We start from the raw sequence: 243,344 nt of genomic DNA on the forward strand, positions 1-243,344 counted from the left end.
TTAGACTGCTCTGTGTAGGCCAAGGACTCATGCTTAATCCAACTGGGAGGGCAGCAGGCCAGAGACATCAACCACCCACCCCCTCCCTGACCGTGAACCAAACGCTGAGCCTCCATTCAGTATAGAGAGTGGCACAATGTGGAGAAATCTGACCCATTCATCTTCACAGCCACAGTGTTATCACATCTCTTGTATTATCGCAATGCAATGTAATAAATTATACAAATAATGTAAGCAACAAAATATGAACTGTAAAAGAGTGTAATAACAGACCCAAATGGTCACTCTTGGAGTTGAGTTGACTCTGCGAATTCTGCTATGTGCATTTTGAATGATAGGTGACCCTTAAAGGTCCATTTGGTTACATTTGTACACTTACAGACTTAAATTAACATGGAGGATTTTGCAGTGTAAATGTATGTACACTGCTTGTTGACGGGAACATTTCTTATGTGCATACGCAGGGTGACACACAGGACAGTGAAGTTGAAACAACCAGAGACAGACGTCACTGCTCACTGGACACTTTCCGAGGGTATGTACTGCACATCAACTGTCTATCGGCCTATCAGCACGTACCACTAGTTTACATGCTAATCCATTACATGCCAAGGCGAGGCATGATGAAGATGTACAGTTCCTGGTGTAATGAATAATTACGGGGGTCACAGTCTGGCCACGCTGTCCCTCAAGCTTTTTCTTATCAGGCAAATAGCTTTGGGCCTAGATCTCTGCTATCTCGGCGTCTATAGGGTTTGGACGAGTGTTTCTGTTGGACAGGAGCGATGCATGTGATTGAATTCTGGGCTCCCTGCTCGCCTTAATTGTGGCCTGGGGGTAGACACAAAGCACGCCTCTCTGGAAACAGGATGCTGGTGTGGCTTTGACCTCCCCCTTGCCAAATAATTGATGTAATAATACAGTCAACATATCAGCACACATCCACTGGGCCATAGATCTACTGCCAAACTGGAGAGGAAGAGGAAATCCAAGAACACGGGAGGCAGGATCCAGCAGACAATTGGCAGGGCAAAATCTCTCCAAAGCTAGCCTTACTTTTTTTTTTTTTTGGAAGAAAATGATTCTGAAACCACCGTCCATGTGTTCTGAATTCAAAACGCCAAGTATAATGCACTTTAGGCAGTGTTAGAACGTATAATTTTCAACAGTTTAACAAAACGATGAAGGAAATACCATTTCTTTCCTCCGTCATAAATCCTTTCTCTTTAGCTGGCAGTTATGTTTGAGGTCCACAGGCTTTGCAATATCACGTATGGCATGAAATGTCACTCATGGGTTACAAATACCTGTAACATATTGATGTATCTATTGGTTCCTTTAATCCTGGATCTCGTGTACAACGCGCGGCAACATACTTAATCAAACGGTGACTCAGCACCCAAGATTAACGTTGCCTGTATCTCAAGCCAGTGACTTATGATCCATACCCTTGATAAGCAACAACTTTCCACGGTGGACAGCAGCATCAGTCATCTGCTATAGGCAGGAACGTTTCTGAAGGCAAAGGCTTTTCTTTGGATCTTGAAAGGTTTTTTCTGCTCATTCTTCAGTGCCTGTTGACATGATATACAGAGAACAGTAGACTTTGTTTGCACATTAATTTTTCTAAAAGGCTTTGGTTTTTAATCTTATTCTGTGCTGCTAAAAGCCTTCAGCCACTTCTCCCTCTGAAAACCACACGGCCAGTATTAGCTGTGATATACAAGGCACGTGACAGCTATTACAGTGAAACAAGGGATTGTCAGCTGTGTCTAACACCAGGTGCCTCGCTACTTCTCGCCTGTCGTCAGCCATGCTTGAAGTTTGCTCCAAGACATGCTGTCATGACAGGAAGTTGAGGTACCGAAGACGAAAGCAAAGCCGACTTCCTCATTGCGATATGCTCTGATGTTTCAATGCAGAAATAAGCACCTTGGTAAATCCACTCAAGTACCAGACATTTATTATGACTAGATTGGGTTTCCATGTACTTGATGTGGCCTGCGATAATGTAAGTCAAGTAACTCAATACCCAATAGTGATTGAGTGTAACTATCCATTTGCAACGGGGAATGTACTGCGCTAATACTATAATTGGTCATGCATGTATAGCGATTTAAATCAAATAAATCCTATCAGTAAGCCACAAGCAGTTGTCATTGCCATGATATAATCTATATCTATATATGGCATATAGTCTATCTATATAGAAAGCTATAAATCATGCACACTAATTCCCGGACAGTGGTTAGGTCTGATTTTGTATGGAAAGCCCCATAGGGATGAAATATTTAGGACTTGCCTGGAAACCTGGACATTCGCCCACTATGCTTCAGGCTGCAGATTTCCCCAGCCTCTCTGTGTTTGTTTCCACTTAGGGACTACCGGTACATACAACAAAATGATCCGAATCCACATTGAATTAATTAAGTGCTTAAATTTACCCTTAATTGAAATCCACGCGTCTGGCATTGGCAATGCAATCTGCCTAAAATGTTGCTCTCTACAGGAAGGGGCCCTGAAATTCCCACACCCACAGTGTTTTAATTAAAAAGATGGGCAATACGTCCCTATACTGCAGCAATTCACCGAGGGTCTCATCTGGATATTTAACCTTTGTCTTTAGTCACCAAGTCACTATGGTGACTAATGGACGTTTTGTCAAAATCTAAATGAGCGTGTGCGTGTGTGTGTGTGTGTGTGTGTGTGTGTGTGTGCGCGCACGTGCACGTGCGTGTGTGTGTGTGTGTGTGTGTGTGTGGATTCTTGTGTGCGTGCATGCACACGTGCACCAGGGTTCACTCTACTTTAATAGCCCTTTTGAAATGATAGTGGCCGATTAAAATCTGGTATCAGCAGGTTAGGGCTAAAAGGAGCAGTAATGGCTTGGTGCACCTCTTAATTGAATCTGGCCAGAAAAACAAGGGAAGGCAAAAGGTAGATACAGTGCACCTTATCAGACAGTTGTTTCTGTGGAGGTTGTCTTAATCTCCTTATGGCTCTTAAAGACCTCCTTATGTTTAGTTTTTTTTTCTGTCTGTGATTAAATAACACAACGCATGAATCAAAAGCATAAATGGTGATTTTATAGAGGATGGAAGTCAGATTGTCACATGGTGATGAAGCTGCCTTGGAGCCAGTGCTGGACAGAAACTAGAAGTACATTCACTTGAGTGCCAGTACTTAGAGTACATTTCTTTACAAAGTATTTTTTTTAAATGTATATGAATGCATTGCTGTATTGACATTTAGAACATTTTAGAAATATTTTTAGAAAATGTAATCTGCGATTTGAAAAAATAATGAAAATATAGATCTACAAGCTCACTCCACTGTGATGATCGTATCGATTTGAAATAGGGCTTACTTACTGAAAGTGGTTAATTCATAATACATTTTGTAAACTTGGGTCCCAAGAGTCCCTTCCTAGAAATGTAGTGGAGTCAAAAGTACAATATTTCTATTTGAAATGTCGTATTTTGAAATGAGTTAAAATCATGAGCTTTGCTGAAGAAATGGATAATAATTGCGACCGAAGGTCGCAGTTTAGTATGTGAAATGGCACATCATGTCTCCGTCTGTCTGGACGTGTACACTTTAGTACGGTCTATGGGTTTGCCGCTCTGACATCACTGTGATGTCAGGGGAACCATTCTAACAGAATGGGACTGCCGCTCTGACATCACTGTGATGTCAGGGGAAACACACTAACAGAATCCCTTTTATGCCCATATATGGAGTTCCCTGATGTCATCAATATTAAGCCCATATCTAACAGGAATGCCCATATATGGAGGCCACATTGGCCACATACCACACAAACAGAATCCATATATGGCCAAGACAGCCCATAGCTGTGTGGCTGGTTCTACAGACAGGGATCTCCATGTATGGGCATAAAAGGGATTGTATGTATGTCAGATGTCATAGACATCATAGGACTTTCACATAACGAATAACTGAGTGAGCATGTTTGGGCTCTCACAGCATACAGTATTTCCATATACAATACATGGATCTCCAATTCTCCATATATGGGTACCAGGGGTCTCCATATGGGTAACTGGTCCGATATACATCACTGGCCAGATGGCCAAGACATGGCGCGACCTCACCCTCGCATGTTACCCTGAGGCGTCTTACTAGTAATAATACTCCAAAACTGTACTTAAGTGCAGGCCTAGCGGTCCAGGCGCATACCACATAGGCTCTGATACATGACAGCGTGTTGCAGGTTCGAATCCCGATCCTGACGACCTTTGCTGCATGTCACTCCCCATTTCCTGTCAGTCGACTTTCCTATCAATAAAAGCATAAAAGCCAAAAAAGAAAGTACTTAGAGGAGTAGTCCAGCCCCAAAATGAAATTTCTTCTATTGATTACTCACGCCATGGAGACTTGAGTTCAATAATACTTTTGGTTTTTTGTCGCATTACTAAGGCAACATCTTTATTATAATGAATGTACCTCCATTGATTCCGGATGGGGACCCGAATGCATTTGGGTCCCTGTCCGGAATCAATGGGGGTACATTTTCTATAATCAAATTTTTGTCTTAGGAATTCAACTAATACAAAACAATATTATTGAACTCAAGCCTCCATGGCGTGAGTAATCAATAGGAAAAAAATGTCATTTTGGGGGTGAACTACTACTTTAAATACAGTACTCAAGTAAATCTACTAGGTCAGGTTACTACTGCCCAACACTGAATGCAGCAGTCCTGTTTTCTGACATGGAGTACAAACACCTCCTCCTATAAGCTGCTGATTCAGTGGTGCACTCCATCACACAGCGTGTTCCAGTGGCTCTGGCTAACGCTAAGTTATAAGTGTATCATATATTAAAGCCAGAGTCTTTAGTCAGCACTCCTGCTTGAGGAGATCCAGAGGACAAGTGTTCATTTCCTGAGTGATTCATAATGCTTAGATTGCATTACCTTGTGTTGCATTTGGTGAGTGACACAATAAAAGAGCCCAACCCCCCTGGCATCTTGAACTTTTAATTCAGAAGTTATGTCTGTATTATGTATTCAAATGTAAAGCGGGTGGTTGAGGAACAGTCACAGAGGGATATTTTATTTTAGCATTTCACGTGTGGATAAGATATTATCCCAGGATGGTTGCTTAATATATTCACACCACTTTAATCCTAGCGTCTCTACCGTGGGCCATGTCGTTATTGTGGGGGGATTTTGGATTTTGTTTTGGCGGTAGGGTGGGTATGATTTTGTCACTTGAACCTCAGCATGCCTAATCTGGGGGTAACAATTCCCCCAAAATAGCTAATCTTTTGTAGATCAGCTAGCTATTTTTGGCTAAGGGATTTGGTGAAAAGCAGTCCAAGTTGTAACTCGGGTCTGTTTTACTAAAGATACAAGTGATTAATACCCCACTCACACCGCATTGGACTCATTCACGCCACACGTATAGTCCGCGAATGAACAGTAAGAACAATCAACATTCTCACAACAGTGAAAAACAAAACATTAGTAATGTATGCATCGCTGCTGAATTGGGGCTGCATGTTCAACGCAACTAACAGTGGACATTTCAAAGTTTGGTTAAATTGTGGAATGTGAGATGGGTCTATCTGTGAAAGAGAATGTCTAATACAGTACATATTATGGAATATGGCACTTTTTGAAAATAAATCTGCTGAGAACTTGGTGTATAATCTTTATTGTCTATATTCCACTACTATTATCCAATACTGAATATATCACTTCCCCCTGTCAAATGATTAAATTCAATGTATTTCTAAAATCAACTTCGAAATTCATGAATCATATAAAAATTATCTAAATGAAGAGAGTTCATGTCATACCAGTGTTCCTACAATCGTAACTAATGGGTTACTTGAATGAAGCCAGTGTAAAGCAACCAGTGTATACACCAACAGCAAACCTGGGTCTTTCCTGAGTAAAACTGTCTTTGTTTTCTCCAGTACCTGAAATGTTAATGTATAATACTGAAGATTAATTTATCGTTAGTTGATAGTTTGTACTTTGAATAGTGTATAGAATACACAGTAATAAATAGGGATGGGTATCGTCTGCGATACTTTTAATGGTATCGATCGCATGACGTCGATACTATCGGGTATCGGTTCACGTAAAAACGACGATACCTCGCTTCGATACTCTGGAACGCATCCCTGGCCGGTCGCATCTGTAACAGTTGGGCTACTGAGAGTTTAATGACTGCTTTAGTAGGCTACACTCGTTACTGGGGAAAATAGCCGACAATAGCCAATAATGTTTATTATTATGATGATTATCCAACGTCTATACTCTCCACTCCGCCACACTTGTGTGATCATCATCATCACCTCTGCTCTACCGCAGCAGCGAGTCCCCACTCTTTCCGTGTTGAAGTTAAACTTAAATAAAAAGTATCGAAAATGGTATCGAAAAGGGTATCGTATCGATTCCCAGGTATCGAAAAAGGTATCGGATCGATTCAAAGGTGAACGATACCCATCCCTAGGAATAAATCACAATTAAATGTATACTCTATATATTTCTTTGTGATTTCTAGTAACACTTTTTTTTTTTAGGTTTGCTATGACAGTGTTGGTATTTGTGAATTATGGAGGAGGAGGCTATTGGTTCTTTCAACATGCACCATGGAATGGTAACGTACAGCACAAGATAAATCATGAATTAATATATACAAAAGAGAAACTATAATACTCAGAGTAAATTCCATGGCACCAGGGATCCAAACGAACCCTTACAGGTGTACAAATGGCGGTTCCATTTGTACACCCATTGGACACTCTCTAAGTTAAGTTAAGTGTCATTCCCACCATGCATGATAAAGATTAACGATTAATTAACGATAACTACGTACAATTTTATCTTTATTGTGCCCGGTGGGAATGACGCTTTCCAGGGTCCTTTTGGACCGCTTGTGGTCCCCAGACCAGACATCAGTCCATTTCATGGAAACAGCATCATACATGCTTTTGCGCAGTAAGTAAAATAAATTGGTTTTTACACCATTTCTGATGTCTGTTGTCTGTGATGGCATTCCTTATCTGGGTCAAAGACCCATCCCATTAAGCAACACTGCAAACAAGGATGAGATGAGGAGGAAAGATGCATGTTCAATTGTCACAGAGATTATTACAGAATGTATTTCCAATTATGTTTGAAGATGAGCTCAATTTGAGCTTCATAATGGCCTCTCTTAGTCTCATCTGGAGACGCGTATTGACTTAAGGGGAGAATTGATGGATTTTGTTTTTACTATTACATGGTTGCTATTATCTTGGCAGCTTCAGCATTAATCATATTATTTGCAAAATGGTGCTATAATGAAAAAAATGATTACCTCGAGGACATTATTATTAATCGTTCAGTTAAGAATGGATTGTGATCATCTAAAAGACTACAGTAAAATGTCGTGACATTTAAAAGTGTGCAGCTCAACTTCATGTACTTGTCTAAGTTGTTATTAAAAACCTGGTTTTGTGTGTGTGTGTGTGTGTGTGCGTGTGCGTGTGCGTGTGTTTGTTTGTGCAGGTCTCACAGTGGCAGATCTCGTCATGCCTTGGTGCGTTCAGTACAAGTATTGAAGTCATCCAATTTTTGCACGTTTTATGAAACAAGTTGAACTGTCAAAAGAAAAACTTTTAACTTCCACAAGGTTTTAAGCTCAGATTTGAGTTGAGATAATAATAATAATACGTGATAATTGTGTATGATGAAGCTCTTGTTTCTCTTGCCAGGTTTGTGTTCGTCATCGGGACATCGGTGGTGCTGGCGTTCTCGTCCATGCAGAGGAGAGGGGTCCGTCGTGTCCAGATGCTACGCAAGCTGACCTGGAGGACCGCCGTCCTGATGCTGCTGGGCTTCTGTTTCATCAACTACTCTCCAAGAGACGGACCACGTGGGTACACTTTAGGGCATTCACCAAATATTCGAATATCAAAGTCACTATTCAACGTTGTTCACCAAAGTCGAATATTCGCTTTTTTCCCCCTTTTTTTTTTGTCAATGCCCCTGGTGGATGAATTCGTTAATGTTCTATACCAGGGGTTCTCAAACCTTTTTAGGCTGTGACACCCAAAATAAACATATTTGAACTGGGGACCCCCAACCTGACAAGCACTTGGAATTGTAGGTATTACATATAATGTGACTCGGTTCCACAGATAATAGCAGATAATAAGAAAATAGCAGATCTTGCGAGGCGTTGTGAGCATGTAGATCGGCTATTTTCACAATGTTCCCCTCTTGCTTACTTAATATTTGATAGTTTGGGCAGACCTGTCGAGTATTCGACTATTCGAATACTTTGAGGTCGAATAATTCGAATACTAAAAATCACTATTCGTGAATGCCCTAGTACACTTCAACATCACACAAAAACAGCTTTTTCCATGGTGCTAGGGACGGGACGATGATCGCTATTATCGTTTATCGTGAAAAAAAACCACTCACAATAATCGTATCGTGGAGATTTAAATTTATTTAAATTTATTTATTTATTTAAGTTATCATCCGTCAATGCACTGGGATCAATTCACCTTTTATTTGCCGAGCTGCATATCCGGTACCATTTATTTTAAACCCTCTATAATTGGAAAAACGGACCTGGAAATAACATTTTCACTCTCTACCAAATTTCTTTGCCAAAAAATAGCCAATCTACAAGCTCACAAGGCGTCGCGAGATTGTAAATATGCTATTTTTTGGAAAACTTTCTGCCCCAGGATAATGGATGTTGGGTATATTTTGATTATCGTGATAATATAATAATATAGTAAATCGCTAAATCTTCATATCGTCCCCCCCCCATACAGAGTGGATCTTATGCAGCAAAAAGCATTGGGTCAGACTCAGATTTGAACCCAGGCCGGCAACGTGAAGGACTTATTTATCCTTGATGCTTATTGATAAGCTATTTCTGGTGTGTGAAACCTTTGTACGACAAGTATACTGTAAATCATGCTTTAGCCTTCATTATGTTAATGTGCTCTGCTGCAGCCACCAGGGCGCCCTGTGCTAAAGCATCTTTTAAATGGGGCTACAATACAATATATGAAAGTATGAAACACTGAGAAGAAGAAGACATGGACAGTTTGGAGTTGTTGCAAATAAAAGGGGGTGGGGTACTTAGCATCAGCCTGTTTCCATTACTTTATTATATTATCACAGGGAATCTTTATGCAACCAAGCTGTGTATACAGTACCTCTTAATATCCACAAAAAGCATAGCTTTTATAAATGCCAATACTGTAAGTCGAGCATTTGGCCTCACAGACAAAGAACAAGAGGGTGGAAAAGCTAAAGGCTCTCCAGTTGTTAGTGATGTGTAAAAGCTGCCATGGCACTGTGACAGGGGTAAAAAGAAGGGAAGTTGTCAGAAAATCCTGGAGATTTGACTCCGCACCGAGGGAGCTCGCGGATGCCCTTCACACATTAGTCAGTCCCAGTGCTGCTAATGGACTTTTCCTGGATGGATGTGTCTGTAACTGGGTTAACAAAAATATTGTTATTGTGTGTGCAGTCGCAAAATCCTGCACCAGGGGACGTTTAACAGAGGCAGAATAAGCAAAAACAACCCCTGCGGTAATGGACAATTACAAACGGATAATGTTACACCACGCACAGTCCCAGCTGTAGTAGCTGGAGCAGCTGTAGTGTAGAGCCGCTCACAGGGGTGTCGCACCAAATTCTGGGCCCTGGGTACAAGGATTCACTGCGGTTTAACCCATTTAGACTGCATTATTTTGTGCTTTAACTATTGAAAAATAGCAGATATACAAGTTCACAGCGCGGCACCGAGTGCCGTGCTGCGAGCTTGTAGATCTGCGATCTGATTTGAGAGTTTGAATATTTCAAATCCTTCTAAGGTTTTTTGAAAAACCTATGTTTCTATGTCAGTGGTGCTCAAATATTTTCATGTGAAGGACCCCTACAAATGATATGTATTTGGCCACAGACTCCCATCTCAAAATATTTAGTTCCAGGGACCCCCCAGAAGCAAAATTTGAGTTTCAAATTAAAAAATACATATATTCAAAGATTTGCACACATTTCCACGACTTTTCAAAAATAGCAGAGCTACAAGCTCAATAGCTAAAGTATAAAATAATTCCAGGCCCCTCCACCTTGGGCCCTAGTAACTCAGTTCCACTCCCCCCCCCCTTTGTGACGCCCCTGGCCGCTCACAATTGTGCAATGACTTTTACCATAAACTGCAGGTTTGCCCTTTGTCTCCAAGGACGTCCTTGGCACTTCAGCTCCAGGCTCTGATCTAATAAGAGAATGGAGGCATACGATGCAGCTCAATATTAGTACTGCTCCAATGTCACACATGTTCCAGAACACAGTGTTAACCTTTGACATGGGTGGTGAGTCATTGCAAACAAATAACGTCCCGGTGAGATTGTCTAAATCGTTCGTTTTACACCATTGGAATCAGAATGAAATTTTTTGTTGTCGCCGCGTAGTATATTTGTACATACTGTTCAATTAATTTGTTTTTGGTTGGTGCACTACACTATAGTAACGACCGTTTTAAGAAATGTTCACTCTGTCAAGTTCTCAAAAATATAACGATAAAAATAGAAGTATATACTTGTAGCTTATATTGTATGCTTATAATATACGATATGCAATATACAATATATGTACATGTTTACACAACGTAAATAAATATGATTTGTATCTCTCATACTTTATAGGTACAAGCAGCCAACCGTTGGTGTGACATTAACAATATAATATTGACAATACTGGATATGATTTTAAAAAAAGAAATATGGTCAAAATAGTACAGGTAGGGGTAAACCCCTTTGGCAGCAATGGGGAGTGCAGAATATGGGGGAGAATGAAATATTATTGCACTTGTTTTATTATGTACACAGAGTAGTATATGAGGTCATACGGAAGGAGGTATTGATCATGATGATAGAGCGGTATCTGTAGCTGTTGGAGGAGGTGGTGTAGGAGTTGAAAGGAGTCTGTGATTATCTTTCCTGCTCACTTTTTGCTTCTTGGTCCTAGAGCAGGGGTCTTCAACAGAGGGTCCGGGACCCCTACTTAGAGTTACTACAGTGGGGCCGGCAAATCCTTTGTGATAGGATAATTATTTTAAATTAACAACTTGAACCCTTGCATCCCTATTCCGAGGAGAACGAACTTGTATATGTTTGACAAATAGGTTTGGTGTAGAAGTAAAAAAGAGCAGACCAAGTACAGAGCAAAAGGTCAAGTTTAAAAAATATCGACGATTTAAGTAGTTAAATGCCTGAAAATACACATTAACATGAATCCAACATTGACAACAGTGCTGTCAAACAAGTCGAAGAAAATCTGCATAACGCATTTATACAATATGTAGCTTCATCTCTCTCTCAGTTAAAGGATGCCCGATTTTAACCAATGACCCTCTCGGCTGACCAAATGATCCTCTGCAGTCTGCTCTGCACCTGTCCTTGACAGTAGAAACAGTGAACCAGACGGGTGATGGGTGCGGTAAATAATAATAATAATATAGCCCACACTCCTTTTTGGTATTTGTCACTGTATATTTGCGTACCAGTGAAATGAATGATCTGCATTCATCCCACCCTAACAGGAGCAGTGGGTGCTACAGGGGCAGTTTTGTGTATATGTTTTGGCACTGCGTTGATAAGTTGTTCCCAATGTTTGAATGAATGGACCATTGTAAGTGCTTTAAGTTTGCACTATGCTTAGAAAAGTGCTATAAAGTTGCAATCCATCCATTATAGAAACATTAAGTACTACTATATTTTGTGTTGTGACTTTTTCAACTGTTCTCGACACTTTATATATTTTTAACTTAGTTTGCTCTGTATAGTTGATTCTTCTGATTCTTCTTCTTGTTTGTTTTTGTCGCTCGGCTGAACAGTAATTTTTCTTTTTCTTACTTTCCTGTAACTTGTAACCTTAACTGCGGTGCTGCCTCTGGGCGACTGAATTTCCCCCTTGGGATAATAAAGGGATAGATAGATAACTATCTATCTATCTATCTATCTATCTATCTATCTGTGCCTCGGGGAGCAATTGGGGTTAAGAGTCTTGCTCTGGGTCACACTTTGACACATTGCCTGGCTGGCCTGGAATGGAACCTGGGATAGCCAGGGCCTCTGGCTCCCCAGGCGGGCTCCCTAAACCACATAGCTATGGCTGCTCAAGGCTATGACCGACCACCCAGAGGATAGACTGGATCACTGGTTCCCAAACACTGGGTCGGGACCCATTTGTGAGTTAGGGACATTTTTATGGGTCCCTTTATTTTTTAATTTCTCTTTTCTCTTTTCTCTCTTGAGCTAAAACGTTTGGGAACCACTGGACTGGATGATGCCGGTGTATTTTCTGTGGAAGGTTGAATATCTTCAGCAGCCGTTGGTAGAACACCAACTCTTGGTGATGTAGGTGATGATATAATTGTCACCAGGAATGTGAGTGAATCAACACGGTGTTAACCCAGGTGTGACAAAGCACAAGGGCGCGGTAGTGGCCGGACATTCCTGAAGTCCTCCGCCATCTCTGTTCTCTACGGTCTTTTATAGAGTTGTCCAAGTTGATCTGGTGGCAGTCAGTCTATCAGGAAGCCAGATGGTCATCCTCCCTGTTAACAAACTCATCCCCATTGTAGATTAGACCAATGACGGTTGTATCGTCCACAAACTTCAGGATCTTAGCTGATTGGTGGTTCAAAGGTGCAACTGCTTATGTATAGAGTACAGCACTCCAGTGCTGCAGACATGCTTGCTTACTACCCACTACCCAGCCACACATTCTGCAGTGTTTCCTGTCTATTAGGAAATCAATGATCAACCTGCACGTTGATCTTGTGTCTAGAGCCAGGATGATGAGTGCAGGTCCACAAACAGGACTGCAGGTGCAGGCAGGGGCGTCACAAGGGGGAGATAAAGTGGGACTGAGTTACTAGGGCCCAAGGTGGAGGGGACTTAATTATTTTATACTTTAGCTTTTGAAAAATAGCAGATATACAAGGGGGTATTTCAATAAGGGGTTTAGGCGTCATCCAACAAGTCAAATTAAATCAATAACTCTTTTCCTTTTGAAAATTTAAAACATTTCGTCAGTGTGTAGATTAACTTTAAGCTGTCTTCAGAACCAAAGTCTTCTTATTTTGAGAACTTTCTTTGGGCTAAGTTGTTTGCTCTTCCTTGTGATTGCCTCAGTTCTGGTCGTTCTAATTGCACTTTGGAATCATTTTTTTCTCAATCTATCTGTGGAAGTGCTCAGAGCTGAGCTGGGGGTTCAGCTGCTTTCACTTCTTAAATGATATTGAACCTGTGAAAAAGGTATCACTTTCACAAAAAGACTGTTTGCAATCCAGTATTGATCCAACTGCAAAGGTTGGTTATTATACTGCTCATAAAAATGTGAAAATACTGTGTGTGCATGTTAAAGTTCAAAGCATGTACATTGAAAATTATACAGTGATGTCTTGTGGGGGGTTGGGGGGGAACTGAGGGCAAGCTTTTTATTGAACTTGATCTGACGTTGTGGATGACTGATAAAGGAATCTGTCAAAGGGTGTTACTTGCAGATTTAACAAATGTGTCATTAGTCATTGGAACAGCTCTATCTTTTCCTGTGAGAAGAGAGATTTCCTCCTCTTATTTGATTTGGCCAGATCAATGATTGGGATTACATTGTTTTTACAGCACTTTATGCGGCAAAGAGGTTTTCAATTAACTAATGTACAGATTACCATCAATCTCTCAACCCGAGGCCATCCCTTTCCTCCCCAATTTGTCGCGACCCAGAGATAACTAGGAATCTTTGATTAGCTTCCCACCTACTTGATGTGCGTGCCTTCACATCCGACAGGCGGACAGCGGCCGCTTCCTCCTGCCGTCCATCACACTCCCTCAGGGAACACTATCCGTACTGTATGCCCGGGTAGATGTTCTGATTGACACCCATTTCCTGGGCCTCTATTCCCTCAAGTCAGCGGGGATAGCATCACACCGTTCTATTTGATCCGTATTATCATTAGAGCTATGGCCATATATTTGTCAATATTTGTGTTACACACGTGCACATGTGCCACACTGTTCTTGTGGTGTAACACTATATATACGGCATGTGTGTGTGTGTGTAAGGATCTCTATCTCCTATTGTAATGGGTTATGTCCTGTGCATGTTCTTGTGTGCGTGTTCCAGTATCCCTGTCCTGGCTGAGGGTACCTGGAGTTTTGCAGCGGCTGGGATTCACCTACTTTGTGCTGTCTCTGATGCAGACTTTGTGGGGCCAGAAAGAGGTCCCTCTGAGAGCGGTGAGCAGCTCAGTCAAGTTGTCTTTCATCAGTAATTGCATTCCAGGAGGCTACCTCTGAAGGCCGATTCCAGGGGGCATGCAATTGTTTTTTGGACTTGACATAAATTCTGTCTGATGCAGCATCACTGGTGGAACCCTGTCCAGGATGTGGTTCTTTACTGGCCAGAGTGGCTCTTCGTCATCATACTGGAGAGCATATGGCTGTGCATCACCTTCCTCATGCCTGTGCCCAATTGCCCCACGTGAGTCAAGTCTGCCTTCAGCATAAATCTTTGCCTCGCTTTTACCATCATGTGATGTTTTTGACCTGCGTTGTTGCCGCTCATTAATATTACCACGCCAATACGGTGGAAGTGTCGGTGAGCTCATCCATTTCCCCCATGGCATGGCGATCTCCTGCCTGAGCCATGGTGCTGGAGCGGTAGCTATACGTGTGCTGGTGTTAGCCTGGACCTTACGTTGCTGCTGGTGTTATGAGCCACCGTGATTTATGGTCAGTGTGGTGGAAGCTTCAGAGGGCATAATTAGCCAATCTCAGTGTGTCATGTGCAATAAGAGGTGCGGAGGCAGAGGATCCATCTTCCTCGCTCTGCGTCTCCCTCATCCCTCTCTCTGTCCTACCCTTTCCCCGTGTGCCTGACCCCTGCCTGGCATTGCTGTTTGAAATACAATGGCTTGAGCTTGTGAGATCGAAAGGGCACCGATGCTTCCTAGCACAACGCTTGTCTTGTCTAGAAAATAGCAGATATACAACCTCACTTTTCAGAGCACAATGCATTGATCTTGCATTTGCTATTCTATTTTTGAAAAATGTTTTTCTTTCTCTCTCTCTCTCTCTCTCTCTCTCTCTCTCTCTCTGTGCGTGCGTGCGTGTGTGTGTGTGTGTGTGTGTGTGTGTGTGTGTGTGTGTGTGTGTGTGTGTGTGTGTGTGTGTGTGTGTGTGTGCGCGCGCGCACGCGAGTGTGCGTGTGCGTGTGTGTGTGTGTGTGTGTGTGTGTGTGTGTGTGTGTGTGTGTGTGCGTGCATGCGTGTGTGTGCATGCGTGTGCACATGCCTGCATCTAATTTATTTCCCGCCTCCTGTCCAATTGCCCCCCCTCCTGGGGGCCTTGGCACCCACTGTGAAAACCTGTGATATATAATGTTATTCTTCCTAATAGAGGTTATTTAGGGGCTGGTGGAATTGGTGATGATGGCCTCTTCCCTAACTGCACCGGCGGTGCTGCAGGGTACATTGATGGCTGGATGTTCGGTGACAACATGTTCAGATACCCCACGTGCAAGGTACAGCGTTCATATCATGTCTCGTCAATCTGCAAATGACAAAGCCACGTGCGGAACGAATTAAAGAGCCGCGGAATAACCTGGTCGCTCATTTCTCATCTTGTGTTTCCAGGAGATGTATCGGACCACACAGCCCTTCGACCCAGAGGGGGTTCTGGGTACAATCAACTCTGTTGTCATGGGATTCATGGGGATGCAAGTAAGCTCCCTCACGAATTTCTCTGTTGTATTTGAAGTCGAGGCTTTTTATAAAAAAAAGAATATCACAAATAATCTCAAATCTCAAATATTAAGTGATTCCGAAGATTGCTAATAGTTGCCCCAATTGCCCTTCATAACATTAATCTTGTTATAGATAGATAGAGATTTCACAGGGATTGTGAGGCCATCTTTGAGTTAGTACTTAAACAGGGATTGTCTAAGGAGCCTCATCCTAAGTGCACAGCTGCCCTCCATTGTTAACACCGAATGTTTTGTCAGAAAATGAAGAAAGAGCTCCGGGTCTCTGGGCCTGGAGAGTCTCAGGGGCACCTCACGCACTCTTTGCTCAGTGTCGCATGTAAGCATTTTCTTTCTTGCGGTGGGAAGTTGCCACGCAAAAACAAGCCACATTACTCAATTCCCGGTGGGCGTTTAGCATTGAGCCCTTCAGTCATCGGGTCTCAGACAACACGCCAGGTGTCCGCTGCCCTCCAATGTGTTTGCCCGTGCTAATGTCCTCGGCTGAGACATATTCATCATCACCAAATTAATCAGAGGGCGGGGATGACTTACACCCCACATCTGGCTCCATGGGACAGGAGAAATGTGACCGCCACATCAGGGACACAGTACTGACAGCCACATCCAGGGGTGTCGCACCAAATTCTGGGCCCTGGGTACTTTAACTGTTGAAAAATAGCAGATATACTGTACAAGCTCGCAGCACGGCACCGAGTGCCGCGCTGCAAGCTTTTAGATCTGCTATTCTTTGAATATTTCAAATCCTTCTAAGGTTTTTGGAGAAAAAAAACTATGTTTCTATGTCAGTGGTGCTCAAACTTGTTCAAACCCTAACCCCCAAAATGATGTATTTGGCCACAGACCCCCATCTCAAAATATTTAGTTCCAGGGACCCCCCAGAATCAAAATTTGAGTTACAAATGTTCGCTTTAAAAGTACATATATTCAAAGATTTGCACACATTTTCATGACTTTTCAAAAATAGCAGATCTACAAGCTTGCAGCTGTGAGCTTGTATATTTGCTATTTTTCAATAGCTAAAGTATAAAATAATCAAGGCCCCTCCACCTTGGGCCCTAGTAACTGAGTCCCACTTTTCCCCCCTCCTTGTGACGCCCCTGCACATCCCTGGACTATTTGGTTACCAAGGGCAAAGAAATTGACATGCGGATTGTTGGAGTTTACGGCGGGATTCTCATTAAATATATGATTGGTTGTGTTGTAGTCTCTGTGCTTATCGCTGTGTCTCTTTTTCTTTTTTACAGGCGGGGAAAATTATTATTTTCTTCAGAAGGAAAAATGTCCACATCCTCTCACGGTTCCTGGTATGGGCTATTATCCTGGTATGTTGCATCACATTGACGGTAACATAATTGTGGTACTGTCTGCTATATCATGTCTGCAATGGCAGACATGTAGACTACAATTATTACCGTGTATAACTGAAATCATGACTACAGTGTTAGTCTAGAGGTCTTGCTTACAGTAGATGCCTCACTGTGCCTTGTGGTCATTAAACAGAAGGCCATATGACTCACAGAGCAGGGTAATTGGAAGCTCTATGTGCTCTACTTTGCCTTGCAGGTAATGTCTTCTCCAGCTACTCAATTATTAGTCATAGCTGCCGAAACTGTTCATTAGCAGTACTTAGTAGCCTGCGTGCACGTGTGTGTGTGTGTGTGTGTGTGTGTGTGTGTGTGTGTGTGTGTGTGTGTGTGTGTGTGTGTGTGTGTGTGTGTGTGTTTGTGTGTGTGTGTGTGTGCGTGCACGCGCACGCGCGCGCGCGCGTGTGTGATGATGCGAGTATATTAAAACAACATACATGTGTGCCTGTATTTCCGGGCAGACATGGTATCCGGCATCCCAGGGGACACACACTGTCTCTCATTGCCGCTGTGTCCCACATGTGGTTTTTGAATGTTATAGAATTGTGCATATTATTTACATTGAGCCCAAGAGCTCAGGTTCTCCTTGCCATCATCTGGACTTCGCCGAAGAGCATGGTCAGCTCATTCATTTAACCCAGGCTCAACACACATGTATAGACCAAACAGATGATTTTACCGATAAAATGGTTTTGTTTGTTTTCTTTTTTCTTTTTAAAGTGCACTTACAGTAAATCGATTCAGGTGCAGAATGTTATTGTACTGAATGTAAATGTAAATAACATAACGTGTTGAATACTAGACTTCTGCTTGGATAGCATGGAGGTCATAGTTTTGGAACGAGACTCATTCTGGGTGGTCTGAAGATAAATTAAAAAAAAGAGGAGAGAGGCAAGCTGGTCACTATTTAATTTAGAGAGGGAATGTGTCCCTTAGGGACAAGCCAAGTGCTACATGAGACGACCCGTTGTGCATTGGTAAACCTACCAAAGGGGAGTCAGTTGGCACTAACGAGATTGACAAAATCCTGCATACTACGTTCCACATTGTGTCCAGCCATTTCTTCTAATGCTGTGGTTTTCAACCAGTGGTCAGGGAACCAAATGGACCCTCATGGCTCCTATTAACTCTTGAGAGTGTAAAACGAATCCAAATGGGTCCATTTGGTTTTGTTCTTAGTTAAATTATTGTTAAACATTTGCATTACTTAATTTACAAGAAGCCTACACAATTATAAGATTGTTGTTTTGAACAATGTTTTGCCTGTTAATATACCATGCGAAGTGAGCACCACTCACTTTGCATGGCATTCATGAGCTGTATGCCATAAGAAATCAAAATCTCTCCTATGGTACCGCATCAATACAGCATGAAATTGTCTTTATCCAACGATAAGAAAATATTCAACATTTTGGTCGATCTGAGTGGTTAAAAAATAATGGAACTTGATATGAAAAGGGTTGAAAACCACTGTTCTAATGCCTTTAGCGTAGCAGCTCTTTCCAGAGAGAGGGTTATTGGTTAGAGAGTCCACGTTGCAGCCGCAGACATCCTGGCCAGTGACCTGGAGCGATGATGGACAGGAGTTAGCTGTGTCACAGTGCCTTTGAAATCACACTGCTGAGGACAAGAGAAGGTCCAATACACTCAGCCCGCGGAAACTAGAGGTCTTGTTGGGAACGTCAGCTGTAAAACAAACAACCTGAATGTTCCCGGAGATAGTGATAGTTGAACCCTATCTATACTTAGTCAACTGTATTTGCTGGTGCACCCCCCCCCCCTCTCTACACCAAATCTCTCACATGTTCATGTTGTGAGTTTATAGATCTGCTATTTTTGGCAAATAATTCCCCCCAGAATAGAGATGCTAGGGTTGAAGTGGTTTATTTTAATATTTTAGGTAGATTTTTTATTATTATTACTATATTACTGCTAGTAAAAAGTAAAGTAGCTTTATTAAAGCTCTCATAGTGGTGGTTGGGTGAGTTGCATACTAGTGTACTGTATGTGTATGAAAGCCTCATTTCAAATTCTATCATGTGTATTTAGTGTCAGTCTTTGCAAGACAGATGTCCTCCTTACATCTCTGCTGTTGAATCTTATTGACTATCAGTGTATGCCATGTGGCTGGAGGGAACCCAAAGCAAACAAATTACATCCATTTGGCACCTCCCAGAGGCACTGGATGATAAAGTAATACATTTCGAAATGAAGAAAAACACATTAGGTTTACATTTTCAGCACACTACACAGTAAAATCCTCCGTGTTAATCTAACAGGTAGGCCTACATTTGGTTATATTAGTACACTCTCAGAGTTACAAAAAGGATACATTATTAGTGAGCATTTTCTGTGAACTTGAGTATTTCTACAACATCATGACAGATGTATGAATTGTGCTGCCTGTAGGTGTAATATAAGAGATCATAAATTCAGGATCAGCTGTCATAATGGTTAATCCATACATGAAATAAAATCCCAGCTATTGAAATAAGAGATTAAAAGTAAAATGAGATTTCTTTGCTGTGACGTGGTTTTGTTGAAAGAACAGGATATGTTTATTGATCTTAGCAATACAAATATATATTTGCCAAGTGTAAACAGAGCGTCTCATTTGCAGGCTAAAATTCATTTATCATAAAACCAGGTCATATTGTATTCTCTTCATGTGTATTGGTCTTGTCCTGCGCATGTTATTGGATCTCTAGCTAAATCTATTTATAATCCTACAGAGTTAAGTGTTTTACCCAACACGGAAAGTGAAATTAGTTAAAGTGATTGGCTTGCTCTTGATATTGACTTTTCTAATAAGATTTGGTCGCGGAGCGCAGGCTTGAATCTGTTCTTGAAGCGCCTCTTGTTTCAGACATGTGCTCTTGACATTAGCTGGTCCCCTTGGCAAAGGAAGGAGCTCATTTCTGCAGGCACCCAACCACAGGATTGGTATTATGAACAGGAGGCTCACAGACTGGTCCAGAGACTCAGTCCAGGCAGTGCATTCTGCTGCCAAGAGCGCGGGTGTTAGTAGAACACTGTAAGATTATCATAGTGTGAATTCTGAGTCCGGAGTTGCATTGATATTTAGGTGCGACCGTGCATCTCCCTCCTAATAAACAACAGCCCATGTTAATTAAAGTCCAACGATCAGGCCCTGAGAGTGAGAGATTGAAATTGAGTGATTGCCCCACATACCAGGCGCGTCCCACATCCTGCTGCCTGCATAGCCTGGAGACTCAATCCCGCCACGGCTAGGCTATTTCCACACCATCGATTCTGTCATCTATACACATGATGGATATCCACATAACACGCATGTTTAGATTCTGATCTATTGCCCTGTGGTTTCTCAGTGGAGTACAAAATGTTTTTTCAAATATCCAGATCATATGTAAAGGTAAATAGATGACATAATAAAGACTTTTATTGATATACGGTTCATCGGTTCATATACAGTTAATCAGTATTATGGTTTATTAGGCATTGGAGAGGCCTAAGTCTCAAGTAGATTAGTCCCTGTCTGCAGCATATTGAAGTTTGACAGCTGCAGGTAGCTCTCGGTTTGAGAGGTGCAGCGTTCCAATGTGGTATGGATCGTGAAAGTGATGTGTTTACAGTCTGTGTGTGTGTGTGTGTGTGTGTGTGTGTGTGTGTGTGTGTGTGTGTGTGTGTGTGTGTGTGTGTGTGTGTGTGTGTGTGTGTGTGTGTGTGTGTGTGTGTGTGTGTGTGTGTGTGTGTGTGTGTGTGTGTGTGTGTGAGTAAAGGAGGGAGAGACAGACATGGAGAGGGAGGGGAGAGGGAGACCTAAGGCCTGATGTATACTTCAATGCACGCCAGTGTCGTGCACCAAAAGATTAAGGATCTATAAGCCCACACTGTGTCGCAGTGTGACAGGTTGTGAACTTATAAATCTGCTATTTACAGCGCACGACACAATTTGCAGCCAGGTATAAATCAGGCATAAGGGATCTTGTTGATCTGAGTCTGAAGTAATCGGCTAATCTGACGTACTCTCGTTTGATTCTGTTGGTTCACGTTTTAGCAGTCCAGTACGGCCGTGTGCTTTATCGCCCAGCATTGATTTGAAATCTGTTTCATTTCCACCCTTAGGGAATCTGTGCAGCCATCCTTTCTAAGTGCACACGAGACGGGGGATTTATACCTGTCAATAAAAACCTTTGGTAAGTGCTTCCTGACCCTCTAAATCCAGCCACTTTCCTCACAAAAGAAAGGATGAGTTTCCAGGAGGCACAAATCACGGCCTGCTAAAACATGCGTTTACTTACCTCTAACGACAGCTACGACTGTAAATAATCACCCCGGCTGTCGGGAGTGTGAAGCGGAGGGGTTGTATGTGCCCAAACAATATCACTCTTCTTAACAGCCAGCAAAAAAAAGATGCTTTATATTCTTTACCAGCTCAGGGTGATGGGATGGGATCAGAGTCAGACACTGGGAATAGCATCTCTATAAATACTGTATTAGTATTTCCACCTGGTCCAATGAATCATATGCCTCATTGTTCTGTTACTCACATGCCTTTATGGATGTACAGTATCTGAACACCATGCCAGCCCTGCTGTCTTTGGTCGCAAACATCTGATAAATGCTGGGTAATGATTTCTCGTGAAATACATTATGATTACTACCTGAGATGCATAGATTACTTTACGACCCGCGAGTCTCGTCCACTCCCATATTACCCATAATGTTATATGAATCATTTTAATGTTGTCAGGAAGAATACCATTTCATCTATGATGGTGTAGGCAAATTCTTCCCGAATGTCCCACTGGGGTCTCTGCACAGCTGCAACCCCTCCTGCCCATTTACCTGCCCTTATTTTTTATAGGCAGTTCATCTTGCACAGGTTATTGAGCTCTGGAGTATGAATCCCTGCCTGGATGTCTAGAAGTAATTAACTCTCGGCCAAGAGTCCTTTTTGGCCCCACTTCAGCTGAGATAAAAGATGCCTACTGCAACGAGGCTCTGGGAGGCAGCCATTTTACTTAAGATGATATTACATCAAACATTCTTGCACTTAAGAACAGACAGGGACATGGCAGGCTGGCATGGCTCCACTGGAGCACGTGTGCCAAGGACCTGCCGCTGATGCAAATATATTTATCTCATGCTATAGCATGGCGTGTGTACTGCAGCTCAGCATCCCAACAGCAGTTATTTGTCTACAATGCACTCAATGCAGCATCGACACACCTGACGTTTTTTACTGCCATTTTCACAGCCCTCTCCTGAAATGTTTTACAGATTCCCAATTCTACTACACAGTACATTACAACATGAAATGTTGCGCTGCCTCCAGCCCATCCCAACAAAGTCTGTCTGTGTTGCTCACTCCCAGGTCTCTGTCCTATGTCACGTGCATGGGCTGTTTTTCATTCCTCCTGCTGGGGGCGATGTACTTTGTCATGGATATCAAAGGGTGGTGGGGTGGTCAGCCGTTCATATACCCAGGTGAGTCCATATACACTGAACAGCTGACTTTGTGTTTCCACTCCCCTCGCTCTACTTTCAACCTGGTGTCCCTATTTTGGCATGATGTGAACGTTAAAGGACAACTTTGTTTTTTTTACAACAAGGGTTCATATTTTAGATAGTCATTAGAGAAAAGAAAAGATGAGTGTTAAAATGTTTTCACTTACTTCTTTCTATCGTTTTTGTGATTTTAACGATTTTGATTTGCATGCATGCCCCCAGGTTGGGCCATGCATGCAAGTGGCTAAATATGTACTTTTAGACAAAATAAGCCCATTCCCAAGATGCACAGCAATGTTTCATGGCCAGATGTGACTTATGGTGTAAATAGTAACAAAGAAATTGCTGGCCTATTGTGTCTAAAAAGACATATTTAGACTCTTGTACGCATGCCCCCACCCACTGAAATCAAAATACTAAAATCGCTAAAACAATAGAAAGCAGTAAATGAAAACATTTTAACACTCATCTGTTTTTTTTTTCTCTAATTACAGTCTAAAATTTGAACCCTTGCTGTAAAAAGTTGTCCTTTAAACATTTTAAATGTTTAAAAAAGCGTAAATATCTACAAGCTCACGACATGTCACATTGTGTGTTGTGAGCTTGTAGAGCGCCATTTTCCCCCAATGACACAAGTGTACGAACAAAGTATAACATCAGCGCTTAACCCATTTAGAACGGATACACATTATTGTCATTATTTTATGCTTTAACTATTGAAAAATAGCAGATATACAAGCTCACAGCGTGGCACCGAGTGCCGCGCTGCGAGCTTGTAGATCTGCTATTTTTGAAAAAAATCGAAAATTTGAATTTTGACCCGATTCTATAAGTGTCTTTTGAATCCTTCTAAGATTTTTTGAAAACCCTACGTTTCTATGTCAGCAATATGGCCAGCCATCGTCAAAGAAAAGGTCCTTTTCACTTAAATGGATCTCAGTTAGTCTGTTCTTGAGAGACTACTGTGTCAGTGGTTCTCAAACCTTTTCACGTGAAGGACCCCCAAACTGATATTTATTTGGCCACGGACCCCCATCTCAAAATTTTAGTACAAATGTTCGTTCGCGCTGCGAGCTTGTATATCTGCTATTTTTCACTGGTTAAAGCATTCAATAATTCTAGGCCTAAGTCATTAATTATTCTCTGTCGTTTCCTGCTGTCCTCCTCAGGAATGAACTCCATCTTTGTGTACGTGGGCCACTCTCTACTGGGTTTCTACTTCCCCTTCAGCTGGGAGATGCGCTTCCAGGAGAGCCACTGGGAGTGGCTCTTCCAAAGCCTGTGGGGAACATCACTGTGGGTGCTTATTTCCTACCTGCTCTACAGGAAGAAATTCTTCCTTAAAATCTGACTGCAGGAGGACCGTCTGTTTCCTTCCTCTCAATCCTCACACACAGTTTCCTCAGCATTATCGTCATTGTACCGCCCACCGTACAAAAGCATTAATTTTCTATGAATTAGCTCGCTGGAAACATTCCATTGCCTAGAGATGCTTGTAAGTGCCATTCATCTGATGGTTAAATAAAATTCTAAAGAGTTGTTCCTAAATAGCTACAGTTTGACCCTTTGATCCAGGTATGCGGTCTACAACAGTTGGAAGTGTTGAATGTGCACACGGTCCACGTTGTCAACACTGCAATGTTATCCAATTACTCAAAATGATGCCCGGGCCTAAATCATCAGATGTCTGATCCTCTGTCAGTCAGGGCAGCTGGGGATGTTTTATTTGGTGTCAGTTGTTTTAGGCACTGAATAGAGTGATTAAATCAAATATACTGAGGTGCTACTTAACAAATTAGAGCAAGTGATTCCACTACACACCAGGCTAGCCATTACGAGTCAGTTGCCATGGTCACGCCTTGGTGTGTGTGTGTGTGTGTGTGTGTGTGTGTGTGTGTGTGTGTGTGTGTGTGTGTGTGTGTGTGTGTGTGTGTGTGTGTGTGTGTGTGTGTGTGTGTGTGTGTGTGTGTGTGTGTGTGTGTGTGTGCCATCTGCTCACTGAGTGGCAGTACTTTAATAGGGGTCAAGATGCACTGCTCACAAAAGAGTGTCATTTAATGTGACCAGAACCTCTTGCACTCTTGCTGTTGGAAAATCAGGGAAATTACCCATGCAGCATCCAATTTGCCTGTTTGACAACAGAGATGAGTTCTTAGAATGTTGCACATCCCGGAGTGCAGGCACGTGCACACATAGACATCAAAGGGGGCTTGAGGCACTGCACTTTTATCTGTCTGTAAAAAGTGCCCTCTCCAGACCATGAATGCCGTTTTTACTATGGCTAAAGAAATGAAAATGCCCTCTTTCCATGCCATACCTGAAGGCAGCGTTCAAGAGAATTGCCATTTCCAAACTCTCCTGAATAGAAATCCAGTTTTGACTTGATTATGCTTATAGTTCATTGTGGTATCAAGCACTGAAGATAGCTGACCTCCAAGCTCACAACACGTCACAGCACAATGCGTTGTGATCTTGGAGGTCTGCTATTTTCTATATTTTCACCAAAAAGACCTTTTAGAAATTTCAGACCCTGCCTCTCTAACATTCTCTGCAATGCAATGGCTTGAGTTTTTACTAAATCGGATTTTGAAGGTGTCCATATTATTGATTGATTGATATTGATTGGTCCAATCCATAAATTGATGAACTGATTTACAGATTCACCTACTGTACCTACTGTAAGTAAAGCCCTCATGTGAAATAGACTGAATAGGATTTTATAACTGAACATGCTGTGAGATCAGTGTGTCATGATCAGGACAGGTGGTGTTGATATTACGCATGGCCATCCAGTTATGTAATGAAATAACACTGTGCTTTTCTTCTGTGAGAAATCTTATTACACGCTATTTAGCAACAGTAATAACTTTGTGTAATGCTGCACAGTGGCTTTGATAATTGCCTCACGAACATGCGTTTGAATCCCCAGAAGGTGCCCCCTACCTTCTTGAACGTGAACCAAGAATTTAATTGTCTCTCAAACTGCCATATACTCTGCCAGCAGCAGAAATGCATTGCTGCTTCATCAAAAAACAAAAAAAGCAATCAATATTCACTTTCCACATATAAGATATCAGTTGTGTACGTTTATCAAAGCGATGAAGTTGGTATCTTTCACCACGGATCTTGAATATAGACATCCAGGACCACTTTGAAATGTGTACCATATACCAACGTTTTCAGAAAGCAAAGCCATAAGATAGCATTGTGGTTCCACGTGTCATGACTACACCATCACATTTGCCTGTCCTTATTGATCGGCATTGATCATGCGTCTCAAGATACCTATATAGTGTGGTATCTGGTAACTTTAGATTAAATAGCATGCCCTCATATAGACCAGCCGGCTCCTTATATCACATCATCCTTATATTCTCACTTGATAGTGCAAAGTGCAGTCCTGTCCTCAACGGCCTCATTAAGGCAATGCTATGATGTAGTTGAGAAAAATGTTACCATCACTTAATATGAATACTAGTTTAATAATATGTTAGAGCAGTGTTTCTAAATCTTTTTGGGCTTCAGTACCCCTTTTTCCTGATCGCTGAATCCAAGTACCCCCTTTAATCGACAACAACATTTTGATAAAAAAAATACTAACATCAAAAGTCCAGTTTTTACGTCAATATGTTGAAAATAAGGGACAGTTTTCTGTTCAGTAAAAGTCAACATTCTTACTTAACTAATTGGGTTTAAAGCTTTACAGAGCTTTAAACCAATGTTTTATCATTGAACAAAATAAATGTTTACATTTTCCATTTTCTCTCAAGTACCCCCTGTAGTGCCTCTGGCTGCATACCCTTAGGGGTACACGACACGTACCCCAATTTGAGAAACACTGTTAGAGGGTGCACTACCATTGATTTTGGCCAGGTAAAAAAAGTGTGTTAATATCCTCATTTCTATTCTACAACTAATGGTAATAAAGCTTTACGTCTATTTTCACATCAGGTGTAAAAGTGTGTGTGAAATATATATATTTTTGTACAAGTCTGTTAATATCCGTCGGTTCAGTACAGTGCAGCAGAGGCTGTGTTTTCAACATCCAGTTGATGCTCCAGAGCATGCGGCTACAGTATAATGGCTCTTTGGGCCGTGGCCAAAATAATCTTTCTATATGGAAGCTGCTGAACATTTTCTCATAAAACGGTGGAGATGAGATGGCACAATTTCGGATTTTTAAACTGCAGTAGGCCTTGTCATAGATTGAAACATTGGGTATATGCAAATTATGATGAACCCTTAGCCTCTCTGTTAACCATAAGAGCTCCTGACCGTTTCCACCTTCGGAATACTCTGAAGTACAGTAGATAGAAATAGATTTAGCCTATACTGTATGCTTTTATATACAGTAATTGAGCTAAAGAAAGAGCAAACATATTATTTGTGCACACGGTGTATGTATGCTATTTGTTCCTTAGCAAAGTCCTTAAGAGCTCTCACGTGCATGCGTGCGTGTGTGCGTGCGTGTGTGCGTGCGCGCGTGCTAGGGAGACATTGATTGATTGGAGAGTGAGTGTAGTGTGAGTGACTGGTGCCCTGGCCTGAGGGCAGAGTAATGCATCACTCCACACAAACCAAGATAATCGGACCGTCAGGGAGAGATCCCACGCTTTAACACAGCCTTCAAGCTCAGAGGAAGGCATGGTGGCCCCATAGGCCAGTGGCTTTCAACCTTTTTCATATCATGGCATTTGAGCCATGGACCATTTGATGAAGATTTAGCCTCTCAGACCCAAAACTTTGAATCTTTTATATACGTTAGATCTACGATTTCGTCCACAATTCCGGGCTGTATTTATGTGGTACTGTACCATAGGAGAGATAACAGGCAAACGCTGATCAAAATAACAATCATTGAATTAACTAATGCAGATGTTTAACAATAATTCGAGTCTTAAGACCGTAAAATTCATTTTAGGCTCTCAAGAGCTACCAACTGTCCATCATTTAGCTGGGGACCACCTGAAACCACCTCAACCACTGGTGGTCAAGGGACCACCGGGGGTCCCCGGACCACTGGTTGAAAACCACTGTCATAGGCTTTGGATGTAATGCAGTGGTTTGCAAACCTTTCCTGGATCAGGGCCCACTTGAAAATGTCAAAAGCACTCGTCGCAACCCACCCATCTGTCCACTTAACATGGCAGGCAGACAATTGGTCAGGTGGGTGGGCCCTGTGCATTTTCAGAGCATGTTTATTTTAATGATCAATCAATCAATCAATAGTGTTCCATCAATGGATCAATGAAAATAACATATGTATACTTTAAACAGTGGTTCTCAACCTTTTCAGGCCGTGTCTACAGACAGACTTTGTGAACATTGCTGATCTACAAGCTCAGCCTCAGCCAATTGCTGCCTCTTTCTTACGGTATATTATTTGACAATTTGGCCAATGTGTCACCACCTTTTTATAGTATATTTTGTTGATTACTTTTGATGCAGTAGGCTAATGGTCTTCTTTATTTAATTTCTATTCTTTCTTTTTCCCATCTAGGTATTAAAAAAGTCTTAAATTGACACTTTCTCACTCATCTGGGGATCATGAGGGGACCCCCCTGGGGGCTGCCTGGGGGCCCAGGCCCACAGGTTGAGAAGCACTGATATTGATAATGGAATGGCTCATTCCATTCTCACAGGCTGTGGTGATATCACCACTTCTGGGTAATGATTTTTGCTCAGGCAGTGGTGGACGGTCCACACGGTGTCTCGTCCAACAAAACACGTGGCCACGAGCCACTCCTTGGCAGTTGTTCAGCTGCTGTTGAGACAAAGCCATTTAGGTTGAGTTTGTTTTCCTCTGAGCTCTTACAATAACCACAATCTTATAGGGCAGAATATTTTTTTAGACAAGCAGCTATTTTGTCTCTAAACCACATAGGTAAATACATTAAGCTCCTGGTGACAGTAGGGCTATAAGGTCACAGTGCTAATAATGTGTCACCTGTGTATAGTTTATACAAATAAATGAGTATGGGTCATAGCTGCAGTAGGCAGGCTACAACATGAAAAAGTACCTTGCTTAAATGACCTGATGGTACAATTAAACATTTTTCTCTAAACGTATTAAAGTCAACAAGCGTTATATGCAGAGTGTTAATGGGATGACTGACCTGCTGATAAATTATAGTCTTAAATTTCCTGTAGATGCTATCCTCCTGCCTGCCTCCTCCGGAAGGACCGGAAAATACATCGTAGCATATTAGGTTGATGTCTGTGCGTGCGTGCGTGCGTGCGTGTGTGCGCGCGCGCGCAGGGGGAGGTATAGTATAGCTTCACATTGTGCAGGCAGTGCTGTGCAGCTCCCTCCCCCTGCGCGCACGTACACGCGCACGCACGCACACGCGCCCTGCTCCAGTCATCCTCCGTCCACTCCGGTCAAACAAGCAGCTCCAGCGCTGCAGAGCAGCTTTTCAATGGGACACTTCTTCTTCCACTGAGGACTTCATTGGCTGCCCGGCGAAAACTGCGCACCGCGGGGAAATAATTGGTTTATATTCTACTCTGCCTTGATCTGATTCTTTTTTGTTTTTGTTTTATTTACTCCGTCTTTCTCTTGAGGAACCGTTTTTGCATTTTTTTCGTACAGAAACTTTCACCTAATGGTTCGTGAATATGGGGCCAAGTTGTGGTTTCTCTCTGGGAAACATCCTTTTGATCATGCAGCTGTGGTGTGAAGGTAAGAGACATCCTCAGCTTTCTTTTATTTAAAAAAAAAATGAATAAAGTTCCCAAAATATAGGCTAAACTTTGAATCTATTTTTTTCAAAAGAAGCAAAGTTTAGGCATAACCACTTAATTTCACGGTGCGTCAGAAGATGTGATAGGCCTATTTAAAATAACTGAATAATTAGACAGATTAATTTGTTTGAAAGGTAGACTATAAGCTACTTTTATCCCATAAATATGTTTGGCTAGATTCTATTTGGCTGGAACTGGAAGATAACAGACACTAAAGCATGCCTCTCAGCATCAGTTAACGCACCTTAAAGCAGCATACGGACCTACAGTAGGCTATAGGATATCATGCAATTGTAGCCTAATTGGGCTGTAGGTCTACATATCCCAAAATACAAACCAAAGGGAAAACAAACCTGTTTTGAGCCTTGTCGCAGGTTTTGATTTCCAAAATTAACGAGATCTCAGGAAATCCTACTTTTCCAGCAAATGTAACATAAAACATATTTTTTGTGGACTATTCGGTCAATGGCATACCAATCCACTGGTAAAGTTAATTGTTTATGTTGCAGCATGTTGGTTTGTATGTGTCCTATTTCTACAGTGAGTTGTTCAAGTGGCTTTGAAAAGGTGAACAGATTGTGCAGACACCCTGCTTAAATTGTGACTGCAATCAGCCTACACAATTGCATTCTTAGTTTGCATTATAGACCAAATATATGCTATCCCCTGGTGTTATGCATGGTATGCCAAGTTGTCTCTTAGAGGAAAAAATGCATATAGCTATATATCGTAATATTATAATCCCATTCACAATCCCAGACCCCAACTGTACTAACACATTCCTCCCATGCGGTCTATATATAAAGTCTCACCCATATCCCCTCAGTGCATGTGTAAATCGCAGTGTGTGATGGTTGGACAAATATAGCCCATTGTGTGGAATTCCTTAATTTGCTATGGGGTTTAAATCTATTTTAGTCAGTGCCTCCTATCGATTCTGTCATCAGGGACTTGGAGTGCCAAAGAAAAGTTATCGCAGTCTTTGAATCAAGATCTAAAAATCAATAATTGACTATCCCATTGTCTGTACAGTTCCATACACCCAAAAGTGGTGTTACCAATAAGCATGCATGCTGTACCTACCTAGACCGGTGTAATTACCCAAGGGAGCAATTTAGGCAGTGGTGTTAAAATGATTCATGAAATATTTAAGATGCCGTAGTAAGGTGTAATGTCCTTTGATTATTTTTCATCGTGACAGCCCTGTGTAGTAGGACTCAGAATTTACCACCCTCTTAGGCTTTGTCCGTTTCCCAGTCCGCAAGGGATGTGTGAGCTCAATTCACAATAAATTCTGCCTGGTGATGTGAAGGACCCAGACTAAAGAGGTGTACTGCTAGAGATATGGCCTTGCCATAGCCTACACTATAGGCTCATAAAAAGACTACAGATTTATAGCCCCTGCACTACTGTATAGGCTACATGATAACACGTATGATGCATTCTCTTAAGTGTCCCATGTGTGTGTTTTATTTTTTGTAATATTCATAATTGAATGTTTATTGAGTTTATAGCTCATGATGTAGCACATTTCCACTCTCAAGGACGTTCGGTTTCATTGCAATTAAAGTGGGTGCTGAAATCTGTGGCCACACGGTTTCCTTAACATCCGTAGATAGGGATATACTGTACCCACACACCTGCCTGATTGTGGCAACAAAAGCCCCACATTGGTTGAGCAGAGAGAGCTGGACAGGAAGGCAGATGTGCGGCAGGTGCTCCCGTCTCTGGGTAAACACTGTATGTTTGTCTTCTTTAGGAAAATATCACCTCCTAGGTTGTGAGCACACACACTATTGTGATTGTGGGGTTAGACTTTACACTCCATGAAAATGACGCCGATCAGATTGATTCTATAAGTTATACTTTTTACTTTTGAAAGAAATGGCAGCAGATGTAGCTAGTAGACATGAGTACATGAGCTGTTGATCAACTGTATCCATTGATTATCTTCAAATCCCCCCACCCCTTCTCCCCAGATTAAGCTCACACATGCTCATGTCCTATTGTTACTATTGGCCATAAATTACCAAATTAAGGATTTGAATTGTTCTAGAAATGTACGTATACCCCATTGTGAAGAATATTCACAATGGTTACAAGTAGGCCCTAGGCTCACACCTAGTTTTCAACAGCCCGAAACAGCTTTTATCATTTGTCATGCTATTATGTGTATCTGCATTGCCCATCCAAGAACCATCTGGGTTGTCTACTCAGGCCATGTAAACAACAAACTAAATTTGAACTCAACATCCCTGCTGTTCCATGTTACCAATTACTGGTGATTACATGGTGTTTCTTGCTGAGGTAATCAACCAAAAGGAAATTGGCAATCAATGCCACTATACTAATGGCAATGAATCTACATATTTAAATGTGGTTAGCTGAGAATTAGGCCCACATGCAGGGCATCATGCAGTGCTTTAGCTGAAGTAAGCTGGTTTAAGACAAAAAGGAGAGTGGCTCATGTAAAGCCACAATATCCATACTGTTATGGTAGCTTGAGATTTCTCCCTTTGTAAAGAAACCTCTTTGGTTTGTATCTGTAGCTTCCTCTGTTTATTTTTAGTCTACTCCTTTTTGCTCATAGACATCAGATCTCTCCTTGCAGTCTCGAGTTATCAAGGTCAAATCAAAGAGACTTGCAACTCAACTCTCAGAGATCTTACATCAGCCATAAAGGCACATTTTGCATGGCATTGGCAAACTTTACAGATGTAAACAATGGTTCAAACGCCAATCCGTGTAAAAAAAAACTCACACCCAGTGAAGTGACCAGCGCTATTTATGAGTTACAGTAATTACATTAAGCTTCCCGCAAAGCTTGGCCAATGTGGGATGGGGCGGGACATTCATACAGACACCAATTGACCAATGATGGTCATTGGTCAATTGCTGGACAGACACAGGACATGCGTACGTACGTACGTACGTACATACGTACGTACGTACATACATACAGACAAAGCCGGATGTAGGAGCGGTTAGCACCCCTCAAAAACATTATTCCAAAAACAGCAAAAGCTGTGGATTAAATAAACCAGATGCTCTGTCTATATATTCAACTGTCCATCTATACCCATCAGTCTTAATGAAGAGATGTGGTTGTTTATTATGTAAGCAGATTGATCTGTTTATCTGCTGTCGTGACCTTGCTACTGTATGTGTGACCCCGCACTGCCCTCTGGCCTTTGAAACCTTAAACAAGTGGTAATCTCCACGGTGGGCTGCTGGGCTCCTGCATCCCAGAGGAAGACATGTTGGGAGTGGATTTAGCTGGCTCTCCTCCTTGCATTAGCACACTGATTTTCATCAGCATCCATCGCTTTTGAGAAGGACCAGACCGATAAATCTCATTTGATACATGCCGCTATTTGATTTAGCCCCTTATTACATTATATGATTTAGTTAAGCTTGTGTCTTGCGTTGCTTATGGATACATTATAAATCTTCTCAATCCTCCGCTCTTGCTGTCACTACGTCTCTTTTAGTATAATTGGAAAACACTGTGATACATAAAGTTATTTGCTAGAGTGTTTGGTGTTTCTGTTTCATTTCAGTCACTGTGTTTGTAGATCTCTCTAGATCTTTTAAATGGGTGGGATATTTTCCCAAGAATACAGTGCAGAGTAGCTGCTGTGCTCATCATTCCTATAACGCCACAGCTGCAACCACTGAGAACCAAACCACTTATCCCATCAACAGTCAGAATTGACATTGACAGTGCTTGGTTCTCAACGTAACAAGTGTCCATGCTCTGCTTTTCACAATTCAAACGGTTCAGTGTGAGTGAAAATTGTAACATTGACTATTTGTTTAGTTTTAGTAGCATTTAGTAAAGAGGTTGTGAGGTGGTGGTGGGTAGCCTGGCATGTACATAGAGAGGCTACCACGAGGTTATATGTTCTAATAAGCATAAGTTCAATTTAAGCATTATGAACGTATTAAAATGAGAGATAAATGTGTGCTAGTAGAGTAGAACTTAGATGGACATCCAATGTTTGTCTAATTTGTCTTGGGAGCTTCCAAAAAAACTATCATGCTTTCATCCATGTGCATTATGTTGTGGGCCTAGTTAATAATAACATTTCCACAATATCAGTTACAGTATAAGCAAAGGACAACGGATATAGGCTCACTGTTGCTTGTTTTCCTCCTCAGAGGACATAGGGACATCTTGGATGATAATTGGTTTATTGTTGTTGCTGTGAGGTCTGTGACCAGCCTCCAACTCGAGGCCTCCGTGGATGCTCCTACACTACCTGTCAAAGCTCTATCCCTCATTCCCCTAGTCAGTTACGGGTCACATTTCCCCCATGCATGGGTAGAATCTAATTTGCTGTGGTGGAAGGACAAGGAGACATTGATTGAAATTTTGCCCTGTGGGCATTTAGCTCTGTTTTTTTCACATGGGTCTTGACAAGTTATTTTCCAGGCGCCAGTGGGGCACGGCGTGTTTTGACCATCGTTTGCGACAATGAGAAAAACAACGATGGAGCTGATCTGATTAGATCTCTGGTGTGCATGAGTGCAGTACATAAACACATATAGGAGAGAGCATTTTGTGGCTTTTAAAGTGCAAGCCTGAGTCAGTGTGAAGCCTCACCTACAAGATCCACCTCGTATCTGCCCTTATGGCTTTGTTTATGCTCAGGATGTAGTGCCTTCATTAGCTCCCATGAGTCCCATCGCATGTATGGATGAAGAGCTACAATGCCAAATTATATTATGGCTCCAATTTGACTAAGCTGTAAGATTTTATACGATGGTTTTGCACCTAATAGATTGATTGGATGTTTTGATTAGGGCCTATACTGGATGTTTGGGGGCGTGATATTGGAGTAAATACACTGTGATACATAACGTTATTTGCTAGAGTGTTTGGTGTTTCTGTTTCATTTCAGTCACTGGTTACATTCTGATATCGATATATCTGCCGATATTGTTGTGTGTGTGTGTGTGTGTGTGTGTGTGTGTGTGTGTGTGTGTGTGTGTGTGTGTGTGTGTGTGTGTGTTTATCATCTGAGATTTTATGTAACATTATTGTCCAAAGTGAAGTGACACATGTTTCACACCAGCACTTCCCTCACTATGACCACAGCTCTGTTCCAATGCAAAAATGATGTCAAGGTTTCAGTTAAGCTGAAAGGTTGGGTTGATCCTTCGATGTTGGCTCTTCCTATCATTGTGAAGCATAATTCACCAGGCGTTGGATTGTTCACCCACTAATAGGGAACGTGAGCTGGGTTTAGACCGCCACGAGACAGGTTAGTTTTACCCTACCGATGATGTGTTGTTGCAATAGTAATCCAGCTCAGAACGAGAGGAACCGCAGGTTCAGACTTTTGGTGCATGTGCTTGGCTGAGGAGCCACTGGGGCGATGCTACTATCTGCAGGCTTATGACCAGGGCAGGAATTTCAGGGAGGCCATGAAGGCTATGGCCGTCGTTGCCCCTCAGGTTGGCCTTGTGCCCCTCCAAAAAATGGCATGCCCTGAGGCCACAGTGGCCTTAATGCCCCAGCTGACTGTACCACTTTCTTCTCTGTCTCTCTCTTGCCAACATGTAGACACCAGTGTATCTTTCTTGTCATGTAGACCAGTGTCTTTTGTTGAGTCCCCATTTTTATACCAATCCAGTAGCTTTGATTGGTGCAGTGCTGAGCATGGATCAGATTGTAAATACCAATTTATTTATTTCACAGCAGATAGTCTACGTATAACATTTTAATTCTTAACTGTTCTGCTGCCCTTGACGATCCTCACCGTCATTAAAACCGGTTACTACACGACGCCATTGACAGCACTCACCGTCAATCTTACTGTATTTACAGTAAATGTATTAATACTTACAGTATGTAGCTCCGGTCGCGGCCGCATCGGTAATGTCCGCGATTTGTTTAAAACGCACGTTGGGCGTGCACGCGAAGTGAAGCTCCTCCATGTTAAGTCAATGGAGAGGCCCATAAAGAGACTTCATTTACTCCAAATAAGACTTTATATCCCATAGCACAGCTCCAAACAACAACAACAAGACAAGCCTTGCGGCCGCCATGACACACTGTCACATGACACATGTCATGTGACTAGATGACGTAATCATTGATGTCATTCAGCAGTCCGTGTGTGTACACACATTCCAGGCATGCCTTACACAATAACAGCGTGTGCTAATGGGCGGATCTGCGTGGCGTCAACGAAAAGTTAACCCTTCATACCCTGCAGCACTAATTGTGTTAACACTTAAATTCAATTAATTCTTTCAATGGACTAAAATCTTGTTTTATTTGATGGCCTTCCTACCGCAGCCTTTGTGCCCTCAAAACAATGGACAACACCAAAGGCCAAGGGCCTTGCCCCTAAGATTACAAAATTCCAGGCCTGTTTATGACTGAGTCATAATCCCGCCTAGATGGAACAATATCTCAGTGTGCTAACATATATTTGACTAAGGCGAAGCTTCACCGGTTGAGTTGGACAATCAGGGAAGCCAATGCATACCCTTCCCCCATGCCAAGTTTGAGGCTGTTCGGTCAGATGACGCCACACACACCCACCCAGGTTTCATGGGTTTGTGGGTGGGTTCTAAATAAATAGATAAGAAAACACTTTCTAAATTACCCAATAGACCATATTCACCTGGCGGCCATGTTTGAAATCTGCATTGAAAACTGACCTACATACAGGGTGGCAACTAGGGTGGCATTTCATTGACTTAATGGCAAGATGGATGCCGTGTGAATATGGTAAATTATGTTCTGTAAAAAAGATGTGTCAAATATGTGTGATATTGGCACATATGACAACATTAACGCTGATGCCAATATATATCTGATATACAGTAGGCCAATATTAGCTGATAAAATTGGTCATTGGAACTGGTTGGAATAACGTGTTCCTTCCATGCGCTATGTCCAGTCGGGGAATCTCTCCAATTGTCAGGTGAAAAGAAGCGGCTTGGACTACTCATGCACAGAAGGAAGCATGAGGTCAGTCCATTGCTCTTTCCAGGTTGGCAGAGGGAGTGTAGCGCCCAGGATTACATTAGATAATTGGCACTGGGTGAAAATGGATTACAAAAAATAGTGGGATAAAAAATCTCAAAAGCTTAAAAAGTGACATTTTCATTCATATGGTTTTATTTTATGGTTGTGGCCAAAATCTTTATTTTCATTTAGCATCATCTTTATAGAATTCACAGCTACCATTCATCAGCTACCATTCACCTTAACCATTTTAACCCTGGCATTCCTATTTTGGGCATGTCATTATAAATGACATTCTTCAAAAAACAAATAACCCTAAAATAGTAAGAGTAACCGATTGTTGAGAACTTGTAGATAGCTATTTTCACTATTCATCATACAACAAATTACTGTGCAGTTTCAGCTAGCCCATTTGCATTACACACAACTTACTTATACTGTATATTTAGTTGGAAAGCATCCCTAGAATATTGAGTCATTTTATGAAGCAATACAGTATTGCCCACACGTCTGAGCGAAGCTGATGAGGCCACCTGATTCCCAGAACAGAGTAAGAACTAAGAATGGAATCAACTGGGACTCTTGAGTTACTGCACATTAACATTCAGTATTTTACATTGTATGATGACTAATCACAGGCATTACCCTAAAACAATAAATGACTTTACGTAGTGCACTGGGTTTGTGATCAGGACAAAGATATTATTATGTACCGTAAGTACTCTAATGATTATAGCATCAGACTCAATCTCCTGCTGTATGATGTGTCATGGGTTCAATATTTGACATCGCTCCCTTTCCCAAAGGAATTCTAAAACTGGATTCATAGTCGCAGCTATCCCCTAGGGAGATGTTATATTAGATTTCTTAATGACTGATGAACATGGTACATTGCATTTCAGCTCTTGTATTCTCTCAGGGCTAATTGGATTACATTATGGGATAATTGATTATTATGTTATGGCATGCACCACGGTAACCTGAGTAATCTACCTGGAGGCAACAGCCAAAGTAAACTCTTGCCAAAAAATGAAATCTCATATTACTCTGATGAAAAGCTATCTCTAAGGATGTTCCACTGTAACAGGAAATTACCTATAACTACATTGTGTTTGATTGTTTATTTTTCCTTAATATGTGGCAACAAAAACAAACCAACAGAAACGCTTTGCTGAGATTGAAAGATTTGTGATTATGAATATGTTAAAATCAACTTTGAGATTCAGTACAGTATGATGAAGCCATATAGTGCATTGGCAAGGCAAACCTAGAGGGAGAGATTTTAAAATTATGATCAATAATAACTTTCAACCACTGAATTACTGTACAGCTTGATGCGCACAGCCTTTTAGTTAATTGGTTCATTGCGGAGAATCTCAGCCATGATTCTCATAACTGTTATGTCTTTTGGGACCAAAGCAATGACGTGAATATGATAGTCATTAGTGGCTGTGTTAAATATGCCTACATGTCACAAGCTAGACCTCCTTTGTAATAAATGACACAATATTCTGTGTTGGCTAGTGCAGGGGGGCAATTGGAAAATATTTGAAAATAAAATAAGAAAACACTATACATATATACAGTATATACTGTACATAGAGTATACATGTATATGTAATTAAATTCATAAGATTATATTGCCAGTTCACTTGGAATTCGTCTGCAAGACTGTTTATTACCAAGAGATGTCGGTCACTGGGGAGGTGGCGTGATGATCTGTCTATAATATATATGCTGGTGAGCATTCAGTTAAATGTGTTTCGCCCTGATTGTGCTTAAACCCTAACATCTAACTTCACTAAAACTATATGCCTAAACCTAACCGTAATTTCACAAAGACTATGCCTAACCATAACCTAACCCTAACAGAAATAATGCCTAAACCTAACCTCACAACCCTGGCCAAAACACCTGGGAGAGATATCCTCCCTCGGTTAAATAGATCCTGATGATGACACTGATGATGTGACATCACAAGCTCACAGGGTTGGAAGCGTGATGATTTTGGGCATGTCCTTATTGTCAAAATGTTCACATGTTACCCAAAAATCACTTTGCATTGGTATCAAACACGACACGTGCATATCTCCTTGTATGGGGCGCTCTGTCCGTGACGTTATCTCCATACGGACACTCATACGGACATAAAGACCTACAAACAAAGCTAGGCATAGGAGCGGCTAGCACCGCTCAAAAATCACACCCAGTGTGAATTGAGCTGTGTAATTTATGAGTTCATTTCATTAAGCCAATGTGGGATGGGGCGGCACATACATACAGACGTATACATACAGACAAAGCCAGCTGTAAGAGTGGTTAACACCGCTCAAATATGATATCTATAGTTATTTGGCCTTGGAGAAGTTTGGGAACCCCTGGCCTAGTAGACCAGACTGTCGAGGTGGATGTCAGATTACATTTATATAGTATGTCATTTTTGGGTGACCACACAGTCAGCAATTCACACACAATTATCTCCAGTTTACGTTCAATGGAAATAATTGGACATGTGCAGTGGAAATGATTGTGCACATGCAACTGTAAGCATTTTCTCCTCTGCAGCTCATCAGTGGAAAACAATCAGCATGACTGTTCATTAGTATGGCTATTGATTAGTCGGTTGCCAGATACGTGTCTTTCAAATGGGTCGTTACGGGGGACAGATGCATGTTGACCTTGGGGGAGAGAGAGAGAGGTCACTGGGTTCTGCAGTAACAGCCTAACCTCCGTTGATGAACCAAGATTATAATGAAAACAGTGCATACAGTGGTTGGTCCAGGTCAGCTATCACAATATGCTCTGTTACCGCTGACAAGGATGTTCAATAAGGATGTTAGCGTGTGTGGGGGTGGGGAGGGGGGTTTCTAGACACGACTGTTCCAGTGGTAGATTAGTCGGTCGTGAAGAGCCGTGTAACCCATGAGCTCATAGATGGTAAATTTGTCAGGCGATGCACTTGGTGAGCTAATTGAGTTCCTGTCTTTGTCTGGGACGGCCGAGAGGGCGTCCCGCCCTGACCAGTCTGTCCAGTCTAAGTCATGTTCTTGTCTGGGCTGGGGATCATAGCATCTTGCAACAACCTTCTGTGCTTTTGTTCTGACCTTGTAAAAATGACAGGACATAACTGGCACATGCCATAATATCTCATGGCAAAACTAACTGACAGTGGCTGTGTGCATCGTATGAGGTTGCCTTGCCCTGTACACTTGTAGCCGCATGTAAATGTCACTGAAAGCATGGATAATTACAGGGGCTTTTGATGGATTTTAGTAATGATAATCAATATCATATTGACATTACAATGTTTACGTCATTAATGACTGAATCCATAATTGCAGTATGGTATACTTCTGTATTTCCAGATACTGTCACACCATTTTCAAAGTGATGCTTTTGAGTTAAAAACAGTATAAACTTCTGAAATGAGGAATGAGGAGTGTTTAAATGTACTGTTGGAAACTATTATAGATTTGCTTACGTTTATGTTTGTACACACTGGTGTGAAACGGACATATGTTTTGACTTATGATGGGTAAAGGACGTTCCAGAAAAGGCTCATTTTCTGTCTCAACGTTCAACTCTTCAAGAAGAGTGATAACAGGTCCATAATCCTAGAAATGAAATAAACTTCCGGGTTGTTTTCATCCCTCATGTGTATTTTATTGTTAGGAGAAGTGAAATGCTGTAAGCTTAGGCCTACTGAATAGATCTGGCTATCTGCATCATCTTTACATTTCATTTAGGAAAGGTAATGAGTCACTATAGAACATCTACCAGGAATCACAGAACAAAGGAACTATATTGCTCACAGGGCCTGCTTGATCCATCCAATTAATTAGTTTTCATATAAACTGCTTACTTGACTTTGGCTTCATTCCGGGAAAGAAATTGAATTTTGAACAATATAAACAAATTGCGTCGTGTGGGGGCCACCCATGCATGGCCGCTTCAGGCCAAAGCCAGTTGTGGCTACAGATTTGCATGTGATATTATTCAGGTATACTATGTGACTGAACCCATCATTGCTATGTGACTGAGACACAGATTTACTGCAAAATAAACTATATGTATATTCATACGTTTATACAATATAAATTCCTAAAGCGCTTCAGACTTAGAGAGTAGCAAATATGCTCTAGCCAAGTTAAAAGAATGAAAACAGAAGTAGAAATGATTAACCTTTAATATATACAACTAAAATTAACTGTGTGTGTGTGTGTGTGTGTGTGTGTGTGTGTGTGTGTGTGTGTGTGTGTGTGTGTGTGTGTGTGTGTGTGTGTGTGTGTGTGTGTGTGTGTGTGTGTGTGTGTGTGGCTGCTGTTTTCCCACAGCAACGGCTCCAGCTCATTATGTTCTATCAAGAGAATATTGCCCTCTAGTGTCCAGTATTGTTTTAGCTCAAGCTGACAGTGAAATGGATTTAATGTCTTGTATTCAACCACCATGTCATGTATATTAACATGATTTACTGTTTTGTCATTTGTCATTGATCAAAGCCTGTTTATATGGGTTATATATGGTTTCCCTCACATGCCCTCATGAGGTCATGTGCAGCATACTGTCATTTTGAAAATGACAGTATGCTTGTGTTTGCATGTGTGTTCCAGATTCAGCCGTTGTGTTGCTCAGTATATTATATGGTTATTAATAGGGATGGGACGATATGACAATGTCATATCATGATTATTGTGACCAAAGAAATCGCGATTTATGATATTATCGCGATAATCAAAATCCATTATCCTGAGGCGGAACATTTGCCAAAAAAATAGCAGATCTACAAGCTCACAACGTGTCGCACCACGACGCGTTGTGAGCTTGTAGATCGGCTATTTTTTTTTGCAAAGACATTTGATAGAGTGAATAAAAGACGGTATCAAGTACGTATATTATAAGTACCTTTTACCAATAGAGGGTTTAAATCTTAAATGGTACCAGATATGCAGCACAGCAAATAAAAGGTGAATTGATCCCAGTGTATGACGGAGGACGATATCACGATAAGTTAAATCTCCACAATACGATTATTGTGAGTGTTTTTCTCACGATAAACGATAATATCGCGTATCGTCCCATCCCTAGTTATTAACAGTGGTGGAAAAAGCACTCGCATGTTTTACTTTCGTAAAAGTATCAATACTGCAATGTAGAAATACTCTGTTAGGGTGCCCTCACACCAAAATACCTAGAGTGGAATCCGCCAATGCATTTCAATGAGAATTGAGCGTTTTTTTGCCAGTAGAGAATTTCTGCTAAAAACGCTCCATTCTCATTGAAATGCATTGGCGGATTCCCTCTAGGTATTTTGGTGTGAGGGCACCCTTGGGGTGCCCTCACACCAAAGTACCCATGAGAGTGGAATCCGCGTTCCGCCAATGCATTTCAATGAGAGTGAAGCGGTTTCATGCCAGCAGAGGATTTCTTCAAAAAAACGCTCCCTTCTCATTGAAATGCATTGGCGGAACGCAGATTCCACTCTCATAGGTATTTTGGTGTGAGGGCACCCTTACAAGTAAAAGTCTGGAATTCAAAATTCATTTGAGTAAAAGTACAAAAGTATATCGGCAACCTATTGTGCAGAATGTCCCATTTCATATTTTCAAATGCCCGAAAAGTATATAAGGTTTAAGTAGTTAATACTTGTAGTGGAGTAAAAGTGCAATATTTGCCTCTGAGATGCAATGGAGTAGGAGTAAAACTATTGGAAATTGGAAATACTCAAGTAAAGTAAAACGTCCTCAAAAGTGTACTTTAGTACAGTACTTGAGTAAATGTTCTTTAGTTACTTTACGCCACTGGTTATTAATTTCTTGAAAGTCACTTGCAGCAGATCCAGGGTGCATGGTGCAATTTCTCAGTCATGGCAGTTTTTTTCTCCACTGTTCCAAGTTTGCTCTAATACTTAGTCGTATGACAGTGTCGCACACCGTAAATAGCAAAGCTAGTAGATTGTCTATTTTCCACATGTGAACGCTGCAGCTTAAGTGTTCTTGAGGCCTGCTCAGTCAGTGGTGGAAAAAGTACAGAAATCTTGAAGTAAAAGCATCAATACTGCAATGTGGAAATACTCGGGTATTTTCACTAAACTACCTATGAGAGGGGATACCTGATTCCGACAATGTATTTCAATGGGAATGGAGCTGTTTTTTCTGCAAAATACAGTACTTAAGTAAATGTACTTAGCTACTTCACACCACTGCACCCAGTTTATTTTACTGAAGTGAGAATCTGTAGGAGAAGAACATTATATAGTAACATCCCTGCAAATCACACACGGATACGGACCAACAACCAAGACATTTAAATACCTACTACTCAGCAAAGTCCAGAGTGTTATATGACTCTCTGAGACTGAGAGTGTAAAACTGGACCTGTAAGGATTTACTGTGTGAAATGATTCTAACACGTGTTCCAAACCCATCTTTTCCGAATCATAATTGAAAAATCACACCTAGTGTGAAGTGAGCTGTGCTATTTATGAGTTAATTTCATCAAGCATCCCGCTAGCCAATCACAGTGCATCCTGTGAAGCTTGGCCAATGGGACCTTGGGTGTACAACAAACTTTGAGACGTTTGTGCCAATATGTAGGCCATATCTAGGCCAGATGTAGGACATGTTTCAGTTTACTTAAGCCCTGGACATTTTTGATATTTTTTTGCATGGGACCCTGAGTGTACAATAAGCCAGATGTAGGCCATGTTTCAGTTTACTTAAGTCCCAGACAACAAACTTTGAGACGTTTGTGCCGAGATGTAGGCCAGATGTAGGCCACGCTTCAGTTTACTTAAGCCCCGGACAACAACTTTGAGCCGTTTGTGCCAAGATGTAGGCCAGATGTAGGCCACGCTTCAGTTTACTTAAGCCTGGACAGCTTGTTGATGTTTGAGCTATTGCTCCTGTTCCACATGGCTACAAGCTTGTTGTATTTGCCATACAACAAAGCATAACAAATCGTCTTTTGTTGTACTGTAACCTAAGTGTTTAAGTTCCAGTTTTCTGTATGTTACAAATGGCCCTCACGAGACTGTGATAGATTTTGGTTACAGATAAAAATTCATCCCTAAAAATTGAGAGATGCCCTGAAACCAAATCTGTCCGTCCCGGCTGGGTTTCCAAACAAGTGGATGTTTGGTCCTGTTTGCCTCAGCAGGGCTTTTAATAAAGAGGGTCATAGTTCCATGAGTTTCTCTCCATCGTTCAGGAGGGCTGGCCACATTTGATCCATCAATCCAAGCCTCTTGTCATCCAAGCCCAGCTAAATTAAATCAATGTCTGAAACCAGAGCCAAGGCCTCAACTGTACCAACCAGAAATAGAAAATCTAGTTTTGCTGTCTGCTAATGACATTAGTGCGTTCCCTAAATGGCCGCCTACTGTCGTCAAAGAGGAACACAGCAAGGATATAATTACAGACCGAACACTCACATCTCCATTTTCCTGTAAAACACCAAGCCTGCTATAGCGCTTATAGATCCCCAACTACCCCCCACCCACTTCCAGTCTCCTAACAATACCCCCCCCCCCCCACCCCCTCCTCAATCGTCCTACAGGTAATGATTCATGTCTTCTCTGTATCATGTGATCCTTTGTAATTAAACATCCCAAGGTGAACACAAGGAGAATCGGAAACCACATCTTATTGACCATGTGAGAAATTCATTAAAAGAGCTGCATAAGTGTCATTTGAGCCCTCAGTCCAATTTCCGTTAACGGAAGGATGAAAGATATATCAAGGAGGGATAAAAATGAATGTGTGTGTCATATGTATGTGTTCATTTCCATCAGCTGGGTGAATGCCATTGTTATTGAACAATCATTGTTATTAAATCAAAATATTTAAATAGATGTCCGATAAATATACTGCATAGAAAGGGATGTGTGAAAACTAAAGTCTAAGGTGATGTTTGACTAATGCTTACAGACACAGTGATCAAGGATCCTTAAGTCTAACTCTGTTGCACGACTCGCCATAAAGAAACAATTTCTAGCGAAAAACGCAACGCACTGAAGAATCAGAAGATTCTGGCGAGCGGCACCGTCGTGCAGCACAGTACGAATCAGGCTTTAAGGACATAGGCATGTAGCATATCGTCACTGTCGGGCAGAAACCTCGTATTTCCAAGTTTCAAATTTGTACGTTTTTCCGTAAAGTAAAGCCCTGGTTCATCACACAAGACTATTGCACACAACTAGTGAAAATAGCTGATCTACAAGCACACAACACACAACGGCGTTGTGTGCTTGTAGATTGGCTATTTTCACTAGTTTAGATCATTTTTAAAATGATAAATACAAAACGAACGGTTTTGGCCATACTGTACAAGGTTTCCACCTGACAACGACGATTCACCGGGCTAGCAGTCTCTGAAACAGTTTGATCATAAAGTGTTATCATCCTTCCTTGGCAGGATCCACGGCGCTGTACTTCCCCCAGTCTGAGTACACTGAGACGGTGTACGTGGGCCAGCCTGTGGGGTCGCCAGTTCTACAGGTCCACGCCATGCCCGAGAGCGACTCAGAGCGAGCCCACTTCTACCTGTGCCGCACCAACCCCCTCAGGCCCCCTGCTCACAGCCACTGGTTCCAGATGGACGTACGCACGGGAATTATGTCCATGAATAAAACCCTGGACGAGAGAGACTTCGCCTTGCTATGTGAGTTGGATACAGATGTTATAATGCAGGGGTCTTCAACGTTTTCAGGCCAAGGACCCCTTAATTGAGAGAGAGATGAAGCAGGGACCCCCACAACCCTTTTTCATAGATTCCATATAGTTTCATTGTTTGACAGCATCAGTATATTTTGGATTGATGTCAATTTGTGTTTTCAGATATTTAACCACCAGTTGAACTGTCAGTACTTAATAAAGTTTATCTTTCACTATGTACTTAACTTAGTCTGCTCTTTTTCCCCTCTACACCAAACCTCTTTGCCAAAAATAGCCGATCTACAAGCTCACTTGTGAGCTTGTAGATCGGCTATTTTTTGGCTAAAGTTCTCTGAATAAGGACACTAGGTTTCAAGTGGTTAATATAAAAAAGGGGAAAATAGTTTCTATGATTTGGAGGACCCCCTATAGTAACTCTGAGGACCCCCTAGGGGTCCCAGACCCCCTGTTGAAGACCCCTGTTATAATGGTAATGGTCCGTCAGGTTGTTCAGAGTTTGTTCTAGATTGCCATGTAATCGATTCTGTGCCTGAAAGTAGATATTTTCCTTTAGTAATATGCTTGTTGCATACCAATATCATTGTGCTTTCAAGGTAATGTCACATTCACTGGTCTGCTCTCAGGATGGTAATGTAATTCCTTGGAAGTAAAAGTAAAAGAAAAGCACTGTCCGAGATTGTTTTTGCTATGTGTCTCATCAGATAAGGGCTCGCCGTCTGTGATCAAGTTGTCCCTGACTGCCATGGCGTTGACCTCGGCAACCAGGAAGACCAAGTGTATCGTGCGGAGCCCCCTGCGCATCACTCTGATCTTTGTCAACGACACCATGCCATCGTGCAGCGAGACGGACATGAAGACCCTCTGCTTCCCAAACAGGGACACTCTCAGCCCCCACATCATGGAAAACAGGTTCCCAGGAGCCCTTCGGCAACTCAGGCGCCTCACCCGCATCAACGTCTGCCCCAACTACACCATCTCCTACAGTGTGGAATCAGGTTAGATGGACACACCAGAGTATCTATTTGCACCAAGCCATTGTGCTTTCTAGGGTTTAAATCCTATTAGTTGACCTTGTATCTGAACTGTACTGTCCTGTGCTTTTCCCATGCAAACTTCTAATTGACCGAATTCACGTTACGCAACTTCCTGGTGCTGACGTCACGGTTGAAGGGGAAACCCTACTAAAAGCCCATAGAGTTAACACAGAAATCGCAAATTTAATGCAATTTCCGAATAGTAAAGTATAAAATACGGCTAGCATGATCAAGAACACAAGATAGTAAAAGGCACAAAGTGTTATAATTTACTTTACCGTTCGAAATAATGATTTGTTGGCTTTAAGTCCAGCAATTTCTGAGTTTTAACCACTATCAATCTGGTGTCCATATTTCGGGTCTGTCATTATGGTTGAACATAGCAGATCTACAAACTCATTATGGGCTACATTGGTAGATCTACAAAAGCTAAAATGGCATATCTACAAGCTCAGAACACAACAGTTTTGGCCTAAAATCACGCAAAGCGGTACACAGTATCTCTAAAGTCATGTCATCAACATGGATCTGTCCCATTTCCCATATTCCCTCCTGATTGGCTACGATTACCTTCTAAAGTTTGTGTATGCGACGTGACGGTCGCTTATGGAGTCTTACTGGTGTATCAGCTATTTTGACTATTTAAACCTGCAGCAAAAAAGTAGAGCTTTTTTTGTGCACGCTGCTGTGTCGTTAACAAGATTCTATTCTTTTTTGTGCACTCTCTCTGGCCATTCTACTGCCTGGCTGCAGACATCCCAGCACCCTTTGCTGTGAACGAGAACACAACAGAGCTGGTGGTAACAGCTCCATTGGATCGCGAAGAGAGGGAGATGTACAGCCTGGAGCTTGTGTGCACCATTTTGTCAGAGAAGAACATAAGCAAAATCTATACCCCACTTTACATCAACATTTTTGATGAAGATGACAATGTGCCATACATAAATGGAACGGACATGGCTGATGTTGTCATCGATTTCATTCGTGTCAAGGTGAGAGTCTCACCCTGAGACTAGTCCATGTAATATCCAGTGTATTCTGCAAGCAGGGGTGTCGCACCAAATTCTGGGTCCTGGGTACAAGGATTCACTGTGGGCCCCCCATGAGCTTTAACTATTTTGTGAATTTGTGCTTTAACTATTGAAAAATAGCAGATATACAAGCTCGTAGCTTGTAGATCTGCTTTTTTTGAAAGATCGTGAAAATTTGTGCAAGTCTTTGAATATTTCAAATCCTTCTTTTTTGAAAAACCTATGTTTCTGTGTCAGTGGTGCTCAAACCTTTTCATGTAAAGGACCCCCAAAATGATATGTATTTGGCCACAGACCCCCATCTCAAAATATTTAGTTCCAGGGACCCCCCCAGAAGCAAAATTTGAGTTACAAATGTTCGCTTAAAAATACATATAGGCTATTCAAAGATTTGCACACATTTTCACGACTTTTCAAAGATAGCAGATCTACAAGCTCACAGCGTGTCACTCAGTGCCGCGCTGTGAGCTTGTTGCGACCGAAGGTCGCAGTATACCATGAGAAATGTCGTAGCTTGTCTGTCCGTCTGTCTTTCAGTACAGGAAGTGATTTCACGTGTCTTTCCGTACAGGAAGTGATGTCACGTGACATCACCTCCTCAAAGATCAAACCCTGGATATTCATACTGTCACTGTGACATCACAGGTGATATCACAGTGACAGTCCATATATGGGTATCCCTGATGTCATTGATATATATCACTGGCCAGATGCAAAGGCATGGTCCATATGTCCATGTATGGGCATACATATTACATATATATATAAACATTATTATTAATAAAGGATAAAATAAAATAAAAAGTCCATATGGTCATTCCCAGAAACAAAACCCCAAAATCCCAGAAACAAAGGCCCTGCTTGGCTTTACTAATTAACATACGTTTTATGCCCATATATGGAAATTCCTATCCTTATATTTTCAATATTAAGGACATTATTAAGGATATTATGGGAATGCCCATATTTGGTCATGTCCATATATGGGCATGTTTTGACATAACATTGTTGACTATCATGCAGGGTTCTCCATATATGAGTAACTGGTCCCATATACAGTACATCACTGGCCAGATGGCCAAAGGGCGAGGTCGCATGTCACCCTGAGGTCGCATGTCACCCTGAGGTGTCTTACTAGTATATCTGCTATTTTTCAATAGCTAAACTATAGAATAATGAAGGCCCCTCCACCTTGGGCCCTAGTAACTCAGTCCCACTTTCCCCCCTTGTGACGCCCCTGTCTGCAAGATTCAGATTTGTTTTCGGTGTGCATGGCAAACCATGTTGAATGAATTGTTGATCCCTGTTACTGCCATTCATTTGATCATTGTCATGTCATTCTTCAGGGTGGATCTTTTGGCACAATGTCTGTCTATGACAGAGACATAACCTCCAGGTTTTCCAAAGAGAGTCAGAAAGAGAACAAATATGTTGGGACCATGCTCACAAATGACTCGTGGATAAAGGAAACGTTTAAAATAGAAGACCACTTGCGGGAAGAGAAGGCCATATTTGGCAACATTCGAGGGACTGTCCACGATTACAGTAAGTAGTCCAGAACCACGTAATGATCATGGTGGTTTTATTGGACCAAAACGGATCAGTGGTAAAAATACAACCACCTGTTTCTCCTCATTCTCCCGTTGTGTCCAGGCCTTGTCCTCCTGAGGGACCTGCTTGTAACAGAGAACCGCACCTTCCAGGTGGACTACCTGGTCAACGATACCACCTACCCTGGTCCAGAGGGAACAGTGATACTGCACTACAACATCACCATCTCACCGGTCCCAATCACTTTCTCTAACGTCAGCTACCTCTTCACAATGACACGCAGAGCTGGCATATATGCTCAGGTATGGGGGTTCCTTTTTTTATGTTTCGTTGCGTTGTTACCGTAACGACTTCTTAGACCGTCTATATTTAGTAAAACAGACCTGAGTTGGCTCTGTATCTGGTGCTGTCTTTTTTGTCCCTCTACACAAAATCTCTTCATCGGAATAAATAGCCGATCTACAAGCTCACAATGCATTGCAATGTAGTGCATTGTGAGCTTGCAGGTCTGCTGTTTTCTGCAAATGCCCCCCTCCTCAACAAAAGAAATTGGTTGTTTAAGTGTTTAAGTTACGCTTTGTTCAGTTCCGCTACATTACGTTACATTGCTTTACGTTGCATTACATGACATTATGTTGTGTTACGCTACGCTGTGCTACATTGCGTAACGTTATGTTACACTAACAGTTAGTTTGACACGCGTCATCTGTTCTCAGATCGGCCGAGTGTGCGTGGACAACTGCCTGAAGTTCCAGGGCATCAGTGTCGCCTACCGTCTAGAGGTGGCAGATAAGAACGTCTCCGCTGACATGCAGCCCTGCTACGCGGCCATTAGCGTGGCCCAGAGCCTCAGGGACATGTCAGGAGTGCTGTATGTCAATGACTCCAAGGCACTCCGCAGGCCAGAGTGCCAGGACCTACTGTATGTCATCATAGCCCAGGATGAAGCCACGCAGCTGCAGACCAGCACTCAGGTCCTCATTGTGCTGGACAGGGCAGGTAAGGACACAGCAGACGCTCTGTGACTGGCTGCCAGCATCCAACATTCCCTTTTGTAATTTGTGTAAGTGTTTGTTTTTTTTTGCTTTTGAAAGGAGATCCAGGATTAAATATGCTTTGTGGGTAATTCTCTGTATTGTTTTTCACTTTCACATATTGACGTTTTTATTATAGGGGTGCCTAGTGGCTCAGGCAGTTAGTGCACAGACCAAGGGTTCCTTGTGAACCACGAGGACCTGAGTTTGAATCTGACTCTCTACACTCTCCCACCTCAGAATTAAAGCATACAGATGCACAAAGTTGCTCATAGAAGAATATGAAGAATATGGTCCCGCGCCTTCGGGACGTTTTTTGTCGCGTACATTTGCACATACATGAGATTTATCTCTGCATTTTACCCATCCTATAACAACTAGGAGCAGTGAGCAGCCATATTAGGCGCTCGGGGAGCAATTTTGGGTTAAGGTCTTGCTCAGGGACACATTGACACATTGCTGCCTGACCGGGAATCGAACCAGGGACAACCAGGGGAACTGGTTCCCCAGGCAGGCTCCCTAACCACTCAGCTATGGTCACCCTCATAGACCTGTGGTCTGTGATTTTTTTGTGGAGTAAAAACACCGAATCTACACCCTTATAACTTCCCATTACGTACATTTACAGTAAATTAACACACTACATAAACGATAAATAAAACCAAAGTATTCCATTTCTTTTCCTTCTTTTTCCCAAGACCCCAGCTTTTCGACAGACCTCATGTCTGTATCCAGCAAGGATGAACAGCAGCCACTGTCCTGTGCAGAGAGCCGCCGACGAGGAGACTGTGAGGCTGTCCATGGCCTGGGGGCCACCACAGGGAGGTGCCAGTGGAGACAAGGCACAGAGAAAGGTACCGGTCAGATGTTTTATTTCAAAAAGAAAATAGGGGGGCAAAAACAGGTTACTGCTTAAGCCCTGTTTCTAAAATAGTGAAGATAGTTGATCTACAGGCTTTCAACATGTCGCATTGAAAGCCTGTAGATCAACTATTTTCAAGGCTGAAAATACTTTATTTTATTTATTCTTTTGGAAAATGTTGGCATATAATGAATAATCTAAATTGGGATGCCACGTTGAAAGTGGTTAATAAATGAATGGTTGCACGCAATAAAACACTTATGTAAATTATGCACATGTAGATGGCCAGGCATCGATGGTGACAATATCAGATTAATCTGCTAAAACAATATTCATAAAATAACAGAATTTGAGGTTAAATGTGAACACTAGGGGGTGGCGGTTGCCATCCCCTGTTGCCCCAAAGGACGCCCCTGGTACCAGTACACACCTCTGTTATTATGGGCACAGGAACTGCCTGCACCGTAACATCCTGACTGAGTGTTCATATAACTCAGGATTAAATGACTGAGTTAAATAACTGAGTTACAAATGTGATTAGTGGACTGGTTTGGTTATTTAGTAGTGTGCCTGAAACCCACAAGCCTAACCTCCCCTTTTGGCTGAGCAGTAGATAACCTGAGATGACTGATGTGTTTAATAGTAGATAGATAGAAAGATACTGTACATAGATACCTTTATTATCCCAAGAGGGAAATTCCGTTGCCCAGAGGCGGCACCGCAGTTAAGGTTACAAGAGAAAAGAAAAAGGACTGTTGTGTACAGCCGAGCGACAAAAACAAACAAGAAGAAGAATCAACAATACAGAACAATCAACCATACAGAGCAAACTAAGTTAAAAATATATAAAGTGTTGAGAACAGTTGAAAAAGTCACAACACAACAAAAAATAGAAGTACTTAAAGTTTCTATAATGGATGGATTGCAATTTTATAGCACTTTTCTAAGCATATAGCAAACTAAAAGCACTTACAATGGTCCATTCATTCAAACATTGGGAACTACTTATCAACGCAGTGCCAAACAATATACACAAATTGTGTCTGCACCAAGACAATAATACTTAGCCTAAATACTTAAAAAGTGCAGCTCCAAAAAAGTGTCCAAAGTCAGTGCAAAAAGAAGTGACTGGTGCCCAGTCCCAGCAAAGAAAAAACGCACAGGAATCCCCCTCTCAGCATTATTGCGCGTTCCAATCGCCCGTTCTGAGCCTCGGTGCAGCACCTCCTCCGCCGTCTTGACCCATTGCGTCATCATTAAGTCATTAAAGTCTCATTAAAGAAAGAGACCAACAAGACTACAAAATCAATGTTATTTGGTTTGTTAATCTGTAGTAGGTGAGGATTATTTTCCTCCATATCCTTTTTAATCCCACTGTGCTGTCTGTCCTCCAGGAATAGTGGAACGTTACTCGACCTGTTCTCCTGACCTGCGGACCTGTCCCGATGGATTCTGTGATGCCATAGAAAGCAAGGACATGTTAATATGCCCACAGGATTGTACAAGTAAGAAGTAAAATGCCTACATTTGGTAGCACTTATAATAATAACTATACACTATAAAGTATTAGTTTACAAGTAAAATATAGCATTATATTTTACTTGTTTGTGTTGTTGTTGTGCCAGTTGCCTATTCCAAGACATAGAATGAAAACACAGTTAATATTATTATTTACATAATGCATTCAATGAATCTAAATTAATTGTTTGTCTTTGAAGAGGAACCCATCACTGGAGGTCATGAAAGAGGCTTGATGTTTGGCATCAAGGCCGGATATGGAACCTGCTCCTGCTATGCTGACACTAAGAACTGCTACTGTGAGAAGGATGACCTCGAAGGTGAGTTGATGTTCAACCTGATGTGTTAGTCTGGTGAGTGACGCGGCAGTACGGCAAAGTATAAAGGGAAGCAACAAAACACCCACTTAGTCGCTTGGACCGTGATCTTGATCTGCAGGGTCGCACTGCGCTCCTCACGTGAAAAGGCGCGTTTCTACGAGTTGTGTTCAAAAACATTTCACATTTCACACATTTCAACTCTCGCAGTGGGCCGGCATGTGCATGACACAAACACAAACAAGACAGTTTCAAGTGAAAAGTCATTATAAGATCCATTACTCGTGACACAAAAGCTAATAGCCTACAAATATTTATTAAAAAACAATCTCCACATAATCCTGCTCCATTGTCATGTGCAGCAGATCTTGCTTCTCTCTTGTACCGAGTTTATTGTTGTGTACTTTTCTTTGTGTTTGTAACAGTTTGGCTGCTGTGGCTTTAACCCCTGCAATGCGTATAGTCAGCCAGATCAGTATTTAAGCTCCTTCTACCATTAGACAGACACTGAATTACTGTTTTTCCTTCTCACCCAGAGGCTCTATGTGATGACATGTGTAAGACCATCATCTTCACTGCAGTGATCTTCTCCTTCATCATGTCTATCCTCCTGACGTCTTACTTCTTCCACCGTTACCATAAAAACTCGAGACCCAAGCAACCGCTAGCCTCGGCTGAGATGACCTTCCGTCGGCCGGCCCAGTCCTACCCCATCAGCTACTCTGCCAACAACATACGCCGTGCCTCGCTGGACTCCATGGAGAACCAAGTAGCCATTGACACCTTCAAAATACCTGTGAGGCATTTCATACTACTGATTATTCCTCATCATTGTGTGTTAGATCTTTGAACGCCCATTTCTGCCACTCAAATAAAAGCATTAGCGACTAGGCTCAGCCAGTTACTGCTCAGAAAATTATATAATATATCTCAGAATTCTCTGTCTGTGTGTTGTCTCATCTTGCAAATCGCTGACCCAATCAGTGCCAAAATCTGTGTGCATACTTCTTCCTTGTGCATAAATCTTTTCACGTGGTTTATATGTATACCTGTATATATATATTTTTTTCTTCAGTGGCAGAACTGTGCTTCCATATGGATGGGTTGTGAAATCAGACGTGTTATCATATTGTTTTAACAGGAGGACCCCAAGTGGGAGTTTCCTCGTAAAAACCTGGTACTCGGCAAAACCTTGGGAGAAGGAGAGTTTGGGAAGGTGGTCAAGGCGACAGCATTCCGGCTGAAGGGAAAAGCCGGCTATACCACAGTGGCTGTGAAAATGCTTAAAGGTAAGACGGGCCAGACAGGCTGGGAAGTAATACTGACATGTGTGTGGAGTGGAGTGAATGCATGGAAGAACTCACACCCCTTCAATTCCCTCTTTCTGTCCACATGAAGAACATGCCTCGCATAGTGAACTCCGCGATCTGCTGTCAGAATTCACGTTGCTGAAGCAAGTCAATCATCCTCACGTCATTAAGATGTTTGGTGCTTGCAGTCAGGACGGTAAGTCCACGTTCCTCTCTACCAGCCTTCTTGTTGTCTGATGTGTGCGTCAGCCTAAGTGGTCCACGTTGCTGTGTTTCTCTTGACAATAGGTCCATTATATCTGATTGTGGAATACGCCAAATTTGGGTCGCTCCGCAACTTCCTACGTGAGAGCAGGAAGGTGGGGCCTAGCTACATGAGCGGCGGCGGCGAGCCGAACCGCAACTCCAGTTACCTAGAAAACCCAGACGACAGGGCACTCACCATGGGCGACCTGATCTCCTTCGCATGGCAGATCTCCCGAGGCATGCAATATCTGGCAGAAATGAAGGTATTTTGCCACATTTGTCTATTCAATGTGTCTAGCAAAGGAATTGTCCTTGGTCACTTCATGTGACACTTCATGTTTCTATTTTATGCCTGGTTGCAAACAAAATGCATAAAGTATCAATGTATGTATCACAGTTAAATTGTTCATTTATCCATTTGAATTCACAAACTCTGAGTGTACAAATGTATGCTTGTATTTTTGTATACAGATTTTACAATGTGAGTGCCTTTATTCAACAGCTTGTTCACAGAGACCTGGCAGCCAGAAACGTGCTCGTCGCTGAGGGGAGGAAGATGAAGATCTCTGACTTTGGTCTTTCTAGAGACGTGTATGAGGAAGACTCTTATGTGAAGAGGAGCAAGGTAAAAATGTGCACCAGTGCGAAGTGAGCGGTGCAAACATGCCATATATATATATATATATATATATATATATTACAATATAATACAATCAATCAATGAAAAGCTGTCCTGTGAAAAAAATTGAAATGTCACTTACGCCCTTTTTGCTCCAAGCCCTCGAATATGTGCATACTGTATTATAATTATCAGAACATCGCTGGTACGACCATTTCCACTTCCACTTGTGGAAATGTTCAACACTGTATGTTTATGTTTGTTCAGTGGCTGGAAATGTGCTCTACAGCACCCACATAATAGTAAAAAAGGCACACAACATGTCATGGTGTTACGTGGGCCCATCCGTAGGTTATGTGTATTTTTTATAGGATCCACACCCACCTTTTGCCAATCAGTGTGAAGGTTTAATTAGTACTTTCTTGTCCTGTGACCAAACTTCCCTTAGTTTCATACATATCTGTCCCTAACATTTGGAGATATCCTGTAAAGTAACTCTGTTGGCGGAGGTAATCCTATACTATAATGGAGTCGGAGGACCACCAGCACTGATGTAAGACAGTTGTCATCGCGACCCTTGCGGGCCCAAGATTACATGTTACAAATGCACATGTAATGAAATGCACATACTGTATACCCCCCCTTCAAATGCACATACTGTATGGAGTCAAACCTCTAGTCAAGTAAAAATGCGTAAAAAACTAATCTTTACAACAAAGAACTCGCTAATGGAATGATACAATAGCAATATGATATCTCTCTTACTCTTCCAAGGGCCGTATTCCTGTGAAATGGATGGCAATCGAGTCCCTTTTTGATCACATATACACAACGCAAAGTGACGTGTAAGTATGCACCCCCCAAAAACTATCACATTCATTATTCCAGCCACTGTTTCTACATGAATAATAGTGGGTATATATTTTTATATGTGTTATGTCTATATGAATTTGTGTGTCCTGTGTCCCACCAGCTGGTCCTTTGGCGTGCTCTTATGGGAGATTGTGACACTGGGAGGAAACCCATATCCAGGTATTGCTCCCGAACGCCTCTTTAACCTCCTCAAGACTGACTACAGGATGGAGAAACCAGATAACTGCACAGAGGAAATGTGAGCTCACTTCTCTACTGCTACTTTACCATACACGACATAAGGAGAGTAACAAGTCTCTGGTGTGCAACAATTCAATGCTATACCGAGGGCGAATCACTAACTCCGCCACATTAAGTCATTTCAGTGGTGGAAAATGTCAGTGCTGGGAGAGTTGATGTGGTGCTGAGGCTATTCTGTGATGTGAATTCCTCTCTGCAGGTATAGTCTGATGATTCGATGCTGGAAGCAAGAGGCAGACAAGAGGCCCACATTTTCCGACATCAGCAAAGAACTGGAAAAAATGATGGTGAAAAGTCGGGTATGATCGAGTATCATGAATAAAAATCATGTGTTATAATCACACACTGGTGACATGTTGGAAAGCGGCTTGTCTGTTGCTATACTGTATGCCTTGGCCACATGTGGTTTCCTTGAAGGCTCCAATTGTGCTGAAACCTTGGTGAATTATCTGTCTTCACATAGCATTACCTGTTTCCAATTCACTTTCCAGAAGCTGAGGAGAGCTCTATTATTGTCACTGGTTGTTTGGTGTGAAGATGGCATTGTAGCAAACATGGGAGACAACACATTTACTGTAGGCTCATACCAAGTCACACACACATGCATACTATCACACAAAATGTTATACTCACATATTGTGATTTTGCTTCTTTATCTACTAAATGCCTACGTTTTAAATGTAGCCGACACACCATACCCACTTAATTAAGCCATATTTTATACCTCATCGTATGACTGTATCATGCAAAAATATGGGAAATGGGGACAGAGTTTCTGTTGTGTAATTGCTGCTGTGTAATTGCCGTTCAATTATCCACAAGAAGAAATAAAATATGGCCTTGGGATTGGGTAGTCACAAGGGATTCCAGTTAGACTGTTGTTATGGCGAGGCTAAATATAGTGTCATTAAGAACAGAGGAATGTGTACAACCGCTCAAGTTCCTCAATGTATTATGGTGAGCAGTTAGATAAATCCATGATCAAAAACAAAGGTAGAGTTTTCAACTCCTGAATAGAGTTGTTGATTAGAATGTGCTCAAACTTTTCAACACAACCTTACATTGTGTCACGCAAAATGACAGCAGTGTGTTACAGTATACAGTGTAGTGTGTGTGCGTGCCTCAGTGACTCCTTAGTGCAGTGGTTCTCAACCTTTTCAGGCCGCGACCCCCAAAATAATATATATACTCATAATATATTTTAACTGGGGACCCCCCCACCCCCCACCCCCCCTGACGAGCACTAAAAGTTGAGGCATTACATTTTTGTATAACACGGTTCTATTGTGAAAATAGCAGATCTACATGCTCACAACGCCTCGAGGCATTGCGAGGCGTTGTGAGCATGTAGATTGGCTATTTTCACTATTTCTGCCTCTAATATTACACAATCTGGCCAAGGTTTAATTTGTCATTTTAGAGGTATTAAAAAGTCCTTAAATTGTCAGTTTAGAAATGTGCTGATACCCTCTATATACACTTACACTTTATGTTGGTTTGTTTACTGTTGAGTGAGAAAAAACATTGTTGCATCTGGGGACCCCCCCCCCAAAATAATTTGGGGACCCCCCTGAGGTTCCCAACCCACAGGTTGAGAACCACTGCCTTAGTGTTTGCTAAATTAACTCTTTGTCATGACAAAAATGTCTCATTTTCAAGCGTTGCATCATGTTTTCTCATGCATGAAAATCAGATTTTTCATCCCTCTCTCCTCTAGGATTACCTGGACTTGGCAGCGTCCACGCCAGCCGACGCCCTGCTGTACGATGACACGCTCTCTGAAGAGGACACGCCCCTTGTGGACTGTAATAACACCCCTCTCCCTCGAACCCTCCCCTCCACATGGATTGAAAACAAGCTCTATGGTAGAATCTCCCACGCATTTACTCGATTTTAGGACACACAAGCTCTCTTTTTTGGCAAGTTGTGATTGGCTTTCCGTAGTCAAAGTGTGTGTGACTGGGATCTAGGCATGCCTTTTTCTGATACTGCTGACATAAACTCCCATTTCATCGTAAATGAGAGAGACTCTTCTAAAAAGATCTTGTGTCTTTGACTTTTTGCTTTGTTATTTGGACCTGCTTCTAATGTACATGAAACCTGACCAAAAATGCTACTTTTGTAAATATTTAAATATTCCATTTATTCTCCATTTATGACACTATTCATATACATGATTCAACTACATTTTTTCATTCTATAACGTCTCATTTCACATACCACACTTTTTTGTTTTCCATTTGAAGACAATGTACAGTATGTAACATTTGAAACAGGTCCTTGCTGAATCAATCACTCACTGTGGTTTGAATTCCAGATTGTCTTAAATTTCCTGAATTTCAAATGTACATTTGCTATAAATATATAACTATTCAACAATGCTGAACAGAGAAACAGTAAGGCTTTTGAACTTAACTCTTGGGTAACATTGACTGCTGAAAAAAGGGAAAGTATTCTGCTCTTTACTGATCATCTTAAAGGAACATGTCTGGATTTATTCATATTTTTTGCAATAAGCTGATTGCTGGTAAGGAAGTTAATCCCAGAAATGACGGTGACCTGTCCTTGTTCTAATGGTTACAGTAAGGCAACCATTTGATCTAATTTATACTCAAACCAAAATCAATGGGGCCTGTGCAAAAAGACACCACTGATACAATACATAGAAACATAAATAATATGCAATGTGTTTACTCATCCTTAGGATATCAGTCACTTCATGCTTCCAGGAGGATTTACTTCATATTAAGTAACAGCATAGAGTTACTTTTGAGAGCCTTACTGTCTGCACACTGTATTTCTTTCACTGAGTGCAGAAAAATGATATGTTCTCATTTTTAGGCATGTCATACCCGAACTGGCCAGAGAAGAGCCCGGTACCGCTCAACAGACATGATGCCACTAACCCAGTCTTTACAAGATATGCCAATGATAGTGTTTATGCAAACTGGATGGCTTTGCCTTCACCCGCAAAAATTGTGGACAAGCTTGATAGCTAAAGACAAAGCAACACTGTAGAAAAGATGACCTATCAGTAGATGTGTATATTTCTATAAAAAAAGAATACTGTACATACATGTATACAATTTGATGCTAAAGTTGGTTCCCTTTTATTTCTGTTGCACGGGTATTCAGCATTTAAACTGGGGTCTTTTATTTGCTGCAAAATGGCTGGAATAACATAGACCATGCTTCATGCAGCTCACCGGTATGTTAATCATTACCTCGAGGTCATGTTGGCCAAATTGTATCATTGCATGACTATTGTACCAGGTTGTATGTCAATGTTAATGTCTTTCAAGTGCCTGTGCCGCTTCTACAATAGCCTCCAATTATAAATGTGCGACTGTGAAGATCTTGTTCCAGCCCAGGAATTAAAGGGGACGCCTTTACCATCACCATGTTGTAGATCTCTGGGATTGAGTGGAAAAAGGGAGAATGCTGAACTTGTTCTGAAAATGTAAAGTTTCTACCTGAGAGGATCGTGTTCTGACAAAATGTAAACACCACTTTTGTGCCCCCCCTCCCCCAAGTAATCTTTCAAACTGTACTTGCCAAAGAAAGAAAAGATTCACGTTCCGTGAAAAGAATGTTTTTATTTCTTTGTTTTTGTACACAGAAAAATATCAAACGGTGAGTGCTACTCCAGTATATAAGGACATGAGGATTGATGTAGATTGTGGCCATGTCCGATGTTAAACTGCAGTTCACTTTTTGATTCCTTATAATGGCAATCTTTGTGCAAAAAAAAGTATAATTCTGTAAAGTAATGAGTGCTATCATTGTTATGTTTTTATGGTTTGATTATGTTGAAATTAATAAACATTTCAAAATGTGCAGTATTTGTGCCCATGTCAAGTATTTTATAAAGGTCATGTAATATAGATGGTAAACTTTCTTTATTAGATTACTTCAAAATCAAACATTAAAATGTCGATTTATTTACGTTCTGTGGTTAAAATAGCTTTGGTATTTGCATAAATTATTATTTTTAGTCAGTTTTGTCTTGAAGTTCAATTAAAAAAAATAAAGGTTGCTTTGATTGATTGAAGAATTTATTAGAAGGTTGCATAGGAAAAAGAACAGTTTCATGACAGTACAAATCACTTTCAGTTCCTCGAAAGAGTACATGACTCTTCCAAGTCAATAGCCTTATACTTTTTCAAGTGATGGGGTCACAATAGCCAGTCTACAAGCTTGTAGAGTATACTGTACTTTAAGCATCTGAACAACAGTTTAGGAAGTCAAAACCTCACATTGTTTTTCAAGTATTTGTACATTTAAGGTAAGATAGCAGTCATGATACTGAATATATTCACCATGATACTGACATAATCTTGATATGATACTGACCATGATATTGACAGTCAAATAAGTCCAAAGTAAAATGAGATATTTGGAAATAAGTGAGATGTTTTCTAAATTATATAAGCACTTTAAAGGGTCTTGGCCATATATGGATTATGTTAGTGTGGTTCCCCTTATAACGCTGTATGGACCTTTATTTTATTTTATCCTTTATTAATATATATCGGACCAGTTATCCATTATGGAGATCCCTGATACCCATATATGGAGATCCATGGATATGGAGATATGGGCATATTGGTTAGACTGACATGTATATAGGCATTCACAGATATGGGAGTCATCCTGGTGATGTCAGAATGAGTCCGCCATAGCCATATACTGTATGGAGATCTGGGTGATGTAGAATTGATGATGTCAGTGTTGGTCAGCTCCATATATGGAGGTCCTCAATGACATCCGGGATTCTCCATATATGGGCAGGTCAGCCTCCATATATGGGCAGGATGACTTCAGGGATCTCTATGTATGGGCAATCTCTATGTATGGTCAGGTCAGCCTCCATATATGGGCAGTTCAGCCATAGGCATTGGCTGACCACCACCATTGAGGTGTTACGGAATGAGACTTGGGTAAGCACTTCATTTTTAAAATCTGACGTCTGTAGCTCAAACCGTTGCTCTTTGTCTACCTCGCTAGATGCAAGGTATAGGTGGCAAATATCTATACCCCTAATAAAACACTCACTCAGTGACTTTCCTGCTGAACACTGAATGACTCCACCACCAGAGGGTGACATTATGCGTTTTTCTTTACATCATAGCTGTCCAAGAATGGACAGATTCACACAGAGTATTCTGAGTGACATACAGTACATTCACCAGCATGTCTGTCCAGAGAGAGAGAGAGAGAGAGAGAGAGAGAGATAGAGAGAGAGAGAGAGAGAGAGAGAGAGAGAGAGAGAGAGATTTGTGTGATTTTCCAGGATGGGGGTGCTTGATGTAATTGAATGCTGCCCTCAATCCTTATAAGTCACATCTGCGTATTGCATTTTTGTTGAAAGGTGTGAGATCTAGCTCTCTCTCTAAAATCAAGGCGAAACACCTGAAAAAAGTGAGTCCCATCAAGGCGAAACACCCGGAGAAACGTGAGTCCCATCAAGGCGAAACACCCGGAGAAAAGTGAGTCCCATCAAGGCGAAACACCCGGAGGAAAAAACAACTCATGCAAATGAGGTCCAAGTCAGACCTCTAGAAGGCCAATCTGTCTGTATTCGAGAGATTCTAGGCTGACTTGGACCTCATTTGCATGAGTTTTTTTTCCCTCCAGGTGTTTCGCCTTGATGGGACTCACTTTTTTCAGGTGTTTCGCCTTGATTTTAGAGAGAGAGCTATAGATCTCACACCTTTCAAGGAACTACAGTATGGCCGTGGCTGCATATCAGTGGGTCTTTGACACATTAGCCTACTTATCACACAAAAAGTGTGAAATGAGAAATGGTAAAAGAAAAAAAGAAAACTACTACTAAAGCTACTTACAAATATGAAAAAGGGTGAAATCTCCTGTTTTGGGGTACATTCTGGAACAGGAGACATGGTCAAATAACAAGAGACTTCTTCCTAAAACAGGAGGGTTGGCGGGTATGCTGATGAGAGATGGTCTACTCTAGTTGCTGTATTACTTGGACCTTTTTTAAGGCTAAAATATAAAAGAATTAGTCAAAAGCACCAGGAGCTATCTATGGTGAGAGATGGTGAAGTGGTCTAAAGGTTAGACTCTCAGTGCAGAGCTTCTGTGTTTAAATCTCACTCCTCCTATGTTGCTGTTTTACTTTAACATTTCTTTCAAGGTTAAAATATAAAAGAGTTAGTCAAAAGCACTAGAAAATGCGTCTAGTGGTCTAAAAATCAGAGTTCTCGTACAGATCATTGTTGTTGCTTTTCAAGGTTAAAATACAAAAGAAGTATTCAAAGCACCAGAGAAAGTCTGCTGTGGGAGATGGCTGAGTGGTTTAAACATCAGACTTCGAATGCAGAGATCATATGTTCAAAACCATTCCTGTAGTGCTTTGACCTTTTCAAGGCTAAAATAGAAGAGAACAACTCAAAAGCACCAGGAGATACCTGTTGAGGGCCCAAAGGTGTCTTGGCTCAATGGTATGGTTGCTTGATCGGTTGTCCCTGCTTCAGGCAGGTTTCAGACAGGTTCAAGTCCCATGCCCAAGGTACACGGAGGACCATTGTGGAGGGGTGTCCCTCCCCCTGTTTCCTGAGAGCTAAAGGTGGGGGGTTATATCTGAAAGAACTCTATCCAACTAAAATTTTACTGAAAAAAATTCTTACCCTCATGCCTTGAGAGCACTGGAGGACATTTGAGAAAATTGAGACACTTTTAGCCTTAAAAAGGTCAATGTACTCCAGAGATGGACTGTAGGTTGAGTGGGATTTGAACATGGAACCTCTTCACTGAGAGTCTGAGCATTAGACCGATAGGCCATCTCTCACTGAAAATTTATTTGGGTGCTTTTGAGTACTTATGTTGTATTTTAACCTTGAAAAGATCCAAGTAATAGAGCAGCAATTAGTAGGGTGACTGGGTTTTGAACACAGAACCTCTGCACCACAAGTCTGATCTTTAGACCACAACACCATCTCCAACCTGAAAAACATCCTGTGCTTTTGAGTAATTATTTTGTACTTTACCCATGAAAATGTCAAAGTAAAAGAGCAATGTAGGAGGATTGAGATTTGTACATGGAACATCAGCAATGAGAGTCAGTCTGATCTCTCGCTAACTTTTGAGTGCTCTTGAGTAATTCTTTTGTATTTGAACCTTGAAAAGGTTCAAATACAAAGGAATTACTCAAAAGCACCAGGTGCCATCTTCGTTGAGAGATGGTGTAGTGGTCTAGGCGTCCGACTATCGGTGGAGAGATTTTGTGTTCAAATCTCACTCCTCCTATGTTGCTGTTTTACGTTTACATTTCTTTCAAGGTTAAAATATAAAAGAGTTAGTCAAAAGCACTAGAAAATGTGTCTAGTGGTCTAAAAATCTGAGTTCTCGTACAGATCGTTGTTGTTGCTTTTCAAGGTTAAAATACAAAAGAAGTATTCAAAGCACCAGATAAAGTCTGCTGTGGGAGATGGCTGAGTGGTTTAAACATCAGTCTTTGAATGCAGAGGTCACATGTTCAAATCCAATCCTGTAGTGCTTTGACCTTTTCAAGGCTAAAATAGAAGAGAACAACTCAAAAGCACCAGGAGATACCTGTTGAGGGCCCAAAGGTGCCTTGGCTCAATGGTATGGTTGCTTGATCGGTTGTCCCTGCTTCAGGCAGGTTTCAGACAGGTTCAAGTCCCATGCCCAAGGTACATGGAGGACCATCGTGGAGGGGTGTCCCTCCCCCTGTTTCCTGAGAGCTAAAGGTGGGGGGTTATATCTGAAAGAACTCTGTCCAACTAAAATTTTACTGAAAGAAAATCTTACCTATATGCTTTTAGAGCACTGGGGGAATTTGAGAAAATTGAGAGAATTTTAGCCTTAAAAAGGTCAATGTACTCAGCAGATGGACTGGTTGAGTGGGATTTGAACATGCAACCTCTTAACTGAGAGTCTGAGCAGTAGACCATTAGGCCATCTCTTGCTGTGAATGCACTTCTGTGCTTTTGAGTACTTATCTCGTATTTTAACCTTGAAAAGATCCAAGTAATAGAGCAGCAATTAGTACAGACAGTGACTGGGTTTTGAACACAGAACCTCTGCACCTTAAGTCTGATCTTTAGACCACTACACCATCTCCAACCTGAAAAACATCAGGTGCTTTTGAGTAATTATTTTGTACTTTACCCATGAAAATGTAAAAGTAAAACAGCAATGTAGGAGGATTGAGATTTGTACATGGAACATCAACAATGAGAGTCTGATCTTTAGACCACTACTCCATCTCTCACTACCTTTTGAGTGCTCTTGAGTAATACTTTTGTATTTGAACCTTGAAAAGCTTAAAATACAAAATAATAACTCAACAGCACCAGGAGCTATCTACGTTGAGAGATAGTGTAGTGGTCTAGACATTTGACTCTTGGTGCAGAACTTCTGTGTTCAAATCTCACTCTTCCTATGTTGCTGTTTTACTTTTACATTTCTTTCAAGGTTAAAATACAAAAGAGTTAGTCAAAAGCACTAGAAAATGCATCTAGTGGTCTAAAAATCAGAGTTCTCGTACAGATCACTGTTGTTGCTTTTCAAGGTTAAAATACAAAAGAAGTATTCAAAGCACCAGATAAAGTCTGCTGTGGGAGATGGCTGAGTGGTTTAAACATCAGACTTTGAATGCAGAGGTCACATGTTCAAATCCATTCCTGTAGTGCTTTGACCTTTTCAAGGCTAAAATAGAAGAGAACAACTCAAAAGCACCAGGAGATACTTGTTGAGGGCCCAAAGGTGCCTTGGCTCAATGGTATGGTCGCTTGATCGGTTGTCCCTGCTTCAGGCAGGTTTCAGACAGGTTCAAGTCCCATGCCCAAGGTACACGGAGGACCATCGTGGAGGGGTGTCCCTCCCCCTGTTTCCTGAGAGCTAAAGGTGGGGGGTTATATCTGAAAGAACTCTGTCCAACTAAAATTTTACCAAATTTTTTTTACTTACATGCCTCGAGAACACTGGGGGAATCTGAGAAGCACTGGGGGAATTTGAGAAAATTGAGACAATTTTTGCCTTAAAAAGGTCAATGTACTCCAGAGATGGACTGTAGGTTGAGTGGGATTTGAACATGGAACATCTGCACTGAGAGTCTGAGCATTAGACCATTGGGCCATCTCTCACTGTAAATTTGTTTTGGTGCTTTTGCATAATTATGTTGTATTTTAACCTTGAAAAGATCCAAGCAATAGAGCAGCAATTAGTAGGGTGACTGGGTTTTGAACACAGAACCTCTGCACCTCAAGTCTGATCTTTAGACCACTACACCATCTCCAACCTGAAAAACATCCTGTGCTTTTGAGTAATTATTTTGTACTTTACCCATGAAAATGTCAAAGTAAAAGAGCAATGTAGGAGGATTGAGATTTGTACATGGAACATCAGCAATGAGAGTCTGATCTTTAGAACGCTACTCCATCTCTCACTAACTTTTGATAGTTAGGTAAAGTTAGCCAAAAGTTAAACCAATCTGTGAACTAAATCAGAATCAATATCTTTCTTCACAAATGTGTTCATAAAGGTGTCAACTATCACCTCTGAACTTTCTCAATCACAACTCCCTTGGGGAACTTTGTGGGAACCAATCAAAGTTGGGGGTATCGGGATACCTGGGCCTGGGATCAGGGGCGGACTGGGCATCTGGCATACCGGGCATATGCCCGGTGGGCCGCTAGGCCAGAGGGCTGGGGGGCCGGAAAAAAAAAAAATATTTTCGGGGAGTAGTGAAAGTTACAGGTAAGGTGAGTGCGATATGAAACGTAAGCTTAGCATAATCACAGTAATCCTTAATCATTTTCAATCATATTCAAGGGCTTTTGGAGAAATGAGACAGACACAGAGCCCTGCAGAGGGGAGGTGATTGTGTCAGACACTGTGTCCAGCTGGCAGCTGATGCCAATAAGTAGTAACGGCCCCTTGTTAATGGATCAAAGGAAGGCAATTATGTCTCTCTGCACTGTCAACTAGCTGCTACAGATGCATACTTTAAGCAGACTGGTTAATTGGTTCTTAACTTATTTTGTTTCAACTTTAAGGAGTGCATTTCTCAAGATAATAATAATAATGGTGGTATAAGAGCAGCAACAATACTAGTTACTAGTGTCAACCTTTTCTCAACCTTTTTTCTGCCAGGGCACACATTGCCAAAAGATCCCAGCTTAAATGCTAAGTTGTTATTTGCCAATGTCATGTTCATACTCCCCTTGTTGGTGAGAAATGTACGCTAACTTATACAATTTATGGATTGTGTAGTTGCCTGTGGGTTGTGTAGTTATCATTTATGTTGTTCTGTAAAAGTAGTGGTATTAAGAGCTTGTGTATTTGTATGTGCCTCGACCGGATGAGTCGGTAGAGTATCTGCGCGCGCGCTGGTTGTGGGGGCTGGTCTGGGCTAAGATGCCAGGGCTGAATTTTAGTCCCAGTCCGTCCCTGCCTGGGATTAAAGGGGATAAAATGAAAAAAATGTCAATATGAGCATATGGGGTGTGTAATTACTAATTAGGGTATTTTTGGGCTGCTGAATCCATTCCAACCATTTGTTTTCAGTTTAAATGACTCCTTGGCCATAAAATAGGCCTAATTGGCTAAGGCTTAGCCAATCATGTCATTCGAGTTCACCTGTGTCCTGTTAGTCCCTATGCTTTAAACCCTTTTGAGTGTTCCTTGTCAGATTGTATCATGTTATCATGTGTGTCATGATGTGCGCTTACCCACCTGATCTTGAATAGTTGTCATGAATTCAAACCCTACTCCAACCATTTTTTTAATTGACAATATTATGTCTCATGGACACAAAAAGGTAGTTTGTTGTGGCCTATTTTATGGCCAAGGAGTCATTTTTACTGATAACTAATGGTTGGAATGGATTCAGCAGCCCCCAAATACCCTAATTACACACCTCATACACTCATATTGGCCATTTTCTATTTTTTCCCCCTTTAATCCCAGGCCCACGGGATACCCCCAACTTTGATTGGCTCGCACAAAGTTCCCCAAGGGAGTTGTGAATGAGAAAATTCAGAGGTTATGGTTGACACCTTTATGAACACATTTGTGAAGAAAGATATTGATATTGATTTTGTTCCCAGATTGGTTTAACTTTCGGCTAACTTTACCTAACTATGAGTGCTCTTGAGTAATTCTTTTGTATTTGAACCTTGAAAAGGTCCAAGTAAAAGAACAGTGGCTATGGGAGAACTGGGATTTGAACATGGCTGCTCTGAACTGAGAGACCAATCATCAGTCCACCAGACCATATGCAGGGTTGGCAACATTCGAATGTCAGAACCAATAAGATTTCTATTTCTATTTTTTAAGGGGGTAGGGGGGAGATTCCCTAAACGGGGTCTGAGGGTCCTCCCCCAAGAACGTAATCTTAACATATATATATTTTCCTGTGTTTTATTGAATTTTACACTAATGATTCGCCATGCAACTCCTTGCAACAAAACTGTTCTAAGGTCAACCGCACCAAAGCAACTCTTTGCAACTGCCATAATGGTTGCATGATACGATACGATACGATATACAACTTTATTGTCAGCTTGCACTGAAATTCTTTTTGCGTCACATGACGTCACCGTTCAAGGTACAGACAAGACAGATACAATACAATACAAAACAAAAGACATCACAGAGACAAACAAGGAACAAGAAAGAAACATGTCCAGTGGTTCAACGATTCTGGTTCAATAGCAGAACAGACTGATGTACAAAAGAGTTCTTTAGTCTGTTTTTCTTATACTTTGAGACTCTGAGCCGCCTCATGGAGGGCAATAGTTGATATTCCTCATTTAGAACATGCAAGGGGTCAGAGACAGAGGAGATACTCTTTGCCAGTCTAAGCATACTCTTAGTCTGGGCATCTTTAAAGGAATGTAACACGACCTCAACCGGCCTACCAAATTGCGACCATAGGTCGCATTTACTATCAAACCCTGCACAAAGTGTAAGTCCGTCCGTCCGTCAGTCCGTCAGTCAGTCTGTCTGTCACACCTCACACGTCACACTCTTGCCCTGCTCATATCTCCGCAACCGTTGCCCCGATCCATGCCAAATTTTGCACACACGCTCCTTACCTGCCAAACTACAACCTCCAAGGACCCCCGGAGCTCCAGGGACCCCCAGGTCCCTGGGGGACCCCCAGATGTAAAAAATGACCAAATGTGCTAAACTGACCAAATGACCACCCCAACGGGGCTGCTCACGGGGAATTCCCGGGGACCACCGACTCCTGGTGCTCCAGAACGGATGCAAAAGTGGTGGCGCCCCCAGTGGAGGACCCCCTACACTGCAGCTCACATAAAATGCCGTAACTCCGGCTAGGAGCGACCGGGACAGCCGGGGCCGGTACCTATTCGTCCGCCTTGCCGGCGCGGAGACCCCACCCCTCATTTCTCACATGGCCCTCTTCTAGCGCCACCATGAGGCCGATTCTTGCAAAACACATTTTTGGACACTGCTCCTACAATTTTTGCCCTAAAATCACGCAAATCGGTACACAGTATGTCTACACTCATCCCATCAACATGGATCAGGAAGATTTTGGCAAAACACATTTTTGCCCTATTTGTGGAGATAAGTGACCTACGGTCGCTTATCTCCCAATTAGGGAGCCTTACTGGTCTTAGCACAGATCTTAATTTGGCTATGCAGTTTGTTCTTATACACTAAAATAGGCTGTTATACCAGGCCGTGCTACTGTACAACATCACAGTTTGAACAACAGATGTATAGAAGAGAGATAAGATCTGACTACTAGCACCGAAAGATCTAAGTCAGTGTAGGGAATACATACGCTGCTGTATCCTCTTACAGATGTAGTCAATATGAGAGGACCAGGATAAGGTTGCGTCTATCATCACACCCAGATATTTATAAGATGGAACTTGCTCGGTTACAGCGGCATGGGGCGGCATAGCTCAGGGGTAGAGAAACTGGTATTAGAGCATGAAGGGTATAAATCCCGAAGGGTTCCCAGTTCGAATCCGGGCTCCCCCTGAGTTAATGTCGAAGGGTCCTTGGGCAAGACTCTGAACCCCTAATTGTCTCCGGTGAGTAGGTTGGTGCCTTGCATGGTTTCCTCCACCACCGGTGTATGAATGTGTGTGTGAATGGGTGAATGTAATGCACAATCTATGTAAAGCGCTTTGGATTAAAAGCGCTATATAAATTTACCATTTTACCCCGCCATTCCGAAACACCGCCATTCCGAACATTGACTTCTAACCCTAACCCTAACCCTAACCCTTACCCTAACCCTAACCCTAACCCTACCCCTAACCCTAACCCTAACCCTAGTCAATGTTCGGAATGGCGGTGTTTCGGAATGGCGGTCTGACACCAACTTGCTCAATAGCTGAACCATGGATTGTCACTGGTGATTTGTTGCAAATCATTGGTGTCAGGGCATATCATTCAGAGTTGTCCTGCTGTCCGGGACAGCTAATAGATATTTAAACGTAGCCTACTGGCTTGTGGTTTCATCTCTAAAGTGAGTCCCATTAAAGGCGAAACACCTGGAGAAAAGTGAGTCCCTTCAAGGCGAAACCTATCGAAACACCCGGAGGAAAAAAAACTCATGCAAATGAGGTCCAAGTCAGACCTCTAGAAGGCCAATCTGTCTGTAATCGAGAGATTCTAGGCTGACTTGGACCTCATTTGCATGAGTTTTTTTTCCTCCGGGTGTTTCGCCTTGATGGGAATCACTTTTTTCAGGTGTTTCGCCTTGATTTTAGAGAGAGAGCTAGATCTCACACCTTTCAACAAAAAGAACAATCAAATAACCCCCCCATATCAAATAGCCAAGGAACTACAGTATAATGCATATCAGTGGGTCTTTGACACATTAGCCTACTTATCACACAAAAAGTGAGAAATGAGAAATGGTAAAAGAAAAAGAAAAAACTACTACTAAGGCTACTTACAAATATGAAAAAGGGTGAAAATCTCCTGTTTTGGGGTACATTCTGGAACAGGAGACATGGTCAAATAAGAACCATGAGAACCATGAAGAGTCAACAGGGCGCTGCATATTTGGCTGTCTTTGGGTGAAAATGGGAACAATACAGAAAAGATTAACATGGTACCACAATGAGAACCATGTAGCGTCAATCCAATTCAAGGCAATTTTAGTACCACTTTTACCTCATGGTTCCAACTCATATACCTGTATATCTAGTGTGTCATTAGAATATAGCCTCCCAAAAAGTACCACCCCCTTCTCGAGGGGGCCCAAGAGGAAATGAGCCCCTTTGTGACATAAAGAAGGGCTTGTGACATAAAACAAGGGCTCGATTTCAAAAGAGTACCGTTCAGACCCGCCCATTCAGAAAATCACTGAAATTAAAGACAAGGCTTAGAGTTAAAGGAGGCATTCAGACCAAAACACATAGCCTATAGGGTTAAATCTGCCTTTTATCATACCCCTTCATACCTGCTTCAGTCGATTTTATTCATAGCTACCCCTGTTGCTAGATTTCGGCTGCCCCTGTTGCTAGATTTCGTGGGCCCTCTCTTAACTAACACGGTGGATTACCCTCCAGCTAGTGTGGTTATTTCTTTAGCTTCAAAGTTAGTATTTTTTTTTATTGGATTGTGTTTACACAATGTCCTGAGACCAACCAAACCGTTGTTTTGACCTCACAGGCACCCTTACTTGTCAAACGGCTTCTGCTCTGCACCAGAGCAGAGAGAGGAGAGCCTAGAAAGGGAGGGGAGGAGCAGAGGATCTTCTCCTCTGTTTGACAAGTAAGGGTGCCTGTGAGGTCAAAACATTGACCTCACACTCACAGGGACAATCTATCAATCTTTGCATTATTCTTTTAATCAATCTTTGTATTATTTGGACCTTTTCAAGGTACATTTGGACCCTCAACAGGTATCTCCTGGTGCTTTTGAGTTGTTCTCTTGTAATTTTGCCTGGAAATGTCAATGCATTCCTGCATCGAACTGAGATTTAAACATGGAATCTCTGCACTGAGAATCAGATCTTCAGACCACTACACTATCTCTGACTGCAAGTGTTTCCTAGAGCTTTTGACTACTTCTTTTGTTGCGACCGTAGGTCGCATTTACTATCAAACCCTGCACAAAGTGTCAGTCCGTCAGTCCGTCAGTCTGTCCGTCTGTCTGTCACACCTCACCCGTCACACTCTTGCCCTGCTCATATCTCCGCACCCGTTGCCCCGATCCATGCCAAATTTTGCACACACGCTCCTTGCCTGCCAAACTACAACCTCCAAGGACCCCCGGAGCTCCAGGACCCTGGGGGACCCCCAGATGTAAAAAAACAACCAAATGTGCAAAACTGACCAAATGACCACCCCAACGGGGCTGCTCACGGGGAATTCCCGGGGACCACCCACTCCTGGTGCTCCAGAACGGATGCAAAAGTGGTGGCGCCCCCAGTGGAGGACCCCCTACACTGCAGCTCACATAAAATGCCGTAACTCCGGCTAGGAGCGACCGGGACAGCCAGGGCCGGTACCTATTCGTCCGCCTTGCCGGCGCGGAGACCCCACCCCTCATTTCTCACATGGCCCTCTTCTAGCGCCACCATGAGGCCGATTCTTGCAAAACACATTTTTGGACACTGCTCCTACAATTTTTGCCCTAAAATCACGCAAATCGGTACACAGTATGTCTACACTCATCCCATCAACATGAATCTCTCCCATATAGCGCCACCTCCAGGCCGATTTGTAAAAACACATTTTTGGACACTGCTCCTACAGATTTTGCCCTAAAATCACGAAAATCACTACACAGTATGTCTACACTCATGTCATCAACATGGATCAGGAAGATTTTGGCAAAACACATTTTTGCCCTATTTGTGGAGATAAGTGACCTACGGTCGCTTCTCTCCCGATTAGGGAGCCTTACTGGTATTATAACCTTGAAAACATCAAGGTAGTATAGCAAACAATGTAGGAGGACTTTGAACATGTCACAGAACCTCTGTACTGAGAGTCCAATGCTTAGGCCACTACACCATCTCTGACTGCAGGTTTATTCTGGTGCTTTTGAGTAGTTCTTTTGTATTTTAACTTTGAAAATGACAAAGTACTATTTACTAGAACAACATTGGACGACTGAGATTTGAACATGGAACATCTATTCTACACTGAAAGTCTGATTTTCAGACCACTACACTAAATAGTCTCTCAATGCAGATGTTTTCTAGAGCTTTTGAGTATTCCTTCAAATGTGTATTATCTATCTAGGTCGTCCTCAGACGAGCCCTCCATCGTTGTTTCCAGTCATCTCGGTTCTCCATACATCTGGCCAGCTCATTGGTGTTCTGTGTCCCTACGTCTTCCTTGAGTACGTCCACGTATGTTTTTGTGGGACGTCCTCGCGACCGGTGCCCATGTGTTGGCTCCCACAGTACCAATTTGCTGGCTGGAAGCTCCTGGTGTCTTTGGCAGTGTCCTGCTAGTCTCATTCTTCTGGTGGCATTTTTCTCGCTTACCCTTGGTATACCCTCATACAGGCTCCTGTTGGTAACATGTGCACTCCTGTTGATGTTGAGTACTGCACGCAACATTCTAGTGTAGCACCCATTTAGAGACTTCTGCAGGGTTGGCTTCAGGGTCCAGCATTCACTGCCATAGAGGAGAACAGACTCCACTGTTGCGAAGAAGAAGCTAAGTTTGATTTGGCGGGGGAGGCTAGAGTTCCATACACTGTTCATGCCGTTCAGGGCCCTCCAAGCGAGTGCCTTCCTTACTTTAAGGTCTTTCTCAGTTGAGTCGACCCATGCGCCCAGGTACTTGAAGTCCTTGACTTCCTTCAACACAGCTCCTTCTGTTGTTGTCAGAGGTGAGTGATCAGGTAGGTTATAGGTGATAACCTCAGTTTTCTTAGCATTTAGCCTGAGACCAACTTTGGCACACTCTATCTCCACCCTGTTCAGGAGTTCTTGTGCTTGTTCCATGCTGTCGGAGAGCAGGCTGATGTCGTCCGCATAGTCCAGGTCTGTCAGAACTACTGCGGGATGCCGCCTTGACCTCCTTGGTGTTAGCGTGAAGCCAAGCTCTTGTTCTCGTCCACCTATGGCTTTCCTGAGCGCATAATCTAGAACTATGATGAAGAGGTAGGGGGCTAGGGTGTCTCCTTGCATTACACCAGCTCGGATGTCAAACACCTCACTGCTGCCATCTGGGGTCACCACTTTGGCCCTTGTTCTTGCGTACATGGTCTCGATAGCCCGGAGAATGTTGGGAGGGACATTGTAGGCCTCAAGGATCTTCACCATCTTGCTTCTGTGGATAGAATCAAAAGCCTTTTTGAAGTCAATGAAGCACAGTACAGCTGCTAGGTTGTCCTTTTTCACCTCCTCTATTAATCTCCTTAATGCCAGGATCTGTGCTACGGTTGTTCTCTCCTCTCGAAAACCATTTTGGTTCTCTCTCAGGTGAGGGTCGATGGCATGCCGTATCCTGTTCAGTATCATTCGGTTGAAGACCTTAGCAGTGATACATGTCAGGCTGATGCCTCTTAGGCTATAACCTTAGGCTATAACCTTGAAGATGTCAAAGCTGTATTGCAATGTAGGAGGACTGATATTTGTACACAGAACCTCTGCAATGAGAGTCCAATATTAGAACCACTACAGACTACACCATCTCTCACTGCAGGTTTGTTATATTTTGACCTAAAAAATTTCAAAGTAGCCTACTAGAACAATGTTGGAGGACTGAGATTTGAACATGGAAACTCTGCGCTGAGAGTCTGAGATTTAGACCAATACAACATTTCTCACTGCAAGTGTATTCTGGTGCTTTTATTTAATTATTTTGTATTTTAACCTTGAAAATGTCAAAGCAATATAGCAGGACTTGAACATGTAAGCTTTGAACTGAGAGTCCAATCTTTAGACCACTACACTATCTCCCATTGCAAGTTCTTTCTGGTACTTTGAGTATTCTGCTTGGTATTCTGTTGTATTTTAATATTATATTTATTTTTTAGCATCAGCCATCAGCCAGAGCATCAGCATGCTGCCTGAATGATGACGCGATAAGTAACAACACTCCGATTGGTTACTTTAAGGCCGGAAGCAGTGTGCGGAATCACTACTGTGATTATTGCTCCGTGGCATCAAACAGCAGCTCAGCTGCCCTGTGTTCTGTCCTTATTATAAGTTATACGTCTATGGTTCTGTCCTATGTTTTTTCTTCTTACAGTCTGATCTGATGACCACATACTAGTGTGACTCTAATATAAAGGCAGCGGGCAAATGACACCAACACAACACCATTTAGGTAAGTGATTATACAATGTGGTCAGCCACTGCACTGCTAGCTTAGCTCACTTTCTCGCGAATAAACCGTTGCCTGGACGCGTCGTGTTTATTGCAAAGGAAGTTCCAAATAGGTTTGTTGTTAAGATCTGGACTTCCGGTCTGGATCTTTCAAAATAATACGTATTCTCACCTTTTTTTTTTACAGTCTGAATTACAACAGTGAAAATTCACACACCACTCTCTCTCTCACAGCCGCGGTGACATTCATTGTTTTGGATGACAACACTTTCGTGAGTGTTGGAACAAAGAGGGCAGAATTGAATTGCCTACTATTATTCGCTATTATGTAAAAATACAGGTGAGTGTGCAGACATACGGTAACTATGTTGTTACCGTATTTCTTAGGGGGGGGGGGGGGGGTGTCTTTGATTATTTTCTCAATCGAATTATTCCAATGTTATTTTTTTATATGCCTACACACTCTTTATGTTGAAGAGTATTTAATTTAGACGGAATCAAATGTCCTGCAGACTGCTGCGAACATGACGAGTGTTATTGCTCTCTCCAGATTTCCTCTCGTGATGGACGGACTGTTGTTGTCGAGCAGGCAGCAGCAGCTAGCTGGATTATGCTATCGAAAGCGATGTCGCTGCCTCTGTTTTTGCTTTTTCCCCACTTCACATTTTGTCTTTAAATGGATTGTAATCGTATCGCGACACACAGATGTTTACGTGTTCCTATTTGCTTGGCGACATTTTGGCCAGCGATTGTCGAGAAAAAATGGTTGTGAGAGTGGCTACCTGATGTTGAGCTGAATGGGAGTGTTCAGTGTTACAACATTTTTCCAGGCAGACACAGACAAGGGCCCACGCAGCCAGCACCTAACTGCTAACCTCCCACTTTCTTGTCTTGACCACAGAAATCCAAAAGAACTGTCTGGGCCACACACAGCATCTAATAACTCAGAGTCTTAAGATAATGCTTGCATGGAGCCTGGAGGTTTAGCTAAAGTAACAGCCACTGCCTGTCACTAAATTCAATTTGTTTTCTGCTTTAGGGTAACGTCTGTTGCTGTTCAGAGAGCTGCACATTGAGAGAATCAAGAGCTGCCAAAGATCCTTTTGACCTTTTTGTTTTGAAAAACATGACAACATGCAGAAACGTATGACGACGAGTGCTCACCGGCGTGGACATTATTACTGAGACAATGTGTGGGTGGGTACACATAGGTAGAGTGAAAGATTCTCTTTGAAAGGAGACCGGATGGGAAAAGGGAAATATAATGCAGATTTACTGGCTTTAGCTTGTGTGCCGGTGTGATGCCCAGGCGAGGGTTGACACCCCAGGGCCGGGTGCGCTGGCTGTTCCTGGGCCTCTTCTTGCTCCTGGTGCTGCTTCTCTTCGCCTACCTGCTGGAGTGCACCCCTCCGGCCGACGTCAGCCTAGTCTTACCTGGCCTGGCAGGCGAGCCTTATGGGAAGGATTACTACCAGGCCCTGCTCCAGGAGCAGGAGGAGCGCCACCTCAACCGCGCCACCAGCCTGAAGCGCCAGATCGCCCAGCTCAAGCAGGAGCTGCAGGAGATGAGCGAGAAGCTCAAGGTGCTGCAGGAAAAGAAGGAGCTTCCTGGTGTGCAGGGCCTCTCCGACACCAAGGACCAGGAGCCGGGAGACCTGCTGGAGTATCTCCACTCGCAGATCGACAAGGCCGAGGTCAACACGGGGGCGCGCCTGCCCAGCGAGTACGCCCTGGTGCCGTTCGAGAGCTTCACCTCGTCCAAGGTGTACCAGCTGGAGATGGGACTGACCCGGCACCCGGAGGAGAAGCCCGTCCGCAAAGACCGCAGGGACGAGCTGGTGGAGGTCGTCGAGGCCGCGCTGGACATCATCAACAACCCGGACGACGAAGACGGAGTGGAGGACGACATGCCGATGCAGAGACAGGTCTACACAGAAAGTCACTTTACCGAGGGTAAGGACTACACACTCTGCACGTGGATCACACAGCAACTGTCAGCTACACATTAAGAATAAGAGGAAAGGGTTGGATAGGGCTGTCACAATTACAATTTTAAGTTAACGATTAATTGTCACTCAAATAATTGCAATTAAAGTAATTTTTGTTTGCCTTTTAGGCCATCAAAAATGGCAGGGCAGATATGACAAATACATTACATTTACTTATAAATTATTGACATATAAAGCAGAAAAGGCTGATCTAGTAAGCTTTAGACCTGCTTTTTTCAAATTTGAAAATGTGTTAACATTTCAAATAATTGTGATTAGACGATTATGTAATAATTGGGACAGGCCTATGGTTAGATTGTCCTAATGGTCTAATATGTGTACCTTTTATTATTCCTTCAGGACTATACAGGACAGAGCGGGACAAAGGTACGCTCTATGAGCTCTTCTTCGCAAAGGAGGAGTCCAGCAGCTTCCGTCACGTCACACTGTTCCGTCCGTTCGGCCCCTTAATGAAAGTCAGGAGTACGTCTGTTGAAACGTCCGGGGTCGTCATCAACATCATCGTGCCGCTGGCGGGCAGGACAGAAACCTTCTCGCAGTTCTTACACAGCTTCAGGTGATTTGTCATACGTCTGACGTTGAATTCGCAATTCATCTTTTGCTTTGCAGCCATTTTGCCAAACAAGTGTCACATGGATGTTGGTCTCAAGGGATATTGTCTGTTCAAAAATGTTAGAAACTATATTATCATTTTGTCAAATACGTTTATGGTGGGTCTCCACTGACGCAACTCTCACTTTTTGATTGTTTTGAATAATATCCATATCACTGTTTTTTAGGGAAGTGTGTATACAGCAGGATAGGCGAGTACATCTGACCGTAGTATACTTTGGACAAGAGGGTTTACAAGAAGTGAAGTCCTCTTTGGAGAAACTGTCCAGGTGGGTTTTGTTGCAAAATAATGCCTCAAGTTACTGCCTTCATCTTTCCAAGACTACACCTTAATGGTTAATGTGACAAAGAGGTTAAATCCATTGCATCAACTCTATTTTTATTTATTTATTAAAATAAACATGTTTTGATCCTTAGGGAGGAAAGCTTTTCCAACTACACTCTGGTCCCAGTGGATGAGGAGTTTTCCAGAGGACGGGGTCTGGACATCGGAGCCCATGCTTGGAAGAGGGGCGACGTCTTAATGTTCTTTTGTGATGTGGACATCTACTTCACACCGGAGCTCCTTAATGCCTGTCGTCTTCATGCTGTTCCCAGTAGGTGTCTTACCAGCCTACAGCTCACATTCATCCCATTAACGGTGTGGCTGAATTCTTTTACGGACAGTTTGAGTCACATAATATACTGAACGCTGCTTGCTTTTGTGTTCTGCAGACAAGAAAGTCTTCTATCCTGTTGTTTTCAGTCTATATAATCCTGCCATAGTTTATGGAAACTTGGAGCTGGCTCCACCCATTGAACTCCAGCTGGTATGAACAACCTTTTTCATGATTGATTTGAGAAACATTGCATAATTGTTCTTCTACTTCAATTCTGTTCAGTTATGAATTAAATAAAATAGTTTGAAAGTGACATAATCTGAGCCCTTGTTTTTTGATCATGCAATATATACAGTATATTATGTGGAAAATGATCCCAGATGTTTTCTCAAATAGATTCACAAGAAGGATGCAGGATTCTGGAGAGATTTTGGCTTCGGAATGACTTGTCAGTATCGGTCAGATTTTCTAAATATCGGTAAGCAATTTGTCATTATAATGAAGAGACCACTGATGATAAACCAAGTGTTACAAAAACATATTAAACCCGCATTTTCCATCATTTTCTTTCACCTTCTAGGTGGGTTTGATCTTGAAGTAAAAGGCTGGGGCGTAGAAGATGTCCACCTGTACAGAAAATATCTCCGGAGTGACCTGATCGTTATTCGGACACCAGTATCGGGCCTCTTCCACCTTTGGCATGAAAAGCAGTGTGCGGACGAGCTGACACCAGAGCAATACCGCATGTGCATTCAGTCCAAAGCCATGAATGAGGCCTCACACTCTCACCTGGGCATGCTCGTGTTCCGCGAGGAGATCGAGGCTCATCTCCGCAAGCAGGCCTTCAAGACCCAAGGCAAATCGGAGGACTGAAACAATGCTCTAATAGTCTTCCACATTGGACAAACAGTAAGGCTGTGATGCATCCTCGACTTCCCATGACGTTATTAATGCACTAAGGAGAAGACCTGTTTACACAGACAGACGCTGTTCCACTTCACCGCTCAGCTGTAGACGCAGATGAATGTACAAAAATCACACTTGTGTGTGTGTGTGTGTGTGTGTGTGTGTGTGTGTGTGTGTGTGTGTGTGTGTGTGTGTGTGTGTGTGTGTGTGTGTGTGTGTGTGTGTGTGTGTGTGTGTGTGTGTGTGTGTGTGTGTGTGTGTGCGCGCGTGCAACAGCGCCCCTCCCTTAACATGTGTGGTCAGAAAAGGTTACTGCAGGAGTGCAGGCTACGGACACGGAGACAAACAGACAGACAAACAGACAGACCCACACACACGGCCACGTATAGGAGCGTTGTGACCACCGCTCAAAAAATGTCTAACTGTGTTGATAAATGTGAAACCTGGGAACACCGTTACAACACTGTCGTAAAGAGCAGCAATATAAACAAGTGACATTGGAGGTGATTAAACGTTCATAGCCTGGATGGGTAGGGGAAGATATCTCTTCAATTTAAATGTAATGTTACAGTTCTATAAGCATGCAATTAGTGTAATTGGAAAGATTATAAATCTCTTAATTTTAGCCCTGTGCACATGTATCAGACATACAGACCTCTTCAAAACGATTCTACTCAATTTCTTTTCCCTTTCCCCTCAGTCTCACTCAGACCAGTTTTTCACACCTTGCTGTGATCTCTAGGAATGACTGCCAAAACGGTGGTGTGATTCTCAAATCAAACTTGATGTAATGCAACACTATATATGAAGGGGACCTAAACAATCTTTTTTTCTGTCCCTAAAGGGCAAACCGCACCGCAACTCCTTGCAACACAACAGTTTAAAGGCCATGTCACACCAATGCAACTCCTTGCAACTGCCATTAGGGATAAAGGTTGTGAGTAGTTGCATTGGTATGGATTGCCCTAAAGAAATAACTGTAGCCGTTTTCTTGCATAATTGTTATTGCATTGAAACAGGTACTCAAAGGGTCAATCGGCCCCTGCTGATTCCTACCCGTAGTGTCGTTAATACGGCTGTAATCTTTTATTGTAAGTTGAGGGAAGAGCCGTTCATAAAGTGATTATTTTTTTCATTTCTTTCGGTATCTTACATTGTTTGCAGAGAGCCATACTTGTTACATTTCTGTTCAATTTGAAAATGGGATCAAATTGGTAAAGTGGTTAAAAAGGGACCTTTTTTATGTTTTCTTTGACCATATTCTTGACTATTTTGCTCTTCGATCATATTCGGGTGTGGAAAATCCCACCCAGGATGCATTTTAATACTTATAAACATTTATTTGTATCGCACTTTTTCAGAAACTATGGCACAAAGGACTTTTAAGAACAGACTCATACGTCCTATTCTGGGGCAAATCTAGTTCAACAAGTGTTGTTGATGCAACAATGCATTATGAGTTTGTAGATTGGCTATTTTTGGCAAAGACAGTTGGTGTAGAGGGGGGAAAAAAGCAGCGTACCAGTATAGTTTTAGCTGATGTTTAGTCAAATGAAATGTCAAAGAGATTATTCATCCTTTGTTAGGCCACTGAAGTTGTGACCTTGTTTGAATCTGTGTTCACAGCTGTGTGCAAAGGAGGGAAGAGCAAAATGGCTGATGTGTACACAAGGGTATCTATGGTCCATAGTCTGTTGAAAGGGACAATCAGTCACTGTCTGTCTTTGCTTAGGAAACAAGTAGTGATCCATTTCAGAGAAGCATTGACAAAATTGTTTAAACCAGGAGTAAAACAGCTTAAAGCATGGATTCCTGGTGTACGGAGGCCAGTATTTGTCTTTAAAGAGATTCATTTATGCCTAGTGAGAATCATTCACAGCACGACGATAAGACGGGGGCTAAATGTTTACACCCACTCAATGTAAATACTTTTCTAATACATTTTTTTTAATGTTTTTAATTGTGAGTTTAATACTCAAGTTTTATGTGCCTCCATGCTTAAAGTGGTTAACGTGAGTTCTTGTTAGGCCATTGGAATTCATAGGTGTATACTTGTAAAATATATTTCTTGGAGAGAAATGTTCTTTCGAGCAAATAGGTCACCGAGGGTGGGCATCAAAAGTGAATGAAGCATCATGTATGAGTACTGTTGACTAATGCAAGAAAGTGCTTTATTCTTTGTAGAAGGATAGTAGCGTAGTTAATATATTCTATACTGTGGTTTTAATGAATGATTTTTTGCAAATATGACAACTGTTGGTTGATAATCACATTCCTTTTCAACTCATCCAGTAAGATCTATCAAATGTCTTCCTTTCAGCATACTCAGTACACAATGTTACAAAAATAAATAAATTGCCATGTGTATAAGGGAAGAGTTTATTTTATAACGTTTTGACCATGAAATAAATAGTTTGTAATGCTATGTAATCTTTTTTTGTTAATGTTTAATTTGATGATAAACATTTCTATACATTCAATGCCATTGACCAGTTCTATGACTTGCCTCCAAACTAGTCATGTCTTTGAATTCACTAACTTTCTTTTTTCTTAATTTAAGACAAATGGCATAATACAAATGTATTCAACCTTAAAACAATATAAACTACAATAATAAAAAAGAAAAATAATCTGTCACAATCAGAAGTAACATGGGATAAACCTAATGGTGCATTTACACATGCACTGAGTGTCACTCTTGGTGGATGTGGGCATGTCGCAGATGCACTCAGTGTGTGGGTCGCACTTAAAATGGACAGACTACTGTATGGAAAGTTTTGATTACAAAGATTTAATCCAGCAATTGAAGTTGAATGCTGAAGTAGGTGTATAAAACAATTGCGCAAATATTTAGTGACTAAAACTTAAAAGATTGTGTACAATCAAGCAACTCGGCACTACTGCTGGGGATGGCTGCATGCATCCATTTGGTTCCATTTGTACGTACATTCTCAGAGTGAAACTAACACTTAGGATTTCTTTGTAGATTGTGGTCCCAGAGATAACAAATATCAAATGGGGGTCATGTGGCCTAATGCAGTGGTTCTCAACCTTTTCAGGCTGCGACAAGCAGTAAGAGTTGAGGCAATACATTTTGAATAACACAGTTCTATTGTGAAAATAGCAGATCTACCTCGCAACGCGAGGCGTTGTGAGCATGTAGATCGGCTATTTTTACAATTTCTGCCTCCAATATTAGACAATTTGGCCAATGTTTAATTTGTCATTTTAGAGGTATTAAAAAGTCCTTAAAATTGCCACTTTAGAAATGTACAGATACACTCTATACACTTAAGAACCACTGGCCTAATGCAGGCCTGGGAGAACCACTAAGTTAAACTATATAAAAAAAAACAGATGATACTCAATCATTGTGTAACATTGCAAGAGATTGTTACAGTAAAAGAAAGGTAATGTGCAGTTTTCCACAGCACTCTTCATAGACAGTGCAGTTTATAGATTGAATCTGGAGTCCATCACTTTAATCAGTTCCAGTAATAATCAGTGGGATGACAGTACTTTTTCAGGTGATGTAAAACATAAAACATTTGTGCTTCTCGTGCATCCTGCACCAACGGACGGTCATATATTGCAAAACATTTACAGTGCTGCACTACTTTTGATTCATCCAAACCACTTCCAAATCCTAAAACCTTTTGTCAACAATCTCCTCACCTTTCACACTCGTTTCATACATCTATGTGGCTGTACATAGGAGTACTGTTATGGACATGACATTTTAGCGAAGTAATTGTCCTACAAATAACTGCGATCAATGATTTGATTATATTTTTGGAACATTCCAGTTATTTGTAAGATTATAGAAATGTATCCACGAGTTTCCAACGCCCCATAGTGCATTGCGCAGACGCTGTACCGAGCTTCCGGCGCCGCAGCCGAGTGTGATTTACAAGCTCACAACGTTTGCATCTGCGACGCGACGTGAGCTTGTATGTCTGCTGTTAAACCGGAAGTGTGGTCCAAACAGGTCCAAATAATCTCCAGTAAACTCCCGCGGAAACAGGTGGATAAATAACGTAAAATAGCCCATGTACAATCTCACAAAGTGTCGCATGGTAAGCATGTAGATCTACAATTTTTGAAAATCTTTTCAACATTTTGGGGATTTCTTTTCCCCTAAATGCGTAATAGGAAGCCACATTGAAATGTTAAGAGTTTCTGTTGAATTCATCCAGCTGTTTCAAGAGATGAACGGTAACTAACGGTCTAAACAAACCTATTGCGATTAAATAAAATAACTGTGATCGGGCAATTATGTAATAATTCTGACAGGTGTGTGCCTGTCACATAATAGAGAACATGTCACACCATTGAGAGTAATGGCTGAAAACCTCACAAGATGGTGCCAGTGTGCCACCTGTCCATTGAACTGTTCCTCAAGTTATATACTAAATCTGAGAGTTGAATCGCCAAACAGTTTAAGGTAGTAGCCTGCCTCAGCAGTAGTACTTGACAGGCACCCAAGAAACAGAGAGGCTCCGTCTATTACAGCTTGATTGTACACAATCTATACTTTTAGTCAAACAATAAACCCGATAGTTGCTCAATGTTGACGCTAGATTAAAACTTTGTTAGCATTCAGCAGTCCGGTTAAGCTGCCCATCTGCAGTTGTATCGAGTGTCACTCAATGCAGAAATCTCTTTGCATAACGTAAAACGTAACTGTAATTTTTTCCCCCAACCGAACCCCAATCCCAAGAGCCTTTGAGCAGCAATTTTGCCTGCCCCATAGAAAATTAATGGGGAGTGTATTGTGTTAACAAAACAAAAAGAAAAGAAAAAAAGAATCCCCACACCACTCAGTGCATGTGCAAATGCACTGTAATGGAAGTTCTCAGTCTGGTTCATTGATCCTCAAGTAAAATGATTGTATTAATGTACTAACGGCTCAGGATGGATCCCCATGGTTTTGTAGATTTCTTTGAGAATAAGCAGTGCTGTGTCTTCCGATTCCCTGCAAAAGAACAAAGAAATGTACAGTGTAAGAATACCTCAAATTGATACCCTACCCACTCCACTAGTGAGTTAATTTGTCTGAAAACCATACAGCTGGAAATATGCGACTCACATATCTAATTATTCATGTAAAGGAAACTGTAGAGCCAGCTAAATTAAAACCAGTAAGACTCCCTAATCGGGAGATACGCGACCGTCACGTCGCAATAGAAGGCAGTCGTAGCCAATCAGGAGGGAATATGGGAAATGGGACAGATCCATGTTGATGACATGACTTTAGAGATACTGTGTTCCGCTTTGCGTGATTTTAGGCCAACATCTGTAGGAGCAGTGTCCAAAAATGTATTTAGCAAAAGTCGGCCTGGTAGTGGCACTAGAAGAGGGCCATGTGAGAAATCAGCTGGGCTGGAGGTTGTGATTTGCCATCCAAGGAGTGTGTGTGCAAAGTTTGGCATCGATAGGGCCAACGGTGCCAGAGATAGAGTAGCGGCAAAAGTGTGACGTGACGGACAGACAGACAGACAGACGGTGGAGCTTTTCATAGTAACTTACGACCTGACGGTTGCAACAAAACAAAACCAAAAAAGAGGAAGCAAATTGCAAATTGCAAACTGCAAATGAAGTTGCAGGAACTGGTCCAATACGCTAACAAAACTTGCTAAGGACTCTAATTCTTCCAAATATATTACACTCAAATAGTTTGAGGGGCTGGTGTACAGTAGTTGGGTACATGTACCCAAAGATCAAGGTCAACAAGTCTCATGTACTGTTGGTAAGTGTGTGATAGTGAAATTGAAAATGTACGTATAATATGTACGTACCAGTAACATAGGTGACTCTGAAGGGCAAAAAGGTACTCATTGAAACTCTCAATGGGCTTCTCCTGCAGAACATAGTCGATACGGTTCCCTCCGTTCAGCATCCCGATCTTCACCTGGGGTTCCTCTTCTCGCTGTGGCTCCGGAATGTCTGAAATCTTTTGTTCTGCAACAGACCAATGTGACGTTAGCAATCACACACTGTGGTTAAAGCTACAATCCGTTGAGTTTTATGTTCTACCTAAGATTTGAACTCTCACACACAGGAGACCAAACTTTTATCCAAGATGGAATCCACGTTTGGCCAGGGTATAGATAGATACTACGATTCTGAGCTTGAGGCAACCAGTAGGTGTCCTATCCAGAACCAATTTCTCAATGGTTGACCACCTCCAACTACTGCAGATGTGCTAGTTAGATTGTACTAACACACTCTAACGTCCAGATTGGTTGAAATAACATTTTACTCATTAAAATAATGCTGGACTGCAGCTTTAATTAAAAACCCTGAAACAAACTCACCTAAACACAAAGTAAGTAGCCTTGGGAACCAATCACTGAACAGTGTCCCTCTTGGACACTTGCATGTTACAAAAACGTGGGTGTAAGGCCATTCCATTTCATCTAATTGATCAGGGACCGTAATTTGTGATGGCAGAGCAAACGCACAACTCCTATACTTGTCAAACACCAGCGTAGTGATAAGTCTTCAGAAGGGCACACTGCGAAGACCACAAGTTTAGTCAAATATTTCTATTTATGTGATGGAAGTTTCAAGTTTTCATTTAGCTAATCATTGATGGCTAGAAGTGAGCTATTCATCTCTGCTGCTTGTTGAGTGCCATTTTTTCCAGACTGCATCGTTCTGACAATGACAGTAAATGACAATAAAGCAAGTTTGATGGATACAAGCAAACTGCGTCTTCATTTTCATAAAATCTCTACAAATAAATTAATTATCCAGAAAAGTCAATCTCACCTTCATGTACATGCTTCTCCTCTTCCGCTTTAATCTGATTGGCCACCATGTCCAACTGAGCCTGTAGCTGGTCAGAGGAGGTGTGAAAACGAGCAAACTCGTTGAGCGTCTGCCAGGCCGTCTTCAGGGAGCTGATGAAACCGTGTTTCAGGTCTGAGCCCATTTTAGAGAGACTCTCCTTCAGCTCTGCAACAAAAAACACCAATTTAAGATTCAAAGTTTCAAGAGCATGAAGATTAATCCCCTACAGCCAAGTTGATACTGCAATAATAAATCTAATTCTGCTTGACTTTCAGACATGTCTTTATATTTTGAACCAGAAAAAATTATAATGACTTGCTTATAATCTCACTACATGACTTCATACACATCTCATACTAAGGGCTGCAATGGAAAATAAATGGTAAATGTGCATTTATATAGCGCAGTTATCCAAGGCGCTTTACAATGATTGTGCATTACAATCACCCATTAACACACACATTCATACACCGATGGCAGAGGAAACCATGCAAGGCACCAACCTGCTCACCAGGAGCAATTAGGGGTTCAGTGTCTTGCTCAAGGACATTCCGACACTAACTTGGGGGAGCCAGGGATCGAACTGGGAACCCTCTATATGTTCTAAGAGGCCACTCTAGCCCTGAGCCAATGCCGCCCCACAAGGGCAACACAGTATGTACAATATGTTGTCAGATGTTTTTTTTCCAATAAAGATGTAAATTACTGACTAAAACTAATACATCTTAAAATAAAATATCTTCTGTGAAAATAGATGATCAACAAGCTCCCACTGCATTGCGAGCTTGTTGATCTGCGCATTTCAATGAATGTTTGCCATTTCGGCAAATGTTCATCATCCATTATGCCCAGCATATGGATGCTAGGGTGGATAATTGAGTGTCAGAATTAGATCAGAAACAGATTCATAAGACATAATTCCTTTCGTGTTGCTTTTCCTCCATTAAAATAGATGCCAACAACATTGAGGCACTGTGAGCAGAAATTGAAGCTAAATCTTGAGTTCCATACCAAGATGGAGCCTCTTTCTCCCTTTGTGATGTGGGATCAAAACAGGCTTCAGGTCCAAGTCTGGCATGATCATGGGTTCAATCCTGTATGCAACTGGGTCCAGCTAAAACACAAGAGAACAGATGACAGGTAATCTAGGTATCAGTTAACACAGGGTATGCAGTGGCTGGGTCTTATCCTGTCAAATATTACATCATATAAATAGAACTTTTTTATTTAGTATGCAACATTTTTTTATTATTTCTTTAAAAATATATATTTTTTCTGCCTTTATTGATAGGTGTACAGTAGGCTGACAGGAAACGGGCAGAGAGATGGGGGGGTGACACGCAGCAAAGGTTGTCAGGATCAGGACTCGAACCTGCAACGCTGTAAGGGTTGGATTACCAGCCTAGGTGCCTGGACCACTACCCTGTGGCCCAGGCCAGGCTGAACATTTTTACAAGAATAACTAAGTATATGAAAATGTCTTCTATACTTTCTAAAATATGATACAAAGAGGGTCAACAAAGCGCTATTACACCCACACCTGTACATTCCATTAAGAGTCGGACATTGGAAGTTCCTAGTTGGAATTTATCCAACATCTGTGTTCCAGTTGGGAAGCTCATAAATTGTCTTTGTCCAACCATTCCTCACTCAATAACTAATGTTATAGCTAGCTACTATTTGTGCAACTTTACAGAACTAAAATCTACAGCATTTAATACCTAAGAGTGGTTTTTGGCAACATTAATGTTGGTTGGCTTGGCTGCATACACTTTTTAACATAATCTTATCACGATAAAAACATTTTAAAAGTGTAATTCTGCTAACAATTCACTGCTCTGCCATGTTGCCAAAACCTTGGCGACTACTTCCCAGACATCTTAGGGTTGAATATCTTGCCCGAGTTCTTAATTAAATGGCAGTTCCATTACCCTCCAAGTAGGAGGTCAAATCTGTCTGACCCATTTGGTGGAAGCTTTGCGATATGAGTGCAAAGCAGTGACGTACGGTTTGTTTTTCCCTTCGACGTGATGAAAGGCAGACAATGTTAACTAAACAAGTGGTTCTCAACCTTTTCAGACAAAAAACCCCAAAATAATAATAATATTTTAACTGGGGACCCCCCACCCTGACAAGCACTAAGAGTTGAGGCATTACATTTTGTATAACACGGTTCATGTGCATATACCCTCTATATACACACTCTATACAAAAAATGTTTTTGGTTTGTTTACTGTTGAGTGAGAAAACAATGTTTCACATTATGCTAATCATCTGGGGACTCCCCAAAATAATTTGGGGACCCTCCTGGGGTCCCCGACCCACAGGTTGAGTACCACTGAACTAAACCATGCCTGATGTGTTTATAGAAATCTGACTCCAGCCATATTCTGGAATGTGTCGATGGAAAAGATACATTTCTGGGCTAAATGAAGAGATCATTTTAGAAATCGATCTAAAAAACGACGTTCACATTATCTAAAAAGGAAGCCATGGCCAAAGAAGGTTTATGTATGATATATAACCTAAGTAATTAATAGATAATGACAAGTATAGAAGGTTGTAGGGGCCTTTAAAACATGTGTACTGTAGCTTCATAATTAGTACAGTGGCTTAGGCCGTGTAGCTTTATAATACGAGTATAATACTTATATATATTATAAAGATATAGGCCTACTTACAATACTTTTTACTACATTATACATTTTACAAGAATGTAAATAATAGACATTTTTTCTTACCGGGTGGTAAATGTTAAAGAAACCACTGCAGGTGGGCAGCTGGTATGTCTCTTCAATCTTCTCCAGACCCCGTACTGTCAGGAACATGCCAATTGGAGAACCCAGGGCAAAGAAATTCACTGGTTCAAAGTCCAGGGCATGGTAGATCACTGACACCTACGTAGAAAATTATAACAACTATTTTAACAACATATTCATATTAAACAATAGTGAAATTGTAAGGTCATGTCTAAGAGGGCTGGACTGTTTATGGATGCACATTCAATACAAATGTCAACATAGGACCCCCACACACACTCAAGAGACAACATTTAATGACTTTTCCTGATTTTGTACAGTGGAGTTCATGGAAACCTGTAATGATCAGTATCTGAACCATAAAGCCAATCTCCTTTTACCTGTCCAGTGCCAACTTCAAATTGATTGTAATCGACATGGATGGAATGGTTCCTGCCCACAGGGAGCTTTGTGGTGGTGGGATCAGGGAGGGGTTCAGGTACTGTCTGTGTTGGCACCACCTCTTGGCTGACGTCTTTCACCTCCGCTTTCTTCTCTTGAGCCGCCTGGCGAGTGGCCTGTCACAAAGAGTGAATGAAATGAAGTGAACCAAGTGAACCGAGTTAGGTGCTCCAGTGGGGGAAAAAAGAGAATAAAACATAAGCAATTGTCTGCTACACAGTTTACTTTCTAAATTGATCCCATAGAACAGGGGTTCTCAAACCTTTTTAGGCCGTGACCCCCAAAATAAACATATATGAACTGGGGATGCCCACCTTGACAAGCACTTGGAATTGTAGGTATTACATTTTAATGTGACTCGGTTCCACAGATAAATATTTTGAAAATAGCAGATCTACATGCTCACAACGCCTCGCGATCTGCTATTTTCACAATGTTCTCCTCTTGCTTACAGGTACTTAATATTTGACAGTTTGGCCAGTTTGATATTAACTCATAGGATGCCACAGGCAAAAATGGCTCCAAGGTCGAGGTGTCAAGATTTTGTATGTTTTTCTTTACTGTTTCATGAAAAAAAAAAATGTTTGGGGGGGCCCACTGATCGATCACAGAAACAGACACAGTCGTTGTGATTCAGTGGCAAAAATAATTTTGTCAATCGGACAAACTGTTCCAGAGCTAGAGCTGAATGAATCATCTCTGCTCCCTCATCCCTTAGAATGAACAAGCAATTTTGCCAACAGCCACACGAGGGAGCCAACACACAAACAGAGAAAAGCATCTCTCTGATCTCAGGTCATTTTTTTTGTTCCCTTTGATCTAAAGACGTCAAAGACACCATTGGCACGCTGGGACCATTGACATTGGCATTCTTTGAGTTAAAACGGTCTTGAAAATCCTTAATTTGTCACTTTATAAATGTGCAGATACCCTGTATAGTATACACTCATGTTGGTTTGTTTACCGTTGAGTGAGCCTTTTTTTTTACATTAAGCTAATCATCTGGGGAACCCACTTGGGGTTCCGAGTAGAGTATGAGAACCACTGCCATAGAAGAAGTGAAGAGTTTCCACAGGAATCCTGCAGTGGAAGCTAACGTCCAGGTTGGCTTTGAAAAACACATCAACCCTGTAGCAGCACTCCATTACAAAACTCACCTGCTTATTTAATCTGTCTTTGACAAATTTGGCAATCTTTTTCCTGGGCCCCAGGGGAATTCCCATCTCTTTCAGGTCCTCAATTGTGCACATGAGCTGTATTGAACGTGAGAGAGTAGTGAAACAAATTGTAAAGATCGTTAAGCCACAAGTGCGTTTGAATGTCGCTACTACAGATGATCATTATCATTGAAACCAGCAAGTCTACACTTACAAAAGATTCTATGTCGATCTTCTCCTCATCAAAGGTGCTCTTGTATTCAGACAGTCCCAGATGTTGCAGGACAGCAGGGAGATCTTCAAATTCCTCTCCTTCCTCTTTAGGCTCATCTTCTACAGGAGATGGTGTGGGGGCATTGGCCTGCTGAGCAATGGAGGTATCCTGGTTGGAAAAGAGAACATTATTTTACACCTCGTCCCATGTCCTTGGGATGAGGTATGACTTGGGAAAGATCTCTTCAAACGCTCAAATTCTGACAGCTTAAAAACTATATTAATTTAATTGGTCCGCAGCTCCGCACTAATGCTCAATATAAGATGGCATCATTTCTGTATACTCGCTCTGTGTCTCAGAGGAGGGCTGTGGACAGTTCAGAGACCCAAGGTAAATAAAAGTATGTGAAAAGGTCATTTGGGTGCTGGCTGTCTTCTTTTCAGTTCAGAAACCTACCTATCAGTGACATCATCGTTAGGCAAGTTTGGCCCTTTCAAAAATGTCAAACTTATTATTTTATATTAATGCTAGAATGGCTTCTATTTCAGCATGCTAACTTTCCAGAAAGAAAAAGGCAGTAGTTTCTATTAGCTTGGAATCTTCATTGATGGCGGCAGGTTTCTGAACTGTCCACAGCCCACCAATGAGATGCAAAATGAGTAGAAGGAAACTGCCAACTTAACATGAGCATTAGATAGGACCATTTTCATGAGGATAAGGATAAAAATGGTCTGCTTTTAGACTAATTCATATTTGGTAACACAAGTGCACAACAAGAAGATTCTTTTTCAACTTTTTTAAACTGCTCCAAGTCTCCTCCTTATTGTCTGAGCTCAACAGTATCAGATCTGATGTGAAAACTATGATATACAGTACATGTCTAGAAACGGTCCCGTAATTATGTTGATGGCTGATGATTAAGTACCTGTTTCTTGTCTACAGCAGGGACTTCATTTGTAGTTGGCATGGTTGGCATGGCCAGTGCTGAGGAGCCATTCTTCTGATTGGACAGCAAGTCGAAAAGTATCAGGGAACCTGGAAATAAACCATACATGTGTGACAACCAGAGATCCGTACATGCTGGAATAACACCACAAGCACTGCTGCACAAGAAACTCCTTTCACTTTAAAAATAACGGATTAATTTGCTTGCTTAATTTCACTTCCAATCAAAGATTTGCATATTCACATTTTATTTCAAAAATGTATGCAGACTGAGACAGTTTAATGGTACTTTTCCACCAATACTTTAGAGTGTTTTCACTTTGTGTTTTGTTGACTGGAACTCCCACCCCCCAAAAAATCAAACAATTCCAGCAAGACGTAGGCGGGGATACAATTAGCAGTATAAAGTCAGAATAACAACACTTAAGGCAAAGTTAAGGTAAAGTTATTATTACCAATTACGCGAAATTACACCACTGCCACCAGAACAATGGTATACTGTACCGAAGAAGGTTTCAAACTCTGGCTCAGGGTTCATTTATCCACTCAAGTATAGCAATTTTTAACAAACATTTCAGTTCAGCATGTAAACATTATTTCTGCTCATTTATAACGCGTGGCTATGTGTCTTGGGAAAATGACTGACTCTAAGGCCTAATAAATAATCTATATATCTATTTAATTTAGGACATCTGTCGTTGAAGATAATGTTTATTAGGGCGGCCGTATCTGAATAGAAGGCCATCTGGGAATCAGAGGGTTGCCGGTTTGACCCCTGGCTTGCCCAGTCAATACACGTGACCCCTAACAGCTCCCCCTCATCAGAGCCATCTAAGCAGCCATCTGCTGGGTGAAGCAGAAAATGTCATTTCTCTTCCCTCAGGGACCAGAAAAGACTCCCTCTCTCTATAAAATACTAAAAGTGCAACAACTATTTATTTTATCCAAATAATCAATATTAGAATTCTAACTATTAACTCATACAGTGCCGCCGGCCACAAGGGGCGCTAGAGTGCCAGAAATTTCTCCATAGACCTTCACTCTAGCTTCCGTCGACACTGTCCCAAGTGCCTTGGGATTTCACTCCAGCCAATGCTATGGGTGACGAGAGGAGGAAGCTAGCTGACACGTAGCCAAACTGCTAACCCATTTAGAAGCCCGATCTAAAGCTATTTCAGTCGCAAAAAACTTTTTCTTTGGGTCTGGGAACACAATCCGGAGAAAATCCTGTCTAAAGATGTGATTTATCATTGGAGTGGGCGGCGCGATGCGGCCGTTAGCGCGACTACGGCCCGTGTATGGCCGAGTGTTGGCCTGGACCATGGATGGACGTTTAGACCGGGGCTTCGTTGAGGCCTCCGATTAAATAATTCATTTTATTAAATGTCCCGAACTAGTTCGGGATAGGCACCCTGGCATACGTCGCGCCGCCGACAGTATATATTGAGGTTTTTTTGGGGGGCTCTAAACTTTATTTTAAACCATTTTCAATGGAATAAATCGTCGGACCATCTAGCGTCTCTCGTTGGCTAGCGCTGGACGAGCAAGGACCACCCACGTTGCTCCAAGCAGCTCGGGGTAAGTAAAATAGCAAATAAAATATTGTATTGGATTGAAATAAAGCTGAACTTGTTCGGGATAGGCACTTAATTGAGACAAAATGCCTAGCTCCATAAGCATGAAAATGACGCAAACCCTTTCTGATGTGGTTACCTAGGCTGTGTCCACCCACTGATACAGCTCCGGTGTAGTCAGGGTTCCTCTCCATGAACAGGGCGTGCAGTCTGTTAATCTCTAGGGCAACGGTGTCCATGATGGTCTGGCAGTACGTGGGGCTGTTATAGAAGAGCACGTCTAGTAACGTCTCGTTGGTGAAGTGTCGCAAGCGTCCAGTACTGGGCAACGTGATCTTCTTTATCCTCCTACACACCATGCATAACAACAAGAGTAGAGGGGGGAGATTACCGTCAACTTGTGTATAACAGTGGTTCTCAAAGTGGGGTCCAGGGACATCCGGTGGTCCTTGGGGAGGTTCCAGGGTTTATCAATATTTTAAACGTTGGCTAGTTTTATAAGTTGGCTGGTAAAAAATAGCAGATATACAAGCTCAAGCAAGCTTGTACTGCTATTTTTGTCTTTGAATAATTATAAATAATTTTGAATTTATTAACACAAATCTTTTCTTATGGGGTACTTGGCACAAAACATTTTCAAACATTTGGGGGTCCTTGACATGAAAAGGTTTCAGAACTACTGGTGTATTTCTATTTGTCAATCTTCGTTAATGAAGAGTGTCAATACTATCCTATGGATAGGATTGTACTGTGTAGGATACATTTCCATGATATAGTCTCTGGTTCTCCCTTCAGGGGTATTTTGCAGTTGTGCCAACGATAAAATACAGCATAAAGTGTGACTGCATGACACATGCTGTAATACAGTACATTGCAGAACATTCCTTGATATTGTGTAACTTCACCAGGGAACAGAAAATCACACTGGCTGACATTCCCTGTTGTGAAGGGGTAGATTTAACACCCCCCAATACACTAGATTGAATGGGATCCCGCAGGGCTCTACATTAGGTCCACTAGTATTTCCCTCTACGCAAAATCTCTTAGGTGAAGAAAAAAAGACAAACTATAAATATGTTCGCTGAATGTTAATCGATTTTCTCACCTGTCCACCCCTGTGGCGTCTCCATGTAGAGCTGTGTGCCACTGAACAGGGAGGAACTCCACCCTGCTGATGACCTGCTCATCCTGGGATTTCTTAAAGTGACTTTGCAGCAGCTTCAGCGACACGTTACGGAAGTCGTCCACTGGAAACAATGGTTTAACACACACAACGTTATCACCATGGAGGAAAACACTGACAAACAACAAAACCAGTCTATGTCGGTGATTTGTCTGTGGTAATTTGCCACAGTTTCATTTAAACAAAGATGCCATAGAGATGGTACCCAGTACCCACCACACTCCACCATGCTCCGAAACCTCAGGTCGCATACAGGACCAATTCCGTGCACCATGAACACTAGATGATCCGCCTTAGGTAGCTCTCCTGAAATAAACAAACAACATGCATGACATTCTATTCATCTAAAAGAAAAAAATCACACCCGTGTGAACTGAGCGGTGGGGTGTGTGTGTGTGTGTGTGTGTGTGTGTGTGTGTGTGTGTGTGTGTGTGTGACCCACCCACCAACCCCCCCCCCCCCCCCGTGTGTGTGTGCGTGCGTGCATGCGTGCGTGTGCCCCCTGTGTGTGTGTGTGTGTGGGGGGGGGGGGGGGGGGGGGTGGTTTGGGGGGGGAGGGGGTTGTGGGGGGGGGGGGGGTGGATTGGGGGGGGACTTGTGTGTTTGTGTGTGTGCATGCGTGCGTGTGCCCCCTGTGTGTGGTGTGTGTGTGTGTGTGTGTGTGTGTGTGTGTGTGAACAACAGCGCCCCTCCCTTAACATGTGTGGTCAAAAAAGGTACTGTAGGCTACATACAGACACGGACGGCCGGACGGCCGGACGGACGGATACCCACACACACGGCCACGTATAGGAGACGGTGTGACCACCGCTCAAAAACGAACTGTTTTACATACTGTGCGTCTTAAACGGTTCCAATGGATCCAATGTTTATTATTTGTTTATATTAAGCCACAAGCTTTTGTTAATACTTTTCATTGGTAAAACATTTATGAAACATAACAACTTGCCAAATAGTGAAAATAGCCGACACATAAGTTGGGCATTAATTTACGGGGGGATACATTTTGAAATATGGAGATACAAGGTTTCTGCCCAACAGTAATGATATACAGTATGTCAACTTAGGAGCAAAAGGATCTGTGCTACCGTCAGGCACTTCATCATGGTCATCATCAATGCCCCTCTTGACAACCCTTGGCCTGGTCTGACCATCCTGAGTTGTGCCCCACTCATCTGGCATGGCAGAGGGCTGGAACTGGACTATCACCTGGAGAAAAAGATAACAGGGCCTTATTACACACTAAATTAACCAGGATCTACTCTGGAGTGGACTTTAGTCTACAGCAGAGCAAAAGCAGCTCACACAAACGCTTACCTTGGGATTGTGCATGACAATGGTTTCACCAGATGGGAATTCTAGCCTGCGGTGCCACTGGTTGGTAGACACAGCTTTCTTGTATTCCCCCTGGAGAAAGAAAACATGTTCATCATTCACTTTAACTATGGCATTTGGGCATGTTGTCACAGGAGAAGATTTTAAAAATAATTTAAATGATTTCTTTCTCTTTTTTTTCCTTCTTTTTTCCCCCCCAAGATAATTAGAAATGTTTTGTGGTTAAGTGAATGCAAAATGACCTTCATCAGGTATTTTGGTACCTGATTAGACCCTCATCAGGTATCTTTTTAACAAGGTTTGTGCCTCCTTAGAACCATGGCATGACCACAGACTTCCCTGACTTATTTTTTCTGTCAAAATCTTAACTTGTGATTCAGACCCTCCATTGTAAGATGGTGGGTCGGAGACAACTGGTTTAGATGGTGACAAACCTCCAGCTTGTCACTGAACTCCTCTGAGTAGGGAATGAAGCGGCTGTCCGAGTCTCCCTTATAGAACCAGGTGCACCGTCGGATCTCGGTAGGCTCCTCCTCCCAGTACACAGCGGTCCGCATGCGGTCGTACAGCTGCACGTCGTAGCGGCCTCCGTCGGTGCGCACAATCACATTCTCTGGGTCCGGCTGAACTACAAGGAGAAGAAAGGCCCAGGAGGATATTAGAGGGTTTATCTGTTTCAAAGAAACCAACATAACAAAATACATTCTGTTGGAAATATGGAATGCAAATTCAGCCTGGATTTCCTGTGAGTGCCGCCTCCATGTGGACCATCTGTGGTATGTGGTTCTCAGAGGGATCAACACACTGCTAGGATTGGGAATTTGATTCCATAGGGCCATATGTGCTCCTAGGAATGCCAACCACCACAGTACACAGTAAAAACCTAGGTGTCAATTTAAATGGTGATGTAAGTGATTTGTTTTTGTTAAACAAAATAAATAAAGTTTTTTGTCCCCGACCGGTGGTCTGTGAACCATTTGCCAGTGGTCTGTGACACCTGTCCGCATGGAAAGGAGTTTTATTTTATTTTATATAAAATATAACATGAATCTGTAGCACAGCCGCCCTAGCGAGGAATGGGTCGCAAACCCTGCTTACCAGGCTGTGCAACATTAGTCAATCAATCTGTCACTTCAAGGGAGAATGACAACTGAATTAAGTGGCTGCATTCAAAGCCAAACTGTAACTGTGGGGATGGCAAGTGAACAGGAGTATATTTGACATGTTCAAACATTAGCAACGGCATAAAGGTTGTTTCTAACCGAGAGCAATTGACACGCCTAACTAAATAATGTTCAATGGGATTATGTGTGCAGGGCAAGCAGGTTAGGAGACACACACTCATGCGAGAGTTGAATTATCTTGAACGACTTGAAGTCTTTCCTATATGCCACCAAACCTTGTGAACCATCCTCTGGTTCACGAGGCTACCAAACACTGGGTAAAGAGTCAAGACCCATTCTAGGGATGTGTTTCCCTACATTTCATTTTGAATTATTATTATTTAAATAATTTCATGAATGAAGAAAGAAATCCCCCCACAATTAGAAGTGAAAATAACACGTTGCGAGCTTGAAGAGCAGATATTTTCACTAGTTTGGGTCCTCTTTTGGATCTCGAGCTAAAACGTTTGGGAACCACTCTATTATGCAATGCACAGGGAAAGAGGGGCTGAATTGTTTTAACTTTAAATAATATAGCATTAGGGTAAGAATCCTTGCTTCCCGTGGACACACAGGTAGTTCGTTTGCTGCATCCCTTCGGATTGTAATGGATGCGTACCTGACATCGTTACTGATTACATTATGAGGTCCATCTTACCGGAATTGTATGTCTCCTCCAGCTGAATGGAGTCAATGATGCTGAAAGGAAGCCAGACACTCTTTGATTCAACTGGTTTGCAGTAGAACCAGTGAGGCTGAACAGGCTCATAGATGTTGTAGGTGTACTGCTGCATCATGGGATTGGCAGGAACCAATGGTCCAGCTGTGGTAGGTGGCAGGGGAGGTGGGGGTGTCATCATCTGTGTGGGAGGGGGCTGCAGGGAGAGAGATAGACAGACAAGAACTAGATGATCTATAATCCGAATTGTAGTCATCTTTTTTCTCAATGTACAGGCTCAAAACGTGTCACAATGCAATGCGTTGCAAGAGTGTAAATCAGCTATTTTCTGCAAAGATATTTAGTGTAGAGGGAAAACAGGAGGGGGCCTAGTAGAGAGCCCCCAGGAATAAGTTCAGCTAAGTATTGCAAGAAATCCTGAATCCCTTGTGAATAATCAACTCAAAGTGTTTTTAAATAGTTATTGTTTGAAGTCCTCATCAGTCTGGTTTCCGGGCCAAGCACAGGTCAGTATCTGCTACCTCAATGACATTGTCTCAGCCCTGGATAATAAGCTATTTTGTCCTGCAATTGTGTGTGTCAAAGTTAGAGCTATAAAATCCGAGTCCAAAGGCTTTCCCCAAGGCTTGATTTTGGGTCCTATGCTGTTTATTTATACTGCTTTACAGACTCTGTACAGAAGTCTGTTCATATGTTGCAACTTGCCTTTGATGTTCACAAAGGAAAGAGTTTTTAATGAAAATGATCCTCACCTTTGCACCACATATGGCACCTCCATTGAACGAGTTCTCCATTACAAATATCTAGGGATTTGGTTGGATGAAAAACTTACTCATTACACATACACATTATTGAAATAGATTCTGCTTTCCATGGCCTACTAGAAAGAGGCTAATTGAGGCACTGTTCCTCTCTGCTCTGGACTATGGAGACATAATATATAGAAATGCATCAGTTACCACACTGCCCTCAGATTTATTACAGGTGACAGCTATAATACGCATCATTGCATACTGTATAATAAGGTTGGATGGCCCTCCCTTGCAACTAGGAGAGATCAGCATTGGTTCTTATTCAATTATAAAGCCTTAATTGGGAGTTTACCTTCATATTTAAATTATCTTTTACAGTGGAGAACTATTACTGTCTGACTACTTGATGCTTGAGACTCCACATGCCTCCACTGAGTTCGGAAAGTCAGCTTTCAAGTTTTGTGCCTAATATACTTAGTTGGAACGGGGAAATCCCGTTTTGGCGACGTAGCGTTAACTAACATGGGCAAATGTACGAAGTACGAACGGGGACTCCTACCATACTGATAGGGCGACATGCAAATTTTCATTCACGCTTTTCTGCCGTGCCGATTAGGCGACATGCAAATTTCCATTCAGGCTTTTGCAGGTGAGCTCACATTTCACCATAACAAAAGGAGGCTACTCTGTTGGAAAGGCTCTGAATACTTTTAGGCTATTTTCGGTTTGTTTGTCATGGTTTAACTTGTAGGCGAGTGCTTTCTCATCAGCCTGACAGGCGACAGCAGGAGTAGCTGCTACGCATCACGCATGCATTACGCAAGCACCAAGCTCTTTTTTTCCCCACTGTAAATCTGATCTTAGACCAGCATTATCATCTCACAGTTACATAGCCATTCTTCATGTCGCAGCCTCGCGGCTAATAACAGACCTGAATCTGATCCTAGGTCAGCCTAAACACAGCACAGCACACACGTTAAACAGAACTCCAGTTCGTTCCGTATCCTGATCATAGCACAGCAGCGCACGCCAGCGCACACACACATATTGATTGATTGATTGCTTGCTACACTTGTGTTCCGCCTTATCGCTACGTCGCCTTAACGCTACGTCGGCAAAACGGGACGTGCCCAGTTGGAACAACTTACAGGCTTCACATAAAGTATGGTTCTCTTGTTCTCTTCAAGGTTGCTTTAAATTAGACATATCAACTGGTATCTAAACTGTACCTGTTTTAATTGATGTTGATAATTCATGGGATGGAATTTCTCTCTCTATCATGTTGATTTTCCATTTAAGTATTCTTATTTTCTTTTGCATATTGTTGTGTTTTTGTAAAATGGTGCATTGTATAATTGTTGTAATCTCGGCACCGCTGGAAAAGAGGTTATCAGCCCTCAGTGTTTCTGAGTATTAAATAAAGGTTGAAATGAAATCAAAGGGTTTAAATGGTTAAAAGCAGTTGAGCAAAAGAACAGGGTGCAGTTGTTTTAACCCTTGTGCTGTTCTGCTTTTCCCCCCTCAAATGCATTTAAAAGCAGTTGAGGGAAAAAAGCAGAAGACAAGGGTTAAAACAACTGCACCCTGTTAATGGATGCAATAAATATGAACTTAATACAACTTAATACAAACAGAGGTAACTTATTGATAGTTTTTTACCTTTGTGAAAGTGGGGCCTGCCATTTGGAATGTGTTCTGCTGCTGCGGCGGGCCAAGAGAATAGGGAATCTGCTGTGGTGAAGGTGGTGGTAGGGGTGATGATTGCACCTCCGGGGCAGCCAGATAAGGGCTGGCTCTGCTGCTGACAGGAGTGTGACGGTAGGGGTTAAAACTCTGATGGGTCATCTGAGGAGGGGGTGGGGTCATTGAGCTGGGGGGAGGAGTCTGGCATCCCATGGGGCTTTGGTAAACCGTATTATTGAATGCGGGGCCAGGCGGAACAGGGTTAGTTTGAGGGACGGGAGGTGCTGGAGGACTGTGGACACTGCTGGGGACAGAAGTGGGACCCGTCGAGGCCGGACGAGCAACCGACTGTGCTGGCGGCGGGCATGGCTGATGACCTATCGATGCAAACGGGTCACTGCTGGTTACGGGACTGGAGAAGTAGTTGAACGTGGAGGGAGCCGAGACGTTGGCAGAGGTCTGTCCAAGGAAGCTGTCCTCTTCTCCCACATCAGTTGAATCATCTACGAGAACACAATCATAACAAGTCTGCTTTCAGTGCTTTGTAGAGACTCTTCGTTGACACAGATTCATTTTGTGGTTGTCCAACTAATATCTTATAAACACTGAATTGGTCACTTAATAACAATCAAAGTCAGAAGAAATTCTTAACAGATCCCATCAAGATCTGTTTATCAAGGGGAGATAGTTTTCTGGTGCAGCTGGCAAGCAAGTATGTTGTAGGCCAGGGGTCTTCAACAGGGGGTCCTCCGGGACCCCCTTAAAGAGTTACCGTACTACAGGGTGTCCTCCAAATCCTTATATGATAGGATCATTATTTTAAATGAACAGCACGAACCTTCGCATCCCTATTCAGAGGAGAACATTGGCCTAAAATAGCAGATCTACAAGCTCTCAAGTAACGCCTCGAGGCATTGAGAGATTGTAGATCGGCTATTTTCGGCAAATAGGTTGGGTGTGGAGGTCAAAAAAAGAGCAGACCAAGTACCGAGTGATAGGTCAAGTTTACAAAGTATCGACAATTTAAGTGATTAAATGTCTGAAAAAACACATTAACACGAATCCAACATCGACTGATGACAGTGCTGTCAAACAAGTGAATCTACCTATGAAATCGATGAAAATCTGCAACACAGTTTTATACAAGATGTAGAGGGGGTCCCTGCTTCATCTCTCTCTCTCAGCTAAGGGGTCCTTGGCCTGAAAACGTTGAAGACCCCTTTTGTAGGCTGCTGCTGATATTAGTTGCTCAAGTGGTTGGCCAAAAGAGTGACGTAGGGACCTACACGCTTTGAACAGATTTTCATTTTGTGGAGCAGTTTTCACTTTAAAGCAGAAGTGGACCGCGATACACTTATAGGATTCACCAATAGTCAGAGGTAAAAACAATAAGTATTTGTCGACTGTCTCAACCCAAAAGACCCCAAGGCAATAAGGCATCGAATAAAAAATCAATTTAGTGATTTGCAAACAATTTCAGTGTGATCTTTCCATGATAACAGTGAAACTAGCTGGCTAAATCATTGGTTCTGATTCTCAAAGTGGGGTCCGGGGACCCCCAGGGGTAACCCCTGGGGGTTACAGACCCATAAGGGGACCCTTATGGGTTTGTAACTCAGAGAGTGTACAAATGTACATTTGTACACACTCTGAGTTAAATTAAAAATTGGGGTCTCAGAGATAAAAACAATTAAACGGGGGTCCGTAGCCTAATTGCATGTCAAACTGGGGGTCCTTGACATTAAAATGGTTGGGAATCACTGCTAGAGCCGTAAACATCTTCTCTTGGCATATCTTTTCAAATGGGGGTCAATTTGGGGGTCCTTGACATGAAAAAGTTTGAGAACCACTGGCCTAAATAGCAGTAGCCTGCTAGTACGGTTGCGAACGTTTAAGCTCATGTTTTTCATGAATTTCCACCATAACATGACATCTTACCTCCTGACAACACCGCGGGACCACCGGCCTGACTGACCGGTATGAATCCCAGGTTGAAGTTGAACTCCGGAGCTGCGCTAAACAGTAGATTTGCACTTGAATTGGACACATTATTATTTTTTCTGTCAGCCATTTTCGCCCAAAAATTACACGTCGCCTACATCCGGATGTACGCCAACACCTCCGGTGCAGCGCTTGTGCAGCGCCCGGATATTTGCGTTCCCAGCGGCGAGAAGGAATCACTGATCTGTATAAACAGCCGAAGCACGACAGACGGTCCAACGGGCAACGCAGAGCGTTTGTTGGTCCGCTATTTCCACGCAGGCCGTTTTACATAGTCAGTTAATAATCCGATGAAAGCGCCACCTGTAGGGGTGGCTGACTACTCACTTAGTTAATCTATTTAATTAATATAATTATGCTATTTTAATCAGTGGTCCTCATCAAGCCAAGCGTTTTCATGTCACGGACGGACCCCCATTTGAAAAGATATGCATATGCCAGCCAGGGTCCCCCATGAGAGAAGATTTTTTACGGATAGCAGTGATTCCCAACCATTTTAATTTCAAGGACCCCCAGTTTGACTTGCATTTTATTTTAGGCTACGGACCCCCATTTAATGGAATTAAATAGCAGACCTGCCAACCCTGGGAATTTTTTTTGAGTACTCATGCGCGGGCACGAAGTGCCCGCGCGGCGCCCGCAGCGCCCGCGCAGCGGGCGCGGCGCCGAATTTTTGTTGTTTTCCCGCACAAAACAGCGTATATTTTGGGGGGTTCCATGCACCTTTTTGGGTGGGACCTTTACAGTTATGTTAACAAAATTTCACACCAGAAATGTAGCACATTGCATGTCTTGACTTACACTAATAGGAGGAGGCAAGATGTTAGAACAACCTTTTAAATAAAAATGCCATTTGGTCTGGAGAAAAGGTAGGCTAGTATTACCAGGCAATACAGTAATGTTGCTTTGGCAATATTGTTGACAAATCTTTAATAAAATATACTAACTGCACTTGCTCAGAGTTAGTTAACAATTAGCCCAATAGACTAGCAAAACAGTCTCACCAGTGACTTAATGAATGAACATACATCAACATAATCATGTTATTCAAATAGCAAAATAGCTTTACATTGTCAGGTAGGCTATTTACCTTTAAATATTTACCTGTGTCTTTGTTAAACATTGTTAATTGAGCAGCCTAAATAAAACCACCTTTCTGTGCATGATTTGCATGAAGTTGAAAGTATTCAACTCATGTAGGTTTCTAGTGCATTCATTAATTGATATATAGGCCTACATTGTGTATAGATCAAATACCGTCTAGTCTGTATATTCATTCATAGAGGATACAGGCTACTCATTGTTAACAAACCATTAATGTCTTCATATATTCACAGGTGATAAATAACTTGTTCACCTTTAATGTTTTTGACAATACACATAGTCCCCCTATTAAATTCCTCCATTCATACTCATTTAGAGATAGTGGAACAGGGAGCCCAGTATTTTATTTTCATTCGTTTGGATCTTTACTCTAAAGCCTAATCATGGTCAATGTATGCTACAGTTCATTGTACCTGGTCACAAGTTTTGACATTTCCCGACTTCGCTCACGTGCAACACCGTCGTATGACGAAGTATAACACAGGCTTCATACACAACAAGCTGTCGCGGGGGCGACCGCAGTTTAATAGTATAATATTATTGATTCACTTGATTAAAACCCTAACCGCGTCGCGGAGAGGAGCGACAACACCATAACAACCATTTCATTCTCACCATCGTGGCTGCTGACATGTGAATTCACCTTAGCTGAGTGTTATCTTAATATATTACCTGTTAGTCAGACTACTCGTTGCACGGCAGCATTGTAGGGGCGACACCGATGAATGGCACAACACGGCCATTCTCCGTTTATCTTCTTTATAAATTAATCGTATTAATATCGCCGTTGTACAAACCGGGCGGCGATAGCTATGAGATGAGATGAGTAGCTTCTTATTATAACTCTATGATGAGTACTGTAGCGTAAGTGTACATGCTGCACCGCGCTGAAAACCAAAACACACGCATGGCATCCGGTTCAATTCTTCTTCTGCCGAAAAAAACGAGCATATCTTCTGTTCTAGTGCTCCCCAGCGCCATGCGCCCCATTCACACACCTTTCAAGTGGTGCCTGGGAGGAACTACACGGCAGGTTGCAAAAATCTTTGCCTCGTTTGCTGCTGCAGAATGTGTTGTTATACCACGCCGCGGGCCGCGCCCATTCCCCGAAATTGCGTAGCAATGAGGGGAAATATCGTACCTGCGTACAGAGCCTTAAAATGCGTGCTTAGTACGCAAAATGCGTACGGGTTGGCAGGTCTGAAATAGTGTAATCGGTCAACCCTGGAGAGGAAAACAAGCACTACTTTAACCTCACGTCACCAGGCTTTTAAAGCAGTACCCGTGGAAAGCCTGCATTCTATTCCACATGAAGCAGCGTGATCCGGTGACTAGAACCCGCCCACTATACTGTATCCGCTCACATAAACCAACACGTGAATACACATACCGTTTCCGTATCCGCTTTACAGACAGAGATCTGCAGAAACATGCAAAGGGAACGGATCGTGAACCAACACTACATCCTGCTACTAGTGACGCAATTTTCCCGCCCTCAGACCAGAGAGAGCTTTCTGCTGTCTTGTGGAAGAAGAAAGTAAGCAGTGGGGAGGAGAGCCACCAACAAACCGTTTCTTAACTTTGATATTATAGATAGATAATACAGTATTATTTTCTACATTTGTGTTCTATTCATTCCAGAAGCGTTCTTTCCAAGATGCCTTCCACTCACGACTGGATAAACAACGCTTTGTGCGTTGCCGAAGAGATGTTTGGTAAGGGAAAAAACAGACTCAGACAGGACTTTGTTTGTGTGACAGGCAGCTCGTTCATGTGGACGTAGCGAGCTAATGTTAGCGTTGTGTGGCTAAACACCATGCTCCATCATCACATGTACCCTAGAGCCATTTAACTCTGAGAGGGTTCAAATATGGAACCAAAATATGCAGTGATGGTGGAAAAAGTACTCAAATGTTTGACTTAACAATACTGCAGTATTACAAGTAAAAAGTTCGGAATTCAAAATGTACTTTTGGTACTTAAAGTACTCATTATACCATTTTAAGTTTTCAGATGTAGACAAATCTTTTGAAAACAGCAGATCTACAAGCTCACAATGCGCCACAATTGTGTATTTGAATTGAAGTGAATGTTTTGTAAGAATAATCTAAATCTACCTAAATTGTTCATATAAATGTAGTGGAGTAAAAGTACAATATTTGAATCCAATATGTAGTGGAGTAGAAGTAAAAAAATATTGAAAATGGGAATTACCCAAGTAAAGTACAAATATCTCAAACATTGTACAGTATTTAAGTAAAGTATTTACTTAGATATTTAAGTATACTATACTTAAGTATTTAAGTAAAGTATTTACTTAAATATGTATATTTACTGTAAATATACGTAGATACTTAGTTTACACCACTGGTCATTTAACTCTGATGGGGTACAAATGGAACTAAATATGGACCTGGTTTGTTTACATGATGTTGTACCCTCTCAGAGTTACACCTGGATAAATACATTCTGAAAACTATTCTGAAATGATTTTATACATGTCTGTGTGCGATACAAACTTGTGTGTTTCCCCATTTCAGCTGCTTCTCAGAGCAACCCAAGCTCTGGATGGGAAGTTCAAGTAGTGGAGTTCTTCAAAGAGAAGCTTAAAGAAAAGGATGCTCACACCTTGGTAATTACTGTAAACATCATCTTTGATATTAGTGAGACTGACAGTTCAGCATTTCACTATACATCATGTTTTAATATCTTGGTTTTCATAAAACATTATGTTCTGCATATACATCATTGGATTGTAGACAGTAGAAGTGGTACCAAATGAAAGAAATTATCAGCTGAGAGGTACACTTACTGTATGTTTGAAATAACCACAGTAGAGCTAGAACAAACAAGGAGAAGTACATCGGTTATGGCAATAGAAATATGGAATAGTTTCATAGTTTGACTTGCGTTTAACAAATGTGGTTTATCCTAAAACTCCTATCTAGGTTCCATCTTTGAATGATGTTCCCCTACACTACTTGAAGCCCAACAGCTTGGTGAAGTTCCGCTGTTTAATACAAGACATGTTTGATCCAGAGTTCTACATGGGAACATATGAGATTGTTGATCCGACAACAAATGCCAGAGTAAGCAGTCACTTAGTTTGTACGTTTCAGTTGCATTATGATTAAGGAGTGGTTCTCTCTGTCCAGTCTTGCAGTTTCCATTGCGTGTTGTTTTCTACATTTTGTGATATGGGTTCTGTCGGTGTTTGATGTTACTTTCTGTCAATTTCCAGGTTTTGAGATGTGGAAAATACAAAGATGTCACAGAATGTGGGGTGAGTCATTCTATGTATTATATTTAGTCAGTTAAAATAAGGAATTTGCTAAACTTCAGCTTTCTCCAAAATGAGTAATTGGTGACCGCTTCTTGATCGTACTACAGCAGAATTGTACGTTTTCTGAAGCCGAACAATCACACTGTGGGTGCAAATAATAACTAACCGTTTAAAAAAAGATTTACTCTTGCTCATCAGGTCTCCCAGCACACTCGGTTTGTGTGAAGTACAGTAGACCTCTGCCTAGGACAGTAAATGTGGGCACAATTTTGCATTCTTGTGGGCCAGGGTGTGAACGCACAGTCGTGCTGTATGGAGTCATTTTATGGTCTGTGGTCAATTATACGATGCTTTGCTGGTAAACTTGTGTTATGTAGTCAGACAAGTAAACTATTTTAACTGGTATGATGGTGAGTAGACGATGACAGAAATGTAATTTTGGGTGAAATGTTTGAAAGAGTACACTCGCTCATTGTTTACTGTATGTATGTACAGGTGGACTTCAATTCCAGAGACATTGTGACATTAGAGCGGCAGACATTCTACTGTGTCCCTATTCCTGGAGAGAATCCCTGGGTGAAAGAGATATCCTTATTTGTAGCAGGCCACACATGGCTATCAGTTGACGGTGCATGAGTTGCTCACACTTGAAAGAGTTTAACATGGATTTTGCAGTATTGATTGATTTTTATTTGATAAATTCATGATAGTACAGAAATATTCGGATGGCACAAAAAGTCGGAAGACTTAATTCCATTGGGATCCAAAACAACAAATCATATGGTATCTTAAAGGAGCTATAGTCAACTTTTTCATTGTAGGGCCGACACTTTGTTTACATCCTAGTCTATAGACTAGAATGTAAACAAAGTGTCGGTCTGACAATGGCCAAAATGATTATTTTATCATTATTTTACGCTTTTTGTGGTCATTTTTGAATAGAAACACATATATGAAGCTTATTTTTTATAAAATATTTTCGAAACATTATTTTTATTTTAGCATCCGTTTTTCAAGAAAAAGTTGACTATAGCTCCTTTAACTAATGTCATGTTATTCTAAAATCGCTATACTAAAACATTCGATAAAAAATATTCTTTTGATCGTCTTTAGTTTATTTGTTGGATATCTAGTCCATAGTTTTTCCTTAACTCTGTCACACGGATATGCCTGTCCCAGCCAAGCGAGAGTGGTTCCCTCCACCTCTTATGTCCCCAGCAGACAGAAACGAAGCTATGAGGAGGATGATGATATGGACACACAGCCCCAGAAACAGAGGGATCCAAATAACGGTATGAGCACTTTGTATCATAAAGATCAAGAAATGACCTATACATTTAAAAATAAAAAAGTATTGTCCACTCATCACTTTGCAAATCAGCTGCAGAGTTGTGGTAAAACCGTTACGCAACATTCCTTATTTTTGTTTTCAGCTGACCTTTTCCTTTTGCGGGGCTCCTCCTGAAGAGATTTTCAGACAGTGTGTGTAAAACCGTCTCCTTCATGTCTAATGAATAGCTCAGTCTCTTTGTAAAATACCAGCATACTCCCTCCTTGCTCTGCAGGTCCTCATAGTCCCACAGAGCCACATGGCAACGGCGACTGTAAGCGCCAGGAGACAGAGGCTCCCTCAAGCCAGACCACGTCTGCCTCCCATCTGGACCTCAACTTCCCCCTGCCAGGAGAGAAGGGTCCGTCTTGCCTTGTCAAGGTAATATATCATCCCCTGCTGGTGGTTTGAGGCACCTGCCCTCTCATCAGTTTTAGCCACAGCCAGTACAAATACAATGGTGTTTGCCTACAACGCAACCAAAGGCATTTCACCTCCAAACATTCAGGACACGATTCCAACCCTTCCCACTCACTTAAATCAGCTAACACAGGAGGTCTATTTGAGCATTCCCTGAAAGACTCTGGACACTACAGGTCCTAGAGTCAAGAAATCAATCAATCGATCACTCCCAAGTATCTTCTGTAGTCTAAAGACTTGCATAGTAATGTTGTATACAGACAGACTACAATGGCAAATCCCCAAATTTACAAGACAATTTAAATTAATGTGAAGCATCTGAATGTGTGTTAGGGGTATAAAAAAAAAGAAGAAAACATAGCGGATGGTTTGTCTTGCAATTAGCAGCTCTTCTGTTGACAGGTGTATGAAGGGTGGGACAGCTTCAAACTGAACGACACACTAGAGGTCTACGGGATCCTGTCGGTCAGTCCTGCCCTCAGCGCACTGGCAGACGAGAAGTAAAGCCCTTTTTAAATAAGTCTCAATGTGTCATTTCATTCTGTTTTTGGTTCTGTTGTGTCTTTTATGTTGCTCATTATTGTGTTATCCGTCCACGCACAGAGATGGCTCGTCATCACTCCTGGAACCCACAGAATGCATGGAAACTGCAGAGGAGCAGAGAGTCCACAGCCCACCTGCCTCGTTAGTGCCTCGCCTCCACATGCTGTATGCCAAACCCCTGCCCCACAACAATCCTTTGCTGCCCCCTGCTGCTTTGGAGGACAACAGTGCCTGTAAGTTCGGTGGTTCTCCAAATGTTTTTATTTCGAGGACCCCCCAGTTTGGTATGCATTAGACCACAGACCCTCCCTTAACTCTTGACGGTGTACAGGTCCATTTGGTTGCATCAGAGATGTGACTATGTCCTTTTGGTTCCTAACTATCAGGATTACTATTTGACTGGGGACCCCCTGGAACCCCCTCAAAGGCCCCTGGGGGTCCCTGGACCTCACTTTGAGAACCACTGCTGTAAAAAAGTTTTAAGAACACAGAATCAGAGATGCAGACATCTGTCAATCACTTTTACTGTAGCGTGCTCTGTCTTCACTTAGGCATTCTTTTATTGGCATCGTTTCGGTCACTTAGATCTTCATCAGGCATAGTTTTAATCATAGGATTCTACTACTATATCGTAACTGTGGGGGAGAAACGTATGTCCAAAACTGTTAGGAAAAAAGAAAAGAAAGAACTTCCAATGGATAGTACTTGGTAATTATTGTAGAATGCCTGATGAAGTTCTGAGTGACGAAAACGTTTCTCTACTGGTCAAGTTCACAGTTCCGACGCACCTGTCCCTGTAGGTGTGCAAAATGACTTTTTTCTTCAATGTAGCGTGCTCACAATTAGTCATAAGTAGGCATTTCGATGAACATATACTGTACTGTTGATCTGTGATTCTCATCCTGGATGATATGGTCAGTATTGCCACACCGCACTTTGAAATTAGTACAAGCTGAACGTTTCTTCTTAGTATTAATTACTTGTTTTAAGTCTTTATCCCTCTTCGTCATCCTCAGTTTTATCTTCGGCCCTGGGTGACATGGCGTCTGTCAGGACGGAGTTGTTGAATTACCTCACTCACTTGCTCCTGGGCGACACGCTGGCGGCTGAGTACCTCCTCCTCCACCTCATCTCCAATGTGTAGGCATCACGTCTTTCCTACTTTTTGTGCAACAGTTAATTGAACTAATAGCCATTGGTTTCTTTTAGAATGGGAACTGTTTAAAAAAAATAGCCAAGATGCAGTCATTTTGCTCCCCGTCTCAATGCAACTGATGACTGATCTTGCGTCATCATTTATGGTATGGTTCATTTTGTCACTCTGCAGGTACACCAGGAGAGATGTTCTCCCACTTGGAAAATTCGCATTGAACCTCAGTGGCTGTCCTGCTCCTAACTCATACACTGAACAGTTGTACCAAGCCCTCCAAAACCTAGTGCCTTGTGTGAGTTAACTATTACTACTAGTTATAATACACAGTGCTCCCCTTTCATCATGTTGGTAATAGACCTGTCACAATTATTACATAATCATCTAATCGCAATTAATTTAGATATTGCAATTATTTTTCATAATCATTTCCATGTTAAAAATAGCGGAAATGGCAGATCTACAAGCTTACAACGCGTCACGTGATGCACTGTAAGCTTGTTGTAGAAAATTATGAAATATGTCAGAAATCTGCCCTGTGCAGTTTGTTATTATGAAGCCTAAATGGCAAACATAAAATAAATGAAGTTTGTATTCATGTTCCAGTCTTCAATGCCGAAAACACAATTAAATCGCTAATCGCAATTATTTGTGTGACAATTAAAAGAGTTCTCTAACCCCCTCTGCCAGTCGTACCGCCTGAGCATGAGCCTCCAGAACATGAACCGCTTGCGGATGGTGCCTAAGAAGGACTACACTGCCAACCGACTGGTGAGCGGGGTCCTGCAGCTGGCCAGGAATACCTCCCTCTTCTTAGACGAGACCCAGCTAGAGCAGGGACAGCTGGACACCACAGGTGAGGCCTGTCGGAAACCACTAGGGGAGGACATTGAGACACGTGGCTCTGGCTAATAATCACACCAAAGACTGAAGCATGTCCTTTGTAACGTCTACTTTGTGTTCTTTAATATTCATGATCGGTCTAGATGTTAAGTTTGGTACTTTCATACGGCAACATGGGTCTGAGATGGGGGTTCAGGGGTGTTGCACCAAATTCTGGGCCCTGGGTACAAGGCTTCACTGCGGGCCCCCCGTGAATGTTCTTCATAGGGGGAGATTGTTTAACCCATTTAGACTGGGAACGCATTATGATCTGCTATTTTTGGAAGATTTGTGTAAGTCTTTGAATATTTCAAATCCTTCTAAGGTTTTAAAAAAAACCTATGTTTCGATGTCACTTTTTCATGTGAAGGACCCCCAAAATGATATGTATTTGGCCACGGACCCCCATCTCAAAATATTTAGTTCCAGGGACCCCCCAGAAGCAAAATTTGAGTTACAAATGTTCGCTTAAAAAAATAGATATATTCAAAGATTTTTCCAGCATTTTCACGACTTTTCTAAAATAGCAGATATACAAGCTCGCAGTGCTGCGCTGTGAGCTTGTATATCTGCTATTTTTCAATATCTAAAGCATAAAATAATTAAAGCCCCTCCACCTTGGGCCCTAGTAACTCAGTCCCTCTTTTCCCCCCCTTGTGACGCCCCTGTCTGTAGGTGTGCAGAACATCACTGCCCTTGGCAACGTGATCTCGTGGCAGAAGGTTGATTATGACTTCAGCTACCACCAGATGGAATTCCCCTGCAATATTAACGTGCTCATCGCGTCAGAGGGCCGCTCGCTGCTGCCGGTGAGTGCAGACGGGGACCAAAGCATGTGCTCTAGGGCAGGCCCAGTGGTTCCCACATGTTTTAGCTTGAGAACCCTAAAGAGAAATGTGGTTCTCCCTGGGACTGTACAAAAATAAATTATGAATGAATCACTTCACCCCTAACTGATTTCTTTCACTATTTCTTACGTTTTATTTTTTTATTTAGTTTTTCCTTCTTTTGAAAAAGTTTTTAGAAATTTTCGGAAACATTTAAATTCTTCGTTGATAATTCTTTTGAAATAAATAACGATAAAAAGAATAATTGTAAGAAACGTAAAACAAGGGATGTTTACCTGTCTGTGACCCATAACAAAGGCCCTGTGACCCACAAAAATGGGTCCCGGCTGCAGTGTTTGGGGAAACACTGCTACAGGCTGCAACAGACTCGGGGTATAGGTTTCCTGTCCGCTTCCCGGGAGACTGACACGTGCTGAACGCCGGTGGTGGTGGTGGGGGGGGTGGGGGGGTGAGGGTGGTGTTTTCCACTCCCCTTCACGCTGGCATCTCTACAACCATTGGTCCTTAGCAGCCGAGCAGGCCCCGGCCACCTAGTGCTCCGGCTTTAGACCCGGTGGCACTGTGTTGCGAGCGGCCCGTGGAATGCACCGTGTGCTATTCCTGTGTGTTGCTCTAATGAGTTGCCATGGCGGCAGCTGTGCCACAGGAACAATCCTGGGAGAGGCGTCAGGCTAGGCCATCTATTAGGCTGCAGTGAAGGGCAGTGTGGAATAAACACACAGGCTGCAGATCACGGGTCAGAAGTACAGTACGTGCTCTTTTGTTTACACTAGGGAAGTTGGCGGAGCACAAAAAGGATGGAAGCCAGAAATTCCGTGTCCGGAAAAATATAGTAATGTAAGACAAAACTTTACTAACCACATTAAACCCTGGCGTTCCTGTTATGGGCACGTCGTCATTGGCGAAATGTTCAAAAATGGCAGATCCACAAAGCGTTGTATCGGGACACGTTGTGAGCTTTCAAATCTGCTATTCGGTGTACAACAAAGTGTGCAGGGCTTAGAGCAGCACTTCGCCCATTTTCTTCGTAGAATTGGTCCTCACTAATGCTCATTGTAAGATGGCAAAGTCTCCGTCTTCTCACTCCTCGTCTCATTGGTGGGCTATGGACCGTTCCGAATCCCACCTCTCAATGACATCATTGATGGTGATTCCAAGCTAATAGAAACTAGAGCATTTCTATTCCTGGAAAGTTGGCGTGCTGAAATAGAAGCCACTGTTCTTACACTGATGAAAGAATGAAAACGTTTGAAATCTTGTTTGAAAATGACCAAACCTGCCCACCGATATCACTAAGAGAAGGAAGGTTTTGAGCTGCCTATAGCCCTACTCTTAAGTCACAGAGCGAGGAAACAGACATGGTACCATCTTACAATGTGCATTAGTGGAGATTAATTATATGAAGATTATGGGGGGGGGGGGGGGAAATAAAAAGGGAAGTGGTCCTTTAAGTGGTCTAATTTGGTTTATTAATGAAAGCTTTGTTTCTGTTGGACTGGGGTTTTGGCAAACTCCAAAATCAAGCCTACTGCATGAACAGTAATACTGTCTGCACACAAAAATGCAGTGCATATCGAACATATGTCCAGATAAGATATCTACCATTTGACCAGCCCCTGGATATTCCTACATGTGTTTTGGGGAAATAGTTTTTCCTTGGCCTGCCTTGCTTATATATTTTTCTTTCCTTGATCTCACAGTCAGACTGTCAGGTTCACATGAAGCCGCAGGTCAGCCCAGACAACATGGAGGAGTATTTTACCACCATGCAACAAATGGTGACACCGTCACGGCTCAACAACTTCCGCCTGTATCTGACGGTGGCCCGAACCATGGACTACAGTATCTCCGATGAGGTCACAAAGGTGGGATATAAGAGACATCTTCATTCTGAGTCTGGTTGATAGCTGCATTTACACAGAGTAAAGGGGGGACTAACCTGGAAATGATCATCTGGGTGTGGGGGCGGGCAGGGAGACCTGCTTTACCTGCAGGGTTCCTACAGAAGTATGGAATTACATTTTAGTAATTTCCAGGTCTGGATAAGTATAGAAATAAGAGTATAGAAAAAAAGAAAATATAATTTCCTTATGCAGTAGTTGTACACATTCGTCATGTCCATGAACACAGTGAAAAAAGAGGCTTCACAGGCGGCGTGAACATTTAATTGTTTTTTATTAATTGTTTTTTACTCATTGGTTGTTTACAGCCGAGGAAACTGAAGATTTTTCTATGTCTTTCACTGCTGGCTTCTCCTACCTGTTAACGCGGGCGCTAATCCAGTTCCCATCGTGCGCGATCGGACACTGCTATGCATCGTGTGTTCGCGTATTCCATCAGCTTCTCAAATCCTTTTAAATTTTAATCCGTCCGCTCCATAATGTGTCTGTGTAGAAACCGATCCCGGAGCATTAGTTCCGGCCTATTTTAGTTCGGCTTCGATAATCTTTTTTATTTTTTTATTAAAGCTTATTAAATCTTCGGGTTCCTCGGGCATAGCAGAGAAGCCCTACAAACGGGTATTTTTTTGGCAGAGGTTGTGTTAATTGGTGTGACAAATCTACAGAGAATTCTGTAAATCTCAGTCTGGAAAAGTATGGATTTTCCTTTTCTTTTTTTAAACTTAATTTTTATTTGCAGTTTGTCACATGTACAAAAACCCACAGGGTCAACATCATTACAACAGTTGAAATATCACATTTTAGTCCATATTAAATATAAAATTGTTCGTGGTCAGCCTCCATGTATCCACACAATAAGTATGGCATTTTAAAATGGAAAAATGTGTAGGAACCCTGTACTTGCCTTCTATTATCATTCTGCACTTTGAACTAATTTGTTATTTTATTTGTTATTTCTTTCCCCAGGCAGTTGAGGAGGACTTTGTAGATATGCGGAAGGACGATCCCCAGAGTGTTACTGCTGAAGACCTCCATAGGTTGCTTGTGGTAGCAAGGTGCGCTGTGGTTAACGCCTTCTTTCTCATTTTATGACAGTCTTATGGCATATCTAGTTTAGGGCTGTAACGATTATGACATTTGACTTGACGATTAATTGTCGCACAGACAATTGCGATTAACGATTTAATTGTTTTTGTTGCTGAACACTGGAGCATATGAATAAAAAAATACATTTCTGTTTGGCTTTGAAGTTGCACAGGGCAATTTTGACAAATAACCTAAATATACAAAGGAATGACTGGCATATTTAATAACTTTAATTCTTTGTACATTTATAGTGGAAATAGCCGACCTACAAGCTCACAACGCATGCTTGTAGATCTGCTATTTCCACTACTTTTTTAAAAGTGTTTGAAAAGAACATTTCTCAACATGGAAATGATTATGACAATTATGCAAAACAATTGCGATTACCGCAAATAATTGCGATTGGGCGATTATGTTATAATTGTGACAGGCCTAATTTAGTTATGATAATCAACTTGATCCGTCGATCAAATTTGTTATTACTTTTTACAAAAGAACATGACAAACCAAATATAGCAAGAATACAAAGGTTGACACTCTGTTACAAATATTTGGGCTGCCGTCTCTCTCATTGCGTAGGGTTTTGTGACATTGCAGTGGTAGATTTCTTTTTGCCTATCCTAAAATCCTCATTCACATGAGGAAGTGAGTGTGAATGACACATGGCTAACCACAAATAGCAGATCTACAAGCTCACAAGTATTTCCAAATGTCTGTACTTTTACTTCTATTCCACTACATCTCAGAGGCAAATATTGTACTTTTACTCCACTACAATTATTTGAAAACCATAGTTACTAGTTACTTTGTAGATTTAGAAATCTACATAATCTTATCTTTCATACATTTTGAACTTGTGAATTGGGACATTCTGCTTCTACTTTTGGTACTTAAAGGAGTAGTTCACCACCAAAATGACTTTTTTTCTATTGATTACTCATGCCATGGAGACTAATAATATCTTTAGTTTTTTGTCACATTCCTAAGACAAAAATGTGATAACAATAAATTTACCCCCATTCGTTCCGGATGCATCCGGAATCAATGGGGGTAAATTTACTCAAATAAAAATGTTGTCTTAGGAATGTGACAAAAAACAAAAAATATTATTGAAGTCTCCATGGCATGAGTAATCAATAGAAAAAAAGTCATTTTGGGGGGTGAACTACTCCTTTAAGTACATTCCGACACCAATACCTTTGTACTTTCACTCAAGTACATTTTGAATTCCGGAATCTTACTTGAAACGGAGTATATCTACATTGCCTTGAAACTTTTACTTTAGTAAAAAAAAAAACATGTAAATACTTCTTTGATCACTGTCTTTAACTACTGCCACCATCCTCAGGTTGCTGTCTCTCAGCCTGGGACAGACCAGCCTTTCACGAGACGGTTGGATGAGGGCCAAACAAGTTGAAATGCAGAGGAGGAGCAGGACGGAACAGCCCAAGTGTGTCAACGGCAACGAGCCATGATCCCACCACTGCACCCCTCATGTGGAAAATAATGACAAAGTAAGCAATTTACCCCGAGTGAGAGGACATTATGCTCTCATAATGTCCGCAGTGCGGGTGTGATCGGACGAGGCGCCAGCCGAGTCCGATAACACCCGCACTCAGGACATTATGAGAGCATAATGTCCGACCCCGAGTGGTAAATAGCTTTTCTACCACTTTTTCCCGTATACATGAAAGAAAACACATAGTTGTAACTTGCAAGGATCTTAAGTTACAATCATTATTGCCTATAAAACTTCCGCCATAACAACAAATAGTGCCACAAACAACATCTTCTACTCACCACCAGATGGCGCCAACTCCATGCTGAGACAGATGTCTAGCTTACGCGACCGAGTATTTCCCGGTGAATCTGTGCGCAAAGGTGGGGGCCGATGGGCAAGGAGGGTTGCGAGCTTATGAGAAACAACTAAAATAAGACCTTAAAACCTGGCGAAAACAGTTGCGTGCATTAGCGCAAATGGAAAACATTCAATTAACTTCTGAAAAGCCTACACGGCCTTTAAACAGCGTGCATACGGTGCATTAGATGAGGATAAATGAAATCATTAAATGGAAATCATTAAATTAACTTCTGAAAAGGCTTCTTCTAAGCCTACACTATATAGCCTACTAAAAACGAGTGAATCTTGCCACACGTGAATAATTGTGGTTCAGTGGTTGTAAACAATAACACAGACAATATAAAATCCTTAGTCTAGTTGTGGGAAGAAAAGGATATCATCATCATCATGGCCCCAAATAACTTTTAAATATCTTGCAATTGGAGACGAGTCTCTTACTAAATCGGCAAGAGTGCCTCTCATTTTCAATACATAAAGGCTAAGCTATAGAACCTCTCCATCATCAGCAATAGTCAGTGGTGGTGCGTGTCCCCCAGACCCCCACACTCCCAAGCCCCCACCTTTGCGCACAGATTCACCGGGAAATACTCGGTCGCCTAGCTTACAGCTAAGCTAACGTCAGTTAAAAGCACCGTTCCGGCCGTAAATAGAGGCTGTTCGCTTCCAGAAAGGCATAGGTTCAGAGAAAAGGGGCTTTAAAGTTGGCGGATTGCATTGGATCCAAATAAATCGGCGACGATAGTACGCACGTTAGTAAACATAGGACAGCTGCGACCGTCATTTGTTGGTGGGGGGAAAGGTGTTCCGACCATAGGTTCCGACTCCCTCCTGAAGTCCCCGGATGCGTTCATCGCGTATTGATCTCGGAAATGTGCCTCATTTGCATGTACATCCGGGCATTTCACACATTCCGGCTATTGTGGCCTCATTTACTACTGTTTTAAGCCAATCACAATCCAGTATTTGAACACGTGACTCGAAAAAGTGGTAGAAACATGTTTTGATACTACTTTACAAAATGAAAAAAGGTGCTAAAAATAAATGTTCTGTTCATGTATAAAATAGTTCACGTTGTCTTTTCCACCTTTTGTACTATGCTCTGCCTCGGTGCAGTTTCATTTCTATTTTTGATATTAACAGTTGTTGAAAATAGTTGTTAATGGGGTTGGGTGTACATCTATATACTGCCATTAAGGCTTAAGTGACATAAGCCTTGGATTCAATTTAAATACTGTTATTGGTGGGATTCTTCTAACAAAATATAAAGCTAAACCATTTTCCAAATGTTCTTCCTGACCAATCTTCTTGTTTTATATTGATTGTTGGTCTCAATGTAAATAAAGCAACTAAGTATGTAAGAATTATTCCCCTTTTCAATGTATTCTTTCCTGCACTAAAGGTCACCATTTGACACATTCTGCCATTGAAGGTGTTAAGATTTGGTGCAGCCATGTTGGGCATTATGTTATGGTGTGGTGTCTTGTCATTACTGGCATCTGTCAAACCTAAAGCCAAACTTGTCCATTCTTTAGATCAGTATCCCAAACAGTGGCTTTGGTCCCATTTGTGGGTCACAGACCAATTTTTATGGATCACAACTCCAAGATAAAATCAAATTATTTTCCGACATTTAAAATATATATTTTAAAACAAATCTGAGAAATTACATTAATAAAATGATTACAATAGCTGATCTTCAAGCTCACAGCACAAACGTTGTGAACTTGTTAGATCTGCTATTTCCACTAGTTTGGGTCCTGGGTGAACGTCAAATCTCTTCTTGCGCTAAGACAATTGGGAAACACTGCTTTAGATGATTTTGATCCGACAGGATGACAGGAAAAAAAAAGCAGATGCTGCTTGGGTGCCAAGCATGAGGTCCCCAGACAATCTAACCACCATTCTGGACATGTATCAGGCAAACATGAGCTTGTGGATTCCCTATTTTTTACATTTAGAGATTGTTGTTGGCCAGGAACAATCATGCATTTGATGCAATAACCCATTAGTTACTGCTATGCCCCAATGCTTATTTGTGTCCCCTGAAAGTGTGCCGTGCTTTGTTATATTAAGTACCACACCTGAAGAGGGTAAGAATAAATATGTTTTAATATTCAATAAAATTTGAGTACAACATGGAAAAACATGACAACAGTCAGCTGTTGAGGAAGTGAACTACAACCACAGACATTCAAAACGACATGATACTAATGTTGGAAAATGTGCTTAATGCAGTGCAATCATACATTTAAACCTCTCATCACATGATAACGTAAATACCTTTGTACATTATCTATGGACGGGATCCTCATGGGTAAAGTCAACCACAGACAAATGAAAAGTTGGTTTCAAAAGCACTTGGTGTTACAAAAAAAAGAAAAAAAAAAAACATCTCACCCAGCAAAAGTAAGATTAAATATAAATATGACAGCTTTTGCATATAACGGAAAATCTCAAGATACCCCTCTAGGATTGTGGCCAAATCTCACAGGAATGTTAATAAAAGATGAATGCTCCTTCTAAAGCAAATTTAGGTAACAGTTCCACCATTTGCATTAGTAAATGAAGATTGTTTTCATTAATTAAAACCCACACGGTTCCTCTTATGTTAAAGCCTTACATAACTTTTTCTCCCACCCTCCCTATTCATTTTAAAGCTCTTTGGCAACACCAGACAATATCAACAGGTGGTTTAGTAACTGATGAGCCAGCCACAACACAATGCAGCGCCCCCACAAAGCAGGCCGGTCCGCCCACGTGCCACAGCAACACGACGTATCAGTTCAAAAATACATTTGTCATAGGCTTTAAAGTAACCACTGGTGTGCCAGCTGAACGCAGAACAGAGCGGCAAATACCATTAAAAAAAAGAAAAAAGGTTTAAAGTTGTCAATCTTTATCTTGGGATATTCCTACATTAGACATTATGATACAGTAAATAGATACCAATATTATATACAGTACGACACCAGAATCAAGTGTCCAAGAATAGATCCCTATACCGTGGCTCATATTTCCTAGGTCTGATGGGAGACCATTACCCAAGCCTCATGCTGCATTCACACTGAGAGAAGCCAAGCTAATGGTTTGCTTGGTAATGCAATGTATTCTCTATGCAAACCAGCTTTAAAAAATTCCAAGCTTTTTTTCCAGCTTGGAAATTTTAAAAGCTGGTTTGCATAGAGAATACATTGAATTACCAAGCAAACCATTAGCTTGGCTTGTCTGTATGTGAATGAGGCATTAACCCATTAAGACCTGGAATTATTCTATGCTTTAACTATTGAAAAATAGCAGATATACAAGCTCACAGCGCGGCACCGAGTGCCTCACTGAGAGCTTGAAGATCTAACTCGACACAAATGCGTTCCAGGTCAAATGATGCAAAACCTCATCTGATGAGGGTTAACAAAACGCAGTATATAACATACTGACGCTTGCAGCATAGTAGCACATGGTATATCTTATCCAGGTCTAAAGAGAGCACACCTTAATACAAGCAGCAGCAGGGAATAAAGCCCCACACATACAGTACAATATGGTACATACTGTACACACAACCATGATTTCAGTTCCTCAAAAGTTGCTAGAAATATCCCGAGATAGTTTATCGACATAAAACAACCCTCCCTGAACATGATTTCCTACCACATATACAGTACACAACAAACAAACAAAAAAATGTAACAACAGAACAGAGTTAAAAAGGTAGATTTTTGCCATAAATACCTGATACACACAATCCCACTTGAAGTTCCTGTTAAGGCAAGTACAGTAGGTTTTAGATTTCGGGGAGTGCCTGAAGTATCAAACAGTGTTTCTAATGATCGGGCGGGCCTCATTGCATATACCGATATGCTACACTTCAGTCTTTGTCAAACATGCAACATTAATGTATAACGCCGACTGGGGAACTTAGCTCGAACGCACCGTCAAGAGACATTTAGTACAACCATTTAGCATATTAACAAAATTCTATTCACACATTATCAAAAAAAACAACATCAGCTCTAACCAGTATACGCGCCTGGTTATTCATAGTTAAGGGTCATCGTATTGGGCATCCTTGTCAAAATAAAATACTTACATAGCCTTTCAAACCTAAGCTGCCACTCTAGCATTAATACAAAAGCCAAAGTGAATGAAGATACCCCTCATGTCCATAAATATATGTGTATTGTGTATATATATACGTATATACTATATAGAATTAATAAATTGAAAGGTTCTACTCAGGGAACAGATATACATACAATACTCACTGTACATATCAAACAGTATACTCTTACTAAGATCTTATGTGGTCATTAATTTCTACAGTAGTATATTATTTCCTAGGTTACACTTGACAACACTGATATTACATAGGCCCGACTATGCCTCTCCTTGTCTGTTTTCTTATGGCTATACAAAGGGTAATATGAAACACAGAAACTGCCTTTTGAAATCACAACACATTTGGTCAGATTCTACCACCGTTTAGAAATGCAGCTATCAGATGTGGCCTATAACCACAAATGCCAATAAGTGACCTGCACATATGGGATCACATATACGGTAGGTACGTAGTTACAGAGTTGATCTTTCACCATGCAGTCAGTATTTACCTGCCACATATAACCTCACATGCAACCATAGAGGGCAATCAATTGAGAAGAAATGGACAGTCATATGTTTACATGCACATAAATTATCTAATTAGAATATGGTCATGAGACTCTGACCATAAGTGTACATGGCTTAAAACATGAATCATGTTAATTCTGTCTCTAATTACATCACTCTAGTTACTCATAATATGAGTATTCAAACGGCACTTAAAACACAGAATGCCGCAATATTAATTAATATAAATTTTAGATTTTGGATGTACAGTATATACAAACCAGAGCCTGAGCATGTCAGCAAATCTATATTTATGACACATTCCTATCATACCGTGAACATATTGCATTGTTGTTTAATTTCACATGCCTATCTTTCTGCACAATATACGTGACTATACATTTCCTTTGTCTTTATGTCCATCATACATATTTTTCAAGCAGTAGTAGAGGGATAAGCCTGAAAGATTTAAATGGGAGCAACATACGTAAATATCATACCTAATCAAGAATGAAGTTTACTAAAGTAGGGAACTTATTCATATCGCACATAGCCTAAAGGCAACAGCTGACATATTTCTGTCAACTGGTTTTGAGCATGTGTGGCTGAATGAGAATGACGCTTTCTTCTTTTGCAATGAAGGAAGGAAGGAAGGAAGGAATAATTGCATTTTTTTTGTGCATGTAAACATACTACAGTCATTGTCTTGTCAGAATTAGATACACTTATGTTCTGTACAAGATTCTTTGTAAACATTGTTTAGTTCAACTAAGGGGTCAGTTTAAAAGCAGGGTTCTTAGCCGAGTAGTGGCCCTTTGTGCAAGCGTATGCTACTGCTACCATAGTGGAAGTTAATGTATATACTACTACAGAATCCTGCTGGATTCAAGGAAAGAGCTAGATCTGAATGATCCTGGTCTGGCACTGCGTAAACATTGCCTTCAGGTCGCTCTCTTGGGTCTCATTGACAGCGTCCGGCTCTGGGCTCTTCTGCACCTTCGCCACGGCAAAGTTTAAGCCCTGGGTAAGACCTGCCTGAGTGAAACTGGCCACCTGCACCATCGAGCTCTTGATCTTGGCAAAGGGGGACACCACTCGGCTGCCGTTGCTGTCGCCGGGCGAGGGACCGAGGTTGCCCTCCAATTGAGATGCCGGACTCCGCTGAGAAGCCGGACTCCGCTGAGAAGCCGGACTCCGCTGCTGAGGGCCTCCTGAGACGGCTGAGGAGGGCTTCTGTACCGTCAGTTGGGCTGTGCTGGGGGTAGTGGACTGGACATCCAGCTGGGACGGCCTGGGGAGCTGGGGCTCCTGGTTCTGATCTCCTGGCTGCTCATTTGAGTCTGATGGGCCCTTCGTTTGCAGAGGCACTGGGGGTTTCTGTGGGCCAACAACTGCTGGATGCTCCTCGCCAAACACCTCTACAGGTTTGGTCTGTGCGTCCTGAGCAAACTGGTGGCAGTACGCTTCAATGGGGGTTCCAAAGTCAATCAGGATGGCTTCTTCGGCCACCGAGGCAGCTCCGGGGGAATTGCCGTCCCCGGCTTGGTACAGGGTTTCCTGCTTGTCTTCACACCCAGTGACTCGGATGACAGAGGGGATGTTAAGTGCATCTGAGCAGCCAATGGACTGGGAGCGGCTGCCGAGCCGTGGGTTTGATGCCACAATGCCACAGCTGGGTAGCACATAGTCCACATGTTCCAAGGAGCCAGAGCATGGGTGCTCTGGGTCAGAGTTGTACGAGTCAGAGTCAGAGGAGATGTCAGAGTTGTCGTCGCCAAGATCCTTGTGGGCCCCGGTTCCAAGGTTGCCGTCTAAAATCTCCAAGCTGCTGTCTGACTTCCATAGGTTCACGTGCATGGTGGGCTTCAGGAAGTTCACCTTCACGTCAGGCTTGGAGAAGTTGCCAAGCTTTCCAAGGGGTTTGAAGGGGCCGGTCTGCTTCACCTTCTGATTGAGTGAGGAGAATTTATTGAGGAGAAAGCTTTTGCCCTGTGCCAGTCCAGAGCTACCATGGTCTGCGGTTTTGCTCTGTATGCCCATTATATCCTCGTGAGGTTTGCTCTGCCGCCTGGAAAGGATAGTCAGTGTGAGAATAATGGCTACAGCTTTTGTTAGTGGTGGACAAAAACAGGTTTATATGATGATATCCATGTAGAAAGGAATGTATTAAGATCTGTGCATATGCATAAGAAAATAATTAACACGAATAAAGAGGGACAAGCATGGAAAAGAAAATGAATGACTCCTCACCTCTCCAGCTTCTTCTCAACCACTATAAGGTCCAGCTCCATGGCTTGTTTTGTTATCCGAAGCATCTCAGCAATGCACTGTAGCGTGTCTGATATAATCATGATGGAAGGGTTAGTCACAAACATGTATTTTTTTAATATGCAAGAGTGCATAATGTAACCTCATTTTAAAGATAAAAACAATGGGTTGCACCATACACTGCATATACTCTTGTTTTTGAGATCCCTGCTCCCCACATGACACTACTACTACACTACTCTTTAAAACACCAATATACTATAGGGTTGCAAGTGCAACACTTTAAAATGTAAGGAGAATCACACACTACCTTTTCCATCATCCTCAGGATTGCGAGTTGCTGCTCGCAATGTGTGAAAGTATCCGCTTGTCTCCTCAGTCCTGTAGTGCAAGCGCATACAGCAGTACTTTGGCTTCCCAAAAAGAGTGGGCTCTGGACCTGCAAAAGAACACAGGTCATTCATTGGCACGCAACACCACTGTATGAAGACATATAAATCATTCAAAAAAGATCTCAGGGATCTTACACTGTAAAATAATAGGCTGCACTTTAGGGAAATGTTTTATGATTAACTGATCAGAATGAGAACATTCAACATACTGTAACTCACTCCTTACCAATTTCAATCTTTTCCAAACCATCTAAATTGAGGCGTTGGTACTGGTTGACTTTGTCTGCTTCGTCATCATAGCTGTAAATGAGAAAATAAACACAAAGTTAAATGTTAAGTAGCGCCACAATAACACTGTAAACAAACGTAAAATATGTATAGTCATTACTTACTAGGCAATGTAGTAAGCATTGTTGGATAGAAGCAGCAGGACGTCCACATCCTTGTTGGTTGCATCTATAAGGCTAGTGAAGAGAGAATTTATATAATGTATTGTCAACTTTCCATAACTATGATAGGTAGTCAGTAGTGTATATCATACATTAACCATAAAAATACACCATTTTCCTGTTAATGGCTTTATTTTTTATTTTGTAGAAGTCTTTAAAACGCTACCACACTTAACTGAATCATTGAGCCAATGCTAAACATATTTACTGCATGGTTAACACATGGGAGTGGCTAACACGTTCCCAGACGTTTTAATGTTTCCCCCCGTGGGGTGTCGCGGGACCGTTAACATGTCCAGGAGCATGTTAACTGGTTACCTTGGTAACCAATAGCCAGCGCTCAACGGGAAAATGAGGGATAAGTTTCCCACGATGCCTCGCAAAATAATGTAGTCAGGACATCCGGCCGTCCATTGACTTGTATTCATCATGGCTGCAGAAAAATGAATACCGGTATATCTTGGATTCTTTTCCACGTCGCGTCTTTGGTCAAAACGGCCCCTTTTCTATGGACCATAACTTACACGCGGATCTTTAGTTTTTACACGCGGATATTTTTTCGTTTTGGAAGTGGTTCGAATCCACAATTAATCAGCTCCAATGCCAGACTTAATTTAACTAAAAAAAGGAAAAGTGAGACGCCTTTTAATCTCAGAGCTCCGCAGCTGAATCTGTCGGCAACTCCTGTTACAACGTGTTACATGTTAGGAATGTTAGGAATGTAAACAAAGACAAATGCGACCGGAAGTGGAGCGCTGAAGGGGAGTGGACAGCCGACATCCGGTCTCTGCAAGTGAAAGCTGGCGGTGCCCCCAGACGCAAATTCAAGGGAATGCATCCCTGGTCTGATCCACTAACCTCATGTCACAGTTGATGAGGGCCCAGCCCCCATGGAACTTCTCGTCGTCAGGCAGCAGCAGCTGCATGTACGTCTGCAGCAGGAGGCTGACCTGTTCCTGGGCTCCCCTCTGGCTCTCCTTCTCTTTCTCCTCGTGCTCCTTCTCTTTACTGAAAATGGAGTACAGGTCCTCTGTCACCGGATGGCCCATCATTAGGTCTGTGGTGGGAGGGAGAGACGTGAGAAAGGTGTTAATCAGGCTGAAAAGGGCTGTTTTGGAGTCAGGCGAATTCAGCAAGAATGACAGTTTTCCTTACCAATGACTGCTTGTCTGTAAGCGTCCCTAAAGCGGTTCAGATAGTAACGATTGGCTGAGTTCACTCCATCCTTCATCACACCAGCCAGCTTTCTCTCCCCTGTTCTTGTGAAATCACCCTATAGTGAAAGACAGATACAAAACAGTGTTCAAATGAATGTAGTCCAACTCCTGTTACTCTTGATCATTTCAGAGTTTATAGTGGTTTCAATAAATGTAGTTTTCAGTGCCAGAAATTTTACTTACACTAACAAAACTTTGAAAAACTAAATTAACATGATCAATGATATTTTGCTTGTTGCATTAGCTTATTCAAGCAAGTTTCAAGTGTCAACTAATTTTGCTTTTGAAACTCAGTAATGCCAAGTATATCAGTTAAAGAACTAAACAAGCCTGCTATGGACCTTTAAAAAGGTTATACAGTTGATTTACAGTTCTAAACTCCATTGAGGGACAGAAAAAAGTAAACACACAAAAACAACTCAGATTCAGGTTGCAAGAACAGCACAAGCACAATGTGCTCATTTAAGATATAAGAGATAAGATAACACTATTTATCCCTCAGGGTGAAATTCTTGTAGTTAGGATTATCTGTCAGAATTAGACCCTGCTTTAATTAAATCTTATTATCAGGTTATAGCCAATGTATTATTTCTAATCTGAACCATAGTCTTCTGTATGGCATGGCTCTAGTCTAGTCTGTAAACCATAAACCAGGAATCAAGTGGGGGAAAAGAATAATGAACAGAGTGAGTCAGTCTGGATTCCAGCTGGTAGTCTGTAGATGGCAAAGCCTGTTTGTGAGTCTGTGTGTTGTCTGGAGCTAATCTCGCAAAATGCCAGACAGATCACCGCCAAATGTCTTGTGCACGTTGCTGTTCCTCCAAACATTTTCTCTTACTATATAGCTGTGGTACAACTTGAGAGTATGACATAAATGTATGAGACCCTGGATAGAACACACCCGGTCAATACCGCCTTTTGTCATCAGAGCGACAGTGCGAAATACTAATGTTGCGGACTACATTTTGTCATTTGTCCCCACAAGTATAGGACTTCTGAACAAACAGGCCCTATCTCAGTTCTATGCATAAAATGTGTAATGTGATATGTAATGCCTCTCGAACTATGACTGGTAGCCTATTCTATTTCCCTCTCTATCAGAGAGGAGCTGTGTACTGTAGTATTGTCAAAGTGTGATCTGTCTATGTATTGTGTATTTTTGTGTCCTGATGGCTGCAAGGACAAATAAAGCATCTACAGTTAAGCATCTTGTTATTGAGCGGTGGTCACAACGCTCCTATACGTGGCCGTGTGTGTGGGTCTGTCTCCGTCCGTGTCTGTATGTAGCCTAAACTTCGGCGCGTAACTAGTGCCGCACCATTTACGCCACTCGCGCAATATATACATCAAAATGTGCGGCTCGGCCGGGAATGGTGTGCTATTACCTTTCGTTCCGATCCGCCTTACCATGCCGACGTAATCGGCAAAAAACGACGCTTAATTGTCCCCACGTTTCAAACCTCGGAGAGGAGATTCATAATGATTTTAAGAATGAATCGAAAAATAATTACATCACTCGGCCTCATGGTGGCGCTATAACGGCCCACTTTACGTTTTGCCCCGTAACTCTTGAACCGTAGATCGGAGAATTAAAATTCTTTTTTCCCTGGATTCCTTGGGTCAAGACGCATCTCCCCATATAGGCCACGCCCATTTGCGCCAGGATAGATTTTCCGCCATCTTGAATTTTCTCCAAAACACACTTTTTGCTCCTTTTCCTACATATTTTCTTCAAATGTCACAAAAATCGGTACACATGATCTATGAGGTGGGTAAACCACCGCTCAGTTCACACGGGTGTGATTTTTTTAAAGGCAGGATGACTCAGACATCAGGACTGACCATAACGTATGCGCTGTCTGCTGCCTGCACTGCATAATGAGGACTCTAGCGAGTGAGCCAGAACTTTGTCTAAATGAATACCGGTAGCCTTAAAGTATCGAGGCCGGTGACGAACTGAAATGCCCACTGACACAGACAGGAGTTACTTTGCATAAGCAATAATGAGATACCTTGAGGGCAGCCGTGCCAGCATACTGTCTGCTAATGGTGTCTCCATTGTTGGCCCACATGAACTGATAGATCCTGTAGCACTTAGGAGGAAGGGGCTGCTCTGGAGGCATCACACCCAGCTTCTTCAGCTGCAGGAAGATGAGGTAGACGGAAAGAGAGAGGTATTAGTCCCCACAGGCCCTTTGTCACTACTGTGACGTCACAGTGACTGTTTACTCTTTCAGTTCTACATCGCAACTGTGGAATTCTAGCCTGGCTCCATTGTTTATTTTCTCTTGTACTTGCTCTTTAATAACACGACCATATGCATTTCATGACTCATGGGACTGTTAGGGGTGTCCTGTGAGAAGGCTGTTTGAACCTTGATGCATGGAGCTCTCAACTCATTTGTATGCTGAATATTGTCCATCCTGTACAGTACTTGTCTTCATGCCAGCCAAGCAGCTAAGTAATGATAGGCTCAGGGTTGAAATATTGCTTGTCCAGCTAGAGATTAATTCAACAAGCAGCCCCAAAGATTATGGTCCCTGTCCTCATGAATCATAGCTCATATTATGGTCGCAAGGCTAATGTGTGAAAAATGTTCTATTCTAAGGGACGGACCCAGGGGGTCCCTGGTGTCTCAACCAGTTTTTGCACTGGCCACAAGTTGGCAAGTCCAATCTCCCGCATGGTCGATGACAATACATACTTTTTGTGACCGAAGGTCGCAGTTTAGTATGTAAAACGGCACATGCTGACTCCGTCTGGACGTGTACACTTTTTTACGGTATATGGGTTTGCTGCTCTGACATCAATGTGATGTTGGGGAACCACTCTAACAGAATGGGTTTGCTGCTCTGACATTGTGCTCTGGCTTTACTGTGATGTCACACTAACAGAATCCCTTTTATGCCCATATGTGGAGTTCCCTAATGACATCCATATTAAGCCCAGGACTTCATATGGGAATGCCCTTATATGGAGGCCACGTCAGCCACATACCACACTAACAGAATCCATATATGGCCAAGACAGATGGCGAAGACAGCCCATATCTGTGTGGCTGGTTCTACAGACAGGGATCTCCATGGGCATAAAAGGGTATGAGGTCAGATGTCATAGACATCATAGGACTTTCACATAACCAATAACCGAGTAAGCATGTTTGGGCTCTCACAGCATATCTCCATATACAGTACATGGATCTCCATATATGGGTACCAGGGGTCTCCATATACGGGCAACTGGTCCGATATACATCACTGGCCAGATGGCCAAGACATGGCACGACCTCACCCTTTAGGGCGAGGTCGCTTGTCACCCTGAGGCGTCTTACTAGTTTATTTACTTTTGCTCGATTAGGTTTCTCAAATGGTAATTTTTACGGGTAATTTTATGGGAGTAATTGTACTTAGATTTGAGTACAGATTTCCATACTCCACCCACCCTGCTCACATGTCTACCTTCTCTCTGACCTTTGGTAAGGGAAACATATGAAAATCTGCCAACTAATTCGTTACCAAGAAATGTCTTTACCAGTGTGTTCATAATGGTGTGTAATGACATGTATTAAAAGGTTGAAATTCAACTCCCGGGGGAAACCCAGAAAAAAAGCTGATCAAAGTTGGGGTACCGATAACAGATATTTAAAAAATGTTTAATCCCATGCCAAAGCACCAGCACTCGGCCAGCAGTCTGCTGTCACCCAGGCGGATGTGTGCACGCGTCCATGTGCGCGACCTCGCCCTTTAGGGCGTCTTACTGATTGCTAGAGTATTATGCAACTAATTTAAATAAATGCAACTTTATATGTAAATGCAAAAAGTGTGAGTGGCAGTTTTTCCACTAAGGAGTGGTTGTAGTGAAAAATAAATGCTAGCAATTAAGTCATAATCATAAAGAATCCCTAGTTTGACCCCTCAAAAGTTACTCAAGTCCAATTTAAGCTCTTGAAAATCGGTTGGCGGTTACCCGACTTTGAGCAGTTTCTTATGAGGTTTCCCCCGGGAGTTGAAATTCAACCTTTTAGTACATGTTATTACACACCTTTAGAAACACATTGGTGAAGACATTTATTGGTAACGATTTAGTTAGCAGATTGGTCAGATATCTGATAAAATGCCCTTACTACTTGGTCTCTCTACTCTCTACAATAAAAATACATGCATACGTACAGTACATACATTACATACATACATACATACTGTACATACATACATACATACATACTGTAAATACATACATATATGAATAAATAAATGGGATGGATACAGGCTAGAGGGGCTAAAGAAATCTCACCTGAGCTTCCATTACTGTACGAGCAATTGCAGCCTGAACCACATTGGTCCGGTCAAGACAGTCCATGCAGTTTACCCGGAATATGCCTTCCTGCCGGGATATGACTCCCGCTGAATCAACCCTAACACAGGAAGGTACAATTATTTAGCATGCGTTCATGGAATTCAGATTGACAAATCAGTTTCAATCCAAATAACTGGGAGGAATCCCAAAATGCATCAGTCTGCTCAAAGTTGACCGGTGTTATTTTCCATGTAGTACAATCATGCCACCATCAAAGTATATGAGAGGAAGTATCATGAAACCTCGTCAGTGACACTCACCAGCCCCATTTCATGTCAGTGATGATGTCAGAGATGGCGTCGGTCAGCGTTTGCACGTTCTCAAACTTCATACCTCGGCTGAGGAACAGGAAGGAAATAGGGGAAGTAAATACACTACATACTTTTTTTTTTTGCAGGGTAAAAGTCTACTTTCCGTAGTGCATCTCTTACCAGTGTTCGTGGAAGTCAAATGAGACGTATGTGAGGTCTGTATTGTTGTATAGGAGGACTTGTTTGAGATAAGAATCACCAATTATCTTCTCTCGTCCACCTTGGTCCACAAGGTTAATGATGACCTAATACAAGATGAGAACAAAAATAATTTTCAATCTATTTAAATAGCCCTCTGCTTAGCACAGAATTTTATCCTGGTACAATATCGCCACATCTGTTCAATGATTCAATGCAGCCATCGCTACACAAAACAGACATTGGCTTAAAGTTAGATACATATTGACATGAAACAAAGTGGCAGCCGTTTGCACCTCCCCTCTGCAAAGCACTCTGAAAACATACACATTTAAATGTTGTAGTCATGAGACCTGGATTACATAAAGTACTACACCCCTGTACACTTAGATCAGCTAACACAGGACATGTGTCCCTGCCTTAGCCCCTTCCCTACAACATCCTGACCATTGCTCCAAGCATCCTAGACCACTGTTTCACAAACAGTGAGTCAGGACCTATTTGTGGGTCGTGGACCAATATTTTATGGGTAGCAAGTGAATGAATAGCTCTTAATTTTTGGTTTCCTACATTTTGTTCTTAATATTATTAATTCATTTTTCATGAATACAAATTTCTTTCCAAAGGTGTTTTGTAAGTAATTTTATAAAGGGGATTGTATGATGTCAGACGTCACAGTCAGGTCTATGATGTCAGACAAGGACGGAATTCATTTGCAACATCATTATGATGTCAGAACAGGTCAGCTACAGTATATCTTTCTGCCGAGCTGGGATGAGGTGTCATGGATTGTGACGCACTCACATGAGGTGACACGCACTGCAACGCACTCACAGGATCTGGAGGTTTTTTATAGTAAATGCGACCTATGGTCGCAATAATAAATACAATCAAAGAAATTCCATAAATTAGAAAAGCCAGGTTTAAGAAGTAGTGAAAATAGCAGGTCTACAATCGTGTAGGTCTGCTGTTTTCACTAGTTTGGGTCCCAGGCAAACATCAAATTTCTCTTTTGGGTCACAAGCTAAAAAGTTTGGGAACCACTGTCCTAGACTCTTCTCCCTCTTGGCTCCAAAGCTGTGGAATGACCTTCCCCCCCAGTCAGGACTGCAGACTCACTCCCCATTTTCCACTGCAGTGTGAAAACTCACCTCTTCAGACTACACCTCACTCCCTAGAACTCCTCATTCCTTGTATCACTTCTTGTAGTCTATTTCCTGATAGATGCTTGTTATACTAAGCATTCGTGTATGTTGGTTCACAGTATTTGTAGACGTACGGTTTGCTTGAACACAAATGGTATGCCAAGAATGTTATTTAGATAGCAGGTTTAGACAGATGCTAGGTTTGATGTTTACTTGGTATCCCAGTTATGTTATGTAGCATATGTGCATATGTTTTCTATTAAGTTTATTTGATTATTAAACGTTTAATGTTGACTAGACACTAAAAAGGGGTTCCCGTCCTTAATGGGTTAATATTATAATGATCATGTCCGGGTAGCTCAGTTGTTAGAGCACTTGCCTTTGAATCAGAGCTACCCGGGCAGTACCAAGTAACTCAGCATAATGAGTTGGATAGCTACTTGTTGTATATGGTAGCAGACTGTAGGTATGGCGTTACACCTCAGCAATCCATCTCCCAGGGGTCTTCAACAGGGGGTCCTCCAAATTTTTGAGTGATAGGAAGTTTTTTTTCTCCTTTTTTATATTAACCACTTGAACCCTAGTGTCCATATCCTGAGAACTTTAACAAAAATAGCAGATCTACAAGCTCACAACGCCTCACGCTGCGAGGCATTTCGGCAGAGCCTTGGTGTAGAGGGGGAAAAGGGCAGCCTAAGTACAGAGTGAAAGGTCAAGTTTATTAAGTATTTACGGTTCAAGTGGTTAAATATCTGAAAACAGATACGATTAAACTATATGGAATCTATGAACAGGTTGTGGGGGTCCCTGCTTCATCTCTCTCTCAACCACGGGGTCCTTGGCCTGAAAACGTTGAAGACCCCTGGTCTAGTGCATTAAAAAGGGGATAAACGCTCTTGTTGCTCAGCTGATACCGACAATAAGCCAATACAACCTTCCGGTAATTACTTACAGTCAGTTATGTAAATGTGACTGATCAGAGAAATGGCAGCAAATCTATCCACAATGAAATACATGATATCCTAGCTAAATTAATGACAATAGGTTTAGCGAACCAAATTCTTGTAAATGTTTTTTTTGATACAGACTAGGACAAAGAAATGCATGCAAACCCCTTTAAATCTTTGCCAAGCGCAGATGCATACTGGTTTGCATCTCACCTGCTTTGTGTAGAGCCTCAGCTGTTCGTCAAAGTGGGCAGCAAAGTAAGGAATGGTCTCTTTCTCCCCTGAAAAACACCAGAAAAGTACACTTGTTGATCATTCTTTTAGCAGTGACAGAGCTACAGGCAAACAATCCTGTGAGATGGTCTACATCTTTGTAAGGTGCTATTTTTGACAGTAAAGTGATAACAAGCAGCTCTGTGTGCACAGCTCAGTGAGAGGCCATGGGCGTTCTGAATATTGTGCAGAGCACACTGACCTTTCTCCAAACGAGGCCGGGGGTTGTATCGGTAGCCCGCCTGGCTCCAAAAGACGGGCACTGAGCCGCGGCTCTGCACAAAGGACAGCGTGTGGCTGTGGACGTGAATCAGCTGCTCGGTCTCCACATAGTTGGCCACGTGGCCATCTGTGTCCACTCCTCTGCGTTTGTACCGCATCCCTTTGGTGAGAAGGAATCTTTATCAACTGAAGCTTAGCCATGTCATAAGGTATCCTTCCCATTAGTCCCATAAAAACACATGCACCAAAAAAAAAAACATGTACCGTTTATTAGCTAATAATACAAATCATATTTTGTCGAAGAATGAAAAAGTGTCCAAACTGCACAGTGCATGTGTGATCTTTCCAGTCTTAACTGTGCTCTTGTTCAGTGGTTCTCAACCTTTTCAGGCTGTGACCCCTCAAAAACAATCTATACTATAATTTTGCGAATGTCTGAGTGTCTGTCACAGCGTTTCTCCTCAGTGGCTGGAGCAATTGATCTGAAATCGCATCACCATAAGCATATGAACACACCTGACATAACTGTGAAGCCCGTTTGTCACTTTCACAAATCATATGCTGTATATTAGCATTTTTATGGTGTATCTACTATCTATTCTGCATCTAGCTTGAGGCACATCTATTCTGCATCTAGCATGAGGCAAAATGTTTAACCAGCTCTGTGTGTGTGTGTGTGTGTGTGTGTGTGTGTGTGTGTGTGTGTGTGTGTGTGTGCAGGCAGGCGGGTGTGTGTGCAGGCGGGTGGGCGGGCGGGCTGGGGGGGGGGGGACAGTATCTCTGTAGCCATTAAACGAAACGGGTTTCTTACATTGATGCTCCTACAGTACATCATGCAAGCACCAGTTAAAGTTACTTTCCATCCCTCATATACTGTGTGCACAGTGCACATCCCATAACCCACACACTGCACATCATTTTGGAGCTCATATCTTTGAACGGGTAAGGGCTAGTTATATATGAACTGGGGACCCCCCCTCCCTGATAAGCACAGTTTGGAATTGTATGACTTGATTGAGGCATTTTGTTTGACTCGGTTCCACAGATAAATATTGCATTGTATTATAGCTAGTATAGTTTGTTGAATACTTTTGATGCAGTAATGGCCTTATATAATACTGTATATCTTTTCTTTCCCTTTTCCCCTCTTTTTTTGAGGCAGTAAAAAGGTCATCTGGGGAACCCCCCCGGCGGGGGGGGGGGCCCCGACCCCCGGGTTGAGAATCATGTCTAGCTGTGCGCCGTACCTGCGCGGTGTCTACTGCGCCTGGAGATGATGGCCACGGTGAAGCGGGGGTGGATGTCGTCCACGCAGGTGGGCTGACCTGGCGGCGTCTCAGGGCTGCTCCTCTCCTCATCAGAGGTCTCGTTGTAGTTCACCACCAGCTCCTCCACCTGGACGAAGCCCTGGATGATTGGTAGCACCCAGAAGTCCACTTCTGGGACCTGGAGCATTTAAAGCAGAGGACACAATGGTCAGTTTATGTTAAGTATCCAGGCCTGCAAATGTGAACTGTCATCATGCAAAACCATTATCAGTTATCACTAAGTATTTTCATGTTAATGCAGATTGCAGATAAAGTTTTGGCAGTTACCCAGAGTGTACACAAGTAAGTGCCATTAGTTCCATATGTAAGCCTACATGGCTGAGGCCGTCACCATCATGGACAATTAAGGTAGCATTTTCTCAACATTGGAAACGATTATGACAATTATGCACAAGATTTCAAATAATTACGACTAGGCAATCGTCTAATAAATGTGAGAGGCCTATACATGCCATGACTGTCTGTGCTTTAACAAAATAAATATATGAAACGATGCAACACAAGTCCTTTACCTGAAGGTCAATAAGCTCCTGGATCATGTGTTTGTTCCAGAAAAACCTGTCATCCACCTGACAAAAAAAAACATTAAGAACTTGTTGTCAGATAGATGCAAGAACACGTTGTGTAGAATGTGTAACAGATCATCACCTTCCATACACTTCTCTGTGCTCAGTAATAACAGTGCCTAACCTGTTTCCATAGGGGCAGGTTGGACCTGTCAGTGTCTCCCTGGCGCTGCACGGTGTTGGTGAGGTCGTAGGTCAAGCTGTAGTAGAAGGAGTCGAAATCCATAAAGACTTTGTAGAGCTCATCAAGTAACCTCCTCTCCAGGCGCTCCTTCTCCTTGTTCTCTTTGACCTGGAAAGCAGGGGTGTACTAGATAGGTGGTGGGTGGATGGAGAAAGAGACATGGAAGAAGGAATCAGTTCTAAGACAATATTTCACCTTTAACGATGACAAAGAGGCCACACAGAAAACGTCTCTGTATTTGTTGCTCTTGGAGTACTCTCATGGTCAAACTGAGGATTTTACTGTGCAGCAAAAAAAGAATCTTAATTCTACAAAAACATAGTGGGGGGAAAAACAGAGCCTACCTTTTTCTTGATGGGACCGCCCACATTGGATTTGATCTGACTGAAGGTTTTCATGAACTTGGACTCGTCTGGAGACTGGGTCAGTTTCTCTGGTCTGTCGATACCAAAGTGATGCTTCTTGCAGAGCTGAAAAAAGGTTTTATGATTGGACCAGTTTGGTAATACCATAATACTTTGGATTTACAAGTTTAATTAGGCATTGCCAAATGCCTATGTGTATAGTCCCTGTCATTGGCAACCCCTAGTTGTTGGGGGGACAACCATGTGTCTCCTCCAGACACACATGGTATCACCAGCTGCTTCTTTTCATGTGACATTTAGGAGTTTAACCAGAAGGGTGGAACACATGCAGAGGAACATGTTATCCTGCCCAGTTACACCCCCTGCTATTCTGCCAAACAGGCCTGTAGCAATCACTACTGCACCTGCCCTGCCAGCCTTCTACCTGCAAACATGGTAGTGTGTGGTAGTGGGCAGGATCCTGACCCCCAGCACCGCTTAGTCTTCCCGGGTCTTCCCGAACCGAAAATACCCTACAATGCTTGAGACCTGTGCGGGTTTGGGTATGTGGTTTTATACGGTCAATCGGGTCCGGTTCGGTTCATATTCTACTACCCTCTGAAGAGCTCTAGCTTGGACCCCTTTTCTTTTACCTATCAAAATTAGTGCTCCACTTTTTCATGAATGAGGCCATTGATGCCTTGGCTTCAACTCAAAACAGCCACTAGAATCACTGGAAACAACTGAGGATCAAAGCTATGGTGTAAAGCTATGGATCAAAGCTATGGTAGGCCAAATGGGATCTAGAAATTGAATAATGTTCTAGCTAGGATTAAAGCACATAATAACAAGAATTACAGTATTCCAGATAATCACACTACTGCCTCTAAACTACTAATAAACTATAGGGATCTCTAGCAGGAAAGGAATAATCATTCTGACGTATCGGGAGGATGTTTTTTAAGCAGGGGTCTAAAATCACATCTAAGGATGACTATCCAACTGTGATATTACTCACTTGAAAAAACTCCTCCTCATCATCCATGAAGCTGCCCTGAAAGACTGAAATCTTAGCAATACACAGATTCCTCTGAGATCTCTTTGCATTAATGTTTGTAAGTGAATGAAATCAAAATCATTTTGTGGCCAATTTCACTTTGTAGCAGTGTCCCGAGAGATGAATCATACTATAATAACTCATATACAAGGTCTGCTTGGGTACACTGAAGAAGAATACGTTTATAAACAGACAGAGTCAGGCTTAATTTACCAAAACATTGCTGAGCTACAAGCTCACAACGCTAAGTATCGTATGAGGTTGTAGTCTATTTTTGGCATTTAGTGACACCACTGTATGCCAAAGTATAAATCAGGCTTCTGAGAGCTGAAGAAAAATGATTAGAATTACAATCTCACAAACAGTGGTGGCCAAAGTATATACTAAAGCAGGGGTCTTCAACGTTTTCAGGCCAAGGACGCCTTAGCTGAGAGAGAGATGAAGCAGGGACCCCCACAATCTGTTCATAGATTTCATATAGTTTAATCGTTTGACAGCACAATTATGAGTGTATGTTGGATTCATGTAAATTATTGTGTTTTCAGATATTTAACCTCTTGAACCGTCAATACTTAATAAACTTGACCTTTCACTCTGTCCTTAGTCTGCTCTTTTTACCCTCTACACACCAAAGCTCTTTGCTGAAAATAGCCGATCTACAAGTGAGCTTGTAGATCTGCTATTTTTGGCTAAAGTTCTTAGAATAGGGACACTAGGGTTCAAGTGGTTAATATAAGAAAGGAGAAAAAGGTTTCTATCGCACAAAGATTTGGAGGACCCTGTAGTAAATCTGGGGACCCCCTAGGGGTCCTGGACCCCTTGTTGAAGACCTCTGATGTAGAAAAAGAGTGAAAGTCATAAGCTTACAAAAACAAATAAGAAATACTCAAAATAATTTACTTGAGTGCAGTACTCAAGCAAATGTACTTAGTTGCAGTCCACCACTGCCCATGAGCAAAGCTTAACATGACTCAGAACAATGTTGGCTAACACACCTCCAGCTCCAGCTCCAGGGGTTCCTCTTCAGACAGTGGAATGACAGCTATCTTGGTGATCTTGTAGACCTTGTGGTCTCCTGGCAACTGGCCGATCAGCGCCTTCTGGCGGATTAATACCAGACCGAGAGGAAGATCTGCCAACAGGAGAGGGAGGGGGGTAGGGGGGTGGATGTGTCATCATTCATGAGCGCTAAATGCCGCACATTCTAAAAGGTGTGACGAAACCAGCTGCTCCGACAAACTCAAACTATGATGAAGGTAAAATATAAATAAACATTAAAATGGCAAATGGACATTTAATTCATGATAATCCACGTGATTTCTTAGAATAATATAATTGATCGTGGCATTTCTTTAGGAGGGAGGAAATGCTTTATACACACGCATGTGCGCGCACACACACACACACACACACACACACACACACACACACACACACACACACACACACACACACACACACACACACACACACACACACACACACACACACACACACACACACACACACACACACACACACACACACAGTATATCCCCACTGATCAACTTCTTACATCAAGGCCAAATATGCTATCGTGTACAGTACACAAGTGTACTGTACACGATAGCATATGTGTGGTGTGTGTAATGGCCAAATATGGGTAATTCTTTTTTTGAGAAAAAAAAGTTTTTTGAGAAAAAAAAAAGTTTTTTTGAAAAAAAAAAGTTTTTTGAAAAAAAAAAGTTTTTTGAAAAAAAAATTCTTTAAAAAAAAAAAAAATGAAAAAAAAAATGTTTTTGAAAAAAAAAAAATTGAAAAAAAAAAAGTTTTTTGGGGAAAAAAAACACTTGCGCACACTCACGCACGTACGCACGCACACACATTTTGACGTTTCAACACTGGCCAGAATGCTCAGAATACTATGTCAGGACTGGCTGCTCTGCGTGAGGTGAGATGTTGTTAAATTGAAATAAATGCGGTTCAAAGAGTGGCATGTTTAAAATGTGGACAGTTGTAAATTTTCACGTTTGTTCGACGTGGTGGCTATTTTTGTGAGAGGTGTTTGTGAGAATATGTAGCTAAACATTGTGGTTTAGGTTTGCCACCAATTGCTCCAATATAGATGCTTGATGTCTAATCCTGTGTTGTCATCATCCTAAAAGCTTTCCTCTATTAAGGTGGTGACTGGTCATTCAACTGAATTACTCATCTGTAAGCAATATGCGAGCTTGGAGAAAAAGATGACAACAAGGCTTTTGTCACACATGTTCTATAGTTATATAGCCTACATCTCTTCACAAGCCATATTATGTGACTGGAAGATATACGAGACATGACAGATGCAGAAGTAGGAAGAAAGACGGAATTGATAGAAAACATGATATTCTAACAAGCAGGTGACATTTGATTTGTATTTCAACAGTGACATCCTGTACATGGTAGTAACACATTTACTAACTAATCTATTATGTGTATTGCTTACACTGGGATAGGAATAGGAAGCCTGGAACCAGATGAATCCGCCAATGCAAAAAAAGAAAGTTTGCCTTGGCGGATTTGGGTCTGGCCCGCTCAATTGTGAATCCATTTCCTCACCCCGAGAGTTGGGTAACCAATCGGGGTTTCTAACCAATTGTGTCCAGAGCCTTTTTTTTAACCCGCCCCTTGGAAAAAACCTTCCATATAGAAGTACCAGACTGGTTACGCGAGGCTAAGGAATAGGAGGAATAGATAGAAATGAGTAGATTACAGTATACAGGATGTCAACAGTGAAATCCTGTATATTTGGGCCTGCAGTATCTTGAACAATAATATTAACAATATGTTATGTAACAGATGGTATCATCTTCAGGTTGCAGTGAAATAATGTTTCATCAACAGCATAGTTGCCCCCTATTCTGGGCGTGTCATAACAGGCGAACATTCCGCAAAAATAGCAGATCTACAAGCTCACAACACATTGCAATGTGCCTCGTTGTGAGCTTCTAGATCAGATATTTAACAGAGTTGGTGTAGAGGGGAAAAAGGAGTAGGATATGGACAGACCCCTGAGGGACCCCGATTAACGAAGTATGTAGGCCTATGGTGTAAGTGGTTAACACACTATTCTTTACAACTAGACCTGCTGACGCAACCATTTCACACCCTCCCATAAGTGACAAATGCATTGTATAATCAGACAGCTTAATTATCCTGTTCACAGCAACAGAGGAAATATGTTATGCATGTATGTTATGTCTCTCAGTTACGCATAGCAGAGAAAACAACTGAGGGCAGAGGCTGATGTGCACAAATAACTCGCTTACCTGTGTGAAGTTGTATTTTTCCAATGACGCCCTCTACGATACCCAAGCACACTGGGTTCCAAGCTAGCAACAGGTCTGTTGCTGAATGAAAAATTGAGAATGGAAATCAAACTTCAGTTCTGAGGTAGAGAGCAGAGGAATCAAAGCGACAGTACAGGCCAGACACAAGCTGGCAGTAAAGATGTAAACTAACCCAGAATGAAGCATCATGTTCCAAGCTTATGCAAACCTTTGTGTACTAAGGCTTGAATGATCAAACAGGGAGGTTTACCTTACCTTGTATAAATAAACAAACACACAACTATAGCCGCAAATTGCAACACTAGATTTCTTTTTTTTAATATGTTTGCAGCCAATGCATCCAAACAGTTTTGGGACCATACCTACTGTATGTTCCCCAGGTTCTATGTTCCCCACTTACCACCTAAACCTAACCTTAACTCACTTACTGCCAATTAAAAATGCCCTCGAGTGGCATTAGTGCCAGCCCTCTCCATAGACTTCCATGTAATTTGTAGTGCACAGATCATGCACACCCATGCACAGATCATGCACCATGTTTGTGCAGGCTGTTCACAGCTTTCAAACAAAAAAAAAAGATTGGAAATCCGTTCAGGCATTCTTGAGATAATAGCCATTATGTTTTCCTATAATGTAAACAAAGATGGCTGCCATGTTTGATAGATGGGGTTGCTATGGGGGTTAAACATGCAATTTCGCGATTTCTATCATGCCTACTACATTTTTTGGGGTCCAAAAAATCTTTTTGAAAAAATTTTTTTTTTTGTTTTTTTTCTAAGTAAAAGTCGCCCAAAGTCGCTTGGCAGGGAAGCCCATAGTGAGAAAGTTGCTCTAAAAGTCGCCTGGCACTGTATGAGTTAACCTCAGTAAAACTAACGCTGGTGAATGCTAACCTGGTGAAATTCTAACCTGCTGACGCTGGTGAATGCTAACCTGCTGATGGTGGTAAATGTTAACCTGGTGAATGTTAACCTGTAGGGAACATAGAACGTGGGGAACATAGGGAGGACCTCACGTTTTTTTTTTGCTATCTGATTGTATTAAACGTCAAACTCACCAACATTATGGCTGAATGGAAAGCTTGGATTAGCCTCTTTAAACCCACCGTAGACATGTTATGAGCTACTTTCTGTCAAGCAATTCAGTTCAGGTGATTCTAAGTTTGGAATTGGAAGCGCTCATGGGAAATCACTTAAGTGGTCCTGTGTACCACCTGTAAATTGCACATAAGGCAGGAGGAAGCGGGACGTGGCGTTATTGAAGACGAGCGCTTCCAAAGTTCAACACTTAGAAAAGAAAAAAAAAAAACATGTCTGCTCGGATTTATTGACAGAGAGTAACTCATAACATGTCTACGGTGGATTTCTATGAAACAAACACTTTGCTGATAGAAAGAGGATAATTCAAGCTTTCCATACAGCCGCAATGTTGGTGAGTTTGACGTCGTTTAATACAATCAGATAGCAAAAAACTGTTTGGATGCATTGGCTGCCAACGGGAGTTATTGCAACCCTAGATTCAACATAAAATAAAACAAAAACTTTAGTGTTGCAATTTGCGGCTAACATAACTATTGAAGTTGAGTCTAACTGTTTACTGTTAAGATGAATTGAATTACGGTAATTAATTGAATTTACGACTAATAAAGTATCAATCAAGAACGAGTCTGACTTAATTTACTAGTCTTTTTCAAGCATCTAGCCAAGCATACATTGATGGCCATGGAAATGCCTGACTTGAGTTCTACAAGTCAGGCATTTAAAGACAGTTTGTACTGTTAAAGGAGCTATAGTCAACTTTTTCGAAACATTATTTTTATTTTAGCGTCCGTTTTTCAAGAAAAAGTTGACTATAGCTCTTTTAAGTCTTAATGGCATGTCAGGAAAACAGGCTAGGTCAGGACTCAAGGGCTGATGTGGAATTGAGTCATCATACCGGTATGTGTAGAAATTTAGGAAAATGGCAAGGGTGTGTCCAAAAGAAAGTAAGGAACTGAAGCCACGAGCTGGCAGCAAAGGGTGGGTGGGGAGTATAGTATGTGCTGTAGGCAGCCCAAGACAATGACTCTTCCTGTTATATGAGCCAGAGAACTCTATGTACAAGGGAATTGGCTGTGTGGGCCCACCAGTGAGGAAGGTCTAGATTTATGTATAAAAAAAAGAAGAAACACAACCTGGTTCAGAATATGTAATATCATGGAAATCCACCACTGCACTAGCGTTAGCAGGGCACATGAGGAGTGGAAACCCTTTTCCAATTAAATAATGGAACAGTGGTGCAACCCAAACCTGTTCAGGCTGGCTGCACACACCCATATGACTTCAACCAATAAGGAGCGCAAGATTCACAGCCTTTTAGTACAGTATCTCTGATGACACTTTTCTGTAAGTTTGGGCTGTTGGCCTAAATGGGAAATATGGCTCATATTTTTTTATCCTCCCACTCCCATTGTCATAGAGGGCTCTCATGGGAGTGTTCTAATAATATGTGATGTAGTGTGAAGACTGTGAACTGCTCCACTAACAATGAATGACACATTAACTTTAATAACATACAGTACATTTGTTGGTTTCAACTTCAACTTTACTCATTTCAAAGTTAAAGTTGAAACCCAAAGATATGGATTATACAGCGGCATTGTGTGTTGTAAGCTACATAATCATCTAAGGCACTGTAAATCAGTTACTGTAACATTTTCTGATTGTAATTTATGAGACAACCAACCTAGAGGTAGGGGCCTCTTAAATTGAGAATGAGGTAGGGAAATGTTCACATAAGTGAACTGTGCAAGTTCAAATACACCATATCGTAACTCGATAAGAAAAGGTGACACTTTGTCTGTACTACGATCAGGGTAGTAGCCTGGTGGTGGTAGTTTAACTTTCAGTGTGTAACATTAGAAGCAAAAAAAACAAGAACTTTTGAGTCCATGTGTGCGGCGGTGTACTGTCAAGTTGCACAATGCATTTAAATCATGGTGCAGTGCACTCACTGCACTGTTGGAACCATTACTCTTAATGTTATTCAAGACATGTTGTTAGCAAGATTCTGAATTGGCATACAGCTACACTAGGTCAATATATGAGGTTAGAAACAGCAACTACTGTGACATTAAAATAGAGGCATGCCATGGGCAGAGACAGTACACTGCCAGACCTTACATTATACTTGTAAATGTAATGCTCTGGGCTTGATGTCTCAGTGTCAACTCATACATACAATGGTGTAAACTAAGTAACTAAGTGCATTACCTGTACTTACTGTAAGTAGAGTACTGAAGTACAATTTTGAAATATTTGTACTTTACTTGAGTGTTTCCATGGAATGGAACACCATTTCTGATACCTTTACTTCTACTCCAGTACATCTCAGAGGCAAATGTTGTAGGCTACTTTTACTTTTACTACTTTCACTACAATTATTTGAAACCTTTAGTGACAAGTTACTTTGTAGATTATTATTACAAAACATACATTCAACCCTGTATTAGTATACATTTCGGCCATTTGAAAATAGCCGATTGTAGATCATCTGCTATTCTAAAAAGGTTTTGAAAAACCTGAAATGGGACATTACTTTTGGTACTTTAAGTAGGCTACATTTTGATGCCAATACTTTTGCACTTTTAATCAAGTAAATTTACAGAGTATTTCTACACTGTAGCATTGATACTTTTACTTAAGTATAAAATGTGAGTACTTTTTCCACCACTATACCACCAGACTACATTTATCTTTTAGATGTAATTGCTCTGGGCTTGATGTCTCATATACTTCTATAGAGTGTCATGACAAGGCTAACAATCCAGTTGTAGTAGTCATAGGTTGTAGTAGTCAGATTATTAGACCAACTCTAATGTGCCGACCGGTTGTCTTGTCAACACAGACCGAGCCAGTACGTACCAGGTCTAACGCTCATGGTCCCATCTTGTCGGCTACACCACAGAGCACGGTCTCCGCTCTGCAGAATGTAATGGTCCTTGGCTTGAAACAGCTCCATCATGTCCTCTTGCTGTATATACAGTGCTCAAGTCAGTCGGTGGCTCCCCAAAAAAAACCTGTTGCGGTCGGTCTGCTTTAATTAATAGATTAATTAATGTCCCTCTCAACACCGCGTCCCGGCTGGTGTAGAGCCACGGGAGCTACCCTACCCTAGTACCCGACCCAACCTAGCTACCGCTTAGCTCGCCCAGATCTGTTCCCACCGCAAACACACACACAGGCGGAGCTGAGCTAGCTGGCTAGCATGCTAGCAGCAGCCAGCAGCAGCGGCGGCAGCTGGATGCTTGCTGTCGGATCTGTTCATTCGGCGACTAATGTACATATTATTATTAATGACCCTTTCCACGAACAACAAGGCGTCCCGTTCCGTAGACATGTCGTCGAGGCTCACATTCTAATATGCGTCCAGCGCGTGTGAAAATTCATGTTCCTCCGGACGATGTTTTTCCTTTTCATTGTTTATTTTTCTTCTTTTCATTCAGGACGAAATGAACCCCAACCAACCCAACAACAGTTTCCTGCTCTAAACAATGTCACGTGACGTGTACCTGACTCGTCATACCAGCAGGTGCTGTTTGTTGCCTCAATATTTTCCTATAAATAACTAACATTAATAAGTAAGACTTATTGTTTTCCGTGTTAGTAACACTTTTATTATGCATTTATAACATATTTTGTTTTGTTTTGAAAATAGCCTTTGACAATTATAGCCTGGGCTATTATGCATTTGCCATTCTCTCTCTCTCTCTCTCTCTCTCTCTCTCTCTCTCTCTCTCTCTCTCTCTCTGTCTCTCTCTCTCTATATATATAGGCATATATATACGTATATAGAATATATATATATAGAATGTGAAATCAAATTATTAAAATATTATATATATATATATATATATATATATATATATATATATATATATATATATATATACACACACACACACACACACACACACACACATATATATATATATACTAGACCTTACCCGTTCGAATATATGTGCTGCAAAATATGTGCAGAGTGTGGGTTATGGGGAAAGTAACTGTAACTGCATGGTGTGTGCGTGAGAATATGTCGGAGCATCATAATGTAAGGAGCAGCCCATGGAGGAGTGTATATTTATGATGGATACAAATAATTTAACAGCTAAATTAGGTGAATAGAAGTATGAGGATGTATTTGCTCCACATACTTTTTCTATGGGGGGGGGGGGGGGGGGGGGGGCGGGCTGAGCAATTTGTGACTGAAATAAATACAAGTCAGACACATGCTTTATGATCTCACCTACTGTGAAATAATAGCAAAGTCTTTAGCAAAGTTACAAAGTTTTCCCAGTACAATTAAGTCAGTTTCAAGTTTTTTTTAGCACAGTTTATTTTGAGCACTGTAGTGAGAAATTAATAGTTGTGCATTGTGCAAATGCAGGCTTTTCTCAAGTATAAGTCTTCATGCCTCTGACTTTATCCACCCTCCATGTGTCAGGCAGGGATTTCAGCCACTCCTGGAAGTCCTCGCGTTTCCGCGAGGCGGGTCTTAACTCAATCCTGGTGGGTTTAGGAATCACGCGAAATAATAGCAAAGGTTTTTATCCATGACTAGTCAGGGGCCGCTGGGGAAAAAGATGTTGGGACTCCAACTCAGAGGCAGTTGTTATTCTTCTTACCTTAATTAAGACTATTACGTGGAAACTTCAGGCGGAGCAATTAATCCGTGAAAACCACACAGAAACCGATATAAATGATTTGGACAATTCAAATCAATTCAGTTACATTGATACAGTATTATGGCCCCACACACCCAAGACAAACTATTTTATCTGCTGTACAAAAGCCAAAGGAAAAAATAAACTTGTATTTTATTGGCCTACTATCTAATCTATATTTATGTGCTACTGTGGGTTTTGTAAACACTCACATGTCAACATTTGCTCAGTATGCCACTCGTGGCAAGGATGACAAACCAAACATTGTTCAAAATGTCAAATATATTTTTATTTGCAACCGTACCAATGTGACTTGGCTTCAACACTCCACCCGCCAGCTACAGTACTCATAAGCTGTGACAAACACTAAGCCACAATTTGTAAATCTGTTGTTGTTTAAGTTAAAATAGATACAAAGAAACTTGTTGAAGGAGAGGTACAACTTAGAGTTTGGCTTATTGTAACAACACCCCATAATACCAGTGCATACAAACAATCAGAGTGTAAGTATACATGTGTATGCTGCTGTGTTTATACATGAAGAATAGGGGTTATTCCACTCTTTCCCTGAATTTGAGAATTCTTCACCATTTGCTTGAGAAATGCCATTTTGCTGTATGCTCTTTTACAGATTGTGGCTTTGGCAGCTATATAAACACTCTTAAACTGTAATTCATAATTAGCAGCAAGTGCTGATTGTCTTACATCTCAAGTAAGATATACAGCTCACATCCATTTCTGTCATTATACATGAATAAATGTACCAAAAATCATTAATCATAACTTTAAATTGTTTTGATTAAAATATATTGATATAATGTGTTGAAGTAACAACAAGTAAACCATTACACATATAAACACACAAACAATACACCAACCAAAACTTGTGTATCTGAAATATTCCAAATGAAATGCAAATGCTGTTGAGCATGTTACATTTCAAAAATGGTGGCAAAAGTGCAAAGATAGCAAAATAGGTAATGCAGCAAAAAGCAGCATCTAATAAACAGCTTCACTGTGTTCTGTGACGAAGCAGCTATGTGACTAGAAGGAACAAATGGTTTTCTGCCGACCAAGTCTTACAGTTTGTGCAATTGCTTTTAAACATGAACCAAAGTCCTGTGGCACTAAATTAGATGGCGTTCTTCTGAGTGAATATAAAAAGGATTCACACATATCATCAAGTAAAAGGCAACTACACATAAACATAATGAATTCTTCCATTTATCAATAAAGGCCTCATATTGAATTTTCATATTTAATCAAATTTGTCGCCAGCACCGTCCGTGATCATGGCAGTTGCCATATTATGAAGACATTGGCACTAAAAAGAAGGCAGCAACATTGGCTTGAAAAACACGACTGAACGGAAATACTAACACTTAGTGGTGAATGCCAGGAAATAGCAATACTGTTAATTAATCAACACATGCAACCGAAAGTTCAACAATAGCCAATAGAAACAGAGGAGTAAGAGAGATGGCTTCGGACTTCAGCTATACAATAAGTATTCTTTCCCTTATGCCATCTCTCTTGCCACCTCAACATTTTCCTGGGTGATCATACTGGGATCCCCCTTCTCTGGTAAGCTGTCTGCCTCCTCCAATGACATCTCACAGGGAGGCGGAGGCTCAGGGAACGGCTCATCCAGTTGCTCCAGAGACTCCAGTATGGTCTGCACGTAACGGACTCCGTCACGCCTCGCCTGGCGCACATCCGCACGCCCCTCTGGGTCTATAGAGTCCAGCATTAAAAGCTCTTTCGTCAACAGTTCCTCCAGTAGCATGTATTTCTTACCATTCTTTTTCCCGCTGAAACATTTCACCTCCTGCTCCAGTTTGGCAACTCTTTCAAAAATCTTCTGTACTTTTGCCAATCCTGGGTGAGCTGGCAACTGAGCTGCCGCTTCACCCTCGACCTTACCAGATGGGACCTCTGGAGGAACAGTTGCTGAGTCCTGGGCCTCTGTTTTAGGAGGTATTTGGACTGTGATATTCGCTGTTTGGTGTGGCTGCTGTGATTGCTGGAAGTCTTGTTGATGAGTTTTTTCGGATGGCTGGGTCTGTTGGAAGTGTTGTTGCTGTGGGAACTGTGGTGGCTGTTGGAACTGTTGTAGCGGGGACTGTGGCGGCTGTTGGAACTGTTGAAGTGGGGACTGTGGTGGCTGTTGGAACTGTTGTAGTGGGGACTGTGGTGGCTGTTGAAACTGCTGCATCGGGGACTGTGGTGGATGTTGAAACTGCTGCATTGGGGACTGTGGTGGTGGCTGTTGAAACTGTGGTTCCTGTGAAAACTGTGGTGGCTGTTGGAACTGCTGCAGTGGGGACTGTGGTTGCTGCTGTAGCTGTTGCTCCTGTGGGAACTGCGGTGGCTGTTGCATCTCCTGTGATGGTGATTGTTGTACTTGCTGAGGTGGTGGTTGTGGCTGTGGGGACGGCTGAGATTGCTGTGGCAGTGGTTGTTGGAACTGTTGTGCTTGTTGTGGTGGCAGTTGTTGGAACTGTTGAGGATGCGGCTCAGGTCTTTGTAGACTGCCTGGTTGTTCTTGTTCCACTTTCAGGGGTACATCTCTTGTGAGGACATGATGCTGAGCCTGCGAAAATTAAAGTAAATCATCATCAACACAACAACTTGCCTCATTCAACTTATTTTTACAAGGCTTAAAGGACAACTCCAGTCTAAATAACTTCTAGGCTCATTTTCCTACTTATATTGATCTCAAATGACCATGGGGTCTACTAGGCAGAAATGCCCCCGTCGTCCAGTTTCCCCAGCAGAACCCAGCAGCCTTCGTAGCATAGAGTGGAGCCCATAGGCCTATCACTTTTATGCTATTTGTTGCAGTCAAAAGTGTTTTATTTTTATTTTATTTTATCAGTCTGTTATTAGTTGTCATTGTACACATATCCATGCCATCGTTGTCCCACACAAGCCGCCACACTCATTGAAAAGAAAATCACTTTTGTTTTGACGGCAAAAAATAGTGTAAAAGCGATAGGCTTATGGGCTCCACTCTATGCTATGAAGGCTGCTGGGGAAACTGGACTGGATGTTATTGTCTCCACCAGCCGAAGGCTGAGGGAGAGTATGTTTTCCCCTCCGTCCGTCCGTCCGTGCGTCCGTGCGTGCGTCCGTGCGTGCGTCCGTCCGTCCGTCCGTCCGTTTGTCCGTTACCAGCTAATCTCCGGCGCCGTTGGCCCGGTCGCTGCCAAACTGTGCACACACACTCCCTCGACACCAATTCAGAACCTCTGCCCCAAATATTTCACATGGGCGTGTTCTAGCGCCACCAGCAAAACTAACTTTTGCCAGTACTCCTACAGATTTTGTCCAAAAATTACGTAAATCAGTAGACAGTATCTCTACAGTCATGTGATCGACATGGATGTGTCAGATTTTCCATATTCCATCCTGATTGGCTAAAACTGGCTTTCAAAGTTTGCAGGATTGGTCAGTTTTGAATAAAATGCCTGAAATCCTGAACGCAGTGTGCGATTTTGGTGAAATTGTGCATGCACATTCCCAATAGGCAGAGGAATAAATGCCACTTAAGAAAAATCAAATCAGCCTCATGGTGGCGCTATAACAGGCCGATTCATGTTTTCACCTATAACTCCACCGATTAGTGTCAAACTTTGTATGTGTACTCCTTAGAGGCCAAGGTAAAACCTTTTCCCTGCATTTTTTACATCAGCCTTTTATAGCACCATCAAGAGGCCGACTTATGTAAAACACATTACATGCCTGACCTGGTGGAGACCTGTGCTCGGAAGAGCACTGCTTCTAGTTTAGTCTGGAGTTGTCCTTTAAAATGTTCCTTTTCTCAGTGTTGGCCAGTCATTGTATGAATGTGAGAATAGAGAATATAAGAATATTGGTCTCCTTTTTTGTACCTACAGTATTTTAAAAGAAATGTATGTGTATAATGGTATGTATTCCCATAGCCATTATATTTATCTTTGTTTATTATACGTATGAACTTCCCTTTCCCTGTGTGCGAAATGTGCAATATAAATAAAGTGTGACTTGACTTAACTTTACGATCTCTGACCATTTGAGTGACAACTAATAGAACAAAAAAATATGATCTCCAATCACAGTCGAAAATTTGGGTGACGTTACCTGTGGCCTCTCTCCCATGACCTGTGCTATGACAGGAGACTGGCTCCTGATATGGGGCGGGAGGTGTATTGGAGCAGCATCACGATGCTGGGACAGCAGAATGGGAGAGGCCCTCTCTCTGGGATGCTGCATGGCCCCGTAATGACCGGCCCAGTCATCTGGCTGATAGCGATGGAAGGACGGCTGATGCTCAGCGTAAGGGACGCGTGGAGGGTAGGCACTGGGGTTTATTTGAGCCTGTGGCTGTGCTTGGCCTCCTCCACCTTCATGGATCACTCGGATAGGGATGTAGCCCGCTTGAAGGCTGTTGCTGCCGGGTCGTGGAGGCTGGTACACAGGAGCGTTGTAAGCCTGAATAATACAAGACAAGTTTCAAGGTTTTTATCATCGCTTTGCAGTACAGCTGTGTCAACATTGTGGGTGGAAAAGTTCTTGTACTCAGAGCCTCCTCAACACAGTGTGGACAAATACAGAAATACAATAAGAAGATCAAAATGGTCAAGAGCAATAAAAGAAAAAGTGCAAATAAGAAGTGCACATAGCATGTGTACCAGTGGCATTTTCAGGAATTAGATTCAGGGTAGGCGAAATGCCAGCCCCCCAAAATGCCAGCCGCCCCCCTCCCTCCGGTACAGGTGATGGCCCAAACCCCCTCCCCTGCCACTCCATCTATACTATAATTTTGCGAATGTCTGAGTGAGTGTCTGTCTGTCTGTCTGTCTGTCTGTCTGAGTGAGTGTCTGTCTGTCTGTCTGAAACAGCGTTTCTCCTCAGTGGCTGGAGCAATTGATCTGAAATCGTATCACCATCAGCATATGAACACACCTGACATAACTGTGAAGCCCGTTTGTCACTTTCACAAATCATATACTGTATATTCGCATTTTTAGGGTGTATCTATATTAGCCTACAGTACCTTTTGTGACCACACATGTTAAGGGAGGGGCGCTGTTGTTCAGGCCATGCACAATCACACACAAACCCACACACACACACACACACACACACACGGGGGGGGGGGGAGTGTGTGTGCGGGCAGGCGGGCGGGGGGGGGGGGGGGGGGGGGGTGTGTGTGCGGGCGGGGGGGGGGGGGTTCTGGCCCTGTTACAGATGTTGTCCAAAAATCATGCAGATCGGTACACAGTATCTCTGTAGCTGTTAAATGGAACGGGTATTTCTTACATTGATGCTCCTACATATTAGCATGCAAGCACCAGTTAAAGTTACTTTCCATCCCTCATATACTGTGTGCACAGTGCACATCCCATAACCCACACACTGCACATCATTTCGGAGCTCATATCTTTGAACGGGTAAGGGCTAGTGAGAACAAAAGCAGAAATTTGCATTCCTATGAGTGAGTGTCACTCTATTGAATGGATATGGTGGTGACTCATGAATGGACAAGGAACTGGACGAGCAACTTTCATTGTAGAGTTGGTGATTTCTAGTTTTTTTTTTTCAATCAGTGTGTTTGTAATTTAGGCTAGAACAGATCACTACTACGCCTAACGCTGAATACGCCACTGATGTGTACATTGCACAATAAGATTAACATTCAATAAAAGTGAAAATATCATATCAGTGTAAAAATAGATTGTGTGTGTGTGTGTGTGTGTGTGTGTGTGTGTGTGTGTGTGTGTGTGTGTGTGTGTGTGTGTGTGTGTGTGTGTGTGTGTGTGTGTGTGTGTGTGTGTGTGCGCGCGCGCGTGTGTATTACACACTGTATACACTGTGCACAGCCACATAGTTTTATAGAAGTCCATTCCTAAAACTAAAACAAACTACACATCCCATCCACCATGTCTGATACATGGATGAAACATACACACAATAGGCAGATAATAAGCAGAGGCGTCATTTCATTAGAAAGTAGGTGGTGGCAAAAATAAATTACCACTCAAGCTCCATTTCCAAAATAGCTCGAGTAAGGGGGGGGATGTTTGAAAATGTTTGCATATAATAACATGCCCAAAGAAGGGACACCCGGTTGAAAGTGGTTAATAAATGTATGGTTGCGGACAAGAAACCGGCTATAACATGTGTGTCGCATGTCTCATGTAGAGATCAAGGTTCAAGGTTCAGTGTTACGTCTTTTGTACAGGTACAAAAGACTAAAACGTATTTTTGTTCGGCTACCTTTCAGACAATGCAGTGCTATATATAAAATAATAGCAGAACAACTAAAAACAACACATCTAAAGATAAAATAATAAGTCATAATAAGTCATAATGACTAAGGAAAGAAAGAGAGTGCAAAAGGCAAAAGAGCAAAGAGGTATGAAAAAAGCATCCTCAGCTGTACATGTGCATAAAGTTTGGTATATTGTATACACCAATGGCATTATTTTCCTGTAGTAGCTACTGTACTTTAACTTTTTGTAAACAACTTCACAGTGTGTTCTATTTGCAACAGGTTGGTATAAATAAAAACTTCACAGTATATATATTATTGGATTGAGATGCACTCTGTGTTCATCTGAAAAAAGATGAATCTGCAAAAGAATAACTGAATTTGAGGTTAAATGTGAACACTACAGGGTGACAATTGCCACACGCTGAGACCCCAAATGACGCCCCTGATAGCAAGGACTTTAGCTTCCTGTGTCTAAAAGCAAAAGCTGGCACAAAAACAAGACTAAAACAAAAATATTTACGCAAATCTCACCTCAGCTGTTTGTGAAACAGGTGAGCAGGGCATGCCAAGCTCAGAGGGACCGCTTTCTGAGGGGCTTTGTGGTAACGGAGATCTGGGCCTGAGGTTGGGACCTGTTGTGGGGGAGGGGGCCCGTCCGTCTGATCGAAGACTCTGTAAAGTAGCTGGCTGGATGTAGGAATGACATGGGTACTGCTGTTGGCGGAGCTCTGCCCCCTCATGGAAGACTGGAATTGGGACGTACCCCTGGCGAAGAACGGGATGTTTCATCTCTCTTACAAAGTTCTTCTGTGCCTCCTGAGGGCTTGGCTCTGGTGTTGTCGTGGGTCCGTTAGGAGACACTGGGCTAACCTGGAAGATAACGGAAATAATTGAGGATATTATGCGGAACATTAAGATAATACATTCTAATGATAATGAAACCTTCCCCTTTGTTTAAATATGTATTTATCTATGTTTGTATGTCATTTACAAATGATTATTTACCAGGATGATGCCAAAATTTACTGACTGAAATTGAGTGAATACACTCTTTTGCATATAACATTTAAATACTTATTAGGATTCACATTCTAGGTAAGTACTGCCAATTGAAAATATATAGAATACAAAAGGAATTATCCTTCTACTCAATACTGTACAGTAAGCTATCAAGCTTTGCAAGTAAAGTTAAAGACAAAATGTGACTGAGGTCTTCACTGCACAGAGATATAGTCACATAGGCCTATAGATAATGTGACATTTCTATAAAGGATGGCAAAAGTATCACTTCTCTGACCATTTAAAGAGGAAAGCCTCACCTAGTATCTTGCACATAATATGACTATATTATAGTCACGAGATTTAATTATATTCTGATAGTATAGCCCAAGACAACAGACTGAGCTGTCAGTTTAGACACCTGTCTATAGCAGCCAAGAAGAGTAAAAGCAACAGATAAATATTCAAATTTTCTGTATAACTTTAAAATGACAAAATATGTCCCAAGGATAAGTAATACACCACAGTAATGCTGACATTCGTTCTGGCACCTTGATGAGCACCTTCTTCCACAATGTGTTTCTCATTAAAATAACAAAGATTTTCTCAGTTCTCAGCTGTCAAAAAGTGGAGTAGGCAGGCATGCTTGACTACATCATGAGCTTACTGACTTGGACAGCTGCCTTGGCAACAGCAAGGCATATTATCAGCAAACTACATGATCCAGAGTCTAGATCATGTATTTTGCTGATAATATGCCCTGCTGTTGTCAAGGCAGCTGTTCATACAATGGGCCTTATTACATGCAATTATGTGCGGTAAGGTGTATCGTGTGTAATTGACCACTTAAAACATATATATAGGCTATATATGTATACTGTATATATAAACACACCTATGTCTACTGTATATCAAATAGTGAAATAGCATGAGCAAGCAACAAGCTCACATAGCATTGCTTTGCAACACCTTGTGAGATTGTAGATCTGCTTTTTTCATTGCATGTTTTGCCTATTTTAACAGATGTTTCAACCTATTTTTGGCAATCCCCAGAATAGAGACACTAAAGGGTTCCTGTGGCTAACAAACAATACAGTAGCCTATAGCTGTCAGTGGGGGGCTGAACAACTGCTTAATTATTCTTCAACATTGACTTGCTCTTGGTGCTGTATTTTACAGCCCTCAGCTGGTATTTCAGAACAATTTGAACCAACATTGCAGTTGAATATGTGCAGAGTTTTTTAAGTGTTCATATGTTTGTTATCATGCTTATTCGCATTGCTCATCAACTGTTTTCGTCTGGTGTAGCTACTAAATACTTTGGTTGGTTGGGTATAAGACGATTCCCTTAGCTTTATAAAACAAATCCACATCAGACTATATTGATTAATTCATTCAACTACAGTTAATGGGGATGTCCAGTATTCCTTGTAATGTTTTATATTAAGACATACTGCGACACATAAGCGGCAAAACAACTTCCTTAGGCCTATATATCATTTTGTATTGATTTGATGCTATCCTATAGGTTTAGGTGTGTCATTCTTCATGCTATGGTGGCATGTATGATTGCTGTGAGCCTGTGGATGTTATGTTGTCTATGTAAATTAGTTTTATTTTACCTACACAAATCAAAAGCCCTCTATGTTGTGGTCTGAACAGCCTTTCATTTAGGTCTTAATATCCAATCCAGCTAAATCTCATAACACTTTTGAGTGACTAAATATGTGTGGCTTTCCATTGTTAAAATAAAGAAATAAACTTCACTATATTAATTCAATAATATTTTTTCAGAGTGTACTATTGAACTACTGAATTATGAAATAGTTCGGAACGACCCTTTGCCCTCTGCCATTTCAGCATGGGACGCTATTCACTGCCAGCAGCATTGCACCAATTTTATCTCCTGACAGCTGTGTCTTTCCAGCAGATTCTTCGAGGCACTAACTTTGGACAACAGCGAGTGTCGATCTCTCAAACGCAGATGGCAACTGGTCGACCAATATGAATGCTACCCACAACCTATCAACAACGTCACAGTTCACTACAGACCGTGTTTTTACAGAACAAACCCCCAAACATAATGAATGTTGACTGTCATTTGCAGGCAGCAGCGCGCCTCTAGCTACTCAGTAGTCGAACTGTGAACGACGGACGCACCTCAAATCCTTGTAAGGAAAAAGTTTTTGCAACTGCCGGGGAATATGGACATTGGACGGCGGGTGTTTAGCAAAACGTAAAAATAAAACATTATAGCCTATCACAATGTTAAAAGCTCAAATGCTAACATACTGCAATGTGCGTCATCGAGCAAATCATACGCTTAGGCTTAGATCATAACACAAGAATATAACGGGGCAATCACCCGTTATAATAAGGCGCCTGATCTGTCGGCGAGGGGGAGGCGATAGAGCGGCCTATGAGTGACTCAAACATGCAACATAGACATGATTCAAATAATTACATGAAACAACGCAGTTATATCCTATCCTAATTTATGCTTTAAAATCTACGTTTTCCACTAGAAAATAAACAAATGAAACTTGAGACATCGACAAAATAAAATAGACGTGAATAAATATAATAGGACATGGGGTTTTAACAGTCAGAACTTTATACTCTCTTGCATGTCCTCTTACCTTTTTGACATCATCTCGTCTCGGGTCGTTCCATGTTGTCGTGCGGTTATTATGATCCACAAAGAACGGCCATCCTGTCTGTGGATCAATCTTTACTTCCCAACCGAGGGGGAGAGGGTCGTGGTTGTTGTTATTTGCCATCGCTACTATCGGCGACTGCGTCCTCATAATGTTCATGACGTTGGCTGGCTGTGGTGTGTGGTTGAATACTGAGACATTAAATACTGGGACACGGACGCTTTAAAGATTCTTCGAAGTGACGTGAGAAAAGGGGGCTGGAACCATGCTGGAAACCTGGAAGTTTCTCGAAATAGCGCGTTCGCTGTTGAAGTCGGCGGACTAGTGGCGTGTGTTCTGTTCCAGTCTAGACCACTGCTGGTTCTCAAAAGTGGGGTCAGGGACCCCAGGGGTCCTTGAGGGAGTTCCAGGGGTCCCCAGCTAAATCATAGATAGGCTATACGAACCTCTGTGAAGTTGGCACACCATATGTTGAAAACATATATAAAAATGGTGTCATTCTTTAGTGCTGAATTTGTGCTGAATTGTGCCGTAAATTTTATAATTTGTGCTGGTATCACTTTTTAGTTATTCTACAAAACACCACTGTTCTGCTCCTATGTTCTACCATTATCTCTATCGCCATCTGCTGGCCATACCACTGTAATGCTGCTAAATCTGCTAATTCATAACCATATAAATATTTATATATATAAATATATATAAAAACACAATTGATGATTTCAACGGCACAAATTAGAGCACATCCAGCACTAAAGAATGGGACCCTTTTTCACGATTTGGACTTGGAGCCAAAAAATTGGGGGTGCAAGGCTCAGCAAAACTATAACTTGAATATCTCAAAAATGATACCAGCACAAATTATAAAATTTACGGCACAATTCAGCACTAAATAATTACACCATTTTTATATACGTTTTCATCATATGGGGTGCCAACTTCACGCAGGTGCCCGGGTGTGCCAAATGTAGTTCTAGCGGCCATTTCTTGGGTCAACACAGCCTTACACAGGTGTTCTGATTAGACTATAGCATTAGTTCTATGCAATCAAACAATTGAAACACCTGTGTTTTGACCCAAGAAATGGCCGCTATTAAAAGGACTACAATTGCGTCACCGCTGGCACACTCTATAGGAACCAAAACGGTAACTAAGAGATTGTACAAATGGAACCAAATGGACCCGAGTTAATTAACTAATTGATTTTACAATATAAATTGGGGTCTCATAGAAATGAGGCTACCATTAAATAGGGGTCCGTAGCCTAATGCATGTCAAACTGGGGGTCCTTGAAATTAAAATGGTTGGGAAATCAAACTCTCAAAATTCACCAGAACACAGGAAATTACATCTACTAAGCTATATGTTAAAGAGGATGTTTGGCCCATGTTTGGCATTGTCGAGCGGTGCTCCTGTAACAGGAGCTATATAGCTCCTACATATCTCTTTGTCCGGTCAGAGCTTGGGTCAGAGCCCAGTGGGAAAACGCATTCAAAAACGTAGCCTATAATGCTCAAGTAAATTGAAGCACTTTCAATTTATGGCCTACATCCTGGCACAAACAGCTCAAAGTTTGTTGTCCCGCCTCATCCCAAATTAGCCACATTTTAGCAGGACACTTAATGACATTAAGTCAAGTAGGCTACATCAGGCCTAGATATGGCCTACGTCCAATCACTATTGAGGATATCAATTTGTATAGGCAGCTTAGGTGGTTCGGCATCTAGTACGGATGCCCCTCGAGTGCCTTCCTAGGAAGGTCCTCGATGCACGTCCCACTGGGAGGAGACCCCGCAGCAGACCAAAGACCAGATGGAGGAATTATATCTGCAAACTGGCTTGGGAACGCCTCGGTATACTCCCTGAGGGAGTGGAGGAAGTTGCTCAGGATAAGGAAATCTGGAGATCTCAGTTGGAACTGTTACCCCCGCGACCTGATTCCGGATAAGCAGTTGAAGATGGATGGATGGAATTTGTATAGGCCTATTAGAATATATAATTAAAGCTGCCTGTATAGGTTCAAGACAAACTGGTGCTAGGAGGACTTTTTATATTTTAGTTGTAAAGAACATAAAGATAGGCTACTTCTAAACCCCCCTCTTCCCACCCAGTTCCCACAGACATCTATCAGCTTCTGGAAACATCCTTGGGTTCAGTGAGGCTATGTGATATGATCAGAATTACCCTATTATGACAGTAGGCCTATGACCCAACAATGACACTGTAGACAGCAATGCAGGGCAGGCTACAACAAACACACCCACCACAATATGTCAACTAAAGTTTGCAAATAAATGTGGTGGAGTAAAAGTACAATATTTGCCTCTGAGATGTAGTGGAGTAGAAGTAAAAGTATTGAAAATTGGAAATACTCAGTAAAGTACAAATACCTCACTGCCACACAGTTATAAAATAAAGGGCTCACTGCTCACTTAACCTCGCCCACCAGGCTACTGCTCACTTGTCCATAATCTCGCGTTAGCCGGTTTATTTCAACAGACGCGGACTACGAGATTACGTATGCCATTGCCCTACCGCCCCCGGGTTGGCTAGCTATTAAGCTAGTTAGCTAGTTTGTTTTCTCTCTTTCTCCCCAGAGTACTTAGTAGGTTAACATTTCGGTAACTATACCTAGTAACTGAAGAGAGTGCTATAGCGGTTCAACACAGTGACCATGGACGACGACAGCCACCCGAAAACATTGTAAGTAAACTAGGCGGCCCGGTCTTTTTTTGGCTAACGTTAGCTAACATGGTAGCGGTAACCGCTAGCTAGACAGTGATCAGAGATATAGCTCTGTGGTTTTCAACCTTTTTCATGTCAGGGTCCATTATTTATTTGGCATTTGAGCCACGGACCACCATTTGACGAGATTTAGCCTCTCAAGACCCCAAAACGTAGAATATTTTGTTGTCGTTGGATACGATTTTGCCCACAACAATGTTGTATTGATGTTGGTGCCTTTGCCTTAGGACAGATAACAGGCAAACGTTGATCAAAATAACAATTCTTCCACATTTTCTAATTGTGTAGACTTGTAAATTAAGTAATGCACAACCGGTCCATACATTATTTGATGAGTGTCTGCCATCATCCGCCACTTTCTTAATTTTTATTATATTATTGAATCCCTCAACGTATTCAACTGTCATCCAACACCGAGCAAATTGTGTAATATCGGAAGCCTGGTCATGTTCTTTGTTCAGCATATGTGGTGTGGAGGGTGACTGCATGATGCGTTTTGATTATTGTCAGTCATAGATCAAATTACTGTCCCAATGTTCTCCAGGTATGTGGGTAATCTCTCCAGAGATGTAACGGAGATCTTGGTTCTGCAACTGTTCACCCAGATAGGACCTTGCAAAAGTTGTAAAATGATCACAGAGGTAAGTAGTGGCTATTTTCTGGACATGAAATGTCATCAAATAAAGGCAATACAGTTTCCAAGTTGACATAATTTGTGGCAATTACTCTACAGAATGGAAATGTCAGACTGTAGTAGCTTTCTGCTTTCATATTACCCTAAGATTGCAGCATAAAGTAACAAAAACGGAATTAATTTAAACTACACTAAAATTAACCATGTGCAAGTTATAACCATTTTATTACTAGTGAAATAAAGGTTTTGGGTCTAGGATTTAGTGCTGGTTTAGGTGTGTTTGCATGGGGCCATCGGCAAGAATGCATGAGTTCCAGATGGTTGATTTTATACTGAAGTTGTGGTTTTATTTCTATAATATATAAAGAAAATATAATTATACAATTCAACATACATCATTAATAAATACTATCCAAGATATCAGCAATAAATACAACAATTCAGGTTACATTTAAACAATAGGCCAAGATTCAACATTCAGGCAAACATTACATTAATAAAATAACCATAGGCAAAGCAGGACACTCGCTTGATATACACATAACAGGGATTTTGGTGCCTCCAGGCTGAACTAGGACTGAGATACAGAGGCAGTTTATGTAGGAGTCCAATTAGGGGTGAGTGAGCGCAGGTGTGTGGATTGAGTAGGAGTGACGCAGGTGAGGTGGGTGGAGCAAGTCCAGGGAATAAAGCCCTTTGCACACAGGCGCGTTTAACCGCACGGATAAAACGGACAATTTCATTTTTTTAAAAGAAAACAATTATTCTCTATGACCTCATGCACACCGGCTCCGATTTAGCCGTGCGACGAGTGGCTGCCGCCGTGCGTTTTTTTCTCGATCGAACCCAGTTCGATTCGTGCGTCTTGTCGCATGCGGTAAAAAACTCATCACTCCTTTTATGACTCCTTTTTGGATCCGCAGCGCCGATTCCGCACAGCCTTGCACACCAAATCCAATGCGTTTTATTCATGCCGCAAACGAAAAAAACGCAACTGTCCTGTGTGCAAAGGGCTTAAGTCAGGGGGAGGGTTGGCTGCTGGTAGGACTAGTATTCTAGTATTACCTAAGCAGAACAAACAGAATTGATTGTGGAATATAATAGTTACAAGACCAATGATTCTGTAGTTAAGAGTAAAGACATAAGTACTCCCTACTATAGTGTTATAAGTGTAAAGGCCCATTCCCACTGGGCCAGGTAACAGATAAAAAATCTCTTTCTCCAGATATTTTTCCATTCAAAGTGGATGGTAGATACAGATAAAAAAATATTTACCACAGATAAAAGTATCTGTGGCATATATCTGTGGCAAATATTTTTTTTATCTGTATCTACCATCCACTTTGAATGGAAAAATATCTGGAGAAAGAGATTTTTTTATCTGTTATCTGGCCCAGTGGGAATGGGCCTTAATCAGTATGGGCCATGCCAGTAACCATACCTCCCTTGATAGAGCTAATTGCATAAGACTAATAAGAGTCTCTGGTTAGTCCATGATTTCATTGTCCTCTTTTAGATTTTAAGGGCCATGCTTAGTTTACGTTTTTTGGGAGGAAAACTCTGTATTACAGTATACATAATAATCAAAGCTATTTGAAGATGAACTGTCAAACATAGGGCTAGCTGTCTTCATAGCAGATCTACAAGCTCACAACGCTATTTAAAAACAAAAAAGTTCAGTAAAAGTTCAGAAATGCCCAAAATAGCTCCAGGTTGAAAGAAGTTACAGTATTTATGTAACACTGATTCTACTGTGTGTTTGTTTCTGAGGAAAGCCAGGAGGCTATCATAAATTAAGTATCAAGAGGGTGAACTCTCCTGTCTGGATTCTCTCTCTTCCTTTCTTTCATTTCGCAGCATACAAGCAACGACCCATATTGCTTTGTGGAGTTTTTTGAACACAGAGATGCTGCAGCAGCCCTCGCAGCCATGAATGGGAGGAAGATATTAGGAAAGGTAGGTTAAAACATTCAATATGAATAGAGAATATGTCTACAACTACTGTGATACTTTGTTCTCCTTATCTAGACATATAGAATGTCCTCCTCACCTCTATGTATCTACTCTGTGCGATCTCCTTTACCTTCAGGAGGTGAAAGTAAACTGGGCAACCACTCCAAGTAGCCAGAAGAAAGACACATCCAGTAAGTTGTTTACCAGTGTATTATGTATTCTCTTGTTTGCAGTTACATCCACTCCCCACAGACTCATAGATGTCTTTTGAACTTTCTATTTTGTTTTCTCAGATCACTTCCATGTTTTTGTGGGTGATTTGAGCCCTGAGATTTCCACAGAGGACGTCAAGGCTGCATTTGCACCTTTTGGGAAAATCTCGTAAGTTTTTCTACATATAAAGGTTATTTTTTTTCCCTTTGTGTACAGCACAATTATTTTAGTGGGGTTTATTATGGTGTATTTCACAGTTGTGCTTTGGCAGTGCTTATGACATCTGTTTATGTTTATTCGCCTTTCCTGACCCTTCAGATTTTGACATGTGTTTGTTATTTGTGTGTTCTCAAATCAAAATAAGAATCTATGACTGTTTATTTATATGTACATTTTTATAATTGAGCTTTACCCTGAACATAAGAGTAATAACAGGTATGCATCAGTGTATATTACAGTGTTTCTCCTAAATAATGTAAAATATCCAGTGACTTGGTCTGATTTGATTAAATAAGAATGTGTCCTGCAAGATAGATGAGGGATTTTAATGTAGAATAAGCAACACTCACTCGATTTCAAAATATATTCTCTAACATGAGGCTTTGGCCCTGTCGGCCTTCATCAGATGAAGACAAAGACAAGACAGATATATACTGTAGATAACACAGGTGATTCAATCTGTAAGTTGATCATCTATGTTACCTGAATTCTGATTGATTCAGTATCATGCTGTCATCATCATAAAAAGTATCAGTTTTTTTTGCCTACTCTTCCATTCTGCTATATATGGTTATGGTAAGTAAGTTGCATTGAAAGTCAACTCAAATATTAAGTCCTGTGTATGAACCTGAATAGCTTTCAACTTCTCTGTAGTTGTGGGTTTCAGTGAAGTAATAGCACTTTGGTTATTTTACAGAAATGCTCATAGGATTGGACAGGAGCTTGAAGGCTAACAGCAAGGAACTGTGCACTCTGGAGACTCAGATGTAGTTTTTTTTTCTCCTCTATTTATTCTACTACTTTCCAAATGTATTCATTGTAGATACTATGTTATTAACATGACCTAGCATAGATTAACAACCTCCAATACTCAATGTTCTCCTCTAAATCTCTGTTATAATTTGTCTCATTTTGATCTGCATAGTATTGTTTGTAGTGTAATGCTCCTCTCCAAAAATTCTGAAAATGTCAATTTCTCAAAATTTGCAGCTCCCCAAACTCCATATTGGTGGTAAAGAATTGACCAGGAAAAATAAAGAAATCTGTTAACAGGCCATGTATGCCGTTTAATTCCTTTTTTTCTCTTTGATATTTTTTCATATATTTCTATTTGTAGGACGAGCACCAACAGCAGATTTTTAGGAATGCATGGTATGGTAATCCATATAAAGTTCCTTTTGTGAATTTAAAATCTGTAGTCTACTAGTGTGAAGATTGATCAAGAAGTGGTGCTCTAGTGGTGAGGGACCCTTATTCTGAAAACATGTAAACCAACAGTGTAGGCTGCATGTTTGTACTTGTTTTTTTGTTTTTCAAGTGTTGCTTTGATGTTAGTCATACCAGTCAGAGAAGTAACGGTGAAGATAGTTAATGTACATTGAATATAGGTCAATGTAGAGGATTCACAGTTCTGTGTGTTTGCGTGGTTCCTTTTTATTAGTTGGAAGCCTCCGAAATAGAAAGTGCGCTGATATTAGTTTTACGTTTCCCTCCAGGGATGCCCGTGTTGTGAAGGACATGACGACAGGAAAATCAAAGGGGTATGGATTTGTGTCCTTCTACAACAAACTGGTAAGGCTCCAGTGCAAGAACACAAAATGAAGGTTAATTCTATTTTCTGTTTACTATCCTACTAGCATACATTTAAAATACTTGGACAGATACAATCATAGTTTGAACTGAAGTGAATTATTTAAATTTAAATTAAAGGTTTCTTTGGTTAAGATAACTTTGAATCCATTTTAAATCACTTTGATTATAGACATTAATAAATTAGACTGACATTTCATAGTATCTTAGCAAATGTTTTGAATGCGTTGGTTCTGAAGGGGAAACTCATTATTATTTTGGATCCACAGGATGCAGAGAATGCCATCGTTCACATGGGGGGACAGTGGCTCGGTGGACGCCAAATTAGGACAAACTGGGCTACCCGGAAACCACCTGCCCCAAAGAGCATTCAAGACAGTAAGTACAGTTTTAAGTGTCAAAAGGCCACTGTAAATGCACGACACCTTTGTCTGTGTGTCCGTCCGTGTGTCTGTCTGTAGATCTCGAGAACCGTCCGACCAACTGACTTCAAACTCGGTGTGCGCGTCGCCGACTCGGAAGACGATTGTCCATCACCGCCAATCCGCCTGATATAACCTGTATGAATGGGTTCTCAAACCTCTTGTGTTCTTTTCAGATAGCTCAAAGCAGCTGAGGTTTGATGATGTGGTGAGTCAGTCCAGCCCACAGAACTGCACTGTGTATTGTGGAGGAATCCAGTTGGGATTGACAGGTATGGTTACATTTTGTGCACTGTTGAATTAATGCTGAGGTTTTTATTATGCAAAGTGCTGATAGCTAACACCCTTAAATATGTATTTTTATCATCTTACAGAGCACCTAATGCGACAGACCTTCTCACCTTTTGGTCAGATAATGGAGATCAGAGTTTTCCCAGAGAAAGGCTATTCTTTCATCAGGTATTGTCTGAGGTTGGGTGCATTACAGCATCTCGTCCCTAGATGTCACCACAAACGCATGACTCAATGATAAACCACAGTTAACATAAGTTCTGGGGCTTTCACTGGAAAACACATCCGCACTAAATAATATCTTTATAATATCTGTACTCAATAAGCTGTATTAGCAAATTCACTGTTTAATGATTTTAAACTGTGTATGTATTTGTTTATACAGATTAAGTACAGATTAAACTTTAATCACAGTCTCCTACATTGTCTGGCAGAAATGTTTTTAGCTTTGGTTTCCCCTTTTAAAGGTTCTCCTCCCATGAAAGTGCTGCCCACGCCATCGTCTCAGTGAATACCACAGCCATTGAAGGGAACATAGTGAAGTGCTACTGGGGCAAGGAATCTCCTGATATGGCTAAAAGCCCACAACAGGTAGGCAATTATTTATTTTATTTTAAGACCTGGAACATTTTAACCACTGTAACCAATATTTTATGCTTTAACTATTAACACTCATCGTGCCAGCTATTTATAAATTAATTAATCCTGTAACTTCTTCCAGCGTTTTCAGTGTTTTCCGTTACAGTGTTTTCTTAGGGCGATCGTGCGCGAACGTGGCCGTGTGTGTGCTCCGTGCCGTTGTGTAGCACACTGGCCCTCATTTATCAAAGTGGTGCCGATAACATTTTTGCCGTACGCCAAAATTTAAGCCATTGTCGGCATTTATCATCGAATCGTGACTTTGACGTTGGCGTAGGGTAGGATCATAGCTCACGTCAAGTCCTGAGGTGGTGTAGGATTCATCTACACCACTTTGTTCCATCGTAGACGTGCGGAGCAGCATTGTCTAACTATCTGACAGGCAATGGACACATGTATCCACTCCAAAATGTATATAACACACTAATAATAAATAATCCAAGTGAAAATATAACATTTTATAAAGGCATCATGGACATGCACGCCGATTTTATTTCCAAGTTACAATGACAACAAGCTATTAAAATCTAGCGTAAGCAATCTTACAAGTGCTTTAACAGTCATTCAGATGGCCGATCTGGCTCAGAACAAGAATATATTATGCAAGCGATTACACTATACGAGAGCATTTTCAGCAGTCGGGACCGGCGTGGTGCCGCTGTAATCTTTTCGTGGATTCAAGTCCTACACAACACAGATGCGTTCCAGGTCTAAACTGGTTACATTTGTGTAATTATGACTATTTTCTTAATCTTTGTCATCACAGGTGGAGTATGGGCAGTGGGGACAGTGGAACCAGGTCTATGGGAATCCCCAGCAGCAACAGCAGCAGTACGGGCAATACATGACCAACGGGTGGCAACAAGTCCCATCATATGGCGTGTATGGCCAGACATGGAACCAGCAAGGATTTGGTGTAGAGTGAGTTAACCACTTAAGCCCTATATTTCTTCGTATAACAAATAGTGCAAATAGACAATCTACGAGCTCACAACATATAGCAATGTGTTCTTAGCAATTATACCTACATATTTTATATTGGCTATTTTCTGAAATTAATAATTGTTTGGGGGGGAATGTGCCCAAAATAGGGTTAAAATAGTATGTGCTGGGGTGCCTGCTGGCCTACTGGTTCACTAAAAATACTTTTTTTCCCCCTCCTCTTTTCTGGATATTGCTCATGTTTTCCTTTTTGTTTCTCCCTTTTTAGGCAGTCCCAGTCACCAGCCTGGGTGGGAGGTTTTGGGTCCCCGCCCTCCCAGCCTCAGCCCCCTCCCGGCTCTGTAATGTCAAACCTGGCTAACTTCAGCATGGCTGGCTACCAAACACAGTGAGCTAGCCTTCACTTCAGTCTCACAGTTACATTACAGAGGGTGTTGGGGGGATGGCCACAGCATGTTTACATCTGAGCAGGTGCTGTGATGAATGCACACTAGGGCCTACACTCACAAAGCCTATAAACGGCTACCAGATGCTCCCAGCTAACCAAAAGAAAATGTCCACTTTATAAAAGTGTATAATTTATGTAAATAAGGGCTGTACCCACAGAGCTTTCTAAGCTGAGGTGGTTTAAAGTACATTTTAAGGGTGGATGTTCCTCTGGCAAATGTTAAAACGCCAACAAACTCTGCTATTGCCCCAGAAGCCATAACATAAAAATTGTTTTAGTGGAGCTAAAAGCATGTTTACTAGAAACGACACTTCACCGACATATAACCAGACATTCACCTTCAAATATCCATGTTTAATGGATGGTGAAATATACAGAGAGAAATGTCTCTTGGTTTTTGCCTGAATTTTATATTGAAGAATATATTTGTCACTCTTTCTGGTCACAATTGTCATTTGAGACACCAGAGCACTTGACCAGCCATTGTGGGGTTGTATTCCTTGGAAAACAACAAACCCCAAAGCTTTTGGTTTCACATGCAATATGCCAGTGGTTCTCAAAGTGGTTTCCAGGGACTGTGGGTTCCTTAATAGGGGTCTAAATTGACCCATACAAGTCTGTAACTCTGACAGTGTACAAATGGAACCAAATGAGCCCTAACAGGTTCATTTGGTTCCATTTGTACACTGTCAGAGTTAAGGGGAGACCTTGAAATTTGAAAGTTCGAGAAACACTGCAATATGCAATGAAAAGTGAAGAGGTGGTGGGCACGATTCTCATGAAACAATGCTGTGACCACATTATTATTGTTATTGCACTGAGCCAACAACAGGACACCCCAACTCACCATAAACTGCTTAGCTTCATAGATAGAAGTTCAGATCTTTGAGGTACGTTTTAGAGGTATAGATTAAAAGTGAATACAGGCCCAGGAGCAGTAGAGTCGTAGTTTACCTCTCCAATGTTATTTATTTTGTGTAAGCAGTGGAAGGAGGAGAGCTCTTAGAAGACATTTTTGTACAAAGGACATTTCAACTATACATCCATTTAAGCAAAAGAAACAACAACCATAAAATATACTGCATTTTCAGGATTTTTCTATTAGAGTGATTGGCATGTTCTTAGCAAACCTTTTGAGGAGATTTAGTTAACAATGCTGTAGCTTAGCTCAGTCTAATTTGTAACCTTGAGTGTCTCATGGGGAAAGCAAATACTATAGCACACGTGCTCATTGTACAAAGACAATATTGTAAATAGCTGAGCCCTCCAAAACGTTAGAAAGTCAATTGATTATATAATGCTGTTTCTGGGGCTGGTTTCCTAGTGTTCTTTGTTCTGACCTACATTTTCCTCTACACCCTTTAATGCCTCTTTAAAAACATTTCATGTAAGGTATTAAGCTTATATTTTGCTGATGAGTGTTTTGTGAAGAAACAAATTCACTAACATTTTAGGAAGCCAGCCTCATATCATATTAAATAATCTGCTGTCATATTTGAAACTATTTGTCTTTTAGTCACCCATTTTGCAATGTTTTCTTTTCTATTGACAGTTTAAATATTCATGAATATTTAAACTGCTCTTCGGTTCTGGACGCACCTTCGTCATTCAGTGAAAATGCATCCAGAATTATCTGTACAGCTTTTTAAAGTTATATTCCACCGTATCTCAGTTGAACTATTTAAAAGGAGCACTACTAAATGGTATAACCCTTTCCCCAAATGTCATTTCGATTTTGTGTGCCATGATGTACAGCCTATTAGAGTACTTTAGCTTCACTCTATTTTTGGTGTTGTATTAGCCAACATACTTAGTAATAATTCTACAAAACTTTGCGTGGGGGTAAGGGGCACTTGTTAAAAAAAAAAAAAAAAAAAAAAAATGGGTCATGTGGACTACATCAGTGATTCTCAACCTGTGGGCCGGGGCCCACTGGTGGGGTTTGAGGGTATTGCAAGTGGGCCCCAAAAATGTCATGTTTCTTAATTATAATTTTTTACTTGGAAAAATATGTTTTCATAATGACACCAATAAATAACAACTTAAAGTATACTATGTTAGATCCATCGATCCAAGCTGGAGCACAATCGATTGATTGATCGATCATAACATGTTCTTTAAATGCACACGGCCCACCCGTCTTGGATTGGTGGGCCGCAAAAGCTTTTGAGATTTTCAAGTGGGCCCTTATCGAGAAAATGTTGAGAACCACTGGACTACATGTATAAATCTAAACACCTAGCTACCTTCATGACCTTTTTTTGAAGTGAGTCTGTACATACTGTAGGTAGACACGCATATGTAAAATTTCCGTCATTAAACTTCAGCAATATAATTTATGAAGAAGCCTTAAATTGCTATGTCGGTAGAATGCAAGATTTGTTTTACTTAAAACTGAGGCTCCATTAGAAAGCTAAATTCATTTTTCACTGAGTACTATCCATCTTTAAGTTTGTGCCATTACAGTGAGTATCAGGAAGTGATTTTTGAGTTTGAATTGCACGCTTATGAGTTATGACATGTAATATATTTGTTGCGTAAAATATTGAATGTAATGGCAAGCAATTTCTTTTGACAGTAACACATGAATTGAAAAACTGACAGTTGCATTCAGTGCTTGATGAATTCCATTACTGATTTGAATGGAGAAGTAAATTAATAAAAACAAGTGAAACTCTTGAACCTTGTTGTTAAGTACATTTATTATTATCTGATAAATTGTGCTGTCTGGCTTGCACATCAATATTAGTCTGATAACACCAAGCATACATTTAGCTGTAGCTGGATTTTCAGTAGGTACAGTAGTTCTACACCTATTCAATTAACATGTAATTGCTGTTGAAGTGATATATTCAACTGTATACAAAATTAACCGCACGTCACTGTCTATATTTTCAACAAGAAAAACTCAACCCCTTGAATTTAAAATAAGCATTAAAGTAAACCATCAGGGAGGGGAATACTTTATTTAAAGTGTACTGCAGAAATAGCATTTGTAACTTAACTCCAAAAGCTGCTCGTCAACATTCAACGATCAACAGACAAAGGAAAATTCACGGGCCACAGTGGCTTCAATTCACTTTTACACTGAGTCAATGACAATCATTTACATTTAGTCACGTGAGGTTCAGCAAGTACTTGTCTAGTACAGGAATATATTGCACATATTTAACATAATCAAGTAACATAAGTTGCAACAACCTAATAATCTCAACAAAATATTGTATATTATAGTTTTGATTATTATAATATAATTACAGGTTTCATCTACAACTGTCACTGCTATTTCAAAATGCAGATTTCAGGTGACACCTTTGACTTTTAGCGAATACATTTTTCCAAGTATGAATCAATTAAATGACCTACCTACTTTAGAGTTTGAAGTTTGCAGTACAGTATTTACCCATTGCATTGCAAAGTATTCTGGGCTACTTAATTGAGTTGCTGAATGTGGACAGGTTTAAATAATTTATAAATCATTTCAATAGATCTATCGGTCTACTGGTCCTCAATAATATAATAATGCTCGTACACCAATTGTGTAGGAATTCTTTTCCCATTGAGGGAAGATGTTGGTGTACCTTTCAACACCTGTGGACAATAAACCATGTGTGTGCGAATAGAAACGAATAAAGGTATCAATTTATACTCTGTTGTACAGGTGGTGTCACACTGATGTTCAAGCTCACAACACCTTGTAGATTGGCTAGAAAGCATGTTCTTTCAGCATATCTTTTTGTGTTGATTGCCGTGCTGGTTTGGAAACACTGATTTTTAGATCACATATGATTCAATCTTGCGTGAATGCTCCAGTTAGAGTTGCAGGTCTCCGTGATAGCAGCTCAGCCTTCAGCCCTCTGTCCATGTGTGCCGAGACGGCTCCATCCGGCTTAGTCTTATCATTCTGGATAGAGAATGAAGTGGAATGATGAGATTTTGCAACGGTAAGCATGATATAAAGATTGTTCATCATCAGCTTGTCTTCAACTAAAACAAGAACGGAAGCGACCATCAGTTGCATTTATGTTTAACTACTGACATGATATATAGCTGATCTTTTCATATTTAAATGATTTCTTGTTAGAATTTGTGTTAAATACTCTAGCTCTATATTGCCATAGTAATCATAGCTAAGGAGTGTTTGTTCAGTAACCAAGGTCTCCCCATCCCTTAAACTGAAAATACATTGTTAGGACTGAGAATTTATACAGGCCGCTACAGGATGAAGTAGCCTGTGAAACTGGAAGTGATAAAACAAACAAAGAGCAGACCATATTGGAACTGGAACGTGATAAAATGTAAGCTGATAAAATGGGTTCTCTCTCTCTTACAAACACTCAGTGATTACTATCAGAATATGGAGCTTTAGCTTTCAAACAAAAACGAAACAAAGAAAAAAAAACGTTTTGTTTTATATCCCTTACAGCCACTTTAATTCAAGGACATCTAAAATCATTTCCATACTCACATCATTATTGGACATTGTTTCTTTGGCTTTTGTTCTCTCCTGTAGTTCCAGCTTCACCATAATCAACTCAATCCTGGACATGATGGCTGTTACAGAACTTTCAAGTTGAAGAACCTGCCTGGCCAGCCTTACATGGAATGAAGAGTATCTTCCATTAGCCAGTAATGCAAAGTAAACACTACTTTTTAGTTAATATGCATGGCATTTTTATATGATTATTTATTCGCTAAAATAGTTGTGGATTGCATAGACGTTAGAGGTGCTTTAAATTGCAAACCCATCGTCAGTATTTTATGACTTCTTTTTTTAAACAACCCTTACCCCAATTTAAAATGGATTAGTTAAAGGACAACTTTGGTCTTTTACAACAAGGGTTCATATTTTAGATTGTAATTAGAGAAAAGAAAGTGTCAAACGTGCGATTTTAGTATTTTGATTTCAGTGGGTGGGGGCATGTGTACAACTGGCTAAATATGTATTTTTAGACACAATAAGCTGAGTTCCCAGAAGATCCTTTTTTTTTTTCGCCACTAGGGGAGCCCCCATAAGTCATGGATGGCCCATGAAAGATTGCAGTGCATCTTGGGAATGGGCTTATTGTGTCTAAAAATACATATTTAGCCACTTGCATGCATGCTCCCAACCTGGGGGCATGTATGAAAATCAAAATCATTAAAATCACTAGAACGATAGAAAGTTGAAAACATTTTAACACATCTTTTCTTTTCTTTATTGACTATCTAAAATATGAACCCCTGTTGTAAAAAAAAAAACAAAGTTGTCCATTCAACCCACCTTTGAAACTCCTCCTTCTCAATGAAGGTTTGAGGGGGCATGTTCTTCTGCTCATTGATGGTGACAGTAGATTGGTCCATCAGGTCTTTGCCATAGTCTATTCCAAGTTTGTTGAGCTCGGCACTGAGAGCATCCTGACAGGGAAACGAAAGACTGGTGAAAAACACTTCTCTAAAGCAGTGGTTCTCAACCTTTTCTGGATCAGGGCCCACTTGAAAAAAAGTGTTCGCACTTCGCAGCCCACTTAACGAATGTTATTTATCTCTGTGACCCCAGGCTACACAGTAAAATCCTCAGTGTTCATTTAACTTAGAGTGTACAATGCATGCATATGGACCCTTGCGGGTGCTAGGGCTGTCACGATTATGACATTTTACATGACGATTAATTGTCACTCAAATAATTGCGATTAAAGATTTAATTGTGTTTTTGTTGTTGACAATTACATTTCTGTTTGGCTTTTAGGCTTTGAAGTTGCATATGGTAGATATGACACATAACCTAAATATACAAAGAAATTACTGACATATTTGACAACTTTATACTTAAAAAAGAACATTGATAGTGGAAATAGCCGATCTACAAGCTCACAACATGTCGCAATGCGACGCGTTGTGAGCTTGTAGATCTGCTATTTCCTCTATTTTTTACTTAAAATATATATATATGAAAATGTTTCAACATGGAAACGATTATGAAAAATAATCGCGATTATGTCAAATAATTGCGAGACAGCCCTAGCAGATGCATTTGGTTCCATTTTGCACACACTTTTGAGAGACGTGTGTAGGCCGAGGATCCTACATTGAGAACCAGTGATTTAGTCCACAAACCCTCTTTTCCTCCAGTTCCCGTTTCATCCTCTCTTGCTCCTCGTGGTCCAGAATTTGGTTGCCGTCGCGGTCAAACCGGGCGAAGGCTGCAGAGATTTCGTGATCAGCATGTCCCATTCTAAGACGACATCAGATGGGTGAAGGTTCAGTTTAGATGGCTTAACTTCTGGGTTAACCTACATGTCTATGTGTTTTGTTTTTTCAATGACTCACTCTTTCAGAGTTTCTCTGAAGTCCTTGAATTCAATTTCTCCAGACCCAGAGCGCAGGGCTTTTTGAACATCTGATATCTTCTCCTTTTTAAGTTTCAGCTTCATGAATGTCCTTGAGTAGCTCTTAATACAAAAAAATATGTTTTATTGCTATTGCTATATTATTTGTAGTTGACAAAAAAACATACTAAATACGGTATCATAGTAGATTATGTAGATGTGACTCTACTTTACCTGTTTGATTATGTCTGTAATCTGCAGCTCATCTTTCTGTGATGAGAGCTCCTCCTTAACTTCAGAGTATGTGTCATTTATGATGGCCAGAAACATGTTCTAGGGGACAAGTATGTTACAGGAAAAAAATATATGTACCGTATTATGATTTTTAAAAGAATCACATTTTTCATTGTAAAATGTGCTGTGTATAAGAATAACTTACCAGCAGTACAAAAAAGACAAAGAATACGTAGGTGACAAAGTACATTGGACCAAGAACTCTGTTGGCACGCTCAATGGCATCATAATCAAAGTCGCCGAGAATAATCCTGAACTGTGTGAAGCTACAGAAAGAAAGAAACAGAGCATAACAACTCAACTTCAACTCTTATTAAGTTATTATAGCGCATGCTCGAGCTTAGTCTGCTTAGCCTATTCGTTCTGCTTGATTGCTCAGCTTACAATTTACTATTCAGGCATTTAGCAAACACTCTTAATCCAGAGAGATTTACAATAAACAAGATAATACATCAAGATCAATATTTCAAATGCATAGAAATAGTAATCTAAGAAAAAACGTAGGTAGACCAAGTTAGAGTTCTCAACGGGCCTGAAAATAAAGGCCCGGCCCTAACTGGGATGGCCCGAGGCCCTACCCGGCCTGACTAATTAGCATACATTTTGGGCCCTACCCTACCCTAAATGTCGGTTCGGGTTCGGGTATGGTCGGGTTTGGGCAGAATTTGAGAAAAAAGAAACATATAAATAATGCCAGCTAAATTACATGTATGGTCATTGAGGGTAGGCAAGTGCTACGGTAAGTGCTATGGGCTAAGGTGGAGTCTGAAGAGGTGAGTCTTCAGACTACGGCGGAAGCTAGGGATTGAGTCTGCAGTTCCAATTTGCATCGGGGAGTTTATTCCACATTTTGGGGGCCAGGAGGGCGAAGAGTCTAGGACGAGTGGATCGTTGTCCTGGGGTTTTTAGCGAGGGTTCTGTCAGCTTCCCTGTGCTGATCTGAGTGAACGGGTGGGGTTGTAGGGATCGATCAGGCTTTGAAGGTATGGAGGTATGGCTTACATGCACTTGACAAAGGTACTGAAGGATTCAACTTCTGTTCCAAAGAGGAGATAGCCAAGCTGAGCATAGGCGAAGAATACTATGAAGAACATGATGGCGAATCCCACAATGTCTTTAGCACATCGACCCAAGGTCGAGGACAGTTGGGTCATGGTCTTATTGAAACTGATGTACTTGAAGACCTGCAGTAACAAGAACAAACAGTCAAACAAACAGTGGCACACCCTTTGGTCTATAATAATGATGGTGGTAGTAGTATTTTACCTTTATCCAAGCAAAGAACAAGTTCACTGCATTCATGTTGTTGTACTGCATTTGCCAAAAAGCCAGAAATTCAAAGTCTGCATAGATATCAGGTTGTTGCAGCAGTTTGCCAAGTAACTTGTCCACTTTTATGGTGCGAAAAATATTGAAAACGATCGCTACGATGGCAAGCTGGAAAACAGAATTGTTTTGTTTTTTCACTGTTCACACCAAGGAACTTATACAAAATGTGTATCTGAATAATTATTCATTATCTCACCAGTATGACAACTATGTCCAGTATGTTCCAGATGCTGTTGAAGTAGGACAACTTGTGTATTCGTAGCTCAAGAATCTCCTCCACAGTGTAGTAGAGGATGAAGACACAGAATACCATCTCACAGGCAAGGATGAAATAATCCCAGTAGGTGATGTAGCGAATTAGTCTGACTGTTCGTATCTGGTAGGAAGGGATAGCTCCACCAGTCGCTGGAAATTCAACCAGCAACCTTTGAGGAAAAGGGGGGAAAAACAACATGGAATGTCTATAACCTTTGGATGAAAAGCTATTGTAGAGAAAAGGTGCTTGCTAATTGTGTTCACTACCTGATGACACAAAACATATTGATGTTGGCGTTGTAGGTGGAGAAGTCGATGAAGACCGCTCTGGTTCCACGGTCCAACCACAGGTTGCTCTTCAGGTCGGTCAGTGCGGCAGTGCTCTCCTCCTTAGTTTTGCCCAGGTCCTGATAGAACCCTGCTCCACTGTATGTGGTTAACAATCCCCAGTGAGCAGAACCTTTGATCTCCTTCTCTGTGTGGTATGTCCAGCTGGGGAAGGATGAGATTGTGTAACGATATGTGAACAAACATACTCTACAAAAAGGTCAACTCAAATTCTAGTAAAAACTAAAAGAAACGACGACAACAAAACAAGAGAAACCTAGAGGTGTACATAGTTGAGCCACATGGCTCATTAGCAGCTGACCTCAGTGTTCCTGATATTTGTCCAACAAATTATGGTGTTGGATATTGAGTTTGAGATGTAATATATGAAGTGCATGGACTTGTGCTGTCGATTTGAGGATGATACAGTGGATCAAGTCATTGTGTACACTGTACAGAGTGAAAAACTGTACAGTATGTTTATACAGTATACAGTATGATCAGTCTTGTTGCTTTGTTTGGATCTCTGTTTAATGTTATAGCGCACCCACAGCAATCTGCTAATGAGCTTATTAAAAAAACAGGGTTAGGTCAAAAGACAACATGTGCAGCTTACGCAGTGCCATTGATGAGACCAAAGTTAACATCGTTCTCTTTCTTCTCGTTGTAGACGTCAAAACATCCTGTGATTTCATCTTGGAAGTCGCCGTGGACCTTGCAGGAGTTGTTCTTTATCTTGATCTGCCTCATCCGGGGGACGCCCAGCAGCATGTTCTCATAGTAGATGAAGGACTGGTCTCCGCTGTCCAGAGACTGGTTGTTGTACCACTTGGTCCAGTAGAGGCCATCCAGCAGTGGGCCCTGGGAATACTGTTCAGATTCAGATACGGGATGGGTAGAAATGAGCGAAAATAGAGGTAGGAAAGAAATTATGAATCAGTGCAGTTCGTGCAGTGGTGGAAAAACTACTACAACGAAAAGCATCAATACTGTATTGTAGAAATACTCTTTTGCATGTCCGGTATTCAAAATGTACTTGAGTAAGTACAAAAGTATTGGCTTCAAAATGAACTTAAAGTACCAAAAGTAAAAGTACTCATTAGGCAGAATGTCCCTTTTCAAGTTTTCAAATGTATAAAGCAGATCTGCAAGCTCACAATGCGTTGCATCATGACACACTGTGAGCTTGTAGATCAGCTATTTTCAAATGGGCGAAATGTATACAGAGCTCAAGTGGTTAATTTTTGTTTTGCAATAATAATCAAAATCTTATACTCAAGTAAAGTACAAATACCTCAATTGTACTTATGTACTTAGTTACTTTACACCACTGGAAATGATTAGGAATAGAGGTAGGAATGAAATTATGAATCAATGCATCTTGTGATCTTGTGATCTATACATATCTTGCAAACAACCATGTCTGTGTTTATTTGTTCACAGAGCTTGATTCTTCATTGGAGAATATAGAGACTACTCACAGTCCAGAAGTCGGCCATGGTGCTAATGGACTGAAACTTAACCCCACTTTCACCGGCTGTGTTCACAAACAGGTCTGTCATGGCTTTAGTGTAATAGTAGGTGCTTGAGCTTGTCATTCCGTATGTCACTGAAAGACAACATGATCACATTGTTATGGTTAACCGCTTGTTCACGTCAGCCTTTGCTCAAGGCTCAGCTTGAAATGTTGCTGCATTCGGCCGGAGATAAGGCAACTCAGAAACAGACACGCAAGGCCTCATTCAAGGTTTGTTCTTTGGCCGTGCTCATGTCACAGCAGTCAAATACACCCAGATCAGAGGCGGTGATTTGTTTGAAGAGAGAGCACATTGGCTGACGCAAATGGCCTCGTCAAACAATGTAAATCCCAACCCAGACAAAGGAACAATGGCTCAGCCGCAATGCTCTTATCAGTGAAAGGCAAGAGAGCAGTGTGATCTGTTCCTTTCACTCATAATGTTTAGCAGGACAGTGCCATTTAGTCAAAAACGGGATGGGGAGATAATTTATGTGGCCTCCAAGCAGGGAGAAGCAGCTGATGACAAATCAACATTTCAAACAGGCTCATGTAGGCTACTGTAACATCCTAACAAAACATAGGATCAGCTTAACAAAACAAGGACTTTTTAGAATGCAATATTATGGAAACTGAGAATGAAACGTTTAATATCACTTACAAATTTGATTGCATTTTTTTTTCTTCAGATATATTTTTGGGGCTTTTATGCCTTTATTGATAAGACAGTAGACTGACAGGAAATGGGGGGAGAGATGGGGAGTGACATGCGGCAAAGGTCGCCCGGATCAGGAATCGAACCGGTGACGCCGTCAGGCATCAATGCCAATGTGGCAATGCCTATGTGGTATGCACCCAGCCCAGTAGGCCAGTGGGCACCCCTAGATTACATTTTATCTGCATTAGATTCACCTTTTTATGTTTTCTTTCTATCTTTTATTATTGTTTTTCAAGCTATTCGGGGACTATTTTTCATTGTGTCCTTGTACATTCATGTGTACATTTAAGCTATTGAGATGCCTTACAGTAAGACAGTTTTCCCATAGATAAACCATGTGAACCAAATTCATGCCCACATATCTTATCAAGAAAGAATGGACAATCGGATAGTAGTTGACCACTTAAACCCTATAATTCTTTGATCCCAGGGATCTGTACTACTAGGTCCTCAACCTTTTTCTTTCTACACAAAAATAGCCGATCTACAAGCTGAAGCTATACACGTGCACAGTGCATCGCAAAGTGACACATTCATTTGTGAGCTTGTATATCTTCTAATTCCCTCGAATGTTCGCCTATGACGACATGCCCAGACTATGGATGCTATGGTTCATGTGGCTAAAAACCGACAAATCTGGTACGCAGTACAATTTAAAACAAATTCCAATAATCATTGGAAAATGGCATTCAACCCAGATTGGTAGCATAATTTTGCAGTGTAGAAACACCAGCCTTAATCCTCACATCTTTTGAGCATAACTAAACTTTCATCATTAAAAAAACACACATTGTTCACTTCCACACACCTGCTAGCTAACATTGCGTTGTGTGTGTAACCATGAGAGCATTACGGTCCATATAATCATAAGAATTGTATTTGTAGTGTAGTCTTATTAAAGACAAATCTCAAAGTGCTACAGAGGTATAATGTTTTATGTACATCTCTTTTATATACGTCTCTCCATTGTATTCCCTAAATGGACTCCTAAAGCATGTTGTGTGCATCTACATTCAGACATTGACAGAGTAACTGATGTTATACTTACAGAGACATATATCCACAAGGAACACCAGATAGACCAGTAGCTCTCTTAGTGTGGTCCTGACGAACAGCTCCCTGTTGTCAGAGGTGTTCTCAGTCAATGTTGTGCCCCATAATCCTACACAACATTGATGAAAGACAAGGAATCCAAGTGTTAGATCATTCTAGTCTTTATGCTCCCCTAGGGCAGTGTTTCTCAAATGGGGGTACATGCACCCCTATTTGGGGGTACATGGGTGTACGTGTACCCCCATTTGAGGGTACAGTATATGCCCATATAATATAAAAATGCCCCTGTACCCCCATTAATAAATAAAACATTGACAAACACAAATGTTACTGAAAAGAAACACACAACACATACTGGTATATGCACATTATTGATATTAATATAAACTAATTGCAACTCGTTCAGCCCATTTCTAACTGTCAATAAACACACATGCTCACACTGTATGTATAAACATTTCCCATTAAAACATTGGTAAACCATGCGAAATATAACTGACATGCCAAGAAAGGATTTTGTGTGTAAACACTCAGGTAGTGGTGACAGGGCACAATTACCTCTGATCGGATTTAGGCACAGGTGAATACGTAAACGAGAAAAAAACGTTCTTTCGTCATTGAAAAAAAATTGACAGGTATTTAATGAAGATTGGATTAGGTCTAATCCATGTTATTGAACCTGGTCCCATAAATGATAGAAGAAGAAAAGAAAGAAAAAAATGTACTGTAAACTGTAACAGAACAGTTCCTACCTTTGATAAAAGAACAGCAACCTGCACGTTTCTTTAACAGGCTTACGTCCAGGGATGCTGCCGGCTCCTCAGGAAAAGGGCTGGGGCTGTCCAGTTTGGACATGCTGTCCATGGAGCCAGGGAAGAGGGGCTGTGGGTTGTAGATGGTGCTGACAGCCCGGGGTATGGGTGATGGAGAACCACAGAAGCCCTGGTTCACCCAGGCTCCATTACTCACTCTCTCCAGCTCACACTCTACCTGGCCGGTGAAGTGGCTCTCAGCCCGGTTGTTCAAGCACTTCATGTTGTGGTGAGTCACCTGGACGTCTCTCTCTGTGTGTGGGAACTGGGACCGTTGTTGTTTCAAAGTAAAGAGGACCAGATGAGGCTGAGCCGTTTTCAACACCTGTTGGTGTAAGACGACATAAAGAAACGATGACATAAGGGGGGAGGAGCCAGCAGTCCGCTGCTGAGCACTGTGGTCCACTGCTCATTTGGATGTTGTAAGACCAATGCTACTTAGGCTGACATTGAGTGTAAATGTTACGCTCTCAAGAGTGTGTGTGTGTGTGTGTGTGTGTGTGTGTGTGTGTGTGTGTGTGTGTGTGTGTGTGTGTGTGTGTGTGTGTGTGTGTGTGTGTGTGTGTGTGTGTGTGTGAGAGAGAGAGAGAGAGAGAGAGAGAGAGAGAGACACACCACAAACATGACTTTGCACAAGGAAAAGAAAAATATGCCTAAAAGAGGGACACCAGGGTTATTGTGTGATATTTGATAAGTACAACTTTGATATTGGTCAATCTACAACAGGCAGTATAGTGAAACTCATTATTCATGAACCTTCTGTAGTGGACACCTTGTTCCTATCTTACAAACCTAGCAAAGTAATGACACAACACAACAAGTAGATCTCTAGATTGTCTCGATAGTTTTATTTTATTTGAAAATGTACCATTTACTTACTGGTGGTGGAATCTTTGGGTTAGGACAGCATTCAGGCACAACATTTAAAATGTGACGATGAAGTTTTGCAAGTTAAAGCAACCTTTTTAAATGTTTTGTTATTTTGTCAGTTCAGTTTATTGTCTACAATGTCATCCAATCTGTAATTGTAGAGTATACGATACAATATACCTTATAAGTTTGGGGTGGTTGTGTTTGGCCTCCCCGCTCTTTTATTGAGACATTTAGATCCTGTGTCTGGTTAACACAACTTGTACTGCTTGAAGGACAAAATTCAATTTCTCCTGTGAGCAATCAGGCAGGTTCTATTAGCTCTGGACATATAATTACCATAAGTAATTCTGGACATAAGTACATCTCATTATAATTTACTTTGGAGACTCAATTACACACATCTACTGCTGTCATTAGGAGCGTTTTCAATCACAGAGTAAAAGCCTCAATGTTAAAGGCCCTTTCCCACTGGGCGCGATAACGATAAAATATATCGTTTTCAATTTCAAAGTGGATTGTAGCGTCCACACCACATCGATAAAGCCGCCGTAATTGATGTAAACGCAGACGCATCGTAATTGGCGCAGTAGGAAAGGGCCTTACCTCTGGAGCGTACAATTGTGACCAAAAGGACCCATAAAGGCCAGTAGGAGATGCATTGGTGTGGAGTGTGGACTGGCCTAAAAACGGTTTTGTTGCAAGGAGTTGCATTGGTGTGAACTAGCCTTAAGGGTCTCATAAGGTCCCGTAAGGGTTCCTTTTGTGTACCATGCAGTGGGGCTACAGCCAAAGACACTAAATGATTTCAGGTCAAATATATTTTCCTTGCCGATTGTTGACTCTCTCTGGTTTCAACTCAAAAGCTGTGCGATAGCCTGCTGCTCGCCATCTCATTAGCATGAATCTTTTGACTCCATCATCTGTTATGCATTTTACATTTTTAACATGCCAACTGTCAAAAACATATTAGGCATTCAGACAATCAACATTTTAATTGCTCTGACCATCTGTATTGTTTGCCACTTTGCACTTGTCACGCACACACGAGCGAGCACCTAAGCACACACGCCACACGCAGGCGCGCGCGCACACACTCACACGCGCACACACACACGCACGCACGCACACACACACACACACACACACACACACACACACACACACACACACACACACACACACACACACACACACACACACACACACACACACACACACATTCTCTCTGTTTTACTTTTTTAATTCTCAAAGAAATAACCATAGACAACCTGAACTGATAGTTCAAAATATTTTTTGTTTTGTTTTGTTTTTCAATGACTGGAAGCTAACAGATCAAAAGACTACTTACAGTTCAAACTACTAGCTAACTACCCACCTAATCAAATCAATTATAACTTAATGGGATGTGTATAAAGCAATGGCAGTTGGACAATGCAGTGAATGCATTGATATGTATATAATACTATATACTACAGAGTTTGGGTGCAGCCATGGATGTTCATGCTTGAGCAGCTCTGAACAGGCTGATTACACACAGCCATTACACAACAATAGACTTTTAATTCGTTGCTGTCGGGTGGAAACCTTGTATGGTCCAAAACCGATACTTTTTAATTAGTGTTTTACAAATATATAAAAATTGTGAAAATAGCCGACCTACAAGCGTCTTGTGATGTGACACTTCGTACTTGTAGATCTGCCATTTTCACTTCTTTTGTGCGACTTGTGTGATGAACTAAGGCATTCATTTACGATAAAGTCGGAATAGGTCGATACAAGGTTTCTGCAGCAACGCTAGGGACTGCTCTTTATAAATTAGCGGTGGCTTGTGCCACGACAGCAACGGTTTCCTTTATTTTGTCCACTTAAGCCCCATATATGACAAATAGCAGGGAACATAGCAGATCTACAAGCTCACAATGCACACACACACACACACACACACACACACACACACACACACACACACACACACACACACACACACACACACACACACACACACACATATATATAATTATATTATTATGTGTAGTATACCGTATAATAGGCCTATCGTTATATTATTATATGTATGTACTATACTCTCATCAAAAAATGCCATATAATGTCTCCAAAAGAAATAAATACAATTATATATTTTTTACCATGAAAATAATCTAATGATGTCAAAAACAGCATAGGGCTCATACATTCTCAGTCATTAAAAAAATAATAATCACCAAACTGCATATCATGAACAAAATCTGCAATACTTTATTAAACAAAAACTTTTTTTTTAAGTACTACTGTATGTCTTATAAATACTGTCTTTAAAAAACCTCGCCTGTTATGTCATCAAAGAGTCAGGCGTTATCATGTAAAACAAAAACTAGGAACAAAAAGGCTGTGGGGTCACAGAAAGGTTTTGTGCTTATATTTTGGTCCCCTGTTGACGTAATAGAGCCTTATCTCCCAACACAGGAGGGATGGACAAAAGGGTGCTTTTATCCCCTCACAGTGCAGGATGAGGCTGTGCATGGGCCGTCACCTGCCAGCACTAAAGGCTATCGCTGCGGTCAGGAAGAAACCTTGTATTTCCACAAGCAGATTAATACATTACGAGTTGTGAGCTTGTAGGTCGTCTACACATTATTGTGTATCATTATTTTATACTTTAACTATTGAAAAATAGCAGATATACAAGCCGGTGCCGCGCTGCGAGCTTGTAGATCTGCTATTTTTGAAAACCCGATCATGAAAAACCCGATTCTATAAGTGTCTTTTGAATCCTTCTAAGGTTTTGAAAAACCTATGTTTCCATGTCAGCAATCTGGCCAGCCATCGTCAAAGAAAAGGTCCTTTTCACTTAACTGGAGCTCAGTTAGTCTGTTCTTGAGAGACTACTATGTCAGTGGTTCTCAAACCTTTTCATGTGAAGGACCCCCAAAATTATATTTATTTGGCCACGGACCCCCCATCTCAAAATATTTAGTTCCAGGGACCCCCCAGAAGCAAAATTTGAGTTACAAACGTTCGCTTTGAAAATGAAATACACATATTCAAAGATTTGCACACATTTTCACGACTTTTTCAAAAATAGTAGATCTACAAGCTCGCAGCGCGGCACTCGGTGCCGCGCTGTGAGCTTGTATATCTGCTATTTGTCACTGGTTAAAGCATTCAATAATTCTAGGCCTAAATGGGTTAATAATAAAAAAGGAACATACAAGGTTTTCCACCCAACATCAACGATATGTTGTGTAACCCTCATCCTCCATTCAACGCCTTTGTTTTCACAGCTTTTTAAGCACATGAACCCTGTAGCCCCCTATTCTGGGCATGTCGTAACAGGTGAACGTTCAGCTAAAATAGGTGAACATTTGGCGAAAAACAGTACATCTACAATTTGTGGTGGAGCGGGCCTAGAGGAGTGAGCCCTGGGGGACTCTGCTCAAAAGTATAGGTTTTTATTGGTTAGAGCAGTGGTTCTCAACCTTTTCAAAATACTCATATTTGAACTGGGGACCGGGACCCCCCACCCTGACGAGCACTACTTGGAGTTGGAAGAGTGGAGGCATTACATTTTGTTTAACACGTCCTATTGTGAAAATAGCCGATCTACATGCTCACAACGCCTCGCGTTGCGAGGCGTTGTGAGCATGTACGGTAGATCTGCTATTTTCACAATTTCTGCCTCTAATATTTTGACAATTTGGCCAATGTTTAATTTTTCATTATAGAATATTAAAAAAAAGGTCTAATTAGTCCTTAAATTGTCACTTTAGAACTGTGCAGATGCCCTCTCTATACACTTTATGTTGGTTTGTTTACTGTTGGGTGAGAAAACAATGTTGCACATTAAGCTAATCATCTGGGGACTCCTCAAAATAATTTGGAGACCCCCCTTGGGGTCCAGACCCACAGGTTGAGAACCGGTGGGTTAGAGGAAAGATGTTCTAATTAGTGATCCCTTCACAGTAAAGTCCTCAGGGTTAATTTTCACCTTTCACTTTCATTTGGTTACCTTAGTTTAAATGAACACTGTGGAGTTAAGCTTTTGTGTTCTTCCATAAGGCTGTGTTATGAAACCACAGGTTTGGGCCACTCACTATACGTGGCCCTCACACCTACGTGGCACTGCAGATCCGACCAATATGTCTGAGTCATAGCTCAGGGGGGCTTTGTTAGAGTGCCCGATATACCTGTCTGTGTGTGTCCCTTTGTGCCCATACATGGACGTGTCCGTTTCTGTCTGTCTACCTGTGACGTCTGCCTTAAGCCAATTTTAATATAAGATGTAATACATGCTGTTCTGTACATGTATTCAGTGAATGCTATCAGTATCGGCAAATGCACTTATGAAGGATTACTGATGATCGAGGGTGGGGCCATGATATTGTTTAGGGTTTTAATTAAAAGGCCCCAATTTTGTGATAAAGAAAAAAAAAGGTTAACTTTGTTAATGCTGATTTGTTGACAAACTTGACCCAAATCACATGAATTATGTAACCCTAACCCCGTACAAATGAGGAAGATATAGCATATAATTATTCTACTTCAATGGTAATACATTATTGATTGAAAATTAACATTGGTTTCAGGATTTATTGATTAGAGGAGGCAGATTTGCCATTGAGGACGAACCCAATCTTTCTTTTCCATAAAAATACTTTTATTTTAGGTAAACAATTAAACAAAATAGATGTCTGCATGTAACAAAAAGATATTCTTTTACAAAAACACATGTCATGGCTATGGCTAGCCTATACACAAAATAGATATTGTCAGTTATTACATCTAACAATGCTTCTGTTGTAAAAGTGACAATGATTTACCCAGCATCCAATGAAAATTGCACTTTTAGGGCCATATCAAAATGTTTGATTCAAATACATCATAGCCTATGTTTATAGTACAAGCTAATGGTCATACTAACCACACAGTGTACATATTATATCATACTGAAACAGTCAATTTCCCATTTCTATAATTGAACAAAACCTGCTCAATATGGGTTTACAAGCCAAAAACAAAAGGCAAAATAAAGTTTCAAAATGACATAGAAACACTTTTCAATGTCATCAATAAACTAGATAAATTATACAAATAAATGTAATACAAATGTATTTACTTAGTCCTGTGTTATTAAGCAAGCACAGTATCATTTTCATATTGTCATTCACATGACATGTCTTGACTAGCAGTTGGTCACAGCAGTATACGTTGGGACCGAATGGCCCTCATACTGATATGGGAAGGAGGAGTGCGTGTACTCCTGCTCCATGGAAGAGTCGTACCTCATGAGGCAAGGATAGTTGTCAGGCACACAGTCAGGCACACAGTCAAACTGCAGGTCCAGCCACTGCCTGTGGGGAGTGTTACGCTTCCTCGAATCTGTCAAGATCCGATTGAGGGCCATGATGTAGCTGAGGGCCATCTGCAAGGTCTCGTACTTGGACAGCTTCTTGTCCTCTCCCCACTGGGGGACCACTTTGCGGAGGCAGTCAAAGGCTGTGTTTAACCCCTGCATCCTCTTCCTCTCGCGGGCGTTGGCGGCCATCCTTCGCCGCGTGACAGTCTCATATTTCTCTGGACTCTTGGTGGAGTCGGCCTCCGAAGACTCAGAGCCAGAGTCGCTGCAACTTGGTCGGCGGCACTTCATGCTTTTTGTCAAAAAATATATAGCTCCAGTGGTGAGTGGTGAGAGAAAAGCTTTGGCTGATAAGTTTGATAAGTTCAACCTCAGGACTGTTAATTAGCCTCAGGATTCTTCTGAGCTCTTGTCCATAAGAAAGCCTCGCTGGTGTCCAAACAGCTTATTGTTGGATGTTAGTCCAGTATAGTGGATGTCCTGCGCATCAGAAGGGTCCAAGTGGGTTCTGATTTCAGACATGCTGGGGGAGCGGCTTTTATAAGATACCGCAGATGAACAGGTGGTAGCAGGTGGGGTCCCCCTCCCCAAACCCATCTCCATCCCTCAACACTGCGTGCAGAGAAACACACCCATGCAGACTCACAAACACCCACTCAGCACACACACACACACACACACACACACACACACACACACACACACACACACACACACACACACACACACACACACACACAAACAAAACCTTAATGAAATTCCAATTATCTTGGACTGGTCTATATGGTGATGGCTTCACCCAGAGCCATGTGTTGCAAACACCAGAACTCTACCATCTGGCTAGCAGCACAACTTACTGCTGTTGACCACGTTTCTGACCATGTGTAAAGCTAGGCTAATCCATCATTACTGGCTCTGATTACAGTGTTGCACCATTGTTTCAATATTGAGTAAATAAAACCTGAATTATCACTAGAGATGAATCGGCTGAGTTAAACAACTATTTAATTAAATATATCATAATGTCCCACAATTTTATTTTTAATATACTTTTCTCATAATAGTCTATACCTCACTTTGATATCGAACCATGTCATTAAATGTTTTCATTAAAAACGTGCACATGTTGGATAAACGTTTTGGCCAAAATGCTGTCATCTTATGTTGTATCTCACTATTTTCCATGCACTGCATCCTCTAAAATAAAACTACTTCGTAGGCAAAAAGTCCTATGTGTGAATAATGAATTTAATGAGATTAAAACATAAAAGAATGTAAAGAAAATGTAATCGCGTTTTATAGTAGTAGTATAGTCTTTATCATTTCATAATGAAACTAGATTTGTTAACAATTCTGACCTCAAATCTGCTTGAGTAAGGTTTTGATAAGTTACACTTGTCATGGAGAAGACTGACCCCTTTCACTTCCCATCCTGCTACTGTCCTGCTACTATAATAATAATGATAATCTGAGATTAGCCCGAGGCAACAGAAGTGTAAGTGTGGCCCCTAGCCTGGGGGATTTTAACAGCACATCAGCTTTCTTTCGATGGAAGGGATTAGATTAGTGGTTTAAAACAATATGGAACAAGATGTTACACATACTTCTATATCCTTTGAGATCCCAGAAAACATTTTTTTAATACAAAAGCACCTTTCCAATCACTTTAACTTGTAGGTTACAAATGTGGCCACGTTAGACATTGTGTGTCAGTGCTGTGTTCTTAATTAATCACAGTATGTGGTATGCATTAGTGTTCCGTGCATTCTGGGGACCACATGTGAAATGAATAATTGATTTGTCAAGTGGTCCGAGGAAATGAGATAGACAGAATAACTTGTCTGTCTGTCATCAAGAGGATGAAAGCATATATGGAGGAGGCATGCACACACACACACACACACACACACACACACACACACACACACACACACACACACACACACACACACACACACACACACACACACAATAACTCTTCCTTACTATAAAGCACCCATAGACCAACATAGAAAGCATTAATATAACACACATACTCCATAACAAGTCTCAATCATGTCTAGATCTAATCAAAATCTGCACAGAATTCTAACTATGGGAATAATGAAATGTCATCCTATAGCAGTGGTAGAAAGTAAAGTGCAATTTTGAGGTACTTAACAATTGACAAATGTTGAAACAATTATAGGCCTATAAGAAGAAAAATACCTAAGACTACCCCAATAAAACACTGGAGCACACAACTGAACATTTTATTATTTTGCAGGGGTGACTGCGTTGAAACAATATGCATGTATATTCTGATGTTAATACTTATACATTTACACATTTGGAATACGGCTATTTCTATGTTGTGGTACTTTTGCCACCACTGTCCTATAGGCAGAGGAAGATGTGAGCTTTTTCCTCTGCGTACCGTATTTTCTGGTGTCTGTAACATAACATGTTGGTTGAGGAGTGTAACTCGGCATCGCTGTGACAAATGACACACTAAAAGCTTGGGGTCACAGAAGCATACTGAATGATTAATCACTATTAGAAGCCACAGGATAATGTCTGTTCCTTATATTGGGTCATGGTCACAAACTGGTGCTGTCTGGTCATTTCAGGCATAGACTGGTTAGCTGTGCAATTAGGCATATAATCCCATCTACCAGTTGGTTCATTGATTACAGATTGATGTAGTTGGCCAGCTGCTGCTTGTCTTGTCTGAGGGTCTCGACTCAGACATGGGCCTGTAGTCCTACCGTTCCATGTCTTCCAGCCTTGTTTTTGCCAATCCCTCACGTGATTGGCTTGTCTGTCTAACACAAAAACTAAACTTGTCAATAAAGCCATATGTCACATGGAGAAGAGTGACCCGCCTGCTCTGCTGGTGTCAGATATCAGAATTAATCCAGAGAGAAGGATATGTCCTTATGGAGAAGTGAAGATTATAAAGGCATGGAGCGTATGATACAGCCTGGGAGAAAGTGTGGAGGAAATAAACGGATTGGCTATTCTGAGCACTGATGGCTTGACTTTACAAATGTCACTGATAAAATCGCATTCACTCAGCATCATCTGTGAGATTAAGCATTATTCATGATACACCCTGCTTTCAATGAGGAGCACGTATTCTGTTTTATGGGGGAGTCGAAACATTGCATGCACAGATAATGCAGCCATCAAAGGGAATACGATTCAATGACAATAGTAATTTCTTGTGTGTAGTAATCATGTCACAGTAATCATCCTAGTGGCATCAAACTTGCATCCATTATTAGTGACCAAAGCCAACATTGACACTGTATTTCTAGTCAAGCATGGTCTAGAACAGTAGTTCCCAAATCTTTTCATGTCAATTACCCCCAAATTGACACTTATTAGCCTGCAGATCCCCATTTGAAAAGATGCCAGGGACCCCCATGTTAATTTAACTTGGTACAAATGGAACCAAATGGACCCGTTACTCTCAGTTTCATACCCTTAAAGGTCCATTTGGTTTATAACTATCATTTTGATGGGGACCCCCTGGAACCCCCTCAAGGACCCCTGGGGGTCCATGGACCCCACTTTGAGAACTACTGGTCTAGAAAACCCAACGCAAATTATTACTGGGCAACACATGAATCTTCCAATCAGCTAACAAGGCGGCCTGGCAGCTGGTCAGATGAGCCTGCATGGGGGTGTAAGTGGGTCACGCAAGGTGAATGTAATTTCATGCCTATTTGAACTGTGTTCTCCTCTAATTGGACTGATTAGCAATGGTTAATTGGTTTACAAGGTTTGCCATTTGTGCATGCTATGGTGTCAGCCTCACTGGAAAGCTTTTATTATAACGTGGTCATTATAGCATTAATGGCTGTGGAACAATTCCCATTAGGAAAAAAAAAAGTCTGTGTAATTAGGAGATTAAATAACGCAGTGGTGAAAGTAACCAAGTGCATTTGTTTGATACTTCATGCAAATTGAAAACATTTAAATAACCCTCACACTGTCTACACTTAATAAAACAATAAGAACAACTTTTAATAAGGCTTAAGGCAAAGTTTAATCAGTAATAGACCTTCAGGCATCCTGTGACAGTCATAGAAAAAAAATAGGTATCTTTACATTTCAGAGCCAAACTATTATGTTTTAACAGGTTACTATATAGTCTTAATTTGTAATCTTCCACCACTGAAACTTCACATTAAAGTGTTAACACAGTGATAGTCAGAGAAACATCAGGTGATGTCCAGTTACCATGCAGATAATTATGCCTACCTGATCAATCTAGATCACCGTTTTTCAAATGGGACTCTACCTTTGGGGTACTCTAAGGTTTTCTTTAGTTTTTGTCTGATATTGGTTATGAACAATGTAGATAAGGGTGGGGAGGCTAAGACAGAAATACAAAACAATTGGCAGTATCAGGAAGAATGTTTTGTGCTGGTGAACTCAGCTGAATACATATGGAGGGGAATCAAGTTTGAGAAACACTGAGATAATTACAATACTTTGAGTTTGAATAAATAGAACTTTATTCTGAGAAAACATCCTATTTTACATTGTGCAATTTTACATGAACTCATGTGCTTCAAAATATTTATTTTTCCCCAATATATTTTTTATACCGACCTGTTGGATGTTTCATAATGTGTTTCTATCAAAGTTCTGTCATAACATCTAATAGTTCACTCAATGGTGTGGTGTCCCTAGACCAATTAAGCCTGCATTGACATTGAAACTCATACTATTAGCCTAAAAGTGGCTAAAGACTGTACTCACTTAAAAGTATGGCCAATGCAGCTTTGTTATTCTAATCCAGTTTCCCATCTCGGTACAGCAGAATTAAGCCTAATGTATACTTCATTTTAAGACAGTGTCATTCATTGAAAATACACAAGTGACTTTCGGCGAGTCACACCGTCGTACGACGAGTATAAATTAAGCATTAGCAGGACAAAGACCTCACCTTAAAAAGGACAATCGATTGGTATAAACATGACAGTGTTTGTGTCTGAACTGCAGTGAGTTTACATAGTGTGCTACATAACCAAGGTCAATTATGTTATATGTCAATGAGCTAAAATTAGTAGTTATGCATGAGACAGACCTAAAGTATATCATCTTTATAAGTGACTTTGCACTGCATTGCATCTCCTTCAACCAAAACATGGTGCAAAAATTTTGACACATTCCATATTAGTTTTCTCACAAAATGTTCAGCGAAAAAGAAAACCGCATTCCTTAGAACAAATGAAAGAAATAGCTCTAAATGGCACAATAAAACATTGATCAGTATCCTCCAAAAATGTCTTATATTAATTATATATTATATTAATCTTTTGTTTATACTTTAAACAATAATTTATAAATCCTTTCATATAAACTTTCAAACACACCATCATTACCGGCACTGGTAAAATATACTGTAATATGTTTAGCAAAAAATATATGGTACAAGTACCGCATCAAGAGTACAACTACAGTTTAAGAGCAGATGTACTGTAGAATATAACATGACATATTTTGTCAAACATTCAGCATCAGCCTAAACAAAGAAACAAAGTATAGAAAAACAAAAGAGGGAACAAAAACTTTGAATATTTCAACTCCACCAGCGGCTCGTGAACTAAGACTTTGCAAACCTGTCTGTCTTTTTGTTATTATTTTCGTATGTGAATAACACAAATAAATAGGAATGGTGACTAACCTACCATCAGTTCCGATAGCTTTGCCATCTAGCAGGTGAGACAATAACTTCTGTTATTCTATTTTGAGTGTATCCCTTTAAATGCATCACTCATATAACACAATAAGCTGGAGACCTTATTCACATATTGCATTGAGTTGCTGTGTCATACTTGGGGGTCAAGGGGTGTAATGTGAGAACACAATGGTGGCCGTGGATACGATTAATAATTGTGAAAGCTCTTCATTGTCTTATCCACCTTAGTTTCCACCTCAAATCAAAAGGTAAATTAACCACAAAATGAAGAACACAGCACATCAAGAGTTTCATTCTATCCACCTTTTGAGAACTGTCATTTTACTCTGGATGCTGCCAATAAAGAAACAAAAGAAATTATATGGAGTGCTTTTGGAATAAAGAAACCCTTGATGCTGCGTTCTCAAGAGACCTCTGAGGATTCTGCCGCGGGGGAAGATTCACAGTGTCGCAGCTTCCGAGGTGGCCTCACAGCTCCTCGCTCTCCAGCATCACCTCCTGAGGGGCGCTGGAGAACAGGATGGGGCTGTTCTCAGACGTGGGGAAAGCTGATCTGATGTCCAGACCCTGGCCGGTCAGAGCCGCGTAGCGGCTGCCCGCGCGATGAGGAGCCTTCTTCGCAGGCATGTGGACGCTCTGATGCCACTGAGCTGTGGGGTCAACACAGACAACAATACTTTTTAAGCAGATTGATTGTCACCACCTTGCCTACATGATTATTTGACATATTTTAGACAGATTCTAAGTGCATATACACAGCAAATTCCTGAGTGTTATTCAGTCTGAGCCTATGGATTTTCTGTATTTTTAACCACACTTCTCAGGCACACAAGTTTCCCTGCCTGCAAAATATTGGTACCAGTTTTATTGTATGTGTGCATGCATGTGACAACATTTAACTCGGAGTGCAAAAATGGACCTGTGAGTGTCACAGAGTTAAATCTCAGTATTTGACATGGTAGTAATGATCAAAGTGTTGGATATTGCCTATGATATTTCCTATGGTCCATCTGAATTAACTAACACTGAGGATTTTACTGTGTAAGCGGAGTGGAGAGACGGCAACCGTGGCTGCCGAAAGATTAATTCTTTACACATTACCATATATGTCTAGTCTGCACGTGCAAGATACAATTCCAGCCTCATTTTTAGCGGACACAGTGAACCAGCCAGCATCCTCTTTCCTGGTTGGCTGGATAACGAGACACACATATCCAGTAGGATCCTGGTGCATGCTGAAATAAATACACATTCATTCAGATGCCTCAGATTATTAGTATAAATACTCATAAGTAGAAGTCATTCTACTTACAAGCTCTGAGTACTTATGCAATGTGTATTGCATGCAAAAGTGAAACAAATAGATTTTTAACCTGATTCTGTCCGTGGCTTTAGGAATGGTGTCATTGTCTTTCTTCCAGAAGATAGTGGGAGGGGGCATGCCCACCACCCGGCACTCCAGCCTGACAGGGCTGCCCTCTGCGACGCCTGTGTTCTGCAGCTTCTCCACAAACAGAGGAGCCTGTTTCATTTCTCTCTCTAAAGTGGACACAACTCACATTACTCACATTACATAAAGTTATGGGTTAATTCTCATAATCGATATGGTAGTCTTACTCTGAGATATGAGAAGTATACACAGTACAGTATGAGGAAGTCCTTACCTACGACTTTGAGTTCTAGACAGAAAGAGCTCTGTCCTGCTTTATTACTTGCGATGCAGGTATAGGTACCGGCATCGTTCTGTGTCGCAGGGTCAATGACCAGCGAATGGATCCCATTCTCCCGCACCATCATCCTATGACAAAGGTCTGGATAGATTGGCCTCCCATTGACCAACCACATCAGCTCAGGGTTAGGAAGACCATTCACCTGCAGAAACAGAACAGCAGGAATAAACAGCACTTCCACGAAGACAATGACAACATTCCATATGTCTCATTTCACCTTCCAACCTACCTTACAGTCTAGTCTACAGAGTCTTCCTTCATGAACAAGCATGTCACCTGGAGCCTGGAGGAAGTGAGGTCGAAAGAACCGCTCCTGCGTTTGCTCAACCTCCTCGACTTCCTGTATACGGGCTCGTACCCTGTAATCAGAAAATGGTCAACTGAATAGTTTGTCGCTATGATGGTTTTCACAGTTACAAACATGGAAAGGACAATGTGGGTTCAACCTTGAATTGTCCTGCATGTGCATCCATGCTGTATCGTCCTGGATGATTCGTCCATACTGTACCTCTGCAGATCGAAACACTCACTGCACAACACTCATTCCCTGCTCACCTCTGAGAGTTAATAGGTGTCATTCCTCGGTTTCTTGGGGGACCCGTTTGGATGATCAAATGTCCAGAGCAGCTGATTCGTCCCTGGTAGGAAATCGAACAGCTGATCAGATTTGGCAGTTGAGCAAAAATAAATAAATACATAGGGAAGCTGGGAAGCACACAGGAAGTGGTGTGTGAGGTTTTTACTTGGGGATTGGCTGCCATGACGGTGTAGTTGCCGTCGTCGTCATTGGTGGTGGATTCTATGTACAAGGCACACGTCCCGTCCCCCTCTCTGATCTTCTTGTAATGCTCGTTCCTTCTTACGATTTGCTTACCGTCTTTGAACCAGTACACCTAAAGATAAAAACGCACTCAACGATGAAGGCCAACCCTTTATTTTATGATAGAATTATGCAAAGTGACATTTTGAAGGAGATTGATCAAGATCTAGACATGAAGATTGCAACAACAACAAAAAAGAAAAGGGCAGGGGGTACTTTGCCGCAATGTAAAAAAAGGTGTGTTTGGATCAAAGTTGATGTGTTGCATTAAATTATTAAATAATTCATATCGAGATGTTGACCTCGTCCTCACCTTTGGTACTGGGATCCCCACTACTTTACAGGAGAACGTGACAGGCACACCTTCCATTGCTCTGAAGTTCTTCAGCTTCTTGTCAAAGATGGGTGCGATGCACTTCCCTGTGGGGACCTCAGCATGCTGCACCTCATCATCAGACTCCTCCACTGGCATGCGCTCCAAGCGATATTCTATCTCACTCATTAGCCTCTGTTCAAAGTTGGAAACTCTGTACTCCTAGAATGGGAAGACCACTGTATAAATGTAATTGCCATGCTGAATGTCACGTGACTAGAGGACCATGTCTTTGTGACAATCTCAAATTGATATCTTGAAATTAAGACACAGATTGTGGCTTTAAACCTCTCGATAACATTGATAATGGATATTGTCAAGTGTTGTTCAAAATGTTCATGTAACAAAATATAAATGAGTCATCCTTAAATATTGAGTATATTGAAAATGCAGCTGAGGGTAAAACACTAAAAACAGAGGACAGAGATACAGTGTGAGCTTAACCCAAAAGCCTGCATTGAATGCTCGTGTGTTATAGAACAAACATGTGATTAGCAAAAACATTTCAATCTTATCTTCTCTCTATAAATGCACGTAATCTCTTACTGATGCATGCATTTGTTGTGTGTCTCTCCATCACATATCTCGATTCAAGTTTAGCGATCCACTTCAAACATGGTGTTTGTATTGATGAGACCCCAAGGGGGTGCGGAGCCCGGTGTGAAGTCAGTCGGATCAGCGGTTCTCCAAACCTAATGTCTGTCTGTCCAATGTCTGTCTGATATACCTGACATCACTGATACTAAACAGTGCCCACATTTGGAGATAACTGACATCACTGATATCGCCGCCTGTGGTGCGCATGCGTCGCCGCCATGGTAACAGCCGCATGCTGAAACAGAGCCCAAATTTGGAGATGATTGACATCACTGATACGTCTGGGTTCTCCAACATTACTTCTGAGACTCCTACATTCAACCCAAACTGCACATAATTCGAAGCACATAATGTTCGAACGGGCAAGGACTAGTATCTATAAATCCTTAAATCCCCATTGGCCTATATGAGATCCCAGATGTCATCAATATGATGGCATATTGGTACTATGACAACGGGTACAACAGGTATTGCAAAGCTGGAGGGGCATGCGTTCCGACGGGCATCGCACTAGTTTGATTCAACAATTAACAACACAACTGCAACTAAGTAATGGATATCAGCGAGGCAAATGCGCTTGGACATCGTAAAAGTTTGATGAGCTCGGTCTTCGGGAATGGGTATATAATGATGAGATGTTATATTGGTTTGCTGAGAGGATACAAGGGTAATAAAGGCTGCAAGCAATTAATTCATTGAATGATGAATTAGCTGAAATTCAATGATAAACGCATGTCTTGTATTAGCATTGTCATTAGATATCATAACTGTCACTGGACCAATTTGACCTATGCGATATGTTTTGGGGGGGATTATTCATGCATACTATATATTAGTTAACAAAAAAGCTTGAATGCAAAATTAGGTATAAACATTATAATGTATTAAATATCTTTTGAAATGACTACGAGTAACTGAATTGTGTTATACTGGCAATACTGGAATCATGAATGAACCAATACAGCCTTAAACAATACAGTGCTTGGGAATGGAGGAAGGTCCTTGTACCTCTTCATAGTTAAAGACAGTAGCAGGATTGTTTGGTCCAAGGGCTCTGCTCCCTGTATTCCCCTCATAATGCGGCTTCTATGAGAGGATAGGGATGAATGAGGAACACAAACATGGACACACACACACACATAAACACACACAAATACTGATGATGAATAGATGAGTACACAGGCAGGCTCACTCATTACCATGGATCAGCGATCATGTGTGATCCATATGAATGTTATTGAACAGACAATGACGATGCATATAATAAATGAATGATTGGGAAAGGAACGATGATGGAGAGCTCTGTTGATCTTACACTTAGATATAGCTACTACTCTTAGTGTCCATCTGACCACATTCTACTTTACATGTTTAGGAAGGCAACAGAGAAATTCACTTTCACATTAAAACCTGGACCGAAGCATTTGAGAATTGGACACAGACAACAGTGTTTCTCCAAAACAAACACAGGAGCTCATTAATCATTCATTTAGTTACATATTCACACAGCCTGAACCACTCAGAGACACTTGCAGCGTTGGAGACGATGTGGTACCTGTTGTTGTGGAAAGCGTAGGGCATCATCCCTAAACCGAAGCTTTTTCTCTATGTCCTGGAGGAGCTGCTCTCTACTGTCACGGATGTCTTCGTCGCGCGTTTTGGGTGTCTTCTTCAGTATGCCTTGAGGTAGCCTGAACACAACAGCAATACAAAGAAAACATTGTAATGGAACGTGCTGCATTTCTCATACCTGACGTGGGCACACGGTAATCCAGGTAGTGGTGGCGGGGGCTTACACTGATGGAGCGCGTTTGGGTAAGCCCAATGGGTTGGTGGCTTGCGCAGTGTGGAGGGACGGCAGCACCGAGCTGAGGAAAGCCACAGGGTTCTGTATGGGGCTTGGAGTGGAGCTGCTGGAAGTGGGAGAGGAGGCCTGGGGCGGTGACTGGGTACGCATGGCAAAAACAGAGTTAAGGTATGGAGCCGACATCAGGGTGGGGGACGACACAAGGGATGGAGGACTGGTAGGAGAGCTCAGCACCCGCGTGGGGAAGAACCTGGGTGTTGGGGTGAACGGGGGGATGGTAGGGGAGCTGGAAGCGTTGGAGCTGAGCTCTGCGGCCAGCTCTTGGAGCATGGGAACCGGGGACTCCGTTGGTGACGGACTCCTGACCGGCGAGAGCGTCTGGGCTGCAATGAACTCCTTGGGCCTGGCGTAGCTGAAGCTCTGGGAGGTGGGGGCCAGGTTCATCAGGGAGGCATGGGCGCTCCTCAGCAGCGGAGTAGGGGAGATGACCTGCTGTGAGGCGGATGTGTGACTTGGAGAGGAGACGAAGCTGGAGCTGAAGGAGTCCGTGTGGACTGCACTGACCTGAGGCGTAAGAGGAGAGCTGAAATGAGGCGAGACCACGGTTCTGGAAACGAATGAAGGGGTCAGATTGAAGTAGGACGCATGGATGGTATTCGTCTGGGTTACAGGTGCCGTGCTGAACAAAGGAGCGTGGGCTGTGCTCAACTGAGGGGCAGGCGGAGGGGCTGACATCAGCGAGGCCGTCTTCAGCTGCGGTGAAGATGGAAGCGTGATGATAGGGGCCAGATGCGTCGGGTTTAATAGAGGCGCAGATGTGGTATTTAGTAGTGGTGATGGAGTGGAGACCAGTGAGGATGTGACAGTTGGTATGGGGCTGGACATGGGTGGGGGTGACATGGGTTCAGGCATGGGTACAAAGACGGGTGTGGGTGGAGCAGGGGTGGACATGGGTATTGGTGCAGTTATGGATGCAACTATGGGTGCGGGAGGAGCAGGGGTGGCATTGGGTATGGGTGCAACTATGGGTGCAACTATGGGAGCAACTATGGGTGTAACTATGGGTGCAACTATGGGTGCAGGTATGGGCGCAGGTGCATGTGAAGCTGTAGTCAGTGGAGGAGCAGGGTGGAGGGCATGTTGGGGAATCGTGGTGGTATGGTGGGGCTGGACAGGCTGTGGATGTGGTTCATGGTGCATTCTAGGTGACCAGCATACAGCCTCAGGAGGACTCGGGGTCTGTGGTTGGACCTGGGTTTGGCTTTGGGTTGTGGGTTCAGTATCCTGCTGCTGCTCCAAAAGAACCTGGTTGTGCAGGATCTGGAGCTGGGCTGGGTCCCTGGCAAATAATTAGATGCAAGAATAGAGAAAAGAAAGTCAAAATGTAAAAAGGTGCTGAGGTGCTGTGAATGGACAAGAGTATCATGCTCAGATGTCTGTGCATTTTATTTTATATACTGTAGTGTAAATGACGCGACCGCGGTTTTCCCGGTGAACCTGAGCGCAACGGTGGGGGCCGATGGGCAAGGAGGGCCGCAAGCTTATGAGAAACAACTAGAATAAGACCTTAAAACCTGGCGAAAACAGTTGCGTGCATTAGCCCAAGATGACGATAAAGGAAATCATTAAATAGAAAACATTAAATTAACTTCTGAAAAGCCTACTAGGCCTTAAAACCTGGCGGAAACAGTTGCATGCATTAGTGCAAGATTAGATGAGGATAAAGGAAATCATTAAATGGAAAACTTAACTTAACTAAACTTAACTTCTGGAATAACTGTGGTTGTAAACAATAACACAGAACAATAACTTACGAAATCGGCAAGAGTGCCTCTCAATACATAAAGCTATATAACCTCTCCATCATCGGCAATAGTCAGTGGTGTGTTCCCCACACTCCCGCGCCCCCACCGCTGCGCTCAGGTTCACCGGGAAAACAGCGGTCGCGTAAATCACAGAAAATACTGTACGTGGACTCCACAAGAAAGAATGAGCCTCAAGTAGGATGAAGAATTATCTTCCCTTTTATGGACTACCAACAAGTACTGCACCTTCCAAACACTACTGTGCAAGCTAAACACGCTTTCAGCTTACAGGCTAAACAGGAGCTATGTCACTTGTTTCATGCACATTTAATCTGTAAAGTATACCTGTACTTTTATGTTTGTCTTCCTATGCATGATATTATAACCTACAGTTCTACATAAACAACCCAACATTAAAGTATCATTCACAATTTCACATAAATGTGAATCATATATGTGAATCATAGACAATGATTTATCAATGACAGATTTGTGGTAAAACTTACAAATAGAAAATGCCATCCTTTGTTTTGGAGAGACGAAAGGTCCACATGTTTTAGGTCCAAATGCATTCAACACTTAAATGCGACTGTGATTACATCTACTGTGGAGCCTTAAGAGAAGAGAGCCCTCCCACCTGTGCTGCTTTTCTAAATATAGCCTCCACCCATTGTCAAACTCATATAGTAACTAACACTAATTACTTCTATATAACACATATGTAATATGACATATTCTACACAATCGTTTATATTCTACACAAACGTTTATACAATGTGATGTATAAAGCATTATTTTGCCTTGTGTTACTGAGTGTGTTTTAGACGGTCAACATAACCGTAACTGTAGCTATACATGAATGGGATCACAATTATTTGCTATACTTACAGTTTGGGTTTAGCCAGAACTGGTGGTGGTTCTTTATTGGCCTGAGCCATGTCATCAGAGGTGTCACTTTCATCCTCCTCCTCCTCGTCCTCAGGCAACCTGAAGTGCACACGGAGGCCAACCCTGGAGCTGGAACGGGAATTTCTGTGTCTGGCTTTTTTGAGGCAGGAGTTGGCCGGAGGATCAGGAAGGGGCACCACCACGATGGGGGTCCCGTTCTGGTGGTTTGGGGCCGCCTTAACTTTAGCCGCCCCGCCAGCGGCCAGGTCAGACAACGTCGGCAAAGAGGGCCTGGACACTTCCTGTTCGGCCTTGAGGCCGGAGCCCTGAGGCTCCGCCATGGGTGAACCAGAGAAGGGTTTCAGATAAGAGGGAAGCTCTCCGCCAGCGTGTGGCTCCACATGTCCTCCGTTGGATCGCGGCAGCTCCTGGTTGCTCGTGCTCAGGTAGAGAGGGTCTAAGCGCGGGGCGCTGCAGCTGTGCGAGGCCGTACGGGGGCTGCCCATGAGGCTCAGAGGGTCCAAGCCAGGTACGCTGGCGCTGACATTGTCAGGACGCAGCACGCTGGAGCTGTGTGGGTCCAGGCGGAAGGTGCTGGTGCTCAGAGGATCCAGGCGTACGGTGCTGGAGCTGAGAGGGTCTAAACGGATGGTGCTGGAATGGGGCTTCATGTTGTTGTTGGTCCCAGCAGTCTCAGGCTGAGGCTTCGCAGCGCGAGCTGTGAAGTCTGACAAGGACGGTTCCTGGATTTGGCTGAGGTCCATTCTCCCACTGTTCAGTGTCTTTGTGTTTTCGCTGTTTTTGCCACTGCCTGATTGGAAAGAAAGAAAGATGCAGAAATCAGGATTCTGAGTGTCATTTAAAAAAATCTTTGACTGCGATAAGATGCAGAAATGGTACCTTTCACCCTTAGCGTAGCAATACTGGACACAGTTCCATACTTGTTGCTTGCTGTGCATGTAAACATGCCTGAATCTTCCGGGAAGACCTCAGCAATGACCAAAGTGCAAATTTCCTCTAGAGGTGGATAGAAAAGACAATAATCAGCAGCAGATGATGTTTATTTGACATCATATTATGTTACAGCATTATGTTCTGTTTCAAAGATATACAGTATGAGAAGATTCTCAATTCTAACACAGAAAGTGTGTTGTTTTGCTCTTCAAAAGCAGCACTATGTGATGCAGATTCCAGTCAGGGGGAATAAGGGATGTGTGGGGAGAAGGCTTCTGAGCTTTGATAGATTATAATGATATCTGGCCCTGGCACTTTGACACAGGTTGAGAAGCTACCTTATAAGGTGACGAGGCAGGGAAACACAGCCCTGGCTTGTGTTCAGAAGAAGACGAGAAGCTTCAGCCAAGAGATAAACACTCCAGTAGACTAATATGTACACAGTGGACAGTCATATACAACAGTGCTTCTTAAAGGGGGGTCTGGGGGACTCCCATGGGTCCTTGAGGAGGTACCATGGGGTCCCCAGAAAAATGAGGATCAGTTTACACACTTAAGCCCTATTTTGGGAGATTAACTGCTATTTTCTTTTATTAGTTTTCTACAAATGTTGACAAATCTTCTCTCCCTGGCACAAATGGGAGCCCACGGTCAAATACATACACACAATTTAGGGGTCCTTGACGTGAAAATCTTTGAGAACCTTCGATACACAGTACAGCATGGGAGCTGCTTTGAGAGGGTCAACACTTATGCTTTTGACACGTTACAGTGATAGCTCAGTATGTACCTGATTCTGCCGTGGATCTAGGCTCTGTGAGAAGAAAACAATATCGAAATCATCATTAGTTACAAACCTCATTCATTATCAACGTAATATCAACTGAATTCAACATTAAAATTTGAACAGATATGCAGTACTTCTTTCACTTTGGCAGAACAGAGCTTTAAATATTGTAAAAATTCTAAACATTTAAAACTTACAATCAAATACAGACACAATAAATAGCCTGCATCCGCTTGAATATTAAATAATACCACAAAATACAAAGTATATCATCAATAGTCAATTTCTTGATAATCTTGCATAGGTTAATTAATTTACATGATGGCGATTGTGTAAGTGTTGTTTATCATGTATATGACATGATCAAATGGATGCATACTTTTCTGTAGGATCCGAAAATCAGGAGAGTCCTCTATGAGAGTTCCTTCTCTATACCACTCTACTTTAGGTGAGGGCACGCCCTTCACACGGCACTCTAGCACCACCAGCTGGCTTTCCAACGCTAAGAGGTCTTGCAGACTCTGGTGGGACAAATGGGTGACAAAACACATGATTTATTGTATTTGTATTTACATAAAATACAACAAAACCAGAATGTAAATGTTTTAATAGTCATGGACATGTGTTGCTAAGCAGACCCACCTAGTGGACAAATTGAGGAGCAGAAAGCTGCTGTCTTACTATATACTGTAGCTATGAGACAGTTCATTTTATTGTGATGAAAGTCAGTTTGTAAAAGTGGAGGTTAACAAATTATTTATACTGTAGGTCCATCCAGTTGGGCAATGTTTTGAGAAAAGTTACTTTAGGGATGTTTCTTTGGAGATTAAACCAATTCATATATGCGTTCGACTCCCTATCTTCGTTCAAAACTACCATAAAAGAGCACCTTCCAGCAATTTACAACATGGCCCAGATAAGTCTTCTAGCTTGCCACCAGAGAATCATATACCGTATATAAACAGTAACTGTCACATTCCAAATTGACCTACATGTATATTGGCATATAGATTGTGGTTAGTCAGAATGGTGTACCTTTGTGAATACTGGTGCAGCCATGAGAGGTCGTCCGTCTATCCCTTGAAAATAGCTGCTGTCCATGTTTTGACTCTGAAGAAAAGAGGCAATGAACATAATAGCAACAGAAATCTAATACCGCTTAACAAAGCCAGCACAATAAAGTATTAGCTAGCTAGCGCTACTACTAATATGTAATGTAATTATTACTACTAGAAGTCGGGTCGAGGCCGGGCACTGCACTACCTGCTGCAGTGGGGAATACGTGTGCCGAATTTGAAGCCGGTGGGACGAACAGTTCTCAAGATACGTGGATTACATACATACATACATACATACGTACCGGTACACACTCAGAGATGTTTTGATGTCAGAATGCCCATATATGGAGATATCTGTCTATCTGCGTCCATTTTATGCCCATATATGGAGATCTCTGTATCTGTCTATCTGTGTCCCTTTAAGCCCTTTTATGCCCGTATATGGAGATCTTTGTGATTCTGGGTCCATTTTATGCCCATATATGGAGATATCTGTCTATCTGTGTCCATTTATGCCCATATATGGAGATCTCTGTATCTGTCTCTCTGTGTCTCTTTTATGCCTGTATATGGAGATATTTGTGATTCTGCGTCCATTTTATGCCCATATATGGAGATATGTCTATCTGCTTCCATTTTATGCCCATATATGGAGATCTCTGTATCTGTCTATCTGTGTCCCTTTTATGCCCGTATATGAAGATCTTTGTGATTCTGGGTCCATTTTATGCCCATATATGGAGATATCTGTCTATCTACGTCCATTTAATGCCCATATATGGAGATCTCTATGCCCATATATGGAGATATCTGTCTATCTGTGTCCATTTTGCGCCGGTTCCTCCGGAACAGCCTGTCAACAATTGTCAACAATCAGCTCCGCATACGGAGATTCCGAACCTTTTGTGCCGGTTCCGGAAAACCGCGTATCAGGTCGGGTCGAGGCCGGGCACTGCACTCCGCGCCGCGGTGCGGAACGCGCGTGCCGAATCTGAAGCCGGTGGGACGAACAGTTCTCGAGATATGCGGATTACATACACAGGCACGCACACTCAGAGACTTCTCACATTTATTGTAAGATTATGTATGAATTCATGTATGCATATATATATTCATGTATATGTCAAAAAGAAAACAAATATCTAATGAAAGGACCAACAACAGCTGTCCTACCTCAGGTAGTGCTGTGTGTGTAGGAGCCACCTGGACAGAGAGAGTGGAGGACACCACTGGGGTCAACGGCAGGGCTGGTGCCGTCTGCACATGATGCTGTGTGACTGCAACTGGCTCAGGTTCTGCAACCTCCTCCTGGACGTCTAGAAACTCTGAATTCTCCGGTGGCGACGGCGTAGGGACAACTTGGACCAGCGGTGAGACCGCTGCCTCGTCCTCCTGGGCAGGTTGTAGCGTGGTGGTGGTCACCTCCTCCGGCGCATCGGGGAGCTCTGGGACAGGAAGCACCGTGCTCTGTAACGTAACCTGCAGTGGAGGAAAGAAACTACATTAAGTACATGTAGTCGAGTACAATCAGGGGCGTCTTTATTTTATTCTTAAGCTATTGAATAGCAGATATACAAGCTCACAGCGCGGCACCAAGTGCTGTGAATGTCAAAATGTTATTTTGAGATGGGGATCCGTGGCCACATACATATATCATTTTGAGGGTCCTTGACATGAAAAGGTTTGAGAACCACTGACCACTTGTAAAACATAGGTTTTGACTACAAATTTTCAAGATTTTTCAAAAATAACAGATCTACAAGCTTGCAGCGTGGCACTTGGTGCCGCGCTGTGAGCTTGTATATCTGCTATTTTTCAAAAGATTTTTATACATTTGGTGCGCTGCGGCACAATAGTTCCACCACAATAGTTCCCCCCCAATTTTTTTTTTCTTTTTTTTTTAACTTTTTTTTTTTTTTTTTTTTTAACTAGATGTGAGCGGGCCGAAGGCCCGTGAACCTCTAGTTTTTATACATTTGAAAACTTAAGTTGAAATGGGACTGTTAAGAACGTTTCGTTGTCAGGCTCAACGTTAGGCATTTTGGCCCATGCATGGAGAATTGGAGAACCAGTTTGGCCTATATATGGAGCGAACCTGTTTGTCCTAAACATAGAGATTTGGAGAACACTATATATGGAGATAGTCCATCATGTCATATAGGACTGCCGTCATAGACGGCAGCCGTTGTTAGGCTGGTGTTAATGGCAACCGGGCATGGACAGCATACGTTGTCAGACTGATGTCATCACTATGACATCAGCAATCTTATATAAACAGGCCTTCCAGTCATATCTGAGGCAGAATCCAGTTGGCTCTCGGACTAAGCTATTGTCGGCATTCTCGACGGACTTCAATAGATACATAACCCAAAGGGTTAGATTGGGAAAGGCATTGGAAAGACCCTCTCAGAGGTTCTGTGGTTAGATACGAGCCTACGTCCTGAGCTTCAGACAAGCTCTATTTCATGGTGTCAGAAGTGGGATTGCAGAGCTATCTGAGAACACACAATGCCTAAAGCCCTCAGGAAAACCAAGCACCTAAGTCAGCAGTGCCAGTGCCAGCAGTGCCAAGCACCAGAGGTGACCGGTGGAGAGATAAGAAGTGGAGATCCCCGCCCTACAGTGCCCAGCGAAGATCCAGCCAGCCAGTGCCAGCCTCAAACAAGTGAACACATAGGTCTCGAAGGTTTACAGATGACCCAACAGATGACCCAACTAAGTGAGCCCGGTGGTCCTGAAGGTTTACAAGGATTCCTGCTACTCAGGCAAGACAGCCCCGAAGGTTTATGGAGGGCAGATCTAAATAAGGAATGTGGCCCTGAAGGTTTACATGTGCCACATTCAAGCAACGATCTGAATAAGGAACATGGCCCTGAAGGTTTACAGGGGCCCCATTCAAGCAAAGGAGACCCCAAAGGTTTACAGGGGCCACAACCGGCAGCTCAGGGTGACGAGACGAGACTGGCACTGGATGGTTCTAGGGCACAGAAACGACGGGGTGGCTCTCTCTTACGGTGCCGAGGAGCAGATCCTCAGGATGCCCTGACAGGCCTATACTTCGGGCCGCAGTATGTAACAGGATTGTGCGTTCCAGCCTTCCAGCCTTCCAGCCATTCAGCAAAGTCCAGTAGGGTGGGACCCGAATACCCTCTCGGAGGTTGACTCTACGGAAGGTCATTCCGAGATCTGGGGGCAACTTGGCCAGAAGTTGAATGACGTGGCTTTCACTGTCCAACTCCGCCCGTCCTGCCCTCCCTGACCTTGATAACAAAGCCACCAATGGCTTGACTCGCAGGACATACGTTAGAAACGTTGCCGCGTCCCCGCTCTTAACGCTAGGGCCTCTAATTATTTCACTGATGGCTTGTACCGCCAGGTGATGAGGTTGACCAAATTGCACACGAAAAGCTTTCATTGTTTTCGTGTATGGTCGAGATGAGTTTGCGTAGGAGTCCGCCACCAACACGGCCTCTTCGAATTTCAGGTGTCCCTGGACACCTGAAATGTTTCATTGTCAAGCTCAACGTTAGGCATTTTGGTCCATACATGGAGAATTGGAAAACCTGTTTGGCCTATATATGGAGCAAAACTGTTTGGCCTAAACATAGAGATTTGGAGAACACTATATATGGAGATAGTCCATCATGTCATATAGGACTGCCGTCATAGACGGCAGCCATTGTTAGGCCGATGTCAATGGCAACCGGGCATGGACAGCATACATTGTCAGACTGATGTCTCTATGACATCAGCAACCTTATATAAACAGGCCTTCCTGTCATATCTGAGGTAGAATCCAGTTGACTCTCGGGCACTAAGCTATTGTCAGCATTCTCGACGGACCTCAATAGATACATATAACCAAAGGGTTAGACGGGGCGAGGCATTGGAAGCGTCTCGCAAGACCCTCTCAGAGGTTCTGTGGTTAGATACGAGCCTACGTCCTGAGCTTCAGAGAACGAGCTCTATTTCAGGGACATTCTGTAACATAAGTGTCTTTTACTTTTGCTACTTTAAGTATATTTTGATGCCAATACCTTTGTAATTTTACTCAAGTACATTTTTAATTCCAAAAACAACTTTTACCTGTAACGGAGTATTTCTATATTGCAGTAATTGATACCTTTAGTTACGTGAAAACAATGTGAGTACATTTTCCGCCACTGGTTACCTGGATGGGCTGTGGAGGTGCCGTGGTCACTTCGCCCGACGGCGGACAGAACAGTTCCTGGGCCTGTTCCTCAGCAGGCAGTGCGGTGTGAGAGGAGAGTATGGAGTCTTCAGTTCCGTTAGAGGCCGTCAAGCTGGCCACCGGAGCTTTAGTCTGGGAGGGGGTTTTTCTCTGCACTCTTTGAAAACATTTGCAGAAAGACAGAGGGGCTAGATTTACAGTTACTATCATGAATTGTTAACATCAGTGGTGTAAAGTAACTAAGTGCATTTACTTAAGTAATAAACTTAAGTGCATTTTTGAGGTATTTGTACTTTACTTGAATATTTCCACGTTACAATACTTTTACTTCTACTCCACTACATCTCGGATCCAAATATTGTACTTTTACTCCCCTACATTTATTTTAAAACTTTAGTTACTATAGTTACTTTGCAGATATAAATTATAATATTATAAAACATACATAAACCACTGTAGTCCTATTTTATACCTTGGCTATTTGAAAATAGCCAATCTACAAGCTCACAACGAGCTTGTAGATCTGCTATTTTCAAACATTTTGTACTTTTACTTTTGGTACTTTAGGTACATTTTGATGCCATTGCCAACACCTTCATACTTTTATTCAAGTACATTTTGAATTCCGGACGTTTAATTGTAACATAGTATATATATATTGCAGTATTGATACTTTTACATAAGTAAAATATGTGAGTACTTTTTCCACCACTGGTTAACATGGGGGGTTATGAAAAGTGATGGTGCATTATGGCTGACAACTCACTGGGGTACATGTTCAAAGTGCTGTTCCCCTTCAGAATCAGTGGAAGAAGCGCCTGTGAGACAGAATAAGCAAAATTACTATTAAAGACCCTTACGGATCGATCTTTACATTCTCAGAGTTTTACTCTGGGTTTTGCTGTGCAGTCACCTTCGATGTAGATCTCAGCTGACGTGGAGTCCGTGCCATAGAAGTTGGAGGCAAAGCAGGAGTAGCGTCCTGTGTCCTCCTCGAAAGCCTCTGCTATGATGAGGGAGTGCAACTCGCCATTGGTGAGGATCTGAATATCTGGGCAGTTCTCCAACTCCTTTCCCTCACAAAACCACCTGGGAGTAAAACACACAGACACATTAGTAATTGTACTGTTGCATTTTTGAAAGATGCTAGTTATACTTTTTTTTTTGTTTGTTTATTTGATCAACGTTCACGTACATTTATACAGTCATACATCCACATAATCATTGTTTCAGGTGATCAAAAGGAATAGGCTGAAGCTGGAAGCTTATGAATGCCTATCCTACGTATTTATGGAGTAAAATACATTGATTAGTTGTAAAAGTGTTCAAAATTACCGTCTAAGGAGAATGTTAAATAGAAGAAGATAAAATAATAAAAGATCAAGGAGTACCTGTTCATCATATTCATGATTTAGGAACCTCACCATATAAAACAAGAATTGACACAGTCAATATATAAGCTGGTCAGATGAAAAAAAAAATGTTTTTTGAAAAAAAAAAAAAAAAAAAATGTTTTTTGAAAAAAAAAAAGTTTTGGAAAAAAATGTTTTTTGGAAAAAAAAAGTTTTGAAAAAACTCGGGCGTGCTCAAACAACAGTAATAACTGCGTATTACCTTACTGTACTTTACTGTACTGTATACTGTACCTCACTGTACTGTACTGTACATATTCTGTGTTCTATATCTATGAAGTCTGTGTTCTAGATCTATGAATTTTGTCACTCCCCCCCCCCCCCCCCCCGTGTATGTGTGTGTGTGTGTGTGTGTGTGTGTGTGTGTGTGTGTGTGTGTGTGTGTGTGTGTGTGTGACTTTTACTTATAACTGAGTACATCTACAGTGCAGTATTGATACTTTTAAGATACTTTAAAAAAAGCAAGTGTAAAACATTTGAGTACTTTTTCCAACAGCTACTTTCCCCCATAGCCTGGAGGACTCCTGCTAAGTTTACAGTTGCCATATAGCCTATTACTCTATAAATCTATCTGTGATGTCTGATTTTACTAAAACTAGCATGCTTATTAGGCAGTAGTGGGAAAAGTACTCGCATTCTTTACTTAAGTATCATACAAGTGGAAGACTTGTATTCAAAATTTACTTGAGTACAAGTATAAAAAGTATTTGTATTGAAATGTACCAAAAGCAGAAAGTACGCATTATGCAGAACTTAATGTAACCAAGGTGTTCAAATAAGTGTATTGATTGTAGGCATTTTCCAAAATCTTGTGGTATTTCACTGCTACATATCGTTCTAAATATATGCTTTCTTGTCATTTAGTACAATGAATGTGTTACCGTGTCTCTAGAAATGTGCTCATTATTTGTGAAGATACTAACTGTAATTCTCAAAGACTCGCATTGGTTCATTCAGCACATCGTTTTTGCTCTGTTTCATTTGATATTAAAATGCAACTCGAATTAATCTACTGTGTGGACACTGATCAGATGACAGGAAGAAGCAGCTCATCAATGAATGTACTTTGTGTTGCTTTTGTAAATTGTGTAGGGTACGATATTTTCATGACTTCACACCAAAGCCCATATCATGGTCATAGAGTTAAATCATTGACAACTTGCATACTCGTTCAGTTCATATGTTAATGCAGATGGTATGCAGATGGTGTGACACATCACCTACTACAGCCTACAACGATGCCCAGGGCAACACTGCATATTGTCTATAAATGGCTCACAGTTTAAATAACGTACGGTTTATTTGGACAATCATCTGTAACAGATGAAGTATAATTAAATACGACGTGATTAACGTTTGTTTGACATCCTCATCACAATTACATTGGATGCATCGCGTTGATTAAAGTGAATGGCTGCTATAGTTTTGCTAGTTTTCATCACCTAATCACCTTCCTTTCATAACCTAATCTCTACGTTTAGAATTGAAAGAAGAAAAATAATGTTAATGTTAGTATGAAGCTAATTATAAAGCTTAAATGGATGATGATGTCAACAATGACTTGTGAAAATCAAAGAATGATAGCCGATCTACAAGCAATCATACAAACATTTTGTACTTTGATGCCAATACTTTTGTACTTTTACTCAAGTATAGACCTCTCTTTTCTTCTGTTTCATTTATCACAAGCAGGCTGGCCACAGGCACCGCCTCAGTGTGAAGGAATGGTGCTCCCTGCTGGACAAAATATGTCATTACAGCAGTACAGATCTGGAGGGCCTGGCCAATGGATCATGAGCTCGGTGACCATGTGACATGGACAGCCAATCGGCAAATAGGTCCCCTAGGTCCCCTGAATGTCTCAGGACAATGTAATCTGTTTAAAGAGCTGGTCCTGCTGACCAGCTAAAAATCACACCCGTGTGAACTGAGCGGTGGTCGTGGGGAGGGGGTGCCTGTGTGTGTGTGTGTGTGTGTGTGTGTGTATTGCAGTTGATGCTCAGGGCAGGCTAGACTCAACAGCACCTCTCTGGTCACCCAGGGTACTCAGGCTACACCAGAGGCTACATACAGACAGACCCACACACACCGCCACGTATAGGAGCGTTGTGACCACCGCTCAAAAAGAAAAGATAAGAGAGGAAAATTTAAACTAGAAGCAGTGCTCTTCCGAGCACAGGTCTCCACCAGGTCAGGTAGGTCCTGGTGGCACTAAATGTGAAAAGGGTGCCATGTCTTCTTTGGCCTTTAACGGCAATGTGATGCTGCATGCATGATTTGAGGCATTTTGTTCCAAAAATTAGTTTGGCAAAAGTCGACCTGCTGGTGGCGCTATAACAGGCCATTTGTTCCTTGACCTAGTGGGAATGTGCGTGCAGAATTTCTCAGTAATCACAAGCTGCGTTCATTATTTAAGTCATTTTGTTCAAAATGGACCAATCCTGCAAACTTTGGAAACCAATGTTAGCCAATTAGGATGGAATATGAAATATCGCACAGATCCGTCTTGATCACATGACTATAGAGATACTGTGTACTGATTTGCATGATTTTTGGATAAAATCTCAAGGAATAATAGGAAAAAATGTGTTTTACACAAGTCGGCCTCCTGGTGGCGCTATAAAAGGCAGATATGAAAAATGCAAGGCAAAGGTTTTTCCTTGGCCTCTAGGGAGTTCAAGAAAAGGACAAGAAATTTAGATTTTTACTTGAATCGTGACCTATAAAAATTGGTCCGCTACCTACAATTGGGTCCCGACACACTGTTTGGGAAACAGTGATTTGTTTATTTAACATGTTGTTCAGACAGATGCTACGTTTGATGTTTACCTAGTATCCTAATATAGTTTCTTTGAAGCACGACATTGTTCTCTTTTCACTCTACTGATCTATATTAATTTATGTGACTATTTTATTGCGACCGTAGGTCGCATTTACTACCAAAACCTCCACCGGCTGTCCGTCCGTCCGTGAGTGAGTCAGTCAGACAGTCACACGTCACACGTCACACTTTTGCCCTGCTCATATCTCCACAACCGTTGCCCCCATCCATGCCAAATTTTGCACACACACTCCTTACCTGCCAAACTACAACCTCCAAGGACCCCCGGAGCTCCAGGGACCCCCAGGTCCCTGGGGGACCCCCAGGTGTAAAAAAATGTCCGTCCGTGAGTCATACGTCACACGTCACACTTTTGCCCTGCTCATATCTCCACAACCGTTGCCCCCATCCATGTCAACTTTTGCACACACACTCCTTACCTGCCACACTACAACCTCCAAGGACCCCCGGAGCTCCAGGGACCCCCAGGTCCCTGGGGGACCCCCAGGTGTAAAAATGACCAAATGTGCAAAAATGACCAAATGACCACCCCAACGGGGCTGCTCACGGGGAATTCCTGGGGACCACCCACTCCTGGTGCTCCAGAACGGATGCAAAAGTGGTGGCGCCCCCAGTGGAGGACCCCCTCCACTGCAGCTCACATAAAATGCCGTAACTCGGGCTAGGAGCGTCCGGGAGAGCCGGGGCCGGTACCTATTCGTCCGCCAAGGCAACGCGGAGACCCCATCCCTCATTTCTCACATGGCCCTCTTCTAGCGCCACCTTCAGGCCGATTTTTAAAACACATTTTTGGACACTGCTCCTACAGTTTTTGCCCTAAAATCACGCAAATCGCTACACAGTATGTCTACACTCATCCCATCAACATGAATCTGTCCCATATAGCGCCACCTTCAGGCCGATTTTAAAAAACACATTTTTGGACACTGCTCCTACAGATTTTGCCCTAAAATCACGAAGATCACTACACAGTATGTCTACACTCATGTCATCAACATGGATCAGGAACATTTTGGAAAAACACATTTTTGCCCTATTTGTGGAGATAAGCCACCTACGGTCGCTTATCTCCCGATTAGGGAGTCTTACTGGTTTTATATTTTACTAATGTAAACTCTGAGTCTGAGAGTGTAAAAACTAAAAACCAACCCACTTGCAGCGTGAAATTACTCTTCAGCGAGGATAGTCGACAATCATTTTCAGTCCAGAATAGATACCAATTTGTAAATTGATCATTCTGATGATAATGAATACCCAGTACAAGTATGTTGGTGCATAATAATGACAATTAAAATGTTTAAATAATTTATATAAAATATAATAAAAATAATAAACTACTCGCTAGAATAGTTTTTCATTTACGCTTTCATGATAAAGGTTCAGCCAACATTTTAGGTTTCTGTGATTTTGTTGTCAACACTAATCAGGGACGTGCTGGCCATTGGGAAAAGCGGGACAACTCCCGAACGGCCGGTTCATTCCCGGCCGGTCCAGGCCGGCCATTAGGAAAAAAATAAAAATAAAATGTCTTCGTTCCATTTTGGGGGCCAAAGCAAAGCCCTGCTTCATCATACAAGGCCATTGCACAAAAGTAGTGAAAACAGCAGATCTACAAGCACACAACACCTCGCGGTGCGAGGCATTGTGTGCGTGTAGATCGGCTGTTTTCACTAGTTTAAATCATTTTTAAAATGATAAATACAAAACAAACGGTTTTGGACATACAAGGTTTCCACCCGACAACGACGAAATATAACTCATGTACAGTAATTGGCCCACTGACTTGTCACTTGTCATGATCTGAAACGGCAAATCTTTGAGTTGCAGCAGCGCTATAGAGAGAGATTTCTTTCTATAGCGCGCAATGAGGGCCTCTCCAACTCTTTTTCCCGGGCTGAATCTGTCCCTGACACTAATCAAAACTGGGGCACGGCTGAAGTGTCGTTTTCCAAAATCCCAGCTCCCAGCTCGTCTTCAGTGTCATCATGACGCGTGTGATGCACTGTCACCATGAAGCTGGCAGGTTAGTGTGGCACCTCTCTCCAGCTCCCTCATGGAGCTATATGCAGGTCAAGAGGAACACGTTTTTGATGAGCAAGGGCATACCTCCGTCCCTGTAACTCAAGAAGCAACACCAACTCTCTGTGCAGTTTTATGGGCTCTCACTAACAGTCTGTTGATGTTGTGCAAGATTTAGCGCACAACCTAATATTATTACTATGACTGGTGGTTTTCAGATGCCTCTAATGAAGTGAGGAAAGTAAATGAAGCATCAGTTTTATTTTTATGAACCACGTAATAAGCATCCCCATTTTGGGTATGTCATAATAGGCGAAAACTCAGCCAAAATAGGTCAACAATAGGAAGAAAATAGCAGATCTTCAAGCTCACAATGCATTTGCAGTGTTATGTGCTGTGAGCTCGTATAATGGCTGAGATTTGGTGTAGACTAGAGCAGGGGTTTTCAGGCCAAGCACCCCTTAGTTGAGAGAGAGATGAAGTGGGGACCCCCACAACCTTTGTCAGAGATTCCATATAGTTTCATTGTATGGCGGCACCATCATCAGTGTATTTTGGATTCATGTCAATTTGTGTTTTCAGATATTTAACCACTTGAACCGTCAATCGATAGTTAATAAACTTGACCTTTCACTCTGAACTCTTTTTCTCCTCTACACCAAACCTCTTTGACGATTTTATTTTTTTGGCTTAAGTTCTCAGAATATGGACGATAGGGTTCAAGTGGTTAATATAAAAACGGAGTTAAACGTTTCTATCACACAAAGATTTGGAGGACCCCCTGTAGTAACTCTGAGGACCCCCTAGGGGTCCCGGACCCCCTGTTGAACCCCCCTGGACTAGAGGGAAACACCAACTAGAGCCTGGGAGACCCTGGTCAATGATATATAGGGGTTAAATGGTTAGCGTTGTTCTTTGTATGCCACTCTGCCACTATAGAGATCTGGTACAACTCCACCCACTCAGAAGGTGAAGGAGTAAAGATGAAAGAATTCCAGCCACACTCGCAGTACTGGGAATACCATTTTACTTCAGAACTGAGGCATTTGTCCGTATGTGGCCTTCTTACGACAAAAAGAATATCTCACGTCCAACCACATTGAAATCATGTTGAGAAACAGTAATGTGGGAAAATTAAAAACATTTTTTTCCACTTTCAATGCACAATATCCTATTGGGGTCAGGGTACTTTCTGTTGACCCACAGACTTGGTAACATGCTCTATTATAATAAACAGAGCATAATAGAGCAAATTAGTCCAATACAGGGGTCTTCAACGTTTTCAGGCCAAGGACCCCTTAGTTGAGAGAGAGATGAAGCAGGGACCCCCCCACAACCTTATCATAGATTCCATATAGTTTCATTGTTTGACAGCACAATCATCAGTGTATTTTGGATTGATGTCAATTTGTGTTTTCAGATATTTAACCACTTGAACCGTCAATACTTAATAAACTTGACCTTTCACGTCTGCAGACTCTGCACTTTTTCCCCTCTACAGCAAACCTCTTTGCCGAAAATAGCCGATTTACAAGCTCACAACGCCTAGCAGCATGAGGCGTTGTGAGCTTGTAGATCTGCTATTTTTGGCTAAAGTTCTCAGAATGTGGATGTTACGGTTCAAGTGGTTAATATAAAAAAGGAGAAAAAAAGGTTTCTATCACATAAAGATTTTCTTCTTGTAATGTTTAAGCTGCATCCAATTTACGTTGCCCTGGATTCGAGAGCACATGAATCACCACTTGAAGTCTGACATTTAGTTCACCACTAAAAGTATTAATTTTCAACAGTATTTTACTAGTAGCCCTCTCACTGTCTCTGATATGACTGGTGACCTATGCAGCAGGCTCCAAGTCTAAGTAGATCTATTCTGAGTAAATGAGACCATGCTGCTATATAAAATAGACCCAATAAACGAGCAGGAATGAGTTGACATGCTGATCTGGACAGCAGTCACTATGCATCATCCAATGTCATGCGTGGCTTTCATCAAAGCCTGTGCATCAATCAAATTGGAAGTAATTTTGAAATGAACCCATAACTAAACAACTTTACCTATTGCATTGGGGAAGCCATACCGGTACACCATATTCTTTTTGAGCGGTGGTCACAACGCTCCTATACGTGGCCGTGTGTGTGGGTCTGTCTGTCTGTCTGTTTGTCTGTCTGTCTGTCTGTCTCCGTGTCCGTAGCCTGCACTCCTGCAGTAACCTTTTCTGACCACACATGTTAAGGGAGGGGCGCTGTTGCACGCACACACACACACACACACACACACACACACACACACACACACACACACACACACACACCACCGCTCAGTTCACACAAGTGTGATTTTTTACATTGGGGAAGCCATACACCATATTCTTTCTTTACATTTTATATATTTTACTTGACTTGACTTTATTTACGACCGACACAAAATCTAAAAACAAAAATAATAATAATATATACATATATGTATGAAGATATATATGTATATATTATTATTATTTTAGTTTTTTGTTTGTTTTTTGGATTTTGTGTCGGTCGTAAATAAAGTCAAGTCAAGTGAAATATACTGTATAAAACCCACATAGTGAATTGCAAGCACAAGCAAGCAGTACATTTAGTTTAGTAAAACAATTTACTATCTTCTCCAATCAGTCTAAAGGTTGGCTAATGTGTCTATTTCCCCGTTGGGGTCCTGCTCCACTTGGCTGCACTTTGGAGAGGAATTGATATTAAAAAACTTGAACTGGTAACCTATACAGTAAGTGCGCTCTCTATTCCAATGCAATCACTACAGCCACGCTGAAGAGCTGGTCCAGACATTTGGACACAATACAGCCGACACTACTGCAATGTTCCGTCCCATAGAGCAAGGGTCTTCAACAGGGGGTCCAGGACCCCTGGGGGGGTCTTCAGAGTTACTACAGGGGGTCCTCCAAATCTTTGAGTGATAGAAAGTTTTTTTCCTCCTTTTTTATATTATATAATATATCCATATCCATATATCAATATTCTGTGAACTTTAGCCAAAAAAAACAGATCTACAAGCTCACAACGCCTCGCGCTGTGAGCTTGTAGATGGTCTATTTTTGGCAAAGAGCTTTGGTGTAGAGGGGGGAAAAGAGCACACTAAATACAGAGTGAAAGGTCAAGTTTATTAAGTATTGACGGTTCAAGTGGTTAAATATCGGAAAACACAAATTGACATGAATCAAAAATACACTGATGATTGTGCTGTCAAACGATGAAACAATTTGGAATCTAAGATTCCTGCTTCATCTCTCTCTCTCAACTAAGGAGTCCTTGGCCTGAAAACGTTGAAGACCCCTGCCATACACTATATTCTGTGTCAAAGAGTGTCATTTTCTAATGAGCAACGGTCTAATTTGAAAGCATGAGTAGTCGAGGGGTTCGGCTGATCTGTGTGGCAAAGACCCTGTTCTCTGCACCTGTCAGGGCTATTTTCCCTCTGGAGTTCAGTACTAGAGGAGATCCCCGCGGTGCCTCCTAGAGCTCTGATGGGATGACCCAATCACATACGCACAGCGCTAAACATAGAGTTGGACTATGCATAATATTATTCAGGGGTGTCGCACCAAATTCTGGGCCCCGGGTTCAAGGATTCACTGCGGGCCCCCCATGAATGTTCTTCACATAGGGGGAGGGGGTTTAACTCATTTAGACTGGGAACGCATTATTTTGTGCTCTAACTATTGAAAAATAGCAGATATACAGATATACTTGTAGATCTGCCATTTTGAAATATCGTGAAAAGGTCTTTGAATATTTCAAATCCTTCTAAGGTTCAGGGACCCCCCAGAAGCAACATTTGAGTTACAAATGTTCGCTTAAAAAATACACATATTCAAAGATTTTAAACAATTTTCACGACTTTCCAAAAATAGCAGATATATAAGCTCACAGCGCGGCACTCGGTGCCGCTCAGTGAGCTTGTATATCTGCTATTTTTCAATAGCTAAAGTATAAAATAATTAAGGCCCCTCCACCTTGAGCCCTAGTAACTCAGTCCCGTCCCCCACCCCCCGCCCCCCTTGTGACGCCCCTGAGTTGGACTATGCATATTATTCCCTGACGCACCAACCCTGCAAAACATTTCAGATATGATGGTGTGCACAGGAAACTGAAAGGAGATTTTTAAACCCAACTCCAAACAAAGTTATACAGTGGTCATGCAGTGAGTGTACTGTACCCAAGGGAACAAAAAGACAAATAAGATTGGCCCACACTAAAGGACAAAAACCACATGTAATCACAAATAACTAAGAACCATTATGTTATGCATAATGTCCACTTTAACATCTTCAAGTGCAAGCCAGCTAAGCAAGACAACCCATTAGCAACACATTCTCTAGTCTAAAGAGCCTGAAAGCAAACATAGCAGAACACTAAAACTATATCCTGAATAGCCACCAAGCAACAATAAGTCCAATATATCTCACCACTTTCTCTCGCATGTTCATGTTTTTGTCCACAGCTCAGGCGATTCCATTATCAGTCTCAGACACAACTGCAGCCCAGTGCCAGTCCCTTCTAAAAATGGCCGAGCACTATATTCTCCCCCCGGACAAGAATATATTAGTGGCTGAACAATGTTGAGTTGGATCAACAGGTCCATGCCCACTACTACACTCTAACTCCACCTCAGCTCCAGCTCAATTCAGTTGCATTCAGTTCAATTCAATGAGAAATGTACTCTGAAGGCAACATAACTATGACATACTAGAATCACCACCATGTTACTGTATGTAATGTACCATATAGACTTTAAAGCACTGTCAGTACACTGTCAATAGAATCAGTCTGAGGCTGAGCTGGGAGCTCAGATACAGCACATAGTCTGCTGTACATTTTTGAGTAGAAAAGCAACAATGCCAATGGCAACCATTAGCAATGACAGGATCCTGTCATAATCACATAAACTCTATTTTGGGAAAATCTTCAAAAATCATTTACTCTTTTTGTTTACTCAAAAACAGCCTTCGCGATGCAACATGTGAGCTTGTAGGTCAGCTATTTTGTAGCATATACAGACGTAGGCCTATATATGTTTATGGGGCTTAAAGCTGATAGAAGTCATTTTCTGCTGACATAAGCAGAAAAAAATCTAGTGCTTATTTTAGGTTTTTAGTTTAATTTTATTATATTCATACGGCTAACAATGCTCCTTAAAAAAAGCTAGTCGCTGTGACACTTCTAGGGGCCATTCTGCCTCCACTAACTACTATCTGTGAGAAGCTCTGTCACTAGCTGACTAAAAGCAGAGCCTTGTATTAAAGAGTTCTGCAAATGCTGGGTCAGGAAAAGCGCCCGTCACGTGGTTCATCTAACTCGAAATGTCACTTTTCCCTCAGGCTCATAGACTCCAATACATTCTGTAAACTTCCGGTTCGCACTTCGTCACTATTTGCCAATAGATGTGTATGTAGAAGACCTGGCCCCATGAAGTGAACAGAGTTGGAATGACTCTCCAATACAGGGCTCTGGCTACTAATGAATGACAGACAGGTCTAACCAATCCGAAAGAGAGGCACCCTGATTGGTTAATCATGAGCAGACTGTACTTTCCGGACCAATGACAGAGCTTCTCACAGAAAAGCAATAACCAAAAATCTGCTTACGTCAGCAGAACACTACATGTATATCTGCTATAAGTGGTTAATGCATTCTGCTTATACAGGATAGGCACATAGACAGGTGCTATTGATCTAGATCCAACGTTCCATTCAGACATGAGAGAGAAGAGACAGACAAGCAGACACACACACACACACACACACACACACACTCACACTATTCAGTGGCAGCTGTTGACTATCATCACTTGTCATCGCTCTCTTCATCTCTCAAGAAAAACACTCGCATCATTCGTCTAAACTTTCACCTCTCAAAGCACTCTGCGTGTCTTTCTTGAGTAATACTTTGATGATTATAGACAGGTATTATGTAACCCAAATCATAAAGCCCTTTTGTGCTATGTTTGTGCTTTCTCTGTACACACGTTGGGTGGCTATAGAAAAAGTATAATACAGCATCATGGATGCTTAACGCCATAGATTGGGTAAAAACAACAACACTGGCACATGGGATGTAGTGATTCCTAAAAAAAAATGTTTCTCAAAATGTTGTAGTTTATGCCAATTCCCCTGTGTATAGTCCCTTAAGTTGTCACTGCTGACCCCTACTGGTTGGTCTTGGGGGTGTAATGTGGACAACCATGTGTCTCATCTGATCCACGTGTGGAGTCACTCACCAGCTGCTTACTTTCACTGGGAGGGAATAATGCCTGCAGAAGAACACACTACCTCCCAGTTCAGCTTGAGCTGAACAGGTGCCCCAACCAACCTGTAGGAGAACCTTTATCCCTGCACCACCTGGATGTCCACAATTTGTCGTTTGTAATTATACTATCACAAGATGTATTCAAGAACTACTACAGTACACCATTCTTTATAACGTGCATTAAATGTATTCAAATAAGTTGTTATACAAACTAAATACTCTAATAATATAGCTCACCCTCCTCTCCCCTCTTCATATCCCCACCTCAACAAGCAGCTAAATCAGATCAGGAATCCCATTGTTCCTTTACGCACAGAAAAACGTGAGAAGATCAGTGGATTCACCAGTAAATTAGTATCTTCTGAAATCAATCCTTCAAACTACAATCCGAATGGAAATTATCAATTAGTGCCTCAATTATATATATCATATATTATTTGGGTTCACCTTACCGTACTTCAGGCGCAGGGCGTCCTGTTACAATGCAGTCTAACTGGACCTTACTGCCCTCCAGAACCTCCCTGCTTTTCAGTTTCTGGATGAAGCAGGGGGGTTCACACACAGGGTCTGTTGAGTACGGCGTCTGTGTCAGCATTGAGCTTTCGGCCTCCATCTCTTCTGGGGAAGCAGAGTTGCACCGCTCCTCCTCAGCAAGCCTGCAGCCCTGCGAGGTGAACCCCACGCGCCCGGTCCCCGCGTCTGTCTGGAGCTCTGGCTGGCTGCTCATGGCAGCCGGGCCGGGCCTGTCCACCTCCAGCTCCAGTTCAAGGGGTGCGATTGGGCGCTCCCTGTCGTCAGGGTCAAGGGCATACACAGCCCCATCATGTTGGTTCTTGTTTTGGACCCTACTCCGTTGGGCTTTGCACGATCTCGGCCTCACCCTTTTGGAGCTGTTGGCCTTGAAGAGAGAGGAGAGCTCCTCTATGAAGTCTGCGGCCTTGTTGAGGAACTCCTTCTTGGACTGGGTCTCCGGGCCGTACGGGGCACTCCTCGATGACCTGCTGAAGTCGTTGAAGCCGTCGCTGGAGGCACTGTGGCTCCTTACTGGGCCGTCATGCTGCGTGGAGCCTCTGTGGTGCATCTTTCTGTCTGCTGAGAATGTGGTGTGTGCCAGCGGCAGTTCTTTAATTTCAGGGGGTGGCTGGGTGGATGATGTGGCCAAAGGGTCAGCGGAGGGGGGGGCAGACAAGTCAGCAGGGGGAGCGGGGGAGAAGGAAGACGAGGCAGCGGAGAGGCGTGCGGAGGGAGCAACAGAAGAGGTGTCTGAGGGGTTGTCGGATGATGGGGCCCCCAAAGGTACGACATGGGCCGCGACCTCTGACCTGTCCTCACGGGGATCATGTCCGATGGCCTGGCGGGCGAGGTTAACACTCTTATCCAGCTCCTCTTGGCTAAGGAAGGCAGACAGGTCTGGGAACTGGGGGTCTTCGAGGCCCACGCAGTCCTCGCCCTTGCCTCTGAGGGGTCCGTAGACCAGGCGGCGTGAGGAAGAAGAGTCCGAGCGGCTCATTTCACTGTGACGCTGCTGAGCTCTGGCCTCGGCCAGGTAGCTCTCTCTCAGGAGCTGAGACAACGACGGCGACTGGTCGATGTTCTCTTGCATGCTGTGAGACAAAAATGACAAAGGTTCAATTCAAACACTTATGGTTATGGGAAACCCTACATTTAATGTGCACCTAGGGGCTATCAGTACATTTCAGTACATTATTAAACAATACATGATTGGTTTAATGAATGTCTACCTTTCCTCTTATATTTTCTGCAGAAAAAACTTAGAAAAAAATCCATATTCGATACTTAAACAGTATGTTTACTCAGTAAAGCACATTGCAACAGTAAAATCAATGTCCACTCCATAAGATCAACAGACACCCAATATTTGAAGTTAAAATAATCAAGTGTTAAACGTTGCTATTGACCCTAGCCATAATATAAAACGTATAGCATTGAATGAAGATGTAACAACGAACAAAACCTGTCAAATAGTCATTGACTAAATAAATGACACCTTTTAAACTGCCTTGTGGCCTCAACAGGATATCGGTTTCATTCACTGTCATCATATTCAGGCGAGTATATAGCTCTTCCCTTTCCATCTCAGACAGAAATGTCAGTCTTTACACAACTTTTTGACACTAGCCTGGTGTAGTTTTTGAATACAGAAATGAGATATGTTACACATATGCCACTGACACTCAAATCAGCGCAATTAAGGGAGGCTGCGATGCCCTTCCAACAGACCCGTAGCTGCAGCTGTTGTGCACATTAATCCTTTGCAAACAGCCCCCAAGCCCACCAAGTCATATCTAATAATAGCAAGAGCTCAGTTTACATGTAGAAAATCAGGAGAAAAAAAAAACTCCAACCCCTCCTCCATAGTCTTGCCCAGAGTAAAAGCAATCATAACAGTTAATCTAAGAACACAAACATATTAAGAAAAGGTTTAATAATGGGGACATTGCTTACCGAGATTAAACTATGTCAGTCCACACAGAGATGAACAGGTCCCTGTTTAAAACACAGCACTACACAATGTCAGGTTGAGTTAATTCAGTTAAGTGTAGAGCATAGCCTTTCAAAGACAAACAGAAGTCCATGCTTGCCTGATGGGTCAATAGAAAGGCATCTGTGGGTAGACAGACATGTAGGTCAAGCCAAATGGCAGCCATCACAACTACCAACAAGAAACAGGGGCAAGGTGTGCTTTACCTTCAAAATAACCCCCGGCTGGCCCCGTCTAGGACTGGTAAATCCTCGGTGGTGGACACCTTGTGAAATCTGTACACATGCAGCTCTGCCCAGCCTTCCTACAGTAACCTTTGAGTTTTTCAGGAAATGTGGAGGGGAGTAGCTAGGGTAACCTGCCACCAGTAAAAGTAGCAGCATTTGTCAGCCCAGTAGCCTCAGGTTATTTTGGGGGGTTGGCCTGACCCATGTGTCGGGGTGGCATCCCAGCCTATTGGCCAAGCGGGGGTGTACTGTAAAGGGATTCCTCCTCCGGCACAACACCTACAGTAGTCTGTCAAAGACCGCCACCCAGCAGAATTAGAATACCCTTGTTGAGCCCTGACAAACTGTTAATTATTATTAGATTATCAACATTGATAATCTATCAATCAGGATGATGTACATCTCAGGGTGTAAAATTACTTGTGACAATGACTATACGATTTTATTCTGCTTTCTTAAAGGGGAGAACTACCCATTCTCAATAATTGAACTATGTAATTTATGTTATCACAGTGTACTTTGCAAGCCATCCCCCCAAATCAATCATCCAGTTCTAGGAAACACAGAAGGGGGGGACTTTTCTCTTATTTCCACATAACTCAGGTATATTAATGACATAGTTCAATGTTGAAAATGGGTGGTTCTCCCCTTTAACAGTTTTACATTCATTTCTATAAGGAAGAGCTTTGAAAACACAAATAAAAAGAATGTCCATAATATTTAATTAATGAAATTAGTTTATTTGAAACCATGAGTCTGTACACACCATGAAGGAACCATCCGCACCAACCTCAGAAAAAAAGACAGTCAAGCCTGAGCATCCAATTACACTTAAAACAGTGTGAAGACCTGCATCATATCACCCACCTATTCAAGTTAAACATGTAACAAAAAGAATGGTTCTGTTAAGAGTTAAGTGGTGTATACTGATCACCATGCAAATGATCTATTTACAAAATATTAAAGAGCACATTTTCAGGATAATTTTTCATCAGCAAGCACAACTTAGGTCAAACAATATTTGAAAAATAATGTTTTGGGGGTTTGTTTTAATATTTATGGAAAGTATGTGTGGAGCTTCTCAATCTCAACATACTCATACTGTAGATGCATGCCAGGATTTGGCCTCAAAGGCTGGGGCATATTTCTTAAGAATCATCAAGGGGTGGTCTTAAATAGTTTTCTCTCCATTTAGATTTTTTTTTAAGTTAGGGTAAGAGTTAACCCCAACCCTTTAATCATTTCTCCAGAGAAATGGTTCAAATTAAAATTTCTCAGAAATACTTAAGACTGTCAAATGTGGAATAAGACTGTCAAATGTGAAATAACATTCACATTAACCATGGCGTCTCCATTTTGGGCATGGCAAACATTTTAGAAACAAAACAAAAATTAAAACGAATTTCAGAAATGTCAAATCATCTGAAAGATATGTCTGTTTTTGCTATTCGTCATATGAAGAATATAATGTAGGAAAAGATAGGTGGTTGGTTAATCAAATCAGTAACAAGTATTTGCAAACACTTATTGACTTACAGCAGGTGTTGTGGACACATGGAGTAATCAAAAACGTAAGAAATTAACTGGCTCAATGTCTTGGTACAATAACTACAGCAGCAACATAACATCCATCAGTTTTGATTCAGAATGCATTATAAAAAGGTAAATAAGCACTGAAGATTCTTTGGCATGCCTGGAAAATACAATCTGGTTTTGCAGTAACATAAAGGCTACATGTTATAGAAAATGAGAGAATTGAGGCTGAAGTGAGTGAATGACATTTGTTTTTGATCAACCGTTTTTTTTTAGTCGTTTAGTAGTAGTAGTCCATTTGTACACTGAAATGTTAAAGATTGAGAAACACTGGTGTAGATAACCTCCTCAGATACATGTGATGCCACCAGGCGCTTCCTTTTATCCGACAGTGAGAAGTTTCTCAGGGAGGGTGTAACGCATGTCACGTACCACAATATCCACCTCAGTTCTGCTCCCCGCTGAACAGGTGCCATGATCAACCTGTAGGAATATCTAGTGCAGCGACAGCCGGCATCCCTCTCTTGACCATGGCCAATTGTGTTTGCCAAAATGCCCAGTGAACCCCAGTCTCCACAAAGGTGGGCAGGAACTTCACCCCTGTACCATTCGGACCACCCCTAAGCGAGTTAATTGTTTTTTCCCCTCCCTTCCTTCTTACAGTGTTTTGTCTTAAAATTAGGTTTGCCACAAGAAATCATCCATTGACAAATGTGCTAAGTTTGAGTCAACTCCTTTTTCATGAGCCTTTATCTTCTATGATATGTGTGGTATCTTATGCAATATGTGGTAAAAGACACACGCTACTCAATCTGTCACGTGTAAACCTGCGAAGGTGTATAACTTTAACTTAATATAGGAACGATCACACTAGCAGCAGTGGAGTCTTAATTGGCCAAATCTACACAACAGGAAAGTCCCAATTAACTGATAGGAATGAAAGCTCCGTTTATGATATCTGATCAGAACAGATACCCGGAAGGCACTCTTCAAAGGAGGGAAACATGAATGAAATAACCTGAACGTGTCGAGCAGCATCTAACAAAACCTCGAAGTGGATGCAGCAGTGTTAATGAGGACAGCACCATACTGAACTCACTGTGCTTTTCAGAACATGGATGAGCAAAAATATCATATTTCTACTCAGCAAAGCAAAAATCATATAATCCTCACTTTTCACAGTGTTTTGTGAGTTTGAGTTCAGACAGATGGAAACAATAGTGTACCTAGTACAATGAGCCAGTTTCTGATAAGGTTATCAGAGGCACAGTGATACGTTGTGGCATATATTTTGTGGCAATGTTGCAACTTCAACTTCACCATCAGGAGTCCTCACTGGCCCTCTTACGAGACTGGTCCCCTCTGGAAGAAAAGAAAAACAAGTCTGTCAGTGTCTTGGGAAAAAATGCAGTATCAAAAGGTGAGCTTCGGTACTATTCCACCCAACCGCTGTTAACTTGAAAATCGTCTCTTCTTATAACTTAACCTGCCTTTTCCACCAAAAGAACCTTGGTTCAAGAACCAGTGCCGTTCAACTTTCTTGGAACCTTGGTTTGTTCTTGCGAACCGGCTTGCGTTTCCATCAGATTGAACCAGAGGAACCAAGGATTTTGTGGTTCCAGTTTCGAACCAACTTTTACGGTTCTGAACCAAATCGGTTCTTGGCGGTTCTAAGTATAACTAAGGCTTAATGCGAACTGGACACAAGGAAGAGTAGCTGCTGCTAAGGTAGCAGCAAATGAAATAAACTTCTCCATCCCCAAAAGTGAAATATAAATCACAGTTTATCAGCCTGTGTGTAAGAATAGATCTACCAACCTCTGTAACACAAGCTCAAGTGTGGATAATCTATTCACTCCACAATACACCATCCAAACTAGCTTGCTTGACTACTTGTCAGTAGACACCTTTGAGGACCACAGTGAAAATGTTCTTTGTTAACCATCATTTTATGATGCATTTTGATCCACCAACTTACTAGGTTAATAGCTGTGAGCAAAAAACAAACATCAATTGGTTGAGGTGCAGGGTTGAAAAGTATCATGAAGAAAAAGAATAAACCCACAAACCCCAAGTAATTTAATGACGCTTTCTTCATCGGGTCTAATAGCTGTGAGCATCCTGCAACTCACCTGGGGAAGCCATTCATGGAGAGCTCCATCTGTAATTTCTGGTCACGAGCAGCGTAATCCGACAGTTGAGACTCCACAGCAGGAGGGTTGATTTGTGGAATAAATCCAGAGAAGAGACTGGGAGCCAACTGGGCCCATTCTAAAAAAAGAAAAGTGGTCAACTGATTTTCCTTAACAGATGACTGCCAAGGGCCACAAGAGGCCGCTAAAGTGCCAGACATTACCCCGTAGGCCACCACTATAACATACGGGTACCCACGCAGAAGTGGATTGTCATTTCACGTTGAACAGTGTTATGAACATGACCCGGATGAAGAGAGCTAACAGTTAGCTATAGGCTTTTTTTTTTAGAAGCCCGATTTGAGGCTATTTAGCCGCAAAAAAAAGCGTTTTCGCTTCCATAGGAACACAGTTCAGAGAAAAAGGGCTCTAAAGATGTGAGAATGAATTGGATTAGGCAGCGCGATGCGGCGGCGAAAGAGATCGCGGTTTTCGGCCTGGATGAAAATTTAGACGGGGGCTTCATTGAGGCCTCCGATTATTTAATTCATTTTATTAAAGAACCCGGAATTCTTCGGTTTCAGCACCTCGGATACGTCGCGCATAGATTGAGTTTTTTTTGGGGGGATCTAAACTTTATTCTAAACCATTTTCAATGGAATAAATCGTCGGAACACGTAGAATGGCTCGTTGGAAAGCGATGGACGAGCCAGGACCACCCACGTCTCTACAAGCAGCTCAGGGTAAGTAAAATAGCAAAAAATATATTGTATTGGAATGGAAAAAAAAAAGAACCGAAATTGTTCGGTTTTAGCACTTAACGAGTTAATCACTTAAACCAAGGGTGTTCAATAGAGGGTCCGGGACCATCAAGGGGTCCCCAGAGTTACAACAGGGGGTCCTCCAAATCTTTTGAGAGATAGAAACTTTTTATTCTCCTTTTTTATATTAATAACCACTCGAACCCTAGCGTCCAGATTCTGAGAACTTTAGCAAAGAGCTTTGGTGTAGAGGGGAAAAAGAGCAGACTAAGTACAGAGTGAAAGGTCAAGTTTATCAAGTATTGACTGTTCAAGTGGTTAAATATCTGAAAACACAAATTGACATGAATCCAAAATACACTGACGATTGTGCTGTCAAATAGTGAAGGCATGGTTAATATCAGCAGATGTGGTCGGTCAGAAGGGGGCCTTACCTGGCCGAAGACTATAAAGTCCTTTAACCACGTTGGCCATCGTTGACGGTTGCACTTGAAAGGGCATGGAATGTGCTTTGATGAGAAGAGCTAGGGATGACATACATAATTATTATGTGTGTTATATAGGTAATGGCTTTCTGTAAGAGATTACCCTCCCGTCTCAAAACCACTAGAGCAACATGATAGACAAGAGATTAAAGAAAGTGAGAAACTTAACTCCACGCCAAGAATGCACAGCTTAAGCAAGAGTTTAAGCAATGTTTCAGTTACATAATGTATCGCAATGTATCACAACTCACTGAAATAGAATATGATTACTTGTATTGCCTTTCTGCTTTATTGAGAGAGGACAGTAAAGTGAAACGAGGAAGTGAGGGAAGAGAAACATTTAAAAATGTAAACCAACTTTACTCACGCATCAGTGTGTTCACGTGTTTTTCGGCAATGTGGTCAGCAAACAACTTCATCAAATCTTCTTTTAGGTCTCTGTTTAGCTTTGTTTCGATGTAGAACTTATTCTGGAAACAGCAAATGGGTCAAATATTGATATACATATATGCTCTTGTGCTAGGATATTAGTGTTGATAGGATTATCTCCCCAATATCAGGCAGAAAAAAGCTCTAGTGTGGAAAATAGAATTAATCATTCTATAATAAATGCTTACCATGTACATGAATACAGGAACTATACACTGCAACGAAGCTATATACTGGCTCAGTGCTTGGTTGAAGTTTTCAATGAAGTTCTCGGGTGGACTGGTCTGAATGTAATAGACAACTTGTTAGTTTTCACATTGTTTCATACAAATAATAAACGTGGGCTAGGTCTTTCTTACTTCTAAATGGGAGGAAACCTGTTGTAGATGAGCTGTTATTTTTGATGTCAGATCTCTGTAGAGCAATTCAGAGTGCTGCTGACAAACACATTTGTAGACATAACTAGAAGGGGGAAAAAAAAGACAGAAATTCATATGAAATATTTTGATTTACAATGATGGAAGTTAGTTATACAGAGTGTATTCTATTAAATAGTCCCTTAACAGATTCCTCTGCAATGGAGCTTTAAACACACCATAGCGTAGATTCATCATCTGATGGCCAGGGCACATTTGAAATTATTAGCCCGTATTATTTTGTTGCCAGCAAATTTCAATCACAATCATTCATTATTTCCTACATGATCCTAAAATACCCTGTGCATTATTACCTTAAAGCTTAAAGAAAAAGAAAATCTTGGTTTTAATCCATATTGCCTTACCTGTATATCTGTGCATAAGAAATGGAGATGTGGTTTGTGGGATTCTGGACAAGGAGAAGATCAATTGCTTTCTCCAGGTTTGGCCAATGATTGTTTTGGTAGTCCTCCACGGCCATGGCATTCAAAACTGAAGAGAGGAAAGGTTCTAATCAAAACCCATTAGATAACACTTTTATATAGGCATTTACATAGCAAATCTACAAACTCACATAATGTTGCTTTGCGAAGTGTTGTGAGCTTGTAGATCTGCTGTTTTCGCCAAATCTTCACCCAGGGTGGATTCATGTTGTTAACCAATAATGCTTTACCACTTCAGTCATATTTTATACTTGTTTTGGTTATAGGCATATATGACATGGTGCAGAATAGCTATGTCAGATATTATAGATATTTTAACACGTTTTGACTTGAGCATAAAACCCAGAAACATCAACCTAAATTGCTTAGTTGTTGTCACAACAACCCATTGGAGTAGCATATGCATATTTCTTCATAATTAGATTAGATTCATTTTAGAGTCATCCACTACGTTTTTAATAAAGCTAAAGAAAATAGTTAGCCTACTGATGCTACCACTGCAGGTGCACCCCTTCTGAACCTCTCTGCAGAACTCAAAGTGTGCTATTTAAAACTTCACCTGCTTGCATATTATGTTCATATGCCACACCAAGATGATAATTACTGATCTCTCCCATCGTCAGTGAGTGTACGTTGATGAAACGTGCCTAACAATCTCTTCTTTCTCCAAATGCACGTGTTGTTATCAGACCAAAGTTAGACAGCCACATACCAGGTGTAGCCTATTAAAGGTTTTGATTGGGTGACACCCCAAGTCAAACCACGTTTTCTGCGAGAGCTGATCTTGCTGGTAAAAACAAAAACATGCTGCTTTAGAAATACTATTGGTGAAAGCTTGAATTATCGTTTGATACAAAATCCACCGTATACACAGTGTTATGAGTGACTGAGCTTCTGTCAAGAAATTCCGTGCAAGTGATTATTTTTCAAGTGTTGGAGTTTGGGGTCCTGTTTCTAAATGTCACATAATGCAGGAGGCAGCAGGGCGTTGTGTTAAAGAAAACGAGCGCTTCCAAACTCCCAACACTTAGCAGAATCACCTGAACGGAATTTCTTGACAGAAAGTAGCTCATCATAACATGTCTACTACTACGGTAGATTTTTATGAAACAAAACACTTTGCAGATAGAAAGAGGATCATGCAAGCTTTCCATACAGCCATGAATTTGACGTCGCTTAATACAATTTGATAGCAAAACTGTTTGGATGCATTGGTTGTCAATGGTTGGTATTAGCAACTTTAGTTTCAACACTAGAGTTGCAATTTGCGGCTACTGTAGGCCTATGGGAATGCTTAGTATCAGCAGCATTATTATTGTGCAATGGGAAGAAGGACTTGGCACCAGCCAAAGTCGTCATGTCTGCTTCCATGCTTGCAGCCAACGGCCTGCATTGCACACACACAGCAGTGCGTGCATCCAGTGATATGGGCTTGTAAACAAGTCGAGCGTTATATTAGATTAATTAGTTTCGACAGCCCAACCGACAGATTGCAATACGCATACCTGTGGGGAAACTTACCAAACTTTGAGGTGGAGTTGAGAGTGAATTTGCCTGCTGCAGCAGCAGCAGCAGGACTACAGTCTGATGTCTCACTCACTTCACTGCTCTCACTGCTCGAGTCTGAGTCCATGAACTTTGCACCTCCGGTGCTGCTGCTGCTGAAGGAACAGAGCTTCTCTCTTCCACCACAGCCCGGTTCTCCTTGTTGTTCTCCTCCTCCTCCTCCTCCTCGCTGCACCCCGGGGGTCACCGGGGAGGAGGAGTAGGGCAGAGGCTGAGGAGGAACATCTGACAGCTGCCTCCTCAGATACGAGTGGACGTTCGCACTGCACGGACAATAGTTGTGGTTGTGGTCATCGTTCAGCTCGAACGTGTCCTCTTCCATGTCCTCCATGTTCATATCTCGGCGCCCCCCGTTGTTCTGAAATCTAGGCTGTTGTATTATAAGGCAACAACAGATTACAAATCAGAATAAGAAGAGAAAGTGCCAACCGCCTTGGTTTACCATCTCGCTTGCTTTGCTTGTGCTGTTGTAGTTTACGGCACGTCGCAACGCCGGAATACCGAGCGCGCTAGCCGCTGGGTATTGTAGTTCTTTACACGTAAAAAGTCACGGCGACATTTAGGCGCTAGAGGGCGCACATTTGAAACGAACTAATCATGGCATTATTCACAGGTGATGTGAATAGAGGATGCATTTGAAATAACGAAAATGCGTGGTCAGTGTTTAAAGTTTTTGTTTTACTTATAATAAACCCCACTGTAGATAATATACAACTGCAATGTATAAAATTATCATTCCCTTGAACCGTAAACAAAACACGAGGCTTAAATAAAATGGCATGTTAATGTTTGTGTAGACATAGATCAAACACAAATTTGCCAAATTGTCTACTAAAGAACAGAAATGAGGTTTTCTTTCCTTCCTACAGGCAGCAGGCTTCAATAATCTACAGTAAACGAAAATGGTCAACCTTTTGCTTTATCAAAAGTGACATTGACAACAGAACCTGTCTTGTAAATAGGAAAAAGTGCAGTTTCCCCAATGTTGACATACTGAACATAGTCCTAAGGCTTATAACTTTGTATAACTTTTTACAGATAAAAACTATCACCTACTCTTTGCCGAGTATGTCTATTCTCTTTATAGAGTATAAAAATAAGCGGCTCGACCGTATAAAGTAGCTGCCAAATGTCAGAAGGATAACATTGTCAATTATATTTCTCTCCAGTATTTACATGACAGGTTAAAGACACAAAATGAATGACAGCTTGGGTTGGGAAGTGTTCTTTGGTTTAGATTAAATTGAAGATCACATTCCTTTTTTTCTTCTTCCAGTATGTAGAGTTGAACTGTTTGTAATGCAGGCTGGGCAATATGTCTGAACAGCCACCACTCAATGAATGAACGGTAGGTTGCAAACATTTACATATTTCATGCCAGTGGCATTGAGAACATAATGTCACATTGTGAACCAAGACCAACTGTTGCAATTCTTGCTATTGGTTGATTGAAAATATTGGCAAATTTAGTAATTGAATTTGAAAAGCTTATTCTACTGTTGCACCCAATGTAAGTTGTAAATTATAAAATGAGATGAACACCACGTTGACAGAAATACAAACACATTTCTGCATTCCATTGAGGGCACAAACATTAGAAAAAGGAAATGAGAATGAATTTGCTGCATAATCACACAGTGGTCACTCAATCTCATCTTTATGAAAAAGAATAGTAAGGTCGATGAGTCAAATATATGAAACATAAAAAAAGGGGGTGGGGGGGGGGAGACAATTAGTGCTTTGAGGCATGGTAGTTTACATTTAAAGGTGTGTGGTGCTCTGAACATTGTCAGAAGTACTGTCTGTCTGCGCATTTGATGTGTCCTCGTTGGCTAACGTTAGCTTGTGTGGTATTGTCTCTCTGAGGCTAGCCTCTTCCTCTGCCGCTAGCATGTTGGACTCCTCAGCGTCGCTCTCCTCTTCCTCCATGCCATCAGCACTGCAGCACGAGTCCTCACTCTCACTTCCACAAGAGCTTGACATCTCGTCTTCAGAGTCGGAGTATACCTCAGCCCCATGGAAGATGTAGTGGTTAGGTCCTTGGAACAGATACTGACATGCTGAAGGAAAGAACATTTAAAAAACAGACAATCAGTTGAGTTTAGCTTCAGCGCTTGATATTTTTGTACTGATGTTGAAAATATTGTTCAAAAGTGTTAGGAAGCGCTAGTTCAATGTGTGTCAGTATCATCTGCTCAACCTCTTCACAGTGCACTGACAAAATCAATTCACCTGCCATGAGTTCAAATGCTAGATCACTTAGATCACTTGATTACACATTTAATGCACACATTCACAACCAAGTACATCATCAGTCACGTGACTGGTCTCGTGACATAACTGGCATACTGTTCACAATTCACATCGCATGTGAAAATGATGCCAAAGTCAAATTCCAACATGGCCAATAAACAGATTCAGAGTATAGTGATCATCACGCAGTTAGCAAAGTCGGTCAATTTAAATCATTCAAAAAGAAAAGCTCAATGTTAGATATTCTGATATTCTTGAGTGTTATTACATTCATATTTCTTACTCTATTTGGGGAATTGTGTGAAACCTCCAAATAATCAACTTCTAATTCTGAAAATATACTTGGCCAATGGAATTACTGATTCAGTTTAGTTACTTAAGTAACATACTCTCAAGACGTTTGCTGATTGGACTTCTGTTGATTCGACTGATCCAGCATCGCCTGCGAACTTGGAGGTTTGAGTTTTGGTTCTTTACTTCTGCAGCTTCTTCTTTTGGCACGTCCTCCGCGGGCTCTGAAGACACAGTCGTCTCTTCCTTAGGATGCTGGGCATTTGGACAAGGCTCTGGGGGCGTTACATCATCAGCTGCTGCAACAGCATCATCATCATCTACAGTCTTTGTGACACTCTGACCATCCGTCTCATCTGATGGCTTGACTGGGTCTGCATTGCATGGACTACATTCCTCCTGCACATCCTCGCCAGAACCCGACAAGTTGTCACACGAGGAATGCTGCTCTGTGGGAGCCGGTAATCGAGGTGGCTTTTCTGTTATTTCAGTGAGTCTTAAGGTGTTATAGCACAGCTGCTCAAAATCTCCGGCTAGTCGGTGACAGAGCTCGTTAATGATGACGTCACAGTCCCCCAGTAGCTCCACATCGAAGTTGAGGTGAGGCAGCTGTTCCCGATTTATAAGTACCTGAGGCACTTCATGAGGAATGGAGTCTGGATGGAGAAAGACAATAAGGGCACTGTTACAAATGCATGGATTTACTGTGAGTCTTATTAACCCATTTAGACCGGGAACGCAAAATGCGTTTTTACCTTTCAGGTCGGGAACGCAGAATGCTGTTTTACCTTTCAGACCGGGAACGCAAAATGCGTTTCCTGCGTTTCCTGTAGTTTTTACCCTTTTCTGGTCTCGTGGCCAATGAAATGCATCAGGAGGCGATGACGTATGCTTCCCTATGACTACCGCAAAGAATTCTGGGGTTTTTTTTTTTCTGTTTGGGAGGGGGCTGCACTGGGAGAATCCCAGTGAAGCTTCTCATAGCGGCGAAATGGAAGACGCGTTGAGCGAAGGCAAACCGGACCCGCTGGAATTGGCATTGTTATTGTTACGTGATATGTTTGAAAACGACGTCGATGATGAAGAAGTGTTTCATGGATTTCATGAGGACTGGATTACTTTTCACGGACGCACTTTGAGACGGCTAGTTTCAGAGACCAACACGTTAGCCGAACAGCTAGTCAACCCCAAACTCCAGAACAACAGATTTGCAGCTATAGAGGTAATAACACTTATAAAATGATTATGATGATATGGTTCATTCATTCGGGAGGCTCTCTCCATTCCGACATGTCGCCACTCCGAAATGGACTTCTTATTGTCGGAGTGGCGACACTCCCCATGGGCCTAAGGTTTAGGGTAGGGGTAGAGATGGGGTTAGTGTCGGAATGGAGACATGTCGGAAAGGAGACATGTCGGAGTGGAGAGATGCACCCCATTCATTCACATACACAGGCGCACACACACACGCACGCACATATAATAATAATGACAAATGTCGCTCGCCAGATTTACCGTTATATGGAGCTAACAACTAGAATTTAAATATTGAAAATGAAAGTTTTGGTGCTTGTTGTTTCTTGTCAAAGTGGTGGTCTATGGTGTAAGGCCTATGGTGTAAGGTCTCAAATATTTGCTAATTATGTTTCTATGAGCTACATAGGCTGAGAAATATATTATTTATTAGACGTTTTATAAGATTTATTACAATTTTTGAGTTTGCAGATTTCTTTTAAAAAATTATAAAGGTCTGGACCATGACAAATAATTTCCCATGAAAGCCAAAGGTGTAAGCTATCAAACAGTTTTGAAATTTTGTTTCTAGCTGCTACAGAGGCTGAGAAATAAATGTTTTAGTAGACGTTGACACCTCTGTGAAGTTTTCCATAAAATCTCAGGTTTTAGGGGTATTTTTCCAATCAGCCATAGGTTTTTAAGGCTTTTTTCCAGGCGGACTTAGGTCTAAATGGGTTAAACAAAAGAAAAACAATAAACTGATGCATTGCAAACATACTTGGGATGAGAGCAACTGGTCGGACTTTAAGCGAAGAGCCGATGACGATCAAAAGGTCCACCTCATCCTTATCCTGTTTCATGGCTCTGTGGAACATTTCTGGAAGATTCTCTCCAAAAAAGACGATATCAGGCTTCATAATTGCCAAGGGGATATCTGGCGGACATCGTGGACAGCGAGGGACAACCTGCAAGACAAGAGGAACACATGTTCAGCGTAATTTAAAATCTGCTTCACTCATAGTCAAGTGGATTGGCCACAAATCATACAATTAAGAGAATGACAAACTTGGACATACGATCATTTAAAACAACTAGATCAGTGGTTCTCAAACCTTTTACACCAAGTACCACCTCAGAAAATATCTCTTGCTCCAAGTACCACCATAATAACTGATGTTAAAATACAGGTGCGTATACCCCACCCTATTCAGCACATTTAACACAGGAGGCCAAAATAGGCTGGAGAGCCTGTTTCAACCAATTGCTTGGTCAGAAGATCTACCTGTAGTGTATAACGTAAATATTTCACTCCATTTATGTATTTCTTCTTCTTTTTTGGGAGACTCTTCTGTGTACCACCTGAGGGGGGCTCAAGTACCACCAGTGGTACATGTACCACAGTTTGAGAACCACTGAACTAGATGATAAAGCTAGCATGAAGAAATTTGATTTGTTGACTTATTGGTCAGGAACATGATGTTGTGTAGTCAACAACGTTATCATTTTAACAGTTGTGTTTCGTGTTTTTGCCACCGTAAGCCTTATATAGACAACGATGTCAATTGACAATGTACTGTAATGTCTCGGGTAGTGTCATGTTGGAACCTGGGGGAGGGCGGGTTTCAGGGGGAGGGAAGAAGGAGAAAGTGGAGAGAAGGTGGCCCTGCACACACTCAGAAGGCAAGAGATATAACAGGCAGGACGAAATCTGTGGTCGTATTTTCTTTTGTTTCTTTGTTTAATTTTATGCTCAGCATCTGTAACCTGCATATGTCCTGAAATGAAAACTGTATTACCGCCGAAAGATGTTGTGAAAAAGGGGTTGCTTTTTTCAATGAAAAATGAAAATGAATAAAAATTTGGTCACAAAAAAAAAAATCATTTTAACAGTTGTATAACTTTTCATTTTATACTGAGTTAGGCAAGTACCTGGTTAAAGATGTCTTCCCTTACAGCCTCACAATCCACTTTGTGTTTGCAGACGAGACATCTTGCAGTTGCAAATGACCCTGAAACATTTAAAGTGTTATTGACTCTTGATCACTGAACTGCAAGCGTATTTTTAACAAAATAAGTTGACCTTTTTTTATATAAGCTACATAAACTTACCATGACACTGGATAATCCTCTGAACACCAGCCACTTGTTCTAAAGTATCGATGTTCTGTGTGTAATTCCGTAACAGCTTCCCCTGCTTATCCAGCATGGATATGAACTTGTGACAGGGTGATGGCTGAAACTGACCTGGGTAAATCTCCTGCAAGGAAAGAGGCATTGTCAAAATACCAATTTGTATACACTTAATCCACTTGAATGTGAAGTAGGGTCATCATGCCCAAAATAGCGATTGATTATTCATTATCGAATTAAGAAAAACACATTTGATTAAATCGATCTTTTTCAACACACCTAATGTCAAGTAATAGATTTTACATTTTGATACGTTAGTAATGAAACATGAGTGCAGTCAACAAACCTTTGCAAATTTGAAGAAGGGTCTTGGGTCTCTTCTAAAGTACTCGATATCAAACATAGCTTGTGGGTCTGGAAGATCAGGGAAATCTACAGCAAGCCTTGCATAAATACCATCCCTGGAGCGGAAGTCTGGAATACCACATGAAACAGACACCTATGGAAACAAAGAGTGCAAAGTCAATCAGATTTAGAGAGAAACCTCTACAATAGTAAACAAGTTTTTCCTCTTCCAGATTGGTTTGGAGTTTTCTGCCATTATCGATTTCCGCTGTCATCCCAATACAATAGATCTCAATGGCATAAATTACATTTGAAAACCTCAACAGCTATCTCTGTGCCAGAAGAAAAGTCTACAAGCACTTCCTGGCACTTCCTTCTGCATGGAAACTATGCTTCCTGCATGGTAGAAATACTGCTCGGTAGAACTTTTCACAACAAGGTCTGTAAATCTAGATAAGTGTTTCCCAAACACTGACTCGGAACACAATTTATGCATTTTTGGGTCTCAAGCTAAAAATTTTGAGAACCACTGATCTAGATTATCATGAGAGATTGGGTCATGATTTCTGGATAGTAGTCATTGCTTTAAAATGTGTATGTCGAGTGCTACAAGCAATAATCGTCAGCAAATCACACTGAAACCATCTGGATGGATATATAGACAGATAGTTCTACAGGTAAGAGGAAAATATGTTTTTTTTGTGTGTGTTTGCATTTCAGGTGAACTCACCCTTAGCATTTATTATTATAGGTTAAAATGAAATAAATTGTGAACGAAATAACACCAATGTTGAAACATACCCCAGCACCAGTCAGAACAAGGATCTTTTTACTTTCATGGAGCAGTCTGACCACATCCTCAAGGGTGTTAATATCCTTGCGCTTCTTTCTTTTTGGAGGTTCTGAGATATTAATTATGATCTGCCACAACGTCATGTCATCTAAATCCGGTGGGAGTACGGTCTCTGGAAGCAAGTCTTTCAGAATGGTCCTCGGGTCAGTCTCTCTCATGATGTGCTGTTGGATGAAACTGTAGGAACCTAGTCAAAGACATGACAACACGTCACCATTTTTAGCCTGAGTTGTTCGTTTCACCACTTTTGTATAGCCAATTCACTGAAGTTAGAACTGCAATCTGTAACGCTTATCTGTAAGTCCTAACCCCTTCGGCTCCACCGTGCACGCCGAGCTTCGTGTCAACGTCAACGCTGGTAACGCTCCCGTTTTAATCAATGAAGGGTGCTCCACTGCCGATGTTGCACTGCTGTGTGCTGCGTACGTGACGGCGTCCAAACTCAAAAAATTGATTCCAGTAATGTATCAATTACGATTAAATGTAATTGCATTGTATATTTAAATGTATAAACGTGCTTTTCTGCTGTTGGCTATCCAATCCATTCATGTCATTCACAAGGTGACAAGATGTCCCAAAAAATATTATGTAATTACAGTGGTCTTCTTTGATAAAATGATGTATAAACACAACCGGCTATAATCATGACAAAACAAAGTGGTCAGTTAGTTAGTGCATTGTTGCTCTCTGCTGTTTGTGTGACAACATGAACATTCAGGTCAGTCACAAATACTTTTATTCCTGTTTGAAAGTGATTTTCATGTTATGTTGGAAATGGGATATTGCCATAGAATGAATAACTCAGCCACTGCGGTGGAGCCGGTCAGACGCTAACGTGACAGCATCAATGAAGCCGTCACGACGCAGAGCAACGCGACTCCCCCAGTGGAGCCCTGGCCTAACCGGGATTCGAAACGATTTTGTCTGCTGATCTAAAATGGAAAGCATGTTCGGGCCCTGGGCAGCGGAGAATATAAACTTCATGCGATACCCTCGTCAGCCTTTTGAGTAGTGGTCCTACCTGACCACAGGATCTAAATTAATCAATAGAAAATTATGCAGACTGCCTCCAACTACCATTAACATACACCATTCAGATAGGTTAAAATATCATTTTATTCACTAAAAGGTTATGAATTGAAACTTTGTGTAATGACCACAGTTAAGTCAAAAATAACAATAATTAAATACGGCATATAAAAAAAATCTAATAACAGTAATGGGTGAATTAAGACCCAGCTTCCAGGAAGATGACATAATTATCTGTCACCTATTTGTGGTTGAGGTGTCCAGTCACTGGAGCTCGCATGTGAAGATCTGTCATCTTCCTCGTTGATGTGGTCGGGGGTTTCTGCCAGTCCATTTGAAGGGAGTTCCTCACCAAGGAGCCCAAGAACATCTGCATAAACACAGAACACATAGTGTATAGGACAATGTTGGTTACACAAATGTGAAACAGAATTCTTCCAATACAGTAATATCTACCCTGTGGCATGTAATAACTTATGATGCCACTATGAGTCTATAAGAGTTGACATGAAAGGCAGGAGTTTGATAGAAGGCTTTATTAGAAGAAAGTTTCATGACAGTACAGTTCACTGGTATAAGGTCAACTAAAAAGAATATCCTAGTAAGCTTTTCGGCTTATTTACACAGGAAAGTGATGTGAAAGGACATAAATAAAATGGCTATTGATACGTTGCCATTTCAACCAATGGCTGCATTGCAGGAATAAAGCTCAAATGATACCGTACAATAAAGTGAACTACTCTCAGGTAACTTAGTTTTAAAGTGCCAATCTGAGATCAGAGATTCATGCAATAAATGGACTTTGAGTAAATTGTTTAATTTATTGATTCTCAAAGTGGGTCCAGGGACCCCCAGGGGTCCTTGAGGCTGAGGAATTCCAGGGGGTCCTCACTCCCCAGCTAAATGACAGTTAGGAACCAAATGGACCCTTATGGGTATGTAACTCAAAGAGTGTAAAAACCATAAGTACAAACGGGTCCATTTGGTTGCATTTTCACACTCAAGAGTTAAATTAACACTGATTTTACAATAAAAAATGGGTTCTCAGAGTCAGAGATACATTTAAATGCCATTAAATGGGGGTCCGTAGCCTAATGCGGGGTCAGTTCTCCATTCCTAAAAGTGCCATTCCTACCCACTGCCATTCCTACTGAGGTTAGGGTTAGGGTTTGGGTTAGGGTTAGGGTTAGGGTTAGGGTTAGGGTAAGGGTAAGGGTTAGGGTTTGGGTTAGGGTTAGGGTTAGGGATGGCAGTAGGAATGGCAGTGTGTAGGAATGGCAGGGTTTAGGAATGGCAATGTGTACCCGCCTAATGCATGTCAAACTGGGGGTCCTCGAAATTAAAGTGGATGGGAATCACTGCTGCTAAAAAGCCGTCTCTTATGGGGGTCCCTGGCATATATTTTTAAATGGAGGGGTCCGCGGGCTAATAAGTGTCAATTTGGGGTTCATTGGCAACATGAAAAAAGTTTGAGAACCACCGGTCTACACGAGTGTTTCTCAAAGTGGATTCCAGGGACTCTCTAGGTTACTTTATGGGGGTCTAAATTGGCCCTTTACAAGTCTATAACTTTGACTGCCCGTGTACAAATGGAACCAAAATACCAAATGGACCCGTCAGGGTCTATTTGGTTCCATTTGTACAATGTCAAAGTTAAGGGGAGACCTTCAAATTTCAAAGTTTAATAACCCCTGCACTACAGTACCTGTAGCCGCTCCAGTTGATCCATGAAGCGCGCTGCTCTCGTGTGCTTCCTCCACGGCTCTCCCGCGGAGCTCCGGCATCGGCAGCAGTCCCGGTCCATTGTCTCCATCTAGCGCCGCTGCTGGCGATGGCGGCGGCGGAACAACAACAGGCCCCAGCAGCAGCAGCGGCGGCGCTGTCGCCGGGGCCTGTTGTTCCACCAGCGCCATCACCGGCTCGACCTCCCCCTCCTGCCGCCCGCGGTTCACCGCCGCTTCCCGGCCCTCCTCGCCGGCCTCCTCCTCCTCCTCCGCTGCGTGCGGTGAGAGCTGTTGTCCTCCGGTAGTCTCGGCGTTTTTCGGCCCACCACCCACGACCACCACCGCGCTCATCTTGGACTTTTTCGCCGCGGGTTCGTCCGTATCGGAGGCGCCGCTCGAGCAGCAGGAGGCCCTGCTGCCGAGAGAAGTGGTCTCCGCGTCCGCCATCTTCAGCCCGTAGAGCCGCTGAGAAAGAGAAGAACAAGAAGTGGGGTTGTAAAAAAAAAAAAAAAAAAAGAGAGAGAGAATTCTTCCCCGGTCGACAGCTGGTTGATTTGCGTAGATCACGTGACTCCCTCTCCACCAGTAGTGTGTCGTCCTGGACGCGACTTCTTTTACGTCTGTGACGTCAAACCATAACAAAATATGTCATGTGGTTAAAAATTAAAAATCAACGTGTGTTTATTGGAAATTAACGTGGAAATGAACAATAATATTGTTGTCGTTGTATTTTAACCAGTGGTGGGAAAACGTACTCACATATTAGTAAAGTAATTAAACGTAGGCTATCAATACCGCAATAGCCTACTCCATTAGGCCTACTTACAGTACAAGTCCGGAATTCAAAATGTACTTGAGTAAAAGTACGAAAGTATTAGCATCAAAATGTATAAAGCACAAAAAGTTAAAGTACAAAATGTTTGAAAATAGCAGATCTACAAACTTGTATAAGATAGGGTTATGTGGTTTATGTATGTTATATATCTGCAAAGCAACTCGTTTTTAAATAAATGTAGTGGGGTAAAGTAAAAGTACAATATTTGTAACTGTGTAGCGCGAAGTAGTAATCACTAATCAGTATCTGACAACGATTGAGAACCTAACGGATCTTACATCAGAGTCAGCCACAGCAACAGCTGAACAGAACAACAGCCGCTAGGCAGCTGTGATCCTTTAGGGATCCATTAGAAATCCGTCCTATTTGCGAACGGTTTCGCATGTTTTATGGAGGCCGTTTTGAATTGTAGACCAGAGGACTTGGAGGATTACTACGGTTTATTAGGGTGTGATGAATTATCGTCGGTAAGTGTTATACCAGTTCAGTTGCCAGATTAAAAGTGGCTTATGGTTTTTGCTGGATGTCGTCATGTATTTGCAGATTTTTCTCTGTCTCCTGAAACGAGTCCTGATCAAAATGATAACAGTTTAAAAGCTGAAACTGATAAAAACTGACAGAATTCACTATGAAACGTCATCAACAACGTGTATGTTATGTAACCGCCGCCGCTCATGATCCTGGTCCAGAATATATTTGTTACAGTTTAGGGCCTAAACTGTAACAAATATATTCTGGACCAGGATCATGACCTAAACTTTAGGCATTTAGCAGACGCTTTTAATCCAAAGCGATTTACAATAAGCATACATCACTATAATAAACAAGATAATATTTCAGAGCATCAACAACAATAGACAAATGTATATGAATATGAATATCAATCTACAAAAACAATATAACCAGTAAAGAAAAAAAGGATTCTAAAAAACCTAAAAACAAATGCTAACTAGCTATTCCTAGTAGTAACGACCCTGCAATACCTCTGTGAAGTTGGCTCTATGGTTGGCTTGGCACCCCATATGATGAAAACATATAAATGGTGTCATTCTTTAGTGCTGGATTTGTGCTGAATTGGCATATTTTTTTAGATATTTTAAGTTATAGTTTTGCTGAGCCTGGCTTGCACCCCCAATTTTGTCTCCAAATCGGGAAAGAATTGTCCCATTCTTTAGTGCTGGATGTGCTCTAATTTGTGCCATTGAAATCATTGTGTTTATATATACTAGCCCTTACCCGTTCAAAGATATGAGCTCCGAAATGATGTGCAGTGTGTGGATTATGGGATGTGCACTGTGCACACAGTATATGAGGGATGGAAAGTAACTTTAACTGGTGCTTGCATGCTAATATGTAGGAGCATCAATGTAAGAAATACCATTTAACGGCTACAGAGATACTGTGTACCGATCTGCATGATTTTGGACAACATCTGTAACAGGGCCAGAACCCCCCCCCCCCCCCCCGCCTGCCCGCCCGCCTGCCCGCCTGCACACACACACACAGCACAAAAGAATGACACCATTTTTATATAGGCCTATGTTTTCATCATATGGGGTGCCAACTTCACAGAGGTCCCTGCAAGAGACCTAACTAGGAGGTAAAAAAAAGTTATGGCCATTTTTATATTTACTGTCCCTTTGACGTCACTATACAGGAAAAGAATACAAAAAATAAATTGCTTTAAGTAGCATGTGAGGGGTCAAACGAGGTTTTTTTGATGGTCTGAATCTATTGCAAGCATTTGTTTTGCATGAAAAACATTTCTTGGGCTAAAAACGGACACCGCAAAACTGTGGTTTAGTGAAGAGTCATCACTTTTTTGTGGGGTCTGTTTTTAGCCCAAGGAATATTTTTTGTGCAAAATAAATGGTTCTCATACTGTGTACCTTATTGACCAATTTAATAGAAAAAAATCTGCTAAATGTTACGTTACAATTTAGTCAGAACTTGGATCCCTCCCGACCTGTAACTATGCACAGACTTACACAATAAGCAATAGCACACAAAAAGTTATTTTTCTTACAGACTGAACAGATTGTCAACGAGTATAAGATTCAAGCCTTGGCATGTCACCCAGACAAACACCCAGACAATCCAAGAGCAGGTAACATATTCAATTCCTATAATGAACTGATGGGATTTTGTATGGTAGACCGTTAAATTAATCATGTGACTCATACTGTAAAAAAGAGAAAGAAAAAGTTGTCTCCCTCTCAATCATATGATTAAAGTTCCCAATGTTTTTCAGTTAAGTTGTCACCTGCTCAATCATACGACTAAAGTTTCCAATGTCTTTCCACAGTTTTCTACAATTAATTAACAAACATGTTAATGATAAATTGTTCACAATTATGCCTTAAAAATTACAACACTATGTTTCTATCCATATGCTTTTGATGTTTGTGAAAACATTGCAGTGGAAGATTTTCAAAAGTTGCAAGAAGCCAAAGAGGTTCTGTGCAATGAAAGTAAAAGAAAAAACTATGACCTTTGGAGAAGAAGTGGAATTACCATGCTTTTCCATGACTGGCAAGCCTTGAATGATTCTGTGAAAACAGTAAGTGACTTTGTAAATCAGTTGCAAATACACCAGCTGTAATTGTATGCCATTGTTGGCTATTGCTATTAATTTATCTGGTAAATGGTTTTCAGTCAATGCACTTTGCTGTGAGAACTAAGAAGGAGCCTATGTTGGAGGAGGTGAAGGCACAATACTCTGCCACCTCTGGAGCAGATGATTCTCATGTTGCGCTGGAGACACAAGGAGAGTCCTCACATGAAGAAGTGCCATCCTCAAGTAAGTACTGTTTAAAATAACCTTAAAGTCTTTTCATGAATACACAAATAATTATTGATTCAACCAAAAAGTCTGAAAAGGTCAACTTGATAAACTAATACGACTGAGGTTGGCTCTGTGCTTGGTCCTGAAAATAGCCGATCTACAAGCTCAAAAAACGCTTGTAGATTGGCTATTTTCAGCTAATGTTCCCCCCAGTTTAGGGATGCTAGGGTTCAAGTTGTTAAGATGTTTTGACCCATGCTGTACACCTGATAAATGAGATAACTTTTGTCCTTGAATTATTCTAGGTGACTACTGCCACCGGCGCTTCCGTTGGGCAGGTGACTCACCATCCAGTCTACTGCAGAAGTTCAGAAATTATGAAATCTAAATGTAACAACATTCCTTTAGATAAATGTATTAGTGTTGTCCATTTCCATGTTATCACATACTCTGTCGTGAATGTGAAAGTGGTTTGATTGTATGTGGACTGAATTTCTTTCTCATGTAAAGTGGAAATAGTTGGCTAAACGGTCAGTTAGAGCCTAGTCTTTCATAGCCAGACAACTATTCCACAATCTCCCATTATCTACGAATGCTATATTAGAAGGGTTCCCCAATGGCGGCCCGTGGGCCATTTGCGGCCTGTGGGAGGCAACTGTTTGGCCCCCACCCCCCCTCGCAATGTTCTCGGCTTGGTATCCTAGACATAATTCGGCCCTTGGGGAAAACTAATTGGGGAACTCTGCTATATAGTCTGGAACTACACCTCCCGAAAGGCGAGTAATGGAAGTAGTCACTGCTTTACAGAACTGTAGTCCCATTGGAAACATAACATACGCGCACTAGCACAGAAGCCCCTTTTCCACTGGCCCAACTCCACACCACTCCACACCACACCGCCCACTTGTGCTAGGTTTTCCACTACAAGGACCAGGGTAGAGTGGTGTGAAAGTGGTACTAAACAGGGTACTAAAAAGTATCCACTCTAGAGTAGGTCTGAGCTAGGCCAAACAGGGCCAAACACATCATAATGACTGATCACTCACTGACTTTTCATTTAGACCACCAGGATATAGTTGTAATACATGATACTAGATTCTATTGTGTTATAACCACTATTATAATCTATTATAGTGTATTATAATTATCATAGTAATACATTAATACTTAACAATGTATTATAATCACACTTATAATCCATTATAGTACATTATAATTAGGATTGTTGTAATACAAATTTATATTGTATTATAATCACAGATAAAAGGGTAAATTTGTTTCTTACCTATAGGGGTACTTTTGTGTAATGGAAAATGTAGATATTTTATGTGGTGCGGTGTGGTGCTAAAACTGCAGTCGAAAAGGGGCTATAGAGTCATTCGAGCGGCATATTGTTATGTGTGTATAGTTTAAGATAACATTTGAAAACATTATGGAAGTAACACCAACAACACCAGAGAAAGACAAATAATGCCCCAAAATATATTGAAAGAAGACATAACGCTTCCAGTAAGACTTGTTACCGCTACTGCACCAAGAGAGTGGGTGCGTCACATCCTACTCATAATCAGACTTCCGTTGCTCCAGACCGTATGACGGGAGCATTTGCAAATTGTGGGAGTCTGGCCACGCAAGACTAGTTAGAGCCTAACTTTCCTGTTCTACCCTGGATTTGAACCTGGGTCTCCTGGCTACGCAAGTGCTGAAATTATAATGACTGAGCTAATGGAACCTGTCTGCTTGCTCTGGGGAGAATTAGAATTTTTACTTTCAGGTCAAAATTTGTGTCAAAGTTTGTGTCCAACCTTCTGTAGCTAAAAGCTATGATACATCAGTATACAGTAACAGTGGCAGAAGTGACCAAAGTGTTTTGTTGTAGTATACATCTTAAAGGGTGCGTTCGGAAATACAGCACTGGCCAATACAAACTAATACGTGAGTGCATTCGGGTTGCACATTTCTGAACGCACCCAATATTAAATTGTGTCTAAACATGTATATGCTATAGCCTATAGTCAACTTATACGTGCAATATTTGTTAAACATTATAGTTGGACACTATGTAAGGATTAACTTACACAAGTGTCAATCACATCCTGTATGTTTGTTTATCATATATTATAATAAGAAATAGCTTCCTTGTTGTTGAACAGAGAACCAGATGGACAACCGATGTTTATTGTCACCTATATAAATCTCAGAACTCATTCAAATATCTACCTAGAAAAAAATAAAACATCAATTACATAAATTGCAGATGAGGCAACTTTTTACACACACACACACACACACACACACACACACACACGCGCGCGCGCACACACACACACACACACACACACACACACACACACACACACACATTCCAGTCTTATTCCATTACAATACAGTGGATGCTTTTCTTTTTGGATGATTCATTTTATAAGAAATATAGCCTATATTTATCTGACTTTAATGTTGTCAAATTGAAGAAGTAATACGTTTTATCTTTTGTATTCCTATATTTGCTTTTAAATTGTACAAGTCTCAGTTAAAAAAATAAAAACTTCCAGGCAAATCTTTGCCTAAAAAAATAAAGGTTAACAGCAGATGTCAGTTTGCAACAGTACATTAATGTATCTTGTCTCTTTTTTGTGTGAATGGGATATTAAAGGAGTAGTTCACCCCCAAAATGACTTTTTTTCTATTGATTACTCATGCCATGGAGAGTAGAGTTCAATAATATTTTTTGGTTTTTGTCACATTCCTAAGAAAAAAAATGTATTCGATTAAATTTATCCCCATTGATTGAACGAATGGGGGTAAATTTATTGTTATCACATTTTTGTCTTAGGAATGCGACAAAAAACAAAAAATATTATTGAACTCTAGTCTCCATGGACCATGGCGTGACTAATCAATAGAAAACAAGAATCGACACACAGTCAATTTAAAATCTGGTGTATTGGTGTGTTGAAGTTAGTGTTGGTGTTCTTTCTCATGTATATTTCATAATATTCTAACTTACTGTAGGCTATATGTCTAGGGATGGCCAAATGGAGATTTTTTCTTAACCGATAACCGTCAGGCCTTATCAGTTAATTAACCGTTAAGGAAATGTGTTCAAAAATGCGCTATTTTAGCGATTTAAAAAAGGAAAATAGGCCTACACACGTTTTTCCCCATAATAAAGTGCTATATTTACACATTAAAAACCATAACACTGGGAGAAACAAGAATACAAATGT

The 243,344-nt window shown here is 41.6% G+C and overlaps 14 protein-coding genes across 19 annotated transcripts in view; 6 read left to right on the top strand and 8 right to left on the bottom strand.

The window, feature by feature from the left end:
- The window catches only part of LOC308297197 (heparan-alpha-glucosaminide N-acetyltransferase), a gene marked incomplete at both ends in the record, with an annotated part of 30,752 nt that extends 6,721 nt beyond the window's left edge, over positions 1-24,031 (top strand). The window contains 12 exons of the mRNA XM_080740613.1: positions 465-535; positions 6,559-6,635; positions 7,529-7,559; positions 7,735-7,895; positions 14,183-14,295; positions 14,418-14,539; positions 15,457-15,580; positions 15,693-15,779; positions 17,068-17,145; positions 21,295-21,365; positions 22,547-22,659; positions 23,850-24,031. Coding sequence (XP_080596739.1) covers positions 465-535; positions 6,559-6,635; positions 7,529-7,559; positions 7,735-7,895; positions 14,183-14,295; positions 14,418-14,539; positions 15,457-15,580; positions 15,693-15,779; positions 17,068-17,145; positions 21,295-21,365; positions 22,547-22,659; positions 23,850-24,031 — 1,230 coding nt within the window. The remainder of the gene's footprint in view (positions 1-464; positions 536-6,558; positions 6,636-7,528; positions 7,560-7,734; positions 7,896-14,182; positions 14,296-14,417; positions 14,540-15,456; positions 15,581-15,692; positions 15,780-17,067; positions 17,146-21,294; positions 21,366-22,546; positions 22,660-23,849) is intronic.
- Positions 24,032-29,343: 5,312 nt separating this feature from the next.
- Positions 29,344-58,715, top strand: ret (ret proto-oncogene receptor tyrosine kinase; the record flags this gene model as incomplete). Its single annotated transcript, XM_080740615.1, has 20 exons — positions 29,344-29,362; positions 44,822-45,067; positions 45,783-46,076; positions 46,869-47,107; positions 48,493-48,691; positions 48,800-48,999; positions 49,414-49,696; positions 50,448-50,585; positions 51,988-52,098; positions 52,312-52,431; positions 52,965-53,224; positions 53,570-53,717; positions 53,827-53,934; positions 54,027-54,247; positions 54,487-54,609; positions 55,378-55,448; positions 55,577-55,714; positions 55,916-56,015; positions 57,434-57,581; positions 58,558-58,715. The coding sequence occupies 20 exons, from the start codon at positions 29,344-29,346 to the stop codon at positions 58,713-58,715; spliced, it is 3,324 nt and encodes a 1,107-aa protein (XP_080596741.1).
- Positions 58,716-73,834: 15,119 nt separating this feature from the next.
- On the top strand, positions 73,835-78,091 carry csgalnact2 (chondroitin sulfate N-acetylgalactosaminyltransferase 2). 2 transcript variants are annotated; one of them, XM_080740989.1, is made up of 9 exons: positions 73,835-73,994; positions 74,181-74,333; positions 75,033-75,946; positions 76,342-76,558; positions 76,782-76,883; positions 77,032-77,210; positions 77,329-77,423; positions 77,610-77,691; positions 77,794-78,091. In XM_080740989.1, the coding sequence occupies exons 3-9, from the start codon at positions 75,295-75,297 to the stop codon at positions 78,084-78,086; spliced, it is 1,620 nt and encodes a 539-aa protein (XP_080597115.1). In that variant the 5' UTR covers positions 73,835-73,994; positions 74,181-74,333; positions 75,033-75,294; the 3' UTR covers positions 78,087-78,091. The 2 variants fall into 2 exon arrangements, with proteins under 2 accessions (XP_080597115.1, XP_080597116.1); XM_080740990.1 differs by lacking the exon at positions 74,181-74,333.
- A 4,868-nt stretch (positions 78,092-82,959) lies between these two features.
- Positions 82,960-100,871, bottom strand: sec23ip (SEC23 interacting protein). Of its 2 annotated transcripts, none has more exons than XM_080740988.1 (18): positions 100,738-100,871; positions 98,776-99,302; positions 96,344-96,560; positions 94,957-95,150; positions 94,505-94,594; positions 94,276-94,396; positions 93,404-93,493; positions 93,110-93,251; positions 92,144-92,352; positions 90,411-90,520; positions 89,486-89,653; positions 89,272-89,367; positions 88,054-88,230; positions 87,656-87,811; positions 85,926-86,028; positions 84,894-85,079; positions 83,918-84,080; positions 82,960-83,094 (listed from the first exon to the last, which is right to left on the bottom strand). In XM_080740988.1, the coding sequence occupies exons 1-18, from the start codon at positions 100,868-100,870 to the stop codon at positions 83,013-83,015; spliced, it is 2,964 nt and encodes a 987-aa protein (XP_080597114.1). In that variant the 5' UTR covers position 100,871; the 3' UTR covers positions 82,960-83,012. The 2 variants fall into 2 exon arrangements, with proteins under 2 accessions (XP_080597114.1, XP_080597113.1); XM_080740987.1 differs by having other exon boundaries at positions 98,776-99,327; positions 100,738-100,862.
- Positions 100,872-103,492: 2,621 nt separating this feature from the next.
- Positions 103,493-114,881, top strand: mcmbp (minichromosome maintenance complex binding protein). The gene is made up of 16 exons (XM_080740941.1): positions 103,493-103,619; positions 104,445-104,536; positions 104,853-104,993; positions 105,146-105,187; positions 105,683-105,772; positions 106,350-106,479; positions 106,753-106,898; positions 107,340-107,437; positions 107,541-107,713; positions 108,497-108,620; positions 108,808-108,925; positions 109,321-109,486; positions 110,188-110,321; positions 112,061-112,225; positions 113,228-113,316; positions 114,696-114,881. Exons 1-16 carry the CDS (start codon positions 103,562-103,564, stop codon positions 114,820-114,822), a joined length of 1,893 nt encoding a protein of 630 aa, XP_080597067.1. The 5' UTR covers positions 103,493-103,561; the 3' UTR covers positions 114,823-114,881.
- Positions 114,882-120,591: 5,710 nt separating this feature from the next.
- Positions 120,592-142,320, bottom strand: inpp5f (inositol polyphosphate-5-phosphatase F; the record flags this gene model as incomplete). The annotated part of the gene is made up of 20 exons (XM_080740205.1): positions 120,592-121,881; positions 122,064-122,151; positions 122,392-122,520; positions 122,700-122,773; positions 122,866-122,937; positions 123,781-123,979; positions 124,078-124,195; positions 126,152-126,280; positions 128,433-128,553; positions 128,756-128,833; positions 128,927-129,051; positions 131,250-131,317; positions 131,512-131,691; positions 132,779-132,977; positions 133,372-133,428; positions 133,550-133,717; positions 133,954-134,079; positions 136,006-136,142; positions 138,298-138,378; positions 142,221-142,320. 20 exons carry the CDS (start codon positions 142,318-142,320, stop codon positions 120,711-120,713), a joined length of 3,420 nt encoding a protein of 1,139 aa, XP_080596331.1. The 3' UTR covers positions 120,592-120,710.
- Positions 142,321-144,319: 1,999 nt separating this feature from the next.
- Positions 144,320-154,208, bottom strand: bag3 (BCL2 associated athanogene 3). The gene is made up of 4 exons (XM_080739956.1): positions 153,917-154,208; positions 150,810-151,148; positions 148,142-148,492; positions 144,320-146,612 (listed from the first exon to the last, which is right to left on the bottom strand). The coding sequence occupies exons 1-4, from the start codon at positions 154,091-154,093 to the stop codon at positions 145,539-145,541; spliced, it is 1,941 nt and encodes a 646-aa protein (XP_080596082.1). The 5' UTR covers positions 154,094-154,208; the 3' UTR covers positions 144,320-145,538.
- Positions 154,209-156,448: 2,240 nt separating this feature from the next.
- On the top strand, positions 156,449-164,648 carry tial1 (TIA1 cytotoxic granule-associated RNA binding protein-like 1). Of its 4 annotated transcripts, XM_080739800.1 has the most exons (12): positions 156,449-156,637; positions 157,224-157,320; positions 159,171-159,269; positions 159,403-159,457; positions 159,560-159,647; positions 161,195-161,270; positions 161,558-161,666; positions 161,887-161,982; positions 162,085-162,169; positions 162,469-162,592; positions 163,407-163,561; positions 163,851-164,648. In XM_080739800.1, exons 1-12 carry the CDS (start codon positions 156,609-156,611, stop codon positions 163,972-163,974), a joined length of 1,137 nt encoding a protein of 378 aa, XP_080595926.1. In that variant the 5' UTR covers positions 156,449-156,608; the 3' UTR covers positions 163,975-164,648. The 4 variants fall into 4 exon arrangements, with proteins under 4 accessions (XP_080595926.1, XP_080595928.1, XP_080595929.1 ...); XM_080739802.1 differs by lacking the exons at positions 156,449-156,637; positions 157,224-157,320; positions 159,171-159,269; positions 159,403-159,457 and adding an exon at positions 160,689-160,756 and having other exon boundaries at positions 159,608-159,647; XM_080739803.1 differs by lacking the exons at positions 156,449-156,637; positions 157,224-157,320; positions 159,171-159,269; positions 159,403-159,457; positions 159,560-159,647 and adding exons at positions 160,418-160,465; positions 160,689-160,756.
- A 3,172-nt stretch (positions 164,649-167,820) lies between these two features.
- pkd2l1 (polycystic kidney disease 2-like 1) lies at positions 167,821-176,865 on the bottom strand (the record flags this gene model as incomplete). Its single annotated transcript, XM_080740616.1, has 15 exons — positions 167,821-167,934; positions 168,499-168,625; positions 169,294-169,427; positions 170,127-170,244; positions 170,340-170,461; positions 170,573-170,671; positions 170,778-170,898; positions 171,635-171,816; positions 171,899-172,069; positions 172,158-172,386; positions 172,484-172,708; positions 173,160-173,413; positions 174,025-174,152; positions 175,826-175,939; positions 176,583-176,865. 15 exons carry the CDS (start codon positions 176,863-176,865, stop codon positions 167,821-167,823), a joined length of 2,421 nt encoding a protein of 806 aa, XP_080596742.1.
- Positions 176,866-182,694: 5,829 nt separating this feature from the next.
- atoh7 (atonal bHLH transcription factor 7) lies at positions 182,695-183,159 on the bottom strand (the record flags this gene model as incomplete). The annotated part of the gene is made up of 1 exon (XM_080740617.1): positions 182,695-183,159. One exon carries the CDS (start codon positions 183,157-183,159, stop codon positions 182,695-182,697), a length of 465 nt encoding a protein of 154 aa, XP_080596743.1.
- Positions 183,160-188,128: 4,969 nt separating this feature from the next.
- Positions 188,129-218,776, bottom strand: mypn (myopalladin). The gene is made up of 22 exons (XM_080739710.1): positions 218,608-218,776; positions 216,594-217,745; positions 204,488-204,663; positions 204,341-204,392; positions 203,554-203,731; positions 200,556-200,861; positions 199,360-199,434; positions 198,704-198,845; positions 198,328-198,351; positions 197,484-197,600; positions 196,584-197,394; positions 193,880-195,229; positions 193,639-193,774; positions 193,092-193,169; positions 191,427-191,648; positions 191,037-191,186; positions 190,849-190,931; positions 190,523-190,652; positions 190,228-190,435; positions 189,937-190,102; positions 189,665-189,798; positions 188,129-189,213 (listed from the first exon to the last, which is right to left on the bottom strand). Exons 2-22 carry the CDS (start codon positions 217,742-217,744, stop codon positions 189,032-189,034), a joined length of 5,871 nt encoding a protein of 1,956 aa, XP_080595836.1. The 5' UTR covers position 217,745; positions 218,608-218,776; the 3' UTR covers positions 188,129-189,031.
- Positions 218,777-219,643: 867 nt separating this feature from the next.
- cacul1 (CDK2 associated cullin domain 1) lies at positions 219,644-227,094 on the bottom strand. The gene is made up of 8 exons (XM_080740220.1): positions 226,592-227,094; positions 224,993-225,119; positions 224,571-224,673; positions 224,400-224,495; positions 224,150-224,252; positions 223,732-223,821; positions 222,537-222,675; positions 219,644-221,766 (listed from the first exon to the last, which is right to left on the bottom strand). Exons 1-8 carry the CDS (start codon positions 226,971-226,973, stop codon positions 221,727-221,729), a joined length of 1,080 nt encoding a protein of 359 aa, XP_080596346.1. The 5' UTR covers positions 226,974-227,094; the 3' UTR covers positions 219,644-221,726.
- A 247-nt stretch (positions 227,095-227,341) lies between these two features.
- sirt1 (sirtuin 1) lies at positions 227,342-236,603 on the bottom strand. Its single transcript, XM_080739980.1, has 9 exons — positions 236,479-236,603; positions 235,015-235,143; positions 233,693-233,931; positions 232,893-233,045; positions 232,526-232,673; positions 232,346-232,425; positions 231,195-231,381; positions 229,279-229,836; positions 227,342-228,696 (listed from the first exon to the last, which is right to left on the bottom strand). Exons 1-9 carry the CDS (start codon positions 236,555-236,557, stop codon positions 228,398-228,400), a joined length of 1,872 nt encoding a protein of 623 aa, XP_080596106.1. The 5' UTR covers positions 236,558-236,603; the 3' UTR covers positions 227,342-228,397.
- A 1,027-nt stretch (positions 236,604-237,630) lies between these two features.
- Positions 237,631-242,709, top strand: dnajc12 (DnaJ (Hsp40) homolog, subfamily C, member 12). Its single transcript, XM_080740368.1, has 5 exons — positions 237,631-237,799; positions 239,361-239,439; positions 239,753-239,892; positions 239,988-240,132; positions 240,423-242,709. Exons 1-5 carry the CDS (start codon positions 237,722-237,724, stop codon positions 240,503-240,505), a joined length of 525 nt encoding a protein of 174 aa, XP_080596494.1. The 5' UTR covers positions 237,631-237,721; the 3' UTR covers positions 240,506-242,709.
- The last annotated feature ends 635 nt before the right edge of the window (positions 242,710-243,344 follow it).

Source organism: Nannobrachium achirus (assembly GCF_963921795.1).
Source record: "Nannobrachium achirus genome assembly, chromosome: 13".
Taxonomy (NCBI): Eukaryota; Metazoa; Chordata; class Actinopteri; order Myctophiformes; family Myctophidae; genus Nannobrachium; species Nannobrachium achirus.

What these genes read in the sequence shown, in the direction of transcription:
- csgalnact2 (XM_080740989.1), top strand. Translation starts at nt 75,295, where the DNA reads ATGCCCAGGCGAGGGTTGACACCCCAGGGCCGGGTGCGCTGGCTGTTC. An exon ending in TCGTCTTCATGCTGTTCCCA is followed by an intron (nt 77,211 to 77,328) that starts GTAGGTGTCTTA and finishes TGTGTTCTGCAG; the next exon opens with ACAAGAAAGTCTTCTATCCT. An exon ending in CACCCATTGAACTCCAGCTG is followed by an intron (nt 77,424 to 77,609) that starts GTATGAACAACC and finishes TTTCTCAAATAG; the next exon opens with ATTCACAAGAAGGATGCAGG.
- sec23ip (XM_080740987.1), bottom strand. Translation starts at nt 100,848, where the DNA reads ATGTGTCCAATTCAAGTGCAAATCTACTGTTTAGCGCAGCTCCGGAGT. An exon ending in AGTGGGTGGACACAGCCTAG is followed by an intron (nt 90,521 to 92,143) that starts GTAACCACATCA and finishes GTTTATTTCCAG; the next exon opens with GTTCCCTGATACTTTTCGAC. An exon ending in GGAGAAGCATGTACATGAAG is followed by an intron (nt 84,081 to 84,893) that starts GTGAGATTGACT and finishes GGTCTGTTGCAG; the next exon opens with AACAAAAGATTTCAGACATT.
- mcmbp (XM_080740941.1), top strand. Translation starts at nt 103,562, where the DNA reads ATGCCTTCCACTCACGACTGGATAAACAACGCTTTGTGCGTTGCCGAA. An exon ending in ACAGAGGGATCCAAATAACG is followed by an intron (nt 106,480 to 106,752) that starts GTATGAGCACTT and finishes CTTGCTCTGCAG; the next exon opens with GTCCTCATAGTCCCACAGAG. An exon ending in TTTGGAGGACAACAGTGCCT is followed by an intron (nt 107,714 to 108,496) that starts GTAAGTTCGGTG and finishes CGTCATCCTCAG; the next exon opens with TTTTATCTTCGGCCCTGGGT.
- bag3 (XM_080739956.1), bottom strand. Translation starts at nt 154,093, where the DNA reads ATGAACATTATGAGGACGCAGTCGCCGATAGTAGCGATGGCAAATAAC. An exon ending in GACGAGATGATGTCAAAAAG is followed by an intron (nt 151,149 to 153,916) that starts GTAAGAGGACAT and finishes GTTATCTTCCAG; the next exon opens with GTTAGCCCAGTGTCTCCTAA. An exon ending in CTGTTTCACAAACAGCTGAG is followed by an intron (nt 148,493 to 150,809) that starts GTGAGATTTGCG and finishes TGTATTATTCAG; the next exon opens with GCTTACAACGCTCCTGTGTA.
- tial1 (XM_080739800.1), top strand. Translation starts at nt 156,609, where the DNA reads ATGGACGACGACAGCCACCCGAAAACATT. An exon ending in TGTCCTTCTACAACAAACTG is followed by an intron (nt 161,271 to 161,557) that starts GTAAGGCTCCAG and finishes TTGGATCCACAG; the next exon opens with GATGCAGAGAATGCCATCGT. An exon ending in AAAGGCTATTCTTTCATCAG is followed by an intron (nt 162,170 to 162,468) that starts GTATTGTCTGAG and finishes CCCCTTTTAAAG; the next exon opens with GTTCTCCTCCCATGAAAGTG.
- mypn (XM_080739710.1), bottom strand. Translation starts at nt 217,744, where the DNA reads ATGCAAGAGAACATCGACCAGTCGCCGTCGTTGTCTCAGCTCCTGAGA. An exon ending in TAGATCCACGGCAGAATCAG is followed by an intron (nt 197,601 to 198,327) that starts GTACATACTGAG and finishes ATCCACCTCTAG; the next exon opens with AGGAAATTTGCACTTTGGTC. An exon ending in TCTAGAACTCAAAGTCGTAG is followed by an intron (nt 190,103 to 190,227) that starts GTAAGGACTTCC and finishes TGTCCACTTTAG; the next exon opens with AGAGAGAAATGAAACAGGCT.
- cacul1 (XM_080740220.1), bottom strand. Translation starts at nt 226,973, where the DNA reads ATGAACATGGAGGACATGGAAGAGGACACGTTCGAGCTGAACGATGAC. An exon ending in CAACTCCACCTCAAAGTTTG is followed by an intron (nt 225,120 to 226,591) that starts GTAAGTTTCCCC and finishes TCCTCTCTTCAG; the next exon opens with TTTTGAATGCCATGGCCGTG. An exon ending in ACACGTGAACACACTGATGC is followed by an intron (nt 223,822 to 224,149) that starts GTGAGTAAAGTT and finishes TGTCATCCCTAG; the next exon opens with CTCTTCTCATCAAAGCACAT.
- sirt1 (XM_080739980.1), bottom strand. Translation starts at nt 236,557, where the DNA reads ATGCCGGAGCTCCGCGGGAGAGCCGTGGAGGAAGCACACGAGAGCAGC. An exon ending in GACACCTCAACCACAAATAG is followed by an intron (nt 233,932 to 235,014) that starts GTGACAGATAAT and finishes GTCTTTGACTAG; the next exon opens with GTTCCTACAGTTTCATCCAA. An exon ending in GGGAAGACATCTTTAACCAG is followed by an intron (nt 231,382 to 232,345) that starts GTACTTGCCTAA and finishes CTTGTCTTGCAG; the next exon opens with GTTGTCCCTCGCTGTCCACG.
- dnajc12 (XM_080740368.1), top strand. Translation starts at nt 237,722, where the DNA reads ATGGAGGCCGTTTTGAATTGTAGACCAGAGGACTTGGAGGATTACTAC. An exon ending in GGTGTGATGAATTATCGTCG is followed by an intron (nt 237,800 to 239,360) that starts GTAAGTGTTATA and finishes TTTTTCTTACAG; the next exon opens with ACTGAACAGATTGTCAACGA. An exon ending in TGAAGAAGTGCCATCCTCAA is followed by an intron (nt 240,133 to 240,422) that starts GTAAGTACTGTT and finishes GAATTATTCTAG; the next exon opens with GTGACTACTGCCACCGGCGC.